The sequence below is a fragment of the Sturnira hondurensis genome, unplaced genomic scaffold, assembly GCF_014824575.4.
Source record: "Sturnira hondurensis isolate 20B ecotype Veracruz unplaced genomic scaffold, ASM1482457v3 Scaffold0005309, whole genome shotgun sequence".
Taxonomy (NCBI): Eukaryota; Metazoa; Chordata; class Mammalia; order Chiroptera; family Phyllostomidae; genus Sturnira; species Sturnira hondurensis.
Window position 1 is genome coordinate 182,901 of NW_028077940.1, and position 266,375 is coordinate 449,275.

Here is a 266,375-nt window from a genome sequence, read left to right on the forward strand (position 1 = left end):
GTAGGACAGTGTATTTCAGTAATAAAACATAATGAAAATCTAGTGTTGTATTTACACAAAAGGGGCTTGAAATGTGTTTAATAAGGAATGAAGGGTTGGTGGCCGACCTTGAGCTCAGGGCAGAAACCAGAAATGTGGAAGAGGGTGCTTGCGCTGATTTTTACCTTTACTCTCAGTCCATTGTGGGTTCTTTGAGTCCATGTCGCCTTTGCATGGACTTAAGGGGCGGCCATATCTGGGTAGGCCCGGGCGTTGCTCGTCGGGCGGAGCCTAGTTCTGAGAGCCCGGAGCGCGGCGTCGGGGAGCTGTGTGGGCGTGGCCTCGGGGAGCCCCGCCCTGTCCCGTTTAGACAATGCCCCGGAGCCGCCAGACCGTCGCGCCCCCGCCCCACAGTAGTACTTTCGCTGACCACCCGGGATTCCTCAAAGCCAAAACTCCAGTCCCCGAGGCTTTGAAGGCAAGCACCCTTGTCTGCCAACTCTTCTCAAGGGGGTTGGGACCCCAGCCAAGAACACAGAAGCAAGAGTAGGGGTGGCTGCTGGAGGTGAGTGTGGAGTGGGAGGTGTCCCCCGGCCTGTGTTGTGGCCGGAGTCTGGGCGTGTCGCGGCCGTGCCTGCGCCGGACAGGGTGCAGGGAGCCGACATTTGGGTGCGGGGCTGAATGGGGTGGACTTCGATTAAGATAGACCAGTAGAGAAGGGACCACCAGGTCGTGGAGCCTGGAGTGGCGCCCGTTTCCCGGAACCACGCCTCCTGTTTCCCCCGCCCCTCCGATTTTGTTTTACCTCTCCCGGTCCTCCGGGACTCGGTCTGGTTTTTATACTGGGTCGCGCTAGGAGCAGAGTGACTCTCTGGGGTGGAGAGGTTGTTTAACTCCTTAGGCTCTATCTAATTCCTCCCTTCTTGTCCCTCCCTTTCTCGTTTGGATCCAAGACTTCCATTCCCCAGGCCCTCTTTCCCCAGCTGTCTCCAGTCCCACAGCTCGCTCGTCGCGCTTCGGAACGGTACGGCTACGAGCAGCCGAGGGTTAAGGGGGCGGGGCCACTGCATTTTTGGGGAGTGAGCGCATCCTAGCGGCTGCCAAGAGGGGCGCCGGGCTGGAACCTCACGAAGCCGGCCCCCGCCCCATCCCGGAGTAGGGGCTACAGGTGTTTTGGAGATTAGGGGATCCTGGTCTTGGTCTTCGGACTTCCCCTAAAGAAGCAGACCCTCCAGGGTGCGGGTGGACTGGGGTGGGCAGCATAGGAAGGGCTGGAAGAGGTGGAGAGGAGTGGGACAAGCATCCAGAGGTGGCTGGAGGAAGACCTCGGCATTATTAGTCATCTCCCTATGCCCTTCTCTGCATGTCTCTGTCTCTCCCCCATTCTGTCTCTTCTCCCAGACAGGCGAAAAAAAGAGGAAATTAAGAAATCATCGCGACCGTCCGGAAGGGGCGTCTGTGTGGATGGGATGGGGACATCTGGGGAAGGGCTGGGCCGCTGCACCCATGCCCTGATCCGCGGGGTCCCGGAGAGCCTGGCGTCTGGGGAGGGTGCGGGGGCTGGCCTCCCGGCTCTGGACCTGGCTAAAGCACAGAGGGAGCACGGGGTGTTGGGGGGTAAACTGAGGCAGCGATTGGGGCTGCAGCTGCTCGAACTGCCTCCTGAAGAGTCGCTGCCGCTGGGAACATTGCTCGGTGACACCGCTGTGATCCAAGGGGACACAGCCCTAATCACGAGGCCCTGGAGTCCTGCCCGCAGGCCAGAGGTGAGCTCCAGGGTGAGGTGGGAGTAGGGGAAAGGGAAGAGCTGGACATCTGAGGCTTTAGGGAAGAATTGAGGGTGGGAATGTCTCGGCTCTGCTCCCTCTTCTCTCGTCCTAAGGTGGATGGAGTTCGCAAAGCCCTTCAGGACCTGGGGCTCCGAATTGTGGAAATGGGGGACGAGAACGCGACGCTGGATGGCACTGATGTTCTCTTCACCGGTGAGGTTGGGGTGCCCATCCCTGGGGCTTGACAAACAGGGAGGCAGAGTTTGGGAGACCAGGCCATCTCTGGCCTTGTTTCTAACTCATTCCCTCTGCCTTTAAACCTCTTCGGCCACCCTGGGCTCAGGCCGGGAGTTTTTCGTAGGCCTCTCCAAATGGACCAATCACCGAGGAGCTGAGATAGTGGCAGACACTTTCCGGGTGAGGAGTGGGACTAGTCTTGGGAGGGGGGAGCTGGACACTGAGGAGGAAGAAGAGGTTGACAGCAGGTGTTTAAGGGTATTCCCTCACCTCTCTGTGTCCTTGAATATTTCTCCTTGTTCTCTCCTAGGACTTCGCAGTCTCTACAGTGCCGGTCTCAAGCCCCTCCCACCTGCGCAGTTTCTGCGGCATGGGCGGACCCCACACTGTGGTGGCTGGTAGCAGCGATGCTGCCCAAAAGGCCGTCCGGGTGAGGAGGGGTGGGGCTAGGGTGGGGAACGGCCTTTGAAAGGCGAGGCTGGGAGGCTCCGAGATTTTGATCCAGCCCCTCCCCTCCCTGAGCTATTTATCTACTGTGAAAAAAATTCGAGAAAACAAGAAGTATAACCAGACAGGAAGCTGGGAAATCAGGGAAGGGGATGGATTTACAGTCTTCCAAAAATCTCTAAAGGTGGCTTCTGAACTGTGACTTGAAGGATGGTTAGGGCCGACAGGTGGGGGCTGAAGAAGGGGAGGAAAAAAAGGGTGAAAAGGCAGGTGGCAAGGACTGCCTGTGATTTTGAGGTGCAAATTATCAAAGGTAGCTAAAGCACTTAGAACTGCTCCTGACACATAGTGCTGTGTCATTATTATTCTGCCAGTGTAACTGTCCCCATCCCTTAGTTGGGGTAGGCAGCCAGGGTCAGCTGTGGAGAGGCTCTGACACTTGAATCCTGCCTCTTTCCTCTACACCAGGCAATGGCAGTGTTGACGGACCACCCCTATGCCTCCCTGACCCTCCCAGATGATGCAGCCGCTGACTGTCTCTTTCTGCGTCCTGGGTTGCCTGGTGTGCCCTCTTTCCTCCTGCACCGTGGAGGGGGCGACCTGCCCAACAGCCAAGAGGTGAGGGAAGGCAGGAGCTCCACCACTACCAACAACCAGAGAAAGGAGTCTCAGGTCTTCTTAGTAGGAGGAGCAAGGGATACCTTCTGTAGAAGCCTGAGTGGGACCACTCTGAGTTGCCTGCAAGGGGGGCCTCAGTGTCTCACTCCCATCTCCCCACTCCATGTCTTCCCTACAGGCACTGCAGAAGCTCTCTGATGTCACCCTGGTACCTGTGTCCTGCTCAGAACTGGAGAAGGCAGGTGCTGGGCTCAGCTCCCTCTGCCTGGTGCTTAGCACACGCCCCCACAGCTGAGGGCCTGGTCTTGGGATCCTGGCTGACCAGGGGCAGGGCAGCATAGGGAATAGAAGGGGAAGGAGGGTTAGACAGAGGATGGTGAATAGTTAGATATGGGGAGAGGGCCCCAATATAGGGGGAGGGCATAGTGTGTGTGTGTGTGGGGGGGAAATAGAGGCCATTGGTTGAGTCTTCTCTCCCAGAACTAATAAAATAGAACTGAACTTTCAGACTGGGCTGTGCTGCTCTCTTGCTGGGGCAGAGGGACAGAAGCAGGGCTGAAACCTAAGATGGGGAATAGTGTTGGGAAGGAGGACTCTTCCATTCATCAAACACTCATTAGGCACTTACTGACTCATTGCCCAGCCCTGTGTCATAGGTACTTGGGCACAAGATGGACAGGACAGAATTTCTACTGTGGGAGGCATGTATAGGGCAGAAAAGAAAGTACGGATGGATCTCTTGCTGAATTTATCTAAATGTTCAGAGACTGGTAGATTACCAGCCCATCCCTAGTTGATAGGAAGAAATGACACTTGCAGGCATATTCATTTTTATTCACTCATTTACCGAGACTAGCAGTGATGCGAAAGGGTCAAGGAACTCACAATTGTTGAACAGTTTGTGATGGAACAATTCACTGTTTTTTATTTATTTTTTTAACTTATTTATCTTTAGAGGGGAAGGGAAGGAGAGAGGAAGAGAAATATCAATGTATGGTTGCCTTTTGTCTGTCCCCCGCTGGAAACTGGCCTGCAGCTCAGGCATGTGCCCTGACTGGGAATCGAACCTCGATCCTCTGGTTCGCAGGCCTGCGCTCAATTCACTGAGCTACACCAGCCAGGGCCAATTCACTGTTGATGAGAAATGTAAGGGGACTCCCAGGGCACCAAAATACACATGGTGACAAAGAGGGTCAGAAATGGCTTCCCAGAAGCTACACTCAAGAGTCAAGGCAGGCAGTGGAGAAGAGGGAACAGGGTAATCCATGAAAAAAGAATTGCACTGAGCAAAGGCATAGAACATTTGGGGCCTAGGGAGAATTTCTCTAAGGCTAGCATGTTGTGTATGTGTGGTTTGACAGAAGTAGGCCTGGAGAACAGGCAGAGAGCTGAAAGTTAAGGAAAGAAATACTACAGATCTGAAATACAGGCTGTCAGAAGCAGGTTAGTATTTGGGAAGGATCTGTCTGGCTTTAGGGAGGAGGGTACAAAGGCAGAAGGATGAAGTGGGGCTACAGGTAACACAGGGAAATGAGAGTTCATTCAGGTGGCAGTGCTGAGCATAAAGAGGGTGTGGATTTGACAGTGACCTTAAAACAGAATGGCAAACCTTGATTCATTACGTAGGAGAAGGGGGAAGGAGGTCTCACTCCCTGATTCAGTCTGTGGCTTGGGCCAACAGTGTTGATCAAGAGAGAACAGAGGAGGATTGAGAAGTTTGGGACATGACTGAGTTTTGGGGATGCTGTGTGCAAAATGCATAGGGCCAGGTAGGCAGGGATGTCTGAGGGACAGTTTGGAAATGCCATATCTGAAATCTGAGTTGGAGAGAATTCTGGGTGTCATTTGCCAAGGTGAGGGCTGAGACCACTGTGGACGACAGCTTCCCAGAAGAGGAAGAAGGCAGGTGAAGAATACCATGGGGGTAAGGAGAAAGAAAGGTCCAGAAGGAAGACATTAGCATTAAAGAAAAACAGCTTAAAGAATGGAGTAAAAAAAAAGGCCAACCCAGATGAATGCTAAAAAATGTCCACTGGATGTGGTCATTAGGACATCACTGGCAACCTCATAGGAGTGGAGTGAAGAAAATGGGGAAGACAGGTATAAGCTCCTGCTTCAAAGAGCTTGACTGGAAGGAAGGGAAGAGGTGGGAAAACTACCTAGGACTGCCTGATGTCTTAAGATGGGGAGACAGAGCTTGATGACAGGGCTTGGTAAAGGAGTCATGGAAGTTACAGAACATGGGGTAGCTGAAGGAGCAAGATCGGTAGCAGAGACAGCCTGGAAGTCAGGCCTGACTCCCAGGCTAGTGCTGATTTCTACCCCAGGTTGCCTTTTTCCTGGGAGAGTCACAGAAGGAGAGGGCAGTTATAGGAAACCCCCAAGCTTCTGATGTTTGGAGTAAGGGCTTTGCTTCAGACTACAACGGCATAGATGGTGGAGGAATCAGTGGGGACCACTGGCAACAACTGGCGGGGTCTTCTGAAGGCCATATGATCCAGGTTTGCATACAGCAGGTTCTAAAAGATGGGGAGGAAGGCAGAAGTGTCTCAGGTGTGACTCCTTGGCGGTCCTGGCTTCCATCTCTCTTGGTCCACTTTTCTCAGGCATTCTGGCCAGTCTCCTTCCCATCCCCAAACCCTTACCTGCCCCTGGTCCATGTCCCCTGCTGTCTTGGACTCCTCCTCCTCCTTTACTGGCCTCTGGGGCTCGGCTTTTACTAGTGGAGCTATGTGGAGGGGATAGAGCTGAAGGATTGAGAGAAGGTGACCAACTTGTCTGCTCCCAGCAAGGGCTCAGACTCAGGAATTGAGGGGTGGGGAATGTATGGGTAGAAGGAAAAAAGGGCGGGGCCAGGCTCACCAAATCTGGGGAAGGGTCGAAGTGGGTGCCGGGGTGAGCGCCTGTAAGGAATATATAATACAGTCTTTCAGAGCCACCAGTCTTGTCACCCTTATTCTCCTCTCCAGTCCGCACCAACGACCCTGTAACTCTCAGGCCGCTGAACAATTTAGGCTCACCGCTACAGCTCCACCCACCAGCCTATGGCCTCGCCCCCAAGCTCTTGACCCCCATTCTCCATGCCACACCCCAGAGCTCCGAGTGAAGCGTACGTTCGCGAAAATTCTGGCCCTGCCCCACCCGCCTATCGTCTCACCCCTCGGGCTCACCGGCGGTGCCACCAAACCACGCCCAACGCTCCAAGTCCCAGCACCAGCCCAGCGCCCAGCAGTGGGATCAGGAGCTGGGGATACACGGACCCTGGGGCAACAGCAGAAGGGGGTGGTGAATGCTGAGGTCATTGATGCGAAGACAGACAGCTAGCTCTCCAGCTCAGGAATTCCCGGCCAAGGCCCCCCTCCTCGTCAGGGATGTATGTCCGAATTAACTCCCCCTGTGCCAGAAGGCTTCGACCTACCCTGGCTAGGCCCTGGAGCCCTGCAATCGGCCCCATCCCCCATCACTTGAAGCACCGTACGGCTCTCGTCCTCATGACGGCCCCTGCAGATAAATGTGCCTGAGTCCCCCGCGCTCAGGAGCAGCTCTAGCCGTCGGATACCAGGGTCCAAGACTCTTAGGCGGCCAGCAAAGGGCTGAACTGGAGACACTGTGGGGGTTCCGCTCGAAGAGGCCCACAGGATCGGGCGGCGTCCTTTGGACAGGCCCTTGCATGTTGGGAAGCTAGGCGCCCATGCCCAGCGGATGGGATGCGAGATCCCCACGCAGGAGAGATTCACCCGGTCGCCTGGGCGGCCGTCCAAGACAACTAGGAAAGGCCGGGAGCAGTGGTTAGGGCAAGTCCTCAGGGCGAGAGGACTCCCCCTCCCTCCCGTCTCCTCTCCCCTCGCCTGTTCCCCCCCCCCCCCCATCCTGGAGCTTCCCACACACATCCCACTTCCCAATCCCGGCCCCGCGCCCCGCCCCCCCAACTCTTTCCTCCTTTATCCCGACTTTCACAGGGATGCCTTACCCGGGGCGTCCCCTTGGGCCCTCGACAGCAGCAGCGGCAGCAGCGGCAGAACTAGGGCCATGGCGAGGATGTGGTGAGGAGAGGAGGCGAGTGAATCAGCGGAGGAGACTGGAGGGAAACGGCGTGCGGGGGTCGGAAGGTCTGGGGGCTCGGATAAGAGGTGGGGCGGGGCCACCAGCTGCCCGAAACTCTCTGGGAATACTGGCCGACAAGCTCGCAGCTCTCCAACGATACTAATTCGTACTTCAGCGGTTTACACAAGCATTTTCACGCACTTTAACTCCCGCAGCGCAGCAGGTAGCAACATCAGAAATTCTTCATTCCGGCTGGGTTCAAATACTGACTTCGCCGTCTACTAGCTTCGTGATGTGAGCTAGTTGCCTAACTTCTCTGCGCCTGTTTGTTCATCTACAAAACCACCTATGTTGAGGATTGTGAGAAATACACACACTATGAATGCATAGAACAATGGCTGGCATAGAACAGGAAGTGCTTGCTATTATCATTACTGTTTCTAGCCTTATTTTAGCTCTACCTCTCGTCTCCGTACCCAGGCCTTCCCTCTCAGCCACTGTGCCTCATCATCAAAATCAGCAGGGGTGTTGTGTGTGTGTGTGTGTGTGTGTGTGTGTGTGTGTAGTATTTTTATTTTTATTTCTTTACCATAATTTTTCCCCATTACCATTTATCTTCCTTATCTCCCCTCACAGTCACCACACTGTTGTCCAGTCTATGAGTCCTTTTTCCTTTTTGCTGTTCACCCACCCCCTAACTCTACCCCCCACAGCTGTCATCCTGCTCTTATGTGTCTGTTTCTGTTTTGCATTTGAGCTCAGTTTGTCCAAACCAGCAGGTTTTGATTGCAGGGGCCCCTTGGAGCAGGTGTACCTGTCCCACACCCAGGACATTATTGGCTCTCACTGAGCTGGTGCAGTGGCAGAGGCCAAGCCATGTTCACAAGGAGCTGGAGTGGGGTCCTGAGAACCTTTGGGGGGCCTGAGGCAGCCCCTCCTTAGCAGGCAGCCCCAGCTCATGCTTCTGCTATGACCTCACAGAAGCTCTTAGTGACATCACAAACCCTGCTCCCTAATCCTGTAACTGAGCAGGGGTCAGGAAGACCAAATGGGAGCTGAATCGAGATTAATTTGGCCCCTTCCATCAAAAATCTTTGCCAATGAGCTTTGCCTCCCTACCAATGCCCCCCACACACACCCCACCACCAAGGAACCCATTTTTTTTAAACTTTTAAATATATTTATTGATTATACCATTACAGTTGTTCTATTTCCCCCTTCATTCCCCTCCACCCTGCACACCCCTCCCCGACCCTTCCCCCCCTTTGGTTTATGTCCACATGTCTCAAGTTCTTTAGATTCTATATTTCCCCTACTATTCTTGCCCTCCCTCCTATCTATTTTTTACCTATCGTCTATGCTACTTATTTTCCGTACCTTCTCCCCCCTTCTCCTCCTCCCACTCCCTTGTTGCTAACCCTCCATGTGATCTCCATTTCTATGGAGGAACCCAAAATTGACAGTCATCTTGGGCCACACCCATTGTCCATTTCCCAGGAACCAGCAGCCACTATTATCACAGCCACTATAACATCACAGAGGCCTCTGGTCATGCTTCTTCAGAGGTCAGGGCTGGCAGGATTGTCGGCTGAGGATGAGGAGGGGTATCTTGGGCTGAAGTCAGAACTCAAAAATGGTCCCTTTTGAGAGACTTCCGCCAAGATGGAGGCATAGGTGGAAACACTGTGCCTTCTCCCACAACCAAGTTTGAATACAACAAAGGTTTGGAGAAACAAAGACACAACCAAAGGACAGAAAATTGAATTATACGGAAGTCCGACTACATCTAACCGTTCAACGGGGACGGTAAGAGGGGCGGAGCCAGCAGCGAGCAGGGTCGGTCACGACAGGGCCCCCGACCCAGGCGCGCAGACAGACGGGAACCAGTTGGGGTGCGGGGCAGACCCCGGGCGCATATTCGCGCACAGTGAGACAGACCACGCAGGCCCCAGGGGACGAGGGCCGACAGCGGTGGCACACTCGCGTGCAGTGGGACGAAACCCATGGGCCCGGTGACGGCAGCAACTGCTGCACCGGTGAGGGCCGTGGCGGCAGGCGGCGGACAGGACGCCATAGTCCCTCTTTGACCCCGCCCCCACATACAACGTCACAACCCAGCGACTTAGTTGCCCTGTTCTAGTGAACACTTTAGGGCTCTGATCCTGCTATGGAACAGGCACGAACAACCCGAAAGATGGCACAAGAAGAACTCAAAGTCCCAGAGCCAATAACTCTAAGCGACCGAGAAATTGCCAGCCTCTCAGAAGCACAATTCAGGACACTATTTATCAGGATGCTCACAGAACTGGTAGATTATAGTCACAAATTAGAGGAACAAAGTCACAAATTAGAGGAACATATGAAGGCTAAACTAATTGAAATGAAGGGAGATGCACAGGAAACCAATAGTGATGGAAAGGAAACGGGGACTCAAATCAATGGAATGGACCAGAAGGAAGAACAAAACATCCCACCAGAAAGGAATGAAGAAATGAGAATTCAAAAAAATGAGGAGAGGCTTAGGAACCTCCAGGACATCTTTAAACGTTCCAACATCCGAATTATAGGGGTACCAGAAGGGGGAAAGAAACAGCCACGAGTGGAAAACGTATTTGAACAAATAATAAAGGAGAACTTCCCCAGTCTGGCAAAGGAAATAGACTTCCAGGAAATCCAGGAAGCTCAGAGAGTGCCAAAGAAGTTGGACCCAAGAAGGAACACACCAAGGCACATCATAATTACATTAGCCAAGACCAAAATGAAGGAGAGAATCCTAGAAGCAGCAAGGGATAAGGGGACAGTCACCTACAAAGGAGTACCCATCAGACTGTCAGCGGATTTCTCAAAAGAGACCTTACAGGCAAGAAGGGGCTGGAAAGAAGTATTCCAAGTCATGAAATCCAAAGACCTACAGCCAAGATTGCTTTATCCAGCAAAACTTTCATTTAGAATGGAAGGACAGATAAAGTGCTTCTCGGATAAGGTCAAGTTCAAGGAGTTCATCCTCACCAAGCCCTTATTATATGAAATGCTAAAGGGACTTATATAAGAAAAAGAAGATGAAAAAGATGAACAGTGAAAGGACAGCAAACTCACAGTTATTAACAACCACACCTAAAACAAAAGCAAACCAAGAAGACAGCTAAATCAGGAGTGGAACCATAGAAATGAAGAACACATGGAGGGTTAGAAACAGGGGGGTGGGAGGGGGAGAAGAGGGGAGAAGGCACAGAAAATAGCATAGATGGTAGGCAGAAAATAGATAGGGGGGAGGGCGAGAATAGTGGGGGAAATATAGAATCCAAGGAACTTGAGACACATGGTTATAAACTAAGGGGGGGAGAATGGTTGGGGGAGGGAGGGTGTGAGTGGAGGGGATTGAAGGGGGGGAATAGAACAACTGTAATGGTATAATCAATAAAATATATTTTAAAAAAAAGAACTCAAAAATGGCTCACCTACACTCCCTGCACCCCCCATCCTGCACCGCCTCTCCTACCACTCTCTCCTTCCTGCATTCCTGGCTTTCTGGTCGAGACTTATAGGCCTCTTTCAAGGCCTTGATCGCATGGGGCTGCAGTCTCCGATACCACGCAAAATGGTCCCCAACACCCAAGTGGGGACCTGGCCCACAACCCAGGCATGTGCCCTGACTGGGAATCCAATGGGTGACTTTTGAGTTCACAGGCCAGCACTCAATCCACTGAGCCACGTGAACCAGGGCTACATGTGGTTTTCTTGCCAGTCTCAAGTTCCAGGCCATTTCTGCATGTGTTGTATCCTTATGACTTTTGTTTTTAATATTCCTATTTCAAGTCTCTATCTGTGACCTCTTCTGAATTCTTTCATCTTCTTCCCCACCTCCTCCGTCCCATGGAACTCACTTTCCATCCATCCCTAACCTGGTGCTGATGCTGGTAGCCCTGCCCCTCCTGACTCATCCCCAGAAGGAGTGGAGTAGAGGAAGATATTTAGTGTGTGGGCCATTCATAGAGCAACATAGAGCAGCAACTGTACCCTCATCCACTTCCACTTTCTCTCTATCACTCACCTGCTCCATCCCTGCCAGACCAAGCAGGGCAGAACACCTACTGCATTGGCTCTTCTCCACCGTATCCTCGGGCTCGGCTCAGCTCCAGGTGAGTCAGACACCCAATCACCTCAGCCTGACTTCCCAGCTCACATTCGCTGTCACTCCTGCTACAAGGTTCCTGTGTGGACCAGTAGTACTGCCACCTGAAACAATGACACAAATGCCTAACCACAAATGTGTACCTCCGTAATATTCCCCACTTTCTGGGGCTGAAACCCAGTAAAACTGAGATGGAACAGAGAATGACAGCAATGAGAACATTTTGCCAAAAATAATTATGTGTCAGGTAGCATTCTGTGTGTCTCTACATGGATTGTTTCAATTCATGTTAATGACAACCTTATGATGTGGCTGTTATTTTTATACTGAGGAAATAGCCTTAGAAAGAGAGAGTAACAGGCCCAAAACTTCATGGTCAGCAAGTGACAGAATCAGAATTGGATCAGGAGGAGGGCCTGGAAGTGCAGGAGGAAGATTAGACCAAAAAGAGATTTAAAAAAAAAATGGGGGAAGCTGGGACAGAGTTGGGAAGAAAGGAAGCCTGGGTGGGTACATGGTGGGGAGAGGTGAGCACATCCCGGCTGCCGCCACTGCCCACTCACGCCCACAGGCAAGATGCGGGTTTTCTCCGACCCTCGACCCTCGCTGTGGCACTACTGAAAAGGCCTGTCGAGACACCTTCAACCAAACTAACTGCAAGCTGTGCCTGACCTATAACACAACCTGTGACAAGGACAAGTGCCATAGGCCAGCCTTTCGGCCCACCCCAGCCCTGGCCGTGGTCCTCCTCACCTCCTTGGCTGCCGTGACCTCTGTATGCTGCACTGACACCCACTTCATAGCTGCCTCTCCTCTCTGCTGTTTTAGCTTGAGCCTTTCTCCCTATGTCTCCACATGCCCTGGCTCTCAGCAATGGTCTCACCCCAGCTCCCTTTACTCAGAAAAATATTTCTCCCTACTCTTCACATTTCTTTAGACAGTGGTCTTCCTCCTCATCATTCCATCCCACACCCTCCTCTCTGCTTTTCTCAAGTCCCTTCCCATTGCCCTCCAGGCTACTCCAGATCCTCCACTGGTCCCTAGAAGGGTTCCCCACTTTGTCTCCTGCACTCTACCATGCCCTGCTTGGGGGGGGGTGGAATTGGGATCTTAGCCTGAAATGGGACTTCTATCCTGTCCCCACTGTATGGGGCTGATTCCCCAAACCCCGGTTGCCATATGTACCCCATCCCCCTGCTCATCTCTTTCTATTTTGAATAATAAATGTCTGTATCTGATAAGTGGTGCATTTATTGCTAGAAGACCTATTGTCAGAAGCCCCCTCTCCCAGAAAAGTAACACCTTCAGGCCCCGCCCTTACCCAAGAATTCTTCTGGGAGTTTCCTGGGCAGGTTGGGCTGGGGCAAATGGAGAAACAGGTTTTTCCCGTCTCCCTCCTCCATTCCAGTATGTAGGGGTGGCACACAGGGCTCAGTGTTTGGAGAAACTATCCTTATCTCAAATTTAGGCCACATTTCTGAGGTTCTGCTAAGAAGCAGGTACAGCCTGGTCTGAGGGCTCCCCAAAAAGGGCAGGAGAGTTGAACGAGGATGGGGCCCAGGACCCCCTTTCCAGGCACCAGTCCCTTCAGGTTACAGTCAGGCCTCACTTGGCCTGGTTACTAAGTGGACGCTGAATGAACTTCCTATCACAGGCTTACATGTCTTTCCTTTCTCAATTCAAGAGTCCTATTGGGAGCTAAGCTGCAAATGGGGGACAGTAGAACCAACTCAGACAACCAGGTTTATTGATTTCTCATGAGCCCCCTCAGCCCACAGCCTGCTCTCCTCAGTGATCCTCATAGTTCAGAAAGGGGTAGGGTTAGGGTTAGAGACAAAATCCAGGAGTAACAGGGCAGATTTTCCATTGTTTTTTGGAGTTGGGTTGGTTAAGGAGTGCATCATAAGTCCACTGATGCTTGGTAACCCCCAAATTAGAGCCTGAGTGCCTCCATATTACTCCTCCAGCTCTCCCATCAGCAAAGGAGAGATGGAATTTTCCAGTCAGCCCTTGAGTGGTCGATAGATTTTAGTAGCTCAGAGAGGACTTGTGTCTTCTCACCTTAGATCTTCATTCTCTTACTCTTCATTCTCTTTCTGTCCTCTACTCCCAATATCCCCTCCACAGTCTGGCAAGATCCAGGCAAGGGCACTGCCTACTTCAGCCAAGATGCAGGCGAGGGCTGGGTTCTTGCGAAGGTACTGTTGCACGGGGCTCGAGCGCTGCAGTCCCTGTGGGGTGTGTAACTCACATCTCCCACCAAATCTGTTTCCACTTCATTGCAATCATGAGCTGCCACACAAGCTGGATGGTGACAAGGAAAGGTCACCGAGGCTGAGAGAAAGAATGAGACAGGTATTAGCCTCCTGGCCCGGGGACTTGACTTCTGGCAGAGCAGATGTGATTTCAAGGAGCCCAAAAGTATTCTCTGCTCCTTAAAAAACACCTCCTGCCCCGACTGGTGTGGTTCAGTTGGTTGGGTACCCTCCCACAAAGCAAAAGTTTGCCAGTTTGATTACTCCAGTTGGGGAACCTGCCTGGGTGGCTCGTTTGGTTCCAGGGTGGGGCCTACAAGAAGCAGCCAATTGATGTTTCTCTCTCACGTCAATGTTTCTCTTCCTCCCTTTCTCCCTCCCTTCCCCTCTGTCTAAAACTAAAATCTTTTTTAAAAAAGATTTTATTTATTCATTTATTTAGAGAGAGGGGAAGGCAGGGAGAACCTGGAGAACTGGCCCGCAACCCAGGCATGTGCCCTGACTGGGAATCAAACCAGCAACCTTTTGGTTTTCAGGCCAGTGCTCAATCCACTGAGCCACATCAGCCAGGGCTAAAGATAAAATCTTTAAAAAATAAAAACACGTCCCTAAAACCAAGTCATCGAAATTAACGCACCGACATTGTAACCCCCCTGATGTGATACATTGAAAAGAACCAACACCATGTCTGTGGTATTCTTGCCAAAAGCTCATGACCTCAAGCCAATTGTGAGAAAATATTAAATAAATCCAAATCAAGGGACACTCTATGTAATAACTTATTAGGACTTTTCAAAAGCCTGACCTTGTGAAGGTCATGGAAGACAAAGACTCAGAGCTGTCACAGGTTGGGGGTAGCTAAGAAGACATGAGAGCTAAACACAGTGTGGGCTTCTAGTTTGGGTCCTGGAACAACTAGCTACATTGAATAAGGTCTGCCTATCAGTTAGTAGTATTGTACCGAGGTTGGTTTTTTTTTTCTTTTTAAGATTCTACTTATTTATTTCTAGAGAGAGGGGAAGGGAGGAAGGAAGAGGAAAAGAAAGTTTGATGGGAGAGAGAATACACACTGGCTGCCTATCCATGTTCGTTCCTTTTGCCTGGGTCAGTGGAGCCTCTCCCTCCCACCCCCTCTCTGGCCCTGCTCTGCCAGCCTTATATCCCCCTTGCCTTGGGCTTTCTAGGGAGGGAATAGCGTCCCTCCACGGGCACTGGGGACCCTAATGGAGACAGGGAGAGGCCCTCACAGGAGGAAGCTGTCAGCATCCTCTGGAGTCTCCAAACCTCTCTATCTCTAGCAGTGGTTCTGAGACCCTTTCGGAAGGCCCTCAATGATCTTCCTTTTCTAACCACATATCTGTATGAAGTCAGATTTTCTTCATATATTTCAAACAAATGAACGTATCCCAACAGACTGAATGCAGAAGTAGATATGAAAACCCAGCCATCTCTGTTGGGAAAGTTCTTTACCCACACCCTCCAGGCACTTCCAGTTATACTCACTGGGCTCCTACTGGATGCCAGGTACTGTGTTAGGTGCTGGAGAAGTAAAATAAAAGAAGCTAGGCACCTGTTCCAGGAGCTGCCAATCAAGAGGAGAGACTGGCAGGTGAAAAGAAAGGTGACACTGAGTTCCAGGGGGCAGGTTGGGGGCACAGTGAATGACACTGTGAGCCTGAAGGAAGTCCAGTGCTAAGGGAGGGAGGTGTGGGAAGGGGGCAAAAACATGTTTTGTTTACACGTAGTAGGTTTATATTTTAATTTTTAAATGAACTTATTTAAAAGGTTCTGTTTTGATTTCTAATAGAGGACATGTTAGTATAACTCTCACAAAGAAAAGCTCTCTGGGGCCTTCAGTAATTTTGAAAGTATAAAGAGGCCCCGAGGTAGGTAGTAGAGCACAGATGCTCTCCGGAGACATGTGCCTCCTCTGTCCCACCTCACCCCACCCAGCTGCAGCCTGGGATGGTCCTGCCCCAATTCTCCAGATGGGCTTTCCTCCTCCCCAGTCTCTTAAACCCCTCTCTTCCACACTCTGCCACCGCCCCCCCCAAATCTTATCCCTGCATTTTTTCTTAGTCTTAAAATTTTTTTAATATATTTTATTGATTATACCATTACAGTTGTTGTTCTATTCCCCCCTTCATTCTCCTCCAACCTGCACACCCCCTCCCCCACCATTCCCCCCTTTTAGTTTATGACCACATGTCTCAAGTTCATTAGATTCTATATTCCCTATACTATTCTTGCCCTCGCCCCTATCTATTTTCTACCTACTGTCTATGCTTTTTTCTGTACCTTCTCCCCCCTTCTCCTCATCCCACTCCCCTGTTGCTAACCCTCCATGTGTTCTTCATTTCTATGGTTCCACTCCTGATCTAGCTGTCCTCTTGGTTTGCTTTTGTTTTAGGTGTGGTTGTTGATAACTGTGAGTTTGCTGTCCTTTCACTGTTCCTATTTTTCATCTTCTTTTTCTTAGATAAGTCCCTTAACATTTCATGTAATAAGGGCTTGGTGATGATGAACTCCTTGAATTTGATCTTATCTGAGCAGCACTTTATCTGTCCTTCCATTCTAAATGAAGGCTTTGCTGGATAGAGCAATCTTGGCTGTAGGTCTTTGGATTTCATGACTTGGAATATTTCTTTTTTTTTTTTTTTTATCTTTAGAGGGGAAGGAGAGGGAGAGAAACATTGATGTATGGTTGCCTTTCGTGCATCCCCTGCTGGGAGTTGGCCTGCAAGGAACCAGCCTGCAACCCAGGCATGTGCCCTGACTGGGAATCGAACCACGACCCTCTGGTTCGCAGGCCCGTGCTCAATCCACTGAGCTACACCAGCCAGGGGACTTGGAATATTTCTTTCCAGCCCTTTCTTGCCTGTAAGGTCTCTTTTGAGAAATCCACTGACAGTCTGATGGGAACTCCTTTGTAGGTGACTGTCCCCTTATCTCTTGCTGCTTCTAGGATTCTCTCCTTCATTTTCATCTTGGCTAATGTAATTATGATGTGCCTTGGTGTGTTCCTTCTTGGGGCCAACTTCTTTGGGACTCTCTGAGCTTCCTGGATTTCCTGGAAGTCTATTTCCTTTGCCAGACTGGGGAAGTTCTCCTTTATTATTTGTTCAAATAAGTTTTCCATTCGTGGCTGTTTCTTTTCCCCTTCTGGTACCCCTATAATTCAGATGTTGGAATGTTTAAAGATGTCCTGGAAGTTCCTAAGCCTCTCCTTATTTTTTTGAATTCTTGTTTCTTCATTCCTTTCTGGTTGGATGTTTCATTCTTCCTTCTGGTCCACTCCATTGATCTGAGCCCCAGTTTCCTTTCCATCACTATTGGTTTTCTGTGCATTTCCCTTCATTTCAATTACTTTAGCCTTCATATGTTCCTCTAATTTGTGACTATAATCAACCAGTTCTGTGAGCATCCTGATCACCAGTATTTTGAACTGTGTATCTGAGAGGTTCGCTATTTCTCAGTTGCTTCGAGTTATTGGCTCTGGGGCTTGGAGTTCTTCTTGAGCCATATTTTGGACTGTTTGTGCCTGTTACATATGAGGAGCGGAGCCCTAGGTGTTCACCAGGGCGGGGCAACTCAGTTGCTGGGTTGTGATGCTGTATTTGGGGGCGAGGTCAAAGGAAATCAATGGTGGTCCCCTCTGCTTTCTCCCACCGCTGTGGGCCAGGGCCACACGGTCGTCTCACTGCTCACTCCTTTGCTGGCTTATCTGTGCACACAAATGTGTAACCGCAGTCAACCTGCCCTGCACCCTCACTGGGTCCGAGATGCTACCCCGGCTGCCTGCGCAGTCACCTGGGTCACCTGGGTCGGGGGATCCTTCCTGCCAGACCCTGCTCCGCTGCTGGCTCCACCCCTCTTACCATCCTGGTTGAACGGTTCGTTGTTGTCGGACTTCCGTAGAGTTCAGTTTTCTGTTCTTTGGCTGTGTCTTTGTTTACTAAACCTTCGTTGTATTCAAACTTGGTTGTGGGAAAAGGCACAGTGTTTCCACCTACGCCTCCTTCTTGGCAGAAGTCCTTAAAATTTTTTAAAATTTATTATTTTTTATTTTTTAGAGTGGGAGTAACTTCTATCTGCTGTTAGTCATCTACACATGCATTGGTTGCTTCCCATTGTGCTCTGACTGGGATTCTGACCCGAAACCTTGGCTCATTGAGATGATGCTCCAACCAACTGAACTACCTGGCCAGGGCTCTTCCTAGTCTTTGTGATCCCCACACAACTGACCTCGTCCCAGCTGGGACATATTCGACCAACTGACCCCAAGTGTGATTAATTCTTTTCTCCCAGGTGGTAAACTGGAAGAGATAATTATGGAATAGGGATGTTGCGGCTTGGGGGCTCAAAGGAGCTGAAGTTATCTGGGGCCCTCTCTTAAGCAGTCTTTGTGTGGGTGGTGGAGTGGATGTTGTTGATTCTACGTTCAAATGAATCTGGGCCCTGGCTGGTGTGGCTCACTGGATTGAGCATCAGCATGTGAGCCAAAAGGTCACCCTGGTTCCATTCCCAGTTAGGGCACGTGCCTGGGTTGTGGGCTGGGTCCCCAGTTGGGAGCACAGGAGAGTCAACCACACGTTGATAAATAAATTCTTTCAAATGGATCTGGGCCAGGACTGTTTGGAGGGTGACTCTGAGAGACTTAAATGAACAGAAGGGGAAAAGAGAGAACAGTTTGAGACAAGTGTGGGGAAGGGAGAGGAGCAGGGGGATGGTGACAGACACAACTCTGGAGCTCAGATACAGCTGAGAGAACAGAGAAAACCCTGAAGACAAGAGCAGACTTCATCAGAAATCGGGAGATGTGGAGTGCACTCCTATGGGGTGTAGGAGCAGAGGACCAAGGCCACTGCTGGTCAGGCTGGTGAATGTGGTCTGGGTTCTGCCCTCCCTGCCCCCGACTGAGGTTCACTCCCTAGATGTGTTTGTTTACTGGTCCCTCCCTGTCTCACTCAGATGCTCCAACTCTCCAACCTGGGGACACAGGATGCAGGTCACATTCGCCGACTCCTGAGCCCTGGGCCCAGCCATGGGCACCTCCAGCACCTTCCTCCAGCATACTGCTTTTCTGCAGGGCATTGAGTAAGAGTGGGTTGGGGATCCTCTGGGGCTGGGGTGAGACAGCTAGGGAAGGGGTTGATGGAAAGGCCTGAGGGCTGGGGGGCCAAGGGAGCTGAGAGACACCAAGAAGAGAGTTAGCTATAGGAGCTTTAGAAAGGAGCTACAGGAAATGGCTTCAGACCAGCCCGATAGAGTTTCTTCCAAAGGCGTTGGAGAGTAACTGGGTCTTCCTTGTGTCATCTTTAACAATCCTCTGTTTCCCTTGTCCCTTATCTCACCTCTTGCTTCTTTGCCGGGCCCCTTTGTAAATGTCAGTTCAGATTTTCTCATTTGTCTCTTTCGTCATCTGCTTCACTTTTTCACTGCCATCTCCCATTCTTGGCTTCTGTTCACATCTGAATTCATTGCTGATTCTTTTGGCTTCTGTTCACATCTGTGTGTCACAATTCTTGTATCCCCTTTGCCTCTGTGACTTTCTCTTCTCCTGTCTCCCTTCCCTTCTCTGTGTCTCTTTTTCTGCCTCTGCCTGCCCTTCTTGCTCCACTTCAGTGCGTCTCTCCCCCTGCTCTGTGTGCCACCCCTCTGTGCATCCCTGCCCTGGATCTTGGCTCTGTCTCTTACATGGTGGGTTTGCTTCTCTTCCCCACCTCCTGATCTCTATCACCCCCACAGGTCTCACCACTTACCCTGCCCAGAGGCAGCTCTGCTGATGCACCTGCAGCTTTGCCAAACCCTGCTATCCTGTTCCCACCGACTGTCGGGACAATGAAGCTTGTGGCATCAGCATTGGCACCTCATGTACGACTTGGGTTCGATGGCCCTACTCCAGGTTGTTCCCCACCTCCATCCTTTCCTGCTGCCCCTGGCCTTAACTCCTTCTTCCCCCTGCCTTAGCATTTCTCCTCTGTCCCATAGAGCAGGGTGAGACTATCCAGCAGGAAGGCTGCCTCTCAAGAGCACTGTGCTCTCTGCCTGGCCATGCCACCTGCTGGTCACACTCCGATGTTCTGCAGCACCACTGCTGCAGTCGGGACCTGTGGGACGTGGCCACCATGCCGCAGTGCCACCCCAGCCTCCTCCTCACCACCCTGCTCCTCATGGCCACTTTCACCTGGGGAGGCAACCTCCTTCACTAGCCTCACTCAGATCTGCAGCCTTCAACCCAGGACTCCTTCGCCATCACCACGCCCCTGAAAACACTTGCCCAGACACTTTTGAGATGCAACCAAGAACTTGACTTTGTGCAGAGACCTCAGATCCCTGGCCTAACACCTTTGCAGACCCCTTCCAGAGTTGATTCCTATGGGTACTGCTCCAGCCCCTACAGCCATCTGCCCAGAGCCCAGTCTTATAAAAAAAAAACACCCGTTCTGTGTCTTTTGCCTTTTCTAGGTGACCGTTACTGATGCCCTCTCCTAGCCCCAGATCTCTGGTAAGGCAGGTGTTTGATGGAGCTATGGGTCCTAGGCAGAGGGATGAAAGGGGTGCCACATTTAGTGAGGATGGGAGTCTTGCTAGGGAAGGTTAGGTTGGTAGGTCAGGAACTCAGGAAGGAGGGCTTGGGGAACCATGAAAAATAAATTTAAAGCACTATCTGGGGGTCTGGTAACACTGCTATGTGTGTGTGTTCTCCAAAGGCTGTGTGTAGTTGCTCAGTGGGTTGTGCTGGGTGCTGGAACCTGAAACAGCTGTCACCTCATTCACCGTCTGTGTCATTCGTGTCCTCCTTCTTGCCAATAGCTTAGCTGAAGCCACTGTAGTGTGAAGGCTTCAGGTGAGACTTCTAAGAAAGCTTTTCTCCACGGAGGCCTAAGCTTGAGCAGATACTCAAAAGGGCATTGGGTGGAGTTGCTTGTGAGAGTGTGGCTGGGAGTTGAGCTTGTTTCTGCCTGAGCCTGGGCAATAGATGAGTTGGGAGCATCACTGTGCTCTCCTGCTTCACCATGGTTCACAGACAGCCCAGCTTGCAGGGTCCTATTACACACCCCACCAGGGAATCCACCCTCCTGCCCCAGCGGACACCCCTTCCCAGGGAAATAACAGGTGACTCTGGTATCTCAGGATGGCAGTGTGACAATAAGCAGCTTACCACTCCAGATGCTACAGCAGAGCACCTAGGATAAGGAAAGTGATCAGGATGGGGAGCAAGCATGGGCACCCCATATTGACCCAGTTCCCTTCCCTCCCAGCTGAGGAAGTCTGGGGTCTAATTAAAGGTGCTTGTTCTCTCCCAACTTCTTCTCTTCTTTGTAAGGATTGGAGGATGAGGGGCTGGCTTAATTTAAAGGCAACTTGAGTTTTCTTTCCATTCTCTCTGTCCCTCAATCCTCCCACTTTGTGCTTCTATTTTTCTGTACCTCCGAACATCTCAACTCTTACTCTGATTTGAGTCTCTTCCCGTCTCTCTTCTTCAGTTTCCACCATTCGTTCTCTGGTTCCTCCGTGCCTGGTTCTCCACCACTGCTCAAGTTCCTGGATTCCTCTGTCTCCTCTCCACCCATCCCTACCCCTATTCGCCCTCTGCCCCCCACCAGCTACACCAGGCTTCCCTCAATCCCGTGACTTCAGGTTCAGGGCCAGCCTCCACTGGCTGCTACAGATAGGAGACCACACCTTTTCATAGGTGACATCACAAGATAATGCTTCTCCTTTCCTTCGGGCCCCACCCCAATACACACACAGCTCGGCTTGTCTGCTGGAGACCAGCTGGTCTGTGAAGTAGCACTCTTGGCCCCTCCCCCCTTGCCAAGACTTTTCAGGGAATCCTTTAGATGGCAGATGGCCAGGGAAACAGCAGGTCACTTTCCAGCAGATGTCACCGAGATCATCTGGTCTTGGGAGCAGGTGGGCTGTGGGTTTTGTGAAACAGAAAGGCAGATTAAGGATACTTTCAGCCCTGGTTAGTGGGTTCAGCGGATTGAGCACTGGCCTGCAAACCAAAAGGCAACAGGTTTGATCCCTAGTCAGGGGACACTGGTTGGAGCTGTGCAAGAGGCAACCGATCAATGTATCTGTAGCACACTGTTGTTTCTTTCCCTTTCTTTCTCCCTCCCTTCACCTCTCTCTAAAAGTAAATAAAATCTTTTTTTAAAAGGTTGCTTCCATTTTTCATCCCCTCAGGAATCAGAAACCCATGTCCACCCAACCCTAGTCCCCTCTGGGATTTAAGCCTCTGTCCCCTACTTGTTCCTCACCTGAGACGGGCCAAGTGGATGTTCTCATAGACCTGGACTTGAGGTTTGAACTGAAGAATTGAGGTATCTGGGGAGAAGGAGTCACATGGGGTGGCAGAGAAGTCACCAGATAACTCAGAGCTATATTCCCGACCCCCTCCTCCCCTGGAGAAGATAGGGTACAGAGGCACAATGTAAGGCAACCCTCTGTCTCACACCCAAGTGCCCTCTTCTGCCCTCTGGGAGGGAAGGCTCACCTCTGCACTGAACACCCTGAGCCCTCCGCCTCCAGAGCATGATGCTGAGGACCAGGATGGCGACCCCCTGGCCTGCTGTGAGCAACAGCATCAAGATCCAGGGCACATCCCAGCCCGTGAGAGGAGCACAGGGGGCAGGAGAGGCATCCATGGAGGCTGCAGTAAAGGCAAGACAAGAGGATAAGGAGGGAGGCAGTGAGGGGGTCTGTCCCTATGCCCCAAAGACAGGCTTCAACCATAGTCTTGTGGGCTCTCCCAAAAGAAGACTCCACCTGGCTGGTGTAGCTCAGTGGATTGAGCGCAGGCCTGCGAACCAGAGGATCGCGGTTCGATTCCCCATCAGGGCACATGCCTGGGTTGCAGGCCAGTTCCCAGCAGGGGACACATGAGAGGCAACCATACATTGATATTTCTCTCCCTCTCTCCTTCCCTTCCCCTCGAAAGATAAACAAATAAAGTCTTTTTTAAAAAAAGAAGACTTCATAAATTTCGTTTCCCCTAACATCCACCCCCAACTTTGCCCCTTTCCAGGTCTTTCACCCCCGACCCCATGAGCCAACGCCGATGGAGATGGAAACGCCTTCCCACACCCAGCACACACATGGGCAGCTCACTGAGCAGGCCACATTCTATAACTGTCATGTCTCCTCACGTCCTTCACAGTAATCCACCCTTTCGAGAAAAAAATAAAGTGCCTTCCCTGTATTCATTATTTCTGTCCCTCCGTAAGTGTTCCCTGAGTACCCGCCACATGCCAAACATCATAACAGGTCCTGCGGATGTAGAGGGAAATGAAGCCCAATCACTGCCATACTGACCTTCGCTTCCCAAAACAGTGGCCATTTGCTCCTCCCTCCTGCCTTGTAAATGAGTTATTACACATCCAACAGCATTCTTTCTCTGCATAATGGACTTTTTCTGGTAAAACAATATTTTTTCTCCATGTGCCTTTTCTATTTATGGGCCATTATAACATCAGTTCATATGTCCTTCTTCAAAAGACAGTTCTCCCACAAGCGTTCTTCTTTCCTTCCTCTCTGCTAGAGGATATTTCTCACAAATCATAGGGTAACCTATCTCTCTCTCTTTTTAAAGACTTTACTTATTTATTTTTTGAGACCGAGGAAGGGAAGGAGAGAAACTTTGACTGGTTGCCTCTAGTAGGCGCTCCAACCAGGGACTGGGCCACAATCCAGGCATGTGCCCTGACCAGGAATCGAACCCAGAGACCTTTCACCTTGCCGACCATCTATTCCACCAGTAGGCTGGCTTACCCAACCCTCTTCTTTGTTATGGATTCAGTCGATGAGAAAGAAGCCCTCCTCCCACAGGTTATAATCAGCTCCACCCGAAATCACCCCTCCGGATCTGGCCGCTAACAAATTTGCCTCTTCTCTCATTTCCTCCCAGCAGATGTAGATGTGCCAGGGGGAACATTGCTTCCCATATCCTCCCTCAGTTTACCTGCCAGGCTAAAGCTGACCCCTTTATTCTGAGGGATGATGCAGCGGATGATCCTCGGTCTATGGCCCCTGGGCTCAGGAAGCCCTTCCCCAGGACACACCAAGAGCAGAGCAGCCCCATCGCCCCAAAAGGACTGTGCATGGCCCCTCACAGGACTCTTCCCCTCCAGCCAGGTCACAGAGTCCAGACGTCTGGCAGGGACCACAGAGCACAGAAGGACAGAGCAGGGGGATCCATCTGCAGCTCTTGCAGATAACTGGGATCCTGTGGGGCGAGAGGGACCCCTCAGTCCCTTGCTTGGGCTTCCCCATCTCCAAGTGGCCCCTGGTCTGCACACCCTAACTCACCTCTGAGCACGGAGACATCATACACCCTCCAGTTCTGGTACTTGTGGCGCTGACCCAGCACAGCACACCAGTACCGCCCAGCATCTCCCTCCTTGGACCCTTCTAGCCACAAAGAGTAGTTCCCCAGCAATTTGAGCCTGGGTTCTCTTCCAGATTTCCCAGGGTCTGGGGGTGGGCTAGCCACTTGGACTTGGGTCACCAGGGTAGTGGAGGAGCCTGTTGCAGGGCTGCGGAACCAGGACAGGAGTTCGTCCCCATGCAGGATGGGTGGTGAGGGACACGGTAGCTCCATTGCATCCCCCAAGGCAACATAGATGGCCTGGAAGTTGCCTGTGGGAAGGGGCTTGTGTGAGGCCAGAGACCTCCATCAGATCGGCAATCACCCAGCTCCAACCTCCAACCTCTGGCTTCCTCCCCTTCTGAGGTCTCCCAACACTGGCCTGGCTGTGAACACATTTCTCAAGGGACAGCTACAAAAAATGTGAGGTAGAGAGAAGAGGGTAGGGGCTTTCCTTCCCTTTCCAATGAATGAGGGAATCTGAGGGCAAGAGAGAAAATTCTGAAAGAGTTGGCAAATGCCCATACCTTTTCCTCTCATTTCTCCTTTTCTGGAAGCATATATTCACCCATTCTTATTTTCTAAAGGAAACTGCACATGACCTAGATCCCCAGGGTCTCTGGGTCTTCCCCAGTATAAGAGATGAGGGTGGTCAATTGGGGTAAATTTAACTTCTTGAATCAGATGTCTTCCCCGGGGCTCCAAGGAGAAACAGCGGCAGTCTCTTACAACCTCCCAGAATCCCCCAACTGCCTGCTCCTTACCAGCAGCACCCTGGGAGGGTCCACAGAGGCGCAGAAGGAGGAGGAATAAGACTGCCATGGGAAGAGCCTTTCAAGTTCTCTTGTCTAGGACCTGGTGTCCCCAGGGAGGAAACAGAGCCCAGATAAAGACCCACACTCTCTGGTCTGTAGTGACATAGGCCTCTGGAGGGGATGGGAATGCTGGAGAGATAAAGCCCAGCTGTAAGTCCACTGGGGAGGAAGTGACCGCTATCTTTCTGTCCTGGGGAAAAGACCCAGTCTGGGCTGCTCCAAAGAAAACCTCACCCTTCTGACTCCTGGCTCCATACTGGCAGAGGAACTCAGATGAAAGACTCTCCACTCTGAGAAGCCTGAACAGAAGGGGCCACAGCTCTCTGAGACCTCCCACGAGTTTGGAAGCATTCGCTCCTCCACCCCAAGAGATGTCAGCCATGAGGGAAGAAATTGAATCTTTATGTTGGTTTCCACGGAACCCAGCATGAGACTGCACACACAGCCAGTATTTCAGAAATGATTTAGAATGGCTTTGCTTGGGGCTGCCTGGCACGCCACACACCTTTTCTGAGCCTCAGATGACTGTATACAATTATTGCTCAAGGAGAAGAATGGCAAGGGCCTGGAAAATTCACGGGTTCATCCCTTTGATTTAGGCAGGGCTTTCAAGGCAGATCCTCATGTCTTCATATGGCTATACTAGTTTTTAATGTGTTATTTTGAAAAGGTTACTTATTTTCAAAATTAGTTTTGCATAAAATAGTCCATGCATACCAAAGACTATTTCTAATGTATACCTGTATAATGGCTAAGTAAACTGTGGTATATTCACACATTATGGTATTATTCACACATTGTGGTATATTCACACAGTGGAACATTCGACAGCTATGAGAATGCACAAATCACAGTGACATGCAGCAAGGTTGAATCTCACAAACATAATGAGAGTAAAAGAAGCAAGAAATAAAAAGCACATTATGTCATTCCACTTATATAAAGTACAAAAACAATCTAAGAGTTTCAAAATTAAGGTTGTGGTTACTCTTAGTGGGTAGGTAGCAATTGGTAGCGATCTACACAGTGCCTTCTACACCTGGCAAAGATGTTCTTTTTTTTTTAAATATATTTAATTTATTTATCTTTTTAGAGGGGAAGGGAAGGAGAGAGGAAAGAAACATCAATGTATGGTTGCTTCTCGTGCATCCCCTGCAGGGAACTGGCCCCTGCTGGAAACTGGCCTGCAACCCAAGCATGTGCCCTGACTGGGAATCGAACCGCCATCGTCTGGTTCGCAGGCCCGCGCTCAATCCACTGAGCTACACACGCCAGGAGATGTTCTTAATCTGGGTTCTGAGGCGTAGACTCAGCATTGGTGCATTTTTCTGTGTATGTGTTTACTGCAATAAAATGCTAAAGAGGCCCTGGCTGGTGTGGCTCAGTGGACTGCGTGCTGGCCGGCAAACCAAAGAGTCACTGCTTGCATCCCCAGTCAAGACAGGTGCCTGGGCTGTGGGCTGGGTGCCCAGTTGGGGGCGGGCAAAACGCAACCACACACTGATGCTTCTCTCCCTCTTTTTTGCTCCCTTCCCTTCTCTCTGAAAGTAAATAAATAAAATCTTTAAAGATTCTCTATGCTGTGTATCACTTTTCCAAATTTGCTTTATTTTTCACTTGTTCATTAAATTTTGTTTTTGAACTTCATGCAATGGTGTCATGTATGTAATCTTTGGCTTTTTTTTTTCACTCAACAATATGGCTTTGAGATTTGACGGTGCTTAAGAGTGATGATTCATCTTTTTTTTTTTTTTTTAGCAGTATTTCATACATCTTAACCATGCTTTCTATCCACGTCCATGGGGTAGCTCTCCATTTATTCAAGCCCTGGTTTTTCTCTTTCAATAACTTAATATAATTATTTTCATAAAACCCTGCATTTCTTTTATTAGATGTTTTCCTAGGCACCGAACCTTTTCTTATTGCTCTTGTCAAGTGTTCCTAATACTAGCCGTCCAGTTTCTCTCGAGTGTTTACCAGTATCGAGGGCTAGAAAAAAGTGATCGAACTATGCCTGATAATTTTCTAACTTTCCGCGTTCCAAATTCCTCCAAGTAATTTCTGACCACTGCCGCATCCGTAGCTCCAAGTGCACGGTATCCTGCACTAGAAGCGTTGAAAATGTCTCGGCTCGAGGCGGAGCCGGTACGTGCTGACGTCAAGGGAACGCAGCTCCCAGAGGCCAGAGAGGGCGGGGGCTGGCAGGGGGAACTGCTGCTGGGAGACTAGGGCCCCGAGCCAGGGCCATGGCGAAGCTGCTGAGCTGCGTCCTCGGCCCCCGGCTTTACAAAATCTACCGCGGAAGGGACTCTGAAAGGGCCAGTTCCGGCGTCCCTGAAACTTCAACTTCAGTCACTAGCCCCCCTTCCAGCTCCTGGGTGAGTCGAGTTCTCCCCTGGTCAGAAAGTGGTACAGCTCAAAACCTTTTGCGGCCTTTGCTCCTCAGAAGCACCTATTATTGGAAATAGGGGGAGCCTGTTTGTCGAGTCAGTGGTGCGCACAGTCTGCGTTATTTGTACTTCCTGGGTTAAAGTCACGCCTTTAACCCAGGAAGACCCCATGGTCATTGCACTCGTGAAAGCTGGGCCGGCCACCTCCTTTATTGCTGTTTGCCACCGCTTTCATATTCTGACTGCCACTCCTTGCTTTTTCCTCTCGCGGCCCCCCGCCCCGTGGGTCGTGGTTCATGCCCGCCCCAATTGACTTTTTTTTTTAGTTCTTTTTAAAAAAATTATTTAGTTATTGTTCAAGAAGAGTTTTCTGTCTTATACTTCCATCCCAGCACCCCGCCCCCCCAGTGCTCCCCACCTCCCTTCCATTCCCCACCTCCCTCGCCTTAGTTTTTGTCCGTGTGTCCTTTATACTTGTTCCTGTGAATCCTTCCCCTTTTCCCCTGAAATTCCCTCTCCTCTCCCCTCTGGTCCCTGTCAGCCTGTTTTTATACTAGTTCCTGTGAATCCTTCCCCCTTTCCCCTGAAATTCTTTCCCCTCTCCTCTCTGGTCCCTAAGCCTGTTCTGTATTTCAGTCCAATTGACTTTTAAATCCTGGAAGACAGCCTGCGCGGATTCAGAAGCTGGATGGTTTTGCCCTCAACCTCTCGATTTCTTCTTAATCAGTGCCTCTTGATGCCTCCCCTGTTCTGTTTTATCTTCTCTCTATTCCGTTTTGAATTTCCATATAACTTGTTCAACGGATCATCTATCTGTTGGTCTCCACCTCAACCCTCACCCTACTCTGGAGACCCCAGGGTCATTGCACTTGTGGAAGCTGGGGATAGTGGTAGGCTGTGCCTGTAAGTTCTTCTTGTATCTGTAGACTCGAATTATGTTTCTGGTCTCCAGCAAACTGCTCACCCCCCTGCTCACCCCCATTCCCTTTTAAAACCAACCTGGTCTTACTTCTGATGCTGCTCTTCTTTCCCTCTTAAAGTTGTCATGGTGTCTTTCCTTTCTTCCCTAACCCTGCTCTCCCCATAGGCACACTCCCACAACCCATTTGAAACTGGGCCCTGAAAAAGGAGCCAAAGTTGTCCAATCCCTTTCACTTTTTCTTCTAAGTCCAGCCAGGTGTTTGTTTTCATGGTGTGGGTGGGAAGTCAGGTTCAGAGCACTCCTGGAGAAGAGGGGTTTCTTTGGGAGCCAGGGATATCCCAGGAGAGAGAGTTTTGGAGGATAGAATCAGAGGACACACATTGGGGATTCCCAAGGGGAAGGAGATGGAATCATTAACTCGGGCATCTGTTTCGGCAGGATACGTATTATCAGCCCCGGGCCCTGGAGAAACATGCCGACAGCATCCTGGCACTGGTATGTCTGCCCTGGCACCTGGGACTACTGCATCTTTTTGGCCGCAGCTGCCCTCCTGAACTTTATCCTTCCCAGTGTGGGAGAAAGCATTGCCTCTAGGGGTAGGGGATGCGCCAGGCTCTGCGGCAGACGCCTCCGACGCAGAGACACACAGTCAAGCACGGGCACACTTGGCGCTCCTCCTTGGGCGGGGCCTGCTTTCTCTGGAGCAGCCTGAGCCATGAAGAAAATTTGTTTAGTCTTAGGACCATCCACAGGTGCTGAGTCCTACAGTCCCCAGTGACCTGTCCTTTTGGCAGTTAACCTCTTTGGCTGCAGGGACAGCTGTTCTCTCTGGCAGGGTTCCTGTGGTGACATTTGTGCATCTCTTGTTGGGACCCAGCAAGGCACTGTCCTGAGCAGGGCCAATCAAAAAAGCTTGGTTGAGTAGAAAGAGAGACTGGCTGTTAAATGTGATGAATTATGTTCGGAGATGATAACAGGAAGAAAATAGAACTTGTACTTACTTTTACCAGTTTGTTATGTTCTCGACACATTGCCTTTCAACAGATATTGGGCACCTACTGTGTGCATGATGTCACGCTCAGAATAGGTAGTTCACATGATATCCTTCACGTTATCCACTTTGCTCACAGCCTAGGCCTGGAAATGGCAGGGGTGTTTGTGTATTGATTGCTTGTCCCTGTCTCTCTGCTGCAGGCTTCAGTCTTCTGGTCCATCTCTTATTACTCCTCTCCCTTCGCCTTCTTCTACTTATACAGGAAAGGTCAGTGTGGTTTCAAAGGTGGTGGGACAGGAAAGGGGCAGGTTTTTGGCAGATGAGCCAACCCCCTAAAGGGGAAAGGAGATTTGCAAGGATGGCTTGGCTTCCCTCTTCCATCAGGCATCTTCTCCCTCTGAGGGTGTGGCTGTCCCAATGAGAGGGTGTGGGGTGGAAGTTTGGGGTGGAGCTGGGAAGAGGATCTGGAGAAGCGGTGGGGAAAGCTACTCACATAGTTTCTCTCCCCTCCCAGGTTACTTGAGTATGTCCAAAGTGGTACCGTTTTCTCACTACGCTGGGACATTGCTACTACTGGTGGCAGGTGTGGCCTGCCTCCGAGGTAGGTGAAGAGGGAGCCTGGTTTGTGCTTATCCATCGCTGGGTAAATGTTTATAAAGTAGCTTCTGCAATTTTGTGGTGGCCTCTGAGGCAAAATAATTGAGAATGGTCAAGGTATGATCTTTTCCTTAAAGGGCCTGAGTTGTAAATATGAAAAAATAATTAGTAGAAAAGTTTGCTAATACCTAGAAAAGGTGCATACACCCTACAATAATGTATTCCACTTACATCTATATCTGTGTTTGTAATAATGCTACACTGCAGATAGCTCCACAGCCACAAATAGTAGGATGGGCAAACCCACTGAGGGTACAGCCCTCCAGCAGCACGCTGACGCAGTCCGAGGGAGCGGACCCGAGTTGCACTCAGCAACTCAGATGAAGCTCACAATTGTAAAGTTGAATGAAAAAAACTGACTGCCAAATAATTTATGCAGTATGTTTCTGTTTATATAAAGTTCAAAAGGGATGCATGTATAAATGGCAAACACTAAAGAAATGGGCACATAATCATGGGCATTGTTATCTTGAAGGTTGGGAGAGTGATTCCATGGGAGAGGGTGGGGACAGGATGGGGAGGACTTCTGGTGGCTTCGTTCTCTTTCTTGACCTAGGCGATGGTCACATAAATGTTTGCTTCGTGTTTTTTAAACTGAATGTATGTTTTATGTTTGTATGTCATACCTCACAAATAAAAAATGAAGAAACAAACCAAATTGGTCCCTGGTTGAGTACACATGGTAGAAACTGGATGAGGGGATGCGTGAAGAAGGGAGTGGTGGTCTGGAGCCGTGTGGCTGCGGTGGGCTTCAGTCCAGGGTGGGCACCTTCTGCCTGTGGTCTTCTGCCTTCCGGTCTCCACAGAGCTAGGCTTCAGAGAAGCCTTCCTTGACTACCCTGTTGAAAAGTAGTTCCTACCCCTCATTCTGTCTTAAGTTTTAATTTTACTTCTTTTACATTTGGGACGGGGAGATTAAGTACCCAAAAGTTCAGAAAAGAAAATATCAAGAATAAGTAAAATGCTTATGCTTTGTGATACTGCTTCAGATACCTTTTTGGTAAAACTCTAAAGCATTGCAGTGAGTGCTGGTGTTTGTTCCCATGGGGCCCTTCCCCAGCCCGTGCTCCTCTTTCCCCAGAGTAACTGCCATTGTCTAGTATGGTTTTGTCTTGCATATTTTTATACTTTTATGAAATATGCTTCATTTTATCAAATCTAAACAGCTGCCATGTATTGTAAAATGCATACTGATTTAGAAGTTTTCAAATGTGAAAAAACGTCCTAGAATCTATGAAATATGGTAAGTATAAACACTATGTAGCATTTTTTTTGGTGCATTTTACTTTTTCACACAAATGGCATGGCTCTACACAAATCGTTCTGTAGATTGCTTCATTCTCAGTATTGCTGGGCTCCACCACTGGTGATACATAGCACCCTAGTTCATTCTGGTTCTGTTTTATGGATAGCACTTATCTCTCTCTGAAATTTTCTCGTTGATTGTTTCTTGTCTTTCTCCAGCCCCACCCCACCCCCAGCCAAATGGCAGCTCTCTGAGGGCTGGGACCTTGCCTTGTTTCCTGCTGTCTTTCCCATATCAGAACAGTGCCTGGCACATAACGCCTGTAGGGTCATTGGAAGCAAAGATGTCAGGATTTGAGACTCTTTGGCACTGAAGGGAGAGCAGATGTGATCACTGAGGGGCCAGGCAAAGAGCAAAGGGAGCTTAGCACTGAGAATGGCTCTTGGTTCAGAGAAGGAGGTAGCATGGCGGCAGAGGCAGAGCGGTCCAGGAATTGGAAGGAGGCAAGAATGGACCCAGAGAACAGTGGAGGAAGGAATCTCCAGGGACAGAGCGAGTGCTGGGGGCAGAGGAAGGGGACTTGGGTTCTCTGAGGAAGTAATTATGAGACAGGAGCAGCGAAGCAGATGGCAGGGAGTGAGACCGTACAGAAGAGACAGTGGCAAGCCCTGGACAAGGGAGGCAGTAGAAAGAGGAGAAACCCCACTGCTAACAGGGCAAATAGTGACCATACATGACAGTGTCTTAAGACTGGGGAGAATTAACATTCTGGAGGGCGAGAGGCCAATAGTCCATGAAGAAACAAACTGGAGAGGCAGGGGCAGGAAGAATGCTGTTGCCAGTGCTGGCTGTGGAGGAAGGAGGTCGGCTCAACCCTCCCATTTCCCCAGATCCTGGGCCCTTGGTTTCTTTTCCTCCCACTTATCCTTCTGGAGCCTTCTCCTTGCCCATCTCCAGTTCTCTTCCTGAAGCCCGCTCATCGTGCTTCCCGGCTTTCCTAACAGTTTCCTACCCTTTCCACCAGGCATTGGCCGCTGGACCAACCCCCAGTACCGGCAGTTTATTACCATCTTGGAGGCCACACATAGGAACCAGTCTGCAGAAAACAAGGTAAGAGGTTCCAGGAGAGGCTCCAAACAGGTGCCTCCCCAGGGTCCTGGCAGCCCCTCTGCCAGGGAGTGTAGGCGTGTTTACCGCTCACCATGCCTGGGTGTTTGCAGCACAGTGCTCTGTCCCTTCTCCCCTCTCCAAGTGAGCTGTCAGCTTACAAACTTTTCCTTTCTGCCACTTCTCATGCAATGTTCTGCTAGAAGTCTTCTATCCCTCTGCCCTCCATCCTCAAGAATTGTCTAGATGTAGAAATGTTATGCAGTGTTTCTCAGACAGGGGTTTCTTTGTCATACAGCTCAGGTCTGTAAATGGTCATTGTCATTGTGTGCATTGAACACTGTACTAGTTTTGTTCAGGGGTGGTGCAGGATGGACTGGTATGTCCAGTGTTGTGCCCTGAGCACAGACAGGGTAGCGCCAGGAGGGAGAAAAACCAGGGCACAGTGTCCTTGGAGTTGTGCCAGTCCAGCAAGTGCTGGAGTGTGATCACCTCTGAGAAGGTACTTGGCGACCCTATAAAGCTCCTTCTTGCTGCAAAGCACTTTCTGGGATCAAACACCATGATGCTGGTGATGGTGTTACTGGCTACCTCAGCCACTATTTATGGCGCTCTGTGGTCCTGTAAATGTGGAGAGTAATTTCCACATGCCTTTTCCAACCCTCGTAACAACCTGGTAGGGTGGCCCTGCTACCCTCATTTACACACGTGAAGAAATAAGAAGAGAGGATAAGAGCCCCAGAGGAGGGAGTGGCTGCGTATGAATTCAAGTCCAGATCAGACCATAACCTACCTGAAAGTGCTTTTCTTCATTTTGTTTGGTTTTGCCCTTTATATTTTTGTACAAATTTTCTGTTGCTCTCCCTGAGTCAAGTTACTTTTTTAAAAAAGATTTTATTTATTTACTTTTAGAGAGAGGGGAAGGGAGGGAGAAACTGGTCCGGGCGGCAGCGCCAGCCCGTGCTGCAGGCATTGAGGCAAGGGAGGCAGCCCTGGCGCAGAGGATGTGCTCTCAGCAAGCCTTCCCTCCTCCCCTCTCACCCAGGCTTGGGGCAGTCTGATGCACTGGGCATTTCTGAGCCCAGGAGACAGCATTATGTGAAGGACCAGGTGGGGAAGGGAGCATGACCAGCCGACAGCCCCCTACCTCCTCTCTCAGAAACACCAGTACCTCCAGCCACCCCTCCTGCGGGTAGGGTGGTCTTAGATTTGGTAAAGCAAACTGAGATTCCCCTTCAGGAGGAGGGCAGATAGGCCAGTCTGGTACCTGAGAGGACATCCTTTCTTGCTGGATTTTCCTGGCAGTGTCAGAGCTTTTCATCTGAAAACCAGGAGGGTGTTGACCTCTGCTTGTCTCCCCATGATGTGGGGGGATGCCAGTCCCTAGAATGATGAGGGTACGTACGTAGGTGGACCTCCCTCCACTTCTCAATTCCCCTTTATTAAAAGATTTTTTAAAAAGATTTTATTTATTTACCTTTAGAGAGGAAGGGAAGGAGAGAAGGAGAGAAATATCAATGTATGGTTGCCTCTTATGCGTCCCCTGCTGGGAACTGGCCTGCAACCCAGGCATGTGCTGTGACTGGGAATTGAACTGCGATCGTGTGGTTCGCAGGCCTGCGCTCAATCCACTGAGCTACACCAGCCAGGGCTAAAAGATTTTCTTTATTGAGCCCTGGCTGGTGTGGCCCAGTGAACTGAGTGCCAGCCTAAGAACCGAAGGGTCGCTGGTTCAATTCCAAGTCGGCACATGCCTGGGTTGTGGGCCAGGTCCCCAGGAGGGGGTATATGAAAGGCAACCTCACTTCAGTGTTTTTCTCCCTCTCTTTCTCCTTTTCCTTCTCCTCTCTAAATAAATAAAGGTGTTTTTTTTTTTAAGATTTTACTATTTATTTCTAGAGAGGGGTGGGGAGGGAGAAAGAGGGAGGGAAACCTTAATGTGAGGTTGTCTCTCACATGCCCCTCCTGGGGACCCGGCCTGCAACCCAGGCATGTGCTCTGACTGGGAATCAAATGGGGACAGTTTGGTTTGCAGGCTGGCGCTCAACCCACTGAGCCACACCAGCCAGGGCTCAATTCTCTTTTAATCCCCAACTCTTCCTCTCTTTGCCCACTCCAGAGGCAGCTTGCCAACTACAACTTTGACTTCAGGAGCTGGCCAGTTGACTTCCACTGGGAAGAGCCCAGCAGCTGGTGAGCCTCAGTTCTTTGACTCTATCCCTGCCCTCCAGTCCCCCACTGCGGGCCCTGGTGCCTGCCTTTCCGCCCCCTTTCACTAGACCCCACCATCCTTCAGACCTCAGACTCCATCCTCCTGAGTGCATCCTCCCCTGCATCTTTCCATTCCTCAGGAAGGAGTCCCGAGGGGGCCCTTCCCGCCGGGGCGTGGCCCTGCTGCGCCCAGAGCCCCTGCACCGGGGGACAGCAGACACCCTTCTCAACCAGGTCAAGAAGCTGCCTTGTCAGATCACCAGGTGAGAAGCAGCAGTGAGGAAAGGTCATCAGCAGGGGTGGTAGGGACATGCAGTGAGGGCTGTGGGACTGGGTGCTCCATTGTAAGATAGCTGTCATCTGTTAGGTCTAGTGCCATGTGCTTTGTATTATTTGTGGCAAAATGATGTTTGTCCATGTTCATGTGTGAAGAAAAGAGACTCAGAGAAGTCCAGAGTCTCCCGGATGGTGAAGGAAGAGCTGAGGTAGTATAGTAACATTTCCAACACAAAAGCCCTTTTAATGAGGCTGACAGGGGAGAATGTGGTTGGTGGTGGGGAGGGGACACAGAGCTGGAGCTGGAGCAGGGGCTAGTGGCTGCTGTGTCCCTGCCCTGGCCCCTCTGCTCCTGGGTTATCCCACTTTGAGCAAGCTGCAGTTTGTGCACCCTCAAATGACCCACCTCTCAGAATTGGTGATGTCACATAGGGTGATGTATTCTGAGTGGCATTGACTTTGTCTGGAGAACTGAGAGCACAAGGGAAAGCCCAAAGAAATGGTAGTTGTGGGCGCTTGATGATGTTGGAGGTAGTAAGTGCGGCTTTCTGTTGCTGGTGCCTGGGAGGCAAGTTCTAGACCAGGGAAGGGGCTGGACTTGATGGTGACTGACAGTGTGCTGACTGGTCAGAGGGACGAGCCGAAGTTGGAGTTCTGCGAGGGGTGCCAGAAGGGGTCAAGCAGTGTTGTTCTGGGGACAAGTTCCACTTTGGGATGGCCTGGAAGTGGTCGACGATCTTTGTCAGGAGTGGCACCTGCCACATCGTGTCTGTAGATTAGTGTAACCGTTCAGTGAATGTGTGAGCACCTGCTCCGTGCGGGCTTCGGGTGCCGCCAGTGTGGCGGTCAGCAGACCAGTCAGAGCATGAGAGGTGGCCAGCCCTGTTCTGAGGGAGTGTGCCATCTGGTTGGTGTCTTTCAAACTGCCCATCTCAACCCACTGATGAATCTTGAAATCACTTTAGTGAATTAAAATTGCCATTTTTTTCAAGTATTTATTTGGGGACTTAAGTTGTATTTATACATTAGCAGGTTCTTATTTGATAATAACTTAGCTTTTATGTATCATATATAGAAAGTAATATATAATATCTCATAAAATTTTCAGAATTATATATACTGGGTCACAATATCAAATGCATGTTACAGCCTTGACCGGTGTGGCTCAGTGGGTTGGGCATCACCCTGCAAACCTAAAGTTTGCTGGCTTGATTCCCAGTCAGGGCACAAGCCTGGGTTTCAGGCCAGGTCCCTGTTGGGGGCCTGCAAGGCGCAGCCGGCTGGTGTTTCCCTCACACATAGATGTTTCTCTCCCTTTCTTCCTCCCTTCCCCTCTTTCTAAAAATAAAAATAAATAAAATCATTAAAAAATAAAATAAAATGTATCTTACAAAGGTTACAGTAAAGAAAGTTTGAAAAACACCAGCCTTGTACATGCGATACTTCATTAAGTCCCAAAAGAGGCAAAGGAAGCTGTGAAGGTTGGGGTGAGCCGGTCACAGAGCCTGTGAGTGCTAGGGCTGGGACACTCCCTGGGCCCTTCTGGGGCTGGGGGTTTGTTAACACCATGCTCCCCACAGCTACCTGGTGGCCCACACCCTGGGGCGCCGGATGCTGTACCCGGGCTCTGTGTACTTGCTCCAGAAGGCCCTCATGCCTGTGCTCTTGCAGGGCCAGGCCCGGCTGGTGGAAGAGGTGAGGCTCCCCTGCCACTGACCCTTCAACAGCCCTTTGCCCCCTGAAGGGTGTGGTCTGTCCTTAACTTGGCCTTGCCTCTCCCCATTCAGTGTGATGGGCGCCGGGCAAAGCTGCTGGCCTGTGATGGCAATGAGATAGACACCATGTTTGTGGACCGGCGGGGGACAGCTCAGTCCCAGGGACAGAAGCTGGTGAGAGGAGCAGGGAGCTCAGAGGTAGACTGGGGAGGGCAGTGGGGGTCCTGGGGATTGCGGTTGTACAGCAGGCCTCGGAAAGCACAGCGGCCAACAATCCCCTCTTCCAGCTCCACCCTGAAGACCTCTTGTTGCAGGAAACCCTACCATAGGGAAATAGATGGAGTAGAAGTGGATATTCAAGGACCTAAAAGTAATCACCATCATAGTCACTACTTAGATAGCACTTACCACACGCCACACATGTATTTAATTTTCACAACAACCCTGTAAGACGGGTGCTTTCTGTTAGCCCATTGCAGATGGTGGAACTGAGGCAGAGAGTCACTTTCCCAAATCACAGTTAGTGGGAGAGCCAGGATTTGAACCCAGGCACTAAAGTCTTCTGCCTTCTCCATGAAGCAACCTTGGAAAGAGCCATCAGCCATCAGGCCAGGGAGCTGGGTTCTAACTCTGCTGTGCCCACTGCTGGGAATCTGTGTACATCCCATCATTTCTGGGCTTTGGCTTGGGGCACCATGGAAATAGTTGACCTGGATATAAGACCTGAACCCAGAGTAGGAGAGGACAAGTGATTGCCTTATTATGTAAAAGAAACAGTCACAGAATAAAATAGACCCAAAAACAGAAAGGAAAAAATACCAGAAATCTCATTCCTGAGAGACGTAACACCTCGCTGTCTTCCAAGGGCAAATTGACACTGCTGGGGCGTTGAGCAACTCAACTTAAAACATTCTTATTCCTCTGAGGGCCCAGTTCGCTAAGCATTTGCATCTATTTTGCCTCTCAACTTCTGGACCTTGTGAAATGAATTGTTTCCATTCCCTGTGAAGAGAACAGGAATGCACCCTTTTCTCTTCCTGATGAGGCTCCCACAGGCTGCCCTTCTGCCACTAGGGGGATGTTGGTCCCACTTGGCTCTCTCCCAGCCCTCCTTCCTGCTTCCTTCCGCAGGTGATCTGCTGTGAGGGGAACGCAGGCTTCTATGAGGTGGGCTGCGTCTCTACACCTCTGGAAGGTAGGCTGATGGCTCAGCCCTCTTGTCTGCCCCTTGGGACAGAACGTCCCCACCGACAATGACTTCCCCAGGCCTGACCACTTGCTGTGGGTGAAGTTTAAAACCCTCACCTGCTGGCTGGTGTGTGGGGGAGGAATTCACGCCCCATTTGCTTTGCTAAGCCTGCATCCCTCCCCTTGGGCTGTGTTCCCTAACCTTATTGCCCTCCTCCCCACAACAACACATCTCCCTTCTGCTGCCTCTAGTTGGTGGGTGATTAGAGCTCCCCATGTCCTGCTACCCCTCCTGGGCGGCTGGGGTTGGAGGCCATGAGGTCCCAGCCCCTTCAATCCTGTGTTGCAGCTGGATACTCAGTCCTGGGCTGGAATCATCCAGGCTTTGCTGGCAGCACGGTGAGACCCCCTCCAGATCCTTTTCTTTTCCTGAATCATGGTCTCTCTCCCTCTGGTCAGCAACTGGAGGTAGGGAAGACAGTGTATATTTCTGTGGGGCTCCCACTCACCTGTGACCTGGGTCCCAAAGCCAGGAATTGCACGTCACAGGGAGCCCTTCTCACAGTGAGGGGCTAGCAGGAGAGAATGCAGTGGTTTCAGGGAGACTCCCCCCTTGCCCTTTTCTTTTATCTGTTCTCTGTTTCAGAGTGGCACGGGAAGGGTCCACTCTTGGGTAATGTGAGCAGTGGGCCAGTTGACCTGCGGTGCTGACCCCTCCTGCCTTGGCCCTTCCTTCTCCAGGGGGTGCCGTTCCCACAGAGTGAAGCCAACGCCATGGATGTGGTGGTCCAGTTTGCCATCCACCGCCTGGGTTTCCAACCCCAGGACATTATCCTGTATGCCTGGTCCATCGGAGGCTTCACTGGTACCAGCCCCCCTCCTGCCACATTGTGGGCACATTCAGGACCCCCTGCCCCCAAGGAGGGGTGGGAAGTGCACTGGCAGTCCAGGAACAGGGTGGAGGGTTAAGGAAGGAGACGGATCTGAGTGGTCTGGGAGGAGGTATCCTTTACATACATACTTTGTATTTCCTTCCACACTTACGCCTTATTATCAAAAGTAGACTCAGGTCCTGGGCTGGGAAGATCAGGGAAACAGTTTCCTCTGGGTTGTCTTCAGTGCACTTCCATATTCTCACCTCATCCTCTCCAGACAGTGCCTTGGCCGAGTGGTATGAGGGCTAAGGAGAGCCCTGGGACTAATCTATTAATAGTAGGGAGGATGGGGTCAGCCTAAAGCATTTGTGGAATGAGGTTAGCCTGGTGGGCGGGAACCCCTCACTCCTTCCCCTTCTTCCCTGTCCTGGTACCAGCCACGTGGGCAGCCATGTCCTACCCAGACATTAGTGCTGTGATCCTGGATGCCTCCTTTGATGACCTGGTGCCCTTGGCCTTGAAAGTCATGCCAGATAGCTGGAGTGAGTATAGCCCCCAGACCTGCCCTTACAGGGAAGGGTTGGGAGTGGGTGGCCCTGTGGTTGAGAAGCAGGACGACCTCCTTTCTGGGAGCCTTAGTTTTCTCTCTCCATGAACAGTGGAGACCTTTGTGTTGGACAAGTGCTTTGTCTCTTCTGTCCCTTCACGTTTGTCCCACTCTAGGGGGCCTGGTGACCAGGACTGTGAGGCAACACCTCAATCTAAATAATGCGGAGCAGCTATGCAGGTAATGCACTGCCCGACCTTACTCCTGCCCTGTACAGCTCTGCTGCGTGTGCAGATGTGGAAGTTAGTACTGAAGCACCAAAGTACAGATTGGCAAATGATCTCTGCCTGAAATCCCTTGAGTGACCCTGCCCCCACCTTACATGGCCTAACCTCTCCCATATCCCCTGGGACCCTGAACCTTCTTATGATCTGGCAGGCAAAGGCTTAAATCCTGGGCCAGCAGGGATCTGCCAGCAAGGCTAGAGTTTCAGCATTCCCTTCTTAAATCTTCTGACTTGCACCTGCAGGTGAAGGTCTAGCCCACGGGTCCCTGTTGTAGCAGGGGCTAAAAATGCAGCCAGTGCAGGAATGGGGTGGCCAGTTGTCACCTGCCTCCCTCTGAGTTCTGCCTCCCTACTCCTCTGTCCCCTGAAGGTACCATGGCCCTGTATTGCTGATCCGAAGAACCAAGGATGAGATCATCACCACCACGTGAGTGCCTGGGAACCTCTACCTTCCTGCATCCTAGAAAAAGCTAGACGGTTGCCCCGCCCACCTCTGCCCACTAGAAACCCAGGTATCCAGACACTTCCTCCTCTTCAATGTATTATTCTCACCCCCAGGGTTCCTGAAGACATCATGTCTAACCGAGGAAACGACCTCCTGCTGAAGCTCCTGCAGCATCGGTGAGAGCAGGGGGTGTGTGTGTGTGTGTGTGTACATGTGTGCACATTCCAGCAGCAGGAGGAAGGAAGAAGGTTCAGGGATGGAGGAGTGAAGAGAATTGGTTCTGACCCATGTCCTGGCACTACCTCTGCAGGTATCCCCGGGTGATGGCAGAAGAGGGTCTTCAAATGGTGAGGCAGTGGCTGGAGGCGTCCTCACAGCTGGAGGAAGGTGAGAGAGGATCTGGTGAGGCCTTTGGGTGGGAAAGCCTGGCAAGGCCAGGTTGCAAGGCCAGGGCAAGCAATGTCCTCTGCCCTCATCTCTCTCTGTGACCAGCCTCATTTTATAGCCGATGGGAGGTAGAGGAAGACTGGTGTCTGTCTGTCCTCCGCTCCTACGAGGCAGAACACGGGCTGGACTTCCCCTGGAGTGTGGGTAAGGAGGTCCTGAGGCAGAAGAGAGGGTTGGGACGAGCCCAGGATGGGGATGGGTGCCCAGATATGTGGACCATGTTTGAGAGTCCCACCTCCACTCTACAGGGGAGGACATGAGCGCACATGAAAGGCAACAGCTGGCTTTGTTTCTGGTGAGCTAGGGCTGCCTCAATGGCCAGGGGGCACATGTGGGGCTTGGGGACAGTTGGAAGTGGTAACTTTTATTGAATGGGTGGGAGTCTGGGGGGTAGAGGGAGGGTCTGGTGGCTGCCACTCAGCGCAGTGCTGTGTACCCCAATTGTCCCATCCTCTTTCCTTAGGCTCAGAAACATCTGCACAACTTTGAGGCCACACATTGCACCCCGCTCCCTGTACAGAACTTCCAGATGCCCTGGCACCTCTAGGGATCACAATGGAACTCATTCTGGAAGAATGGGATGGGAGGAGACATAAGGAAGGACCCTCTTATTTGTGATTCTGTGTTCATGTTGCTGTTTATAGTTTGTCAAGAGTGAGGACCACCCCCCTTTTCACTGTTCCTCTTGCACGTTTCCCCTCATCCATTTGGCAGTACCTAGCCTCCCTGGCACACACTTGCATTAAATGAATGGAGTTTTCCTAATAATAAATGAAAAGGTATTTTTTCTACAGGTTGGCTAATTTTGTGACTTCCCAAGTATTTCGTGAGCCAGGGACTGAAGCCTTAGAGGCCTGGGCTCTGGGAAACCCCAACTCCATATAGCCAATTTAACCTTCCCCATCTTTGCTTTTCCCCCAGGCCTTCAGCCCCCAACCTCAGTTGTCCTCATGCAGTGGGTCCCCAAGCGTCGCCCTTCCATGGCGTCTCGTGACCCTGCCCCAGTCCTTCCTGCATACAACCACCCAGGAGCCATGTTTCCTCCTATTGCTCTGACTCACACGCTTTGTTGTGTACAGTAGCTTTCTGATGCCTCATTTCACCTACTCAGCTCTTCTGCTGATTTCCAGTCCCAACTGGCATGATCTCACCACCAGTATCCCCCATTTCCCTCGCTTAGCTCTTGCTGTTTCCATGGGGGGTAAGGAATGGCTCACTCCCCATGTCTTACTCAGCACACCCTGTACACCCTCCCCACCCTGCTCTCAAGTCTCTCCTCACACCCTCTTTGCTATTCAACACACACAGGGCCTGCCAGAGACTGGGGTGCCAAGGACTCGTGTCCTGCCAGAGCCACACTTGGCCTTTTTGGGTGGCTGGTAGAATATTCGTAGGTTGAATCTGAGGAAATCAGTTCCCTGTACCTGTCCTATTTCCAATCCATGAGGTGGTAGACCTCATGGAATAGAATGAGTCCTTCTCTCACCCACCATTTTTTTGCCTGGCCACCTTCCCTTGGAAGCCTCCCTAGCCTTCCAGATGAGACATCCCTAGGTCTACCACCCTGGGTGATACCTTGTTTTGAACAAGATACTGAATATGGGTGACAATGTTCTGATGTAGATACAGTTTCTAGCTCATCTCAGTGCCTCCCTCCAGCCCTAGTGCATGAAGTCCCAGCAGAGGTGTCTGTTTCCACCAGCTCAGAAGCTCCTTAAGGGAGGGTATAATGTGTCTCCACTGGAAAGGGTGATCTGAGATTTGTCAAGTGACAACACCTGGTATTTGGGATTAAAAGATGGGAAGGGGTTGCCAGTTGGATCCCCAGGCAGGGCACATGCCTGGGTGCAGGTCAGGCCCCCAGTAGGGGGCTCGAAAGAGGCAACCACACATTGATGTTTTTCTTCCTCTTATTCTCCCTTGTTTCCTCTCTAAAAATAAATAAAATCTTTAAAAAAAGGGGGGTGGGTGGCCACATTTCCAAAATGCTCCGCCTTTTCCCAGCACGGGAAAGCCGACCGTGGCGCCTCTTTCCTTGGTCCCAGGGAACAAACGGGATGGGAAGTGTGGGGCGTGAGGCCTTGGAAACAGTTGCGTGGTTCTGAACCTTGCCTTCCCAAATCTGCCAGGACAGTGAATCCCCTGGAAGCCAAATATTTGTTCAATGAAGGGAAACTCCTTAAATGTAAATTGGGGGCTTCCAGCCCCACCTCCCACCTCCTGGAGACAAAGGTGATTTGTCTCCCCTTCCTGGCCGTGGCNGCCTCTTTCCTCGGTCCCAGGGAACAAACGGGATGGGAAGTGTGGGGCGTGAGGCCTTGGAAACAGTTTAGTGGTTCTGAACCTTGCCTTCCCAAATCTGCCAGGACAGTGAATCCCCTGGAAGCCAAATATTTGTTCAATGAAGGGAAACTCCTTAAATGTAAATTGGGGGCTTCCAGCCCCACCTCCCACCTCCTGGAGACAAAGGTGATTTGTCTCCCCTTCCTGGCCGTGGCCATTAGGAGCCCTATTGACCCACCTCTACAGCTATTGGCTATTTTCCCTCCCCTTCTGCCTGTACACGCTATAGAGAACAATGGCTGCCACGAGGAGCCCCTCAGGACAGCTGAAGTAGGTGAGTAGAGGGGAGGCTCAATGTATGAAATCCGGACCACCCTGCCCATGGGCTTCAGTCCACCCTGCAAATTACTCCCCACTTGCTAAGGGTCACAGCAGCTGTGTTTGTTTTCAGAACCATCCTTCACCCCCACCTGGGCAGGGACCGGCTCCCTGTCACTCTTCACTCTATATAACAGGGTTCCAGCAGTCTCAGGGGATGACCGGCTAAGATGCAGGCCCCATGACTGCTGGGGCTCTGGACATTGCTATACTGGGCATCAGGTGAGGCTTCGACACAGGTGAGGCCTGGGTACCCAGTTGTCTCCAAGGAGCTGGGCAAACTGGGAGAGGATGGAGGATGGGAGAAAGGAGAGGTAGCAACTGGGAAGAAGAGGTGAGTGCTAGGCTGGGCCATCCCTTACCCCATCCAATTTGCCCAGGCTCTCCCTGAGCGACTCCCACTATGAGATGCTGGGCTTGACTCTTGTCTGTGTGTTTAGGTTGAGGGTTTGCTCCACGCCCAAGGAAGGGGCATGTATTTCCTGCACAGCTGTCACAAATGAGTGAGGAAGCCTGGGTGTTGAGAGCCCCAGAGGGCGGGGGGCCCAGACATCAGAGACAGCCAAGTGTCTGTCTGTCAGTCCGTCAGTCTGTCAGTCCATCCACCCAATCAACAAGCCATCCTAGCTTTTTCAGGAACCTAGTCATTAATTTATATTCAGGTTAAAGACCCCCTCTTCAGTTCCTCTCCATACAGCGGTGTTGGACGGATCCCATAAGAGAACTTGGCCCACTTCGGACCCAATCACCTAGCCCCACCCCATTCACCTAAACTTGGCTTTCTGTCCTTGGGTTGAACCTCCTCTGTTTCCTCACTGGGCTGCTTACCTTCTAGCATCCCTAGACCCAGGCGAGGGGGCACTCAAGGTGAATGTCAGCCATTGCTGTCACCATGGCGACTACTGCAAAGTCCACGTCTTCACCCCTGGAAGGCCACCTCGGAACCCGTCACCATGGCAACGTACCTCTGCAGCTCTCCGCACGCCCTGGTTTAGTCCTGCAGCTGGACAGGCAGAGTGAAATTTGATTAGAGTGGGATTAAGGACCGTGAGCCTGGCCCCTTCTGGAGAAGGCCTAGCCCAGCTCCCGAATACCACTTGAGTCTTCCAGCATGCTACCTTCTGGGCCCGCAGTCACTGAATCTCTACAGCAAGTCCTCCTGGACCTCTCAGGACAAGTCCACTCCTAACTCCCTAGACCTTGGTCTTTCAGTGCGGTTACATTCAAGGAGGGGTTCAGAGGGCGCTCTGAAATTATGTCTCCCTTTGCCCTCTTCGCTTCAAGAGGAGGCCCCCGCTCTCTGATTCTTTTCTTCTATCATTCAGTCACCCATTCAACAGACATTTACGAAGGTGCCAGTAGCTTCTCCCCTGGCATTTCCGGATGAATGAAATAATACAATTTTCTTATTTCATCCTAAGATTTTAGGATGAAACCCCAAACTTTTTTTTCTCTTCCGTCTTTCGTGGAGGGTGCGTTCATCTGTTTCTTCCTATCCACACTATCAGCACCCTGAAGCTGGATGATTCTGTGATGATCTGGGGCGGAAGCAGGAACCCTGCTGCAGGGTTCCACCCCAAAATCCAGACCGTAAACTGGACACCAAAGACTTCCCATAGCCCACTAACTCTTAACGTACACCCTGAATATCTCACAGGGGCTGAGTTGGCAAGGCTGCGGACCCTGCAGGTGCCCGCGGGGGAGCTACTGGGGCGCCACCTGCCGGCGAAGCCGCATAGTGCTCTGGCTGTCGGCAGGTTCCATACACCTGGCTCCTGCCGCCACGGTCCTGACACCTGACATGCCCTTCCCAGGTTTCTTCCCAGCAACGGGCCAGAAAGCTGAGCTTGGGGCTGCGGGCCCGGGGCCCGGGGCCGCCTCTGCGTCCTCTAAGGTGCAGCCAGGAGCGGAAAGCGAGCGCACAGCGTGGGATCCTGTGGGCACCGGAGATCAGACCCACTGACCTGCACCTGAGTGGGAAGAGGTGGGGGGCGGGGCGGGACACGTAGGGAAAGGTGCTGGCTTACTGGAACCCACAGGGAGCTTTGCGCTGAGGAAGGTCACTCGCGACCCAAGTGTTGTCACTTTTGGATATCTGACTGTGACATGTCTTTCCCATCCTGGAAGCCTATACCCACCTTCCCTCACTTTACATTCAGTCTAACTCCAAATCTGTCCGGTCTTCTTTCTAAATACATTTCAGATTGTCACTAATTGCTTCCCTGCTTTTCCTCTCCTTGACCAGGCCTCCAGCTAGTGACTGGACTCAAGAATAGCTTCTTCACTGGTTCCCCACCTCAGTAATCTTATAAACAAAAACCTGAGCATTTTACTCTGTTGAAGTCCCTTTGCCAGTGCTTTCCACAACCCAGGTGCTCCCAGGAAGCACTTTTGTCCCCACCCCCACCCTCCATCATTGCTTGTTGATTGGTCTCCCCCATTAAGTCTCTGTGCTCTGCTAAGGCAATGTAAACAATATCAAAAGAGCCAATATAGAAATAGATCTGGGTCCTGACTAGTGTGGCTCAGAGGACTGAGCGCTGGCCTGCGAAGTGAAACGTCGCTGGTTTGATTTTGGTCGGGCACAAGCCCGGGTTGCCAGCGATCCCAGCTGGGGGCGTGTGAGACAGATCACGCTTTTCCTCCCCTTTTTCTCCCTCTCTTCCTCTCTCTAAAACTAAATGGAACTGAAACTGCCTTGCACATCTTATTCCTCAAACCTTTGGAATACTAAAACAAGGCAAAATAACTTTTGGCGTAGGCCTAAGTAACCTTGTGTCCCAAAGAAATGTTTGCAAAAATAACAAGAAAGCAGTTATGACTACTAGACTGAAAACTAAAAGCTTTGTTTAGAATCAGCATTACTGTGTTTTCTGCACCAACAGAAATGCCTTCCTTCTATGGATGTAATCGTTCCCCTTCCCTTCTCACAAATACCATTGCCTGTGTCTCCTAATCGGAAAACTATTTGGCTTCTGCTTGAAGCAGCTACTCAAAGTAGCTACTCTTACTCATCTCACATAAACATTTGTCATCTCTTACTTCAAAAGCCTTTATTTTTAGGTTGATAGGAGGGACTTGGGGCAACACTGCATCCCCAGCACCTGATGCCGATATTCAAATGTCATTGATTGTAAGAGAATGTTCCCTTCTCATTCCCCTGTTGCTGGGCTCCTGTTCCCAAGCCAGGATGTTAGGTTCCAGAGTGGCCGTGGGTGAGGACATCCTGTCCCTCTGCCTACTTTGGCACAAATTTCCAACCAAAATGGGTGTTGCCCCTTTCCTTCCTCTTGGCCAACTTCCCTTTCACCAATATAAGCCCATACTGGAGGCTGGTGGGCAGTCATGCATTATATGGCAAACCCTGCATGTAGCTGGAGTCTGGGGCCCTTGGGCCTCCACAGCATCCCCCACGCTCTGTACGTGGTCCTCTTATTAGTGCTGGTCATGATGAGCTTGGTGTTTGGTAAGTGGTTCTAAGAGATCAGGAGGGTCTCCTGGCCTGCTGGAGGCAGAAACCCATAGATAAAAGGTGTCTGGATACACCTGCCCAAGATGCTCAGGTAAACCCAGGCAGGAGGAAACATGGGATGAGTGGGCTTGGTGGGATAATGCCTGGAAGCTGATGATGGACTGATTTGATGTTCACTCTGAGGGAGATGTCTAGTGACACCCCAGGGTCGTCTCTCTCAACAGCAATGACCTGAATGAAGATACTGAAGGGAAGCTATTCAAGTCTGAAGGCAACAGATTAGGGAGGGTTTGGGGAATGTGCTAGATAAAAGCAGGTTCCACAGGGTCCAAGGCTGGATGCAGCCTGATAACCTCCTCACTTGGCTGCAGAGCACCATCTGCATAGAAACAAGATTCAAAATATTCAGCATCTGCCTCAGACCAAGTGCTCTGCTGAGTTTGGTGACTCATTTACCTGTGGTCTCAGGCCGGGACCAGAGGAATAGGGAGATGGATGGTCAGCCCTCCATATGCACAGGTTCCACATCCCTGAATTTAACCCACTGAAGATGGGAAATTATTTTTTAAATGATGTTGTTGCTGACATGTACTATGTAGTTAGACCTATGATGGTTGTGTCTCTACCGAACATTGTGCAGACCTTTTTCCCGTGTCATTATGCCCTAAACAATACAGTGCAACTATTTATATAGTATTTACATTGTATTACTATAAGTAATCTATGGATGATTTAAAGTATACGGGAGGCTGTGTGTAGGTTACTTGCAAATATTCCATCATTTTATATAAGGGACTTGAGTATTCTCAGATTGGTATCAATTTGGATCCAATCCCCTGTAGATACCAAGGAACAACTATAACTATACGTGCATGTAGTTGGGAGGGCTTTGGTGGACAAAGTTTAATGAATCTGTCCTGTGATAGGACCTCTAAACAAAGAATGTGGCCTTGGGCTGTTTGAAGCCTCCTGTCTACAAGAAGCAGAGGTTCTTCCTGATCTGTGACGATGCGTTCTCGTTTTTACTTCTGAACGTTATAGATTAAAAAAGTATACTTAGAGAATCCAGGGAGGGTGAGGACTGTAAAACCAAGTCCCAGAGGAAGAACTGTCCTAACAGGGCTGTCCAAAGCTGAAATGGGCTGCCTTTGCCTCACCTTTGAACTTAGAGGCTTCCATAGTGCTGGCACATACTAGCCTCTCAAAAACATGCTGAATGAATAAGTACATGAATTAATTAATGAATTCCTCATTTCCAGAAGTATAAGAGCAGAGAATGGAGATTTTTCATAAGGATTAAAGCTTCTGGTGAAAGATTAAGCCAGACAGCTTCAACGGATTGATGATTGTATGGTTTTTAGAGATGCGGGGAGCAGTGGGACTTGCCTGAAAAACAGGCAGGTAGAGGTGTGGGCCCAGAGTCTCTCTATGTTCTAGGTCAATTTGATCCTGCCAATCAAGAGCCACCTTATTCAGCTCAGTTCTCCGGATACCTGCGTTGCTATCGGTGCCTCTTGGAGACCAAGGAGTTGGGGTGCCTTCTGGGATCTGACATTTGCCTGACCTCTCCTGGTGGCAGTTGTATGACTCTCCTCATCAAGAACAGTAAGGTGCCTTTTGTCTGACTTGGAACCAGAGCTGAGTCTCAACATCTCCTAAACTAAGACTCTCAGACACTACCCCATCAGTGTCTTTATTTCCTTCAGAGCTATTCCTGTTTCCACACCCACTGCCTGGCTCTCCTTAGCTCACAACTGATTTACTTCCTTTCTCTGCACAGCACCAACCTTGTAGGATCACTTGAAATCACCAGACCCATTGGCCTTTTCTCAGGCAGTCTTCTCCCCATGTCAGTGGTAGTTCCCGCCAGCATCTCACTTCTCCGACTTCTCCCAACACCTATTCCCAGACTCCTTCACTGAGTTTTGCTTCATTCTCCTTGACCCCTAAGGATTCATGTTCATTGAAATTTGGGCCTTAGTTAACTTCCTGCTTCACTCACCCAGAGGAATTTCTCTGCTTTCTTGGCTTCCACCAACAACCACATGCTGCTTCCGTCTGAATCTGTGTTTGGTCACACTGTTATGTCAACTTGCCTCCTGGACACCAGTTTGCCCCCAGACACCCCCACCTCACTTTCAACTGGCCAGAACTGACTCCATCCCACTGTTCTTCAAGCATGCTCTTCTACCCGGCCCTTCACCTTTCAATTTATTTATTAAGAAGATTTGATTTAGCCCTGGCTGATGTGGCTCAGTGGATTGAGTGCTGGCCTGTGAACCAGGGGGTCGCTGGTTTGATTCCCATTCAGGGTGCATGCCTGGGTTGCGGGCGGGGTCCCCAGAAGGGGGCATGTGAGAGGCAACCACATACTGATGTTTCTCTCCCTTTCTCCTTCCCTCCCCTCTATAAAAATAAATAAAATCTTTAAAAAAAGATTTTTACTTACTTAAACATTTTTTTATTTACTTTTAGAGAGAGGGGAAGAGAGGGAGAGAGGGAAACAGCAATGTGCAAAAGATACATCAATTTGTTGCCTCCCGCACACCCCCAACTGGGGTCCTGGCCTGCAAGCCAGGCACATGTCCTGACAGGGAATCGTACCAGTGACCTCTTGGTTCACAGGCTGGCATTCAATCCACTGAGCCATATGAGCCAGGACCCTTCCTGTGATCTTTAGTGGATGTCCCACCCTATACATTTAGTCTCTATCTTTACCTCTTTCCCCCCACAAACAGTAGCATACCCCCATAAACACTGTTCTGCACTTGCCTAGAGAACTTAATGTTTCCATATCAGTTTGTAAACAGCTTCCTTGTTCCATTGACCTGCTGCATAGTGCTCCATGGTGCGAGCATGACAGAGCCCTCTGTCCATCTTCCACTCTTTCACTCTTGCAAGCAGGGAAGCAGTGGGATTCCTGGATGTGAGCATGGAGATTTTTCACCTTCTCGTATACAGGGGTAGGCAAAAGTAGGTTAATAACTAGTAATAATAATAGTAAGATAATCAGTAAATAATACAATAAACTGTTTCATGTACTTACAACTGTAGACCTACTTTGGTGCACCCCTGTATATAATAGAAACATATCTTCTTTTAATCCATAAAATAAATGAACACCTCCTTTTTGCAATCTGACTCCCAACACATCTCCCAACTTTTTTTTCTGTGGCCCCACCCCAGAAAGTACTGGTTCTCCCTACTTCACAAAGCCCAACCAGCACTCGCACTGTACTTCAGATGGCTTTTTCCCCACCAGTCTCCCATGGGAAACTTCTGCAGAGTTCATGGCTGGGGACTCCTTGGCACTCCTTGCCTCTGCCCAGTGCCAGGAATCTTTGCATTTTGGCGACACAGGGAAGGTATTGGGGCAGTGATGTCTGTATGAAGTGAGGGGATGGGAAGGTCTGGTGCTTTGCTGGGACTTCTACATCACAGGTTGCTGCCCTCCCTTCCCAGGCAGTGGTTCTGACATCATGGTGAGTGACTGTCGCCGCAAGGAGCAGATGAGTGATTGCTCGTATACCCGCACTTCTCCAGTGTTTGGCTTTTGGATATTTTCTCAATGCTGTTTCCGGAATTTCTGCAATAACCCACAGAACAGAGTGTTCTACACGCCATAGAACTTCTGCAGAGACCTTTGCAGTAAAATGCTGCCAGCTTCCAGCTAGCCTCCTGTTCCCACCTGGGCACAGCGGGCACAACTCCCAGTCCTTTCCACTAGCCCTCCTGCCTCAGGTTAACTGACCCCAGCCCTAGCTGCCTGTTGCTTGATGCCCCTCAACATCCCCATCCCCACTTTGCCCCTCCCCAGACCTCTCTGGAGCTCTCCCATCAAGTCCTCACAATCTGACATTTTCCCTCCTATCTTCTCCCACCTCTAAGGTTGCCTCTGCTTTGTTCTGGCCTCCCTTTCTCCTACTATGGGCCTTTCTCCAGCTGCTCCTCCAGAATAAATTGGTGTACAAACTGTGTTTTTCTCTCTTCTGGTGGAGGTGGAGGCTGAGGGAGGGGGTCCTGCCTGACTGCCCCTTGTGGGGACAAGGGGCTCCCAGGTTTATTGAGCTCTGCTTTTGCCCTGCTGTGGTAGCTAATTCAGCTGTAGCATGAAAAGGTGGAGAAATTGGGAGGGGGTACCATGAAGGCCAAAAGGGCAGTGGCTACCTGCTAGTGCTATCAGATCCAGAGTTGTGTGGGAACTTCAGGGGAGGTCCATGGTGGGAAGGTGTTGGTGGGAATGGGGCTGCGAAAGGACCAGTCCCAGGGAGAAGGGATACTCTGTGGAAGAGATGTTAGGCCTAGTGGAGCCTTGGGCTCTCAAATCCCAGGTTCAGCTTCCCTCTTCAAGGGCCATGGTAAGTTACTCTTTAATTTGGGGCCTTGGGTTTTTCAGCCTCTGCGGTTGTCTTCCATTTTGCATGAACCTGGGTCATTCTGTCTTCTACTGAAGCCAGAGGTCATGGGGAATAGTGGGCAGGCAAGAGGGCCACACACAGGTTTGCACCTCCAACTGCTTTCTGACCTAAAAATTAATGTTGGTGTCTCCTGCCAGAGCACAGGCCATTAACAGGGCCATGGAGGTGTTAACATGTGGCAGTGCTATGTACATGAATATATGCTGTATGATGTCACCTGTACCAAGCACACAGACAAAATCTGGCAACACAGGTGGGTAGTTTATAAAAGCCCATCCTATGTAAGTTTTGCCAAAGAGGTTTAAAAATAAATGGGTCAAAATCTGTGTTTGTCTCTAAGGCATGTCTATTTTTGAGGCTCCACTGTACACATGTCCACCTGCATTCTCTCAGCCCTGAGGCATCACCCTACTTGACCAGTGACCAAAGCGAAGCAGAAAGACCAACTTACCAAAGTGGTGGAGGAGCCGAGACTGGGCCTCCCAGTCACAACACCATGCTACTTTTCAGAAAAGGTTTCATAACCCCAGCACTGGGTTGAGATCTGGAAGGGCAGACACTGGCTATACTGTCTGCAAGTCTTGGTGCAAAGCAGTGTGGGGCCTAGTGTTTAATGTGTGAGAAAGGGAGTTATGGCTATTAATTATTGCTTTCAGGATGCTTGCAGTTTCTGAAAAATAAAATATAAAACGAAAGGCCCCCACTTAGGGTGTGTTTGGTACCAAGAACCTAGAAAGAATGGACAGGAAGGAACTCAGGTCACTCAGGTCACCAGGTGACTCAGATGCAAACCTGGGCTCTTTGGTTTGCTCCAGAGTTTTCCTGGTTTGAAAAGACTTTCCTTCTCTCTTAGGTGGAAAACCCTGACATCATCTGGGTTTAACTTTCTAGGTTTTGAAGGGTATGTTTATGGCTGGAGGTGGGGGTGAGAGTCAGTCCTTTGGGACAGGCCAAGAAGGCCACAAAGGCCAAGTGGAGTGGGCAGGACCCTGCAAACGTTTGAACCCCATGCCCAATTAACTTTCTTTAACCTGTCTACCACCTGCCTACACCTGAGCCTGACCCCACAAACAAAAGGACACAGACTTAACCCTGTCCATTTATTGTGGAGGGAAATCAGGAGATATGGAGCAGAGCAGGGCAGACCCTCTCCCCTCCCTGGGCACCCATGGAAGGAGGTGTCAGGGCTCAGTGACATGAAGTGGGGCTGAGGAGGCCGGAGACTGGGACAAGAGATTAGAAGGCAGAAGACCAGTGTGGGAATAGGGTGGCAGAGACAGTGAGGCGGGGACATCAGGATGCCAAATTGGGAGGTCTGCACGGAAGTCTATCCCTCATCCTTCATGCTGCAAATCCAGTCTGGCCTGGGTCTTACAGATAGGCACAGGATGGGAAACACAGCCAGAATAAAGTGGAGGTGGCAGATGACCAGGCTGAGAGGAGACTGGAAAGATGGGGAGGGGTGATGAACCTCAGATGGGAAAGGGAGGAGGGAACCACTGCCTCCCCCAGGTTAGTCTGGGCAGAAATCTTCACCTGATATTATTTTTTAGGAGGAAGAAGAGCACTGGGTAACTGGTTTCTGCGGAGAAACTGCAGCCATTTAGACACAAAGTATTGGGTTGGCCAAAAAGTCTGTTGAGTTTTTCTCACAAAATAAAAAACACATTTTTCATTTTTACCAATAACTTTATTGATTTGAATATTTTGAGTATGTCAGCTATCTCCTGCTAGTGGCTTCTAGTGGGCAGAGGCCAGGGGTGCTATAAACATCTTCCAATGCATAAGACAGCCCCACAGCAAAGAATTATTTGGCCAAAATGTCAATAGTGCCAAGAAACTTCGTAAACCACTTCTGACACATTTGATCAGTCATAGCACCTTCTTCATACACTGCACAAATCTTTTTCAGTTGCATTTTTACTTCTCTTGAAATAATAAAATATGCCAACTTTTCTTCCATTTTCAATACTAAAATGGCTGCAAAAAATTCACCAATTTTGATGATTTGTTTTTTAAACGCACAGTAATATGACAGCTGTCACAATGTACTCTAACAAAATTGTTGTGAATGAAGTTAAAGACGCCTAAACACTACTAGAGCCACTGTACAGAAAAAGACTAAACCAACTTTTTGGCCAACTTAATACGAAGGAAAAGAAGATCTGAGTAAGTACAGACCAGAGAATGTGGGTGTTCTGAGAGGGCAATGCGGAGTGCTGGTATTGGGAGAGATGCTGGAACAGACTGCAATCTGGGAAGGGTTAAGGGCTCAGGGTCCAGCCTGGGGAAGAACCAGAAGTCCTGAATTGTTGAAGAATAAGTATATGTTGCGCAAGTTAGCAATGGACAAGCCCAGGTTCAAGGGCAGGGAAGCCAGGGGGTTCAGGCCTTCAGCCAGGCCCTCAGGCTCCTTCCCACCATGGAGGCTAGGGAGGGGCAGTGAGAGGTTCAGGGCCTGGTAGAAGTGTTGGACCTGGGACTTGAGCAGAGGCAGGCCCAGGGTCCCACTGAAGGGCTTAGGCTGTGGGCTCTGGAGCTGAGGGCTGGACCAGGAATTGCAGTAATCATACTGACAGCACTGGGCCTGGTACCAGTACTCTGACAAGTAGGTGTTGCGTTTTTCTTGGCAGTGGTAAGAATTGTACTGTCCACAGCCTCGGATGAAAAAGCGAACCTTGGTATCTGGAGGAGAGAGGACGACTAAGCACCCATTGCTTCCCATAGTCCCGAAACTTGGCATTCCTACAACAAACTCTCCCCATCCTTCATCAGACCTGACTTCATCCCAGACCCCAGACCCCTTCAGGAGGGGTAAAAAAATTAGCTTAGCTGGCACTCCCCAGAACCCCAGACCATGCCTTCCAGGATCCTCCCATCTCCTTCTTGTGCCCCAGGCCCCAAGCAGCCATCACCTAGAAGAGAGGAGACCAAGCAATGGACTGTCCCACCAGCAGCCCCTTCCTGGGTCTTGAACTCACCATAATAGATTGTGATCACCATACATGGGGATTTGCTACTGATGGTGCACTTCTCTGAGCCTGAAATGCAACCTATAGAAGGGTCTTCTAAGAGACAGAGGTGGCAGGTCCGGACTTCAGGAACAGGAGCTAAGGGAGCAGAAAATAGAAGGGATGGGAGCGCTAGCTCATTCCAAGGTCCCTGTTCTGTAGGGAGCCCAAGTATCTAGGGTCACAGTCCCACCCCCTTCCTGGACTGTCACCCCTTTCTTCCTGCCCCTGGGCCCCACTTACCCTTTCCCACTGTGAAGCCCACCATGACGAGCATGCCTACAAGCACATGAGCTTTCATCATGAAATTCTGAGGAGAGGGGAAGTCCCTGAGGGTTGCCCTGAAATCCCACTTTCCCATGACCATGCTCCTTGATCCTGAGCTTCAGGCTGATTTTGATAGTCGTAGCAGGAGCTGCCGTAGATTCAGAGCTATATTCCTGCCTGGGGCAGGAACCAGGCTGGGTGAGGAAGTTATTAACTTGGCAGGAGAACAGTGTGTCCTCACCCCTGAGGTCTGGTTCCTGAATGTGGGGGAATGTCAAGGTAGCCGAGACAGGGGTAATACCTGAGCCTTTGCTCATTGTGCCTCCCAAAGACCTATTTCCGCCCCTTAAGTGTCTATGAATTAGCTTCTGTCTTTGGCACCACCTACTGTCCTTCCTACACAAGAGAGCCAGTCCCTATTGTGCTAGAACTCTGGCCAGGAACTCAGTGTCCCTATCCTTCTGAAATGCATCTCCGCTTCCCCAGCAGGGGGCACACAGGCCTCATGCAGCAGCAATTCTGGGCCTGTCCCTCTTCTCTCTACCCTAGTTATTTTTGAACCCCTTTCCCAGTAAAACCAAAACTGATAGTGTTATGTCCCATACATATAAACAGACAGCCATAGGTAGGCCCTCCAAAAACAAGTATTTCTTCAGGCTTTGAAATTTGACTTTTCTCTGGGTCTTTCCCTTGGGACTTTGCACACCCCCATACCTAATCCTAGGAATTCTGCTCTGCTAATAAAAACATCACCTAAATCCACTGGACACAAATCTATGCTTTCAACTCAGGGAGGTTGGGCCAGCCCACGAGGGCCCCTAGTGTCCAGCACGCTACTACCCTCCCTTTCCCAGTCCGAAGCACCAACAGACCAGCTCATGGCCTTTTCTTCCACTTTATTTCATATTCCCACCACAATAATGACCTCTTTAATTTAAACTAAAAACCATAGAGGGTTCCTGAAAGGGTGGCAGCAAAGGAATGGAGGTGTCAAAGACTGAGGGGCAGGGGGTGGGTAATCAGCGAATCGTCTTGACTGGGCTCTTGAAGTTGCTCGCGGCTTGGAGCTGCAGCTGGTAGGCCATCGGATGGATCTTGAAACCGTAGAGCCTGGGCCAGGGCAGAGGTCAGAGAGGCAGCAGGGTGAGCCCATGCAGCCCTGCCAGCAGCCCCTATTCTTACCGCCCTACCCCAGCTCCTCCATGGGCCTGCTCAGTGCTTAAGGTTGTGGTTCCCAACCTCCTCCCCTCAAGAATATTTGGGGATATATCTTAAATATCCACTAACACGCAAATTCAAGGTTATGTACATATAGAGATGTCTATTATCACTACTTGTTTAAATATAAAACTGAACTTTTCTTCCCTACACCAGAGTAAGAGTGATTCTCTAGGAAGCTAAACCACACTTGAACCATGGCTCTGAGGAGCCCCTGGCAAAAGATGAACACCCAAGCTGATATAACAAGAAGAGCTGTTGTTTAAACGGTGCTTCAAGTGCCAACATTATTCTGAGCAATTCAAATATTTAAAAATACTGTCAGGCCGGTACTACCATCATTCCTATTGTATGGATAAGGGAACTGACACGCAGATAAAGAACCCTCCCAAGGTCCTCAGCAAGGAGAGCCCTCCCTTCGGGAGAAGCAGACCTCAAAAAAGGACCATGCCCTGTTCTCTTTCCTCTCCATGGGTCTTTCCTTTGACCCTGGTGACTCTGTCCTTGCTCCCCACCTGGGCACAAACTGGTTGGCAGGCCGCTTGGGTCGGTACTCAGGGTGCACCATGAACAGCATGTGAGGGAAACCAGTGCCGAAGTAGGCGCCGTCCGTGTGGTGGTGCCTTGATGACTTGGGTGTGTACACGTCCATGCACTTGGGACAGTAGAGCTTCACCATGGCCTCACCTGGGATGTCTGAAAGGCCTGAGAGATAGCCAGACTCAGCATTCCAGGCTCCCCTAACCACCCCGCAAACACCTTCCTGAACTTGAGTCCCAACCTGGTGAGCCCCAACTCCTTCCCAGAGGACCTATCATATGCTGCCCTGCCTCTCTGTCTCCAGTACTCACCGATGGGAAGCATTGGCTGGTTCTCACAGTACACACGCGGACAGTAGCCAAAGTCTCCCTGCTGGTATTTTTCCAACTGAAGTAAACAAAACAGAAAGTGTTGGGGGGGTAGGCATGAAGAGAAGAGGCAATCCCTTCTTCTACCCAACCCATATCAGTGTCCCCCATTTCGCCTGTCTCTCTAGCTCAGCCAGGCTCTCTGACTCCTCTGCTTCCTTTCCTCCAGTGAGGGAGGCTGTAGACCATCAGAGCCATTCAGTGTTTATTCCCTGAAGAGACTCTATAACAACTTCCAGTTCAAGGTCACATCTCCCTCTCTGAAAACACACCTTTCAGCATAATCCCCAGTCAAGACTGGTTTCCTAGGACCTGGTTCTGAGGTTCTCCTCATCTCAGCTATATTCAACAGGGTCAAAACATGTGACTTTTTGCTGCAGAAACTTCCATTTCCCTTACTGCCGCAGAAGGGAGTAGCGGGGGCAGAGAAACCTCACCATCTGGGCGATGCCACGGTTGGTGAGGATATAGCGGGCGTGGATCAATCCATAAAGCATCTCAGCTGCCTGCTCAATCAGGTCACTCTGGTTCGGGTTGTCTTCCAGCTCTTCATCTGAAACACAGCCCCAGCTGAATGCAACCACCTGTCTTACAGCTTTCCTTGGTGCTCTGCCCACCCCAGGGGTTGCTGGTTACTTAGTCTGCTTAGCACCCACCTTTGAGCCTCACCCCACCCTTCATATGGGCATCTGACCCAGAAACCTGGGTCTCTGATCCTTCCACCAACCCAAGGCAACTCTACCTTTTCAACACACCTCTCCAGCCTCTGCTGTTTCTCCCTCCCAACTCCCTCTGCAACTCATAAATGCAAAGTGTCAATGCAAAAGACAAAACTCTAGCCCAGAAAGTGCAAGGCAGGAGAAAGAGTCTGAAAATGAGAACCCCTGGGGAAACTATCATTACAAAATAGAACCGAATTAAAGAATCAGAGTCACTCTGATGGGCACAAGTGGTATATGTCACCAAATCAGGCAAGAGCTAGACAGTGGGACAAAATGAAATAGGGGGTTTTGGATTAAAGGAGCCAGAAACCAAAAGGAAATTTAGAAAATCAAGAAATAGGTGAACAGCCCTGGCTGGTGTGGCTCAGTGAATTGAGCGCGGGCCTGCGAACCAAAGGATCACGGTTCAATTCCCAGTCAAGGCACATGCCTGGGTTGCAGGCCAGTTCCCAGCAGGGGACCCATGAAAGGTACCCATACATTGATATTTCTCTCCTTCCCTTCCCCTCTAAAAATAAATAAAATATTAAAAAATAGAGGTGAACAGTGAGTGATTTGATTGTGACGGTGGGGAGGGGGTGCAGGAAGCATACACACGCAAAACAACCCTGAGGGTGTCTCACCAGGCTCCAGGTCCAAGATCATGTCTAGAGCTTGTCGATAGTGAGGCACCTGCTCATTGAGTCCAGTGAGGTTGAATTTGTCCTGGATGTAATCTTCATCCACCTGTCAGGGTGTGGAGATGAAGAGGGAACCCATAGGAGAATTTTTGGCTTCAATTCGAGCAAGTTGCTCTAACTGATGCCTCATCCTCAGCACAACTGCTTCTATTCCTCATTCCCAACTCAGTACAAGTACCCGAGTCTCTCTCCCCAGTTCACATGTACTGCCCTTCCATAAAATCTCTGGCCTTTCTTTTCTTCTTTTCAAATAAACAGGCACAGCAATCCCCTACTTAGACAGATGTTCCTTTCAAGATCCCTGTCCCTACCCCTGCCCCCATCTCTAGGGACCAGTTTTGTCTTCTCTTAAGGGGCAGCTGGTTGTCTTGGAAATGGTGGAGGCTGAACAGCATGGGTTCTGAAGGCAGTTACATCTCTCATATTAACAGTTTTGCATGTTACAAAACATTTTAACATACAGCCCTGGCTGGTGTGGCTCAGTGGATTGAGCGAGGGCCTGCCAACCAAAGGATCGTGGTTCGATTCCCAGTCAGGGCACATGCCTGGGTTGCAGGCCAGTTCCCAGCAGGGGAGTCACGAGAGGCAACCATACATTGATATTTCTCTCCTTCTCTTCCCCTCTAAAGATAAATAAATAAAATCTTTAAAAAAAACATTTTAACATACAATAGTTTAATTCTCCTAACAGTCGCTGTAGATATCAACACCACTCTACTAATTAAAAACAACAACACACGTTTACTTGTCCAACGTTATACTGCTGGAGGGTGGCAAGGAAGTTGGGCCCCAGTCTTGCCATTTCACATGTTAATGGTGGGTTACTGTGGGGACTCTTCCTTCACAGGAACAAGTTTTTAGGAAAGCATGGGACAGAAGTGTGGAAGCTGAATATGTGGGAGAATATCTGGTCAGACAGTACGTGGCGGTCAGTAGGGAGACTGAGAACTCACTTCACAGAAGAATTCATTGCCACGGAGCCCACAGAACCAGGAAATCCAGGACACCTCCTCTGAGCTGCTCATCTTCACGTCAGCTGGAGAAAGAGTAACCCAAGCTCTCCCTCCCTGTCTCTGGTATCCTCCCCTCCCTCCTCCCACACTTTGCCCTCCAACCACAAAAGAATTTGGGGCCACCTTTTGTTAAAGGATCCTAGACGCTGAAGCACCTCTCTCCAGCTCCTCTTATTTACACTTCAGCTTCCTTTCTCCAAGATTAAGAATTCTTCGGGGACCCATCGCTCGCGAGAAACTGACAGGTCTTGGCCCACCAGTTCTTACCCACATCCCTGACGCTCCGGAAGGGCAGCCCTGGCTGGGCTCTCTGCAACGGCAGGTCTCTGCCCGTCCCGGCGCCTTTCCCAAGGGTTTAGAAGTTTATCTTCTTGAAGCAAGAGCTGCGCTCTTTCTATTCTCATGGCCCGCGGGTGCCCCGAAGGTTCCTTTCGTTGGAGAACCCACATCCAGCCTCCATCCTTCAGGCCACCCTTTCCTTCCTCCCTCGGTGGCGGACCAGATCACTTCTTTCCCCACCCGCACATCGAGGCGCGGAGTCCCCCATGTGCCGCGCCCAGAAACAGAACACTCACTGCGGTGACAACTTCACACTCACCGTCTGGACGGGGGCCGGGACCAGGGTGGGGGAGGGGAGTTGCTACTTCCAAGGAACGGCAGCTACCGCTAAAGCGCAGGCCACGGATCGAGGGAGGAGAAGTTGGCGGGGGGGGGTGGTGGTGGAGGGGGGTGAGTAGAAAAGGGAGGGGGAAGACGACAATGCGCAAGCGCCAAAGGTCCGGCGCCGCCGCGATGGACGCCGGGAGATAGAGTTCCTGATAGGGAGAAACTGGCGAAACCAGCGGAAAGCGAACTACGAATTCCAGGGTGAACCGGGCGCGACACTGGTGTCGCGAGGCCGCAGAAGATGCTGGGGGCGGAACACAACAAGGAACCACCGGAAGCGGAAGCCCATTACCGGGTTCTGGGTCGGGGAGCATGGGAAACAGTTGTTTGATCTCGGGACTGGGGGCTTCGAAAGGAGTTGGGTAAGGGGCGAAGCTGGCTGGGTCGTTTCTTGCCCCTCCCCTCACACAGTGAGGCTGCGGTCCCGGTGCACCCTTGCCTAGGGGATTGACCTCATCCCCAACCAATCCACCGGGTCCTATCGTCTCTCCAACCCCTTGCTCTAGCCAGGACCGTTACTGGAGACTCCCGACGGGGCCCCTGTTTCACCAAGGGGTCCGGACTCCTGAGACGGGAGGTGAGGTCTGGCTCTGGGCCGAGAGACCTGGGTAGGATGTGCTCGGCAGAGCGGTGTGAGAACCGGGGCGACCCAGTGGCTAACCTGAGGTGGTGCCAGCCATTCTGTTTCTTGTCCCCTTGCATGTCTCCATTTCTTCTTAGGGCTTAAATGGGGCCTTCTGCTGGGGGCGCCAAGTGCGACCTTCGAACCGTGGTTGGAGTAATGGTGAGGGGCAGCGTGACGTTATTTAATTTCACAGCTGTAGGCATGCCATAGGTTTCCTCCGCCTACCCAGAGCCTTTCTTAACCCCGACAGTGGTTTGTTTCCCAGCCTCAGAAAATGAGATCAGAGCGGGGGGGCCCACGTTCATGGAGGCGAAGGGCATTGTGGGGCTTTATGTAAAAGCAGGACCCCAACTGACATCCTCTTCAGTCCTCGCGCTACCGAGGCACGTGGCTCTTTGCATAAACCTTTGAAGGGTTTAGGATGGGAAACAACCAGGTGCTTTCCATACGCCTGCACCCTGAAATAATATTTGTTTTTCAGCTACACATGTATCTTGGAGTAGCCTGGATGTTTGATTATGTAGATTCCTTTGCTTACAACACTGCCGTTTTGCGTTACTGAAGTCACAAGGCTATGCAAACTGAAGCCTCTCCCCAATACATTTTCTGCTTCTGGAGAAGTATCAAATGTTTTTATTTGAGAAGACACCTGAAGTAGGATCGAGAAAGATATAAAGGGCAAGGCTGACTGCTTTTCATAATTGTTATGAAACTACCACTTCTTACAGAGTGGTAGTTTCAGAGAAAGTCCATCACTACTTTTTACTTTTTTAAAGAAAACTTTTATGAATTTATTTGCGCCAAATTGATGACCTATGCCAGGGAGTAAGGTCTCAAGTGCTCCGAGGCTATTACTATTAATTGTTGATGAGGCTGGGAGTAGGGCATAAAGCTGGACGTCTAGGCAACTGCCTCATAGAATCTTTGTTAACCTTTACTAAAGGGCATGGTCTTTTATTATAGGGTTCCCTGTTTTTCTATGCCGTCTATACCTTAGGCCCTGTAAGGTATTGGGTTGGGTTACTTTTGGGGCAGGACTTTTTTTTATTCTAAGGCTACTTCCCTTTATCCCAGCAGGTCTCTGGAGGTGGCTTTGGTCACTGCAGGGCCACCAGGGCTTTGGCTCACTGGCTTCATCTTCCCCTTGCCTAGTTTCATTTTCTCAGCTCTACCATAGCCATGTCCAGGCCCTCTATCATCACCTTCACCCCAGCCACTGACCCCAGCGACCTCTGGAAAGATGGGCAGCAGCAGTCACAGCCTGAAGAGCTGGAGCCTACCGTGGATGGGGCGGCAGCCCGGGCTTTCTATGAGGCCTTGATTGGAGATGAGAGCAGTGCGCTTGAACCTCAGAGATTGCAACCTGAGCCTGACAGTGAGAGAAATAGGAAGAAGAGAAGAATAATGAGAGAGGCTGCAACAGGATCATCAGGAGGACATGGACAAAGGAGATCCCTTGAGGCTGAGGACAAGATGACTCATTGGATACTGAGGGCAGCCCAGGAGGGGGACTTGGCAGAACTAAGAAGGCTATTGGATCCCCATGAGGCAGGGGGAGCTGGGGGAAATATCAATGTTCGGGATGCCTTCTGGTGGACCCCCCTAATGTGTGCTGCCCGAGCTGGCCAGGGTGCAGCTGTGCGCTATCTCCTGGACCGGGGTGCTGCCTGGGTCGGAGTCTGCGAGCTGGGTGGCAGGGATGCTGCTCAGCTGGCTGAAGAAGCAGGCTTCCCTGAGGTGGCCCGCATGGTCAGAGAGAGCCATGGAGAGAAGAGGAGTTTAGAGAACCGGTGAGAGGAAGCCTTTGCCCATGCCCGCCTTCCAGTGTGTTCTGCCCTTCCTAGCCACTGCACACCAGCAAAGAGCTGAAGGGTTCTCTTTCTCACCTCCCAGTGTAGGTTGATAAGGCAGTGTATTAGAGTAGTTATGAACCTGAACTCTGGATCTCAATGCTAATTAACTACTTACTTGGGTAAGCAACCTGATGTTTACATACCTGAGTTTTCTGAGAGATGGTAATAAGAACACTTTTCTCATAGGGTTGTTAGGATTAGTTGTTAGGATTAAATGGGTTAGTATGTATCAAGTGCTAGACCAGTGTTTGCCTCAAAGTAAACACTGTATAAATATTAGCTATAGCAGTTGTTATTCCTTCTTTGCCCAAGAGCTTTGTGAATCCTGGTTCCATCTCTTCTCCCAACTACTACCCTCTGGTTCTTCATTGCTAAGTGGGGAGGAAGGTAATTTGTTCTTCAGCAGAAATACTGGAAGAACCCTGTCCCACCCATCCTGCCACCTCCAGCCACCTCCACCCACCTCCACCCTTCCTCTGCCTTCAATCCTTTCTCTTCTTCCTCTGCAGGTCCCAAGCCCCATCCCCCCAATACTGTGAGACCTGTGATGCCCACTTCCAGGACTCTAACCACTGCACATCTACTGCTCACCTGCTGTCACTGTCCCGGGACCTCCGGCCCCCCAGTCTGCACCTTGGGGTGCCCATCTCCAGCCCAGGCTTCAAACTGCTGCTGAAGGGGGGGTGGGAGCCTGGAATGGGGCTGGGCCCCCGGGGCAAGGGCCGTGTCAACCCCATCCCCACTGTCCTCAAGAGAGATCAGGAAGGATTAGGGTACAGGTCAGCACTCCAATCCCGAATCACACACTTCCCGGCTCAGGATACCCGGGCAGTGGCTGGGAGGGAGAGAGCCCCACAGGTGACCACACTGAGCAGAAGGGAGGAGAGAAGGCAGAAGGAGAAGGACAAGGCCTGGGAGCGGGATCTGAGGATGTACATGAACCTTGAGTTCTGAGCTTGGCAAGGTCTGACCCTGATCTGCTGAAGTCTGAGCTGAGCCCTTTAGCTTCTACTTCTGGAGTCTGCCCAGGTCCCAGACACTTGGATTTTGGTCAGTAGGCCCTACCTTTGGGAGTGAGGCTGAGAGTTGAGAAATAAATCAACTTTTTGTTTTATTCACTTTTCTGGAAGCTTTTGTGGGGAAGCCAAAGAAGTCTGGGAAGACATGCAAGTCCCACCTGAGCTGGAAGGGGCAGCCCTTCCAGGTGGCATGATGAGGTCACCTCCCTGCTAGTCCGGTTCACTGCTAGGTCCTGCTGAGAGCACCCCACCTATTATTTCAATCCCCAGCCAGGAACTGCCCAGCTATACGCAAGTTTCATCTCCCCAGGCGATTGTCTCCCTGATGACTTCAGCTAATTCAATCAAAAGGTGTGTACTACTGCTGCTAAGAATAGAACTAAGAGACATCCCCAACCTTCAAGTTGCTCCCAGCTGCAGGAGGAGACAGCCGTGTGGTCAAATAGTGCATAGTGATGGGGGAGGTACAGCAGGCTCACAGGGGTAATGAGAATAGGTAAGGTCTCATAGGAAGAGGCCAGTGTGGTGGGAAAACAAGATTATCCAACCTGTATTCTGTTGGCTAAACGCACCAGAACTCTGGCATCCCAAATCTAAACTTTAAGCCAGGATTCTTATATTCACTACCTGAAAACTGAAGGCAGGAAGCATGTCCTGTAAGCCCACACTTGTTTTTCCCACACTCCCCTCTCAATGCTCACACCGGGTGTCAGGCAAGTGAGCTCACTGTTGACAAACTCCGGAAGTAAAATCTGCAGGGAGGAGCAGGGGACAGCTTCTTGAGTACCAAGTCTCATAGCTACCTTTTCCGGAAGAGCCCTTCCTGAATTCATGGGCACGAAGGCCAGTGGTGGGGGTTGGGGGAAAGGACACAAGGCAGGGAGCTAAGGGGGGAAGGCGGGTTCCGGGGATCTGGGCGAAAATGGAGGGCTGAGTTGATGCATTGGCTCTGGGGACCACCGAGGTCAGCGGGTTGCGCACTAATGACGCGACAGGAGGGCCAGCCGAAGTCTTTCCGGCGAGTTGCTGGCTCCGCCCCTACTGGTCCTTCAGCCAGTGCAGCTGCTTCCGGAGTTGGGTGCTCCGGTCGGCTCCGGTCGGCTCCGTGAGGCCACAGCACCGATGCTGAGCCTGGGAGGAGGGGCAACAGCCTGAAGCACCCAAACGCCTGGGTCCTGCGCTTTGCCTCACCACTGGGATCTCCGAGGACGCCTCCGGCTTGACCTTTTGGAGGTCGCGTCTCAGCTGCGTGCTTGGGGCACATCCAGCCGTTTTGTAGTAGTGGCCATCTAATTCAAGGGACGAACCTGCTCGCTGGAGTTCGGTGAACCCTTTCCTCTACCTTCCAATAGCAGGCTTCCTATTACTGAGATCCTTTAAGCCAGCCGTTCAGGAACCCCCACATCGGGAGCACCTAGGACCGGGCGACCTTCCAACTACCTTCCTTCCTTCGTGATGGTGTCCCCCAGTTTTGGGGACACCTCGGGGCGTGGTCTTGGTGAGTGAAACTTGGTGTACTGCTTGCTGGAAAGGAAGCCTGGAAACGGAGGACACTGTTGGGGTGATCCGGACTTTACCAGATCCTTAGTCTTGGACTTGTGTGTGAGGTAGTGGTGGTGGTGAATGAATTTGGATGTGCCTCCTTTCTTTATTCATAATTGAAAAGGAAACAAGCCGCCTGCCCCACTGGAGAGTTCATGACCATTCAGGGAAGTGGGTAGCCACTTCTGAATTCAGAATACGATTCTCCAAAGAGATACTTGCTCCTCTGAGTCTGAACAGACTCTGTCTTCTGAGGAGCCCCTCAATCCCCAAACCCGAGCATTGGGGGCCCCAGAATTTGGGGGCTCATTACGCGCTCCAGTTATGTTCCTCCGACGGCTTGGTGGCTGGCTGCCTCGCCCTTGGGGCCGCCGGAAACTCAGGCCTGACCTGCCCACCACAGAACCCAGACAAGTGTACAGTTCCTCTGAGAATTCAGGGAGTGACTGGGACAGCGCCCCAGAAACCATGGGAGATGTGGGGCCTTCCAAGACGAAGGACTCAGGGGCCTGGAGTTCTGGAGCTGCTCCAGGACCAAGCAGGGAGCCCCAAGTTGAGCAACTGGGGAGCAGAAGAATGGATTCCTTCAAGAGGGTCAAGACTAGCACGAGCACTCAAGAGTCTGGAAGACTGGAGGCTGCAGAGGCTATTTCCAAACTGGGATGGGATCCTGTGGACTCAGGTGGCACCAGGAAATCTGGAATGTCCCCTGAAGGGAGACTGAACTCCCTTGGGCCTGAAGCACCAGTGGAAAAGCCCAGCTGGCGGCGGCGTCAGAAGCTGCTGGGCTGGCTGCGGGGTGAACCAGGTAAGGGAGCAGGGGCTCCCTCGAAATACCTGGTGGGCCCAGAGGAGTGTCTGCAGATCTCTACCAACCTGACCCTGCACTTGCTGGAGCTACTGGCCTCAGCCCTGCTGGGGTTATGTTCACGGCCACTGCGGGCAGCCTTGGATGCATTGGGCCTGAGTGGGCCACTGGGCCTCTGGCTTCATGGGCTCCTGTCCTTCCTGGCTGCTCTGCATGGGCTTCATGCTGTGCTAAGCCTACTTACTGCTCACCCCCTCCACTTTGCCTGCCTCTTTGGTCTCCTACAGGCCCTGGTACTGGCTGTTAGCCTCCGGGAGTCCACTGGGGATGAGGAATACACTGACTTGGAGGGTGAGAAGTTGGGGAGGGAGGGTGAGGAGCAGAGGGGAGACCCAGGAAAGGGGCTATGACCTCAGACTAGGGTGTGACCCAGGACTCCTCCCTCAGTGGGCTGGGAGCAAGAATGAAGACAGTGTGGCCTTTAGGAGGAGAGGGGCATGACCCAGATTATAAGCACAGGGACTTCAGGGATGGGGAAGAAACCCTAGAGTATGAGGGCACAGGCCCCTACCTCGCCCACAAGAGAGAACAGCTGTTCAGGTTTATGGACATTGGGGGTATGGCCCTTGTATTCACCAGCTGTTGTTACTTTTTGATTTTACATTTCTCCCACCTTCCATTTGTTTGTTTCTTTTTTTTTCACCTTCACTTTGTAAAGGCAAAAAACAAAAAGAGTGTGGTGGTGGAGAATAAAGACTAAAGGGTCCTTTCTACCTCTCAAGATTCCCCAGGGACAGAGAGAACTCTGGCTGGGGTAAGAGGGTGGTTGGGAGACCAATGGGTCCCTTGGATTTTGGGACATTCAGGGAAGAGAGGGGCTGTTAGGTGGTTGGATTTGGGGCTTGGATGGGATGCACAAGTGACAGGGAGCCTACAGGAATGGTGGTGTTCCTGGGAGCCAGAAGGAGTGGGGATGGTGCAGGTGGTATTGGCAGGAGGACTGGCTTAGGAACTGGCAGTCCAAACAGCAGTGTGGGGAAGCACTGCAGTCCCCAGGCAGGGGTTAGGGGTTGCTCACTCAGCAATAAGTCTATGTGTCACACCAAATCCTAAATATACCACTACAAAGCTAGTTAGTGCCACTCAGTGTCCATCCTGACACCATCTGGCTGAGGGTTTAGGTGACAGAAGTTTCAGGGGGAATTTTGAAATTGGGGTGGGATTGATGTCTGGAGACAAACCCCAAAATGAGATGAGGATTGAAAAATAATCTTTATTGCTATTGAGAGAGGGATTCTTCAGCTTCTCTTCTCTCCCACCACTACCTTAGCTCCCAATGAATCCATCTGGGGGCACAGATGTAGCCACAGGTCAGTTACTGGATTGGTTACAGACCCCTGGTGGGAGGAGGGATAAAAGAGGATGGAAAGGAAGGAAATCCAGGAAAAGAAGCAAGGTTGCTAATAATGGGTGGGAGAGAATGCATTCCCTCATTCCTCCCTTGTCAAAAGGGTCTCTGAGCCCTATTTTCCTTCCCGTGTCTGATTCTCTGCCCCCTTCATCCACTGCAAACCCAGAAACCTCTCTTGAGTAACCCACAGCCCATCCTGGCTCCCTCTGGGGCTGTCACAACCTATGACACAAATGGAAGTGTGAACACAGCCAATCTGATGTCAGCCTTTGGTTTTGCCCTCTGGTGACATCACTTGAGTCCCTTTCATCCAACACCCCATAGAAGACTTGGTGAGTCCTAGTTCTCTTCTATGGGACTTTCCCCCCTCACCTCGTTTCCTGGGAGTCAGTAAGAAGGCCTTGAAATCCAGGCAGGAGGTCAGGGACTGGAATTCCTCCACGCACTTTTCAGGAGGGTGTGGTGAGCGGTCTGGAAGAGCACAGTAGGGCCAGGCCCATCAAAACCTCTACTTAGCTCCCCACCCTGGTGAGGACCTCCTGGAAGCACCCAGCCCTCCCTGGGATGATGTTACAGGGCCTAGAGTAAGGGGTTTTCCTGCCCCTCCTGTGTTTCCTTCCAATCCATCCTGCCTTTTGCCTCACTAACTGTAGAGAAGGAAGCGCTGGTAACCCTGGCCCATCTCCTTCAGCATGATTCCACCTGGGCATGAACTGGAGAAGAGCTTGGTCTTCATGTCAGGGCGGCCTGTCAGGATGCGTCGGAGGGGAAGAGTGAAGACAGAGATGCAAGCTCAAGCAATCCAGGGGATTTGGGGAGAGGGAGGGCTGGAGAGAACCAACCTTCAGTTCTGAGATCTGTGCTCTCCTTGGTCAGGTGGTAGATCCATTCCCGGGGCACACAGGACCCATTTTTCCTGAAGAGGTGGTGATGGCAAGGAAGAAAGATTGTGACACCTCAGTCACACAGTACCAGCCTTTATTCCCTCTTATTCCTTCTTGAAGCCCGGGTTACCTTGGGTTTCAAGCTGCCAAGGGATGGTTAGGCCCCTCTCTCCCCAAAGGGAAACTAATAGAGCCTATGAACTCAGGTGGGTTGAGAACAGTGGACATGCAAAAGAACCCAGCTCTTTATGGGTAGGTGCTCACACCTTGGGCTGAGACTGTACCTACTGGTGCCTCTGCCCCCTCACCACTCACGTGCGAATGGTAGCATGAAGCTGGAGCTGTGTCGGGGCAGAGCCCACAGCCATGTTGAAGACAATGTTGTCCACAGAGTCAAAAGTTGCCAACTCCTCTTTGGTGTGAGCTGCCCCTGCAATAAAGTACCACTGGCCCAGGTGGGGCTCTGGGAACTGGAGAGACAAGGAGAAACAAGAGGGTTGGTCCCATTGCAGGATCCATCCAACATCTTTGTCAGAACAGCAAGACTTAGGGGTGGAGGTATTGGCTGCCTTTTTCCAGCTGGGGCTTGGATCCATGACAGGGAGTCATTAAATGACTTTTCCTTTTTGCCTATGCTCAGTAACCTGCGTAACCCTCCGCCCCCAATTCTACCATGTCTCCACATTGATGGCCATAGTACTTACATTTTTTACTTGTCCTTGCTTTCATCTTCACAGTACTCACACTCTCTTCCTTTCCCANTAGGGGTGGAGGTATTGGCTGCCTTTTTCCAGCTGGGGCTTGGATCCATGACAGGGAGTCATTAAATGACTTTTCCTTTTTGCCTATGCTCAGTAACCTGAGTAACCCTCCGCCCCCAATTCTACCATGTCTCCACATTGATGGCCATAGTACTTACATTTTTTACTTGTCCTTGCTTTCATCTTCACAGTACTCACACTCTCTTCCTTTCCCAATGTGGCTTCTAGTCATTCTAGGCCACCCACTCAAGTCCCTCAGAACCCCCACTAGAACCTTCTCCCATTCTCAGTCCATACCTCTTTCCCATCCACTCCCTGAGTTGTCAGTTGACTGTGCTCAGGGCACTGGTAGACAGAGTTAAGGAGAATGCCATAGAGATAAAGCAGAGCTGCCCAAATTTGGTGGAACATCATGCAACAGGGAGCTGGTGTTCTTTGTGGAGTGGCTGGTGCCTTAACTGTTATCCCCTGCTGGCTGCTGAGTCCACTCTGCTTCCAGCCCCCTTGCCTTGATCCTTGACCCTTTCACCTGCTAATGAGTAACTTCCACCTTGTTTTCCAAACATGGATTACTTACAATATTTGACCCTCTCTCCCCCTCTTCTAGATGCAGCCATTCCACAATACACCCTGGCCTCTGGTCCAGGGTCTCTTGGGAATTATCAGGAAAGCTGAGCCCTCCACGTAGAGCCTGTGGTGTTAATCTGAGCTCTCTACATCTGCTGTGTTGTGCAGCATTGAAGAGAAGTGGATTGATTCATTCACTTACTTAGCAAATGGTTTTGACTCCCAGCTGTTTGCCAGGAACTGGCTAAGACTTGGGACATAAAAATGATTAAGATACAGTCCCTGACCTTGAAGAAGGCAGTCTAAGGAAAACTAGCTGTGTAAACAAATCATTGCATACAGCTTAAGTGCATTAGGACAGTATGAACCAAATGCTGGGACATGGCTGATAGGTGGCTTTTTCCCCAGTTTAGAACTGGGGAAACAATATGTACATCAGGAAGAAAAGCTCACTGACACACAGTCCGTTCACTCAATGTTTATTACTAGGAGTAAGAGACTATTAAAGAGGATCAACTTTGGTGTCTGTCAGTGGGTTCAAACCCTAACTCTACTAATTGGACAATCTATGTCTATTTTTTCACCTATGAGTAAATCATAATCTCATAGGATTAAAAGATAATGCATATAAAGCTCTTTGCAAAGGCCTACACGTCAGGTCTGAAGTAAACATTTGCTAAAATTAATGTTTGTAAAGCACTTATAGTTTCAAGTGGCCAATACTTTCTCAAATAATAGGAGGTAAGGAAAAAATTGTCAAGAGACAGTCATTGGATAGTGCCAAGTGTGTGGAGCAGTTAATGCAGTGAAGGTTGGGGCTCCCTTTTAATTATTTGTAATTCAGTCTGCCAAAAAGTTTTTTGTCCTGAGGTGAGATTTAGGATTTAAGGTAAATGAGGTTTCATTATACTGTTTCATTCTAGGGTGATGTCTTGACACTTTTTACAATAAAAACAGAAACAAAAAATGTACTGGGGCAGTAAGGTAGAAGCGCTTGACGAGTCTAGTAGGCCTGTATTTGTTAATTTGCTAGACTTACTCATAAAAGTGGACTTAACTACCTCAGATGTTGAAATGCTTTTAAACGTGACAGTACGTACAGCCTTTAGAAAACTGGCTGGCACAAACTAACTGCTCACGAAATAAGTGAAAGAGTCCTGGGACCCGGGTATAAATAAAGAATCCCCAAAAGGCTGGGCACCAGAGCAGTGACGGGTCTGGGTAAAGGAGTAACAGCGCTGCGGGGCCGAGGGTGGGGGTGAAAGAGGGCAATGAGGCAGTAACCCCAGGACCCCAGTGTGCATAAGTCCTTTGGCGGTCGCTTCAATTTCCGACAGTCGGCGTCTAGTGTTTCGGTCAGGTCAGACTTCATTTGCTCCCAATTCCCAAACTCGGAGGCAAACTTTTTTGTGTGTGACAAAAGTCCTGATAGGTGATAAAACAGCCCGTGTCGATTCCGCCGTGCGATGCGTTGTGAAGAACATGGCGCCCACACTACGCAAAACCACCCCCGGACAAAACCGAGAGTAGGCCCAACCACGCGACTGCACGCAAGACAGCTCGCGAACCAGCCCCAACCGTAGCAAAGGGTGACTTCCGGAGGAGCCGAAGGACTGGAGCACCGAGGGGGACAGAGGAAGATGGCATTTTAGGTGGCCAGGACTGTACCCCCTCAAAGTCTCTGCCGGCCAAGACTTAAATGCAGATTAACGAGGCGCAATCCCGTCCCCAAACTCCAAGATCCATAACAACCGGCCAAAGCCTCCTGAGGCAGTCAGTCTCACCTGGTAATTTTTTTCAGGCATTTATAATGGCCACCTTAACCTCTTATTGTACGAGCTCGCGCACAGGGGAAATAAATCCCGCCAGGGAGGGCGGAGCGGTAAGTGTGTACGCATGCGTAATGCGACGCACGCAGACGCAGTACGGTCCCCCGGGCGACGGCAGCAGTGGCGGCTCTTCAGGGTGCTCGGCTCCCTCCCATCTAGGCCGGCCCCGGCCCGTCTCGCCCTCCAGAACTCACTGTTTGGGGCCGCGGACTTTTTTGTCGTGCCCCACAAAAGTGAAGCTTGGGAACCTGGGGGGGAGCCGGAAGTTCCGCCTCGCGATCTCCAAGTACTGTCGGGGAAACGGAAGTGGACGTCGGTGGCAAGTTGGAGGTGACCGGAAGTGATGGCACCGTGGGGAAGTCGTGGGTGGAGCTGCAGGGTGCTAGTGTGTGTATTGGGTGTGTGTTGATTGCGACGCTCTGCTGGAGCCCCGGAAGAAGGCAGAAAAGGGGGGCAGTCAGCTAGCCGGTCTGGCCCCCCCGTGAGTGTCCGTCAGTTTGGGTCTGTGGGGACTTGGGCTCAGTGGCTGTGGTGTGGCGCGCGTGCGCGAAACCATTTTCTCCCCATAATGTAGTGCGCCCCACCCCACCTCCCGCCCCAACCCCCCGCTTCCAGTGTCCTAGGGTTTCTGGGGCCTTTCTGTCGCGACCGGTGGTGACACTGGAATTGTGCTTCCTTCCCTGCTTCCCAGCCCGACTGGCTCTCTCTTGTGACTGGCATCTTGGAGCCCCTCCCACCTCCTGTCGCCCAACTTCCTTTGCCTTCGGTCTCCTGCCCTTCGCAGGAGGTTTATTTCCATGTGCCCCGGAATCAGAAGAGGGATGGGGGTGGGAGTGTGCTTGTGCTTGTGTGGGAGAAACTCTTTAAGGTATTGGGGTGGAGACTCGGGCCCGGGAGGCTTCTGGGTATATCAAATCAGTTTTGGGCGACAGTGGGCCTTTCTCCATTTTTCCTTAGAAAGCTGTTGGCCATGGAGCCCAATAATAGTACCAGTACCGCAGTGGAGGAGCCTGACAGCCTGGAGGTGCTGGTGAAGACCCTGGACTCTCAGACTCGGACCTTTATTGTGGGGGCCCAGGTGAGACCCCAGCACTTCTGGAAGGCACCCATGAATTCTTTTTCTTGTGTGCCTTTCAGCCTGGGAGAAGGTTCTCTTGTCCTCAGTTTTTTTTCATTGATTCCTTTGTTCATACTCTAGGCAGAACATTTCCTGATACTGTTGAGCGGTAAGGTATTGCTTCTATTGAAGTAGATTTTGTTCTGCCTTACTTCACCTCAGCAGAACTCAGTGCAGAGGGAAATATGGAGGAAGGAGGGAATCTTTATGCTAACCTGATTGCATAAGTGAACCCCAGCTCACAGAGGTAGGCATGGTTCCTGCCTTTGGGAAGGGAAAACAGAACACACGGACCCCAAACACAAGCATGACTTAAAGACAAAAATTTGTCAGGTCTATACTGTTTTTTTTTTTTTTTAAGATTTTATTTGTGAGGGAAATAAAATTTGTGCGTCCCAGTAGGGGATGCATGAGACCTGGCAGGCAACCCAGGCATGTACCCTGACTGGGAATCAAACCCATGACCCTTTAGTTCTCAGGCCTGCACTCAATCCACTGAGCTATACCAGCCAGGGCTATACTGTGTTTTTATTTTTTATTTTATTTATTTTTTTAAAATATTTTATTTATTTATCTTTAGAGGGGAAGGGAAGGGGAGAGGGAGAGAAATATCAATGTATGGTTGCCTCTGGTGTGTCCCCTGCCGGGAACTGCCCTGCAACCCAGGCATGTGCCCTGACTGGGAATCGAACCGCGATACTCTGGTTCGCAGGCCCGCACTCAATCCACTGAGCTACACCAGCCAGGGCTTTATACTGTGTTTTTAAAGGTGAGAAATCAGCTGGTAATGTAGGTAGAGGCTTAATAGACCATTGAGTTGAGTAGTTAATTTTTGTGGCACACTATGAATCTTTTGAGTTTGAAAGTATGGGCACAGCTACGTTATTACTATTCTAATACTGGGAGACCAGATTGTGAGGGGTTGGCCCATGGTTTTTAAAGTGTGACATTAGATATATTTCAGGAAAACACATAGGCTTTTGCAATTAGAGTGTGTAAACAGCCTGAATCTTCCCAAGAGTCAGTTGTCTAGTTAGGAGAAATATTTTTCTCTCTTGTGTTTTTTCTTCTTTGTTTAGTCTTCTTTCTTTAACCTGACTGGCCACCCCATCTTTCTTGTCATTGCTTTTATCTTTGGGGCTAGAGTTGTATCATTCTGTGTTTGGAGAGCAGTCACTGATATCTTTAGATACACATTCCCATGGGAGCTAGGCAGAGGAGTGAAGGGACTATCAGTTGGCTTTTCTGTTTTTCAACAGTGTAATTTTTTCCTAGGTCTAGAACTGAACTTCATTATGTTTATCGTATTTTGACAAGAGTTGTCTTAGTTTGGGGCTTTGCACAGTAATTACTTCACAGTCAAGACAAGTGATTTTATGATGGGATGGTTTTTACTCCTCATCTCCATGAGTCGGTTGTCCCTCTTTTGTCCTTCCTCGTTCCTATATTCACTGATACCTGTTTGTGTCTCTTTTTTACAGATGAATGTAAAGGAATTTAAGGAGCACATTGCTGCCTCTGTCAGCATCCCCTCTGAGAAACAACGGCTTATTTACCAGGGACGGGTTCTGCAGGATGATAAGAAGCTCCAGGAATACAGTAAGGGGGCGGGGGGGCTGTTCAGAGTTTGAGGCAGCTGTCCAGAAGGATGAGCTAAAATTACGGGTTTACCTGATCACAAAATGTTTTGGTGTGTATCTTTTTTTATTTTTGCAGATGTTGGGGGAAAGGTTATTCACCTGGTGGAACGTGCTCCTCCTCAGACTCAGCTCCCTTTGGGGGCATCTTCTGGGACAGGGTCTGCCTCAGCCGCCCATGGTGGAGGACCCACACTTGGTACTCGGGGGCCTGGGGCCTCTGTTCATGACCGGAATGCCAACAGCTATGTCATGGTTGGAACCTTCAACCTTCCTGTAAGCTGGTGTTTCACATGGGATGGTTTTCGTGGGGAAGTAAAATTTTGGTTGTGGTAGCTGCTGAGAGAGCTCAGTGTTTAGATTGGATTTGGAAGGCCCTGTGGCTTACTAATAGTCTCAGTCTTGAGGAGAAAAGGAGTAGGTCTCCAGAGAATGAGTTGGAAATGTGGGGGCCTTAGTATTTGGCTTCTCCCAGAGCAACTTCCCTTACCCTTTCCCCAGAGTGACGGCTCTGCTGTGGATGTTCACATCAACATGGAACAGGCCCCAATTCAGGTATCACGGAGCCTGGGAAGGTCAGGGAAGGGGATCTGGGAGAAGGAGAAAGAGTTGGAGTCCGTGAGGTGGGATTGGACATAGCTGAGGAGATGCTGGGATCTGGTTCAGTAGGCTCTGCAGCTTGTGCCTTCATCTCAGACCTGCCCTGATATTCCCTCTCTTATTTTAGAGTGAACCCCGAGTACGGCTGGTGATGGCTCAGCACATGATCAGGGATATACAGACCTTACTATCCCGGATGGAGGTAAGTAGTCTTTCTCTGTTTTTCCATCCTTCCTACCCATTGTCTCGGCCTAGCAGGGAAGGCATGACTGGCCACATTCACTGGATGTTTCCTTCCTAATCTGGTTTCTTCTCTGCAGTCTTCATTCTTTGAGCAGAAAAAGTACCTATAGTATCTATGTGAGGCTGTCCTGTCTCGGCTAATCCTCTTGGTGTCCAGTATCTGGGAAATTTGTTTCAGATTTGTCAGATAACTCTCATGGCTTCTCTTTTCTTTTTTAAGATTTTATTTTAAAATCTTATTTTTAGAGAGAGGGTAAGGAAGGGAGAGAAACATGGATGTGTGAGAGAGAGAAGGAGAGATACTGATTTGATGCCTCTTGTACACGCCCCAACTAGGGACTGGTGTGTATCTAGATACTGGTGTGTATCTCAACCCAAGCACGTGCCCTGACTGGAATCAAATCAGTGACGCTTCGCTTTGTGGGATGATGCCTGGCCAACTGAGCCGCACCAGTCAGGGCTTGTGGCATCTCGTTTCAATTAAAGAAGGCTTTCATTCGTTTTTTTTTTTTCTTTAAATTGATTTGAGAGAGAGAGAAACATCGATTTGTTGTTGCATTTGTCTATGGATTCATTGGTTGATTCTTGTATGTGCCCTGATCCTGGATTGAACCCACAGCCTTAGTGTATTGGGACGATACTTGAGCCGCCTGAGCTTACCTGGTCAGGGCTTGATGCTTGTTTAAGTTTCTTAATTGTATCCAGGCTGGTGTGGCTCAGTGGATTGAGTGTGGCCTGCAAACCAAAGGGTCACTGGTTGGTTTGATTCCCAGTCAGAGCATAGGCTTGGGTTGCAGTCCATGTCCCCAGTAGGGAGTATGTGGGAGGCAACCACACATTGATGTTTCTCTCCTCTGTCTCCTTCCCCTCACCTCTCTAAAAATAAATAAGTAAAATCTTTCAAAAAAACTTTTCTTACTTATGATACTTGGTATTGGTATGTCTTGGTTTTATTAGTTTGTGCTGTGTCTATGACCTATGGTCTTTCCTTCTTTTGTGGAGGTTAGGAAGCCACAGTCTTCATTTTTCGTTAATAATTCATTTACAAGAGTTTTCAGATATTTGTTATGCACCTAATTTGCATAAGTTTTTTATTGTTTGCTAGGGAGTCAAAGATACAGATGCAAAGGCTTTCCTTCAGGGAGCCTAGTTAGAGCACCTTGTCCACTCATTCTCCTTTGACCTGATTAGTCCTCTGCAGCAGTCTCATCCTGCCTTTGGTACCCTGACTCTCCCCTACCTTCAGTGTCGAGGTGGGTCTCAAGCACAGCACAATCAGCCACCTGCACAGACACCAACTGTGACCCCAGAGCCAGTAGCCTTGAGCTCTCAGACGTCAGAACCAGTCGAAAACGTAGTGTCTTCTCGGGAGCCCATGGAGGCGGAAGAAGTGGAGGAGCGAGCCTCAGCCCAGAGCCCGGAGGTCACCCCTTCTGGCCCAGCCCCAGTGGGCCCAACACCTGCCCCAGAGACAAATGCTCCCAAGTGAGAGACAGAGGGCACCTTCGGGAGGGAGTTTGGGATCCCAAGTGAAGAATGAGGACGAGGAGAGGTGTGATGGGGAAGGAGGGATTGCTTGGAGGTCTTAGGCAGAGGGTTAGTGTTGGGAGCATGGAGGGACCCTGGAGTAGGTAAAGGAGGTTGACATTAGGACCAGCAGCTGAGCTGTACTGTTCTCTTTGAGGCAAGGAAAACCAAATGGTGCTTCCTTATCAAGATTCTTGCCCCTGAGTTTACAGAGGCCCCCTCTCTTTTATTAGAGTTAATAATAACTCTAATAAAAGTTTCTCACCATTGTAGGTACAGGGTTTTGACGGTAGAGAGGGTGGAAGCAGTTTATCTTTCTTGCCCCATCTTCCCATGGGTGGGGGATAAAGAACAGGCTCTGCTAAATCCAGGAACGGATTGGACTACGGTTCTGGGAGGCCAGGGAGAGATGGCAGATGTCTCCAGCACCTGTGAGGTGGGGAAGCTGAGGAAAGCCTTGGCTCACTGTCTCTTGGGTTTTCCCACAGCCATCCTTCCCCTGCGGAGTATGTCGAGGTGCTCCAGGAGCTCCAGCGGCTTGAAAGCCGCCTTCACCCCTTCCTGCAGCGCTACTATGAGGTTCTGGGTGCCGCTGCCAGCACAGACTACAACAACAACGTGAGCCTGCCCACCCCCTTACCCCACCCAGATCTCCCCAGGTGGAACAGGTTGACATACACATCACCCTCTCCCCCACCCAAAAAAGATTGTCTGCAAGGTGATGATCTCTCCCTAGAGTTGTAAGTGATCTTTTCCTCCTTTTTATGCCAGGTGATAATCTGCAATATTCACTGTATTTCTGCAGTGAATAATCTGCAATATTCAATATTTACGCCTTAGTCTCCCGAGTTATTTAGCAAGTTTGTAAAGTAAGAGAGATTAGTTGATGATTTTTTATTGATTCACTGTAGGGTCTATTTTAATGAGAAATTCTTTCTGTATGTACAATAGGATTTTGTAGAGATTTGGTCTGTGCAGGAGCTTCCAAGCCTATACTTAAAGGGTTAGAGGATGTGATATTTTCAGAAGGTGGTATTGCTTTGGTTAATGAGATGGATTCCAAACTGATATTTTCTGCCTTTTTGTGTTTTTCTTTTTCTCTCTTGACTTTTTGTGTTTGGCCTGGGGCTACAGCAAGAGGGTCGAGAAGAGGACCAGCGCTTGATCAACCTGGTGGGGGAGAGCCTGCGGCTGCTAGGCAACACCTTTGTGGCACTGTCTGATCTGCGCTGCAATCTGGCCTGTGCGCCCCCACGACACCTGCATGTGGTCCGACCTATGTCTCACTACACCACCCCCATGGTGCTTCAGCAAGCAGCCATCCCCATCCAGGTGGGTTGGGGCAACCCTGGTCTGTGGGAGAATGGAGGAGGGCTGTTGTTGGGATGACCTTGGGTGGCTGTTGCACTTGAAGGAGGTTAAATCAGGAGGAGGCTTTGGAAACAGGTAATGATGAAGGATGGGGGAGACTTTAGAGGCAGGTTGTGGGGTAGTACTTTGGATTAGGTTCTTGTGTTTTTCTTTTTTCTGCCCTACCCATCTTGTCTTCTCCAGATCAACGTGGGGACCACTGTAACCATGACTGGGAATGGGACTCGACCCCCGCCGACTCATGGCGCAGAGTCATCTCCCACTGGTTCTGGACAGGCCTCATCCTTGGCACCCTCTTCTGCTACTGTTGACTCAACTGAGGGGGTACCTCCCCCAGGGCCAGCGCCCCTACCAACCACCAGCCACCCGAGGGTCATCCGGATTTCCCACCAGAGCGTGGAACCAGTGGTCATGATGCACATGAACATTCAAGGTGAGTTAGGGTCAGTAGAGAAGAGCAGCACAGTGACGGGAGAGGTTGATGCTGGGGTGTGAGGGTGGGAAGGGGGAGGGCCTCTGGTGGTATCAGAGGGACCAGAGCAGGAGCTTTAGTTTTGTGTATACGTATGTATGTGGCTGGGGCAGCAGAACTGCTTGTTTTGCTTGTTCTTGGAGTTTGTTTACATAACGGAGGAAGCACCTCCTCCCTGTCTAGATGGAGAGAAAGGAAACAGGCATTCTGGGTGGGGAATGGGGGCCTGAAGGACATTGATCTCAGGAGGATATAGTCAGGCCTCAGCTGCACCCATCTCAGAGCCACTCTCTCTGTCTCCCTTCCCAGATTCTGGCGCACAGTCTGGTGGAGTTCCGAGTGCTCCCACTGGCCCCCTAGGACCCCCTGGTCATGGCCAGACCCTGGGTAAGAGTGAGGGTGTCAGATTAGGTTGAACTGTAGGTAGAGAAGGGGTAGGGCCAATTGGGTGGGTTGAAAGGGTCCAGGTTCAAGGTTACATCAGACCCGCCCCCCAGGCTCCACCCTCATCCAGCTGCCCTCCCTGTCCCCTGAGTTCATGCACGCCGTCGCCCACCAGATCACTCATCAGGCCATGGTGGCAGCTGTTGCCTCCGCGGCCGCAGGTAATGACCTGGAAAGGGAGGCCTGGGAGGGGGGCCACGGTCCATGGTGGCGGGTGCTGTCGGCTGGTGTGCATGGACCAGCCCTCAGCCCTCTTTGGTCTCTCCCTTGTGCCATGCACAGGACAGCAGATGCCAGGTTTCCAGGCAGCTCCGACCCGGGTGGTGATTGCCCGGCCCACCCCTCCACAGGCTCGGCCTTCCCATCCTGGGGGGCCCCCAGTCTTGGGGACTCTGGTGAGTAAGGGTGGGAGAGTTTCGGTGGAGAGGTGTTTGGGGGGGGGGGAGTCCTGTGGTGGAGCATAAAAAGGACAGGGCTGAAAGCCTCCCACTCTCAGCAGGGTGCTGGCCTGGGTACCAATACATCTTTGGCCCAGATGGTGAGCGGCCTTGTCGGGCAGCTTCTTATGCAGCCTGTCCTTGTGGGTGAGTTCTTGTTTTTCCCTGCCTCAAACTTAAAAGATTTCCATGGCTCCGAAGGCTTACCATCCCTCCTTGACGTCCTCATGGGTGTTTCCCAGTTCTCATTCAGTCCCTTTGTTCTGGCCTTCCTGCTCAAAGACTGGAATGGGGATTTCAACTTGCTGCTTTTGGTCCCTATAGCTCAGGGGACCCCAGGAATGGCTCCACCTCCAGCTCCTGCCACTGCATCAGCCAGTGCTGGCACCACCAACACAGCTACCACAGCTGGCCCTGCTCCCGGGGGGCCCACCCAGCCTCCTCCCCCTCAACCCTCCACCTCTGATCTGCAGTTCTCTCAGCTCCTGGGGAACTTGCTGGGGCCTGCAGGGCCAGGCAATGGAGGGCCTGGTGTGGCTTCTCCCACCATCACTGTGGCGATGCCTGGGGTCCCTGCATTTCTTCAGGGCATGACTGACTTTTTGCAGGTGAGTGGGTGGTTTACTCTTTGCCCTTCCTGTCTTTGTCCAGCAAGGTACTGTTGCCTTGTTGCCATTATTCTGTCTTGGCTGTAGTGCCTTGTGACATGTCAGTAAGAAGGAACCATGGAAATCCATTGACTCTAAAGTCAATGGATTTTGGAGATGAGGAAAATGGGGCTTAGGGAGCATTTGTGTCACTGCTTTCTGATCTAACTCATTAAGAGGGAGAAAGGTGGCTGTTTGGCTTAACTCTGCCATTCAGTAACTTGTCATGCACATTCTGCTGTAAGGAGTCTAGACAGAATAGAGCTCCTCATTTTCTGTACTTTTTTTTCCTGTTTGCCAGGCAACACAGACAGCCCCTCCACCTCCTCCACCCCCTCCACCTCCACCTCTCGCCTCAGAACAACAGACCACACCCCCGCCAGGGTCCCCTTCTGGTGGCACAGGGAGTCCTGGAGGCCTGGGTCCTGAAAGCCTGTCACCGGAGTTTTTTACCTCAGTGGTGCAGGGTGTGCTGAGCTCTCTGCTGGGCTCCCTGGGGGCTCGGGCTGGCAGCAGTGAGAGCATCGCCGCTTTCATACAGCGCCTCAGCGGGTCCAGCAACATCTTTGAGCCTGGGGCTGACGGCGCTCTTGGTGAGCAGTGGGGGTGCCTTGGCTTTCTCCAGGACAGGGCAGCCAGGGAAAGGTAGATGACCTATGTTGAGGGGTATTGCCAAGGTGGGTTGAGGGTGATGGGCTAGGGGTGGGTGGGCCAGCGAGGTAGTAAAGACCACTTCTACGTTCTGCCCCATCCACAGGATTCTTTGGGGCTCTGCTCTCACTCCTGTGCCAGAACTTTTCTATGGTGGATGTGGTGATGCTTCTCCATGGGCATTTCCAGCCACTGCAGCGGCTCCAGCCCCAGCTGCGATCCTTCTTCCATCAGCACTACCTGGGTGGCCAGGAACCCACACCTGGTAACATCCGGGTAAATGAAGAGCTGGACTCCAGAGCTCTTCTCGTCTTCACTTTTAATTTCTTATTCCTGACTGTTACCTAGACCTATGATTGTCCCTGGACTTATTGGGGGTGGAGGGGGAAGTGCCTTGAGGGATAGGGTTTGAATCTGGGCTAGGGTTTGAATCTAAATTTGTGCTGTTCCTCTTCTCCCTCTGTAGATGGCAACCCACACATTGATCACTGGGCTAGAAGAATATGTTCGGGAGAGTTTTGTGAGTAACACTTTTCCATTCCATCCTCTCCTGGGTCTGGTAGGGGAGCTTCTGTTCCTACTGCCTCCCAGTGTCTTGGGGAGTTCCTTGACTCCCAGTGTCTTGGGGTTCCTGATTTTTGGGTCTCTGTATGTTTTGTTTCTCAGTCTTTGGTGCAGGTTCAGCCAGGTGTAGACATCATCCGGACAAACCTGGAATTTCTCCAAGAGCAGTTTAATAGCATTGCTGCTCATGTTCTGCACTGCACAGGTCAGGGCCAGCTGGGTCGGGGTGAGTGGGGCATGTTGGGCATGCAGGGCTGCAGGATGCCACCACTCCTTCCTTGTCTTGCCCACAGACAGTGGATTTGGGGCCCGTTTGCTGGAGTTGTGTAACCAGGGCCTGTTTGAATGCCTTGCTCTGAACCTGCACTGCTTGGGGGGCCAGCAGATGGAGCTAGCTGCTGTCATCAATGGCCGGATTGTAAGCACCACCCAGCCCCAGATCTCCAGGCTTTTGTTTCCTCAGGTTTCCATTCTTTGCTATCCTGCAGTTTCCCCCCCCAAAACTTCTTTACCCTTTGATACCTTTTGAAAGCTAGTTGAAGGTGCTGTGTTTGAGTCTGCTCTCTGCCCCTCAGCGTCGCATGTCTCGTGGGGTAAACCCCTCCTTGGTGAGCTGGCTGACCACTATGATGGGACTGAGGCTTCAGGTGGTCCTGGAGCACATGCCTGTAGGCCCCGACGCCATCCTCAGATATGTTCGCAGGGTTGGCGACCCCCCACAGGTAAAGGACCTTGATGATGGGCTGTGGGATCAGGGGTCTTGAGGGAACTGGAGTGATTTGAAAGGGATTTTGTGTTCTTTTCTTTCCAACTTCACAGCCACTTTCTGAGGAGCCAATGGAAGTTCAGGGATCAGAGAGAACGTCTCCTGAGCCTCAGGTACCAGGGAGAGAGGTTGAGGGGCCAGATAAGTTGGAGTGGAAGGGTAGGGGTGGAGGGTTCTAGTGGCAGAGAATTCTGAATCTGCCTGCTGTCTGACTCCCAGCGGGAGAATGCTTCCCCAGCACCTGGAACAACGGCAGAAGAGGCTATGTCACGACGTCCACCTCCTGCCCCTGAGGGGGGCTCCCGAGATGAACAGGATGGAGCTTCCGCTGAGACAGAACCTTGGGCAGCTGCAGTTCCCCCAGTAAGTGTTAGGTGACTAGTGGGCTAAGGCAACTGCAAGTTGTGGCAATTACTTTCTAATAACTTTTTCCCCAGGAATGGGTCCCTATTATCCAGCAGGACATTCAGAGCCAGAGGAAGGTGAAACCGCAACCTCCCCTCAGCGACGCCTACCTCAGTGGTATGCCTGCCAAGAGACGCAAGGTTGGTTTGCCTCACCTCTGAGGATCCCACTTTATCCAAATTCCCATCATGCTAAGAATCAAACAAATTGAGCTGGATGGAACTTTTTCTAGCTTAGCCCCCTCACTTAATTGATGAAGAAACCTTTCTGAGACTCAGACTTTCTCATGGTTTTCCCATTAGTCTGTTTGCCAGCAGTCCTGTCATCCCTCAGCTGCCTAATCCCCACATGACTGGGGCTGTGTGCTTACAGTGGGCCTCCTCTTGTGGACCAGCTAGTTTTGAATGCCGATGGCCTGACCCGTCCTGCCCCTCTTGTTTTGAAGACCAAGTTCAGCACATTCAAATGCTGGTTTTGGCTAGAGCCAGACAAAATTACGAAGGCATTTTTGCTGTTAAAACCACATGTGGACAAATATTTCCCTTCTTTCCCCTAGTGTGGAGACTGGTTGACTCATTGAAAGGGTGAGCTGGGTGGTGGCACTGGATCTGACTTTGGTCCTCTTTTTCCTCTCAACCCGTCTCCCAGACGATGCAGGGTGAGGGCCCCCAGCTGCTTCTTTCAGAGGCCGTGAGCCGGGCAGCTAAGGCAGCCGGAGCTCGGCCCCTGACAAGCCCTGAGAGCCTGAGCCAGGACCTGGAGGCACCAGAGGTTCAGGAGAGCTACAGGCAGCAGGTGTCCCCACCTTAAAGCAGAATAGGGATGGTCTAGTGGGAGGGGTTGGGCTAGGGACCCTTTTCCCCAGATTCCTTCAGAGATGAATTTGTTAGTCTGGGGTTTATATGTTTTTCCTTAAGTGGCATTTGGGAAAGCTCTTTGATGCCTTATTGGGCTACTGACTGGCTGGTGGGGAGTGTTAGCTCCTGAGGGATGAACCTTGCGTGCTTGCTGGGATCCTAGTGTCTCGGCCAATGCCCTTCCAACCTGCTTGCTCTGTTTCTAGCTCCGGGCTGATATACAGAAGCGACTGCAGGAAGACCCCAACTACAGCCCCCAGCGCTTCCCTAATGCCCACCGGGCCTTTGCTGAGGATCCCTAGCTCCTTGCCCCACTTTCATCAGGGGACCATTTCCTCCCCCCTTCCTTTACAGTATTTAAGAAATAAAAGTCAGATTTTCCTGGCCCTTTTGTCTCTAAATTGCCTTCATTAAGTAGTTTAAGCTCTTTAACTTTCTCTGAATTTGACTTAAAGTTGAACAATGCCTAGCTATACCAGATAATTTTGGACAGTTGCCCATTTGCAATTATTCATGCAGAAGCATTTCCCATGTACATAGGGCCCAAGTTCTGCAACAGAAGGAACCTGTTCCAGGTGCTTGCCAGGACTGGGTCCTCAGACTGTCCAGTAAAAAAAAATTCCCAAGCAGCAGGATCCCTAAGGTATAGTCTCACTGTGACTACCGTGCAGTGGTACCACATGTAGCTCAACCAAGATCAGTGCTAGATCTACCCCGTTCAAGGAGCCCCACTGTTCATGTCATTGAAGTCTGTGACAGCTAAAGAAACCATTTGGTGGCTGGTGGGACTCAAAGCGGTTTGACTGATGGCCTGTGAACCAAAAGATCGCAGGTTTGATTCCCAGTCAGGGCACATGCCTGGGTTGTGGGGCAGGTCCCCTGTTGGGGGTATGCAAGAGGTAACCAATGATCCATGTTTCTCTACCTCTCCCAATAAAGAAAATAAGTGTGTGTGTATATATGGCACCACTTGTGGATGGGATCAAAGCGACAGGGCTACAAACTTTCTCCCTTTTGAGATGCAGTAGCTGTCCCCTGCCCCACTGGGCCCATGAAAAGCAGACATTCAAAGATCAGGTCAGAAGTTTTGGAACTTTGGCTCATGGGCACACGCCATCTGAAGACAGAACATCTTGCTGAAGCAACCATGTAGCTGAACTGGTTGACAAAGATGCCCCACCAAGGCCCCAGACACCTGAAGGAAGCTCTATGGGAACATCCCAGCTATCAGCTGCAGAATGAGGATCAACTTCACTTGTTGGCACAATCAGCACATTTGCCTAGCAGAACCCAGCTCTGACTCCTTGTACCCAAAACTTTAAGATACAATAAAACACTTAAGTTATGGGGCAGTTTGTTAGAAAAGATCACTGGGGTTAAGAAATAGCTCTTACTGAACCCACTCTACAGATTACTTGGCAGTGTTACATGTGATACAAGAGACTGCAAACAACCAACCTACTCCCCAAATCATTTTGGAAATATTTTTTTAAATTCTTTTATTACTATTTTTTAAACAAACGGCCCCAGGGATAGGGGTCCAGGGGAGCTGGGAGGAGGGCAAGTGAGGCCCCAGCCCCACAACCCCTCCCCACCCACCCATTTCCCCCTTATATATTTATAATCTATATACAAGGCCCAGGGGGTAGGGGGCAAGGGGAATTCCCTCAGTGGGGTGAGGGCAGCCTAGGCTCCTTGTCCCCTCGGGACCCAGGCTCTTCTGTGCGTTGGGAAGACCCTTCTCGGGAAGGTGGGCCTGTCCGCTCCCAAGGCTTCGGTATCCAGCGTAGGGCATCAGGTGGGGAGGCCTGGGGGGTAGGTACATGTAGAAAAGCAAGCAGGCTATGTTCATACTGGGAGGTCTGGAATGAGAGAACAGAACTCGGGTGGTAACTCTAGAATTCAGATTTGGATACAAGGGAGTTTCTCCCTTACCTGCTGGTAAAGGTCAATGTGCTGAGTACGGAAGACTCCGCTGTAGGTGGAAGGTGGACCTTTCACACGGGAACTGAGACCAGAGAAAGACCTAATGGAGGAAGAATGTTTAAGGAGAGCTGAAGATCTGCCCCCTCATGCCCAAAGAAAGAAAGGCCTTGGGGCTGAACAGTCTACATCCCCAGTCCCTTCTCTTGCCTTCCAGCTGGAGAAGTACGTGATGACCCGGATCCTCCAAGGTTGCTGCTCAGTTTTCGATAATCCTGGAACGGCTTTAATTCTACTGGGTGCAACTGAAGGGAAAAAACTCTTGAGCCTCCTACCTCTCAACTCATTCATCTTGAGATAATGAACCTCTACCCCTAACGCTTGGAGTTGACTAGCACAGTTCCTGTACCTTACCTCTGCTCGCCCCAAGCTAGGGGGGAAGGGCCTGGCAGGTGAAGGCAGCACCCGAGGAGCAGGTGGGGGTCGCACAGCCAAACTGGGGGGCTGCAGAGCAGGGCCCACAGGTAACAGAGAAAGAGGGGGTGGGGCAGGAGGTGGTGCTGGTGGCAGGGTGCCAAAGTTCACCACAGGCAGCTGGGAGTCCACCACAGGCAGAAGCATCTGTAACAAGAAATGTGGGTCTGTGTTGAGGGTAGGAAGAAACGTCAGAAAACCAGAGACAGAGCCAAATCTAAAAAGCCAGAGCTTGGACAGACAAAGAGACTGAAGTGAAAGTGGAAAGATAAAAAGCACCTGCTGGGCAGGGGCCCCAGGGGGGAGGAAGCCACTTTGGCCACCAGGTTGCAGAGGTGAATAAAAATCTGACGGGGATGGCAGATCCTGGCGCACCTGTTGGGGAATGGGGAGAATTTATGTCAATTCCCCCCAAAGCATTCTCCTCCACCCCTATCTCCCTAAGCCTCTTACCTGAAGCAAGGGTTGGTCAGACAGAGGACTGGGGCAGAAGGCTGGAGAGTAAAGGAAGGAAGGTGGAGGGTAGAGAACTCCAGCTGGCAACTTCCCTAGCTCTGTTGCCTGCAGTGCTGAGAAATCCAGGAACTGGCCCTTGACAGCTACCCCAGAGAGCAGTGCTGACGGGGGTGCTGGGCCCGGAGGGAGGTACAGGGGCTGTGACCTGGAAAGAAATTGGGGCAAGGTGGAGGAAAGGCACGAAGGAGTCAGTGTCATTTATTCCTTTGGCCTGAGCACTGCCTTAAGTCCACTATTATTAGCCTTTGGTACCTAGAAATGTCTTCCCCTTCCCACTCCCCTGAAACAGGGCTCCATTTCCTTTTGATATCTACAGGCATCTTAGTCTTACCTGTAAGGGTGCACTGAAGGTGTCCCAGGGCGGAAGCCTCCACTGTTGGCATGTAACTGAGAGTCTACGGCTCCGCCTGAGACCTACGGAAGAGCGAAACTGGACTAGCTCCAGTTTTTCTGACCAATAAAAGCGCACCCACCCCATCATCTACAGTAATAACAAGGAGAAAAATGAAATGAAAAAAAAAAAAAAGAAAAAAGGATTTAAAACTATACAAACTGGAAAAACTTTATTGTATTTTAAGGGATAGCAGGCAGAAAGAGGTCATGAGACAAGAAGTGGGACCAACCTGATTACTGGGAGGCCCAGGGCTGCCATAGAAGATCTCAGGGTACAAGCGCTGGCTTGAGGAGCTGAGCTCTGGGCCACAGTGCCCAGAACCTAGGTTCTTGAATTGTGGTTGTGGCTCAGTGGAGGCAGAAGCACTAGGGAGCAGCTCCCAGTCTCGGGATATGGGAATGGCCTTGGAAGGAGAAGACTTGTCAAGAGAGCTCTCTGGATGCCCAAGTCACTCCCAGTCATCTTCTCCACAAAGGAGACCTTTGTGAGAGAAGACCAAACTCTCACTCTCCCACATACCTCACTGACTGATGCCGTTAGCTCCTTCTCTGCTTTTAAATTGTCTCCTACTGCTAGGTGGAAGTCTGAGTCCTACGATCGTGAGGTAGGGGAACATTGTCCCATGATTGAAATGTATCCTCCATGTACCATCTTCAGTCCTTCCCTTCCCTCCGCCCAACCCAATATGCCCAGACAGAGCCCACGCAAACCTTATCACTAGTGCCAAACTGGACTGGGGGGCCGGATCGATGGGACGGCCGCAGGGAACCAGGTTCTGGACCTCGGTCTGTACGCTGCAATCGTTCTGTGCCAATGGGACCAGGGGACAGAGGCTGCTCCTGGGGCAGCTCCTGGGTTGGGGAACACAGTAGAGTTGAGTTGGGGGAAGGAACAGAAGCCCAAATAAAGGAATAGCCTGGATGTACAGAAGGGGGGAACAAAGGGCTACAGCCGGAGTCCCAGAAACATTCCTTTTACCTTTCTGTCTCCATTAGGGGGAGCAAGTGGCCGTCTCCTAGGAGGTTCAGAGGATTCAGAGCCAGGTGGACCCTCACCAGGAACAGCATTCAGGGGTGAGGGGCCTCCAGGCCGCTTGGGAGGCCCCTCTGCTGCCCCCTTGAGTCCTCCATCAGGGGAACTTCTCTGGCTGCAGGGACCTGATGATACCTGAGAATCCCCGCTGAGGTCCACCCCACTGTCAGACTGACTCATCTGAGAGGAGCAGAAAAGGAGTTAGTTAAGTGGGGTAGAAAGCACTCTAATAACTGAATGACGTACACAAATGGACAAACTAAAGAAAAGAGCCAACTATGTAAAGGAAACATCCCCAGACCCAATCCAGAACAGGCAGGGAAGTATGGCCAGTGCTTGATATAATCCCAGTTCACTTACTCCCTCCTATCCTCATTCACCTCTGTGCCAGCCACATCCTCAAAAGGACTCAGGGGTTCCATCCAGGGCTCCATGGGGCCAGGTCGGAAACTCTTTCGACTAGTGGCTGGGAAGAGCACCGACAGAGCAGAGGATGTGAGGACAGTTATGAGGCCCTTCTGGCTCTCAATGGTCCTTCCTTCTGCTCAGCTTTACTCACCAGTAGGTAAACGATTCCAGATGTGAGGGGTCAGGGCCTCTGTTCCTGCATCTCTGGACTCTCCCTGAGGGCCTGGGCCCTTGGATTTTGGGCCCAAGAACCCAGAACTATGAGAAGGTGGCAAAGATTCCTAAAGGTGAGAAAGGCCAGAGGCTAAACATGAATGAGCTGGGCCCTGGGGAATGTTAAGAAATGGGACAGAACAAGATGTTTGGCAAAGAGGAACTTGTAAGCATGCAGTTACCAACACTGAGAATTTGAGGCAAGAATAGCAGTATGAATAGGAGAGGGAAAAAAATGAGACACTTCAAAAGAGCAGTGAAACACAATCTGAAGCCCCATCCCTCACCTCCTGCAGCAGCTCCGGTTTTCTGGGAGGCCGTTCCCGCCGTTTGGGGGGGAAGGGGTTAACCCCAGCAGAATCCTGGGGAGTCCCACCCACCCCCCTCACCATCGGCCCTGACTCCTCGAAGTGGAGGTCTGGGGAAAACGGAAAATCTGTCAGCATCAGCTTTGCTCTCTTCGACTCCAGCATTTCCTCCTCCCGCACATCCCAATCCCTCCAACCCGACACCTTGCAACAGGGTCTCCAAGCCAGCCTCTCTTCCTTCCCCCTTCAACACCTGACCTCTGGAGACATAGTCCCACACTCAGCCCCTCCAGCTTACCCAAATTAACACCAACACCATTGTTAGCTCTCTGAGAATCATAACAAGATGGGGATCGAGAAGAGGGGCCTTGGGGAGCCCCAGGCTTGGGCCTTGGGTGCCCTGCTGGTGCAGCTGCACTCCCCTGGCGGCTGCTGAGCTGGGCCAGAGCCTGTTGGATGCCAGCAGGGTTGCTGTGGATCACTTGGTCCAGGCGGAAGACAGCTGAACTGCTGGGGGGAGGGGGAGGCAGAGGAAGCCCTGGGGCTCGCTCCTCTGGAGGGCGGCTAAAGAGAAAAGATCAACTCCAGTTATTCCCAAAATTGTTACTTCCCCTACAAAAACGTGTTTCTCCTCTTCCCTATATAAATCCAGGGGTTTCCAAATATCTCTTAAGAAATTCTGTGTATGGGTGTATTGAGTGGAGAGCAGGGACTAGGTGGGTGTCACTATCAACCGCTTGTTGACCCCTTCACCCAAACATGGATACCCTAGTGCTTTTATGACCTTCAGGTCTCCCAACTCTACCACACCCAGACTTAGTTTCTAACTCCCCTCCCCCCAATCTCCTAAGAACAAATTTAGCTTGTCCCTACCCACCTTCGATTCTTGGGAGAGGGCCAGCTCCTCTTGTCCCCTCGCCCTGGGCCGGTCCTCCCTCCAGGACCCCCACCACCTCCTGCACCGCTGCCAGTTTTGCTGCTGGGGCCTGGGCGACGGTTCTGCCTTTCCATGCCTGGCCGCTGACTTGAGAAGCTCCGCTTACTTAGATCCTTTGCTCTCTGACTGAGGTCTCCACAAGACATGGTTGAAATGCCTGGTCCAGCTCCACTGCCCCCACCCCCAGGAGTTCCCACAACTTTGGGGGTCAGCAGTACTGGTGGAGGAGCCTCCTTGTCCCCCCTTCGTTCACTGGCAAAGTCACTACTTTCAGATGCAGTCTCCCACTCCTCATTCGCCTGATCCGAGTTCTGGTTTGATAGGTCAGGAGATTTAGCAGCTGCCTGGCGAGGCAGTGGGGGCACTGCTACTGTTGTGAGGATTCCCTCTGGTCCAGGGGTAGAGGCTGGAAGGGCTGGGGAAGAGAGCTTGTTCTCGGCCCCTCGGGCAGCATTCTCCCGTTCCTGTTTCAGCCTCCGAAAACGAGGTGGTTTGTCCTGCTGCTGAGCCCTCCCATGTCGCCTCCTTCGGGGCCGCTCCCCATCTTCCACACCCATGCCCAGGTTACTGCCTGCACTGCTGCCTCTGTGGGCCATGGGGGACAGAGGCCCTGAGATTAGCTTCTCTTTCAGAGGTTCCTTACTTGGCAAAGGACCTGCTGGAGGCTTCTTGGGGGCCAGAGACTTGGCTGGAGGGCTCCAGCCTGGGCAAATCGGTGGAGGGGGCCGTCCTCCCCCTCGGCCACGGCGTGAAGGTACTCCTCTGGGAGTAAAGACTCGCCCACCTCGGGCAGTAGAAAAACGAGCTGGGGCTGGTGAAGGAGGAGCTCCTGATGATGGAGGGGGAGCAAGAGGGACCTGGGTGAGCACTCCTTCCTTAAGTGAGGGAACCTCCTTATCTGAAGGGGCCAGGTCACTTTCATGGGTCTCACTGCCTGTTTCTGAGCCCCTTTGCCGGCGGCGCTTGGGGATTTCTTCATACTCAGAACCCTCACTTCGAGTCTCACTGGCAGTGCGACCTCGGGGAGCAGGGGCATGGTTTGGTGCCTCTGCCCCACCTGCACGCCCATCGTCTCCACGGAACTCGCGGTAACTGCGGAACTCTCGGCTTCGCATTCCCCGCCCTCGACCCCCATAGGTTCCCCGAAAACCTCTCCCTCTGGCAAAATACTCGCCTCGGCCCCGACCCCGGCAAGAGGTAGGACCCACTCTTTCATAGGAATAGTCCCTCCGAAGCCTTGGGGCAGGGGAAAGACTCCCACTTGGTGGAGTCTCCTTGGTGCCCCCGCCTCCAATCTTCCCTTTTGCAGTCTTGAGTGGATCTGACTTTGGGACCTTAAGGGTTTCATCCCCCTGTTCAAGGGGCTTGGGAGGCAGCTCTTCAACTTTTGCAGGTGGTGGGGGTTTCTTTATAGGCCCAGCCCGCCGTGGAGGTGCCCCTGGCTCCTCTGGAGGGATTCCACGACGGCTGCTGCCTGGGCGAGGGCCCCAGCGGGTCTCAGTGCGGCTCTCTCTGCGGGGAGGTGGGGGACCTTGGCCTCCTGCTCCACGGGTAGGCTTTCGGGCAAGTTCTGGCCCCGTTAGCTGTGGAGTGTCCTCGTTAGGCATCTCTTTCTTGGGCGGTGAAGCTTGCATCTTGGCTGCCTCGTCACTGCCTGGGGGCCAGGGGAGTGGACGGGGCCCCGGGGGAGTTGGCTCCTCCAGAGCGAAACGAGAGAGTGGGGGCCCAGGGGTTCCATTCTCAGGGAAGCCGGGGTAACTGGCCAGATAGGGTGGCGGGGGAGGTGCTGGAGGAGTCTCGCTCCTGAAGAGGGAGACAGAAAAGAACAGAAATAAGTATCTCAGGACGAGAAAAACTGGAACTAGGTGGGGAAAGAGAACACTTTATTATGACCTAGGCACTCCTTCTGTGGTCATCCCCATGACCTCACCAATAATCCAGTCCCCTTTCTCCTAGCCTAGGTCCTTTCACTAGAACTCACTCATTTCTCTCCTACTGCTCACTCACCTTATCCCCTTATCATCCTCATCAGCAGCCTGTCGCAGTGGTGAAGTAAGTGGCCGAGGGTCAGTTGATGGGGTGGTGAAGACATCTACCCAGGCCAACTTTGGATCCACTGGTGGGGTGCCCCGATCCCTTAAGTGGGGGGCTGCATGGCACTCGAATGGCTCGGAGCTTGAGCCTCCACTGTCTGAGCGCTCCCGGGGAACCAGGCCTGAGGAAACAACAGCCCTTTCTCATGTGACAAGCTCTCCAGTCCAAAAAGTATCTCCTCAGTCTAATCCTCCCAGTCAGTCATGTTCACAACATCAGCTCCTCTACTTCTTATTCTAAGTCTGGGCCTGGCCTACTCTTCTGAAACAGGGTCATTTACTCAGCTTCCCTGTAAATTAATCAATCAATCCCTTCAAGTAAATTCTGGCCAAGAAATAATTAGTTCCGTTATTCCCCAAGTCCATCCTTATTACAAAGAGCCACCTCAGTAGTGCTAATAAGCACACGCCCCACCCCCTTTGTCCCACAGCAAGTTTTGGGTACCCACATCCCAGGACTAGAGCTCCCTTACCAGAGGGATGGACACCAGGAGGGTAGAAGTCCAGAGGAGGCCGGCCCTGGAGGAGCCGGGGGTCCACATAAGGAGGAATCATCATCCAACGGGGATCAAAATTCATTGGGGGCATGGGTGGGGGCCGGCCCAGAGCACCTGGATATAGGGCCTTGGGGGGTGGTGCCTGTGGAGCTGGCACGGCCCCGATGGTTACAGGCTGTGGTGGTGATGGGGGCACTGGTGCAGGTGGGGTGGAACCCTGCTGATGCTGTTGCCACTGCTGTTGCTGCTTTAAGAGCTGCTCCTGCAGAGAGACAAAAGAGGCATCAAGGTTCCCCACCCTGCCACAGAAAAAGGGAATGGCATAAAAACAAGTCAATACACAAAAGGGATATGTACCTGCACCAGATGGAGACAGAACTGGTAGAAAGACACAGAAGGGAACAAATGGATAATGTAAACAATGGAGCTAGGGAGAGAAGCAGCCCATAAGAGAAATAATCTGATCTCACCTGCTGCCGCTGGAAACGAGGGGGCAACAACTTTTGATATTTTGGGTAGCCCAAGCCCTGGCTGGAGGCCTGCCGGGTGGGGCCAGCCCCATCACCCTTGGCTTCCACCTTTGGGGCTGGGGGTATGGCAGGAGAAGGAACCTCTTCTGGTGGTTCAGGACCCTCTTTTGAGGGCAGTTGGGGTTCCACTGCATTGATGAAAAGACAACAGTCAGAGCAGCCCGGCCCACCCGACATTCCACGAATACCTTCACAACTTCAGCTCTCTTCTCTAGTTCCCTCTCTCTTCTCTAGTTCTCTTCTTAGCTTTTCTAAGCTAAGTCTTTCCCACTTAGAACACAGGAAACACTTCACAGCCTTGTAACAGCCAATGGTGGTAGAATACTCCCCATGAAACCAACAAAGCAAAACTGGAGTCTTGCTCCACACAAGGCTATGGGAAGTGCTTTTAGGTCACAACTTATCAAGAAATTCAGGTAGCAAAACCGCCTCCACCTCACACTGACAGTCCAACAAGTCCAAACAACTGCCTTCTATTTCACTTCCTATCCTTCCTACACACAGCCTTCACCTAAGCAGAGAAATCTGCTACTTGGTAGCACCTATTCCTGGCTCCATACCTGGGCTGGTTTCGAAGCTGCCACTGCTGGTGTTACTGGTACTGCCACCACCACTCACCAGGACAGGGGACGGAACTACACCTGGAGTGGGGGTGGACTGGGCAGGAAGAGCCTGTGCTGACTCTTCCGGTTCTTTTTCTGGTATTGGGGCTGGTGCTGGCGAAGGAGCTAGAGGTGTGGGGAGTTCTTTGGGTACAGCAGGCACTGGGGCAGGAAGGGCAGCAGGCTCTGCTTTGAGCCGCTTGTCAGGTGCCCCAAATTTCTCATCGAGACGCTTAAGCTTCTCTGCACAAGCTGCCCGACGCTCCTCCTGCATGCGGCGCTCCTCCTCTTCTCGTCGTCGCCGGGCCCGCTCCACAGCTAGGGAGATCTCAGATGAAGACTGCTTTCTCCGCTGCCGCCATGCCTCATCCTCATCTTCAGGTGCTGGGGGCTTGCAGGGCGGGCCCGCACGATCCTGTCAATGGGTAGACCCAGCGGGGCCAGAGATGTGAGTCATTATGTTTCTTATCTCTTTCACAAAATGATCAACTGTCTCTACCTGTGGGTGCAAGGACCAGGCCTTGGATTGACGATCTCTCTGAACAGGGACAAACTCATTATCCTAGTCTTTTCATTTCTTTTCTGTCAGAGATCCAAACACCCAGGCCATCTTGTTCTTACTCTCTAGCATATTAATTTCATCCAGACTCCCCTAAGAACAAGGATGTTCCAAACCATGTCAGATTCTTCTAAAGCTCTAACTTCCTGCAGCCCATTTTTGACCCTCCCTCTAGCTTCCTCCAATCACACAGGTGACCCTATTAGCCACACTGTCCCCCTCAACCCCTCATTGTAGATACTCACTGGGTGGTCCCCAGGAGGCCCCCAGTTCCCAGTGGGGCCCCGGTGAGGTGGGAGTGGGGGAGGCTTTGGGGCAGGAGGCCCAGACTCTGTCTCTGGAGGCTGGGAGGTCTCTACCCAGGCCGTCTTGGGAGGGGGAGGTTCACTGGCGTAGGTGCCCTTTTTGCCATCTGCTTCAGCGGGCTGTTCCTCACCAGCAGTTGGCTGGGACTCCTTGCTGTGAGCAGACCAACAGTGGAGTTAAAATCAGCTGTAACCCAGCTCCTTAGGAGTATACCGCTGTGTCAGAAACTGAGACCCTCTCCTCTCCCCAGAGGGCCTTAACTCACTGGCCCTCAGCTCCCTCCTCTTCGGAGTCTCGCCCATCTTCCTCATCACTGAACTTGAGCTTTTCAGTGTAGTCAACCTCCTCATGGGCCCCTAAGGGGAAATGCGAAGGGTAGTAACTAATCATTCCGCTTTCAAATCTCAGGTACCTTTTAGAATACAAGAAGTAACCTGGAACTATGCAATGAAATGCACCACCAACGCCAACCCCATCCTCTGAAGTCTGGATCCACTAGAGTCTTACCATTCTCAGTCCTCTCATTCATTACCAGGAATGGACTTACCTCCATGCATCTGCATTTCTCCCATACAACACCCCATTTTTTTCCTTACCAGACTTTTCTTTTTAAGACCAAAATGCTTCATCCTTAATATTCACTTACCTGCCCAACCATCATCATTCTCCTGATCCAACTGGTCAAACTCTTTCAGATTATCCTCTTTAAGAATGGAAGGCCGACCCACAGGCTCTATAAGGCGCATTGGTGGCCCTGAGCCCCGGGGGCCTACCACACGGGGAAAACGGCTGTGTATAAAAAAGCAAATGTGAGAGAAGGTGAAAAAATGGTGTGGTGCATAATCACAAACAACACTGAGCGTCCTGGCTAGAATACTATCCCTCCACCAGTAGGCTTCCTCCTTCCCCAAGCATAAACCTAGACCCAGCATTACTCACCTGGGCCCATCAGGAGTGGGGTATCGGTAAGGTCCCTGGGGTCCATAGGGTGGAGGGAACGGTAGATATGGGGGATACATCTGCAAAAGGGCCCAACATCAGCTGCTCAGAAGGATGGTCAAAGAGCCTGCCAGCTCCCTAACCCTATTGTTCTCCCTGCTCTTTATGTCCTAGGTCCTTGCTTTCCAGCTGTCCCTTCTAAAGATTAAGTCCTAATTTCTAATTCTCTAGCTTCCAGTACAACCACTCCAAAATAAGATATCCAGACTCACGAAGGGCGGCATCATTCCTCGGTAAGGAGGGAACTGGGGTGGGCCAGAAGGCTGCAGTCCTCCCCGGGGATCGTGGCCATGATGATGTTTGGAGTCTGGGCCCTCCAGTTCATCAGGGCCACGCCCACCTCCGTCCCTCCAAGTTGTAGAATCTGTGTTTTGGGAAAGGTACAGAGCTAATAGCTGACAATGATGGGAAGCACTTAGCTCTGAGACAGAATAAGGTAATGTCCCAGCCAGTAGATAACCCCTCACACACCAACAGCCTCCTTCCCAAATGGTAGCCACTCACTTTGGGGGCGGAGGCTTGGTCCGGGCCCAGACGACTGTTCGGCAGACTCCCTTTCCTTGGCAGCCTTGTCCTGGTCGCCAGCCGCCTGCAGGGTCGGAAATTCCTCTCGAGAGAATCGTGACAGTAGGCTTGATGCCTTTCCACCTGTTGGGGTTGGGGAACAGAACAGGAGTGAGAAGCACATTGTACTAAGGATGCGCCATGAACCAGGAAGGTTCTGACGGGTACCAGATCATCAGGTTCCTGCCTTCAAACAAACCCCCTTCTCATTAGGTGCTCATTCCCCAAGAAACGCAGTCTGGGACACCCTCCTCACCCTCACATAAAACTGAGACAAACTTGCTCAAGTGCCCCATGAAACTAAATAAGGACCCCAAAATTTAGCCAAAGCGGACTGACACTTCACAGAAGGCACAATGCAGGGCTCCTGCCTACCATGGTGCCCAGAGTGACCTCCCCAAATAGCCCTGCTCTCACCATCTCCATGTGCTCCATGGGTGGCGCTGGTTTGTGCCCAGGACTTTACCCCGCTTGGAACCGAAGGAGTGTTCTGGAGAAGCAGATACAACAAATGGTGATATAGGTGGGGAGCTATAAGCCATCCGTGTCCCCATCTCTTCAATAACATCTAGTTCTTCAGATACCTCGGGGGCTGCTGGGGGACGTTTCGGCTGGTTCGAGGCAGGCGTCTGTGAAGCCGGCAGTGGCTGCAATTCCAGCGGCTGAGCAGTTGAGGCATCGGAACTGGGGGTATAGAAAGTTGGGAAGGTTATCCAGAGCCTGAAATACCTCCCCTACTTCTCCACTGGAGGAAGATAGGAATTGAACTCAGGACTATTTACTACTAGTTACAAATGTTAGGACAAGATACCATAGCCATGGCTAATATAGCTCAGTGGATTGAGGATGAGCTGTAAACCAATGGGTCGCTGGTTCAAGTCCGAGTCAGGGCACATGCCTGGGTTGTAGTCCAGGTCCCCCATAGGGGAAGCATGAGAGGCAACCACACATTGATGTTTCTCTCCCCCTTTCTAAAAATAGTAATTAAAAAAAAAAGATACCATAACCATGTCACCCTGCATAGGCTGTCATGTTTCTTCATGATGCTTCAGTCGCACAAGAACCTAAAGGTGCCATTCCTTAGTCATCTAACAGGAATCTGGAATAGGCAGGAGAGGGGCTTCCCTCTGACTTTGGCTATGTGGCTGGCTGGGCTAGACCAAGTTCTGAAGTTCAAAGTAAAAATATTCATCACTCCAGGTCCCCCAAGCCTCTTTCTACCTCTTGGGGTCGGACTGCTCCTGTTTGCTTGCCCATCCTGTTCCGTCTTTTGGCACTAGTGAGACGTTGGGGTCATTGCCTTTGTTCTCAGCTTTCAGGCTTGGAAGGTTGGCTGGGGGTGGCATACGCCGGGCAATAGCAACTTTCCCAAGACTCTGCAGGCCATGGCGAGGGGCAACTGGAGAAAAGGTAGAGAGAGGGTAAAAAAATGCCTCACACTGGAGATCCTCAGTGTCTTACTGCCCAACTTCTCTTAGAAATATCCCTTCCTCTGCCCTTATCAATCTCTGAAATCCTATTGGGAAGGCTGAGAAGCATTACATCCAAGGCTTCTATGTGAAATGGTTGATCTTGAGCTTGCAGGGAGCAAGCTGGCTCCAAACTTCTCCAAGTCCACATTTCTTTACCTCCAATTCTCATGTATCCAAAGACAGGGAACCACAAACACACCTTTGAAGAAGAGTAATTGGTGTTTACCCAAAGCCCAATGTCCCCTACAGGACCCAAGATAAAGTTGGGGAGCCTCTAGTGTTACTTTTTTCTTTTTTGGTAAACTGTATTGTAGCCATTTCCCTTCAAAGAGCTCTAAAACATAGGCCCCATTCATGCTCAGCGTCCAATAATTAGGAGCATCTTTATAGGACCCTCACCGGCGGGTTTCTGGATCTCTAAGGATTTGCCCTTATACGTATCAAACAGGTTGAGCGAGGAATACTTCTTTCCATCCTTCGCCTTGGCAGTCGGCCCCGAGCGATCGGACATTGCGCTGGAAGCTCATTGAGTATGTTGGGTCCTGCAGGCACCTCCCCCAAAACGTGCCGGAGCCTGTGGGCCAAACACCAAGTGTTTCAGTTTCTGCTCCCTTTACACACTCCAACAGAAGCTTGACGATCCTTTTCATTTTCATTAGGAGCCCGATTATGTGGCCCTCTGGTATCTTTTCCTCAAGCCTATTCAAAACTCCCCAGTCCCTGTAAGCAACCATGATCTACTCAGCTCTCAGAGCCCAAACATCTCTTGGCAAGGAAATCCATAAAAAAATCTAGCATCCTCCTAACACTATAAATACTCTCCCCTCTGTACCAATCAATAAAGGGTAGTAACCTCTTCATTATCCCCACAACTAATCATCTCTTCAAAATCACTTCAGAGATTCACAATAAAGCACGGTAAGTCCAAACCCTGGAGAAACTGGAAAGAGGCATACAGCTCTATCATGCAAGGAACAGTTTTAGATCCCCGACCTATTAGACACTAACTGTGCCCCAGGTTCCATTCCCAGCACTTCACACCCATCTGGAGGAGGTCTGCAGGAAGGTATGCTGAGAGTTTAAGGATTTTTATGAGCTTGCTCAGCCAGACTAGGGGTTAGTGTCAGAGAATTCGTCATGGGACTGGGACTGTACCTTGGGAGTCTGCACACTCCCAAGGTACAGACTCCCAAGGACTTAGAACACCCCATCTTTTCCTACACCTGCCCCCATCCCAGCTCTTGGGAAAAAAATCTTGTCTGCAGGTGCCATGCTGGCAAGTTCTGACTTACGCTATGCAGATATGAGAAAAACAAAGCATTATTGGAGCCACTTCAAGAGTACCCTATAACCATGAGGCCAAGGTCAAAGCCAATTTCATTTTCTTACCCTTAGTAGAAATTCCAACAGCAGTCATTTCTTTTCCTAATATCCCCTTCTCCTCAAGTAGGCCCAACTCTGCATGGTCAGTCGTTTTGGGAGTGACCAGGCATTCATTTATAAGGGGGTATAGTGTAAAGAAAAGATGGTGGTGGGAAATTCAGACAGCATCAGGATGAAAACTAAAATTGGAGAGTACTTTAAGACAGGTTAGATGAGAGAATGGGGTTTACTTTTTAAATGTTTAAGGAGGACAATCTTTGAAAGTAAATACATGAAAGATAAGGGGATAGAAGAGTCGGGAAAAGACTAATAAAAGACTGAAGACAAAAGTAAGTGAGATACAGCACACGTAAGCAGAAATTAGGAAAAGGATGCAGCGCAAAGTTAAGGGGATAGTGTCAAGAGACCCATAAAAGGGGCACTGGGATAGTAAAGAGATAAGGACTAGGAAAAATGAAACAGGAGAGGGAAAATGGAGGAACACAGGCAGCAAATATGCCGTATAAAAGCAGGGTTCCAGAGTGGGAGTGACTCGACGAAAAAAGGGGATTGTTAAGAAGGGGGCCCTTGGGCTGAGTGATGGGAGTGGGAAGGAGACTTTCTAAAGGACCGTGGGGCGCGGCCCACCCGGGAGCGGTGGCGGCGGCAAAGGTGGCCCACAGAGAGGGGTGAGATGTCAGCGGCATGGAGGGTGGGGAGTAACCGGTCCAGGAGACAGGGTCGCCCCATTAGGTCACGAAGGTGGGTGGGCAGGGGCAGGCTACAGACTCAGAGAGGAGCTGAAGGTGCTGGTCCAAAGTAGGTGGTATCGGAGGGGGAGGGGCAAGGCAGGCCCCGTCGGTAGGAGGACAAAATGGCGGCGGCTAATGGCAGCTTGTCCTCCTCTCCCGCCTCCCCCCTTTCCCGGCGCGCCGCCGCCGCCGCCGCCGCCGCCACCACCGCTTCTGAGCTGCAAAAGGGCGTAAGCACTCGGCTCATCCAGACTCACCTGGCCGGGTGTGCGGGGGTCCGGGCCCGGGCCCAGGGGCTCCCCGGGGTGGGATAGCGGTGGGGCGGGGGCGGATGGCGGCAGATGGCGCCGGGTTTAGCTGCGCCGGTGTCCCTCGTTCCTCCGCGGCAGGGCTCCGACTAACGGCCCATCCGGGCAACCACCACCCCCGGGAGTACCCACCACCTCCCGCCTCCCTCCGCGTCTAGACACGCCTCATTATTTGCATATAGGGCGGAGCGCTCTCCTATCCCACTTCAGTTCCAAGAGCTGTTCTTATTTTTAGAAAAAAAGCAGATATGCATAAAAAGGAGGGACTTACAGGTTTTAGGATGCTGATTGGCTGAGGGGGCGGGCCTCCTGTGTCGGCCGTTGAGACGTGTAGATGGGGCGGGAACGTGGCGCCAGTCGGGCCAGCATTTGGGGTGCACTATTTACACTGCGGGAAGAAAGAGGCGGGGCGTGCGTCGTGCGTACGTTGAAAGATGGGAGCGGAGAGACGTAAGGACGCCGAGAATGAAAAGAAACGATGCTGTGTTGGTGGTGCTTTCAGCGGCGGAGATGGAGAGAGGACAGGGCGGAAGGCATTAGCTTCCGGGGGCGGAGCATATGTAACCATGGAAGAGTCAACTCAAGCGTCCTTTCGCGAATGGTGAAAGCACCGGAAGGGCGGGGCCTTTCATTTATTAAATCACGTAATGCAAATAAGGTAGATAGGCCAATGGAAGGGCCCGGAGGAGTGTATTGGCGTCGCGCTGCTTGGGCGATTTTAAGGCGGTTCTATTTATTTGCATAATATATATAAACCATTTGAACAGAGTTGGGCTAAATGACCTAATCAAAATATTGGCAACCTATGACAAGACGGACACTTAACTTTATAACCTGTAATTTTAAAGAAGATATTTGTAGTTATTGTTGGTAACTTTCATTCTTTACAGTCTCATGGTTGGAATAGCATTTACGTGCTGCTGACTCCCAAGTGAAATACAGCAGAGACCTCACTTTCCAATTTCAGGCTTGTATACACATCTATGTACTTGTACTTGACATTTCCTCTTAAGTATCTAATACATCATTTCAAATTCAGTATGTCCAAAACTTAGCACTTGATCTTCAGCCCCTCAAAACCTGCTCTATTCACATGCTTCACCATCTCAGCAAAAGGCAACTTAAAAATTCCAGTAAACTAAAAAACCTTGGAATCCTCATCACTCCTTTTATCTCACTTCCCTACTGTCAGTCAGACAGGATCTCCTATCTTGAGAAAATATTCATAATCCAGCCTCTTCACTTCCATTTTTTTTCACCTTGATCTGAACCGTCCTCAACTCTCACCGGGGTTACAGCAACAACCTCCTAACTAGTCTTCCTGAGTTTACCCCCGTTTCTACAGTCAATGTATTCTCTACATTGCAGCCTTTTCCCCCCAAAACTAGGCCTGAAAAGACTTCTTTGCTTAAAGCCCTACAATACCTCTCTTTCTCTCAGAATAGAAGCCTAAGTTTTTACAGTGAATTCTAAGATCCTAGATAAGTTGACCCCCTTTTATATCTCTGATTTTATTACTCTTCACCAACATCAGGCATATTTCCCCTTGGGGCCCTTCTGCTCCTTTTCCCTCTGCCCAAATGGCCTCTTCTGAGCCTTCCCCACAGCTAACTACTATCCTGACTTCTAACAACATACATTAGTTTTACCTGTTTTTGTACTTTATACAAGTGGAATTGTAAAGTAAGGGCTCTTTTATGTCTGTATTCTGTTCAACATATTAATGAGTTTCATCTGCATTGTTGCATGTAGTTATAGTTTGTTCATTCTCATTGTTGTATAATAATAGTCCATTATGTAAATATAACCCAATTTATCTTGCCCTGGCTGGTGTGGCTCAGTGGATTGAGCACCAGTCTGTGAACCAAATGGTTGATGGTTCTATTCCTGGTCAGGGCACATGCCTGTGTTGCAGGCCAGGTCCCTTGTTTCTCCTTCCCTTTCCCTCTCTCTAAAAATAAATAAATAAAATATTTAAAAAACAAACAAACAAACAAACCCAGGTTTAACAAAAAGATACCCAGATCTTCTCTTTCCTTCTTGGTGTTACCAGAGTTGTTGTGAAGATTAAATGAATTAAAATACAAAGCATTTGGAATGGTATCCAATATACAGTAGGTGCTCAATAGAGGTTAACTGTTGATTTTGTTATATTCAGATATTTTATTCAATTCAATGCTTTTATTCTTATCTGAAGTGCTATACAGCCACTGCAGCATTCTTTGGAATGCCAGTCTGGCTTCACCACTGGGAGGGGCCAACATGGGTGATCTCAGTGGCCCATTTTGTCCTCAATACATGAAACAAGCTGGGCCAATTGGATTCTCTTTCCAGGGTGTCATGAAATCTGAAATAGTGGCCAGTGACTGGGGGTTGCTACTTTCCTTTGAGGAAAGGTCCAGGAATAGCTCTTTGGCTTCTGCCTTCCCTGTGGTTGGCTATTTAACCCTTTTTGCTATCCAGGGATCCTGTATCCCTAACATCTGCCCTCAGTATCCTCCTAGTCCAAGTCCATTCCCCCTTCATTAGATAGACTGTTTTGCAGCTTACCCCCAAAAAGACCGTGAAAACTTAACACTTAAATTGTCAGGCTCTATAGTGTTGTGAGTCCTTTACTCCAGTTACACCAGTTCTTTCATCCATCCATCTGACTATTTATCCATCAATCCATCCATTCAATTTTAAACATTTTTGAGGGCTTATGATGTGTCAGACATTACAGGATGGATCATATTATCCTTATCTTCAAGTGAAAGACTCAGAGACCTTGAGTAATTTATTTATTTTTTAAAAATATATTTTATTGATTATACCATTACAGTTGTTCTATTCCCCCCCCTTCATTCCCCTCCACCCGCCCACTCCCTCCCCCACCATTCTCCCCCCCTTAGTTTATAACCACGTGTCTCAAGTTCTTTAGATTCTATATTTCCCCCACTATTCTTGCCCTCCCCCTATCTATTTTCTACCTACCATCTATGCTATTTTCTGTACCTTCTCCCCCCTTCTCCTCCTCCCACTCCCCTGTTGCTAACCCTCCATGTGTTCTTCATTTCTATGGTTCCACTCCTGATCTAGCTGTCCTCTTGGTTTGCTTTTGTTTTAGGTGTGGTTGTTAATAACTGTGAGTTTGCTGTCCTTTCACTGTTAATATTTTTCATCTTCTTTTTCTTATATAAGTCCCTTTAGCATTTCATATAATAAGGGCTTGGTGAGGATGAACTCCTTGAATTTGACCTTATCTGAGAAGCACTTTATCTGTCCTTCCATTCTAAATGAAAGTTTTGCTGGATAAAGTGATCTTGGCTGTAGGTCTTTGGATTTCATGACTTGGTATACTTCTTTCCAGCCCCTTCTTGCCTGTAAGGTCTCTTTTGAGAAATCCACTGACAGCCTGATGAGTACTCCTTTGTAGGTGACTGTCCCCTTATCTCTTGCTGCTTCTAGGATTCTGTCCTTCATTTTAATCTTGGCTAATGTCATGATGATGTGCCTTGGTGTGTTCCTTCTTGGGTCCAACTTCTTTGGGACTCTCTGAGCTTCCTGGATTTCCTGGAAGTTTATTTCCTTTGCCAGACTGGGGAAGTTCTCCTTTATTATTTGTTCAAATACGTTTTCCCCTTGTGGCTGTTTCTTTCCCCCTTCTGGTACCCCTATAATCCGGATGTTGGAACATTTAAAGATGTCCTGGAGGTTCCTAAGCTTCTCGGGGTTTTTTTTTTTTTTTGAATTCTTGTTTCTTTATTCTTTTCTGGTTGGATGTTTCGTTCTTCCTTCTGGTCCACTCCATTGATTTGAGTCCCAGTTTCCTTCCCATCGCTATTGGTTTCCTGGACACCTCTCTTCATTTCAATTAGTTTAGCCTTCATATGTTCCTCTAATTTGTGACTATAATCTACCAGTTCTGTGAGCATCCTGATAAATAGTGTCTTGAACTGTGCTTCTGAGAGGCTGGCAATCTCTTGGTTGCTTAGAGTTATCGGCTCTGGGACCTTGAGTTCTTCTTGAGCCATCTTTTGGGCTGTTCATGCCTGTTCCGTAGCAGGATTGGAGCCCTAGGTGTTCACCAGAGTAGGGCAACTAAGTCGCTGGGTTGTGACGCTGTATGTGGGGGCAGGGTCAACGAGGAGCAATGGCGTCCCGTCTGCCGCCTCCTGCTGGGCCCCCGCAGGTGCAGCTGCCACCGTCACCAGGACCCGCGCGTTTCATCCCACTGCACACAAGTGTGCCACCACCGTCAGCCCTCGCCCCTGGGGCCTGCGTGGTCCGTCTCACTGTGCGTGAATGTGCGACCGTGGTCAGTCTGCCCCACACCCTGACTGGGTCTGGGCCACTTGTACACCTAGGTCTGGGGATCCTTCCTGCCCGACCCTGCTCTGCTGCTGGCTCCGCCCCTCTTACCATCCCGGTTGAATGGTTAGTTGTTGTCAGACTTCCATATAATTCAATTTTCTGTTCTTTGGCTGTGTCTTTGTTCTCCAAACCTTTGTTGTATTCTTGAGTAATTTATTAAGGTCACAAAGCTTATAGTGATGGAGAATGTGGGTTCAAAGTAATCTTTGCTCTTCACTATGGGCCTGAATGATTTTTCTTTTTCTTTCCTTTTTTTTTGGTACACGTCTTGTCATCCCCTCTAACTTCCTTGAGGTCAAGGTTACCTTATACAAGGGTGGGGGGCAGAATAACGTGGGAAAGAAGGAAAAGGGTCATAAATGAACATGTATGAAGGACCCATGGACAAAGCCAAAGTGGGGTAAGATTGAGGGTGGGAGATGGGGGTGGGTAGGGTGGGGGGAAGTTGTGGAAAAATGGAGACAACTGTATGGGAACATCAATTTTAAAAAAAAAGGTTACCTTATACATCTGGAATACCCCTTGGTGTACAAAATTTTCTCCTGTAGTAGACATTACTTATCTTCCCTTCCCTCAAAAATGCTTCACTTCTTTCCAAACCCAGGGGGAAATATCTCCCCAAACACTGACCAAACAGACTCGGTCTGCAGAAGGAGGAGAATTTATTTTGGTTTGACTTTGGCTCACAATTTTGTCTTGTTTTGTGTGTGTTTGGGGTTATTAGAAGCACCTTCGATCCCACCACAAATCAGGGCAGCTCAGAGATAGCTTTCTTGGCTGGAGGACCCGTTGGTTTCTCCTGCTCCCTGGCTTTCTCCTCGTACATTAGGATCCTGGTCAAGATGGGAAGAGACACAAAGATCAGGGAACCGTCCTCTCGAGAGAATAAATCTTATGTTGCTATAAAAGTCCAGAAGAAGATGGGAGTTTCAAGGGTGGGAGGACGAGGGGGTGTGAAGAGTAGGAGTTTAGGGACCAAAGTCTAAGGACCAAACTGTGGATGGGGATAGGACCTTGGAAGTGTTTCTCAAAGGATGGAAGAAATAGATGCTGAGTAATATGTAGAAGGTGAGGCTGGGGATGGGGGTAGGGGTGGGGACAAAACAGGTAAGTATAGGAGAGGTTGGAACTGGACGCAGAGGGCCTACCCTTGCTCTGGCTTTCCCCCCCACAGCAATTCCCTCACATTTTTAGGATGGCAGATCTCTTGCCCAACATCATCCTGAGAAAGTCAGAGTAGTTGAAAGTCTCCCCAGAGCCACTGGAAACCTCCTTGATTAATTTCTTTAGTTCCAGATGGGTCTTGGGTACCCCAAGTTTCTCAAGCATTCGCTTCAGAGACATGATATCTGGAGAGAAAGGATGGGGGTGACAAGATAGGAAGTCTCCCCCATACCTCCACATTCCCATTCCCTTTCTCTTATCCCGGGGGCTGGGCCCTTTCCCAAACCATCAGTAATGGAACACCATAGCAGAGACCTCTCCTTCCTAGGTCTGCACACTTCCCCAAATCACCCTTTTCTCACCAATATCTCCGTTTCCATTCAGGTCAAACTCCATGTATTTCTCTGGGTGAGGGGAAAAAACAGAGGGTAAGCTCTGGCTGGAAGGGCAGGGGCAAGACTGAGAACTGAGAAAGAGGTTGCTACCTAATGCTAGGTGGGGGAGAGGTGTGGAAGGAGGAGGTGGGGCAGGCAGAGGAAGTAGAGGTTTCGAAGTTGAAGGGCTCAGTTAAGGTATCCTGAACTTAGAGGGGCTGCTGAGAGGGGCTGGCCAGAGAAGAGAACTGCAAAGCAGAGGAATGATAGAGGCAGCTTTCCTTCATCCCACCACAAAAGTAGACTGTGTCTCTGCTCCCCACCCTCTGTTCTTGGGGAAATCCTACCCCCTCACCTCCCATCCACCCCTACAGTTTCCCCCTCACTCTTGAAGGCTTCCAGTTTGGAGGGCAGATCCTCATCACTGCTGTACTTAGGATCATCCAGGAATTGCTGTGGAAAAAGCCAGAGACACTGTAGGCATTCCAGCCCAGGGCCTCTTCCCCCAGGCCCTGCCCCCTTAGTTCTTCCTTTTACCTTGTTGATTTCATTCAGGCTCTCTTCCTGCCTGGCCTTCAGCAGCCCAAAGTTTTTTCCTCCTGAGGGGGTACAAAGGTTAATGTATCCTCACCCCGAGACCAGCCCAGGGCTATCACAGCTGTGCCTCGCTTGGCCAGCTAACTGCCCTCCTAGCCCCTGGCCCATGCTGTTGGCTCCTTGCTCACATTTGAGGCTTCTGCCTATCCCACCTTTCCTACCCTGTAAATCCCTGGTTTGGCTCATGGCTCAGCAGATGCTGGTGGAGACATTCAAGCTTGCTGTTTCTCTGCCTGCTGGCTCTGCTCTCCCACAGCCTCCTGGGAGGCCTCCCTCATAAACTTCCCCTTTCCCCTCATTCCCTCCTCCTCTACCTCCAGGCATCACTTCCCCATCAGCTTCTGCTGACACTGGCAGAAGAGGGAGCTAAGTGTAGATAGAGATGAGAAAATAACATTCTCTCAAGTTCCTTTTAAGGAGAGCCCTATGTGTGCATGAAAGAAATTTCTTTATTTTTTTAAAATAATTTTTTTATTTAATTCTTGTTCAAGTACAGCTTTCTGTCTTATATTCCCAATCCTGCCCGCCCCCCACCCCATGCTCCCCACCTCCCTCCCATTTCCGCCTCCCACCCTTAGTTATTGTCCATGTGTCCTTTATACTTGTTCATGTGAGTCCATCCCCTGAAAGAAATTTCTTGATAAGGTACTAGAGGTGTGGGGGAAGGACAAACTCTGGGGGCATTTATTCTCAGGAACAAGTGGTCTTTGAACAGGTCCAGAGATTCGGGTAACACTAAGTCCTTGCATTTCCTCAGGTTTCATGAGTGTGGGCACACAGTTTGGGGTAGGGAGCTGAGGAAGGGCTGACCGGATTTTTCTGTGCTTGGGAGAAGAATCTAAAAAGTCCAGGAGGGTGGCAAATGGGTGTAGGGTCTGGAAAGGGGAGAAACTTCATTCCTGGTTCGGCAGCTTCAGAAAGGCACTTGGAAATAGGGAAATATCTAATGAAGGTATTTTAGTTTATTTGCTTTAGGATGTACAATGTAACTCCCTCATCTTATTCTCTTTGAATTGTTTAGCAAAATCTGCAGAGCTCAGGAATTTGAGAATTGAAGTAGATTCTTTGGAGGAACTGAAAGTGGTGCTGAGAAGGACTGCATTTATGGACACAAGAGCCAGGGTGGCCCTGGCCAGTGTTGTCTTGTAAACCGAAAGGTCATGGGTTTGATTCCATGGGTCTAGGCACATGCCTGGGTTGTGGGTTTGGACCCCAGTTGGGGTACAGGCAGGAGGCAACTAATCAATGCATCTCTCCTATATCAGTGTTTCTCTCCCTCTCTTTCTCCCTCCCTTCCTGTGTCTCTAAAATGAATAAGCAAAAAAAAAATAATAATAAAATGAATAAGCAGCCCTGGCTGGTGTGGTTCAATGGATTGAGCACAGGCCTGTGAACCAAAAGGTCACCAGTTGGAATTCCCAGCCAGGGCACACGCCTGGGTTGTGGGCTAGTTGGGTTAGGGGTATTTGAGGGGGCAACCGATGGATATATCTCTCACGCATTGATGTTTCTCCCCTTCTCTTTCTCCCTCCCGTCCCCTCTCTCTAAAAGTAAATAAATAAAATCTTTAAAAAAATGTCATTGGGTAAGGATTAAAAAACAAAATCCGGGGATGAGGTCAACATTAGGTTAGTGTGTGTTTATGTGGCTGGTAAGGGTGCTGGTCATTGTGAGCTCAACAGAGCCCTGATAAACGCCCTCCCTAGGCAAACCTTCTATCTCCCTGGCTGCTCTGTTTGACTGGTCACTGCTAGGGGAGGTAAGGACAGTGGGTCCCTATCACAGAGACCCTTTCGTGCAAACACCCTGCCCAGAGCTCCATCCCCTCTGCCCCAGCATTGATCAAGGCACTTTTCCTTCTCTCCCTTTGACCTACTCCCCTTCTGCAGCCGGGAGTTTTCACTTCTCACTGTGCTCTCCCTGACCCATGCAGGTGGGGGGAGATGCTGGAGGGGACTTTGACTTAATTTTTAATTAATTAATAAATCAATTAATTAATTTTGTATCCTCATCCGAGGACATGCTTATTGATTTGAGAGAGGGGGGAAGGGAGAGAGATAGGGAGAGAAACATCGATGTCAAAGAGAAAGAAATCAATTTGTTTGCCTCTGGCATGTACCCCAAATGGAGCTGAACCTGCAGCTTAGGTATGTGTCCTAACAGGGCATCAACGCGCTCGCCTTCAGTTTACTGGACCATGCTTCAGCTGGCTGAGTCATACTGGCCAGGGCAAACTTTGGCTTCTTGACTACCCTTATTGCAGTTGCTTCTCTCCTTGGAAAGAAAGTTGGAACCCTGCAGTCCCAGTGGTCTCACTGCCTGGCGGGGGGAATGAATTTCTTTATTCATACATTCATTCAACAAGTATTTATTGAATACTAACTATATGCCAGGTGTGCTTTTAAGCCCAGTAAACCAAACAAGTGCAAACTCTTGTCCTCAGGGACAGTCTAACTGGGGAAGACAAACAATAAAAATAAACAAATATATTGAAGGCAGTAGGTGCTCATGGAGAAGAAGTGAGGAAGGGGGACAGGAAGTGCTGTGGTGGACTGCAGTTCATTGGTTAATAGCATTATACAAGTTTCAGGTATACGACTTTGTAATACAACATTGTGTGCTCACCATCCGAAGTGTAGTCTCCTTCTGTCACCATATATTTGATCCCCTTTACCCACTTCGTTTTCCCCTTTCCCCCCTTCCCCTAGACTGCATTCTTAAATAGCTGCAATCTTAAATAGGGTAGTCAGGGAGACTTCACTGAGAAAGTAAAGATTTCAAGGAGGTGAAGGAATAAGCCATGTGGATGTATGGGAGAAGATCGTTTTAGGCAGAGGGAACAGGAAGTACAAAGGTCCTGAGGTGACATGTTTGGGTACCTGGAGCATTTGTGAAGCAGCAGGGAGAACAGTGTAGCTGGAGCCAGGTATGTGAGGAGAAACAGAGGCAGAAGATGAGGCCAGACTGAGTAGGACTATTGGGAAGACTCTGGCTTTTATTCAGAGTGAGGTTGCCTCTCAAAGTGGTCTTTTTTTTTAAGTTTATTTATTTATTTTTTAGAGAGAAGGGAAGGTAGGGAGAAAGAGAAGGAAAGAAATACCAATGTGTGAGAGATACATTGATTCGTTGCTGCTTGTAGGCCCCCAGCTGGAGACTTGGCCCACAACCCAGACAAGTGTCCTGATTGAGAATCAAACTGGAATCTTCTGGTTCGCAGGCCGATGCTCAATCCACTGAGCCACACCAGCCAGAGCTCAGAGTGGTCTTTCCATCCAGGATGGCTTGGCAGACTACCATGATGAGATTAGAGCTCAGATGCTCAGAAAAATGTCCTGTGCTAATGTGACAGCTGCTCTGACCATGGGACAAAAATTAAAAGTAAAGAGTATCTAACAGGGCAAATGGGTGGAAAATTGCACTTAGCCTAAACATGGATATGAGGAAAGCCTGTAAAGATGAGACATGAGAAAAGACACCTCCCACCTAAACTTGGGGTTGGCCTCTTGACCACACAGAGGGCTGGTGCACAGCAATTAGGGCTGAAGGAGGCATGGGGCCTCTGGGCAGAGAGCTGCCAGGGTGCAGTATGGGAGCTACTGCAAAGGATCCACAGAGAACTTTGAAAAAGGGGAAGATAAACTTCTCTTTAAAGTAGGGGTTCTCAGCAAGTGGTTCTTCCACCAGCATCACACAGAAACATGGCAGAAATGCACATTGTTCGGCCCCAGCCCAGACCCATTGATTCAGAAACCCTGGGGTGGGAGCCTAACAATAGCTTTCATAACAGGTGCCTCAGCTGATTCTGATACACACTCAAGTTTAAGAGCCACTTCCCTAAAGCAATAAAGTGGTTTCTAAGCCCACAAGGCTGCTGAACCCAGGCTGCAGGTGTTAACACAGCCTAAGCACAGGTCAGTGGGTGGTGGGACTGATGAGCCTTGGACGCAGAAAACAGGAGTCATTGAGGCCAGGGTTGTTAGTGTCCAGCCATGCAGTCACAGAGAGAATGATGAGCTGGCTTAAAAAATTACCTGCTGGGCCCTGCCTGGTGTGACTCAAAGGACTGAGCACTGGTCTGCGGACTAAAAAGTTGACGATTAGATTCCCAGTCAGGGCACACGCCTGGGTTGCCAGCCATGTCCCCAGTTGGGGACACTGAGAAAGGCAACCAGTAGTTGTTTCTCTGGCACAGTATATTTCTCTCCCTCTCTTTCTACCTCCTTTCCCCCCCTCTAAATATAAATAAGTAATTACCTGCTGGAGGTTGGTGACATCCGAGTCCCTTATGGAACTGGCACTGTGTTGCCACCGGCCTGTGTCATGATGCCATGCTGTCCAGGGGCACTGCTGGTTAGAATCAGGCCCTGTAGAGTGTGCCTACAGGAAGTGTGTACACTGGCCAGAAAGCTTATCTCTGTGTGCTCTGGATGTTTTCTGTTTGCCCCTCTATTTCCCCTCCCCCTCTACTCTGCCCAGGAGACTAGCCTGTACAGACCACATTAAGGGCACCTTAGTGCCCTTCTAGTTGCTTCTGGTTGATGTAGAGCCTGGCAGAAAAGCAGTGGGAGGAAAGACATTAGGTTGAGAGTATTTGTTCCTCTGGTTACCTTCCACAAGGTCACCTCAGGCTGGCCAAAACCTCCACCTTGGGGCAGTGCTCGTTTTCAGGTAACCTGCTATGCAGGACTATGTTCTTCCAGGTGTTGGTAGGCCTTGGAATTCATTATAGGTGGTCTATGAACTTGGAAAGGAAAAATTGTTCCTCATCTTCTGAAGTCCAACATTACATATGTTGCCTTGTCAAAGACTGCTTCATAGTTTCCAGTTTTTTTTATTTTAATATATTTTATTGATTATACCATTACAGTTGTTCTATTGCCCCCCTTCATTCCCCTCCACCCGCACACTCCCACCCCCACCATTCTCCTCCCCTTAGTTTATAACCACGTGTCTCAAGTTCTTTAGATTCTATATTTCCCCCACTATTCTCACCCTCCCCCCTATCTATTTTCTACCTACCATCTATGCTATTTTCTGTGCCTTCTCCCCCCTTCTCCTCCTCCCACCCCCCTGTTTCTAACCCTCCATGTGTTCTTCATTTCTATGGTTCCACTCCTGATCTAGCTGTCCTCTTGGTTTGCTTTTGTTTTAGGTGTGGTTGTTAATAACTGTGAGTTTGCTGTCCTTTCACTGTTCATATTTTTCATCATCTCTTTCTTATATAAGTCCCTTTAGCATTTCATATAATAAGGGCTTGGTGAGGATGAACTCCTTGAACTTGACCTTATCTGAGAAGCACTTTATCTGTCCTTCCATGCTAAATGAAAGTTTTGCTGGATAAAGCAATCTTGGCTGTAGGTCTTTGGATTTCATGACTTGGAATACTTCTTTCCAGCCCCTTCTTGCCTGTAAGGTCTCTTTTGAGAAATCCGCTGACAGTCTGATGGGTACTCCTTTGTAGGTGACTGTCCCCTTATCCCTTGCTGCTTCTAGGATTCTCTCCTTCATTTTAGTCTTGGCTAATGTAATTATGATGTGCCTTGGTGTGTTCCTTCTTGGGTCCAACTTCTTTGGCACTCTCTGAGCTTCCTGGATTTCCTGGAAGTCTATTTCCTTTGCCAGACTGGGGAAGTTCTCCTTTATTATTTGTTCAAATAAGTTTTCCACTCGTGGCTGTTTCTTTCCCCCTTCTGGTACCCCTATAATCTGGATGTTCGAACGTTTAAAGATGCCCTGGAGGTTACTAAGCCTCTCCTCATTTTTTTGAATTTTCATTTTTTCATTCCTTTCTGGTTGGATGTTTCATTCTTCCTTCTGGTCCACTCCATTGATTTGAGTCCCAGTTTCCTTTCCATTGCTATTGGTTTCCTGGGCATCTCCCTTTATTTCAATTAGTTTAGCCTTCATATGTTCCTCTAATTTGTGACTATAGTCTACCAGTTCTGTGACCATCCTGATAAACAGTGTCTTGAATTGTGCTTCTGAGAGGCTGGCAATTTCTCGGTCGCTTAGAGTTATTGGCTCTGGGACTTTGAGTTCTTCTTGCGCCATCTTTTGGGCTGTTCGTGCCCGTTCCGTAGCAGGATCGGAGCCCTAAAGTGTTCACTAGAGCAGGGCAACTAAGTCGCTGGGTTGTGACGTTGTATGTGGGGGCGGGGTCAAAGAGGGACAATGGCTTCCCTCTGCCGCCTGCCGCCGCGGCCCCCACCGGCACCGAAGCCACCACCGTCACCAGGCCCACGCGTTTCGTTCCACTGCACGCGAGTGTGCCACCGCCGTCAGCCCTCCACCACTGGGTTCGCCCCCTGGGGCCTGCGTGGTCGTCTCACTGTGAGCGAATGTGCGACCACGGTCAGTCTGCCCCCCACCCCAACTGGTAATGGGCTGCCTGCGCACCTAGGTCAGGGGATCTGTCCTGCCCTACCCAGCTCCGCTGCTGGCTCTGCCTCTCTTACCGTCCCCGTTGAACGGTTCCTCGTTGTCAGACTTCTGTATAATTCCGTTTTCTGGTCTTTGGGTGTCTCCTAGTTCTCCAAACCTTTGTTGTATTCAAACTTGGTTGTGGGAGAAGGCACAGTGTTTCCACCTATGCCTCCATCTTGGCGGAAGTCCTCCGGTTCTTATTTAAACCAAGCAAAACCTCTGTTTGCGCTGATGTCTTTATTTATTAAAATCTAACTTCAATCTCTTGTATTTTAAGTGTCTTGTCTTTTATTTAATGTGGTAATAAGGAAGTACATGGTTTATGCTTTCTCAACTTTTTAGTAATATTTTGATAACTGAAATTTAATGTAATTGTTTTACTTTATATTATATATTACAAATGAGTAAGAATCCCCGCTGGAACCAATATTCATGAGATGTGAAGTACGGTATAGGGAATATGGTCAATACTATTATAATAACTATGTACAGTGCCAGGTGGGTACTGGAATTCGTGGGGAGATTACTCAGAAATTGCATAAATGTCTAATCACTATGCTGTATACCTGAAACTAATATAATATTGAATGTGAACTGTCACTTAAAATAAAAAAGAATAAGAACAACAACAAAAAAGAATCCCTGTTGGAACCTGTCCCTCCCCTTATCCCTGGGGCCTGGGCTGGCGATATCCCTGTACACCCACACCACTCCCACCTTTGTAAAGAAACCATCTTCAGCCCTGGGTAGTGTGGCTCAGTGGATCGAGTGCCAGCCTGAGAGGCAAAGGGTCGTCCGTTCAATTCCCAGTCAGGGCACATGCCTGGGTTGCAGGCCAGGTTCCCAGTAGGGGGCATGCGAGAGGCAACCACATTGATGTTTCTCTCCCTTTCTTTCTTCCTCCCTTCCCCTTTTTCTAAAAATGAATAAATAAAATCTTAAAAAAGAAAGGAAGGAAGGAAAGAAGGCAGGCAGGAAGGAAGAATTTCCTCAAGTAGACTGATTGGAGGGCTGTGTTCTGTTGGGACCCTGACTAATATAATGTGTATGTGAATATATGCCTGTGTGCACACCTGTGCACATGCGTGTGTGCACAAGTGAGTGTGTGTGTGTGTGTGTGTGTGTGGAGTGCAGGGCTGGGAAGAAATGGACCTCTGCGGCTCTATTTCTCACTGGAAATGAATGAAAAGGGGTCTGTCCCAGTGTGTGAACCAGACTGTGCAGCCTGGTAAACCAGAGGCCTTCCCTGAGGAAAGATGGGTAAACAAGCCAGAATTCCTCCATACCCACGAGGTTCAGCTCTGTAGAATCTTAACCCACTCACTTATGCTGCCTTTGCCAAAAGCAAAAGCCTTATTTTTCTAAAATGCCTTCTTATAGGGCTTTGATGGGAACATGACAGCAGTTTATTTCTAAATTTCCCCTCTTTTCTTCTGGAAGCCTTATAGATCAATAAAGAGATTGGAAACACACACGCACTACATTTTCAGTGAAGCTAGGAGATACAGAATACCTACATACTCCAACCTCCTTGTGGGACCAAATTGAAAGCTGAGCAGACAGTTTCCAGCAGTACCTCAGGGAAGATTGTGGAGGGAGGAACCCAGCGATGTTACCCAAACAGCAAATTTTCCTTCCTGGGAGGAAAGGCTTCACCCCAAGAGGGAAAAGCCAAGGGCAGGGCTAACTGAACAGGCTCAGCACTGGTAAAGGTGAAGTGAGAATGTCTTAAAGCACCCAAAGCAACCCAGGTGTCTCAGAAATTGCCAGGAGATTTCTCTTTCTAGCATTAAGTGTATAACTTAGGTACACTTGGGAGATGGCCATCTGTGAGGCCTCCTGTGAAACAAAGAAACCTAAGGTGGTGGTGGACTCTTGCTTAGCAGGGAGAGGTCCTCAGAGGAAAGGAAGGTAGTAGCTACACAGAGGTGCCAAATTTAAAGGAAATAATCCATGGTTACGGCAAAAGGTGAAACCCTTGAACTTGTAAGTTTGGAAAACTGTATTCTGGGCTCTCTCCCCACCCCCAATGAGGTCCTCTGCTAATAGTTCAGAAAAATCTGCCTTATTTCAACAGGAGTAACAAAAAGAAATAACCATTCCTGGCTGGTATGGCTCAGTAGATTGAGCACCGGCCTGAAAAGCAAAGGGTGGCTGGTTCAATTCCCAGTCAGGGCATATGTCTGGGTTGCAGGCCAGGTCCCCAGGTGGGGGTGCATGAGAGGCAACGACACATTGTTTCTCTCCCTCTCTTACCCTCTGTCTATAAATAAATAAATAAATAAATAATCCTAAAAAAAACAACGAGAAATGACCAAAGCCTCTGTTCAATCAACTATGAGAAAAAAGGTTAAAAAGGAAAAAAAGAGCAATCCAACTTACCGATGGATGACAATATACCAGAAGCAATTTTCCACTTGGTAGAAACTGTAGCCAAAATTCCATCATGAACTGAAAAACAGAATTTTGTGTAGCATTTTAGTAGTGATGGAAGGCCGCACATCACAAGTGCAAGTACTCAGAGAAGACGTAACAGAAAGGGATGAATGGGAAAAGGAGAAAAGATGTAGAAGAAAAATACAAAGTCATTTCAAAAATGAACACCACATTTTATGGGAGAATAGAGACATATGATATACATTTCTAATTTTTTAAATTATAAATTACTGTTGGGAAATGGTTTTCTTCTATTTTTAAAACAGAGTAGTTGCTGTCATGAACAGCTTTTGTGAATGTTTTTATTGTATTGATTGAGATGGTCATACAGATTGTCCTTCTTAATATCTCTTTTTTAAAAAGATTTTATTTATTTTTAGAGAGAGAGGAAGGAAGGGAGAAAGAGAGGGAGAGAAACATCAACATATGGTTGCCTCTCACGTGGCCCCCTCTGGAGACCTGGCCCGCAACCCAGGCACGTGCCCTGACTGGAAATCGAACTGGCAACCCCTCAGCTGGCAGCCCACGCTCAACCCATTGAGCTACACCAGCCAGGGCTGTCCTCCTTAATCTCTTAATGCAGTGAACCATATGAATAGGAACTAGAAATTACATGAATAGTGACTTGCTTTCCCAGATGAAGACGGCTTGGTTGTTTGATATTATTTAGTCAGTTCTGGCTTAGGGTTCCTAATATTTTTATTGTTCTTTTTTTTCTTGTATCTATATTCATCAGTGAAATTGTTTTGTACTTTTTCCTTTTTCAAATTGTCTTTGCTTGGCTTTTGTATCAGGGTTACATTATCTAATGAAATAAGTTGAGAAACTTTTCCTGTCTTCTGGTCGCTAGAATAATTTTTATATGAGTAGAATGATTTCCATTTTAAAGATTTCATGATCTGGGTTTGGTGGTTTTTCTGGTGGTTAAATTTTTAACAACTGATTCATTTCTTTAATGGTTACAGATACATCAGTCTTTTGATTTTTCTTGAGTTGGCTTTGGTCAAGTGTTTTTTAGAACATTATTTCTCTGATCAAAATTTGCAATCTAAATACTGTATCTGACATTCCATTCCCTCTAAATTACTTATTTTTGGTAAGTAATTTAGCACATGCCTGGGAGGCAGGCCAGGTCCCCACTAGGGGGGGTGGGAGAGGCAACCACACATTGATGTTTCCCTCCCTTTCCCTCTCTCTAAAAATAAAATAAAATCTTAAAAGAAGACTTTTTTCCTAAAATGCACATTCTATGAGTTATTTTAGCTACTTCCTTCAGTTTAGATAGGCAGTGTTTTCAGCCATTCTATTCAAAATATTTTAAATTCTATTATATTTTTTTAAGATTTGAATTTTTTAGAAGTAGGCTTTTAAAGCTTAAAAATACATTAGAGATGCATTGTTAAATTTTCCAAATGCACACCAAATATTCTTTGTTATTGATCTTGAATTGTCATAGATTTGGGCAGCAATTATGTTCTATGTAAGTTTGATTCTTTTTCCAAATGTCTGCCTATGTGTACCTGAAAAGAATGTGTATTTTCTACTTTTTTAAAGATTCTACATATTTTCATTAGAGCAAGCTTGTTGATTATCTTGTTTTATTCTTCAGTCTTTAGTGATATTTGTCTGATTTATGAGTTTCTGAGAGATGTGGATGAAAAATCTTCAATTATTATAAATTAACTTTTTAAGCATCCTTGCACAGGGAGTCTGAGAGCACATGGGAGTGGTCCTAGCCAGCCTGGCAGAGTAAGGAAAGGCTTCTCAGTGGAGTGGTGATCGGCCCCCAGAGGGAAGAGGTGAGTGCCTCACCAGCCTTGGCTCCTTCTCATATCCAGAGAGAAATGGGGGAGAAAGAGAGTAAGAAATGGGGTGGGAGAAAGAGGTGTGCTGATAGGGAGAGATGGGGAAGGAAAACATGGAGAGATACAGGGAGGCAGAAAAAGATCTGGAGAGAGACCAGGAAAAAGAGAAGGATGCAGAGAGAGGGTGTCTTTCACCTGGAAGGTGCTAACTAAATGTTTGTTGAATGCTCATAGCACATAAATAAATTAGTGGATAAACAGGCATGTGTGTGTGTGTATAGCTGAGGGGTGTAGCGATGTGGGGTATGGGGAGAGAGATAGGGAAGAAACAAGTGATATGAATAAAGATGGTGAGACAAAAAGAGTGGAGGGCAGAGATATGACATAAGGAGAGAGGCGAGGGGAAGAGTCATAAGGGGAGATAAAGCCAAGATAACTGGCACACAGAAGGCAGCCAGTGAAATCATCATTGAATGGATGGATGAGCCTTGATGCTCAGAGGGGGAGATGTGGAACGGTACTGAGAAGAAACCATACTATCTGTCAAAGAAGCCACTGTACTAGTTTCATCTCGAGATGAAGACCTTAACTAGCAGTGGGAGTTAAGAGGCAGGAAGATACCTAAGACATTTCAGAGGCAGAATGGACCAGACTTAAAGATTGTTTGGATGGGGAGATTAAGGGAGAAGGCAGAATAGGATAAATCCTGAGGATTTGCCTTAAGTAAGTGGATGGTTGTGTTTCCACTCACTGAGACAGAATACAGGAGGCTGACCCAGTATGGCAGGCACTGATGATTTTGGAGTGCCCCTGTACCATTCTGGAGGAGTGTCTAGAGGGCAGTTAGGTATTCTGGACTCAGATCTCGAGAAAGAGGTCTGAGATAAAGGTGCAGACTGAGATGGAGATATAGCTTGGGGAGGCAGTGGTTAAAACTGTGGTTAGGACAGGGTTGCCTGGATAAGTCCATTGCAGATGCTCAAAACGTGTTGATTCAAATTGAGAGACAGGAGAATGGTGTGAATGTATGTGTGTAGGGTACAGGAGTCTGGAGGGACTCAAGCTTGACTGCTCTTATGTTCCTGTGAAAAAGCAGGTAAGATTACAAAGTGGAACAGCTTCCATAGTGACAAGATCTAAGGTGTAGGTCATGCAGAGTCAAGGTGTTGGTTGGCGTGGACAAAGCGAAGCAACTGTGAAATCAAGGATTGAAAAGTCATTTATAAGACATATACAAAACGTTCGTAGAAGCCCTGGCCAGCTCACTCAGTTGGTCGGAATGTCTTCCCAATGTGCCAAGGTCGTGGGGTCCAGTCCCTGCTCACAACACATACAAGAATCAACCAATGAATGTGTAGACAAGTAAAACAACAAATCCATGTCTCTCTCCCTCTCTCTCTAAAATCAATTAAAAAGTTTAAAACATTTTGTTTATTTATTTTTAGAGACGGGGAAGGGAGGGACAAAGAGAAGGAGAGAAACACTGATGTGTGAGAGAAACATCAATCAGGTGTGTCTTGCACACCCCCAGTTGGGGACCTGGCCCACAACTCAGGCATGTGCCCTGACTGGGAATCGAACTGGTGACCTTTGGTTTTGCAGGACAAAGTCCAGCCCACTGACCCATACCAGTCAGGGCAATAAATAAAAGTTTTTAAAAAGACTGTTCATAGGAGATTTATTCACAGTAGCAAAAAATAAGAAACAACCCAATTTTACATCATGAGGTAAGTGGATAAACAAAGTAGTACAGCCCTGCCTGGTGTGGCTCAGTGGACAGAGTACAGGCCTGTGAACCAAGGGGTCTCCGGTTCCATTCCCAATCAGGGCACATGCCTGGGTTGCAGGCCAAGTCCCCCGTTCGGGGTGTGTGAGAGGTATTGATGTTTCTCTCCCTCTCTTTCTTTCCCCCTTTCCCTCTCTCTAAAAACAGACAAATAAATATCTTTAAAAAATTGTATAATTGACATTACTCAGCAATAAAAGCACAAGCTACTGAGAGGTGCTACAACATAGGTGAATGTCACAGATATTATGCAGGTTGAAAGAAGCCAGGTACAAGAGTGTATACCACATGATTCCATTTATATGAAGTTCAAAAACAGATTAAACTAATCTATCGAGGTATAAAACCATGGATTTATAACCCCTATAGATTACAGGGAGGGGAGAGGGATTGACCAAAAATGGACATGGGGAAAACTCTGGTGTGATGGGAACCGTCTATATGTCGATGGCAGTGCTGTTTGAGGACTCACCAGAGATGGGTCATCAAACTGTACTCTCAAGATCTGTGCATTTTACTGTATATACTATATCTCAGTGATTAAAATGTCATCTGCCTGGACATTGTGTCTTCCAGAGAGATGACAGAGGTTGAAGTAGAGAGGAAGCCAGAGAGTCAGATGCCATCTGTCAGTGAATGTGGGGGAGGTGGGATGAACACCAAGGGGAGAATTGAAGGTGATGGGATTCAATGCTCTGATCCTCAGAGAAGAAATTGTGGTCAGAAATTGAAAGTATAAACTGGGACCATTACTTAGTTTGAAAACACTTACAAGGACTTTACCAGAGATGTCACTCATATCTCACCCCTTCGCGCACTTAGAGGAGGAAACACCAGATGAGGTGGAATCACCTGTGTTGGGGTTCCAGCGTCCCTTCTGGGTTCTCACTTCTTCACCTGCTCTGAGCTCTGAGGTGGGAGTTTACTTGTTGTGATCACGCGGAAGTCAGCCCACAGCTGGATGCTAAACAAGTTAGACCAGCCCTGGCTGGGTAGTTCAGTTGGTTAGAGGATCATTCCTGTACACCAAGTTTGCAGGTTCAATCCTGGCTCAAGAATTAACCAATGAATGCATAACTAAGAGGAACAACAAACTGATGCCTCTCTTTCTCTCTTTCTAAAAATCAATTTAAAAATAGGCCAGAGATGTGTGTACATCCACTTCACACCTTTTCTTTTCTTTTCTTTTTAATCTTTAAACATTTTAAATTAATTTGTTTTTATTATTTATGCTATTACAGTTGTTCATGCTTTTCCTTCCTTTCTCCACCTCCACCCAACAACTTTCCTATTCACTGCCTCTCCTCTTGAGTCCCTGGTAAAATTTTCTTTTGAAAAATTCCATCCCTGTGTAGGTTGAGCTGATCTGAGTGGCAGTTCCCATCCTTCGGGTGAAAGTTCCTCAGAGCATCTCAGAATTATTGAAAAAGTTCTACACAGGATTTATTCTAGATGGACTTAAAAAATCTAAATTTTTAAGTCTTTGGAATCCACAGCATTTTTGTATATTTAAAATGGTAAGTAAATAAAAGAGGTAGAGAGAACAAAACACCCCTTGAGTTCAGGCCCAGCTATCACATGGGTCATTCTAGCCCATGACTGGGGAGGAGCTCGGGGCTCCCAGACACTGAGCTCCCAGCACAGCAGGATCTGGAAGTGACAGATGCTACTCCTCCCATTTTCCACATGTGCTAGTGATGGAACCAGGACTCCAACTTAGGCTGACCTGACTTCTAAGCTGTGTTGCCTTGGGTCGTGAAGCAGAGCTCAGTAAGTGAGTCTACACTGTGAAAGTAAGGTTTTGCCTTCAGGCCAGTCACCTATTGCAGCCCCGACCCCCACTCCACTAAGTGGTCACCTTCTCTCCAAACCATGGGTTTCTCACAGTTGAGTAGAACACACAATTTTCTCTACATTGACTCTTTGCAGGGTGGTAGGTGTTGATAGCAAGAGGCAGGGTAAGGGACAGGGCAGAAGCTGGAATTTAAGGTCGTGGGGAGGTTTCTCATGCAATGTAACCACCAGGGGGCAGCCTTTGCCTTGCTTTGGCACCTCAGTTCCACACCTTCGGGTTAGGGCCCACCCTGCCTTTGTATGCGTGCTGGCCTAGGTGGTTTAGAGTAAGTTAAATAATTTGTTCAAACTTATATAACTAGCTTGTTGGGGAGCTGGCATTTGAACCCAACCTGACTCTAAGCCAGAATTCTTAAGCACAAGATTGCTGCTTCTCCAGAAAAACAAAACAAAACACTCCAGTTCACTGCAGTGAAGGGCGACTGGGGGTGTGTGAAGAGCTAGAAACACAGACACAAAGAAAAATAATGTGTTAATCTAAAAGGAGCCAGAGCAAAGTGTGTGGTAAGCGCTGGGCCCATGTTTCACCAGACACGTTACAAGTAATCTTTCTTTTCTACCTGCTGTGTAGTCTCACAAAGGTCTTAAGATGCATGTGTGGCATACTCTTGTATTAATCCCTGTATAACTGTGGAGTCACATGTAACACAATGTGGCTTTCATTTGTGTTTGTACAAACACATTTCATGTAATGGACACTTTGTAATTTCTCAATAAATGTTAGTTAAACAATGAATAAAATAATAAATCAGTGAATTTACCAGTGGGTGATAAGCCCACACACAGCGTTCCGCAGAAAGCAGACCTCTGTGAGAGGTGAGTTCCTTTAGTGGGGATCTGGGTGAGTTCAAGCATGTCCATCAGCTGCACTCGATTTGCCAAACCTTGCTAGTCAACAGTCGAAGTCAAACAGGGACTAAGTCCCTAGCAACCCGTTACCACCACCAATCAGTCTGCTTCTCCTAAACCCTACAATTACAGAATTTCTAGAACTGCTCTGGGAGAGATCCAGATTCAAGGGAGAAAATGGGTGGGGTGGGCCTGGGCCCTGTTGAGCCAAGGGGTAGGGACATAGGTTAGCCCTGGGCCAGGAGGGCTCTTGGAGGTGCTTCTGGGTCAAGGGTTGGTCTTCTCGAACATCGGAAATTGGGGGAACCACATCCTGGTCTCACCTGCCCACCCACCCACCCTGGTGTTACCAAACATCTAAGCCCTACCCCCTCTCTCAAATACTTAGGCAACCTGCTCCCACCTCCTCATAACTCAGATATCACCATCAACAGAAACCTCTCTCCTCAGAGAGGCATGCATTTCATACCCAAGTTCCAGGCGGTTGAGGTCCTCGGCAAGTGATATGTGAGTCCTGTGGGTCATAGAAAGCTTCCCACCCTTATCGTGACCAAAGACCTTCAAGACCGAAGACCATTCCTCCTCTGCTCAGACCTCACTGCCCAGGTTCCCTTCAACTGGAATGTCCTCCGGCACGGCCCAGATGCTGTTGCTCATCTTTATCGTGGTCCATCCAGGTGACAGGGCTTTCTGCTGGGACTCTGAGAGCTATGGGGCTGGGAGGAGGAAGAATGAGGGAGACCGGACATGGATGTCCTGGGGTGCAGGCTGCTGGGGGCTGAATATTGAGCCCTGAGGGGAGTGACAAGGAAAGGAGAGTGGGAGTAGGTGGCCCTCCACAAAGCTGAAATCCAGGGACTCCCCAGTTCAGTTCCTTCCCTGTTGCCTGCTTGCGGGGTCACTCCCCAGCTTCCACCCAGAGCTCTTTTCTTCTCAGCCACCTAACGAAAAGGATAAAGTTTAAAGGACCAATAAAACTGGCTTGAAAGGATCTATTTTTTAAGGGGTCAGTTTTAATTTGATGAGCTTAATAAGCCTATTAAACAAGGCGTATTATCTGGGTCTAGATATAATTAGGAGTTTGGAAGACATAATTAAATCTGAGATACGTTTCTTAGTGAAAATGATTTTAATTAACTGAGAGACATATTCCTATCAAACATATTCCTTAACTAAATGCAGTGTGGACTCTAGACTTGTAGCTTCAGATCAGCCGGAACCTGGAGCATTTCTAGGCCCCACTGCAGACCCACAGAATAAAAAAGTCTAGGGGTGGGGCCCAGGGATCTGTTTTCAGAAAGATTCCAGGTGATTTCAATGAGCTCTTAAATTTGAGGACCACTGAAATAGAAGCATGACTGCTCAATCTCACTAATCAGATAATTTGATCAGGGATTTTAATAACTGATTCAATTCTTCAATTGAGATCATTCAAATAGGGATCACAATCAATTATAACCAGGTCCTCACCCTATGTTTTAAGTAATTAATACTCTTTAACAAAAACCAAAGTAGCAAGGGCGGTGTACTATGGAATGTCATTAGCACAAAAATAATACCTGGAGTGATAAAATTAATGCTATCAGTGAACTAGGCAGCCACATTCATTAATGAGCTTCAATTTCATTGTGACAGGTTAAATTTCAGCAAGATGTTACTGGTGAGTGTAGCTGGAAAATTATGAAAGTTGAGTGTGAGAGTTGCTATAGGAAAGAATTTGAAAATGATTTAATAAGCAATGTTAAGACATTAGATTGGTCAAAAGGAATGGGTTTAATGAGGCACCCGATGTGTTAGTCCCCTGACTCTCTGTGGGTCCGTGACAGCTGGGATGTTCTACTGCGAGATCTCTTGTCTTCTTGGAGTAACTGGGGAGGCATTTATCTGGGTCTTCTCTCTGCCCCTAGAATCCTGTGCTCTCCGGGTATCCCAGCCCCCCGAGATTCGTACACAGGAGGGTGCCGCTGCCCTCCTGCCCTGCTCCTTCAATGCCAGCCAAGGGAGACTGGCCATTGGCTCCGTCATGTGGTACCGGGATAAGGTGGCCCCAGGGAAGGAGGTGAGGAACAGGACTCCAGAGTTCAGAGGCCGCCTGGCCCCTCTTGCCCCTTCCCGCTTCCTCTGTGACCACCAGGCTGAGCTGCAGATTTGGGACACCCGAGGCAGTGACGCTGGAATCTATGTGTGCAGTGTGGAGGTGCTGGGCCTGGGAGTCGGGACAGGGAATGGCACTCTGCTGGTGGTGGAGAAAGGTGAGGCCCCAGGAGGCTGCATGTCCTTGGCTGGAGGCTCCACTCTCTCTGGAAGTTGAGAGTCCTTCCCTGAGGCTCCCTGCCCTCCCCTCTATCCCTCCCTGGGACCCATTTACTAAGCTCTTCTTCTTTACCACCCATATGCAGGACCTCCTGGGCTAGGGGCCCGCACAGTCCTCCTCCTTCGGGCTGGATTCTATGCCTTCAGCTTTCTCTCCGTGGCCATGGGCAGCACCATCTATTACCAAGGCAAATGTGAGTTATGGAGCCATAGCAATGGAAGAGATGGAGGGGCAGTGAGAGAGCTGGAGAGGGGGAGACAGAGATCAGGAAGAGAACTGACTCTGGCCATGTCACCACCAGGCCACTGTCACATGGGAACACACTGCCACAGCTTGGATGGCCTCTGCTAAGTGACTCCAGACCCCAGTGATCCCGGTGCTCATCAGAAGACTCCAATAAATCTCTGTCTGTCCCACCACTAACTTCTGATGGGTCTCATGTATTTCCTTCTGCATTTTCTGGATGCCCGGGTGTGCCCTTCTCCAGGTTCCCCTGATTCTTAACTCTCCCTTCTGCTAAGCCTGCCCTGGAAAGGTCTAAGAAGGGAGCTTCCCAGCAACTGTGCCTAGAGTCCCTCCCTCCACTATTCTGGGGCTCGACAGGATAGGACCCAACTCTCCCGGGCCCAGGAGGCCGAGGCTGATTCTCCTGAGAAATGAGACGTATCAAATCTGATTGGTCCTCCTTGTCAGTCGCCCATAGACAAATATAAAAGTCTGCCCCAATCTACGGGAGACACATTCCAAAACCCCTGTTTTTTTTTCTGTATGTACATGTCTATGATAAACTTTAATTTATGAATTAGGCACAGTAAGAGATTAAAAACAACAGTCATAAAATAGAACAATTATAACAACATACTGTAATAAAAATTATACGAGTGTGGTTTCTCCCTCTCTCAAAATATCGTATTGTCCTGTACTCACCCTTCTTCTTGTGCCATGTGAGATGATACAATGCTTGCCTGTGTGATGAGACGCAGTGAGGTGAATGACATGGGCTCGGGCACTGTGACAGAGCGCTAGGCTTGGTGAGGGCGACTTGAACACAAGCACTGCGACACCTCGACAGCTGGGCTTGTAAGCCAGTTGGATGCACTGCAGCTGGGTAGCGCATTCAGGGTGGATTTGCTTCACAAACGGACGACTCGTGTACTAGGCAGGATGAAGCGGGACAGCATGAAATTTCAGCAAGCTACTCAGAATGGTGTGCAATTTGAAATTTAGGAATTGTTTATTTCTAGAATTTTCCATTTAATATTTTCTGCCTGCAGGTAACTGAAACAGTAGAAAGCGAAACCGCATATAAGGGGTGGGGCAGGGTCTATTATGCTCTGTTCTGGCCTCAGGGGATCTTGGGTCCCTAAACACCCTTCTTCATCCAGGAAGTCACTACTCGATCCCAGAGTGGATGGGAAGGTAAGTCAATTAAGTTCTGACGGTGGCCATATTGAATGGGGGGGCTTGAGACAGACTCAGAAGTCTGAGACACAGGAGGCCTCAAGACCATGGCCTTTGCTGGGTGAGCCACAGGACTTTTGCCTGGGTCGAGGGCGGTGTCTGGGGCGCTCAGGTGGGTTTGTTTTCAGCGATGCAGGTGTAGTTGGTGCTGGGGTCCTCCGTGGAGCCTTCCCTTTCTGGATGGCCAAGGTCAGGTCGCTTGCAGTAGGGCAGCCCTGGCAGACACGCATAGTGGAGTTCCTGCTCCGAGAGGCCAGTGCTGAAGCCGACTGGAGGAGGTGACAGGAGACGCCTTCCTCAGCGGAGCCTGCCCTGTGAGTTCTTGCCCCACCCCCGCTTGCTTACATCACTGCCTCCTCAGTCTCTCCTCCCCACTCCCCTCCCTCCTCCCCCGACCTCTCTCCCCCCTCAGCTCAGGTGCTTTCCCCCGGTTTCCCTTTCGCTGTACGTCTCTCACTGTCTGCCTCCCTCCACCCCTGCCCCTTACTCTAATTCTCTCTCACTTTTTCTCTTGGTGTCTCTCTCTTTTCCCAGTCTCCTTTTCTCTCTTTTGCTCTCACTCTTTGTCTCTCTCATTTCTTCCCCTCTTTCTCTTGTTTCACTTCCTTTTCCGATCTCTACACCATTTCTTTCCTCTCTTCTACCCATTCTCTTATTTCTCTTTTTGCCTCTCTCTTATGTTTCTCTCAGTGACTCTTTCATGCTCCTGCCTTCTCTCTCTTCTTCCCTGGCCCCCACCATCTGAAGCCTCAGCCTTCTCTAGCGTCTCTGCACCCACTTCCCTGCCCCTGCACTCACCTAGCTCCTTTCCTGCTTCCTCACTGGAAGAAAAAAAAAAAAAAGGTCAGCATGGCCCAACCTTTGTGCTCCCCAGCCCTCCTGAGTGCCCCCCATCGTTCCCCACCCCCCTCAGGTCTGCTCTTCACTTGCTGACCTGCCTGTTGTTCCCACGGCCAAAGCCCTGGACTCTCTTTTTGGACACTCTCCCCTTCCCTCTCCCACCGTCCTCACCAGGGCATGTCAGGGTTGATGGGAGCTTCTGGGAAAGCTGTAAGAAAGGGTGTGGGTTGGGTCTCTTGGGGCATTGCTGTGCGGTGATGACAGAAGTCAGGGTGGGCTCACCTCTCCGATGCCGCCAACACATATAGGAGGACAGAACCACAACCAGGAGCCCTCCCATCCCCAAGCCGCCATAGAGGTAGAGGCATTTGCCCGTAGGAAAAAGGAATGAGTGTGAGAGGGCCCCTTTCCCTCTTCATCTTACCTCATCCTCCTGGTTGGTGGGGACACCTCAGTGCCCCCTCCAACAGTACTAGAGGCAGGCTAATATACTCTCTGAGATTCTTCCTTCACCTCCTACCAGAGGTACCCACCCATCATTGGTTACATCACTCACTGCTGAGACCTCTTATCCCTCAGAGGCTCCCACTGCCATCCCTACTGCATCTGGGTCTCCCTATGAAGTCCCTTGCCCACCTCACTGCTGGTCCTGAGAGGGTCCCTACTCATGAACTGCACACACCACTTTTCACACACTGCGCCCTGTGCAAGGGTTACCTTGACTGCTATGGAATCATTCAAATCTGACATTAGGCTGGGGACTGAAGACTGGCCTGGAGGTCAGAAAACCTAGCCCTTGCCCTGTCAGCCTAAACGGCCTGGGGTAAGTCACGTGCCTCCAGTTCCTCATCTGTAAAGTACAGACCCTCTGTATAATCTTCCCAGGCTGATACCCTCACTCCTGTCTAGCCTGAACTGGGCACTTTCCATTCATCCCTGCACATAGGAGGGTGCGGTGGTACCCATCTCCCTGGTGAGGAACCAGTCCAGGAGTGCCAGAGCTGGGGTTCAAGTTCAGTTTTGTCCAGCTCCAGAGCCAATCCCCTTTCCCTGCCCCAGGCTGCCCATAAGGGCCTCCCCAGCACTGGATAATTCTAAGTTCTGTTCAGAAAGGGAGTTGATTCCCTATTATCAGAAGCAACTGAGGCATAACTGCTGGCATCCTTCTGGAAACCCGTCCAAACCTAACTGCCCTCCCTTCTCCCTCGAGCTTTTCCCAGAAGAAAGGCCCAGAAATCTCCCTGACTTTCTGTTTCTCAAATCAGCCATCCCTGATCAGAGGACATTGTCTGGCAAACACCTACACCCTGGACACCCAGGGCAGATCAGCAGGGTGACCCACCCTCCCTTGGGGGCAGCCACACACCCTTAAAAGCCCTTCTGCCCCTTCCCTCGCTGCTGCAGTCTGCTCAGGCTCAGTCCGCCTGATCACAGTGTCCGGCCTTGAACAAAAGCCCTTAATTGGACCTTTTTGTCTCCCTGTCCTTTCTTAGCCACCTTGGTGACCTAAAAGTATCCAGCACCACCTGGCCCTTAGGGCTGTTCCTTAAGCACCAGAGCGACTCAGAAGAGCTTGCAGAGCCGATTCTCACGGGCAGGTTCTGCAGGGCTGAAGTGGGCCATGGAGGAGTGCCTGGGGCCCCATAACTTCCCTTCAGACACTTCCTGTCCTACAACCGCTGGTTCCTGTTTGAAGGCAAAGAGGGGGCCTCTGACTTCACCCCAGAGCCAGATACACTGACCAGGGTCTGAAAACTGAGACCCTCCTGGCTACAAGAGGAATTCTGGGCTGTGTGGGGCAGTGGAAGCAGGAGCCCAGGTGGAGAGGAGGGCCTGAGGTGGCCACAGAAGGCAGTAGGGGCAGAAGTGGATTGTTTTTAATTTTGGAAGGGAGCAGAGATGGAGGGTGGACAGAGGGTTCCTCCAGGGCCAAGGGGACATCGAAGCTATACTTTCTTCACCATAGCCTCATCTTACTCTGGGGTGTGCCTGTCCCACACCCTCCCCCAAGGGTCCCTGCACCTTTCCAGCTTACCCAGAGCCTATGGCCTGCAGGGGGTTGAGGGTTGGGTGGGGCGACTCAAGACTGGCTGGAGCTGCCTGCGTGGAAGGAATTGTTGTCACCTATGACATTCCTGTCCCTTCTCTGGCTTTAACCTCTCTCCCAGCTTTGAGGTCTCCCCAGCAGCGTTAGAACAGGAAGTTAGGCTTTAAGGGTAGGGTTAGGACGTTTTTCCTTTCAGACTCCTTAGACTGTAAGGAAGCCTGTAATCTCTCAGATCTTGCCATCCTATTGACCCTGCAAGGAGCCAGTGACTGCATCCATCCTCCAGGTGCCTTCTCTGATGAACTTTCTCCCAGTTCCTTCTCGAACTGCATCCACTGACAGCTCACGATCTCAGTGTATGTGTGTGCACACACCCTAGCTCCCGCACCAGACTGGGAGCTCTGGTGGTTTGGGGGTGACTCACCTTCTCGAGTTCCGGGCTCTAACTAGCAGGGTGCTTGGCCGATGGCTTTACAAACAGGAAAGTCAAAGGCAGCCAGACTAGATCTACATAAGTGTTGCTGTTAGATCTAGGATAGAAAGTTGATGATAAATTGGTGTTTTGAAAAAAGGGATGGGTAATCCAGGTGGACTTTCGCTAGAGGCAGCATTCTGGTATTAAGCACAAAAATAAGTAAGGGCGGTAGTCCGAGGCCCTCTGGACAGAGTCGTGGATGAAGCCCCCCCAGTGGCACTGTGATGGTCAGGGAGGGGTGTGCTGGGGGGCTGCACACCCCTCCCCGAGGAGGGCGGGCCGGGGAACTCACGGAGGCAAGGGGTCGGGAGGAGATCTGGTGCCTGGGTCCGTGAGCATTTGCATTTTCTTCTCCAAAGTTAGAAACCTTTTGCTATTTCCTCTCCCTCCCCCTTCATATTTTTTTCTCTCTCTTGCAGGACAGTAGGGCAATATTCAGTTTCTGGAAGTTTTATACATTTATCATTAAAAAGTTTAAACATAGAAAAACTAGAAAGAATTGTACAGTGAACATATCTCTATCCTCTAGATTCTTCAATTAAACATTTTTCTATATTTCCTTTATCACTTGTCTATCAATCTGTCTCATTTTCTGATTCCTTTCACAGTTGCGAACATCAGTACATTTCATCTCTAAACCCTCTGCCATGTTTAGCATTGACTCGAGTTCATTATTTGTTTCTGTTTCTCTTTTGGAGAGTTGAGGAAGGCAAAATTTACATGTAGTGAAACGCACAACTCTGAACTCACTTAGTTTTTTTCTTTTTTAAGATTTTATTTATTTATTTTTAGAGGGGAAGGGAAGGAGAGAGGGAGAGAAATATCAATGTATGGTTGCCTCTCATGCGTCTCCTGCTGGGAACTGGCCTGCAACCCAGGCATGTGCCCTCACTGGGGATTGAACCGCGATCCTTTGGTTCCCCGGCCCACGCTCAGTCCACTGAGCTACTCCAGCCAGGGCTGAACTCACTTAGTTTTAAACTGTCTTTTGATCAAGGCTCTGGAGCCAGGCTGCCTGGGTTCAAATTCCTACTCCACCACTACTGTGTGACTTTCCACAAGTTTCTTAATGTCTCTCTGCCTCAGTTTCCTCTTATAGGATTTTTATTGGGATTGGGAAAGAATTATTACATATAAAGTGTATGCATCAGTTGCAGGCATATGCTAAGTGCTGTTTGTCTGTTGACTATATTGTTATTATTATCCAAACACACAGAGATGTCATTGACAAAGGGAGATGATCTGCAACCACCTCTAACTTCCTCGGACCTGGTCTTTCCCTCAACTCCTACTGTACGGTCTGCCCTAACACTCGTGTGATCTGTGCTGCCTGGTCTTGCTTACTCATTCATTTGTCCTTTCTTCATCTATTCATAAACATTTAGTCAGCACCTACTCAATGGATGGGGCTCATTCTGGGCTGCAAGCTCTTTGAGGACATGCCTTATGGCTTTCTTGTGTGTACTCTGCAGCCAGGGAGGTAATGCTCATTCCATCCCTCCTCAGTGAGACCCCCTTTAGCTGCCGTTGCTGTGGACTCAGCTCTGGGGGCTGGGGGAGACAGGAATGGAGGAGGTCAGTCCAGTGTGGGGAAATGTTCTTCTTAGGGACCTGGATGTCCATCCCTCAAGACCACAGTTCTTGACATCAGGGATGTGGGTGCAGCCTTCTCTCCAGCACCCACCTCTGGGGTGCAGAAGCCTGCAGGATGCACTGGATATTGGGAGTTCTGTGTTCTCATTGCAGCTTTGCTGACAGACTTTTCTGCAATCTACCTGCCCTGCCTGGGCCTCAGTTTCCCTCCCTATTGAGCCAGAAGATCTCTAAGACCCCTTCCAGATCTACACTGAAAGCCTGTCTCTCCACCTCAACTCCTTCCCCAGTTCGAGGAACCCCAGCATCCAGCTGCCCCACCCCAGCTCTGCGTAAACAGGAAGCTGGGTGAGGGGAGCAGGGGTGTGTGGAAAGTCCCAAGCAGGTGTGTGGGTCTATGGGGAGGGTGGGTCCCACCCCTGAGATATGAAAGCCCCCCTCCCCTGGCCCTGGCTCAGTCTCAATGGGGGCACCGGGGCTGGAAGGCTGGGGGAGGAGGCCCCGGGGGAAGGGCTGCCTCCTGCTGGCTGTGGCAGGAACCACTTCTCTGGTGACCTTACTGCTGGCTGTGCCTATCACTGTCCTGGCTGTGCTGGCTGTGGTGTCCCAGAAGCAAGGAGGACCGGTGAGTGGCTGCAACAAGTACCCAGAGGGCTGTTGCTCATGCTCACTTATTTCTGGCTATGCCAGGGTTCTCTTGTGTCACCTGCTCAGCTAGCTTGGCTGTCTCTGGCAGGGATTTCTGGTTCTCTTCTTTGCTGGCTCTTTCCATGTTCCTGTGATGCTGTTGTATCCTGATGTCTCCAGGCCAGGGAGATGGATGTTGGACTGGGAGGTTGGGTCTACGGTTGAGAGGGGTGGGACTGGCATCAGCTGAAACTGAATTCTGGCCACTGTGACCCCACCCACTCAGGTAACGGAGACCACTGACCCGGGGGCACAAGCAAAGGCCCAGCAGCGACTGGGTAAGAGCAGATTATCTCCCTTCCCAGCTCCAGCTCCAGCTCCTCAGGGTCTCCCAGCTCTCATCCATCTGCATCCCCAGATACTCTCCTGCTCTTCGTCCAGGAATCCAGGTGCCCCATCCCTGGGCCCTGGTGCCCTGTCTTCTCAGGGCGATCACACCTGGGTAGCCGTCCCATCCCAATCGTGGACTCTTCGCCCCTTTCAGGGTCCCAGGAGCTGTCTAAGCAGGACGCAGAAACAGATCCCAGCCTCAGGCTCCCAGCTGCTCACCTCATAGGTAAGGGTCTCGTAGATCTGAATAGTCTAAGGAGGCCAGTTCTGTTCGTTCATTGTTAGAGCCCCTTTGCTCCGTCATTGCAGTGCTCTGGGTCTAACTCAATACACCACCTCTCGCCCCTAATGAGCCCACCCTTCTACCAGCCCCGCGTTCCAGCTTCTTGCTTCCCTCTCGGAGCAGGCAAAACCCGGCTTGGATCTCCTCCCCAGCGCAGCGCTGCACACCCCACACTCGGGTGCCCTCGGTCCCCAGCTGCACCCATTGCAGAGGCAGCACCCTTACCCCGCCCTCTCCCGGCTTGGTCCCTGCAGGGGGTTAGAAGCCCCCGCTCTCCCTCTGCCCGCCCTCCCGGGAGTTCCCGGCCTGAATGGCTCCTCCGGGACCGGATTCCCGAGAGCCGACCCGCCCATTTCTCCGCAGGCGCCTGGACGCAGGGACAGGGCCTGGGCTGGGAGGCGGAGAAAGAAGAGGCGTTTCTGAGGAGCGGGGCGCAGTTCTCCAGCGCCGACGGGCTGGCCCTCCCGCGGGACGGCCTCTATTACCTCTACTGCCAGGTCGGCTACCGAGGCCGGGCGCCCCCTGCGGACGGGGACCCCGTCGACCGCTCCGTCACGCTGCGCAGCCGGCTGTACCGGGCGCGGGGCGCCTACGGACCCCACAGGACTCCGGAGCTGCTGCTCGAGGGCGTCGAGACTGTGAGCCCAGCCTTGGACCGGACCCGGAAGCTCTGGTACACGAGCGTGGGGGTCGGCGGCCTGGTGCAGCTCCAGAGGGGCGAGAGGGTGTACGTCAACATCAGCCACCCCGACATGGTGGACTACAGGAGAGGGAAGACTTTCTTTGGGGCTGTGATGGTGGGGTGATGATGGCATCCCTGCAGGGTGGGAGTGTGTCTGTCAGCCCAGCTGCTGGGGTCCCAGACAACCAGGGACCCCGTGGCAGGGGTAAAATGCAGGGCACTGTTTGGAAACTGATTTTGATCCTGATGAAAATAAAGAATGTCAAGCTTTAGTGCCGCCCATACAGATGCTGACAATGCTAACAATACCTCAGTTCAGGGTGGCCACACAAAGTTGGTTAAGTATTCTCTGTGTTTTTCTGGATGCTTGAAATAAGGGTTGGTTAAGTATTCTCTTGTGTTTTACTGGATACTTGAAACAATTCACAACATATTGTGTGGGGGCTGATCCCTGGGATGGGGGTCTGTAGTCCCACCCACCCTCTGCCTCTGAATGGCCTTGTCCCAGCCTTGGCCCAGTTGGAGGGTAGAAGGAAGGGGATCTCCTCATACTCCCAGCATCTCCAAGCATCTGGATTCTCAGAGCCACAGCAACCCCACCCCACTGTACTCTTCTCTTGGGTCCCTCCAACAATGAGAGAGGGGTCATTACAGGGGAAGGCAAACACTACTGAGAAAGGCCCAGCCCCAGAGGAACCCTGAAACTGGCTGAGAACTGGAGACTTCACGGGCCCGGCACTTCTCCCCTGCCAGTGACCTGAAGGCCCTTCACCACTACCCCCGAGTCAACTTTCCTTCCAAGGAGCAAAAATAACAGCTCAGGGGGTGTGAAGGGAGGAGGCTGAAGGAAAAAGCTGGGAGGGTGTTTGAGAGAGAGATGGTGTGGGGATGGTGTCTGAGGACGCCATGGAGAACCTGGGGAGGAGGAGAGGAGGAAAATCTGATGCCGCCTGTTGTGGGGATGGAAGGTTCTCACCCCTCTTTCACACTTCAGGTCTCCTTCCCTTGAATGGGCAAATGGGGGGGCATAGGGTGAGTAACAGCAGCCCTCTCCCCCCGTAACTGACTTTCAGCCCTGGGCTGGAGGAGGCACAGGGGGACTCCAGGCCCTACTGAGGTCACCCCAGTGGGTCACCCCGTCCAGGCAGCACACCGCATGGTTTTCCTCTGCCTGCTGGTGACTCTATTTTATTTCTTCACTCTACTCCTCATTTTCCCTTTTTGACTAGGATTTTTCTCCTAGAAAACATTGTAGATTAAACAAAACATTTTAAAGTCCCTTGATGCCAAGGTGGCAGTGCCTTCCTTGGGTCCACCATGCCCCTCAGAGGGAAGACATGGGCCAGAGACATGCTTGCCATAGGAGTTTATAGTCAGCTCAGTATTTGTGCCAATTTTTAGATCGAAGCATTAGGAAAGGACCAATTAAGATAGTGTTATTATTATTTATCAGTTTTACTTATTTTATTTAAAAGTTGATTTTAGAGTAGAGAGAGGAGAAGGAAACCTCTATTTGTTGTTCCACTTAGTTATGCATGTATTGGTCAATTCTTGTATGTACCTTGATTGGGTAGCAACCTTGGCCTATCAGTAGGGCACTCTAACCAGCTGAGCTAAGTGGCCAGGGCTGTTAGATGTCAGTTTTAGAGACCAGTTTCAGTCTCGAGAATAGGTGAGTTCAGTTAAACAGTTGTCTCTCATTTTAGGAGGCCATGATGTAGGTAACTCCCAAAATTAGGCCTCTAGTGAAAATAATTAGGTATTTCATGAGAGGCATCTCTATGGAAACAAAAGGAAAACAATGCTTAGTGATTGAAGCTGACTGTAATCCCGGTTTGTGTGTTCTGAAGGCAGCCAGTCGAGAAGATTTGAAGATGTCTGGCTCGAATCACAAAGGCAGATGGAGCAAAGGCAAGGGTCTGGTAGTTCTCTTGGTTTTCAATTTGAATGTCTTTTTTTCTGCAACAGGCATAAAGGCCATCCGTATGTGAGCTGTCATAGTGATTTCTCTGAAGTTTTTATCAAGTTGCCCCACTTTCACTTGTACGGCTTTGGGAAAGGGGCAGTTTTAGTCCTCAGTGGTTTTTCTCTGTAAAATAAGCCTCATTTTTACCACATGTAGCCAAGACTAATTTGTTTGTGAAATAAGTCTAGTTTCAATCAAGTTGGCCTTCTATTTACATATGAGCAGCAGGAATGGTAAGTAACCACGTAGGCTGCTTTACATCTGCTTTGCTGGAATTTTTCATAAGGAATCTTCAGATTGAACTTCAAAGGCCCCTGAGGCCAGAAAAGTCAAGGCAAGGACTTGCCATCAGACATCATCTGCAGTACCTCTATATTTGGGTGAGGTTCTCTCTTTGAGTAATTGAGATTCCTGCACCTGCCAGGAAGCAACCTTCTTTACTCACCTGGTTAAGGCTTCTGAGAACTCTGTAAAGGTTCATCATCATTCTGGGAAAGAATGATGCTAATTATTTCAAAGAGAAGGATGTTGCAGACCAAGGGCAAAAGTAGTTGATTGTTACACTCCATACTGGGGAGGTTTAGCACAGACTTTAGGAGGTTACAGTAAGCACTTGCTGTCTCAATTCAGGATGAGGGAATTTTAGCAAAAAGCAGGTCTCAAAGCAGTCTTGGTACAATATAGGCCTGCTTCCCCATAGAAGAACCTATTGGTGGGCGTGGGTCCTGTGCATCGAACCTCACTTTCCATTGGCCTTCTGAGTAGGAGCTGGGCCCACGCCACAAAGAACGGTCTCTCCTATAGGCCTGCAAACCAAAGGGTTGCCGGTTTGATTCCCAGTCAGGGCACATGCAGGGTTGTGGGCTAGGTCAACCACTTCCAGGTATGTGAGAAGCAACCACACAGTGATGTTTCTCTTCCTCTCTTTCTCCTCCCCTTCTCTTTAAAATAAATAAAGTCTTTAAAAAATAATAAATTCAGGGACTTCCGCCAAGATGGAGGCATAGGTGGAAACACTGTGCCTTCTCCCACAACCAAGTTTGAATACAACAAAGGTTTGGAGAAACAAAGACACAACCAAAGGACAGAAAATTGAATTATACGGAAGTCCAACTATATCTAACCGTTCAACGGGACGGTAAGAGGGGTGGAGCCAGCAGTGAGCAGGGTCGGGCAGGACAGGGCCCCGACCCAGGTGCGCAGGCAGACGGGAACCAGTTGGGGTGCGGGGCAGACCGCGGGCGCATATTCGCGCACAATGAGACAGACCACGCAGGCCCCAGGGGGCGAGGGCTGACGGCGGTGGCACACTCGCGTGCAGTGGGACGAAACGCGTGGGCCCGGTGACGGCAGCAACTGCTGCACCGGTGAGGGCCGTGGCGGCAGGCGGCGGACAGGACGCCATAGTCCCTCTTTGACCCCGCACCCACATACAGCGTCACAACCCAGCGACTTAGTTGCCCTGTTCTAGTGAACACTTTAGGGCTCTGATCCTGCTATGGAACAGGCACGAACAACCCGAAAGATGGCACAAGAAGAACTCAAAGTCCCAGAGCCAATAACTCTAAGCGACCGAGAAATTGCCAGCCTCTCAGAAGCACAATTCAGGACACTATTTATCAGGATGCTCACAGAACTGGTTGATTATAGTCACAAATTAGAGGAACAAAGTTACAAATTAGAGGAACGTGTGAGGGCTGGACTGATTGAAATGAAGGGAGATGCACAGGAAACCAATAGTGATGGAAAGGAAACTGGGACTCAAATCAATGGAATGGACCAGAAGGAAGAACAAAACATCCCACCAGAAAGGAATGAAGAAATGAGAATTCAAAAAAATGAGGAGAGGCTTAGGAACCTCCAGGACATCTTTAAACGTTCCAACATCCGGATTATAGGGGTACCAGAAGGGGGAAAGAAACAGCCACGAGTGGAAAACTTATTTGAACAAATAATAAAGGAGAACTTCCCCAGTCTGGCAAAGGAAATAGACTTCCAGGAAATCCAGGAAGCTCAGAGAGTGCCAAAGAAGTTGGACCCAAGAAGGAACACACCAAGGCACATCATAATTACATTAGCCAAGACTAAAATGAAGGAGAGAATCCTAGAAGCAGCAAGGGATAAGGGGACAGTCACCTACAAAGGAGTACCCATCAGACTGTCAGCGGATTTCTCAAAAGAGACCTTACAGGCAAGAAGGGGCTGGAAAGAAGTATTCCAAGTCATGAAATCCAAAGACCTACAGCCAAGATTGCTTTATCCAGCAAAGCTTTCATTTAGAATGGAAGGACAGATAAAGTGCTTCTCAGATAAGGTCAAGTTCAAGGAATTCATCCTCACCAAGCCCTTATTATATGAAATGCTAAAGGGACTTATATAAGAAAAAGAAGATGAAAAATATTAACAGTGAAAGGACAGCAAACTCACAGTTATTAACAACCACACCTAAAACAAAAGCAAACTAAGAGGACAGCTAGATCAGGAGTGGAACCATAGAAATGAAGAACACATGGAGGGTTAGAAACAGGGGAGTGGGAGGAGGAGAAGGGGGGAGAAGGTACAGAAAATAGCATAGACAGTAGGTAGAAAATAGATAGGGGGGAGGGCAAGAATAGTGGGGGAAATATAGAATCTAAAGAACTTGAGACACGTGGTTATAAACTAAGGGGAGGAGAATGGTGGGGGAGGGAGTGGGTGGGTGGAGGGGGATGAAGGGGGGGAATAGAACAACTGTAATGGTATAATCAATAAAATATATTTAAAAAAGAAGCAGCAACAAATGGACAAATAAGTGGAACAACACATCAGCGTTTCTCTCTCTCTCTCTTTTCTCTCTCCCTGCTTCCTCTCTGTCTCTGTAAACACGATCAATAAAAAAAGGGGTTTAAAAAGGCATTTTCATGCCTTATATCCTCTTTTCCTGAACACTTATGTTATTTCCTTTCATAGTAATTAGAATTCTTAACCCTTAGAAACCTTAATTTCTTTTTAAAAAATATTTTATTTATTTATTTTTAGAGAGAGGGGAAGGGAGGGAGAGAGGGAGATAAACATCAGTGTATGAGAGATACATGGATTAGTTGCTTCTTACAATCCCCTAACTGGGGACCTGGCCTGCAACCCAGGCACATGCCCTGGCTGGGAATCAAGCTGGCAACCTTTGGGTTCATAGGCCAGCGCTCAACCCACTGAGCCACACTAGCCAGAGCAAAACCTTGATTTCTAATGACAACTGAAAAGTAAGCAATTAGCATTCTGTAGATTGGCAAATTTATTAATATATTTCCTAACCTCTGGAAACATACTGTCTTTTACTGGCAAATACATTTCATAAATTTTAGATAACATATGCTTCCTCAACAAAATATGAAACTTGTTTATTAACAGATCCAAATTTATCTTTTAGTTTCTCTGTAATAAGAAGTCAAAAGTAGGTAGACTTATTAACGATTGATGTTTTAGTATTTTATCTTACTGGGAAATGATGTAGACAGTTAATGAATTTAACTTGACTCATTGTTTAACTTAACTTGGCAAAACTCTGGGATACAAGTTACCAAAATAATTTTGATAAACTATTTAAGTAAATATACCATGAAACATAAATATTGCTGAAAATTTCACCTAAAACTTTTAACTCATTTACATCTATTTATTTTACTTGTTCTCAATAATTGGTTTAGGTTACTTGAAAATTTTATTCTATGAAGTTATTTTTCTTGCTGAAGTTATTTTTTTAAGATTTTATTTATTTATCTTCAGAGGGGAAGGGAAGGAGAGAAGGAGAGAAACATCAATGCGTGGTTGCCTCCCGTGAGTCCCCCGCTGGGAACTGGCCTGCAACCCAGGCATGTGCCCTGACTGGGAATCGAACCGTGGGCCTGCACTCAATCCACTGAGCTACACCAGCCAAGGCTGAAGTTATTTTTCTTTAAATTTTGCAACAGAGATAGCGTGAACTTATTTAACTAATAAACCCAGGTAGGATAGAGGTATTGTACATAATTCTGATAATTGTAAAGATATGTTTATTTACCCAAACCAAACTCAAACCAGCTTTATTTTTTTATTTTTTATTTTGGAAAGATTTATCTATTTTTAGAGAGAGGGGAAGGGAAGGAGAAAGAGAGAGAGAGAAACATCAATGTGTGGCTGCCTCTCTCATGCCCATTACTGAGGATCTGGCCTGCAACCCAGGCATGTGCCCTGACTGGGAATCAAACCAGTGACCCTTAGGTTCGCAGCCTGCATTCAATCCACTGAGCTACACTAGTCAGGGCTCAAACCAGTTTTAATATCAAATATCTTCCCAGAGCACTTTATCTTGAGAAAGCACTTGGATTAGTTTCTTTTTTTTTTTTTTTAAGATTTTATTCATTTATTTTTAGAGAGGGGAAGGGAGAGAGAAAGTGAGGGAGAGAAACATCAATGTCAGAGTGAAACATTGATTGGTTGCCTCTTGTTAGTACCCTGACCCTGGACCGAATTCACAGCCCAGGCATGTGTCCTGACCGGGTATCAAACCCGATGCCGACCTTTCACTTTGTGGGATAACACTCAAGCAACTGAGCCACACTGGTGAAAGCTGGATTCGTTTTTATAATATTTTCAGACGTTTTATGTAAGCATTTAATTTCTTTAAGCCAGATAAACACAGCTCTTATCCAAATTATCATTATTATCCAGAGATAAAAAATGCCACACAACATACATGAACATACAGACAGATACAAACAAAGACCTAATAGTTTTGTTTTCAAAATTTCAGCCATGAGTCAGTACAATAAGGCAAAACCCCACTAATTTATAAGTTAATTTTTTAGATGGCTAAGGCCTTTTCTTACTAATATTTATAGATAAAACAATAAAGATTTGTATTTGTTCTTGGCAAGGAGTTTTGGAATCAGAGCAGCAGTTTGTGCTTAAAAAAAAATTCTCTTTCTCGTGTTTCAATCTTAGGGATTGAGGACGGTAAAGTTGGTGGATTTGCCCTGCTTCTCGAGCTGCATTTCTGTCCTCACAAAGATTTGTAGGATAAGGCCAGCTGCTCTCAACTTCCCCCAAACTGGGTTTTAACTTATGTGGCATCATGGACTGAGCTACCTGTTCAACTGCATCATTCCTAATTTGCTTCTTTCCCTCTGTGTTCATAGCTTTATTTTAGTTTAGAGAAGGAGGATTTAAAAAAAATTCCCATTAAGCTTTGAATCTTTAGCTTCCAATTTTGCCAAATTTCTGATCATAGAGTCATTAAATTACTTGAAATATCAGGTTCTGGTGGGGAGGAAAAGTAAAAAAATTTAAAGCATCTGTTCAGATGGGCAATGTTTCTTTTAAAATCCTTTTACAGATTTTAAAAATTAACTAATTAATTAAAATATTTTATTTATTTGTTTTTAGAGAGAGGGGAAGGGAGGGAGAGAAACATCAGTGTGTGGTTGCTTCTTGCACAACCCAAGCATGTACCCTGACAGGGAATCGAGCTGGCAGCCCTTTGGTTCGAAGCCTGTGCTCAACCTACTGAGCTGTAGCAGCCAGGACTAGGCTACCTTTGAATCATTTAATTTCTGAGTCTTCTAAATACCAATTGAAAACTACTTTAAATTCAGTTTGTTTAACATTTCTAAGGTTTTCCAATTGTGCATGCAAAGTCACTAATTTTGGAATTTCAGAAGATCCCTCGGCTTGGCAGGGTAGCTCAGATGGTTAGAGCATCATACCACTATGCCAAGGTTTTGGGTTTGATCCCCAGTCAGGGCACATACAAGAATCAACCAACAAATGCATCAATAAGTGGAAGACCAAATTGATGTTTCTCTCTCTCATCAATCAATCAACTAATAAAATTTAAAAAAATCTCTGAAGTGGCCACTGCAGTCCTGGATGGGGTGGCTTAGTGGACTGAGTGCTCGCCTGAGAGTCAAAAGGTCACCAGTTTGATTCCTAGTCAGGGCACATGCCTGGGTTGTGGGCCAGGTCCCCATTTGGGAGTGTGTGAAAGGCAGCCAATCAATGTTTCTCTCCCTCTCTTCTTCTCTCTCTTCTCCTCTCTCTAAAAATAAATAAGGAAAATCTTTAAAAATAAATAAATAGCCCTGGCTAATGTGGCTCAGTGGATTGAGTGCCATCCCATGAACCAAAAGGTTGCCAGGAACAAAAGGGTCAGTATAGGGAACCATTCCTCATGGCATGGTGGATGTAGCTCATCCCTAACAGAAAGCCGACAGGTGCCAGTCAGCACACAGGAAGCCAAACCCATGGACTGGTTCTCCCATGGGGAATCAGGCCTGCATTGTACCTAGGCTGCTTTGAGGCTTGCTTTTTGCCGAAACTCCCTCACCCTGAATTGAGGCAGCAAATGTTTACTGCATATCTTTAAAGTAACTTCTAAAAATTTATGCTAAACCTCCCAAGGATGGAGTGTAACCAGTTCAACCACTTTTTCCTTTGCGTTTTCAAATATCCTTTTTCTTTGTAGTAATTAGCAACTTCCTCTCCTTTGTTATCCGTGAAAGGTAACCACCTAAAGGGAACTTGTGCATAGTAAATGAGGACCATCCTCAATGTAATGTGCCCAGAAAATCAATCAAACCTTGTCCACACAGGGGCTGGAGCCCTTTCTCACTCAGGGAGTGGCCCTCCCATCCCTTATTCTCCACAGGACTTCTGTAGTCTGTGTGAATTTGTCTGTTGTATCCACAACACATGGACTCTGTGGGCTGGGGTCTGCATCAGGTTGCCAGTTCGATTCCCAGTCAGAGCACATGCCTGAGTTGCGGGCCAGGACCCCAGTAGAGAATGTGTGAGAGGCAACCTCACACTGATGTTTCTCTCTCTTTCTTTCTCCCTTCCTTCCCCACTCTCTCTCTTAAAAAAATCTAAAAATGAAGTATTAAACATAAATAAATAAATAAATAAACAAATAAATAAATAAATAAAGTGGCTACTGCTGTTCTAAGTTCTCTTTTGTATATGTGGCCCTTTGGGGTAATAACTTCATTGAGAATAAGCCATCAGTTTTCAACGTACATATAGCTGATGTTCCAGGTGGGGACTGTCCTTCTGAGGCAAATTTAGACAGAGGACATCCCGTGACAAAAACTGGTACCAGAGGACTGAAGAATATAAGCTCTGAACCTCAACCAAAGGAAGGAGGGTCAGGACTCAGAGAACGCACCACCAGGATCCCAGAACCCTCACGGAGACGACAGAGCGCAGAGGGCTCAAACAGCTGCCTTGTTTGAGCAATCCAGTGGCGACGCCAGGATTGCAGCAGAGTGTTTCTCGGATCACACTGCTGCCCCCATAACGTCAAGTGAGCATAAATGTAGCAGAAAGCTTTGGCTAGTAATAAATGATAAAGATTTATTCAAAGGTGTTAGGGTTCGCAAAGTGGAAAAAAAGAAACATCACTAGATAATATGCAGAGTGTTCTGAGGAAGAAAGGAAAGCTGAGGGTTCTTACAGCAAACACAGAGTAGATTCTTGAGAAGAGTCAGTTCTGCATTCTTAGTCTCTGGATTGGTCCAAGATGGTAAAGTTCTAGACGACCAGTGTTCTGGATACTGGATGTCAGGTGGTCTGGATACATGAACAGTCTTAGTCCTTCGGGGGTAGTCAGTTTTATCAGGCAGAAGGTCTGATGTATATCTAAGCATTGACACAGGAAGGGAAAGTTCAAAAGTTTAAGTTCTCAGGCTAGTTAAAACAAGAATAGAATTGTTTCCTCAGACCTCAACCTACTTGATTTTAGTAATTTAGTGGCTTGACAATAGTGACTCCATTTTATTTCTTCATGCTATTTCTCAGTGGCAGGGGAGAAAGCCCAACTTTTGAGCCCAGTGTGGGCTCACAGTCTCTGGGCCTCCATTTCTGACTTAGTATTTGTTGTGACTGTGCCCAGAAGAGCCTCCTGGGGGTAAGAGGTGCTTTTCTCTTGCCAGCTCACCCACCTCACATCCCTCCCCTCATCAGTTGCCAAGAATATCAGTGAGACCAAGCTGGCATATGAACCCTTCACCCACATCTTATTCCTAGTTTGTTATTTTCTTCTATCTCTTCAATTCCTCCCACTGAGCGATGGAAGGGGATAGAATGGCTGGGGGCTGAATAAAGGGGAAAAGCCAGAATTCACTGAGTTCCTACCATGCCACGTGCTATGCTAAGTGTCCTGAGGTAGCTTGTGTCTTCTCTTCTCTTGTGTTCCCATATGTGCTGGGCATTCTTATCTCCACCTGATAGATGAGGTTCAGTGACTGGTTCAGGTTGCACGGTTAGGCAAGGGTTGGCTGGAGGGCCCCCAGAGGGTGATTTGGAGTTCAAATGCTTGAATGTCTGGAAGTCCCTTGGCTATGATTCAGGTGTCAGAGAATATGGCTCCTCCCCATTCTCTCTCACAGGCAACAGCCGGAAATCTCACCTGAGCACCTGAGCTGCAGGACTTTCCTGCTGGTTTGGAATTCCCTGAGTTGGAAATTCCCATGTCCTGAGGGAAAGGTAATTAGGTTCAGGCTTCAGTTTCCTGGAGGTGGGGCCTATCTGGCTGAGCTTTGTTTTATGTAGGGTTTCCTGAGCCCCAACTGTCCAGGCAGTTAAGACTGGGTTCAAGGATCTTAAGCCTGGTGGAAGAGGACTTCGGGGAGCAGCCTCCCTCCCCCCATGCAGAGTTAATTCCAAGAAAGAGACCATGTTTCTTTTCTAAGCACACTTTATTTCTCGCCACTGACCAGTAGGGCGATTACAGACACAACTCCCCTGGGGAGCAGAGGTTCTGTGATGTAGCGACAGTTAGTCACCAAATCAGCGTTGTTTAGACACCTTGATCAGATAAATATTTTTTCAAAACATAAGCAGAAGGAGGCACAGAGGCTGAGAGGCCAGGTGGCAACAGCCTAAAGTTCAGCTCCATTTTCACAGAAAACATGTCTGAGCCAAGGCAGCCCCTGCACTGGGTCTCCCAGGACACCCAGCATCCTGAATAAATAACTTTCATCAGTAAATAAATAAATAATAAATAAATAATAAATAATCACAAGTGCAAACATAAATAGAGGGAGCTGGCCCCATGGGGAAGGGGCTGGGCTCTCCATCTCAGGGAAGCTTCTGGAAACATTTGAAGCCATGGAGGCCCGAGGTCCACTTATGTCAATTTGTAGGTAAGCTCTCAAGGGATGTTCTGAAGTGTTCTGGCCTCCACATTCCAGGTGACCTAGGTTGCATTCAGAGATCCAAACCTGAGGCCCCCATTGCATTCTGGAAGCCCTAGTTTGAACACTGGGTGGCGGCCAGTACCCCATTGTCCAGGCAGCACATTCGTGAGCTCAGGCTGACCTTGAGCCGCTAATTCCCTTTTTAAACCAGAAGGGATGAAGAGGTCGGAAGGAAGGGTTCATAAAAGAGATTAAGGATGTACATCCTGCTCCCTCACAGGGCAATGAGCCCAAAGTAGACCTGTCCGGATTCGGCAAAATCGAGATAGTCGGGCAGGTTGACTTCTGCGCTGAGTTGATCATCTTTCTCCAGCTGGAAGACCCCTCCCAGGTAGATGGGTTCATACCAGGGCTTGGCATCAGTCCCCTCTGGGGTCTCCCTTTGGCAAGGGCTCTTGATGGCAGAGAGGAGGTTGACCTTTTGGGGGTAGGAGGCAGAAAAGCGGCTGATGGTGTGGGTGAGGAGCAAGTGGGTGGGAGGGCAGCCTTGGCCCTTGAAGAGGACCTGGGAGTAGATGAGGTACAGCCCGTCCAAGGGCACAACCAGCTGGTTGTTTGTCAGTTGCACACCATTGGCCAGTAGAGCATTGGCAACCTGATTCTTCCACTGCAGCTGCCCCACAGTTTGCTGATTTGCTGGAGGGAGGGAGAGAAAGAGGGAGAGGTGAGTCAGTGTGAACCTGTCAGTTCCACTCTCCACATCCTGGCCCTCAAGTTCTGCCCACCCCCCACATCCTGTTTCTGTCCCCTCTCTCTGTCTTCCCGTATCCCATCGGGCCATGAGGTTCTGACTATACCCTGCAAGGCCTATGGTGTTTCTCCACCCTCCCCTTGAATTCAGTGAGTTCTTCTCATACTGTCTCCAAGGTCTCTCTACCTTCAGCTTGGGTTCAGCCCCCAAACCCTATCCTTCCTCAGCCCACCTGCTTCTTCATTCCCTAGACATATCCTCAGAACTCTTACCTACAACATGGGCAACAGGCTTGTCACTTGGGGTTCGAGAAGATAATCCTGAGGAGGAAAGAAGAAAGAAAGAGATGAGACCCTTAAGTTTCCAAAAAAATATCCTGCTACTTTGACCTCCATTCCTCATCCTCCCAAACCCCAAGTCTAAATTCCCCCCACTGCTACCATCCTAGGACTAAGCCCAACTCTACCCAAACCCAGAAGTAGGAGAGGGGCTTTGGAGATACTTACCAAGGGTCTGGGCCAGTGAGGGGCCAATTAGGAACTGCTGGGGAGAAGGAGAAGGATTAGAATCAGAGCAAGTCACTTCTAGATAGAAACAGCTGGCTACTTATCTAGTGGGTATCTCCATCTGATGTGTCTAGTTTTCTCTCTTCATTTGTCCATTCATTCATCCAACAATCTTTTATTGAGTGCCTTCCACATGCCAGACATTCTGTCTTCATCTTTCCCTATCTCTCCTTCCCTCACCACTCTTTCATATCTCCCTTATCTCTTTATTTCACCATCTTTATTCATATCACTTGTTTTCTTCCCATCTCTCTACCCACACCCCACATCTTTCTACATATCTCTTTATATATGTTTATCTCTTGCTCATTCATTCATTCAACAAATGTTTAGTTAGCACCTTCCAGATGACGGATATTCTATCTTTCCGTCTTTCTCTCTTCCCTGATCTCTCTCCACTTCTCTTTCTGCCTCCCCATCTTTCTCCAGTGTTCTCTCACCCTCCTTCTCCCCCATTTCTCTCTGGGTGGGAGAAGGAGCCCAGGCTGGTGAGGCACTCACCTCTTCCCTCTGGGGGCCAATCACCCCGAAGTGCAAGAGGCAGAAGAGTGTGGTGGCTCCTGCCACAAGGAGGAAGGAGAGGAGGCTGAGGCACAGGCACCGTCTGGAGCCCTGGGGACCCCCTGCTTTCTCGGGGAGCACCTTCTCAGCCAGTTCCACATCCCGGATCATGCTTTCAGTGCTCATGATGTCCTTTCCGGAGGGGCTCACGTCCAGCTGGGAAATGGTGTCAGAGGGAGAGAGTCGCCTGGCTGCTTCTCTGGGAGCTGTGTTGTCTGAGAGATTACTTCCAGGGGGTCTGGAATTGCTCCTCTCTCTCTTGGCCGGTGCCCTGTTGTCCTCGCTGAGGGAGCTTCTGCTGGCAGGCTGTGCAAACAGCTGCCTTTATACGCCTGAGGAGAGAGGGCGGGGAAAGGCTCTCATTCAACCAGCGGAAAACTTCCTTTGTGGAGAAACCCATGAGCTCATCTGGAGGAAGCGGTAGTGGGCCCTACATCTTCTGTCTCGGTTTCTTCTCCATCGCGGGGGTGGGGATTTGGAAAGTTGGGGACACCCAGGCATCAGGGATACTCGCCACCCTCCCTGCTTGGATTCTGAGAGGGGCTAGCTTGGCCAGCTACTGCTGTGACTGTAGGACCTTGTGGGCTGAACCCCGTCCCCCTCTGACCTATTCCCATCGACTCCATTCCTTTTGGGGACCAGGGCTATGGCCCGTGTCCCTCTGATTTTCAGAGAGGACTCACATAGGGACAGAACTAGAAATGGAGGGGGCTTTAGAAAGCTGAGTCCTTGATGGTGAGAAAAAGAGGGGAAGCTGTGCTGGGTCCTGAGACATGAGTTTGGATCCCTGGAGTAAGAAAGAGCTGAGGGAAGGGAGGTGGGGGTGTGGATGGGGCCTCTGGAAAGGCTTGGGGGCAGGTCGCAGGGACAGTCCTGGGACAGCCCCAGAGGGAATGAAGGCAACCCTGGGAATTCACAAACTCCACCAGGGCAGACCTTCTCCTTTCGTTCTGATCAGGGACTTACGGTGCTGGTTTTGGTCTTGGCTTCCAGAAGAACCTGAGGCCGATTTTTGCCTGAAGGCCCCATCCCTCAGAACCCCCATGTATAGCTATGTATCCCCAAAGAACTCCTGCTCTCTTCAGATTCCTGGAGACAGCCCTGGACCTCAGACCCCCTGTGTGTGACCACGTCCCCTCAAACATCATCTGTATTTCCCAGGCCCCTAGCCTTGGAGGCTTTCCAACTCCTCAGGGCCCTTGCATGGCCATGTCTTCCAGGGGATCCCCATGCTCCATCCCCATGGTCCTGAAGACCCTTTTGTGAAGTCACTTCTTTCTCTCCGGAGGCTTCCTATAACCCCTATTCCTCACAGCCTTGCTATGTGGCCATATCTACTAGGGGTCCTCTGACTTTCACTCCTCCAGAGCTTGAACTCCATTTTTTTGTCTTCTCAGCTTATCCTTTGGTTAAGCTGACCTTTTGACCCTGCAGGGTCTGGCTGCCTTGCACCACCCCACTCCCCATCCGTGCACCAGCCACAGGCCCCTGTAGGCCCCTGTATCTCTTTGAATGTCTCCAGCTCCTATGCCCTCTGAGGCTTCTGTCCTCTTTTCATTCTTTAGAGAGACCTGAGAAATTCCTTTTTCCCAGACAGACACAGGCAAACAGCATTTCAGAGAAAAAAAGATTTATTGGGCTTGATCGAGGCTGCAGACATTGCCTCATGGGGTGTCTAGTCAAGCAGTGCTGGCCCTTCAGAATCCTCATGTTCTCCTAGAGCCCGTCAGCCCCTCAACTCCACTCATGTTCTCTCTTGGTCTTTCTTGTGCAGTGCCTCTCAGCTTCATCTCTGGGACATATTTATCTCTTTCTCTTCTGATGTCCCTCTATTATTACCTTCTCTCCATTCTCCATAAATAAATAACTTAATTTTTTCTCTTCATAAATAATCCCTTCTCCCTGCCTCCAGACATCCACCCAAGGTCCCAACATGTCTGCTCCCCTCCACACCCAGGGCTAAGCCTCTGCACTAGCAGCACAGAGCAGAGCTCGGAGTGGGAATCTCTAGGCAGGCTTAAGTCCTCAGCCGAGCATTGAGCATTGAGCATTGAGCAGAGCACTGGGGTGATTCAAGGAGGAGGGAGTCCTGGGGTGCTGAGGTTCCTTCGTTGGAAGCTCCAGGTGATGTGAGCAGGGAAGACTGGAGACTGTTGGAATAGTCCAAGGAGAGGTGTCACGACCCTTGAAATAATCAGGATGGAGGCGAGATGGGGAGAAGGCCTTGAAACCAGTTTTCTCTTTCTAGATTTTTCTACAGGGCGAAGGCTCCAAAGAAGACACTACTGGGACTGAGGAGTAGGTAGGAGATGCCATCTGTGTGAGTGGAGAGCTGGTCTCCTTGGGTGAGCAGGAACACTGCCCCCTGGTACACTGAACGTACCCAAGGTCCCTGTGGCCCTGGGCACACAGACTTCTGAGCACTGAGGAGAGGTATGTGGAAGGGGTACTGGGAGGAGAAGAGCTGGACTTCATGGGCCAGGTAGAGAGGGGTGGGGGTGGCCTTGGGGAAGCAGCCTTTCCCAGTGAAGACCACCTGGGAATAGACGAAGTAGAGGCCACTGGTGGGGACCAGGAGTGAATTGTTGCTCAAAGAGAAGCCGTGGCGGAGGAAGGCATGATCTGTGTTTGCTCTCCAGCGCAGTGAGTTCTGGGTGCTTGGGTCTCCTAGGAAGAGGCATAGGTATGTGCGTTTGGGGGTGGGTCAAGGACCTGGGGGTCAGAGGTCTTAATCCCCACAAAAGCAGATGCTGGACTGAGTTCCTGAAGGATGGCTGGGAGGACAGAAAGGAGTAGGAACCTCTGTTTTGGGGGGTGGGGAAAGTTGGGAAAAGGTGGGGGTAGATAGATAATTGGGTTCCTGAAGGAGGTTAGAAGGGGGCTGAGGGGTACATGTCTGGGAGGGCAAGAGGATGTTTACCAACAAGGTGAGCGGCAGGTTTGAGGGTGCCTTGTGCGAAGTGCTTCTGGGAGTGATAATGGGCAGTCCGTGCAGCTGAGAGGCCAACATCAGGGAGCCCCTAGGAGGAGAACAGAGTTTGCTGGGCTCTACGGCCCAAAGTTCAGCTGGGATACCCCTGCAACCTCCTTTTCCTGCTGCCTCACCTGGGCCTCAGGCAGCAGGGCCAGCAGTAGTCCCAGAAGGAGAAGGAGGAGGAGGTGGGCACCATGCACCCTCAGGAGGTAGAGATGTCCAAATGGTGTCATGAGGAGAACCTGCAGGGAGAGAGACAGTGATTGGGTTGGGGCGGGGCGTTGCACAAGACTGGCCTGCTCCTGAGGAGATAGGCACCACAAGACATAGGGTGATAGACAGAGAAGGGGATGAGATGCAGTCAGGGAAACCCCAAGGTAAGCAGTGGGAGACAGACAGACGAAGAGAGGTCGCGGCAGAAACAGAAAAGACAGAGACAGAAAGAGACTGACAGATAGAGAGCCAGAGAAGAGAAACAAACCAAAACCAAACCGACTAAGGCTCAGGCCCAGGCAGGAGGTGCAGGAGGGGCTGGGAAGAGTCCACCGCCGGGCAGCCCACGGAGATGGGGTGGGAGAGTCTCACCTGCTGTGCGAGGCCCCTGGGTCCCTTTATAGAGGAAGCGGCAGTGGCAGGCAGGCAGCAGGCGGGTTCTAGGCCAGGGCTGGGGCCGGGGAAGCCCCCAGGGCTTAGAAGATGCTGCTGTTTCAGCCGAAGGCAGGAAAGCCTGAGGCCTAGGAGAGAACCGCAGGCTGGGGGCTCAGACAACTGAGTTCTAGGAAGGGGAGTGGGGTCAGGGGAATTGTGGGCTGGCAGGGCCAGGGAGTGGGGTCAGGCTTAGGAGTTCCAAAGAAAGACAGTAAATTCAGGGGAGCCCGAAGAGTATCAGCTAGGATGTGGGCTGGAGGCCTGTTTCCCTGAAGAGTGATTATGTATAACACCTTGGCATCTTTGGCTGATTACAAGCTTTTCTTTGTGTCCATTTCCTTTTCTTTACCCCCATCCTTGTCCCAAATGGCCCAGGTCACACTTGTCCCAGTGTGAGTACTTTCCAGGTTGTCTGGCATGTTCCATATCAAGAAACCTGGGACACACCGCTTTCCTAGGACATTCTGGTTTATGCCTGCTGTCCTAGTGAAACAACTCAGGGAGCACATTTCAAGATGTTCTGGAAGACAGATGTATGTCTCCCTTCCCAGAGAACATGCCATGCAGCCATGTATGATGAGGCCCTACACTGCACCCCCAGGTCAGACTTAAGTTACTGCAAACAAACACATTCCAGGGTAAAGGAGTGTGCAGCCAAGCCATTGGCCTTGAAGCTGCATTTGTAGAACCAATACATTGTTTTAAAATTGTTAAGGATTTCCCTGGTCTTTTTTTTTAAAGATTTTATTTATTTATTTTTAGAGAGAGGGGAAGGGGGGGAGAAAGAGAGAGAGAAACATCAATGTGTCGTTGCCTCTCACATGGCCCCCACCGGGGACCTGGCCTGCAACCCAGGCATGTGCCCTGGCTGGGAACCAAACTGGTGACCCTTTGATTCGCAGCTCGAATTCAATCCACTGAGCCACACCAGGGCTTTTTTTTTTTTTTTTTAAATGTGTGACTTAGATATGGTGAGATGCTAATTTTCTAAGGGAATAGCCTGACCTACTTTTCCATATGTTCATAGCTATGTAGCCACCAGTTCAACATGTTCCCGGGTCCCTAGAAGTTTCTCTCAAGCTCCCTCCCAGTTAATATTCTCCAAAGATCACCAACCACTTTCTGACCTCCATTACTGTAGATTAGTTCTTCCTACTTTTGAACTTGAGGTAAATGAAACCACACAGAATGCACTCACTGGAGTCTCACTCATTCCAGGCAGCGCTGTCTGTGAATGCCATCAGCATGGTCGCACAGGTCATAGTGGGTTTTCATTGTGGACTAATTTCTATTTAGAGTCTGGTGAGTAGACTCTAATTTATTTATCTATTCTCCTGCTGAGGGGCATTTGGTTTGTATCTAGGTCTCGGCTAGTATGAAAACCATTGATGTGAACATGAACCAGTTATCACTTAGCTTATAAGTTGCAGGCTAAAAAAAACCAGGTTTCTACATGGGATTTTATTCATGTTTCATGAGATTGAGAAAACAATAATCACTCTTACTAATGCAGTTATGCTTTCATTTGGAGAGTGTTGGAGGGGCTGGTGCTGAGGGTGGTAGTGATGGAGGCCGAAACCTTCCCGCTCTGGCGCTGGGCAGACGGCCACTCTCCTCTGGCACAAAGTCCCTGAGGGGTCTCGTGACTCATACGTGATGTTCAGGATGTGCACAAACTATTTTCCTGTCTTCTTCCCTCTACCTGAAGTCCTGCAACTTTGCCTTTCATGCCATACTAGTCTTATCTATTATTTCTTTTTGTTCTCATTCCATCTCCTTAGCTGTCATTCTATTCCACTAACATTTATTGAACACCTTGTACAAGACCTTGAGAATAATCTTTCTCCAGGGCCTCAAAGCCCAGTGTGGGAGACAGGAAAGTTATCAAAAAATCACAATAAGGTATGATAAGTTCTATGACAACAGGCTCACAGTGGTCCACAGAAAAGCCACTGGACTTGAGGAAAGGTGATTCAGGCATTAGGTACCAAGGCAAAGAAAATGGTGAGGAGTATTCCAGATAGAGGGAACAGTATGTGCAAAGACTGGAATTAAAAGATGGTATGGAGCCCTGGTTGGTGTGACTCAGTGGATTGAGTGCTGGCCTGTGAACCAAATCAAGCTGGTTCAATTCCCAGTCAGGGCACATGCCTGGGCTGCGGGCGGGTCCCTAGCTGGGGAGTGTGCAAGAGGCAATCAATCAATGTTTCTCTCCCTCTTTCTCCCTTCCTTCCCCTCTCTCTAAAATTAAACAAATTTTAAAAAGAGACCCTATTAAAAGATGGTATGGAGTGTGCTGAGCTAGGCTATTGGGTATAGATAGAAGAGGAAGCCACAAGCTTGGGAGGGAAGCTGAGAACTCATCCTAAAGGTTTGAAACCACAAAAAGAAGTTTGCATTTCATTCTAATTATGATGGAAGCCACCAAAATTTTTGAGCAAGAGAGGGTCCCACCAGATTAATATATTAGAAAAACGAGTCTGGCAGCTACACAAAAGGTGGACTGAGATAAGGGAGTTGGGGGTGCTGGAGGGGAAATCAAAAGTGTTCAGACCAGTTAGGAGGGTTTTGCATAACCAAGCAAACAGATGACAAGAGCCTGCATTTATATTGAGACCACAGCAGGGGGATGGAAAGGAGAAGAGGGTTTCTGGGCATATCTACAGGTCTTGATGACTGAGCAGATGTGATGGAGGAGAGTGGTCACAGATGCCTCTTTTAATTTCTTGGTCTGCATCTCAGCTCCTTATTCTTTTAATCCCACTGTCTGTTGTGTTGCGGTTGGTTTCTCTCCTGGTCTGTGCCCCTTTCCTTTTCTCTGTGTCCCTCTTTCTCTGGGGTCCTTTTTCTCCCTCTCTAATGGTAGGACCTGATAAATAGAGACCTCAGCTCTCTAAAAATCTAAAAGGACATTGCAATGAACAGTGAGAAATAGAAATGGAGAAACTGAGGTCAGAGAGAAAGACTGATGCATCGATGGACAGAAAGGGGAAGGTGAGGAGCGGTAGGGAGACATGAGAGACAGAGAGGAAGGAAGGGCAGAGTTGGGCCGGGCCAGCTGTCACGGGGCTTGTGCTGAGCTGAAGGATGCTCCTTGACATGGGCCAATCTTGGTTTCAATCTCAGTTTCAGAGGTTATGTGAAATTTGGTTTCTTTCTTGGGGTGGCCAGCAGTTGGTTTGGGGCTTTCCCTGAGTGGGAGTGGTGATGACTGGAGTCTTGTGCTCCAAACTCAGGGAAATACAGTCTCTACAGTGGTCTCTGTGGAGAAACCAATGAACTCTCTGAGGCTTCCAATGAGGTTGAAATGACATTAGTCTGAAACCTAAACTTAGCCTCAAAAATCAAAATTGGGATTTAATACCAACTTTGACCTTAACCCAAATTTAACCTCAACCTAAATCACAACACAAACTCAACCCTAATGCCGAATCTAAGTACATCCCAATAAATGAACCCAAACAAACTTATTCTCTAATGCAACACAACCTGTTTCTAGAGCCAATCTTCAAACAAACCGATCGCCATGTGTAACCCTACAGTTAACCCTGGCTCTAAATATAAGCCCAATTTGAGCCACAGACCTAAAGCTGAGCTTTAGCCTGCTTAGCCCCATTATTCACCCATCCCTCCATTTAATAACTCTTCATTGGGAAGTGACTGCATCCTGGGCACTGTTCTAGGAAGGAGGGATATTGTGGCAAACCAGCCAGACACTGTCCTAGCACTCTTGGAGCTTATATCCTAGTGAGGCAAGGTGAAAAAGAAATAAACTGAAGAGAAATCAGTAAGAAGTGCTGTGAGGAAGTAAGACAGAGGTGTGATAACAGTGGTCAGAAAAGTCCTAAATAAGTGGCATGTAAGGTGGGACCCAAATGATAAGAGTGATTGGGTAGAGGTTTGGAGGAAAAGAATTCCAGGCAAAGGGAATAGCTTCTGCAAAGGCCAGAAGGTAGGCACCTGCTAGGAGTGCTGAAGAACAGAAAGGAGCCAATGTGGCTGGAGCAGAGAGAGGCATGGGAGAGGGCTAGGAAATGAGGTCAAAGGGGCAATCAGGGCCCAGCTCACACAGGGCCAGGCAAGGAGGGGTAAGCATCTGGGTTTTGTTCAACTGCTCTTTGTTTCGGGAAGCCTTGAAGGATGTCAGTGAGCAAGGGTGTGCGTGAGTGTGTGTGAGAGAGAGGGAGGGAGAGAGGCAGGCAGGGAGGGAGGGAGGTGTGAGGCAGAGGTGATTGGATTTATGTTTTTAAAGGATCACTGTGGCTCTTCTGTTTAGACTGGATTGTAGGAGGCAACACTGAGAGGTGGGACACCAGTTAGAAGACAATTACTATAATCCTGGAGAGAGATGGTGGCAGCAAGAAAAATTTGTCTACAGGAGAAAAGTAGACAAATTTGGGATATACTTCAGGGGTAGAATTGACAGGACTAGATGATAGATTGGATGGATGGTGGAGGTGGGGGTGAAGATGGGGAGATTGGGAGACTTGCAGGATTCTGAAGGGGTGGGAGAACCAAAAGTTCAACTTTGGGCTCCTTAACTCTAAACCTATTGATCCAAGTGGAGATGTCACTTAGTGGTTGGTGAGTCTAGATTTCACAGGCCAGGTCAGAGCTAGACAGGCACTGTCAGCAAAGCAGGCGTTTAAAGCCATGGGGCTGGATGCCTTACCTTGCATATTCCCATAGGACACCTTCAAGGTATTTACATTTTGCCACAATAAATGCTGTATGTCTCCCATTTTAAAATTCCAGAAGTAGCAACCTTTTGCTTCTAGGGGACAAAACTGTCCAGATTTTGTCTTCCCCGGAACTCTCAGTGGGACTTACCTCCCTGGATTAGATTTCCTATTCTACAAGGAGACGTCTACGGATCCATTTTACATTCTGTGGAACTCCTCTTATATTCAAATCTTCTGTTCTATTTTTGAAAGCATCTTCCTCTGACACTTGGAAACCTGGATTTCTCCTAACGATGCTCCTCTCTTTGGTGAAGCCTGCCTGCTTTCTTCCACACTCATCACTAGGGGCAGCAGGCAGCGGAGAGGCCACTGTCCCCTCTCCCCTGTGCCATCGGAAACTCCTCCTCTCGAAGCCCATGCCTTCTGCATTTGCCACGCTCTTCCTGTGTGCACGATCTTCTCCACCAATATCTCTACCATGCTGTTAACAACTTGTATATCTAACTCAGTTTTTCTCCATATCTCATCCCCTACCACCAGTTTTAGAGACTTCAAAACCACAAAGATGAAACTTATACTCCCGTCTCTCAGTGATTCAGCTTTGGAATCACTTATCTACCTGATGTTCTAGCTAGAAGGCCTGAAACCCTTGACTTGGGTAAACTTAATGGACTCGTCCTTGAGTGTTTCTCCTAAGCTGCCAAGCATTGCAGGAGTCATATCACCACAAGGGACCTACAGTGAATCCTGACTACCTGACCTGAGAGCCCCGTGTTTCACACTGCAGGCGATGTTCTAAGTCTCCATGCCTCTTACTCTCCATGCTACCTCTTTCATCTCAGTTGGTGATGCTGTCATCCATTCCACTGTGCTCAAGGCCATGCAACGTACAGCTCCTGACTTCTTTTACCTTTACGTTTGACCTTTCCTTTCTTCTTGAGTCAGGAAGTGCTCTTTCCTTTGTACTCTGTATCCCATTTCCTGTCTTTATTGTGTTCTCTCTCCTCTTTCTTATGTTTTCAGTATCTTTCTCTCTTCATGCTCCTCCCCTTCATTTTACAGATGGTTTTTCTTTGAGAATAAAAACTCCTTTTTTTGTCCCTCAAATGCCCACTCCATCTCTCACCTTCCTTTTTTGTGTGCTGTCTTGAGACTAACCCCTTTAGGAACTGGTAAAATTTTCCTCATCTGTAAAATTCGTGGGTTGAACTAGAGACAGTTTTTAGTTTCTTCTGTGTTCACCATTCTTTGACTTTGTACCCACTACCTCCCTTTCCTCACCTCCCACTCATTCCTCATCTTATGTAAAGTGATTTCTGTCCCTCTGGTAAGTGGAAACTATTTTCTCGAAATTTGTAATCATCTAGTTCTTGAACCTAAAGGAGCCTTTCAACCCTCACCTACTTGACATCTTTGACGCATCAGATGTGGCCCCTGCTTGGAATCATGCCTCCTTGCCCTACTTATCTGACTGCTCCCTGATCTCGCTCCTTCACTGATTCTTCTTTCTTTGATGACCCTCAGGGCTTAACTGGTCACCTTCTCTTTTGGAAATCCTGTCAACTCAGAGGTTCAACCTTCATTGGGAGGAGTAATGCCCAAATCTATTCTTCCAACCCAAACGTCCCTCTCGTGCTCCATGCTGGCTTGCTGGAGATCTCCACCTGAGTGGCATGCTAGCTCCTCCGGCTCTGTGGGCCTTCTGTGAGCACTTTATTACTCTAAGCCAGTGATTTTCAACTGGTGTGCTGTAAGAATTTTTAAAACATGCAATATCTCATTATTCAGTGAGGGGCACTGACCTGTTCCCTTAGATTGTCAAATCAAAAAACGACAACACCCAACACAACAGCCCTCCAGCTGTTTTGAATAAATCAAAATAATATACATCTTTTGTGTACTACAGAATGTTGAGTTCAGGTGCCATGAGATGAGAAAGGCTGAAAATCGCTGCTCTAAGCAGCTGTAGCTCCCATTATTGTGTGTAGTTGTCCCATTTATACTTCTGTAGTATTTGTTTTATCAGACCATGCGCGCTGAGGGCAGTGACTTTATTTCACTTGTGTTCATTGTCTAGCACAGCACCACGCTTCTGTTGGCGGCTGAATACAAATTTACTGATCGAGTATTTGAAATTAACCCCTCACCTTCCCCTGGGACATGCATCTCCTTGGTTTAGGACAACATGCCCTTTCCAATCCTCTTGGCTCAAAACTTGGAGTCCTTTGGCTCCTTTTCTCTCATTCTCACCACCAATCAGCTGCCATGTCTTGACTTACCCTCTTGAAGTTTATAAAATCTGTTCCTTTTTGAATTGAATCAGCAACCCTTTGGTTCACAGCCTGCACTCAATCCACTGAGCTACACCAGCCAGGGCCTGTTTCCTTTTAATGCCATTTGGAGTTATTGAGACCTATGCAGTAAGTACACACGAGTCTTAGAGTAAGATGGGTTTAATGATTCCATTACTCTTTAGCTGTTTGGCCCTAAGGAAGTAACAGGACATGGATGAACCTCAGTTTCCTCATCTGTACAATGGAGACTTACTCCCACCCTTCTGGACAGTTGTTGGCAGCATTACTAATGTTAAGAAAGGAACCTGCCATGGTCACACATAGTAGGTGTTCAAAACACCGTTGCTGTCTTCTTCCCTTAGAGCTTGTGCCAGCAGCACTGTCTGGCACAGTGGTCACAGTGCCATTGCACATCACACAGGCTGAATCCTGTCCTTCCAATACCTGCTCACTCACACCTGTGCTTCGTCCACCTCAGGATACTCTTTTCCTCAACATACTGCTTTTCTGACTCCCTCCTCTGCGCACAGAAATTCTCCCCATTGGTCAGTGCAAGCTCTCATGCCCTCTCCGCCTCAGAGGCCCCTCTTCTGTACCTACCATGCCTCCCCTATGGGACTGGAAAGTTGAAGCAGAGTTTGAATTTATCTCTGGGCTACTTGAAGCTGGGTTGAACTGTACTGAAGAGAGGCCCTCTGGGTCCTTTTCCTGACTTAACCTAGACCTGCCTTGACCCCAATTCCCACACAGTCCCTCTTCAGTCTTACCAGTCTCATTCTCCATTCTGGTTCTCTAACTGAAACCCAAGGTGTCCTCCCCTGAGAACTGATTCCTTGCTCCAATTCTAGAGAGGACATGCACTCTTCCATCTTCCCAGTGTTTCATGGTAGGCACTGAGTCACCCCTTGGGGATCCCTGGGCCCCCTCCCTGCCCCCACTGTGGTGGACAGGATGCCTGCTAACTGGCCCCAGGGGGTCAGAGGAAGCCAGGGCCTCTAGGGCTCAGTATTTTTATCAGCCTAGGAAAAAGAGACACAGAAGCGGAAACCGTGTGGTCAGAGAAAGTGAACAGCCCTCATCTTAGGGGAACCCCCAACAGGGCTGGGGGCCAGACATCAGGGAGAAACACTGAAAACAGGGAGGTCTGGGGGACCAGGTATCAGGGCTTATTTTGCCGTGGTTTTATATAACTCTTGCAAATGGTTGGTGATGTGCTGAAAAACCAGAGAAAAACCTGGATGGAGGAGCAAAGTTGAACACCAAGGTTTCTGCTGTTTACCTGTCAACCTCTAGCTTTGGATCCTAACCCCTGCTCCCCCCAACCCAAACCTGAGCTCTTTGCATGCCACTTCCGAAATCTCCAGCCTGTGAAAGGAACCGGATGCCTGGGTCGCTCACAGCTCAAAGTCTCTTCTCTGAATCACAGCAGCTTCCTCTCACAGGCTTTTTCTCACCAGCCCTTCCTCCTGCTCCCGGAACATCTGGCTGGTCCTTCGGAGGCCTTAGGCCTCTTGGCTCTGTCTGCTCCAAGGGTTTCATGCTCACCCCACGTTCCTGAGCCATGTTCCCGGGGCTGCCCCTCCACATCCTCCAGAGCCCTCTACCCTTGGGCTTCTCCTGTGTAGGCCAGGGCCCCAGCCTGAAAAATAAGTTTCTGATTCCCAAACTTCTCTGATGTGGACAAGTGCAGACTGCACACGCCCGCTCACACCAGTACTGCTAGTCCTGCCCTTTCTCTTCACCAAGTTTGCTGCTGGGCCCTGGGGGCAGCGGTGGGTTTGGTGCTGTCCACAACTTCCTGTCCCAGTCCAGGGAGCGGGAGTGAGAACTGAGCATGGACCATGGGAGGGATGGTGCCCTCGGTCCTCTGTGGGAGTTCTAGACCTTCTCCTTCTACCCCTCAGGACCTTTTCCTCAGCCTCAGGAAAAGGAGATATTTATCTGGAAGGCCATGCCTGCCTGCCCAGAGATAAAACCCAAATTTGGGATGGGGACAGAAGCTGGATGGAGGGAGTTGAGAACTGAGGCTATCAAACAAAAAACAAAAAACAAAACCTCAAAAAGTGTTTGGAGGTGTTGGCTAGAAATAAATGATAAAGATTTATTCAAGGGTTTGCAAACTGGAAATATAGCTAGACAAAAACCCAGAAATGTTTCTGAAGAAGAAAGAAAAATTAAGAATTCTTATAGTAAAAAGTGTATCCTTGAAAACTGTCAGTCCTGGATTCTAGGCTTGGTCCAGGGAAGTCACCCGCCAGCTGTCAGGTGGTCTGGATGATGGACGCCAGATCAGTGTCTATGTGAGTCCTTCAGGGGTAATCAGAGGGTTATCTGGAGGTCAGATGTGCGCCCAGGCATTGAGGCAGGACTGGAAAATTAAGAAGTTTTAGTTCCCAGGCTAGTTAAAATGAGAAGAGAATCATTTCCTCAGGCCTCAACCTACCTGACGTTAGTTTTTAACAACTTGACTATACTGAGTCCATCTTACTTCACTCTTTCCTCAGGGTCTGGAGAAGAGATAGGAGTGAACTAGAGGGGAGAGATGGCCTCAGGTTGGATTCCATGTTGCCCAAGAGCAGACAACCCAGGTTACATAATTTGGCTCTTTCCGCCTGCTTCCCCTGCTTCTAATTTTAGCAACTGAAATTCCACTCCCCCACAGAGCTCTTCCTCCATCCATCCTGCTTCTATCCTCTGACCTCCTACAACCCCCTCATGTCCCCCAGCTCTGGCTGCCCCCAACTTGGACCATTCAGTGACTCAGCAAAGGGAAAGCCCTGTCTATGCTGGGGGAGGGGTGTTACTGGGGAGGAGGATGTGGTTCTGACTGGGGAGGGGAGGGGAGGGGAGGGGAGGGAAACTGGGTTTGTTCCTTCTTCTTTTTTTTTTTTTTGGTTTCTCTTCACATCTATTTCTCCAGTGGCTGATTGCAGAGGGGAGTCTGGCATAGGGAGTAGAGTCACACTGGAGGGCAAACTGGGCCTTCTTAGGATCAACCTTACGGGTGGGCAAGCAGGGGGGTTCTTGTTGCCAGCTGAGGGCACGTGTCAGTGCGTGCATGCATGTCACTGTTGTGTGGGAGCTGTGGGTTTTGGCTGGTGGGGCGGGGAAGGAGATGTCATGGGTGATGAAAACCACAGCAATGGAAAAAGGCCGAGGAGACACCAGGAGTGAGATGTGAACCAGGTCTTATTAGGAAATGGCAGTCAAGGAGCAGCGGTGGTGGCCTGTCCTCCCCACCCCCGCTCATTACCAGTTTCACTCCCACCCCATATCCTCTGCTGTGCAGCATCTGCCTGGCCCTCATCATTCCTCTCTGACTGTGCCCTTCCTGCCACCCCGCCCCTAAGGCTGCGTTCCCTGCAGTTCCTCCCTGTTTTCCTGATTCAGGGCCCAAGAAAGGGCTGTCACAGCTCCCATCACCTGGTCTAGCTCCCAGGTCTCAATCTGGCTCCATAATCACTGTAGGAGGTGGTCAGGGTGCCAGTGAATGCACTGGACCCTCAGAGCCACCTGCTCCCCCAAGGCCGGGGGGGGGGGGCAGGACCTGGCCATCAGGACTGCAGCCATGGCCTCTGGGTCTCCTCCCCCAGGATGGGGCCTGGGCACATGATCTAAGTGCCAGAGGCTGCCCCTACCTGTTCTGTGGGGTGTTGGGCCCTGGGCCCTGGGCCCCTGAGAGCCTGCGGTGCTGGCCTGGCCTAGCCTGGCCTGGCTGTGCCTAGCTTCTCACATAGCTCCTCCTCTGCAGCTCTGGCTCACTCTTAGAAGAGCCACTGCTCCTTCTCCTGTTGCCACCAGCTGAGACTGGAGCCCCTAGCATCTGGGGTCTGCAAGCTTCCTCTGACTCATGCTGTTGCAGCTGCTGCTGGCACTTCTGGGCATTTTCCCAGGCCAGGTGATCTGTCCAGGCTGAGAAGGACTCAGGTTCCTGGGCCTCTTGGGAAGTGGCTGGTGTTTGAGAGGGTGGGATAGGAGTGGTTAGGAAGTCTGTGAGAAGGTCACGGGGAGAGAGAAGCAGGCTGGGACAGAGGGAGGTGGTATAGGTAAAGCAGCCTGCAGGGAAAGGCAGCTGTGGCTGGGAAAGGGCTCCTCCCCTTCTAGTGGTCCAAAGACCTCTGGTCATTCCACTTGTCCTCTAGCTCTCCCTGCGGCTTCTGCCTTCATTGTGCTCCCTGGATGCCTTGTCTTCTTCCTCCTCTTCAGCAGAATCCCAGGGTGGAGCCCAGCCCAGAATTTGCCCAGGGGTTTCTCCATCCTTATTCTTTATTCCCATGGCAGATAGACTACAACTCAGCAGTGGCAGAAAGAAGTCATGCAGGCTGTTGGTGGCGGAACAGTGAGAGGAGTTAGCTGGGGCCCCGCTCCTTGGCCGGGCATTGTCCAGATCTTGCCAGTCACTCACACCCTTCTGGACCAGACCAATTATTTACTGACAGTTTACCACATGCATAATAAGTGTGGTAGTTTAACATATCCTGACCTGTGTCCGCACAAACTATTTTAGTTTCCTGGAGGGTTCTACTACGTCAAATGACATTTTCAAGCCTGTCTGCAGCCACCCAGGGCAATGTCAAAAACCTCCATGTACTCCATTTTTGGCCTGGAAAATACGGTCACTCTCTACCTCTTACTGTGTTTGTCATCCCACATTACAATCCAGATGGTAGAATATCTGAACACTCCACTTTATACCATTATCAATCTACAGATATATAAAAGTATCTTTTTATGCCACTTTTCAATAACTGCACAAAATGAATGTTTTCAGGGGTTTCCCTTGACCAGCCTTTCCCAGGCCCTGCTGAGCGGAGAGAGGGGCGATAGAGGGTCCAGATCAGCAGTGAGTGTGAGCCACAGAAGTTCCTAGCAGCAGAGCAACCTCTTTCCAAATGACTGCTGGCCCAAGGGTGGGCTGTGGGGCAGGAGGGAAGGGACTGAGACAGAGGGTCCCTTCCAGGGGCTGTCTGACAAGAGACTGGGGGAACCCAGAAGACAGACTGCCATTGCTGAGCTCCCCCTCCTGTGCCCTGACCTCACTGCATCTGCTCCAGTGTAGGCCGGCTCAAGGCCATGCGTTCACTTCACTGCCAACTCAGGCACCTTACTCCTGGCCGGTCCCACCTGCCAAGGTCACCAAGCACCTCTTCTACTCTTGGGACAGAGGAAGGTGAGTGACGCACCCTCTCTTCCTGTAGACCTACTTACTCTCCCTAGGGCTGGAGGTCCTTAAATCTTTTGTGGTACTAGGAAGTACTAGCTATCTAGGAAAATGATGGGACAGGAGAAGGGCTGCTTTGTCACGGTCAGGAAGGCAGGAGACAGAATGGGCCCAGTCTTGGCTGGCGACTGCCTGTCTCCTCGCACCCTTAAGTGCCATGCACCCAAACCACATCAGGATGAGGGGGCACTTCTCTTTAGTACTGATATGATCTGTCACAAGCCCTCCCAACTTGTCCCGCCCAACAAGTAGTCCCATCTTTCAACCACTTACTCCCTCCCAGGGTTCATGGCAGGTGTGAGAATGGGTGCATGCTCAGTCTTGCACTGATGTTTTTAAGTTCATAGATTTTAAGGTTTCCAACTATAAAACATAAGTAAAATATGATACAGGGTATTATTAGGCACTAAAAAGAATGTCTATGTGTGGAAATAAGCTGGCTACAAAACTGTACATGGGTTCTAATTATTACTGTGTGAAAAAGAGACCAAATGCTATAACTGAAGAACACTGGCTGGAGATGTGCAGACTCCAGTCTCTGGGCAGCAGGACTGTGGGTGGCTTCCCCCATCTTATCTACTGATATTTTAATGTGAAAGGGATATAAGTAATGTAAAAACATCCTTTCATTTAGTTATTATTTTATCCTCACTCAAGGACATGCTTCTTTATTTATTTTTAGAGAGAGGGAATGGTAGGGAGACAGAAAGGGAGAGAAACATCAACTGGTTGCCTCTTGCACACACCCTGACTGTGGACTGAACCTACAACCTAGGTATGTGCCCCGACTGGGACTCAAACCCTTAACCTTATGGTTTATAGGACGATGCTCCGCCCAACCAGTCAGGGTGGTTTTGTTTTTGTTTTTTAACTTCTAAAGAATGAAGAATACATTTAATCACTCTTAAGAGTTTGCTGTGGTCCCTTCCAATCTTGTCTTGGTGTATACAAATGCATACATATGACAGTTTTTTTCAGAGACCTGTGACTATACTATATGTATTATTTGGCAACTTGCTTTTTTTCACTTAACACCTTATATTTTTCCACAAGAGTAAACATAGCTGATCTCATTCTTTTTTATGACTGTGTAGGGTTCCACTGAGCATGAAACAAACATCTCCTACCACCAATTTATATACTTGTTTCCAAAACCGTTCAGCCTCATACACGTCTCTGTGGACTCCTCACGGTATTTCTGCGGGGGTGAGTTCTCAGAAATGGAATTTCTGAGTAAAGAACATGCACGAGTTTGCCAAACTGCCCTCAGGTTTGTGCCAATGTACACCCTTACCGAGTGCCTGCATCGTCTACCAAACTGAATCTCATTGACCTTTTAATTTTGCCTATCTGACTGATTAAAAAATGATTCTAATTATGAAATTTTCTTTTCCATATGCTTTTTGTGTTTCTTTTGTGAATGACTTGTTCACATATACATTAGGTATCAACCCTGTTATAGATATTATAAATATTTTCTCCACTAAAAAAATTTTTATGTACAATATGCCAAGGTTGTGGGTCCGATCCCCAGTCAAGGTACATTCAAGAATCAGCCAATGTATGCACAAATAAGTGGAACGTCAAATCAATGTTCCTCTCTCCTCTCCCCCTCTCTCTGAAATCAACCAATGAAAATAAATTTAAAAAATTAATGTAGTTAAATCTGTATCAATAGCTTTTGACTTTATATTTATAAAAATGTCTTATTGATTATGGCATTACAGTTGTCCCATTTCCCCCCTTCATTCCCCTCCACCCTGCATACCCACTCCCCCCATTCCCCCCTTCAGTTCATGTCCATGTGTCACAAGTTCTTTAGATTCTGTATTTCCCATACTATTCTTGTCCTCCCCCTGTCTATTTCCTACCTACCATTTATGCTACTTAGTTGCTGTACCTTCTCCCCTCCTCCTCTTCCCACTCCCCTGTTGCTAATCCTCCATGGGATCTCCATTTCTATGGTTCTGCTCCTGATCTAGCTGTTCTCTAGTTTGCTTTTGTTTTAGGTGTGGTTGTTAATAACTTGTGAGTTTGCTGTCCTTTCACTGTTCATACTTTTAATCTTCTTTTTCTTAGATAAGTCCTTTTAACATTTCATATAAGGGCTTGGTGATGATGAACTCCTTGAATTTGACCTTATCTGAGAAGCACTTTATATGCCCTTCCATTCTAAATGAAAGCTTGCTGGATAGAGCAATCTTGGCTGTAGGTCTTTGGATTTCATGACTTGGAATAGTTCTTTCCAGCCCCTTCTTGCCTGTAAGGTCTCTTTTGAGAAATCCGCTGACTGATGGGTACTCCTTGGTAGGTGACTATACCCTTATCTCTTGCTGCTTCTAGGATTCTCTCCTTCATTTTAATCTTGGTTAATGTAATTATGATGTGCCTTGGTGTGTTCCTTCTTGGGTCCAGCTTCTTTGGGACTCTCTGAGCTTCCTGGATTTCCTGGAAGTCTATTTCCTTTGCCAGACTGAGGAAGTTCTCCTTTATTATTTGTTCAAATGCTTTCCACTTGTTGCTCTTCCTCTTCCCCTTCTGGTGCCCCCATAATTTGGATGTTGGAACATTTAGATGTCCTGGAGGTTCCTAAGCCTCTCCTCATTTTTTTGAATTCTTGTTTCTTCATTGTTTTGTTTGGTTGTTTTTTTCTTCCTTCTGGTCGACTCACTTGATTTTAGTCCGTTTCCTTCCCATGACTATTGTTTCCCTGTGCATTTTATTTCACTTAGTGAAGCCTTCATTTGTTCATCTAATTTGTGACTAAAATCAACCAGTTCTGTGAGCATCCTGGATGTTTCTCCAGTATTTCTCCTGGATGTTTTTCTCCAGAAACATCACCAGTATTTTGAACTGTGCATCTGATAGGTTGGCTATCTTTTGGTCACTTAGGAGTACTGGCTCTGGGGTTTTGAGCTGTTCTTCTTCTTGAGCCATGATGTTTTGGTCTCTTGGCGCCTGTTACATATGAGGTGCAAAGCCTTAGGTGTTCACCAGGGCGGGGCAACCCAGGTCCCTGGGTTGTGATGCTGTATGTGGGGGTGGGCTCAGAGAGGGGCAATGGCATTTTTTTCTGCTCACCGTTGGATTTTGGTCCCCTCTGCTGCTTCCCACCCGCAAATTGGGCCCTTCTGGTGCTGGTTCCCGGGTGTGTGGGCTTGTGCACCCTCCAGAACCCTGTGGGTCTCTCCAATGAACTCTCTGTGAGCCGGGGAGCCTCTCCCAGCACCTCGACCCCAAAAGTTTTTCCAATTGGTGCTTTTAGGTTTTAATTCCCATTGCTAGGGTCCTGCGTTGCGTGGCTTGTCTCACTGCTCGCTCCTTCTCCTGGTTTATCTGCGTGTGAACGTGTGACCTCAGTCAGCCAGCCGCCCTGCGCCCTCACTGGGTCTGCCTGTTGTCACCCCGCACCCAGGATCTGCCAACCGCTGCCCGAGCTCCTGGGTTGGTCCATGCTTTTTCCTGCGCGACCCCTCTCTGCCAGCCACTGGCTCCACCCCTCTTACCAGTCTAGATGAGTGGTTTGTTGTTGTTGGACTTTGGTACAGTTTAATTTTGTCTGTTTTGGTTGCATTCTGGTTTTTAAATATTTGTTGTTCGTAAACTTGGTTGTGCGAGGAGGTACAGTGTTTCTACCTATGCCTCCATCTTGGCTGGAAGTCCTTGACTTTATCTTATTCTTAGGAAGGTTTTCTCCACTTCAAGATTACTAAACTATTTCTGTGTGTTTTTTCTACCACATTTACTTTTTGGGGAGGGAATTTTAAAAAATTTAAAAAGTACAAAGTATAGTATAATAAGTACCCATACTCCTACCACAGGGTATGTTAACATAGTATCATTTTTGTAACACCACTTTATTTTATTTATTTTAAATGTTTATTTTTATAGGGAGGGGAAGGGAGAGAGAAAGACAGGGAGAGAAACATCAATGTGTGAGAGATACATCAATCAGTTGCCTCTTGTACACTCCCTCCTGGGACCTGGCCCACAACCCAGGCATGTACTCTGACTGGAAATCCAACCAGAAACCTTTTGGTTTGCAGGCCAGAACTCAATCCACTGAACCACACCAGCCAGGGTAACACCACTTTATTTTAAAGAAATAAAGCCGTCATAGGTAAGCTAAAGTTTTCTTTGATGCTGTCTTCTAAGTTTTATTGCCCCCAAAGGAACTGCTCCCATGAATTTGGCATGTACCCTTCTTGTAATATTTAGGTGCTTAATCTGCTGTAATTTACTTTTAAGGTAGGTGTGAGGAAGGACTGTATTTTTTCACCTCCCTCCAGTGATTTGAAATGCCAACTTTATCATCAATTTAGCAGTACAGATCAACTTTTTCCAATGTACTTTTATACTGGGAAAAATAAATATGAAAAAAATGTTCTGGAGTATAAATGGACTTTGTCTTAGTAATGAAAGACTGCTCTTCCCCTTCCCATAATGAGATGATTTCTACCTTAAAGCAAAGTTCATACTTGAGTACAAGTCACTCAAAAAACCACCAATATCAGAAGCTTATATTGAGGACAACTGACTGAGGCAGGTGCAGAGGAAGAAAAGGTAACTGGGCAGGATGGTCACAGAGTGCTTCTAGGAGGAGGTGTGGCTTATATTGGGCTGGGAAGGTAAAATAATTTAGCAAAGTGGAAATCATGTGGATGGGAAGGCAACGGGCAAGAGACATAGACCTGTGAAAAACATGCGGGGGTTGGGGGGTCCATGAACATAGACCCACATAGCTGGAGCTGTGGGTTGGAGGGTGTGCCGTGGGAAGTAAGGTTGGAAAGGCAAATGGAACACAGATTAGATGGCTCAGCCACCTGGAAAAGAGGGCTGAAGCCTACATCTGCGTGAGGATCAAAGTGGGTAATGGATGGCGAATGTCAGCCACTGTGCTGCCAACACAGCAGAAGTGCAGTGAATGTCACATTTAAGAAAATCTGTATCTATATATCTATATGTCAGGCTGGCGTTGGATTTTATCCTTTTTGTAAAGATTGTGAGAAAATGACCCTGTTTTTCAGTGTTTGCTAGTTCTTTTTGTATGTAGAGAATGGTAATTGTCGAAGATGTGTTTATAAAGGGGTCTCTGACAGCTGAGACAACTTCCCTATGAGGTGATGAGTCCAAAGACAAGTTACCAAAAGCCCAAAGGTAGGGGCCATTCACCAGCATCTCCCTGGTATGACAAGTCAGCACAGACAACCCAGCAAGAACAGGCAAATCCCTCAGGCCTAACATAGGAGCTGAGGGGCATGCTGTCTCCTCAGGGGATCCTAGATCATTTCATCAGTTAAAGAAAATTGCATTTAAAGGCACAGTGGTTTCTAAAGCAGGTGGCAACTGAATGAGATGGACCTTTTAACTTAGGAGTTAGAAGGCCCCCTGGTGGCAGGGCTGGCAGGGACCAGGAGAAAGCAAGGCCTAAGAGGATGGACAGAGTGTGAGATAATAGTATTAATCTTGCAGGCTTCTGAGAATTCAATACAATGAAGGAAACACTTATCATACAATGAGGGATATTTTTATTATTCAAATAGCCTTAATTGAATAATATCAGAATAAAAAAAACACTACCTATCACCTAGTTAGTGCAAAACTGCACCAGGTTCTTGCCTCTCTTATTCACACCGCCGGTGTTTTAGAGGCAAATCAGGCTCACAGCCACAGAGTGTGACTTGCCTGTCCCAGTCACACAGCCTGCAGTGGCAGGCCTGCGATTTGGATGAGGTCTCTGGCCTGCCTTGGGGTGTTCGGTTCTTACTACGTACAATGCCAGTTCGGCTAGATTCCTGCACTTAATATACTTCCTCTCTTTGTTTTTAAGTTAAGAAAATCCCAGTGCCAGCCTACCTCACTTATATTGGGAGTGGGTTCCTATACTTGGAGAGCTGGGAGATGGTAATAGCGGCAATCAAATTAAGTGAAAGTTGTCCATCCCAACCTAGAGGTTCTCCTCTAATGCTCTTACTCTGGAAGATAAATCCCCAGATGGGAAGTGAGGGTTTCCTTTTCCTAAGGAGGGTTATACCCCTACAGAGCTGCCTCCACTGCCACTACAGAATCAGGAAACGGCAGTGTCTAAAGTTTTTCAGGTCTCCATGTTTTGGGATTTGATAGAGCTGATCTGAATGTTCACACACTGTGTATTAGGTAGCCCATAAGGGCCTGGGCAGCCCCAGGAACCAGATACATGAATGTTTACAGCAAAAGGTCTAGATATTGACATCAGTACAATAAAAACAAATCATTAGTTCAGGTTAGGTTTTGCCACCAAATGAGTTTGGTGGCAGACTGATAAAAAGTGTTTGTTTCTCAGAGTGAGAGTGAGTTGCATCACTGTGGGTAAGGGAGTATGGATCTGGTGACAACAATAGGAACAATACGGCCAGTATCAATTGAGTGCTTATCTTGTGTACTGCTTCAGCTGGTTCTCAAAACACTCACCCCAGCAGGGGCCTATGAACACAGGCACTACCACTGTATGATTCTGTAACGTATCCCACAGTATCACACTCTTGCTGGCCTGCCTGTGTTACAATCCCTGCTCTACCACTGTAGCAAATTACTTAACTTCGCTGTGCTGTATCCTCACCTGAGAAATATTAGTACTTATTACCTTGCAGGATTATTGTGAGGATTAAACAAGTTACTTTGATTAAAAGAGTTACTTTGTGAGAAGTGCTGGCCACGTAGCAAGAGTTGTTCTTATTTAATTTTGTACATGGCAAATTAAGCCTCAGCGAAGTTTGTGTTGAGCTGGGATTTGAACTCAGGCAATCTAACTCCAGAGCCTACCCTCTATGCTACTTTTTGTGCTACAGGCAAACAACCCCTCAAAAGACAAAGTGGCTACTAATTTAGAAAGATGTGAAATTTGAAGACAGTTGCTGTTTGAGGAATGATGGGCTCTTCAGACAATGGTAGCTCCGTACTGTAATGGCACAGGTGATAGCCACATGCCAACTTGGTCAATTACCGAAGTCCCAGGATAGCTAGCTCATTTTTCAGCTGTTGGCCTTCATCTCAGACCCAGTCAGTTGCTCAGGACTCACCATCAGGGCCCTGGCGAGCAGCAACCTGCAGCTCCTCGCTCCGGTGGCGATCGTGGTGGGCGGGGCCAGTCCGGAGCCCGAGAAGCGGGCACAGAGCTAAGTGTCATGGCGGGCACAGGCCCACTGCAGGTGGGGCCCGGCATCTACATCAAGGCCTGGATGTCGCAGCAGGAGGGCCTAGGCGACCTGCAGGCAAGTACCAACACAAGCGACATCCAGAGTGCCCGTGGCAGGAAGCGGAGACCATGCAACTCCTGGGCTGAGAAAGCAAAAGGCATCGTGGGACGGCCAACCTTGGCGGGCCCCTCCCCTCTCCCTCTGCCTTTCCCTCCGTCCCTCCCTTCGGTACCTGGATTTTACATCTTCAGCAAGAGATGATGACTGTTTTAACACACATCCCTTACAAGGTGATAAATTTGAAAAATTTTAAGGAGGGCTGGGGTCAAAGATTTAATTTTTCATGTAAAATTGAAAGGACAAATTATTACTTTGCAGCTCATTGAAAAAGTCGAATTGAGACTGATGGGGGAAGTTTTTATAAACAAAGTTGTAATTTCAAATAAGGAGCAAGAAATTGAATATAATGTACCCGGCTGACTGACGTAGAGGCTTCTCCCCCTGGGACCTGGAGGTCGAGGTTACTCATCAGATCTACCCCTCTCCTGCCTAAGTACTTCCAGAGCAGGTCAGAGGCCTACGCTTGAAACGCCCGGAGGCTGCCTGGTGGAAAGGTGGAGTCATTCTAAACTGGTAGACCTGCAGCAGATAGGCACAGGGAAAGGGCGGAAATGACTTAAGGCACGTTACCGGATGTTGTTATTCCTAAGGGGTGCAGTGGAGGGGGCGGGGAAGTGTGTTTCCGCTGTCTCACCTCCGGGGGGAAACTAGGGTTAAGAAAAAAGGTCCTCCTCAAACCAGGAGGCTGGAGGATAGACGAGGAGCGAGCTAGGGCAAGGATAAAGAAGGGCGTTTTGGAGGTTTATCCCTGCCTTTCCCAAACTGGGAGGAGAGAGGAGTGGTTCGGGGTAGGCGAAAAGATGAGAAAAGAAAGAGAGAGAACAGAGGAGATAAGGACTAAATAAAAAATTACAGTGAACCCCAGCTGGTGTGGCTCAATGGATTGAGTGCCAGTCTCCCAACCAGAGGGTGGCTGATTCGATTCCCAATCAGGGCACTTGCCCGGGTTGCGGGCCAGGTCCCCAGTAGGGGGGTCACAAGAGGCAACCACACATTGATGTTTCTCTCCCTTCCACTCTCTAAAAATAAATTAAAATCTTTTTAAAAATCACAGTGAAAATGGAAAACAAAAAACACAGTAAGACCAAGAACAGGGACAAATCAAAAAAGGGCAAAATAGGCATGGAGAAACATAACGATTGTAGGATAACGCAGGTGGGATGGATGCAGAAATTTGGACTTGGGAAAGACGTAGGAGAAGAGATAGAAACGGGAGGGAGTGAGAAAAAACGTTGAAAGAACTCAGAAGTTCAGCGTACTCTTTTCCCAATACTCCACGCATGGTGACTTCCTTACCTTCTCACCCCATTCTAAACTCTGCCTTCTCTCCGCCCCTGCCTCCATTCCTATATCTCGCGACTGGGAAAGCTTTGCGCTTGTTGTGAAGTTAATGGGCAGCTTTGGGTCTGGTCTCTGCTGCCGCCGAGCGTTCCTTCTGGGTACTGCCAGAGTGAGGTGGGAGAGGAAGACCTGCCACCATTGGGAGATCAGTTTGGGGGAGACTGCCAGTAGAGGAGGCTGAGGGAAAAGGGGAGCACTAAGACCCAGGAGTACTGGAGGACTGCAGCAAGGAGCTGGAAGAGGAGAAGTAGGCGGTGGAGGGTGGGGTGGGAGCCATTTGGTACCTTGGTAGCATCCTAAACAGAATCTGCAAGAACGACAGAAATGGCCAGCCAATCCCAGGGTATCCAGCAACTCCTGCAAGCAGAGAAACGAGCGGCTGAGAAGGTGGCAGATGCTAGAAAGAGTGAGTCTTCTCCCTCCCCTAGGAATCTAGAAAGAAAATTGGGGATGGGTTGACAGCAAACATCTGAGTCCTTAGGAAAACCCAAGCCTGATGGGGTTGAGGGGCGGTGTGGTCGGAGAGCTGGGGGCTGGGGTGATTGATTAGGAGGGAAGAAATGGATGAGTGTTAGAATCTAGCACCTGGTTGGCTGAGAGAAGGCAGAAAAACTTCCTGAAAAGGACTGACCCCCTACTATCACATTTTGTGTGAGGCATATCCTGATCCTGTCCTTTCTTTTACTTCCAGGAAAGGCCAGGCGTCTGAAGCAGGCAAAGGAGGAGGCACAGATGGAAGTGGAACAATACCGACGAGAGCGAGAGCAGGAATTCCAGAGCAAGCAGCAGGCGGTGAGTCTGAGGAGAGTTGGGAAGGCACCCTGGGGTGTAAGTTGGGGTGTGTACAGGGTGATTCTACAAGAAAATAAGGTGGGAAAGGACAGAAAGGGATCCTGGTGGGGAACATGACATTGGTCAAGCTTTGTTTGTGTAACAGAATCTGGGCATTTGAAGAACAGCTTGTGGGGGAATTGCCAGTCTGTGTGGCGTATGGTGATATTTGGGGTGGAGGGCAGATTTTAGTGGTCATGGGTGGTAAGGTAGAGATTATACAGTCTGTTTAAGGAAGAAGTTACATGTCAGGTCTTGGGGGAAAGGGGATTGTGTTGCTTTCTTTGGTCTCTGGGTATTTCCGTGGGATGTGGTCTTTGGAGAGGGCCTTTCTTCCTGGCCTTGCTCCAGGATCTTTCCTTCCACATGCCTGGACCCTTCTTCCTGTTTCTTCCTTTCTTTCTTCTACTCCCCACCCCCCAGGCCATGGGCTCCCAGGGGAACCTGTCTGCTGAAGTGGAGCAGGCTACAAGGCGCCAGGTGCAGGTCATGCAGAGCTCCCAGCAGAAAAACCGTGATCGTGTCCTGGCCCAGCTTCTTGGCATGGTCTGCGATGTCAGGCCCCAGGTCCACCCCAACTACAGAATTGCTGCCTAGGACAAATCCTGGGGCCTGTCTTTCCTGCTGGTTCCCTCCCTCGAAGAAATCCCCAAGTCAGAATCACCTTCCACCCTAATCCTACTCTCCATTTCCTAGAAATTCTAGGGGCAGGACCCAATAACTGTAAAATATAGATATACTGCTCAGATCTGAATGCCCATGTTGTTCTTTCTTTTTCATTTTATTTTGTTCGAGTACAGTTTTGTCTTTTTCTCCCATCCCAGCCCACCCCCCATCCTCCCCACCTCCCTCCCATTTCCACTCTCCCCATTTTTGTCCATGTGTCCTTTATACATGTATCCTTTGTTCCTGTATCCTTATTGTTCTTTAACCTTCACTGGGACCTTGTAAACTCCCAAGTCATCCTCACCCAACCCCTCTGTGAAATTTGTAGAATGGAGAAGTAGGGATGTAGAAAACAACCTGCCTCCAGAGCCTCGCAGGCTTGGATCCTTCTTCTGACCCTGCTACTTGTTGGCTGCTTAACCAGGGCAAGCTACTTAACCTGTAGCTTCACTGTCCTCCTCTGCTATACTGTAACAATAATGCCTACCTTCTAGGATTGCTGCGATGACTAGGAATCATTCTGTAAAGACCCTAGCATGGTTTCTGGCATGTAGTAGCTGTGATTGAATTAATGGCAACCCTGTGATATTATTACCACCCTGTCCACCTAACTACAGATGTTTTCTCCTCTGTGGCTAATTTTACTCTTGTATTCTGTGACCCAGCAATTCTCTGGAGAATTGATTCTTCCCACCTTTCTTTGTTCCCAGAGAACTTATGATCCCTAAAAAGATGAAATGATTTTATTTAGCACTTCTGCTGCAGTTTCAGAAAGATGAGGCATTTCATAGGCTCTCTTTTGTCTCTTTTAAGTTGGTCTTTCTCTTGGATTTCTCCTTTTTCTTATTCCCCCAAAGACCCATCAAATGGTCACTACTTCCTGAGATCTGAAGTGATGCTGTGTCCCCGTGTATGCATAGACTTCCTTTGTAACAATAAAAACTTTCAATAAAATGACTATGGGCAAATCCTTTTTTAAAAAAAGGTTTTATTTATTTATTTTTAGAGAGAAGGAATGGAAGGAGAAAGGGAGAGAAACATCAATGTGTGCTTGCCTCCCGTGCATCCCTCACTGGGGACTTGGCCTGCAACCAAGGCAGGTGCCCTGACCAGGAATTGGACCGGTGGCCCTTTGGTTCACACAGGCTGGCACTCAGTCCACTGAGCCACACCAGCCAGGGCCAAACCCTTTTTTGAAAAAAATTAAGAAAAATGTTTCTCACCTGAGGATATGTTTATTGATTTTAGAGAGAGAGAAAGGGAGAGAGAAACATTGATTAGTTGCCTCCTGTACTCACCCCGACCGGGGATTGAACCTGCAACCTAGGTATGTACCCTGACTGGGAATTGAACCCTGAAACCTTTTGGTGAACAGGACGACACTCCAACCAAATGAGCAACCTGACCAGGGCTATGGGCAAATCTTTGTGCTTCATCATTTCTCATTTTTAGTCACTCTCTTGTGTCTAGTTTTCATATTCCCCAAACATCCAAAAGGGTTGTCCTTTGAAACTTGTTGGAGAAACATAGCAAATAATATGTTATTATGTCTCTAAAGTTGAGAAACATTTGATTCCTGGTTTGGGAACTTGAGGACTATAGATGGCAGGTGTAGGGGAAAGTTGGGCTATAGGAACAAGCACTCTGCCCCTTTGTTAACCAGAGGCCCAGGCTATAATAAGAACAAAAGGTATTTATTTGTTATTTGAGCAAAAGGACTGCGTTTCCACTCCCTTAGATGCAGATTCACTTAACTACTCAAACTGCTCCCTGAGAAAACAAAGAAAGGCAGGGTTTATAAAGGCAAAAACCACAAAGTGCAATTCTTTCCTGCAAATAAAAGATTGCTGGCCAGGGATTGGTAAGTCCCAATATGCAAATGAAGGAGCAGTTGTTCCAAGATGTTTATAACTCAGCCTTGAACTGAGTTTAGCAACTTTGTAGTAGCTCAGAGCTGAGGCACAAGGTGTGCACAGGCCCTGCTTCCTCAGTGGCCTGTGCCTCTATTTTTGGTGACTCTATTTGCAGTGCTTATTCCATTTTATTTCCGCCATTATCACCTTGCTTTATTTTCCTTCATAGCAATTATTACTACTTGACATATTCACATGTTTTGAGTGTTGTATCCCCCGTTATGTGAACTCTGTGAGATGACAGGGCTGTTGACTGCTGTGTCTTCAGATCCTAGGATAGCACTAGGGATAAATACTGTTGAATAAGTTGATACTTAGGGTTCAAAAAAACTGTCCTTCTATGACACCATCCTTGGATCACTTACTGTATTTCTCTTGGCCACAGGAAACAAGCCTGCTTCCCAAAGGCCTTGAACTAATGAGGTAATCCATAGTGCATTTATTAACCAGCCCAATAGAGTAAGAGGTGTTTACATTGTGGCTGTCACCTTACTAGCAGTATTACTTTACGTAATTTGCTTTATTATTTAAGTCTGGGCCTGTTAATAGAATGGGAATACTTGTCCCCACTTCTTAGTGTTACATGGTAATAAAGAGCCAAACGTTTATCGTCATTTTTGTCGAGTAGCCTGCAGCCAACAAGTCTGACTTCCGTAATTACCAAAGATGGGGTGGGGGCGGGGAGAGATAGCAAACGCTTCATTCTGGAAAAAAATCCAGGCTGAACAATGGAGCTAAAAAATACTCTGCTCGCATTAGCGATACTTATGAAATATTGTGTAACCCTCAATCCAAACCGCTTCTTCCACTCACCACTTAGGGCCCGTTAGGGTATCTGCTACATTAGCCAACACTACTTTGGGCAAATGCCATTTCATAGTCCCCACGGTCCCCAAAGAGGGTAAGGGGAGAGCCTCTGAGCATCGATCGCTCTCAACTGAGCTAGGGTTGACCTTCCCTAGCTCCAACGCGTACGCCCCCAGGTCACCTTGACTACCGGGCTTAGGACCCCGTGAGAAATCGCAGCGCCGCCAGCCTCGTCCTTCGCCTTAGAGGGGTGCCCAGAGAGAAGACCTTAGCAAGAACGTATAAAGAGATGAGGAGCGTAGAGAAGGGTAGAACAAGGGAAAAAAGATATCGGTGCAACGGGATGCTAGTTTCCCTTATGCCTTTTGTCACTGACAGTAGTGAAGGAGTTAGAAGTGAATTTTAAAAAATATTCCAGACAGGCAGTTTCTAGAGGCATCCCTGTAGAGCGCGGAACTACAGAACCCTGGAAGGTCCTTCCGGTCTCTTGCGCCCGCCCGCTGGCAGCCCAGAAGGCGGAAGGCCGGGGTCGAGGGAAACCGGGAACCGGAAGTGGAGGCAGGCTGCCTCCTTCCTTGCTGTTGCTGCCGCCATATGCGTTCGCCTTGCTCAGGTAAGGTTTGGCCTTCAGTACCATCCATTTCCATCTGCGTTTCTCTGCATGCATCCTATTGCGTGGGCTCCTGATGCCCCTTTTACAGGCTATAGCCTGGGTTTGGGGGCCTAGTTTGGTCGTTATTTTCATCGCTTGCATCCCTTTCCAGAGCAAAGAGCTCCTGGCGGGGGGTGGGGCGGGTAGGGAAGCTAGAAAGGCTCAATTCAAGATGGTGGCCTCGGCGCCATTGTGTCTCTGGCTTTCGGCTCCTCCGATGGATCCCTTGTTTACTGGAGGCCCTAGCGACGGGGAGAGGCGGCGTTAGGCGTCCTCTGTCTTGGGCATTTTATGGAGGGCGGGGCTCTTGTCACCTCCCTTCTGATTTCTGGGTCCTCTAGGCCCGCGGTGGGTCAGTTGGAGTTTTTTTAATCTCGACTTGCTCACCTTTATATGGAGCGCTTTCCAGATGTTTTCGAGAGATGTTACTGTGTGTTTTTCGGAGAGGAGTCTCACGTGAGGAGTGACGCAGCGGTGATGTGAGGCCGCTTGAAGGCTCAGTTAAAGCCGAGTGTGTCATCCTCTCAGCTGTTACGCTGTTCATTGTATGATGAAGAGATAAACTTTATCTCTCCCCCGCCCCCCCCCCCCGGCGGAGCCATTTCTCTTACCCCCACTCTCGCCACTAAATAATTACATAGCGATTCTTTAGGCTCCAGGTAGAGGTCACTGAGTGGGTGGCTGTCGACCTGTGAGAGGTGGAGGGCAGCCACATGATGTTTTCATTTTGACAAGTGAGCGCTTTGCGCAGTGATGACGTTGATCTATCACCCTTGACTGATGGCTGCTGCTTTAAGGATTGATAGTTTGAGATTATAGGGAAAGGGCAACAGGGTCTTTGAGGATTATCGGGACTTGTCTTCATTTTATTTAGATTCTCCACCCCGTCCTATTTTGCTTTTTATTACGTATTTTTTCTTAATGTTGTTATTTACAGGTGAGTTTATAAGCTGATCTCCCCCTTCCAACTTCCTGGTTTCTCCTTCTCTGATTCTAATCTTGTTGGGAACCTGTGACCTGGCTACCTCCCTTGAAACCGCTTTTCTGTTCCATGTATTACTTTTACTTTTATGTTTTGTGTTTATTACTTTTATTGCTAAGTGAAGGTTTCATAGTTTAGGGAAAGTGGGGTCTGGGGAGGTTGCAAAAGAGGTGCTGAAGGCTCTGCTTGTGACTGATGTCTTTTTTTTTCCCCAGCTCTTCTGTCAAACCAGTGTATCTTCTGTTCCTTAAGCCCCTACTTTCCTCCCTTGTTTTCACTTATTCTACGTGAACCCATTCAGAGACCCCCTCCCTCTTATCTGCCTGCTGCCCAGTTATGGCAGAGAATGATGTGGACAATGAGCTCTTGGACTATGAAGATGATGAGGTGGAGACAGCAGCAGGGGGAGATGGGTCTGAGGCTCCTGCCAAGAAGGATGTTAAGGGCTCCTATGTCTCCATCCATAGCTCTGGCTTTCGGGACTTCCTGCTCAAGCCAGAGTTGCTCCGGGCCATTGTTGACTGTGGCTTTGAGCATCCATCAGAAGGTAAATTTCATCCTGGGCATAGAGTACCCATTAGCACCTTAGGTGCTGTAAAGGTCCTAGAAACAGATGTGTTCATGATCTCTTAGTGACACAGATTTATATTTAGGATAGACTAGAGAACAAGGAAGTACTGGGAACTATTTTATCAGTAGAAGACTTTTGTATAGGGTGGTATTATTTATAATGTGGAGTGCTGGTGATCCAGAAACACCTTAGAGGACTACCGTTCGTCTGGTAACTGGTTGTTTTTTTTTTGTTTTGTTTTGTCTGCTGGTTTTTAATTTTATCACTTTGACTTGCAATTTTAATTTCTGGGGAGGAGCTGGCTGCACCTGTAGTTCTCTTTTGGGCCAGGCCAACTCTAGTCTCTGGAAACCTTTATGGCTGGTCTAAAGGTGGCTGGCTTCTAGGTCAGGTACCAAGTTCTCCATTCAGTAGGGTTATGTGACCCAAAACATGGCAACCTAAGTATGAGAAATGGCCTATGACAGGCACTCAAATGTCATGGATTATTTAAAATGAAGGAAAGTAAGGACAGAGCCAGGAGCTTCAAAGGTGAGCTGTTGGTAGGTGCAGATGGGTTGTTAAGACTGGGGGCAGGGGTTGGTTGGAGCTGGAGGAAGCTAAAGCTGGAAGGAACTAGGAGGGTCTGATTTATCTTTTTTCTTTTAGTTCAGCATGAGTGCATCCCTCAGGCCATTCTGGGAATGGATGTCCTATGCCAGGCCAAGTCAGGCATGGGAAAAACAGCAGTGTTTGTGCTGGCCACACTGCAGCAGCTGGAGCCAGTTACTGGGCAGGTACAGCTGGGGAGAGGACTGGGGAGGGCATTTTGGAAAGGAATATTTGAGCAGGATGTTTTTAAATTTTTAAGATCCTCACCTGAGACTATGTTTATTGATTTTAGTGGGGGTGGGGAGAGAGAGGGAAACATGGATGTGAGAGAAACATTGGCTGCCTCCCGGATATGTCCTGACTGGGGGTTGAACACCCAAGCAAAATTTGGGATGACACTCCAACCAACTGAGCCACCTGGCCAGGGCAGAGCAGGGTGTTTTTTTTAATCTTAACTACATGATGCATCGTGAACCCTGAGTGCTTATTGCTTAGATGACCTATGTCACCCTTGAGGCCATGGGGGATATTTTGTAGTAATCATGGGGTTAATGATTTAGATCTCAGAGTTGAAGTTGTTTATGTTCTCCCAGGTATACTTTTCTGATAGTCACTTCCCCAGAGGGATAGTGAAGGGATATACTATTTTTTCCATCTACTTACCCCCCAAGGTGTCTGTGCTGGTGATGTGTCATACTCGGGAGCTGGCTTTTCAGATCAGCAAGGAGTATGAACGCTTCTCTAAATACATGCCCAATGTTAAGGTAAGCCAAGGTAAAGAGACCTGGGAGTGTACCTGGGAGGGTTTGGGGAGTTTGGAGGCATTAGAGACTTTGACACCAGTAGTCTTCATGTTGCACAGATGTTAAATGCCTGTATGTGAACCTCAGTTACATTTAATGGTAAGTTCTTGCAGATTTCGGTGTACAACAGGTTTACATTCTGGGGCTTAGTTGGATTTGCTTTATAATTTCAGAGCTGCTATGTAGCTATGTTTTAATTTTGGAGAAGCTTTTGATTTGCTTGGTTTTTAACAGGTTGTGTAAAGATGCTTGTGCAGCAGGAGACTGGGTGATTGGTCTAGAGAGGATGCTTACCACAGGACCATCCTTCTGCTTATTGCTTCTTTATGCTGACATTTTGAATCATTTCAGTGTGCTTTGGTTGACAGCGTGAGATTTGGGGGGTATATATGGCAAGAAAAGGTCAGTAATTCTAAAGTGGCTGTAGTGTGATGTGAATTTTGAGAATTTAAAAATAGAAAGATTTTATTAATTTTTAGAGAGAGGGAAAGAGAGTGAGAAGGAGAGGAAGAGAAATATCAGTGTGTGATTGCTTCTAGCATGCCCCCAACTGGGGACCTGGTCCAGAGCCCAGGCACATGCCCTGACCAGGAATTGAACTGGAGACCTTTCAGTTTGCAGACCGACACTCAGTCCATTGACCCACACCGTTCAGGGCTGAGAATCTTTAAAGTGGCAGTAATGGAAAGGTGTCTGGAGGCTACAACAAAGTTGGCTTTAGTTGTTCTCTATTATATAAACTTGATGTATGTAACTTCTTACTATCCTGGCTAGAAGGGTGTGAAGAATAGTATCTTTGTTCATATTGTTACAATTTTTCCTTCTTATATTTAAAAAATAAAAAACTAAAGTAGTGCTAGCAATGCCTGCATGGTAAAAATGCTTCTATAGTCTGGAAGGCCTTATAATAAAAAGATTTGTGTTCTCACATCTCTTATTCTACTTGACAGAAGATAATCACTTGTTAACTTTTTTAAAGTTCTGATCGTTCTTTGAAACCAAGCATTAGCCACTATTTCCTCAAATTTATCAACTTACAGACTTTTTGACCTAGTTCCTTTGTGTTGTTCTTTTTGAAACATTAATTTCAATTTTCTAAATATGATCTGAATGCTACACACAGACATGTAGGTGTCTTTATGTATATTTCTATTTTTACATGGTCAGCAGTGTTTACTTTCTGTCCTTTCTCCCAGCAGTCTTGTCTAGGTTTATTCTAAAACTTGAAAGCCAGAAAAGAGTTTCTATTGTTATGACTGTGGAAATTGAGCTAGGATTGCACTTGCTCTTCTATAGGTCCAGCTCCTCACCTTTGTGGCAATGTTCTTGGTGTCAAAGAACATTGGTGTCATGACATTTTCTTTTGCTTAAAATTATGCTATGGTGACTTGAAGAACCTGGGCCAGTTATGCAGAATGTCCTATCTCTGGAGTCATCTGGTTACTCCTTATGGTGTTGTTTAACTTGTACTTTCCCCCCAGTATTTCCTGTAAACTGAAGTTTATATTTGAAAGCTAAACTAATTAAACATTTTTGGCAAGAATTCTTCATAGGCGATGCTGTGTATCTCCTGTTTTGTTGTAAACCTGGGTGGTCCACAATTAGTGATTTTTGATTTACTATAGAATTACGGTCATTATAGTCTGTCTTATCCCCTGAGTGATGCCCCATCCCCCAACCCCAACCCACCAACTAGAAAGCAACTTACGGTGTTACACTGTTCTAGGACCTACAGTTGCTTCATTGTGAGGCACTCTTTTCTCCTGGGTTGGCAGGTCGCGGTGTTTTTTGGTGGTCTGTCTATCAAGAAGGATGAAGAGGTGCTGAAGAAGAACTGCCCGCATATCGTCGTGGGGACCCCTGGCCGCATTCTTGCCCTTGCTCGAAATAAGAGCCTCAACCTCAAACATATTAAACACTTTATCTTGGATGAATGTGATAAGATGCTTGAACAGCTCGGTGAGTGGCAGTGCTGGGACTGGGCTAGTGATCTGGGAGTTTTCCTTTGGAGCCAAATGAAATTTATCTGATACAGGAGCACAGTAGGGCCAGGACAGCTCAACCTGTTACCCATGACTGATAACTCTGGCTTCCTGGGTTGGTCTTTGTTGTGCTTTTTTAAGTAGCCTTTGTACTACTAGATGGGAAAGTGGGATCCAGGGCAAGCATGAAGTGGACTCTGAGAGCTGGAATGTAATAGCTGTGCAGTATTTAGTATTTGTAGGTAGTTGGGGCTTGGGGAGAGAGCAGTAGGGAGAAGGGACTTGGAAAGTATTTTTCAAAGGTCATATCCTTGGGTGCCTCTATGGTGGGCTCTGTCCCTGTTTCATAGTTGTGGACTTGGGGTTTCATCATATTTCTTGCCTGGATAAAATACACAGCTGGGATCTGATCCCAAATCTTTATTCCAAATTCATCATTCTTGTTCTTTCTGTATTTATTAGTATGGATGTGGTTTCATAAGGGTGGGGAAAATAGAGAAGTAAATCTTTCCTTGAATTAACTCTTGTTTTCCTATTTCCAGCAGTCTTGACCTCATTGGGAAGCCTATCTCTGGTCTCGTTTATGACATATGCTGCTTTTCTCCTATGATTTTGTTCCCTTTTTCCTCTAGACATGCGTCGGGATGTCCAGGAAATTTTTCGCATGACCCCCCATGAGAAGCAGGTCATGATGTTCAGTGCTACCTTGAGCAAAGAGATCCGTCCAGTCTGCCGCAAGTTCATGCAAGACGTAAATACCCTTCTACCTTCTCTTCTTCCACTCCCCGCCCACTGCCTTCTCCCCGTCCATGCCCTCTTCCTCCAGACTCCCTTGTCCTTCAAGTGCCAAGAAGGGGGCACAAGCCTATCTGGGAGTGACGACTCCTTGAAGAGACAAACAGAGGCAGAAATAGCTAGTGTTAGGTTTTGCGCGGGTGCCAGGGAAAATCCGGAAGACTTGGTCGGGTTAACTTGAGAGCGGGTAGTGTTCGTCTTTTTTTTTTTTTTTAATCACAGCATTTTGAACCTCTTCTCCCTTTTGGGCGAGGGCAGGATTTTCTGCCTTACCACCTACCCATCGTCTCCTACATACCCCCACAGCCACGCACCCTCAAGGTGACATCGAGCATACAACTGGAGCCTTGTGCTCCCCAACACTCATTTCCTCCCGGTGGCAGGAGAGCAAGAGAGGGACAGATGGCAGGGCATGTCTAAAAGAAGAGCAAACAGCACAATGAATGCGCTCCCTCCCCACCTCCACGAGTGGGGGGCCTTTGGTACCTCAACCCCCATCCCCTACTCCTTCCCACGCACACCTCACACCCACACGGAACTTCGGTTGATGTGAGCTGGCAGCAGAGAGAAGCTTCGTGGCGCGGCGGGAGAATTCGGACGGCACCCAGCGATGGATGGCGGCAGCGGAGGCCGCAGGGAAACCTGACCAGGAAGCTGAGGACCAGCCAACCTCTTTTTCCGTTCCCGGTTNGGGGGCCTTTGGTACCTCAACCCCCATCCCCTACTCCTTCCCACTCACACCCACACGGAACTTCGGTTGATGTGAGCTGGCAGCAGAGAGAAGCTTCGTGGCGCGGCGGGAGAATTCGGACGGCACCCAGCGATGGATGGCGGCAGCGGAGGCCGCAGGGAAACCTGACCAGGAAGCTGAGGACCAGCCAACCTCTTTTTCCGTTCCCGGTTTTTTTGCTGAACCCAAGGCGTGCCGTGCTCCTCGTTTCTCCTCCCTTATGTATTGGGGTGGGGAAGGGTGTCCTGAATGGGGTGGTAGGGTTTTTTCTTTCTCTTTTATTTCATACTCAAGGCAGAGGGGTATAGGAAAGGTAAAGTGAGGTGCTCCACTTGATATAACCACATTGGTTAGGGATTGGGGCTAGATGGCCTGTTGTATAAGCAGTGGAATGTCTTGTTTACCTCCCTGCTCTGGTCCTTGTCTGTAACTGGACTTGGGGCTACAATTAGATATGAAGGTGGCTGTGGAACTTCCTTTTGGAAAGCCTGCCTTCTGCAGTCATCATCTGGTTACCTCCTTGTGACACACACACACCCTTTTCTGAAGTCTTGGACCCTAAGTCTTGGTGTTAACTATGTTCCCAAGTTAGTGAAGAGTGCTAGGAGATTTGGGCTCTGAAGTTGGATTTTGAGTCAATTTCTTTTTAATGCTACCTTCCTTCCCTTCAAGGGTTGTGTTTGGGTTTTTTAAAAAGATAACTGCAAATCTGCAGCTCTAAGCTTATAAGTATTACTGATACCTTCCATGTAACACTGCAGATGGTCGAATTCTTAGCTCAGAGACCAGTCTTATCTAGAACTATTCCCTCTGGTCCTGGGCAAGTTGTTAACTTACCTGGAGTAATTTTTGCTGCTGCTTTTGTGGCATTTTGATTATATCTATTTTAGCATTCCATCTTAACATGGATATGATCACCCTAGTTGAGTGAGTACTCAAATGGAGCAGTCCGTATCCTGTCCCCCATATTATACTTGCTCTGATGGAATTCTAACCTTGAGTCAGTGTTTCCCATCATTTCCCAGTTGTTTGGATCATATTCCTCCCTTTGAAAAGCTTTTTTTCCCTTCATCACCTCCATTTGAGGTAGTGGCATCTTGCCATTGGGTGGTTTCTCTATTCCTTTTCCTCCTTGCAAACTTTCTTTCTCATGATGGTTTTCAGTGTTAGAACTTCACTAATAGGAAGGACAATAGGTCTAGTCTAAGATGGAAGAGAGCATATTAAAATGTGGGTGTTTTTGGGGGTGGGGTGAGGTTTTCAGTCTTCTCTCTTCTCCCCATCCCCCCATGGGGTGTATTGGAGATAACTTCCTCCACCCCCCCCAGGTTTAACCCCCCCGCTCTGCCCTCCCGTCCCTACCCCTACCTCCCCCCTCCCCCTCAGCCAATGGAGATCTTCGTGGATGATGAGACGAAGCTGACGCTGCATGGGTTGCAGCAGTACTACGTGAAACTGAAGGACAACGAGAAGAATCGGAAGCTCTTTGACCTTCTGGATGTCCTTGAGTTCAACCAGGTCAGTTCAAGGACCAGTAGGAGAATGAGTGCATCTCCCAGCAGGAGCAGAAATCTGTATTCAGTAACTTGTTATTGAGAGAAAACCACGTATGTAATGTGACAGAATGGCAGAAATTCTATTAACTGGAACTTACTAAAGTTCTTAGAGTATGTCTTAGAGCCAGGTATGAGCAAGGTGGGAACTGCTTTACTGTTCTCTTCTTGGCACAGACAGGTAGTCAATAAATAACCTCAGTAAATAAAGTAATAAAGCTCAGAACAATAAAACCCTTAAAGCGTTTTTTAGTCAGCTTGTGAAAGTCTCAAAATACCTTCATTCTGTTAGGTTCTTAAATTTTTTTTTGTACTATTTATGTGTTTATTAAGATTTTATTTTTTAGAGGGGAAGGAAGGAAGAAAGGGAGAGAAACATCAATGTATGGTTACCTCTTACGCACCCCTCACTGGGGACCTGGCCCACAACCCAGGCATGTGCCCTGACTGGGAATTGAACTGGTGACCCTTTGGTTCGCAGGTCAGTACTCAGTCCACTGAGCCACTCCGGCCAGGGCTGTTTTTGTACCATTTTATTAAGAAGTGTTTCTTCACTTTACCTGTTACATGGTTTATTTGCACTAAAAATGATCGAGGATTAGGATAAAGTTAATATTTACAGCAGAAGAGGGAACACATGATAGGAACTGAGAGGAATTCCTTTTGAAGAGTAATTACTGAAGACTCCTTTTTCATACAATTTCACACATGGGTGGACCCTATACATGCACAGGTGGTGATCTTTGTGAAGTCTGTGCAGCGCTGCATTGCCCTGGCCCAGCTCCTGGTGGAGCAGAACTTCCCAGCCATCGCCATCCACCGTGGGATGCCCCAGGAGGAGAGGTACATTGGATATGGGAAAGTAATTGTGTGTCCTTGGGAGAAAAAAACGAGGGACTCACATTTTCCTAATTTCCTTTCTTACAAAGGCTTTCTCGGTATCAGCAGTTTAAAGATTTTCAACGACGAATTCTTGTGGCTACCAACCTATTTGGCCGAGGCATGGACATCGAACGGGTGAACATTGCCTTTAACTATGACATGCCTGAAGATTCTGACACCTACCTACACCGGGTACGCCCTGCACCCACAAGGACATTCTGTGACTTCTCCCACTGACTTAATTTTCTGTATCCTCACAGCGTACATATTTATCCCTCCTTTCAGATGTTTTCTTCTTTGGGGTCTTCCAGTCCTACCTTCTGTCTCCTTCCAGGTGGCCAGAGCAGGCCGGTTTGGCACCAAAGGTTTGGCAATCACGTTTGTGTCAGATGAGAATGATGCCAAGATCCTCAATGATGTGCAGGATCGCTTTGAGGTCAACATCAGTGAGCTGCCTGATGAGATAGACATCTCCTCCTACAGTGAGTATTAATCACAGCAATTGGCTCCTCCAACCTTTGTGATTCTCCTTGTTCCTTAGTGTGCTTGTCTTAAATCCCCTTATGTATGTAAAACCCTAGTATATAATGGACACGTGCTGGGTTGGGATGTTTAATTGACCTTTATGTGGGGTCTTTTCTCATCAAATTATGTCTTTCCCCACCTCCAAGTCTGCCCTTTGGACCCAGACACTATACAGACATATGTATGTATGGGCATGTGTATTTCTGCCAACCTCACTTTTTCTGTTTCATGTCTTATTCTAACTGCCATATTTTCTCTTCAGTTGAACAGACACGATAGAAGACTCATCCCACCTTTCCTGGAATGTGACAGACTGTCCCTCTTCAAGAGATGATACCAGGCGTGGGGGTGAAGGAGACACTACTGCCACCTACCCCTGACAACCCCCAAACCCCACCCCATGCCTCCCCTCTTTTGCATCATCCCTTCTAAACCCCAATTTCCTTCTTTGTCAGAACTTTTTTTTAAACAAAACTAAAAAACACATGCGTCTATTGTGTCTGTAAGCACTCCTTCCTTTTATTGGATTTGGGGTGAGGTGGTTTTAGGTTATGTGGAGCTGAGGTTGTCAGTGGGAAGGAGCATAGTGGAGCATGTTACTAAAAAGGCTGCAGAGCTCATGATTCCCCCACTGCTTTCCAACTTTCTGGCCCTCTGTGGAGGAGTCTTCTGTTTTTCGTAGTAGCTTGGGAAAGGCTGGTACATTTCCAACTGAAGGACTCAGAGTCACAAGTAGTGTGCAGTGTTCCGGTGCAGGATGGTGAAGTGGGAACTGGTGGGAAGCTTAGGTTTCTCTTCCCAGGCTCTCTCTGTGTCTCCTCATCTGCTCCTTCAGCTTCTGGATCTTGAGCACCAGGGCCTGTGCTTCCCAGGCCCCCTCTTGCCCTTCCAGCAGGGCCTGGTATAGCTCCAGCTGCTGTTCCAGCAGCTCCTCCGCCTGGGCCAGCTCAGTTGTGTGCCTGGGACCCTTGGGGAGGGGACGTGAGAGGGAGCTGAGGCTTGCTGGGAGTTAGGAATTCTGCCTCTAGGTTTTGATTAGTTTGAGGGTAGCTTCCTTCCTAGGCATAGGCCCTTCATCCTGAGGCGGGTGAGCATTTGGAAATCACTGGACCAGGGGCTGTAACTGGACTCATTGTACGAGGAGGAAGGAGAGGACTGCCTGCCCCTGTCCCTCCCCCTCTACCACCAGAAATAATTAACTGTTAGATGATGGGAAATTCCTGCTCTGGAACTCAGTGGACTGGGGTGGGGAGTGCTAGGGAAGTGAGCTCTGAGGTCTAGCAGGGTGGGGGTGGGGTACTGGCTGGGAGTTGGGACTAGGTGACAAGCTCCGGGAATCTGGATTGGTATCTGCCCTCCGTAGGCCTGTGGTGCTGGATAACAATGAGCCCCCCACCCAAGTCTCCATGCTTTCCATTCCTGGTGCCACTTACCGTGGTGGGGGACCTCATCTTCCCACTGTCTCTGGTCTGCTCTTTTGTGTTTGCCTTGGGGCTCTGGGAACAGCAGCATCTCTGGGATCCCTCAGGGGCCAGGGGCCAGGAAGGCAGGAGAAGGAGGCGGACACAACACCGGGAAAGCCAGGTTAGGAGGAGGACCATGGTGGTCGAGGCAGAAAGCTGTCTGAGCTGCCCAACAGCCACCAGGAACTGGCTTCTCCTGGTCTTTGTCTCGCTTCAGTGCCTGGCCCTGCCCTCACCTCCCTCCCAGCCTGGCACTGGACAGAATCCTGTTTCTGCCAGTTAAGGCAGAACTCCCAGAAGAAGCTTCTTAATGCAAAAAAATTGAACTTTATTCTTCCCATCACCTCTGCCACATATAATTTCCGAAAGACCCCACTTTTAAAAAATTTTTGGCATATTATTATGCTATTATAATTGTCCCATTTCCCCCCTTTTCATTCCCCTCCACCCTGCACACCCTCTGCCACCCACATTCCCCCACTTTAGTTCGTGTCTATGTGTCATAAGTTCTTTAGCTTCTACACATCCCATACTATTCTTGCCTTCCTCCTATATTCTATGCTAATTATTCTCTGCCAAAGACATCACTTTCACTGTTCTACACGGCTTCAGCAAGGAATGAAAACCAGAGAGCAAACAATTGAGCTCAAGAACATCGGGTTAGAAGTACAAGAAAAGATTAACATAAGCAATGGTCCAAATACTCAAAATTCATGTTAATGAATTCATTTGCTGTATATGAGGTTTTGTTGGATGAGGAGGACTTTGGGCATACCAAATTATCACAGAAATCATTACTTTTTTGAGACTAGATACTTACACAGTTTAATTTGCAAACAATTTTTATAACATTTTTAACCAAATTGTACCTTGACAACTTTCTATAGAAAACCCAGGAAAAAAGTGAACTGTTCACTGTGGAAGGCCTTAAATTACATTATTACAGTAGAAAATACAGGAGGTAGAAGGTAACTGAAAAGAGTAATGCAACATTAGATTCAAATCTCTAGCTCCTGTAGCTACTTAAAATGTGATTTTCAAAACTAAACATTTCCAGTAAGCAATAGAAATAGGTAAAATAAAATTTGTTATGAAAGCCCTTATGTTTTATGTAAGAACTAGGATACGTGAGTCATATTTTATCTACAACTTCTGTTTGCTTTACTGATGCTGTAGTTTCAAAATTCATTCGCCATCGTCATCTTCAGACTCAAGATTCTAAAGCGTTTTTGAGCCACTACACAAAGTTTTTCATTTGTTCAAGGAAAACACTTTTCCCCTTTGCAACATGTGCATCTTTATACCTCTTCAGAATGGGCTCCTTACTCAGGACTTCAGGTTTGTAAAAAAGTACCACTTTTCTGGAAGGTTCTCATGGAATGAATGTTAAAGAAATACTCCTGAATCTTTAGTAACAGAGTCAGCTCAAGCGGACCTTGAGTAGTAAAGGCAGCCGGGAGAGGGCTGTATGGCTTCAAGTGCCTGATGGCTTGCTCTGCAACATGCAAGCTCCTTTATTCTGTTTCATGGTGCTCATTACACTGGACCAGACTACTCCAATGACAATGAGTTTAGGGATTTTTTTCCTCCTAGACAAAATTATATCCTTGAATGGATTACTACAGGGCATCTGTTCTTGAAGTTCTTTCTGGAGTTCCTATGGTTTGCTGATTCTGAACATATTCTGAAAGCTCTTTTAAGCCTGCCTCACTAAAGTACTTTGTGAATGCTCAGTGCTTTGTTTATTGGCAGGAAAATGTTCCATCAGTCTGTCATCCATGCTGACTTTCTGAACACTTGCAGCTACTGCACTGAATCTTTTTCATTTATCTATGATTTAAAGAGCTTTACAGCAAAAGCTGCTGAAACCTTCTTTAACCAAATTCTCATTATAAAGGCTATTAGGAATGGATGCATTAAGTGTTCCATTAGCTGGAAGAACACCAGTCAACATAGCCAGCTTGTTCCTTTCCAACTCTGAAAAAAAAAAACCCTTTAAGAATAGCAGCCCTGGCTGGTGTGGCTCAGTGGGTTGAGCATTTGCTTGTGAACCAAAAGGTTGCTGGTTCAATTCCTAGTCAGGGCACGTGTCTGGTTTGTGCGCCAGGTCCCTTGCTGGGGGTGTGCAAGTTAAAAAGCATCAATCAACTGATTGATGTTTTTCTTACACATCAATGTTTCTCTTCCTCTCTTGCTCCCTCCCTCTCTCCAAAAGTAAATAAAGAAAATATTTTTTTAAAAAGCCGGATGATGCAAGAGGCAGGTGATGATGCTGGGAAGTGAAAGGCCATGACAGGATGACAGATGAACTCAAGAAGCAGATGAGCAAGCTGTTGCAGCTGTACAAAGAAGCATAGGCTAAGCTGGAGGATTGCAGGAAAAGGAAGTCTAGGTGTGTGCCAGCTGACTCTACCCATGAGGCTGAGCAGGAGGAACTGACACAGGGGTCAGTTCCAGCAGTTGAGGGCATCCAGGGTGGAGGAAGAAGTGGTGCTATCCAAAATAAAGCCTCAGTCCTCAAACCATTGGATGAGTTGACTCAGCTCAAACAGCTGGTAGATGCCCAGAAACAGACCTCTGCATCACAGAAGGTGTGCAGGTGGTGAACACACTGTGGGTGATCATGAGGGGAAGTCAGCTGCCTTAATGAACACCTTGCCACCTTGAGGAGGTAGGCATGGCCAAACTGGAGAAGCACTTGAGGCAGGGAGCCCAGGCCTGCCTGTAAAAAACCCCATCATCTTAAGAAAGCAAAGTGAGTGTGTTGGCATCAAAATGAAAGGGAGAAAGAGCAGGCCCATTCAGTGGTTGCCCGAAACAGAAGCGAGATCTCACAAATGAAAAGGGATCTATGCAGACTCTCTTGAAATCCAAGTAAATGAACTTCTGTAGAAGTCCCAGGTACTCTCAAGGAATGCTTGCAGAAATGAAGGGATATTTGGAGAACTCTTCAGAACTGGAGGAGGACAAAGAAAAGCTAAAGGAGGCCTGGACAGCTGGTTGCAGCTCTCCTCAGCAAGCTCCTACAGGAGGAGTCAGTAACTAGAGGTGCACAGCATGGCAAAGAGCCCAGAACCAGCCAGCTGAATACAAACCCACCAGGAGGTCACGTCAGCTCACAGGACACACATTCTGTGTCCTGTGCAGGGCCAAGTAGATGAAGATTCCAGAAGGTGCTGAAGCCAATTTGTACCATGTGGAAAAACCAGAAGAAGTAGAGTGGATTCCTTGGCAGGACATTGTTCCTTGTTGTTCATCTTTGTGTTAGATTCGGAGTTGTTGGTAACCATCATGGCTGTTGTTCTTATTTGTATCCTAGCCCAGCTTCTTCTCATCCAAAGGCTTCTTTCTGAGGATTGGTCCCAGGAGAAGACTGTACTCTTCAGGACTGCTTAGAGACTTTAAAGCAGCAGAGGTGAAGGTGCTGTCACCTTTCCAGATTCCCGAGTGAGAATCAGCCATGCCCAGGAGTCTGGCCCTGGTGTTGGTGGTGACACCCTCCTCAGTACCCACTAGCTATGTGGCTTGTCATCACTGAGCGATATGTGAACACCTCTATGTAGCAAATGCTGCTTCAGTTCCTCCACTTTGGCTGTGCCTTTTGGCACAGGCGGGCTCTTTTTGCCTTTTGGTTACTGATCTCCAAACCTGATTTGATTTATATCTCAATTACTCTGGTGTTAGTTATGAGGTGCTTGCTTAAGACCTTTATTTATTTTATTTTTTATTGAAAAAATGTATTTATTTATTTTTAAAGAGGAAAAGGGAGGGAGAGAGGGAGAGAAACATCAATGTGTGGTTGTCTCTCCAGGGGACCTGGCCCACAACCCAGGCATGTGCCCTGACTGGGAATTGAACTGGCAACCCTTTGCAGGCTGGTGGTTTGCAGGCCAGTGCTCAATCCACTGAGCCACACTAGCCAGGGCAAGACCCTTTATTACCATATCCTGTGGATTTGAAAACTCTAATTCAATCTTTTCCCCTTTTGCCTTATATACCTTATCACCCTGCTTGTTAATCTTAGTTTGATGAACACTGTTAACTAAAATATAAAGCTTAAAAACAAAAGGAAATTGTCCTTAAAAGTTTTTAAGTAAATCATTGATGTATTGCACATTTCCTATGCAGTCTTGCCTCCTGCTGTTATTCAGAAAGCTCAGAAAACCCAAGCATTTGTGCTGCAACGAGGGTTAGAAACTACATGATCATAGCCAATAGAATTGCCTCATAGTACTTAGTCTCAAATTTTTTAAGTGGTTTTTTTTCTGTACAATATTTTATTGGCTCTTAAAGATGTTTTCATGTTTTCACTTAAGTAAGTGAAATTTACCCCTAAATAAGTGAGGGTATTATTTTCCCTCAGAGAAAGGAATTATCTGGGTTTAGAGCGACTGCAGGAGAACCCTGAGAGAGAAAGAAGCAATATTTCACAACCAACTGAACTTTTATTGGTTTCTCTTTTCCCTCAGAGCTCGTTAGCTTGCAAGACCTGGATCAAGGCCAGATCCAGGCAGCTGGGATGTCAATCTCTGTTGTCAGCCTCTGGTTCACTGTCAACTGGGAGCCTAGAACCTGCACCCTGGAGGCCTATGTTGACTCCCTGCTCTGGTCTCACAAACACTTTCCCTTGTGCTGCCTCAGTTTCCTACGTTGCAAAATGGGGAAATAACAGTGTTTATTTTCATGTGTGAGGCAAGATTAAATGTGTAAATAGACATGAGGTTCTGACGTCTGTGCCACATTAGTTATTATCATTGTTTCTCATTATATATCATTATAATTTATATTATAATATACTACATGTATAATAGTTATACTGTTATCTACTAGCTTACCCATAAGTTTCTTATGGCTCGTCCTGAGGAGTCTAATACCAGCTTTCTGGCTCTTTGAGCTCCCCTTCACCAAACTCACACAGTTACATGCATTACTTCATGTTTATTAAGTAAGTCTGTATAACTTTATGAGTGTTGAAGTACTCTTTAAAGACACATGTCTGGCCTATGTTTATTTCACGTGTCTGGGAAGGGACGGACTATGAGGGTCTGTAGAAAGGCAGAGGTGTATCTTGATGCTTTGACACAGCACTAACAAATCTCCACATCCTTTCCCCAGCTCTATGACTCACAGCAAAGACTAAAGGTCTGGGAGAGGACAGAACGGGACATTTGGGCCAATGTTCGCAGCTGACACTATTGGGGGAAAATCTGCTATGAACACTTGCCACCCTCTTGTAATGAAGCAGAGCTAAAGTATGATATCAGGGGAGGGGACAGTGCTTTGGGGTTCCCTCATCATGAAAATTAGGGATCAGTTTGCTTCTGAAGTGATGAAACTGTGCTGCTCTGTAGATCAAGTTACTGAGAGAATAAATGAACACAAAATGTGAATAATAAGTCAAGCATCAGCACCCTGACTTGTGCAAAGCTTATGGGGGTTGAAATTTCCCCCACCCTGATGCTCGGTTCTTCCTGACTTCTGGTTTGGGGCACACAGTGGGTGGTGTCTCTTAGAAAAGATCAGTTTGTGGTTACCGGAGGGAGAAGTGAGAGGTAGGGGATTGGGTGATGCTGGTCAAAGGTACCAAGTTTCAGTTATGAGGTAAGTAAGTGCTGGGGATGGAATGTATAGTGTGATAACTATAGTTGACACTGCTATATGGCATATTTGAAGGTTGCTAAGAGAGTAAATCCTAATAGTTCTCATCACAAGGAAAAAAAATTTTGCATCTATATGAGATGATGAGTCCTAATTAAACCTATTGTGAAAATCATTTCAAAATATATGTAAGTCACTATGTTGTATACCTTAAACTTACACAGCGCTGAATGTTGATTATATCACAATAAACTATAACAAAGAATTTTGTTTATATTTCTATAGCATTGTCTGCCATTCTCTGATTTGTTGAATTCCTAGAACAATTTAGCATTTTAAATTAGAGTTAAGCAAAGTCTTCATCAAATTACACTTTTAAAAAAGTGTCTTTTCATCAAAAAGACATAATTTTCCTGGCTGGTGTAGCTCAGTGGATTGAGCAGGGGCCTGCGAACCAAAGAATTACAGTTCGATTCCCAGTCAGGGCACATGCCTGGGTTGCAGGCCAGTTCCCAGCAAGGGATGCATGAGAGGCAACCATACATTGATATTTTTCTCCCTCTCTCCTTCCCTTCTCCTCTAAAGAAAAATAAATCAAAATCTTTTAAAAAAGACATAATTTTATGCAATTTTATGATTCTAAATGCACTCAGGATAATTATTTTTATTTTTTAAATTATATTTTATTGACTATACTGTTACAGTTGTCTCAATTTTTACCCCTTCGCCTTCCTCCACCAAGCACCCCTTACTCCCACAGGCAATCCCCACACCACTCTTTGTGTCCATGGATCATGAGTATAAGTTCTTTGGCTGCTCCATTTCTTACACTGTACTTTACATCCCCATGGCTATTTATAGTTACCTATTTGTACTTCGTATTCCCTCACCTCCTCACCCATCCCCCACACCACTCGCCCATCTGTCAACCATCAAAATGCTCTCCATATCAATGGCTCTGTCTCTGTTCTTCTTCTTTGCTTAGTTTGTTTTTTAGATTCAATTGATGATAGATATGTATTTATTCACATTTTATTGTTCATAGTTGATCTTCCTTTTCTTGAATAAGTCCCTTTAACATTTTATAAAATAATGGTTTGATGATGATGAACTCCTTTAGTTTTTTCTTGTCTGGGAAGCTCTTAATCTACTCTTCAGTTCTAAATGATAGCTTTGCTGAATAGAGCAATCTTGGCTGTAGGTCTCTGCTTTTCATATTTTTGAATTTTTCATGCCAAACCGTTCTAGTCTGCAAGAAGGGTTTGGCAAGAAAAGTTCTACCTATGTGTTAGGTAGAACTGCTATGGCTCCCTGTCTTGATAGTTTGGCCTAATGTAGTACATGTCCTGTGGGGTCCAGTGGCACAGGGACCCCTCTCACCCAATCTGGGTACTCAAGGTGCACCCTCTATGTGGGCTGAGTACATCCTCCTCTTGTAGCTGAGCCTTGATTGCTATTGGCAGATTGATGGGAGGGATTTACCCAGGCCAGTCAGCTGCAAGGGCTGGCTATGACCACTGACTACCAACCTCTGCCCACTTTAGAGGAACAGCTGTGCAGGGGCAGGATGGTGGTGCTCCAACATGGTTTATAGCTGTCCACTTGGTGTGCAGGCCCTGGGGCTTCCTGGGTGGGGCAGGCCAAGATCATACCTCATCTGTTTTTGCCTGGGGCCACCCTGCCTGAGCTATAAACCAATCTGAGATGGCTGCTACTTATACTGGGCTTGAAGGATTTTAGGGGAAACTAAGCTGTTAGTCCAGTCTGGCTACTGCTAGTGCCATGCCTGGGACTACTTAGCAAGAGGTATGGGGGGGCTGGGGAGAGGATTTAGGAAGTTGTGAAGTGTGAGCCAAGACCAGCCTTTCAAATGGAAAAGCTACTGTTAACAGCTGTAAGTTGGCTGGGATGGAGCCTCAGGGGATCTCCAGGGTGGGGCAAACAGTGTTGGCCAGGTTGATGGAGTCTCAGATATGGCGCCAACCAGTTGGCTCTGTAGGTCTGTGGAGGGAAGGTTCAGAAAAGGGACAATGACCTTCGCCCACCTTTCTGTCTGGGAGAGAGCTGTCCCCCAGTTCTTACCTTGATGCCAGACACTTAAGTTTCTCCCTGTATGCCACTGGTGCCTTTCAAGCTGCTACTCTGGTGCTGGAGCTCAGACGGAGTGAGTCTGAGTAAGTCCATGTAGGGTTCTTTGAGAGAAATTGCTTAGGACTCCAGAAGTTTCTTCTACCAACTTCCTCCCTGCTGGGTTTTGACGCTAGACATTATGAAGACTTCTCTTCCTGGTACTGAAACCCTGGGCTTGGGGTCCTGGGACTCCTTGCATCTGAGATATCTCTTCTGAATTTTTATCCACCACACATGGATCTGAGACCAGCCTGTTCCGTATCTCCATCCCTCCTACCAGTCTGGATGGATGTGGTTTCTTTAATTCTATAGTTGTCGTACTTTCATTCAACTCAATTTCTGATAGTCCTGAGTGATGGTTGTTCTATACTTTAGTTGTAATTTTGATACGGTTGTGCAAGGAGGCAAGCTGTGCTCACCTATACCATCATCTTAATTAGAAGTCAAGATAATTATTGTTAAAGTTGACTAAATATGTATCAGTTAGAGATGGTCTCAGTTGTAAGGTAAAAAGTATTACAGTCATAGAAACAGAGAGGCAGGATTTCCCCCTACCTCACACACATATAAAAATTATTTAATTAGTGTCCAAACAATTCTTTCAGAATCTGTCTATATTATTCTTCTGAGCTACATAGTCAGACACATGTGTATTCAGATAATATATTTCCCACTTCAGGACTGGATGGCTGTGCAGAGCTGCTCTATATTTCTGAGGCTGAGCAGCCCATACTGGTCTCACCAGCTCTTGTGAAGAAACATGAAGCACAGTGATTGACTCACTCATGGTAAGAGCTCAGTCCTGGTGCTGGGTTATAAGGTTATGAGGAGGCAGTGATAATTAGGATTATGACTGTTCTCCCAAAGCATTCTTCTTTCCCCAAATTTGCAAGCATATGTCACGTGCTTTCCTATTTCTGGTCTATTTCTCATACTGGTTCTTTGCCTGACTTCCCTTTTTTAACTGTGAGGAGAAATCATTCTATTTTGTGCCAGGGAAAGGAATTATCCAGGTGCTAAGATGAGGACCTTACCCCCTAGCAGAGATGAAAGAAAACTCCATTGGGGGTCAAGACATCTCTGCATACAGGATTGGAAATGCTGACTGTCCTGGCATAATCTGTGGAGTGCTCAGTGTTGGCCATGCACACAGCCCACTTTATGTATTTATTTTTAGAGAGAGGGGAAGGGAGAGAGAAAAGGAGGGAGGGAAACATTGATGTGAGAGAGAAATATTGACTGGTTGTCTCTCATATGTGCCCTGACTTGGACCAAACCCACAATCCAAGCAAGTGCCCTGACTCAGAATCCTTCATATTGTTACCCAACCAAATGAGCCACATTGGCTAGGGCTCAAAGCCCACGCTAGGTAAAATCATGCCCCATGAGTTTATTCTGCAAGTTATAGAAGCTTCTGTTCTGTGCAACCTGCTTCTCTGACTACAGTATTTTGGGCTGGAGATAGAATTGAGCCAATCCCACCATGTTTATGCCATCTGAGGATTTGTCATTTGTGTATGCATGTAGATGGGGGAGTCACCTAATCAGATCTCTGCTGAGCAACAAAGTACTCAGAAACAGCAAGAGACTTAGAGCTGTCTCTCAAAAAACCACAGGCAGTAATGCTTTGCCACTCCCGCCCCCCAGGAGAGGGTAAGTCCTGAGCTTCAAGGTGGAGAGAGGACATTGTGGCTGATCTTCGAGGTTCTGAATAGTAAACCTCCTGCCAAGTCCATCCAGTTCTCCCTGGATCCTCAACTCTAAAAAGGATCAGAGTGTGAAGCAGTGGGCACAGTAGATGGAGAAGCTTGGACCTGACCATCTGGTCTTTGATGGAAACTCCAGAAAGACTCTCAGGATCGATCTCTCAGCAATCTCTGAGGGTCCTGGGAGGAAGGGTATGATCTCCAGGGTGAGGCTGCAGAGTGGCATCAGGCTCTGGACATAGGTCCACACATCCCATCCCCCTCCTCAGCACTGTGGGTGGGACTTCACACTGACCCCTCACAGGTGAGAAGGAGCTTCAAGTTTCATTTTCAGTCCTGATAGTGACTGAGGCTTGCTGTGACCAATCACAAGAAGGAAGCTGAGGTGGGAAGGGTGTGAGGAGGGTGTGATGGGACACCAGAGCCCCTGCCTAGGCTGGTGCCCATGGGCCCTGGGTTCCCACACTTTGCAGTTGCTGTGTGGCTACCTGACAGATCTTACTTAGGAGACAGTTTCAGTCCACCCTCAACAATGAGGACTTCATCTACATGAATGAGAATCTACATCTGTGGCTCTGAGGACTGAGTGCACAAGGTAAAGGCCACCAGGAAACCCGATGGGTCACTGTACCAAGTGGCTCTCAGATACCTGCAGTGTGGTAACCAGATGCTGCCTCATGCAGCTACTAGACACTGTGGGCCACAAACAGGACCTCTCCAAATCTGGATTAGGTTCCTGGAGGCATCCCTACAGGAGGGAAGAGGGCGCGCATGCCAGCACCCTCCCCCCTTCTCAGCATTTCCTCCGAGGGGAGAATTCTGTCCTGGCTACTGACCTCAGTAGGATGGGAGGACAGGAGGAAACGAATATAGGAAGATTCATAAGAAAGGACAGCAGGTACCTTCATCCATCGTGATGTATTTGGGGTCAGCCTTCACATGGAAGTCATTCCCATCCTGGTCCTCTGTGACAGGCAGCATTCTTTGAGATGATGACTTCACCATTGCCAGCCAAGGCTAGGTGGAAGTCACAGCCCAGGAAGATGAGATCAGGATTCCTGGGGCACCTAACCTACTTCTGTCTTAATGGCACTTCAGCACCTGAGTAGATAAGGAAACCTTCTGCGACCCTGGGACATTGAGTGGAAAGAGAAGTGAGAGCCAAGGGCCACAAAGGTAGAAATGTGGTGGAGCACCCCTGCACTACAAGGGTCTCTGAAATGCTGTTTCCCAGAGGTAGTTGTGAACCTGCAGGGATTTATACTTAGGCTTCACCCCTGGGTGATCTAGGGTACTTCACACCTCCAATGTGGATCAAAATATTCCAGGCCTGGAAACCCACCGGATGTAACACAGAGAGAATGCGCAGAAGCTTTCTGCAGGAAAAAAATCATCCAGGACTAAAAACAATACTTTTCCTTTCTAAAATGGTGTGACACACAATTAAAGGTAAGTTTTAACATGCCAGCAGCAGACACCAAGAAATGGAATCAGAAGAGAGAGCAGCAAATGGAATTAGTCCCATAAAGCCTTCACCATCAGAAAATAGTGTCAGCAAACTGTATAGTCTGATAGCAAATTAGAAAATAAGCAAGTATAAACGTTTTCAAACTGAAAAAGAGTATCATCAATTTTATTTTATTTTTTAAAAGATTTTATTTATTTATTTTTAGAGGGGAAGGGAAGGAGAGAAAGAGAGAAATATCAATGTATGGTTGCCTTTCGTGAGTCCCCTGCTGGGAACTGGCCTGCAACCCAGGCATGTGCCCTGACTGGGAATCGAACCATGATCGTGTGGTTCACCGGCCCGAGCTCAATCCACTGAACTACACCAGCCAGGGCTAGTATCATCAATTTTAGAACCAAATTAGTTGCTTAACAGAAGATGAGACAAGAAAGAATTAGAAAGAATTCTTTGAAAAAAGAATTAGTAATTTGGAACACTTGTCATTCCAGAACCTATTTTTAGTTTGAAAATTATTGCTACCTAAACCACAGGCAGGGGGCGCTGATATCTGAGATTCTCACTTAAGTTTCTTCAACTATGAGAATCTTATTTTCTTTGGCTCAATATGTTTCAACTTTCCTTCCTCAGACCAGCCGTCAGCACATGTGTTACCCATCATTCAGGCCCTAGAAGGTGCTGTGCCCAGGGCTTCTGCCAAGCAGACATCAGGTAGACTTGGCTGCAGGGCAGGGAGAACCTGGATAAGGACATGCAGCATTTGGAGACCAGGCCTGAGGGAGATTGGACCTTCCAGAAGTGGCAGGCTGTGGTGGTGCTGTCTGAGGAGGAGCAGAGACACATGTGCCATATGCAGCAGAGGGTCTGCTCAGACTGCTTATGTTGAGATGGGGCAGGGAAGGATGGAGGGGTAGAAGCCTCTTCACTGATAATGTATGACAGGAGCTATTCAGAGTACCCGGTACAAGGGCTGAGTTGTGACACGAAGGCTGCTTTATTCCCTTCTTAGAACCACCTTCCCAGCTCATCCTGACCACGTGGCAGTCACTGCTGGCCTGGTGCTTCTTGCTGTTGTAGTCCGAGGAGCTGTGTTATGTAAGATGTTCTCAGGTATGGAAGGGGTGGGGATGTGACTTTGTTCCCTGAACCTATGTGGATACCACTGCAAGTGGGCAGTTTACCATGTCATTTCTCTCTGTTAACCACTGAGGCTGGGGATGATGGACTCAGAAGAGCCACAAACCCCAGAGAGGGAACCAGATACACAGACCAACTGGCAGAGACTACTGCCCTCAATCCGGAATTTTTAAAAAAATATATTTTATTGATTATACCATTACAGTTGTTCTATTCCCTGCCTTCATTCCCCTCCACCCTGCACATCCCTCCCCCACCATTCCCCCCCTTTAGTTTATGACCACATGTCTCAAGTTCTTTAGATTCTATATTCCCCCTACTATTCTTGCCCTCCCCCTATCTATTTTTTACCTACCTACATAGATAAGTAGTATCTATGCTACTTATTTTCTGTATCTTCTCCCCCCTTCTCCTCCTCCCACTCCCCTGTTGCTAACCCTTCATGTGATCTTCATTTCTATGGTTCCACTCCTGATCTAGCTGTCCTCTTGGTTTGCTTTTGTTTTAGGTGTGGTTGTTAATAACTGTGAGTTTGCTGTCCTTTCACTGTTCATATTTTTATCTTCTTTTTCTTAGATAAGTCCCTTTAACATTTCATATAAGGGCTTGGTGATGATGAACTGAACTTGAATTTGACCTTATCTGAGAAGCACTTTATCTGTCCTTCCATTCTAAATGAAAGCTTTGCTGGATAGAGCATTCTTGGTTGTAGGTCTTTGGATTTCATGACTTGGAATATTTCTTTCCAGCCCCTTCTTGCCTGTAAGGTCTCTTTTGAGAAATCAGCTGACAGTCTGATGGGCACTCCTTTGTAGGTGACTGGCCCCTTATCTCTTGCTGCTTCCTTCTAGAACTCTCTCCTTCATTTTAATCTTGGGCAATGTAATTATGATGTGCCTTGGTGTATTCCTTCTTGGGTCCAACTTCTTTGGGACTCTCTGAGCTTCCTGGATTTCTTGGAAGTTTATTTCCTTTGCCAGATTGGGGAAGTTCTCCTTTATTATTTGTTCAAATATGTTTTCCACTCGTGGCTGTTCCTCTTCCCCTTGTGGTATCCCTATAATTCAGATGTTGAAACGTTTAAAAATGTCCTGGAGGTTCCTAAGCCTCTCCTCATTTTTTTGAATTCTTGTTTCTTCATTCTTTTCTGGTGGGATGTTTTGTTCTTCCTTCTGGTCCATTCCATTGATTTGAGTCCTAGTTTCCTTTCCATCACTATTGGTTTCCTGGATGTCTCCCTTCATTTCAATTAGTTTAGCCTTCATATATTCCTCTAACTTGTGACTATAATCAACCAATTCTGTGAGCATCCTGATCACCAGTGTTTTGAACTGTGCATCTGAGAGGTTCTCTATTTCCTGGTCGGTTAGAGTTAATGGCTCTGGGGCTTTGAGTTCTTCTTGAGCCATATTTTGGACTGTTCGTGCCTGTTACATATGAGGAGCAGAGCCCTAGGTGTTCACCAGAGCAGGGCAACTCAGTCGCTGGGTTGTGATGCTGTATGTGGTGGCGGGGGTCAAAGGGAAGCAATGGCGGTCCCCTCTGCTGCCTCCTGCCACCAGGGCCCGCGCAGTCCATCCCACTGCGTGTGAGTGTGCGACCATGGTCAGCCTGTCCTGCACCCTCACTGGGTCCACCCGATGCTACCCCGGCTGCCTGAGGGCCTGGGGTCGGGGGATCTTTCCTGCCCATCCCTGCTCCGCTGCTGGCTTCGCCCCTCTTACCGGTCCTGTTGAATGGTTTGTTGTTGTCCATATAGTTCAATTTTCTGTTCTTTGGCTGTGTTTTTGTTTATTAAACCTTTGTTGTATTCAAACTTGGTTGTGGGAGAAGGCACAGTGTTTCCACCTACGCCTCCATCTTGGCAGAAGTCCTTCAATCAGGAATTTGAAGGTAAGAAAAGAGGCTTGGGAGGCAGAAGTGTGTCAACCAGGGTAGACAGAGGTGCAAGTTGGCTGGAGAACCTGAGTCTGAAGACCCAGGTAGTTGTCTGTTGAGCTCCAGGATCCAGAGCAAGGTCCCTGTCACCAGAGAGCTTCAGCTGTGTGACCTTCTCTGGGCTCTAGGTGCCCTGGATTTTTGTGAAGATTCTGACCTGCACAGATATGGTACCCAGGGTACAGGAACCTGATTCTCATGTCACTTGAATTACTTTAACTAAAAATATCCTTTTATTTTGCTCATTTCTTACAAGATCTAAAATATTTGTATGGTTGTTCAGGATTAATGAACATGTAAGTAGCAGATACATGTAGCTGAGACCTGCCAGTTGTTTATACCACAGGGGAAGGGGTAAAGCTCCCTTCCCAGGTGGGAACAGCAAGGTGGCAACCCTCAGGACAATGACCCTATGTCACTCCCACCCCAAAAGGAAGACCTATTGCTGCCAGCAGACATCCAAGAGTGTGATTACCTGGTAACTACTCCCCCCACTCTTTTTCTGGGGTATAACTACCCTAATCCCAGATGGGAAGCAATATCAATCAGTTATTCAAGAACCTTAGTTCCCTTCTCAGCCATGGCATCATAGTGTCTCTGTCCCATAGAAGTCCTGGAGGGATAAACTTCTACAAATACCAGATGTGTGGGGTTGGCAAGGTTGGGGGTAGGGCAAGCTGGTCTCTACAAGCCCTAGAATATAGCCTGGTTGTGTGCTTCACCCATCCCATGAGTCTGTTCTAAATATTGCTGTTCTTGATGGCTCAGCAAGTATCCTCTTTATTATTATCCACGTGGTGACAGAGGCCCAGACACGGAAGTATTGATCACAGCTTTCCGAAGTATGATCCTACGGGACCTGAAGCCAGCAGACCTTGAGGTGATAGGAGACAGCTTTGGGCTGTAAGGGCTCTTTGGGTATGAGGTTGTTCGTGATGATAAGGATATCAAGACTGAGAGTGATTGATATGAATCTGGCCATTACCATTTCCTCCCACAGCTTGACAGAGCTGCCTGATGTGGGACAAGATAGCGAGGCACCAATAGTTCACCCTTCCACTTTCTCTGTGGACCCCTGAATGCTCTTCCCTGGGATGCTCTGCTGCTGAGTTCTGTCTCCTCCCTGTATAGCACCTTGGAGGATATAGGGAGAGGGGCCCATTTCCCTCATTACCAAGAACCCACATAATATCATACATCTCAGGCCTGTGGGTCCTGTTCCCTCTGTCAGACTTCCTTTTCCAGGAATGAAAGGGTTAAATGTTTCCCTCCAAGGTTCCCCCATTATTTGAGTGCCCTAAGTATTACTGTTACCATAGACAGTTAGTCAGAGCGCTGGGGAGTCTCTCCCACTGACCAAGATGGCACCAGGGGGTGTTTCTTACACTGAGTGGGCCAAAAGCTAGAAAGGTGAATGGACAGGATCCAAGCAGGATGAAAGCAAGACAGATAAATGAATAGGGCCCCATTCATCAGGACAGCAAGAGGAAGATTTCCCCCACCACCCCTGCTGCTAGATACCCCTGAAATACATCCCAGAGGGGCAACAGTCCCACCTCTGTGTGAGGAAGGAATGGTCTACCATGGGAAGACTGGGCAGGGCACCCAGTGTGGCTAGGGAGCATCCCTAGCTGGAGCAGGACAATTCCCTTTGAGACAATACTCTATGGGTGAAATAAACCAGGAAGGCCAGCCTACTGGCTACTATTGGGCTTATACTTCATTCTCTACTTCCAATGTACTGAATTGGAAGAATTCTAACTCGTCACATAGGTGGGGTCCTCAGAAAATGGTAGACCTTATTGCCTCCGTTTTTATCACTCACCATCCAACTTGAGCAAATATACAGGTTCTCCTCAACATCCTGCTAAAGCCCTGGATGATGTGGCTCAGTGGATTGAGTGCTGGCCTGCGAACTGAAAGGCTGTGGTTCAATTCCAGGTCAGGGAACATTCTTGGGTTGTGGGCCAGGTCCCCAGTTGGGACTGTGTGAGAGGCCATTTGTTGGTTTCTCTTCTTCCCTTTCTCTCTTTCTAAAAGTAAATAAAATGAAAAAAAAAAAGTCCTGCTCCTGACTGGTGTAGCTCAGTGGATTGAGTGCAGGCCTGCGAACCAGATGATCGCGGCTCGATTCCCAGTCAGGGCACATGCCTGGGTTGCAGGTCAGTTCCTGGCAGGGGCCGGTTCCCAGCAGGGGATGCACAAGAAGCAACCATACATTGATGTTTCTCTTCCTCTCTCCTTCCCTTCCCCTCTAAAGATAAGTAAATAATAAAATATTTTTTAAAAAATCCCGCTAATGGCAGATGAAAGGTGGCTAGTTATAAATAAGGGTAATGAAGAGACTCATCAACTCCATCAAGAGAATCCAATTAGGACCCCTAACCCAGTAGGAGTGATTCCCTTGACAGAGCCCAGCGGGGACCCTAATAGGAAGAGCTTAAGAAAGAGGTGCCTACACAAAGGACCCTGAATGTAGTACAAGCTGTTCAACAGAAGCCAAATGAAGAGCCTTTTGAATTTTTAGAACAGATCTATCAGGCAGGCCTGTCAAAAGCACACTGATGTTGACCCATCAGCCCCAGAAAATGTCCAGATGGTAAACATGACTTTTATTTGGTAAAGTGCCCTGGATATCAGAAGGGAGCTCCAACATTTAGATGGAGCCTTGGGAATAAATTCCTCCTAGCTGGTGGACATATCCTTTAAAGTTTACCATGTCTGGGAAACAGGGACATTAAAGCAGGTTCTATTTTCTTAGAAACAGTGTGGGAAAACCAGAAGGAGAGTAAGAACCCAAAAAGGAAAGGGAAAGACCCACTAGGCACCAATCAATGTGCCTATTGCAAAGAGAAAGACCATTGGAGAAAGGAATGACTGGAACTCAAAAATAGAAACCCTTGCCAAGACAGAAATCTTTCAAATTATACATTCATGAAAAGCAAGGAATTGGACTTGGGGTACTAACACAGACCATGGAAAATACCCCTCAACCCATCGCCGGTATCTCAAAGAAACTAGATCACATGACAAAAGTATGACTGTCAATTCTGGTATTAGTACCACACCAAGTCTTAACCCTATTGGTGCAGAAAAGAAGATGCTGGCTGACAGCAGAGTGCGTGGGAAAATATCAGGCCATTTTAGTAGAAAACTCAAATATTACCTTACAAACCACCACCACCTTAAACCAGGTCACCCCACTCCTGGACTTGGAGGGAAGCTCAGACCTCCAACATGATTGCTTAGGAATCATTGACTAAATTTATTCTAGCAGACTGGATCTATTGGACTAGCTACTGACATAACCTGACTGGAAATTATGTACAGATGGGGGCAGCTTCATGGAGAATGGTATATGGTGAACCATGTATGCAGTAATCACCGTACATGAAGTAATAAATGCCCAAGCCCTTGCCACAGGAACCTCAGCACAAAAGGCTGAATGATTAGTCCTCACCAGAGACTTCAAGTTACCCCAGGGAAAGTGTTGACATCTACACTGACTCTAAATATGCCTTCATGGTAGTAGTTCATGCCCATGGGGCAATATGGAAAGAAAGAGGGCTTTTAACCTCAGGGAATAGGGACCTCAAACATGCAAAATAGACTTTACAATTGCCAGAGGCAGTGAATCAACAGAACCAGATTGCCATCATGCACTGCCCAGAACCAGTAGAACGATTCCCAAACAAGCCAGGGAGATTAAACTGCCAATAAAGCAGCAAGACAAGCCACCCAAGGCCTGCCACTTCTTGGGGCTTTAATTCCCCACCTAGACTTGTCAGAATTTAAATCCCATCACAAGGAATGAGAGCAGGAACAGGCCTGTGAATGGGGACTCCCTAACACTGACCCTGATTCTATGTGGAAGATCAATCTGTGTGGTATGATCTTACTCCCTGAAGCGCTAGGATATCCCATCTTCAAACACCTACACGAAGGGACCCATTATGGAAGGGATGCTTTAATGGGTGTCATGAGGCCACATTTGAAGGGCTCCATTTACAAAGGATCATTTTGAAGATTCCAAGCCTGTCAGACACGCGCCAAAAAGAATCCTAAGACACAATGTACCCTAACAGGAAAAGGAGTACAATATAGAGTTTATGCACATTTGAGGACTAGCAAGCTGACTTTACACAGATGTCCAAAACCATAGGAGACTTTAAACATTTTATAAGTTTTCCTCAAGGAGGATACAGGAAAAATTGGTAACATGCTCCTTCCTGAGAGGGAACCTGGGTGCCTGGGGCCTGGAGAGGGAGGAAAGTTTCCCACTTCAGTTCCTTGGACGGTCTGGAGAGAGCTTTGCACACTACGCTGCACTGAAACCGCTCTCATTTGCAAGGCCCTTTCCAGGTCGGGTCCAGGTGGCACAGCTGTGGCCATGTGATGGGCCCGGATCCAGGTCCTCCCCAGGTTCCTCTGGCCCAGGTGCCCAGGCTGTCACCTCAGAGCCAGCACTGCTGGGCCTGGGCCTGAAAACTTGTCACCAGGCAGCCCCTCCCTCCCTGGCAGTGGTCCCCAGAGATGCCCAGCCTGGTCCTTGGAGCCTGTGAACAGGTTTCCTTCTGTGGCAAAGGGACTTGGGTGATGTCATTAAGGCTAAGGACCTTGGGACAGGGAGGCTCTCCTGGATTATCTGGGTGGTTCAGTCAGGCCACATAAATTTTGAAAATTAGAGAAGTTTCTTTGGCTGGAGTCAGAGAGGCTGCAGGAGGACAATCAGAGAAATTCCAACCTGGGAAGGATTGTTGCTGCTGCTGGTTATGAGATACAGGGTCCACAAGTGATACCAGGGGAGAGGCTCCAAGGTAACAGCCAGCAAGGTCATGGGAACTCAGTCCTGCACCTGCAGGTTTCTGGATTCAGACAACCACATGAATGAGCTGGGCAGGGGCTTCTTCCAGAGCCCCCATGAGAAGCAGAGGCCTGCCCCCTCCTTATTCCTAGCCCAGTTCACTCACACCCAGTTGGACGTGTAAACGAGGCAACTGTGAGGTAAGTGTCTGTTGTTTCAAGCCACTTGGTTTGTGCTGATTTTACAGCAGCAACAGAACACACACAGCAGTGAGGATGCTCTCAGTCCCTGCCTCTCATTTCCCTGAACTCCTCTCTCCATGACCTGGTGCCTTGCTTCCCCTTAGCCCCCTCCCTTGTCACCCCCTAGATCTTGTCATTGCCAGTAACCTGGCCCTGCCACAGTCTGCATTTCACACTTCCCACACTCTGCCCACCATCTGCCCGGCTGATCCCCACAGCGGGGCCCAAGCTCCAGAAACACCCGCACGATTACTTGATTATATGCTGTAATGTAAGATCAGCAAATCTTCCTCACAACTGTGCCTGTTTCCAGGCCTGAGTCCACTGTGTGCTACACCAACTCCAACAACCCCTGGAGCCCCCTGGGGTCCGAGTCTATGATCCTACCGTCTGTTCTCTGTCCCTCACCCCTCGGTGTCCCCACCTCCCTCCTCTTAACTTCCATGAGGCATCACTTTACCCCTCCCTTGGCTTCCCCTTGCTTTGTCACCCTTGCTTTGTCACCCTTGCCTGGAAAAACTGCACAGCCGGGGACTCTACCTCCGCCTGCCCCGCACCTGCCCCACCAGCTACAGGAGGCTGCAGCCCTATACAGCCACGCTAACGCTGTCACGTTAAGGTCATGACCCAGACCATGGGAGGCCACACCGTTGCCCTCAATCCTCCTGTCCCTGCAGGGTTCCTCAGTGTCCCCATCCTCTGCTCAAACATCCACCCTCTTGCCCCATCTTATTACTGACAGTGACCCTGTTTCCTGCTTCACTGAGAAAACTGAACACGTTAGAAAGCAGTTATTACAGATTCCCAACATCATGTATGTGGGAACCTTCACCACAGGGGAGCTGCCTACGCTCCCAGCCAGAGTCAGTCCCCAGGCTGGTGCTCCATGCTTCATCTCTTCTCATCTACTTAAAGGCATTGGTCCGGCAATTCTTCCCTTTGCTCTCCTTTATCATTATTTTTTTCCTCTTAGCTAGATCAGTGTGCACATCATGAAAATGCACATCCCAGACCTCAGGTAGAGGAAGCAAAACTGACTGATGGTTCCTGCTCTGACAGTCTGAAATCTGCTGCCATATTTGTGCTGATGCTATACTTCCCATGGGCTTATCTTGCCACTGACTCAGCAGAGCAGGGAAACTAAGTCAGAACCATTGCTCTCAAAGGCTGTCTTAGGCTCCAGGTTTCCTGTCATTCTCTCTGAACTTTCCTTTCTCTGCCCTGGGTCTAGGATACCTAGCCAAACTTTCTTCTCTCTCTCTCTCTCTCATTTGGATTCAGAATTGCATTGAGATTTGGTGGCTCACTCAGCCTTTTCTGTCTCCCTCCTTATTTTCTCTTACAGGTGTTTTCTCTAAAAATATATTCCATATTTAACATTGTTTTATTGTCTGCTCCTTATAGGGCCCTAACTAACACAAGGGATATCAGGGGTGGTCCAAGAGCACAGGCAAAAAAATGGGGATTTGGGACTGACTCATGTACTGCCTGTAGACCAAGAGGATATCATTTAGGTTGGTAGGTGTGGCACATAGTAGCAACTCAACTGCTAGATGTCTCTGGTGCTGACCTGAGAAAATGTCCTGTGTTGGGGGAATGCAACATAAAATGTGATTATATAAGCCTTTGAAAATAAGTTTCTGGGTTGGTTACTGCAAGTTGTATTTCTGCCCTAGAGAAGAATAATGAGAATCTAAGGATTGTTAATAAATTATTACTGGCAAGGGTGAGAGCTTCTACAGTAGTTTATAGAGAGGACTTCCTCTCATGTACAGGAGGGAAGATAGAATTGAATAGCCGCTGATGACATAATTCGGAGGGTAGTAGAACCCTAGAGATGTTTGGTCACTCAGCCAACTTTGTTACTCTTTCTCAAGATTGCTGTTGCTATTCGAGGTCTTTTGTGGTTCCACATACATTTTTGAAATATACTCTCTTTGTGAAAAACACCATTGGTATCTTGATAGGAATTGTATTGAATCTGTAGATTGCTTCAGGTAGTATGGACATTCAAATGATGTTAATTCTTCCTATCCATGAACATGGTACCTGCTTCAACTTATTTGTATCTTCTTCAGTTTCTTTCTTCAGTGTCTTATAATTTTCTGAGTACAGGTCTTTTACATTCTTGATTAAGTTTATTGTTACCAAATACCATCCTAGGTATTTTGTTCAATTTGAAGCAATTGCAAATGGGATTGTTTTCTTACTTTTCCTTTCTGATAGTTCATTATTAGAGTATAAAAATGCAACTGATTTCTGGATATCAATTTTGTATCCTGCTATTTTACAGAATTTATTTATCAGTTCTAGTAGTTTTTTTGGTGGACTCTTTGGGGTTTTCTATATATAGTATTACATCATCTGCAAATAATGACAGTTTTATTTCTTCCTGTCCAATTTGGGTGCCTTTTATTTCTTCTTCTTGTCTGATTACTATGGTTAGGATTTCCGGTACTATATTAAATAAGAGCGGCAAAAAAGGACATCCCTGTGTGTGCTGATGCTATACTGATCTTAGAGGGAATGCTTGTAGTTTTGCCCATTGAGTATGATACAGGCTGAAGGTTTGTTCTACACAGACTTTATTACATTGAGGAATGCTCTCCTTATTTCCATTTTGTTGAATGTTTTTATCATAAATGAGTGCTGCATTTTATCAAATGCTTTTTCTTCATCTATTGATATGATTGTAGGAGCNGCTATTTTACAGAATTTATTTATCAGTTCTAGTAGTTTTTTTGGTGGACTCTTTGGGGTTTTCTATATATAGTATTACATCATCTGCAAATAATGACAGTTTTATTTCTTCCTGTCCAATTTGGGTGCCTTTTATTTCTTCTTCTTGTCTGATTACTATGGTTAGGATTTCCGGTACTATATTAAATAAGAGCGGCAAAAAAGACATCCCTGTGTGTGCTGATGCTATACTGATCTTAGAGGGAATGCTTGTAGTTTTGCCCATTGAGTATGATACAGGCTGAAGGTTTGTTCTATACAGACTTTATTACATTGAGGAATGTTCTCCTTATTTCCATTTTGTTGAATGTTTTTATCATAAATGAGTGCTGCATTTTATCAAATGCTTTTTCTTCATCTATTGATATGATCATGTGGTTTTTATTCTTTATTTTGTTTACGTGGATATTATATCAACTTTGCACCCTCAGAATAAATCCCGCTTGATCATGGTGTATGACATTTTTAATGTATTGCTGTATTTGATTTGCTAATATTTTGTTGAGGATTTTAGCATCTATGTTCATCAAGGGTATTGGCCATTGATTTTCTTTTTTTTTCTAGTGTCTTTATCTGGTTTTGGAATTAGGATAATACTAGCCTCTTAAAATGAGCTCAAGAGGCCAACTTCTTGATCTTGGACTTCCATCCTCCAGAACCGTGAGACATAAATATTTGTTTAAGTCATACAGTCTATGACAATTTCTTATAGCAGCCGAAGCTGACTAAGACAGAAATCAAAGAACTGAAAGTATGGCCCACCCTGACTCCAGCAGATCACAAACAAGTCAATCTTTATGCTCCAGAAGAGACCATAAGCAATCAAGATGGTTTCTGAGCCACTGTGGTTGTTCCAGAAAGAGACAGACCACCACCCAAGACACAGGACCCAGGACCTAGATAGATAATCACCGATCAGAGGTCTAGGTCTTGGGAACAGCCCTCCCCCAAACAGGGACCTCAGACCTACAAGTGGAAAAACTAAATTCTGTTAACAATCTCTACATAAGTTTAAAGAAGGACCCTGCACTCAGGATGAAGACACAGCTTTGTGACACCCTGACCAAAGAACCCCTCCACACCATGCTGGGTTTCTCACTAAGGAACTGTGAGCAAATAAATGGGGGTTGTTTCAGCCACTAAGTTGTGGTGATTTTTATACAGTAACAGAAAACTAATACATAGGCTCAACTGTGTAACAAACACATAGAATTTTTTTCCAGTGGAATAAATTTGTGGAGCAATATGTATGGCAGTTATATGTAATAAAATATTTCCAAACATGTTTTGTGTTTTAATTTTATGGCTTTTATGCAATGTAATTAAACTTTTTTTCAATATATTTTATTGATTATACCATTACAGTTGTTCTATTCCCCCCTTCATTCCCCTCCACCCGCACACTCCCTCCCCCACCATTCTCCCCCCCTTAGTTTATAACCACGTGTCTCAAGTTCTTTAGATTCTATATTTCCCCCACTATTCTCGCCCTCCCCCTATCTATTTTCTACCTACNACACAGCTTTGTGACACCCTGACCAAGAACCCCTCCACACCATGCTGGGTTTCTCACTAAGGAACTGTGAGCAAATAAATGGGGGTTGTTTTTCAGCCACTAAGTTGTGGTGATTTTTTTACAGTAACAGAAAACTAATACATAGGCTCAACTGTGTAACAAACACATAGAATTTTTTTCCAGTGGAATAAATTTGTGGAGCAACATGTATGGCAGTTATATGTAATAAAATATTTCCAAACATGTTTTGCGTTTTAATTTTATGGCTTTTATGCAATGTAATTAAACTTTTTTTCAATATATTTTATTGATTATACCATTACAGTTGTTCTATTCCCCCGTCATTCCCCTCCACCCGCACACTCCCACCCCCACCATTCTCCCCCCCTTAGTTTATAACCACGTGTCTCAAGTTCTTTAGATTCTATATTTCCCCCACTATTCTCGCCCTCCCCCTATCTATTTTCTACCTACCATCTATGCTATTTTCTGTACCTTCTCCCCCTTCTCCCCCTCCCACCCCCCTGTTTCTAACCCTCCATGTGTTCTTCATTTCTATGGTTCCACTCCTGATCTAGCTGTCCTCCTGGTTTGCTTTTGTTTTAGGTGTGGTTGTTAATAACTGTGTGTTTGCTGTCCTTTCACTGTTCATATTTTTCATCTTCTTTTTCTTATATAAGTCCCTTTAGCATTTCATATAATAAGGGCTTGGTAATGATGAACTCCTTGAACTTGACCTTATCTGAGAAGCACTTTATCTGTCCTTCCATTCTAAATGAAAGCTTTGCTGGATAAAGCAATCTTGGCTGTAGGTCTTTGGATTTCATGACTTGGAATACTTCTTTCCAGCCCCTTCTTGCCTGTAAGGTCTCTTTTGAGAAATCCGCTGACAGTCTGATGGGTACTCCTTTGTAGGTGACTGTCCCCTTATCTCTTGCTGCTTCTAGGATTCTCTCCTTCATTTTAGTCTTGGCTAATGTAATTATGATGTGCCTTGGTGTGTTCCTTCTTGGGTCCAACTTCTTTGGGACTCTCTGAGCTTCCTGGATTTCCTGGAAGTCTATTTCCTTTGCCAGACTGGGGAAGTTCTCCTTTATTATTTGTTCAAATAAGTTTTCCACTCATGGCTGTTTCTTTCCCCCTTCTGGTACCCCTATAATCCGGATGTTGGAACGTTTAAAGATGTCCTGGAGGTTCCTAAGCCTCTCCTCATTTTTTTGAATTCTCATTTCTTCATTCCTTTCTGGTGGGATGTTTTGTTCTTCCTTCTGGTCCATTCCATTGATTTGAGTCCTAGTTTCCTTTCCATCACTATTGGTTTCCTGTGCATCTCCCTTCATTTCAATTAGTTTAGCCTTCATATGTCCCTCTAATTTGTGACTATGTTCCTCTAATTTATGACTATAATCTACCAGTTCTGTGAGCATCCTGATAAATAGTGTCTTGAATTGTGCTTCTGAGAGGCTGGCAATTTCTTGGTCGCTTAGAGTTATTGGCTCTGGGACTTTGAGTTCTTCTTGCACCATCTTTTGGGCTGTTTGTGCCTGTTCCGTAGCAGGATCAGAGCCCTAAAGTGTTCACTAGAACAGGGCAACTAAGTCGCTGGGTTGTGACGTTGTATGTGGGGGCGGGGTCAAAGAGGGACAATGGCTTCCCTCTGCCCCCTGCCGCCGTGGCCCCCACCGGCGTCACCAGGCCCACGTGCTTCGTTCCACTGCACGCGAGTGTGCCACCGCCGTCAGCCCTCCACCACTGGGTTCGCCCCCCTGGGGCCTGTGTGGTCCGTCTCACTGTGCGCGAATGTGCGACCGCGGTCAGTCTGCCCCACACGCCGACTGGTTCCGGGCTGCCTGCGCCCCTAGGTCGGGGGATCTGTCCTGCCCGACCCAGCTCCGCTGCTGGCTCCGCCTCTGTTACCATCCCCGTTGAACGGTTCGTTGTTGTCAGACTTCCATATAATTCCGTTTTCTGGTCTTTGGGTGTGTCCTAGTTCTCCAGACCTTTGTTGTGTTCAAACTTGGTTGTGGGAGAAGGCACAGTGTTTCCACCTATGCCTCCATCTTGGTGGAAGAGTGCAATGTAATTAAATTTTAATGCAACCATCTTTTATTCATTCAACAATAATTAATTTAATACCTAGAATGTACCAGGAACAGCTTCATGTGCTGAGATATGACTTTGACCTAGACAGCCCAAAGCCCCTATGCTTACTCGTTTCATTCTAGAGGCTTTATATGAGTGACATGGGAGACACTGGAGTTTTATAAGAAATGACACATCCTGGTTTCTCAGCAGGATCACCATTCCTTGTGGGAAAAATCTCCATAGATGGCAGGTGAGGGGGAGACACTAATGACAATCTAGAGTGAGAGGGTGATGGAGACAAAGGGGAGAGAAGGCCTGAGGGGTGACAGAGACAGAATGGCTAGAGAAGCAGAAAGTGAAGAAAAGAAGTGGAGGTAGAGATTCAAAAGCAGTGGACCTCTCAGATTTAAATATGTTGATTTACAAATCTTTAATAAACGTATCTACAGAACCTAGCAGGATGTTCTCTGCATTTGGTATTGTGAACCCTAGAAAGAAGATGCCTACTAAGATGGGCTCCTGATGGCTAACTGGGCTAAAATTTTAAACAAACAAAACAAAACAGACCCCAGAACAGAGCCTAGCAGCCATTTCTACCCAGGGGCCTCTCAAGCAAACTACATTTCAGGGAGAGGCCTGTTTGAATAGCCTGCTTCTGCACAGATCTCTAACCCAACAGCAGTGGCTTTATTCAGATCAATCAGGAGCGACTTTTGGACAAATCAACTTGCGTTGTTTGGAGTCTTCATTTGCATGTTGAGAAAAACAGTCATGGGGACAAGGAGCAGGGACTTCTGTCCAAATAAGCCACTTCCCCTGGGCTTTGAGTCTCGCTCTGGCTGGTGTGGCTTAGTTGATGGGAGCATCCTCACAGTCCTTTGAAAGGTCGCCTGTTTCATCCCTGTTTAGGGCACATACTCAGGTTGCGCGTTGGATCCTGGGGTGCGTAAGAAAAGGCAACCAGTCGACATTTCTCTCTTCCTCCCTCTCTGCACAATGAAAAATTGTCCTCGGGTGAAGAATAAGAAAAAAAAAAAAGAAAGAAAAAAAAGGCTGAGTCTCTCTCTCTCTCTCTCTCAACCTGTGCGGCGTCCTCCTTCCGGGATACTCCTGACGCTGCCCCAACAGTCACTCAGAATGCTGTCTGGTTTCCAGAGAAGCCAAGCAGCACACGTACCACGCTTCCGCGGACCCACCAGAACCCGAGAAGCCCCAGAGCTCGAGGATGCGGTGCGGTTGTGAGGTCCCCAATCGTCCTACTGTTCTTCGAGACCCTGGCGGACCTGGGCTGGTGAGTGCGGAGTAGGGAGGGAAGGGCCTCTGCGGGGGAGGAGCGAGGGGACCCAGAGGCAGGTGCGTTTCCAGGATCCCCAGCCCAGATACCTGACCCCACCCCACTCCCTCTTTGGCCACGCCCCGTCGCGACCCCGACCCTCTACCTCAGACCCGAGGGTTTCTCGGGCGGGGACCGGCGCCTGGAGGAGGGTCACGGGTCTCAGCCCCTCCCCGCCCCCAGGTCCCCACACCCTGAGATATTTCTACACCGCCATGTCCTGGCCCGACCCCCGGGATGGAGCCACGGGCGCGGTGAATGGAACAGCGGTGGGTGGAGCAGGACGATCCGCAGTATTGGGACGTAGAGACGGGGAATGTTAAGGAAACCGCACAGATTTCCGAGTGAACATGAACAAACTGCGCTCTCTCTACAACCAGAGCGAGGACGGTAAGCGCGCGGGTCCGGGTCCCGGGACAACCCCTATCCCTATCAGGACAACCCCTATCCCCATCGACAGGCTGGGATCGCCCGAGCTTTACCCCGAGGCTGCTGGACTTGCCGGACCCCCTGGGAGGAGCCCGGGGTACTTTGAAGGGTTACATTTTCGGTTTAGGTTTGATCCCCTGGGCCAGGGCAGGGGCGGGGTTGGCCTGGGGCGAGGCCAAGTGTGTGGGACTGACCTCTGGGGGCGGGGCCAGAGCCTCATACCTTCCAGTGGACGTATGGCTGCGAAATGGAGTCAGATGGCAGCTTTCTCCACGGTTATGACCAGTTTGNCAGAGAAGCCAAGCAGCACACGTACCACGCTTCCGCGGACCCACCAGAACCCGAGAAGCCCCAGAGCTCGAGGATGCGGTGCGGTCATGAGGTCCCCAATCGTCCTACTGTTCTTCGAGACCCTGGCGCTGACCCGGACCTGGGCTGGTGAGTACGGAGTAGGGAGGGAAGGGCCTCTGCGGGGGAGGAGCGAGGGGACCCGGAGGCAGGTGCGTTTCCAGGATCCCCAGCCCAGATACCTGACCCCACCCCACTCCCTCTTCGGCCACGCCCTGTCGCGACCCAGACCCTCTACTTCAGACCCGAGGGTTTCTCGGCCGGGGACGGCGCCCGGAGGAGGGTCACGGGTCTCAGCCCCTCCCCGCCCCCAGGTCCCCACACCCTGAGATATTTCTACACCGCCATGTCCTGGCCCGACCCCCGGGATGGAGCCACGGGCGCGGTGAATGGAACAGCGGTGGGTGGAGCAGGACGATCCGCAGTATTGGGACGTAGAGACGGGGAATGTTAAGGAAACCGCACAGATTTCCGAGTGAACATGAACAAACTGCGCTCTCTCTACAACCAGAGGGAGGACGGTAAGCGCGCGGGTCCGGGTCCCGGGACAACCCCTATCCCTATCGGGACAACCCCTATCCCCATCGACAGGCTGGGATCGCCCGAGCTTTACCCCGAGGCTGCTGGACTTGCCGGACCCCCTGGGAGGAGCCCGGGGTACTTCGAAGGGTTACATTTTCGGTTTAGGTTTGATCCCCTGGGCCAGGGCAGGGGCGGGGTTGGCCAGGGGCGGGGCCAAGTGTGTGGGACTGACCTCTGGGGGCGGGGCCAGAGCCTCATACCTTCCAGTGGACGTATGGCTGCGAAATGGAGTCAGATGGCAGCTTTCTCCACGGTTATGACCAGTTTGCGTACAATGGCGCCGACTATATCACTTTGAACGAGGACCTGAGCTTTTGGATCGCGGCCGATGTGGTGGCTCAGATCTCCCTGCGCAAATATGAAGATGTGGATGAAGCGAGGTTCAGAGGAACTACTTGGAGAGGGAGTGCATAAAGTGGCTCAGCAGATACTTAGAAAAAGGGAAGGAGAGTCTGCAGCGTTCAGGTACCTGTGGCAGAGGGCCACTCTCCTCTCCCCTCGGGCTGGGCAGCTACTAAGAGGAGAGAGGAAATGGGATCATACTAGAATAAGGCCCTCCTGTGGATGAGGAGACTGAAGATCCAGTACCAGAGAGTGACTCCCACCCTTTTCTCAGGGACAGTTAGGGGTCAGTATGGTCTCTGGAGATGGAGGGGGAGACCAACCCTGAAATAACTGATCAGTGCATACCTTAGACCAGGGATGTCAAACTCATTTTGGGGGGTGGGGTGGATGGGGCACCACATCAGCCTTGAGGTTGCCTTCAAAGGGCTGAATGTAATTTTAGAACTATATAAATGTAACTGCTCCTTAACTAGGGGCAGGGAGCCTGGTGCTGCCGCAGGGTAGAAACAAGGCGCTGGGCGGGATAAAATAAGATGGAAGGCCAGATTCTGCCTGGAAGCCTTGTGTTTGCCACCTGGACCTTAGGCCCTAGCAGTGGCTGTGGGGCCCATGGGAGAACTAACTTTCTCTCAGACCTTGTTTGCTGTCCCACACCCACTTTGTCTGAGGTATGACCCTGGATTTTCCCAGTCCTTTGGCCTCCATGGAGGTCTGAACCAGAATTCAATTATCTCCTTTCAGAGGCCTGCCTTCTACCCTGGGCTGTATCATTCTGATTCTAGAACTTTCCAAACACTAGGGGATCATCCCAGATGCCTTATGTCCAGGCTGGTATCTGGGTTTTGTGTTACTTTCCCTCACCCCAGTTGTCATGTCCGTTCTCAGGATGGTCACATGAGTGCTGCTGGAGTGGCCCATGATGGATGAAAAATTCCTGAATTTTCTGCTTCTCCTTAGACTCTCCAGAGACACAAGTGACCCGCCACCCCACCTCTGATTGGGAGGCCACCCTGAGGTGCTGGGCCTGGGGCTTCTACCCTGTGGACATCACCCTGACCTGGCAGAGCGGGATGGGGAGGACCAGACCCAGGACATGGAGCTCGTGGAGATCAGGCCTGCAGGGGACAGGGCCTTCCAGACATGGACAGCGGTGGTGGTACCGCCCGGGGAGGAGCAGAGATACACGGGCCACGTGCGGCACCAGGGGCTGCGTGAGCCCCTGATGCTGAGATGGGGTGAGGAGGGGCCTCTGGGGACTTCAGCGGGGTTAGGGCAGGACCTGGGGGGCAGGGCCCTCACCTGCCTGTCCCTTTGCAGAGCCTCCTCCTCAGGCCAACACCATCATCATCTTGGGTGTCCTCGGTGGCCTGGTCCTGCTTGGAGCTGTGGTGGCTGGAGCTATGATGTGGGGGAGGAGGCGCTCAGGTAGGGGCGGGTGGGGTCTGATTTCTTGTCCCACTGGGGATATCAAGCCCAGGTAGAAGTGTGTCCCACTTCATTAATGAGAAGTACCATCCACACATGTGTACTTGCCTAGTCTGGGGCCCTATTTGCTAACATGTACTGCTTAGTAAGGCATGTGTGAAAATGAAAGACAAACTTACCATCTTAATGAACCTGGTGGTGGGGACCTGGTTCCCAGCAGTCACAGGTCAGAAGGGAGGTCCCTGCTGAGGACAAACCTCCAGGAGCGTGGTTGGTCCCATTCCTGCACATGTTCTTTCTAGAGGTTTCCCGTACCTGCCCTGGGTCTGTTTGTAGTCAGAATTCTAGAAACTTCCCTGGGATTCAGCACTAGGGCTTCCTTTAGGACCTCATGGCTCTGCCTCCTCCCTGGTGTCTCATAGGATGCTTTCTTCCCACATGTGGAAAAGGAAGGGGCTATGCTCAGGCTGACAGTGAGTATGGAGGGGGGACCCCTGAGACCCTGTGTCAGTGCAGACTGGAGCCCATGGGGGACCTCCCCCTCCCCCAATAGTTCCTCCTTTAGTCTCCTCTCCTGGGGCCCTGACCATGTCCTGTTTTGTGCCACCCAGGCAGTGACAGTGCCCAGGGCTCAGATGTGTCTCTCATGGCTTGTAAAGGTGAGGCCCTGATGTAAGGAGGGGTTGGGGCCGAGGGGATGGAACTGGGTAATGGGGACTCTCTGGGACATTTTGAGCATGAGGTAGACATTTGAAAATGTCACCACTTAAAGCAACTGACCTAAATTTGTTCATGGTTATTTTTTTCTACAGCGTGAGACAGCTGCCCTGTCTAGGAATGAGTGATGGAAGGTGAGAGGTTTTCTTAGGCTCCACCAAGAAAGAAATGCCAATCAGCCATAAAATAGGCAATAAAGAGCTTTATTGGGGTTTGCGCACCCGGGTGAGATTCCACAGTCTGCAGGATGAGGCCGTGGAAGTCACGCCCGAGCAGGGAATGTAGTGGGGTTTTATTTTTGTTGGCTCCTGATGGGAGCTGGGGATTGTGCCCTCTGAACAAAGAAGCAGTACAGCATCGGTGGTCTCTTCCTTGGATTCGGGTTACTGTGAGGATGTCCGTCTTGACAAAGTCCAGCCGGAGCTTCCTCCTATCCCCGCCCACCCTAACAGAAGGTTCTTCACAAACATACATCTGCCAACCCCTGTTTGTGACTTCAGGGACATCTCATTTCTCTTTCTGCAAAGAGCATCTGAATGTCTGCATTCCCATCAGCATCACTGAGGAGGTAGGAGGCTGGCCAACCCCTCCCACCATGCCCATCCACACATTTTCCATGTGGGAGGCGGGGCTTGCCCTCCCCTCCCTATCTGCTTCCTAGTGCCCTGCTGAGCTGCAACTTCTTACTCCCTTATTGAAATAAGACTCTGGATATGAATTTGTTTTTTCACTTTCTGCCATTAAAGGCAGATGGAGCTCAGCCAGACTGGGAATCACTATGGTCAGTGACAGAGCTGACCATAGGTAAGGAATGTTTTTTCCCCCCCCATGTCCCCCGCTTCACAGTACAGAGCAGGCAGAGGATCTGGGCCGAGGTGTGTATGGGGTGGGTTTACTCTACCTCCTCTTTCTGCGCAGGCAGTGTGAGAACACAGCCTGCGGTAAGCACCGGGGGGCCCTAAGGAAGGGTTTTAAATCCATATTTAAAGGTGTTTTGCATTTTTTGTAGGAAGAAAAATTTATTAAGATATAATGTTGGGAGTTACCATGGGGTAGAGTCAGGTGGAAGATTTAGGAAGTGGGCCGTGTCAGCATAATAAAATCTCTGCTTGCTCTCTGAAACTGTTCCCCAGGTGTATTCCAAGAAATACATCTGTGGAACAGCAAACACTGGAACCCGAATTTTTCATTTCCAATTTTTCATTTACATATAAAGTAGTATATGGAAGGAACACCAAATGGCGGATGGCGGATGATGCCGGTGCTGCGGGAGGGCCGGGAGGCCCTGGGGGCCCCGGAATGGGAGGCCGCGGCGGCTTCCGAGGCGGATATGGCAGTAGCATCCGGGGGCGGAGGTTGCGGCCCTGGTCGGGGTCGGGGCCGAGGCTGTGGAGCTCGTGGAGGCAAGGCCGAGGATAAGGAGTGGATCCCCGTCACCAAGTTGGGCTGCCTGGTCAAAGACATGAAAATCAAGTCCCTGGAGGAAATCTCTTTTCTCTGCCCATGAAGGAATCTGAGATCATTGACTTTTTCTGGGGGGCATCCCTCAAGGACGAGGTTTTGAAGATTATGCCCATGCAAAAGCAGACACGTGCAGGCCAGAGGACCCGATTCAAGGCATTTGTCGCCATTGGGGACTACAATGGACATGTTGGTCTGAGTGTTAAGTGCTCAAAGGAAGTAGCCACTGCCATCCGTGGGCCCATAATCTTGGCCAAGCTCTCCATTGTCCCTGTGTGGCGAGGCTACTGGGGGAACAAGATTGGCAAACCCCACACTGTCCCTTGTAAGGTGACGGGGCTCTGTGGCTCTGTGCTGGTATGCCTAATCCCTGCACCCAGAGGCACTGTGCCCAAAAAGCTGCTGCTGATGGCTGGTATTGACGACTGCTACACCTCAGCCAGGGGCTGCACTGCTACCCTGGACAACTTTGCCAAGGCCACCTTTGATGCCATCTCTAAGACCTACAGCTATCTCACACCTGACCTCTGGAAAGAGACTGTGTTCACCAAGTCTCCCTACCAGGACTTCACCGACCATCTGGTAAAGATCCACACCAGAGTTACTGTGTAGAGGACCCAGGCTCCAGCTGTGGCCACCACATAATTTTTGTACAAGGAAAATAAAGTGAATTGAGCCTGTTAAAAAAATAATAAAGTAGTATATGTATAATATTGGGGTCTAATGCTATTTTGGGGAAAGCCATGGAACAGGCTCTAGGACACAGCCAGGAACAGCCCAGAGCCCAGCCTGGGTTGGGTCCCACACAGGTACTGCTGCCCTGGTGCTGGGCACAGATGTCACCGCTCACCCCACTGACCCCTGAAGGCAGAACCTGGTCCCTGTGGCTAGGACTGCTGTCTCTGCTGTTCTAGCACCTGGACACTTAACTGCCACTCCTGCCACCCTTGCCAAATGTACTCTGTGTAGTCGCAGCCCCTCTGTGTCTCCACATCCTGAGTCAGAGTCTGGCATGTGGAGTCCATGAGTCCAGAGTCCAGCGTCCACCTGACTGGTGAAGCCTCGTGCTGTGTCCAGATGCACGAATGTTGGAAGACACGGGTTTCCCTCTTTTATGGACGGGCATGGTCTCTGCCTCCGACCAAGACTTCAAATGTGGAATTCTTTCCATGTAGGAGGAAGTTCAGGTGCTGGGGTGAGGGATTACAAAAAAAAAAGACTAATTTCAATTGTTGGAGCAAAGATCTGAGACTAAAATTTGATACTTTGCAGGCACTCAGGTTTTGCTCAATGAACATATGTGACTAATAAATGCTGTGTTTCTACTCATTCTCTTGATTTTGTTACTAGGATCCAACATTTCTCTACTGCAGTTTATACTCTCAGATAAGCGGGTGGCATGTGGGATGGTGAAATGATTATTCAGAACGTCTTCTCTCTGCCTTTGTCTCTTAGTGGGTTAGAATACCAAAGTCTGGAAGACTTCAGTGGATGTGTGTGTGCACTGGTGTCTTTTTTTAAGATTTTATTTATTTTTAGGTGGGAAGGGAAGGAGAAAGAGGGAAAGATACCTCAGTGTATAGTTGCTTATCATGTGCCCCCCAACTAGGGGCCTGGCTTGCAACACAGACACGTACCCTGACTAGGAATCGAACCAGCAACCCTTTGGTTTACAGGCCTGCACTCATCAGCCAGGGCTGATGTCTTGTAATATTCGTATTTATATTTTCTTGTACACAGAAATATTTCTGGAGAGACAATCTCTAACAATGGTCACTTTTTATTGGACTGTTGCAAAGGACTAAAACCCAAAAACCAAAACCCCTTTCTTGTTTCCTAGTTTTGACGGAGCTCCACTGAAAGTCTGAACCAAGATCAGCTGATATTGGACCTGAGAACAGGCCATGAATGCTTATATTTGCTGATCTTGTGCTCTGGCATGCAATGAAGTAGAGGCTTTTTCACTTACTCTAAGTTTTACTTTGTGGAATGGTGAGGGATGTTTTCCTTTACCCAACCAGTTCTCTGGTCCTCTTAACACCCGCTGGGTATCCTGCAGTCAGAATTCTGCCACTGCCTGGAACCCACAAGGTGAGGGCTCCACCCTACAAGATTGTCCTCAAGATAACATGCAAGTCATAGTTTTAGGTAACATGTTACCTGCACTTCTGTCTGACCTGGCTACTAAGTTGGGGATCTCCCCGCCAACCCACTGCACAAGTTTAATAATTTGGTAGAACAATTCAACTTGGAAAATGCTGTGTTACTCTTATAGTTTATTATAAATGATACAAGTGAGCAGCCAGATGAAGAGGGACGTGGGATGAGGAAGGGAAGGGTCTCAGTGCAGGAGCCTCTGTCACCGTAAAGTTGGAAAGTCACCCCCTTCCATTCCAGCATATGCATGTGTTCGCTACTTCAGAAGCTTTCTGAACCACATTAAGAATTCTTTATTGAAGTTTCACTAGGTACCTGCGATTGATTAAATGATTTGCCATTGGCAATTGAAATAGAACTCCAGCTTCTCTCCCTAGAGGTTGGAAGTGAGGCTGAAAGTTCCAACTTGGTGGATAAGCTTAGCCTTTCTGTGGACCAGCCCCCATCCCCAAACTGCCCAGGACCCTTGGCCAAGTGCCATCTCATTAGCATCCTTGTCACTCAGGAGGTTCCAAGGGTTTCGAGGGTGCCAGGAACCAGGAACAAAGATTTTGTATTAGACCACAGGTCTTTGACCGCAGATTCTTTGTAATGAAAGTGTTCTAATTGTTTACAGATGCTGGCACATTCCTGGAGTCCCACTGAGTCATTAACATGTAGTCCAGTCCCTCCTCCTCTTACATGAAAATACCTCTCAGGGCCTGGCCCCTCAGGTCTGTAGGCTCAATTCGATCTTGTCAGGATTCAAAAGATCTCAGCTACATATGACTTCATCCTTTCTAGCATCTGCTGTAATTGAACTAAGACATGTCTTGCTCACACCCCTTTGAGGTGATAACGTAATATTGGATTTTCTGATTCATTCATTCCCTTACCTACAGCTATTTTTCCTCTTCCCCGTGTGTGCTACACTTTCCACCCTTGGAAGGGACATGAGCTTTGGCTGCTGACCTGGTCTAGACCACCGGCAGCAGGGCCCGTTTAGCACATGTCTTCCCCTCAGTCCACTCCTGTGCAGAGAGGAGGGTCCCCAGAGCAGGACAAGTAGGCATTTGGCCACCAGGGATAGAGTTGTGATCACTGTCAGCCCCTTGGGAATCAGCCACAAGGTGAACAACACAATTACATTCTTGCTCAGGAACCATCCCTGTTCCTGGCCTTGGGAGTTGTAGCCCCTACTGAGGCTACAGAGTTGGGGAAGGAAGGAAAGGAGAAAGAAAGGGAGAAAGGGAAGGTGAACTGTAGTCATTCCAATGTCCTCCCCACCTGGGATGAACTGTGTAGTCATATCTGCATCCTTCCACTCCAGACCCACCAGGGAAGAAAGAGGAAACTGCCCAGTGAGGACACCCTTATAGCCCCTCTCGGGTGACCGTGAGCCCACACTCATTCAGGAATATCAGCAGCCTGCTGCCTCTCCAGCCCTGGGACACTGTTCAGACAACCAACATTTCCATGGCCCAAGCCAGTTTTCCACCAAACTATTACTTTGAGGACACCTCTCTGTCCATATCAAATCATTATGGCCTGCAAAGGATGTTTTCTGGTTTGAAGCAATGTAACCCAGCTGTCTAACTTGGTGCAGTGTCTGCTGTTTGGGTCCTTATACAGCTTCTGAGCATTTGTATGGACACTGGATAAGCCAAGGTGAGGTCACAGTCAGTGTCTATTCCTGTCAAGACCAATTTCTAGCTGCCACACTGCATTTACCAGCATCAGTCTGACTTGCCAGCCGTGTCCAAGGTCTTCCCACCACGGCATCCGCTCCCTAGACATCTGCAGTGTCTCTTTCGTTGGCAGACAGAACAATTATATTTTGTATTCTGTGCCTTGGAAGTTGCAAGGTTAATATATCTAGACTTGGCCCATCTTGTGAAGCCAGGTGGCCGGCTCAAGTGAGGACAGCAGAATGTTCACTTATTAGTTCTGATTGCCTTCCAAACCTGGAGTGTATTATATTGATGGGCATTGACATGTACTGCCTTCAGTGCACCCTCATGTCCCAGTAGTGATTTCAAGAGGACAGTGCACATGTGGGTGTTGCTTTAAAAGGCCAGGTTTCCACTGCTGTTCTGCCCAACCACATGGCCAATACCTGTGAACTGGCAAAAACCAAACCACAAGGACTTTTATCTTTGTTCGATTCTTCCATTGCTGCTAGGAAAATGGTATGCACTTAAGCTCACTGGCCTGGGCTGTTTTTACCTTCCTTGGTCAGAGCAGCAGCTTTCTAAACACTATATTGTCCATTCACCTTGCAACTGCCATTTATAAACCAAGCAGCTTTTTGTTGGTCAGTTGACAATGTTTATAGGACACTGTCCAAGTGACAATAGGATCCAGCAGCTTCTCACGCTGTTCCAAAGTCAGTCCCAGGGGAGAAGAGGCTTCTTGCTCCTGAGTGTACCCCCCTGCATTCACTTCCCTGGGTTCATGATCCTGTATAAGCCATTTCCACTTTTTTATGGAACTCTTCTGGGAATTGTCCTCCACGTGCAAGTGTTTGTCCAACATTTTCCAAGACATCCCGTGTTTCTCAGGTTTCAAGATTGTTTTGTGTCCTTTGGTCATAGGAATAATTTCAATTAATGTCCAATAGCAAGCTAGCCACTGCCTAGGTGAAGTCCCACTAGTCATCCTGAGAGGTGCTCTGAGACTTTGCCTTGTGTGTGGCCACTGCTGCACATGGGCCACGGTGCAGAGGTGGTGTCTGCACTGCCCTGCAGCTCCTTCATATACCGGCTGCATCCCATTTAGCACATCCAGTTCACACGACTTCAAGGTAGGTTTGTGGATCTGCCCTACATCACTAGGGAGGGAAGTGCTCCTTTGTCAGACAGGATGTCCTTTTGTTACCGAGCAGAGGTCCAAGTAGGGGGCAATATTTGACCCACCCAGGGATGCCAAAAACTGCTACAGAACAACAGGGGCCCCTCCCAAGGATGGTATACTAATACCTACTGGGCTCATCTGTCCGCTGCCAGAGGAAAGACATCTCTCAATGCCAGAGATTTGTGAAAAGAAAAGATTTATTTAAAGCTATTCAGACAAAGTAGTGACCCAATGCCCCCATAAAAATATCAAAGTCCTTTAGGGTATACACCTACACACACAGCGCTGCCTTCTCCCCCTGTCCTAACTCAGGGTACCATATCTCAGGAAAAGAAGCACACGTCCGTGTTTCAGGCTGCTGGCACCGTCAGCTGTGTTGCCATCCAGGCAGGATCTCCAATTAATCCAAAGTCATGCGCCACCTTCTCATGGTCCACTGGCAAGAGTTCTTTGTACCCATTTTTCCAGGCAAAGTCTCTCCTGCTTCCCAGGCCACGTGTCCAAAGGGAGCACCCAAAAGCCGTGTGGACCTCTTCTATCAGAGCTGCAGGGGTCCGCACTCTGCCAAAAGCACTTCTTTACCTGGGCAAGAGAGGGTGCTGCACTCCCCCCAAAACCACATGGCTCTCCCTCCAATGGCTGTCATGTCTGTGTTTAAATCCCCACACCAGTCCTCCCTTGCAGTCCCATTTCCAACTCCTCCTTCAGTCAGTTACACCTGCCAGGACTCCCGTATTATTACAAGTTTACTGGGCTGCCACGGTGAGACTGGGCAGGTGTGGCCTCATGGCGTGGAGCCAATCAACTCCAAGCTCTCAGGCAGGTGCTGTAACTCAGGGGACCTGCCCCTCCTTATGTCTTGGGTGGAAGTCACTTCCTTCTCCCTGGCTCAAAGCAGGGCCACAGCTATTTAACATATCTATGAAACCAGTTAAAGGTTATAGATACCTTTAAATGACCACTCCAAAGGTTAGCTGCCAAAGTGTTGCTATGCAAAACAGCTCTCAATGGCCTTGCTCCATTTGTCCCTTCCCCCTGGGGGTGGTGGTGAGGACAACTTAATATTTCCTGGAAACCTTGAGTTCTGGACCCCATTCCAAATTCTTTTTTTAGCCCCCCCCCTCCCCCACACTGCGCCCTGTTACACTTTCTCATTAACATTCAGGGAAGGGAGACACAACCGCTTAAAGCTGATTAAATTAAACACTCCAACTTTCATTTTGATTTTCACCTCATCCTTTCAAATCTTTTGAATATTCTCTCAATCTAACTAGCCCACATTCGAGTTTCACCAACAGATTTTGGTACCATAGGTGCTGGGTTCCTGTGTAAAGGAGCCAGTCTAGACCATGTGCCCTAGACAACTCACCCACTCTTGTGTATACAAGGCATTGGGTCCCCAGCTGGGGATTGAGTCAACTCTGGCTGTTAGTCAATCTTTACCTTGATTAATCTGTCAAACTATGGGTTTCCCCAAGTGACTGCAGCTCAGATTTCCCACTGAGATCTTTACCTTTCTGCTTTTTAAATTCTTTTAAACTGGGGTAAATATACCCATCTTGTTTGGGGCCCTTTAATTTTGGGGGTTCCTTTAATCCACCCAACCTTCACTTGTGCTATATATAAGAACTTTGCTTTAATTTATTTTTATTTAATGTTTATTTTATTCTGTTTTCTTTTTAAACAAATAAACAAAAGACTCTTGCATTAAGAATACAAACAGTAACTTTCAGGAAAGAAATAGTGATGCCTCAGCCTTTCCTGCTGCAGAAAATGCATGTTTTACAGATGATTAAGGCTAACCTGACCTGCACACCCAAGGCAGATCAGGATCGATTCAAATTGTTATCTTTATTTCTCTAGGCTAGGCCCTTGGGATTACATTGGGATACTGGGAATGTCCCCTGCGGACACAAAGGAGTCACATGCTAAACCCTACAAGCTCAGGAGAGGCCTTTGTGATGACCTTACAAACTCAGAGACCTAAAGAAGCCACATATTGATAGGGGACTCAAGAGTTGGAAAATTTGACTTCTGGCCAAGATGGAGGCATAGGTGGAAACACTGTGCCTCCTCGCACAACCAAGTTTAAAGATGACAACGTTTTAGTAACAAAAATGCAGCCAAAACACAGAAAATTGAACTGTACAAAAGTCCAACAACAACGAACCATTTAGCCAGACCGGTAAGAGGGGTGGAGTCAGTGGCGGAGCAGGGTCGGGCAGGAAAGAGTGCAAACTGCAGCTGGCGGACCCAGTGAGGGCGCAAGGTGGTTGGTTGACCACGGTCACACATTTGTGCACAGATAAACCAAGCGAAGGAGGGAGCAGTGAGACAGACCATTCATGCTAGGGCCCCAGCGATGGGAATTAGAGCCTGAAAGCACCAATTGGAAAGACTTTGGGGGTTGAGGTGCTGGGAGAAGCTCCCAGGCTCACAGAGAGTTCATTGGAGAGGCCCACAGGGTCCTGGAGGGTACACAAGCCCACACACCCGGGAACCAGCACCAGAAGGGCTCAATTTCCTTGTGGGAAGTGGCAGAGGGGACAAAAATCTGAGAGAGAGCAGAACAAATGACACTGACCTTCTCTGACCCTGCCCCCACATACAACATCACAACCCAGCGACTGGGTCACCCCACCCTGGTGAACACCCTGGTGAACACCTAAGGCTCTGCCCCTCATACATAACAGGCATGACCTGACCAAAAAATTATGGCTCAAGAAGAACACTTCAAAGCCCCAGAGCCAATAAATCTAAGTGAGCAAGAGATAGCTAACCTTTCAGATACACAGTTCAAAATACTGGTGATCAGGATGCTCACAGAACTGGTTGATTTTAGCCACAAATTAGAGGAACATATGAAGGCTAAACTAATGAAGTTTAGGGAAATGCATAGGAAACCAACAGTGATGGAAAGGAAACTGGGACTCAAATCAATGGAGTGGACCAGAAGGAAGAAAAAAGTGACAAATAGAAAACAATGAAGAAAAAATAATTCAAAAAATTGAGGAGAGGCTTAGGAACCTCCAGGACATCTTTAAACATTCCAACATTCAAATTATAGGGGTACCAGAAGGGGAAGAGGAAGAGCAACAAGTGGAAAACATATTTGAACAAATAATAAAGGAGAACTTCCCCAATCTGGCAAAAGAAATAGACTTCCAGGAAATCCAGGAAGCTCAGAGAGTCCCAAAGAAGTTGGACTCAAGAGGGAACGCACCAAGGCACATCATAATTACATTAGCCAAGATGAAAATGAAGGAGAGAATCCTAGAAGCAGAAAGAAATAATGGGACAGTCACCTACAAAGGACTTCCCATCAGACTGTCAGCTGATTTCCCAAAAGAGACCTTACAGGAAAGAAGGGGCTGGAAAGAAGTATTCCAAGTCATGAAATCCAAAGACCTACAGCCAAGATTGCTTTATCCAGCAAAACTTTCATTTAGAATGGAAGGACAGATAAAGTGCTTCTCAGATAAGGTCAAGTTCAAGGAGTTCATCATCACCAAGCCCTTATTATATGAAATGTTAAAGGAACTTATCTAAGAAAAAGAAGATACAAAATATGAACAGTGAAAGGACAGCAAACTCACAGTTATTAACAACCACACCTAAAACAAAAGCAAACTAAGAGGACAGCTAGATCAGGAGCAAAACCATAAAAATGGAAATCACATGGAGGGTTAGCAACAGGGGAGTGGGAGGAGGAGAAGGGGGGAGAAGGTAGAGAATAAGTAGCATAGACGGTAAGTAGAAAATAGATAGGGGGAGGGCAAGAATAGTAGGGGAAATATAGAATCTAAAGAACTTGTGACACATGGTCATAAAAGGGGGGACTGGTGGGGGAGGGATGTGCAGGGTGGAGGGGAATGAAGGAGGGGATGGGACAACTTTAATGGCATAATCAATAGAATATATTTTTTAAAAAGAGTTGGAGATTTTTAGGTAAATAGTTAATAAGTGTAGTAGGTAGTACATATCTTGAAGCCATTGTTTCAGGAACTCCAGAAAGTTCCTGGCTCACCACTGTGGCTCACCACTCGGAGAGACAGTCCACTGTCTGGGGCGCAGCTGGATACATCTGAGCCATTGTGTTCCAGGGGCAGACAGATGACTGCCTGCCCAGGGACAGCTGACTGAACGCTGCAGTTTATGAATCTAATTTTCCCTGAATTCAAAACCCCTCACCACATTTTGTTCTCTGTTATTAAAGGGCTGGCTTGGAAGGAAATGTAAGATGGTCTGTTAGGGTATAAATTCACTGCCTTTTCAGATCGCTGTGCACCTGAATAAAGTGGCCATAAAGATTCAATCCCTGTCTCTCCTTATCGGGTCTGATACATGACAGGCAGCATGAATTCTGGCTTTTCCAGTGTCAATACAATGGCCTGAAATTAAAACTTTCTAAGTAAATGCAATTCATGGCAGGTAGTCGTGTCCTATTGTTACAGAGCAGAGGTCCAAGGGGGGGCAATATTTGGCCCAGCCAGGGATGCCAAAAACTGTTAAAGAACAGATACACGGGCCCGGACTCCAGAGGATGGTATACTAATACCATCCAAACCCCCCTACTGGGCCCTGATCTCAGTCGCCAATTGGAAAGACATCTCTCAATGCCAGAGATTTGTGAAAAGGAAACAAAATGTTTATTTAGTGCTATTCAAACCTAACGCCTCCATTAAAATATCAAAATCCTTTAGGGTATACACCCACCCACCCATAAACACACACACACACACACACACACACACACACACACACATACACAGCGCTCCTTTCTCCCTGTCCTAACTCCGGGTACCGTAAATCAGGAAAAGAGCACAGGTCCATTTTTCCAGGCCGCTGGTACCGTCAGCTGTGTTGACGTCCAGGCAGGATCTCCAATTAATCCAAAGTCATGCGGCACCTTCCACGGGCAAGACTTCTTTGTACCAATTTTTCCAGTCAAAGTCTCTCCCGCTTTCCAGGCCACGCAGCCAAAGGGAGCACCCCAAAGCCAGGTGGGCCTCTTCTACCAAAGCTGCAGGGGTCTGCACTCCACCAAAAGCGCATGTCTTTCTTCTTCACCTGGCCGCAGGGATCTCCATTCTGGCAAAGCTGTGTGGTTTTCCCTTTCACCTGGGAAAGAGGGGGTCTACACTCTGCCCCAAACCGCATGGCTCTCTCCCCAATGGCTGCCATGTGCGGGTTTAAATCCCTGAGCCAATCTTCCTCTGTACCCCTATTTCCAACTCCTCCCACAATCAGTTACACCTGCCAATATTTCTGTATTATTACAAATTTACTGGGCTGCCATCGTGAGTCTGGGCAGGTGTGGCCCCATGTCACAGAGCCAATCTTCTCCGAGCTCCCACACAGGTGCTGTAACACGGGGCACCTGTCCCCAAGTTACATCTTGGAGGGAAGTGACTTCATCTCCCTGGCTCCAAGCCTGGCCACAGCCATTTAACATATCCAAATGACCTGCCATAGACTATAGATATGTTAAGTGACCATGCCATGGATTAGCTGCAAGGCTGTGGCTGTACAAACAGTCCTGCATGTTCCTGCTCCAAGTGTCCCTTCCCCCAACTCACACCTGTGGGGGGAAGGGGTGCGGACATCTTATATGTCTCTCCAATATTCCTATACACTTTGAGTTCTGGACACCATTTCAAATCTTTTTTGCCCCTCCCCCTTGGCTGCACCCTGTATCAATATGCTAGAATCTTCCTAACAAAAGTCAATCTTTACCTTAATTGAGCTTGTCTTTTTGCATCTATGATAACACACTTTGGAATGTCAGGGTAACTTCCCTTTTTCCAAACCCCTCACACAACCGCTGTACCAGAGCAGAGGCCACAAGTCCCCTCATTGCTATTGGTATTGCGTTAATTGTTGACTGTTAACTATCCTGTACCTACCAATGTAAATGAAATATGTGTTTATTTTTTACTTTTTATCCATTCCCAAAGGTTTCCCTTCCCCGCCCCCACCCCCACCTTGCTTTCTCCTGCTTCCCTAATCTATCACCAATGAATTTCATGTAACTCCCTTATGCCCTCTTTTTATTAGGTAGGATAGATAGGAAACAAAGGTGGGGAGGAGGAGGGATACAAGTTCCACACACTGTCACAGCAGTTCTTAAAATTCTATGTATCTTTTCTACTACCTGGGAAAGAAAGCCTTGGAAACTGTGCTTTCATCCCAGGATCTGAAAGGCCTGAATACCTTTGGGTAAACACACCCCCATCCTGGAAAGCTAGCACCACCCTTACCAGCCCATCAATATGTAACTTCTTCACCCTCCCCCATCCCACCAACTATGTAAGTCCTCAGAACAAAGGCTCTTGCTCTTGCCACTCCTGCCCTTGCCTTTCTCCCCTATCTCAGCAAGGCCCTTGCCTGTTCTCTTCCATGAGAGCATATCACCAATAAACCCTGTTTGCATGATAATAGACTTGCTACGTTGTAATTCTTTATCAGTGAGAAAAACTGTGTTTCTCGTAGTTTCTCCTGCAACATTTTGATTGTAATATATAAAATAAGATGCAAAACTGCCATTTTTTGGAGAATTTTCTCAACCTGTTGAAGTTTTTGTTAGAAATTCATCAGAGACAGAGCCCGGAGGAGCTGGATGATCTGATCCAAGCTAACAGGCTAACAGGCGGGCTGTGCTAACAGGCGGGCTAAGTCTGGACAGACTGCAGCCCTGGGAGGGGGAGGCCACAATGTTTTTTATTTTTTAAAGATTTTATTTATTTTTAGAGAGAGGAGAAGGGAGGGAGATAGAGAGGGAAACATTAATGTGTGGTTGCCTCTTGTGTGGCCTCTACTGGGGACCTGGCTTGCAACCCAAGCATGTGCCCTGACTGGGAATTGAGCTGGTGACCCCTTGGTTCTCAGGCCAGTGCTCCATCCACTGAGTCACACCAGTCAGGGCAAGAATGGGGTTTTTAAATGAAAAAAACAGGGATTTTGAAGGTATAGGGGAGGGGTTAGTCCTATTGTTTTGGGCGTTGCCTCAGGGTTTCAGGATGTGTGTTGGGACAATGGGTTAGGTAGAGGGCTGTGCTTTTTCCAGGTACAGGAAGGTCAGTCTGACCACCAGCCATTATGGCTAGCTCAGATGTCTACTGTGGCAGGCAGAAGAAGAGAGTTTTACTTAGGCCATGGGCTATCAAACGAGTCAGGATAGCTGAGTCATAAGCAGTCTGGCAGGTTGGGAAACTGGCCTGCCCCTTTTGTTTTTCTTCCTGGCAATTGTCAGTTTGACTCAAGTCAACTCATAAAATTGCTTACAGGTTTGGATGTTTTTTATGCTGACACTCCACATGGACTCGTGACAGTGCTGTAGTATTTTACATTAAGCTTATTTTTTGATGTACTCAGTAGTAACCAACATGCCACTGTTTTGATAGGGGACTCAAGAGTAGGAAAATTTTAGTTTTAGATAATAACTACTAAGCTTAATAATCAATGAATGTAAAAGCTATTGTTCCAGGAACTGAAGGTATTACCCACCCTGACTCCAGACGTAAGCAGTTCCACCTTTGTGCCCCAGGACTGCAAACAATCAAGATGCTATCTGAGCCATTGTCCTCCAAGGTGAGACGTCCATCACCCAGGACACAGGTAATGAATCACCAGTGAACAGATGAAAGAATGCTGCAGCTTTTTATCTGATTAAGGTTTTCCTTGAATTACAGACCCTTTACTTACACTTTTTTTCTCTTATAAAAACGGTCAGTTTGAAATGGAGTGTAAGACAGTCTGTGAGGGCACAAACCCGCTGTCTTCCCAGATCACTGGCCATCTGAATAAAGCGCCGATAAAGATTCAATCTCTGTCTCTGCTTATTGGTTCTGGTGGTGACAGGCAGCACAAATGTCAACTTTTCCGGTTTTGTGAGGCCTACTCTGGGGGGCGGGTTGAACTGCCGACAATGTGGAGCAGCTGTGGGTTTCCCCAGGGTCCATCAGCTTTGGAGGTAGAAGTGTTACTGGAAGCTCAGTTCTTGCTGATGCATAAAGAATTACAGATTAGGGGAGTGGGAGGAGGCGGGGGGGAGGGGGGAGAAGGTACAGAGAATAAGTAGGATAGACGGTGGGGAGAAAATAGGGGGAGGGCAAGAGTAGTGTGAGAAATGTAGAAGCTAAAGAACTTATGACAAATGGACATGAACTAAAGAGGCGGAAGGTGGGTGGGAGGGGGTGTGCAGGGTGGAGGGGAATGAAGTAGGGGGAAATGGGACAACTGTGGCATAATCAATAAAACATATTTTTAAAAAACAAAAAAATTACAGATCAGCAGGATGAAAGTAGATGAGTAAGAGTTTTATTAATATGTTCTCAAATGTGCCTGTCAAGAAAGGCTTAGCCTAGAAGAAGCCACAGCAGAGCCTAGGATGGGCTGCCTTAGCTCACTGGGAAGTCAGAGAAAAGGGATCTCAGGGACAGGTTCAAAGGATTAGCCTGGGATGAGCAGCCAACTGCCTATTGCCTTAAAGTTTAGGAGACACGTGCCTGTGAGGAAAGAAGTGGGGGAGGGGGAAAAAGGAAAAGAAGGATGGTGCTGGCTGCTCCCAGGAGGGAGAACTAGAGTGCTGGGTCCTTTATCTTGAGGCTTTTAAAAAATGATTTTATTTATTTATTTTTAGAGAGAGGGGAAGAGAGGGAGAGAAACATCAATGTGCAAGAAACCACATTGATTGGTTGCTTCTTTCATGTTTGTAACTGGGGAACTGGCCTGCAACCCAGGCATGTGCCCTGACTGGAAATCGAACTGGTGACCTCTCTGTTTGCAGGCCTGCACTCAATTCACTAAGTCACCCACCTAGGGCAAGTCTTGAGGCTTTTATCTCTTTCTTGAGGGTGGGAATCTTAGAAGTCTCAGGGGAGGGTTTCAGCAGCATATTCACCAGTTCTCCAGCTGTGCCCTTTCAGGGTTGTGGTCTCTTCTAATTGGTCGGCAAACACCAGGGCAGAGGGACTTTAGTCATTGAAGTTGGTTCTGGTGTTGCCCATCTGGTTTTGCTGCTTTTCTGGGACTGGAGCTGAAACAATTGGGGCCTAGATGTTGTCTCCAGGGAGGTGACCTTCTGTATCTGGCTGTAAATTGCTTGGCCATTGTGCTCAGCTGTCTGTCTCAGTTTCCCTATTCCACTTGATAGGAATTTCCCTAGCTTCTTACTATCTTGTCTCTGGAGTTGTTGGCTGTTTCTGATTTACAATCTGTTTTACCAGGAATTCCAAGGAAGTTTTATGGTTTGTCTTGCACCCTAAAATGAGAGTGATTTTTTTAAAATATATTTTTTAATTTAATTATTGTTCAAGTACAGTTTTCTGTCTTTTACTCCCTTCCCAGCCCCCCCCCCAGTGCTCCCCACCTCCCTCCCATTTCCACCCCCCTTAGTTTTTGTCCATGTGTCCTTTATACTTGTTCCTGTGAATCCTTCCCCCTTTTCCCTGAAATTCCCTCCCCTCTCCCCTCAGGTCCCTGTCTGCCTATTCTCTATTTTTGAGTGTCTTTGGTTATATTTTGCTTGCTTGCTTGTTCTGTTGTTTAGCTTCCTGTTAAAGGTGAGATCATATGATATTTGTCTTTCAACACTTGGCTTATTTCACTCAGCATAATGCTTTCCGGTTCCATCCATGATGTTGCAAAGGGTAGAAGCTCCTTCTTTCTTTCTGCTGCATAGAATTCCATTGTGTAAATGTACCATAGTTTTTGGATCCAGAGAATGATTTTTTTTAAATGGTAAAATTAAAAAATAAACAATTGCTGACACTGGGGACAAAAGGATATGCATTTTATAAGCACAGCATAATCGGACTATGTTCAAGCATGTTAAATCTTCCACGGCAGTGAAAACATGGTGGACAAAAAGCCAATATCTTTTCAGTATAATTTTAAAAAAGATTTTACTTATTTATTCTTAGATAGAAGAGAAGGGAAGGAGAAAGATGTCGACTAGTTGCCTCTCACATGCACCCTGACTGGGGACCAGGCCTGCCCTCACCGAGAATTGAACCTGTGACCTTTGGCTTTGTAGGATGATGCCCAACCAACTGAGCTATACCAGTCAGGGTCAATTATATCTCTTCTTGAAAGGAAACAACAAAAACAACTTTCTGTGATTTGTTTGGGATCACTTAGCATGACCTCCCTATTTTAAGACCCTAAACCCTAATTCATCACCAAAGACCCTTTTGCCATGTAAGGCATCCTCTTCACAGGGTCCAAGGATTTGGGCTGGACATCTTGTTCTGATGTCCAGAACAAGATGCTCCATTTGTTTTGATGGTCAAAGAGTAATGTATGCTCACATAGGGAACAGACACAGCAAACCAGGGCTTGATATTCTCCACCAGTGGTTTCAATTCTCCTCACATCAGAAGAGTCCAGAAAGCTTTCTAAAGAGACTGACATCAGTGCCACCCAGGGATTCTCATTTACTTTTATGCTGGGTGGGAAGCAGGAATCGAGAGTTTTTAGAAGCTTCTCACCTGCTCTATGCTGTATTCCTAACCCTTCTAGGTGTGTTTGGTTCTGGGAGATGTGGACTTTTAAAAAAATATTTTATTTATTTATCTTTAGAGGGGGGGGGAAGAAGAGAGGAAGAGAAGCATTAATGTATGGTTGCTTCTTGTGCATCCCCTGCTGGGAACTGGCCCCTGCCAGGAACTGGCCTGCAACCCAGGCATGTGCCCTGACTGAGAATCGAATCGCGATCCTCTGGTTCGCAGGCCCGCACTCAATCCACTGAACTACACCAGCCAGGGCAGATGTGGACTTTTTGCCTTTTTAAAATTTATTTACAATGGACATATAACATGGTATTCATTTTACATGTAAGACATAATAAATTGATATATAATTACCAGAGTAAGTTTAGTTAATGTCTACCACCACACATAGTTGGAATTTTTTTTTTCTGTGGTGAGAACTTTTATTATATTTTCTTAGCAACTTTCAAATATGCAACAGAGTATTAGTAATTATAGTCACCCTGCTGTGCATCACGTCTCCAGGACTTATCTCATTACTAGAAGTTTTTACTTTTTGACTATCTTCATTCATTCCCCTGACCCTGACACTCCACCTGTGGCAACCACCAGTCTCTTCTCTGTATCTGTGTTTTTTAAAGATTTTATATAACTTCATATAAATGAGGTTATACGATGTTGCCTTTCACTGTCTGACTTACTTCTTTTTTTATAAGTATATTTTCTTGATTATGTTATTACAGTTTTCCCATTTTCCCTTTTTATCCCCCCTCTGCCCTGACCCCCAAACCCTCCAACATTCCCTCCTGCCCCACTTAGTTCATGTCCAAGGGTTGTACATATAAGTTGTTTGAGTTCTCTGTTTTCTATACCATTTTTATCTTTCCCCATCTATTTTATGCCTACCAATTATGCTTCTCTTCCCTGTACCTTTCCCCAATTCCTCCCTTCCCCCTCCCCACTGAAAACCCTCCATGTGATGTCCATTTTTCTGATTCTGTTCCTGTTCCAGTTGCTTGCTTAGTTTTTGTTTTCTTTCTTTTTTTTTTTTAGGTTCAGTTGTTGATAGTTATGGGTTTGTTGTCATTTTACTGTCCATATTTTAATCTTCTTTTTCTCAGATAAATTCCTTTAACATTTCATATAATAAGGGTTTGGTGATGATGAACTCCTTAAACTTGACCTTATCTGGGAAGAACTTTATCTGCCCTTCCATTCTAAATGAAAGCTTTGCTGGGTAGAGCAATCTTGGATGTAGGTCCTTGCCTTTCATGACTTCAAATACTTCTTTCAAGCCCCTTGCCTGCAAGGTTTCTTTTGAGAAATCAACTGATAGTCTCATGGGCACTCCTTTGTAGGTAACTCTCTTCTTTTCTCTTGCTGCTTTTAAGATTCTCTCTTTGTCTTTAATCTTGGGTAACTTAATGATGTGTGTTCCTTTTTGGGTCCGACTTCTTTGGGACTCTCTGAGCTTCCTGGACTTCCTGGAAGTCTATTTCCTTCACCAGCTTGGGGAAGTTTTCCTTCATTACTTGTTCAAATAAGTCTTCAAATTCTTGCTATTTTTCTTCTCCTTCTGGCACCCCTATAATTTGGATATTGGAATGTTTAAAATTGTCCCAGAGGTTCCTAAGTCTCTCTTCATTTTTTTGAAATCTTGTTTCTTCGTTCTGTTTCAGTTGGATGTTTATTTCTTCCTTTTGTTCCAAATCATTGATTTGGATCCTGGTTTCCTTCCTGTCACTGTTGGTTCCCTGAATATTTTGCTTTATTTTATTTTGGGTATCTTTCATTTGTTCTTTCATTTTTTGACCAAGCTCAATCAGTTGTGTGAGCATTTTGATTACCAGGGCTTTAAATTCTCCATCAGATAGGTTGGCTATCTCCTCATCACTTAGCTGTCTTTCTGAAGATTTGCTCTGTTCTTTCATTTGGACCTTATTTCTTTGTTGTGGGGTACCTGTTAAGTTATAAGGGGACAGGGCCTCATGTATTCATCCCCTTACTGCTGCCCTCCTTGCTTCCCTCTGGTGCTGCCTGTGGGGGAGGGGCCAGAGAGGGAACAAAGCAGCTCACCTGCTTGTCTCTAGCCCCACTTTCAAACAAACTTTTGTGTGAGACTGGGAGTTTCTCCCACTGCAGCAACCTCCACAGCTGACAGTCAGCTCTGAGTCTCAGTTTTCTGTTCAATCAGCTCCACCCACATGGTCTTCCACCTGACCAGTCTGGTTGTTCTGTTTGACTGTTTCTTTAATTCCTTGGTTTGTCAGAGTTCCACGCAGTTTGATTTTCTGGCACTTCTGGTTGTTCATTGATTTTAGGTTGGTTGTTATCTTCCTTTTGGTTGTGGGAGGAAATGAAGGATTTCTACCTACGCCTCCATCTTGGCAGGACTGACTTATTTCCCTTAGCGTAATGCCCTCAAGGTTTATCGATGTTGATGCAAATGGCAGGATTCCTTTTTATGGCTAAATAGTATTCCATCACATGTGTGTGTAGACCATTTCTATGTCAATTTATCCATTAATGGATAATTAGGTTGTTTTGATAGCTATTGTAAATAATGCTGCAATAAACTTGAAGGTGCATATATCTTTTTAAAAAATCCTTACCCAAGCACATGCTCATTGATATTAGAAAGAGGGAAAGGGAAGGATTAAGAAAGAAGAGAAACATTGATGTGAGAGAGAAACATTGATTGATTGCTTCCTGTACATGGCCCAACCTATGCGCCTCAACCAGGGACTGAACTTGCAACTCAGGCATGTGTCCTGAAGTAGGGATCAAACCTGCAACATTTGTTACAGGACTGCACACCAACCAACTGAACAACACTGCCCAGGGATGAAGGTTCATACATCTTTTTGAGTTAGTGTTTTTGTTTTCTTCAGATAAATACCCAAATGTGGAATTGCTGGATCATCTATATTTTATTTGTTCAGGAACCAACATACTTTTCCCCTGTGTGGCTGCACAAATTTACATTCCACCCAACAGTGCACAAGGGTCCCTTTTTCTCTACATCCTTGCCAATTTTGTTGCTCTTTTTTTTTTATTTTTATGGTCGCCATTCTAACAGGTGTGAAGTGAAATCTCGTAGTTTTTCTTTGCATTTCCTGGATGATTAGTGATGTTGAGCATCTTTTTATGTATCTATTGATAATCTGTATTACTTATTTGGAAATATGTTACTTGTGCCCCTGCACTTGGCCCACTACTAGAGGAGCACCCACAGCCAGGAGCACAGGCAGCATACACTGCAGGGCCTCAGCCAGAGGCAGTGTGGCCATTGTTGCAACAGCTGTAGGCCCTGCAGATACCAAGACCCAGATGCAGTCTGGCCCCCAGCACACCCTGTGACTGCAAATCAGGAGTTGCCCCATAGCATCATCCCTTCTTTCCAGCAGCCCCACCTCCCTCTTTAGAACTGAGCCCAATAGAACTTTGTTGTTTTGCCTTCTACTATGAGGGGAGAGAAGCAGACATAAGTGGAGATGAGAATAAAGTAAAGAATATCAAAGGAAAAATGATTCTCTCAATGCTGAATGTCTCAACTGTAATTGTTGTATTTCGGTAATATATCAACAGCCCAGAAGGCTCCTTCTTGTGAACTGATCACTCAAAAAACCCAGAAGTTTGTGACAGTGGTGATCAGAAGGTCTGGTGGTTTCCAAGCTGGTTTAAAATGGGACCCACAATTACTAAGAGGAACAAGAAGAAGACATAGACACAAAGAAAAAAAAAGAACAAAGAAAGGTAGAAAACAAAGAAGAGCTTCAGCTAATCAGACTGGTTTAACCCACAGAAATGGTCAGAGGTGACAGAGACAGGATGGAAGTCACTGGTATTGTGGGAAGGCACGTACACTGAGCCATCTTAGAAAATCATTATGGCAAACAAAATTATCATGGGTTTGATGGATTTTGCTATCAGAAGAAGAGGGGACAGGCCAGTCATGATGCAGATTCACGTGATCCTGGTGTTTCCAAAAAGAAGGGAACAGATACAGAGAGATCTGATCAGATCAGATCACTAGGAAGCAGTAAGAAAGGGCATTGGAGAAGTTTGTTGAGGCAATGTTAAACAGTCTAGAACAGGATTGGCTGAGCAGCTGAATGCCTCCAGGGTGCATGGAATTATGGGTGGGAAGGTTTGAAATAAAAGAAGAGCTCTTGGGCTCTTGGTGAGGGGGTGGGTGCTGGCTCTCTGCGGCTCTCAGGATCCCTTCCCCAAGGAAGCCTGGGTGATTGTGCTGCAGCTGCCCACATTTCCCAACAGACTGTATTTTGGATGGGAAGGAACTCCCCGCATAGCTTAGGACAGGGCTGGCCCGGCAGAGGTTGGCAGGGTTATTCTTTGGGTGTTCTATAGGGGACAAGCTCTGAGGCAGAAGCCTACCATTGTTCCAACATTGTGTACCTTTTATATCTTATTTTGTTTTAGTTCGTAAACTAACTCTGTAAAAATAAGATAATTGAAAACTAACGAGGAATGATAGGAGAATTCAGTTGTTAAAGAGTTTAGCATTAATTGATAGGCCTAAGTGATTAATGCATATGGAAAGCTGTTATTCCAAAATTGTGAAGCTTTTCAATAAAGACTCCTTTTCTTATCACCAAACCTCTGCCTCTGGAATTTTGCCTAGAGGGTGGCAGTGTCCAGCAGGACCCCAGTTGCTGTTGCAGACCCCAACTGGTGTTCGGTAACAATCCTACAATGACTTGAACTAATAGTTGTGTCGACAAAACACCCAAACCTATTAAGAATTTTTATTTCATTTTTATTTATTTATTTGACCCAAGATGATGACAATTGCAAGGAAGCAAGACCTCAAATGGTCTGGAGAATAATAGATCTGCAGTTTCTTTCATGCATTTGAAATTAGGGAATGTGTGGAACTGCCGCGGTCCGGCCTCAGCTTATCTAAGGGTCCCTCAGGTGAGAGTAGGTGTCGGGCGCTGGGTAACAGGCAACTACACAGCTCAAAGGCAGGTGAAGTACTGTTCCATTTATTGCAAGTATAAGCTGATTTTTATATTTTCATTTCTGGTGGTGATTAACATTTACAGGTGCATAGCATGATCAGTTAAGCAGAAAAAATCAATACAAAGGTAACCAGGAAAAGTACAAAAGTTCCCATAGTTTCAATTATGTTAAACAAAAGTTATTTTGACCAGGAAAACCATTAATCAGACAATTTGAAATAGTTCTATGTATACAGTTTGAATGTCTTATTGTTTATTAAAGTTCTCAGAAATTGTCATGGACAACAGGTACGCTTAGACCGAGCAGAGGTTAGGAAATTCATTATAAGCCTTTGTAATATCTAACTTAGCTATCTATCTTGCTGTCTAAAATGTTTTTTGTATACTGTGGACTCTAACTCCTTGGTAGTTGTTTCTAAGTGCTTAGTTTGTAATAGTTAACCAGCTTCTTCTGTTTTTATGCCTGTCTAATTCTAACTGATATATATTCCTATTCAAGGTAAAGGAGGGGCTGTTACTCTTAACAACTCTTTGACAACCAGGAGCTATTTTCTAAAGGGGTTTTTGCTATTCTATGAGGCAGTTCTGTGGGAATACATATTTTCCCCTGAACTGTTCTTTCTTGGGTGGCCTTCACAGGAACAAATAAGTAAAGTATGATGCCTTAATTCAACCAGGGTGATACTGCTTTGGACTTGAGCCAACTGTTGTTTTTTCTCTAAGAGTGGTCATTAATTCTAGGAGATTCCAAATTATCAGAAGTGCAAAAGTTAGAATACTAAGAAACAGTAAGAATAAAAGCAACACCATATATCCACTAATGCCACGTCCGTCCTGCTGGAAAATGCTTCTGTGAAGCTGTCATCTCTAAGCCGTGACTGTGTCAGCTGACCTGGTTAGCAGTGGACGTGGCATGGAACATTACATGGAGGTGGGGGAGAGCAAGGAGGGGACTAGATTACAAAACAGTTAAGATTATGTGCGTTCTTGAGGGTGGTACTCTTATTTCAAAAGTGTGTAAACGTAGGTGCACAGAAACAATGGACAGGGCTTGCTTAAGGCAAATATAATCCTTTTACTGAAGAATTTATATGCCTGTGGTGTGGCTGCCTACCATGACCTGCTCAGTTAGGAATCTGTGAGGTCATCTTGTGAGGTTACATTCCGTAGACACTCCCCCCCTTTTTTTTGTCCACAGCTGCAACTCCACAGACCTAAAGAGTAAATGGCATATTCTGGTGAAAGCCCTGTGCTCTCCGATTTGAGGCAGGAGAAGACTGTATTTAGTCCTCTGAATGTGGACTTAAAAAGAAGAAAATTACCTGATGATTTTTCTGCTTCTATTGTGATTATGTTTTTTTTTAAATTTAATCAATTAATTTATTTATCTTTAGAGGGGAAGGAGAGAGGGAGAGAAACATCAATGTATGGTTGCCTTTTGTGCATCCCCTGCTGGTAGTTAGCCTGCCAGGAACCGGCCTGCAACCCAGGCATGTGCCCTGACTGGGAATGGAACCGCGATTGTCTGGTTCGCAGGCCCGCGCTCAATCCACTGAGCTACACCAGCCAGGGTGTGATTATGGTTTTTATCCTTCATTTTGTTAACGTGGTATATCATATGATTGGTTCGCAGATGTTAGATCATCCTTGCATTTCGCTTGATCATATTGTTAAATTTCGTTTGCTAATATTTTGTTAAGGATTAAAATCAGAGAAGAAAATAATATAGAAAGCAGCAAGAGGAAAAAGAAGATACCTTATGGAAATAATATGAATGAGATCAGTTTTTACATTGGAAACAATGCAAGTTAGATGACCAATGAACAGTGTCTTTAATGCATTGAAAGGAAAATGCTGTCAAAGTAGAATTTTCTTTCCCCCAAAAATATTGTTCTAAAATTAAGGCCTTTCTGACATTCAAAGAATTTAGAGTTGCGTTATAAGTGAATGAATGTTTAAGTCCTTCAGGTGAGAAGAAAATGATAATGTATGGAAATATATCATCAAGTACCAGCAATGGTAACTACATGGACAGATAGGAAAGATGTTTTTCTTAGTATTTAAATCTCTTTAAAGGACAACTGTATGGACTTCACCAGAAGTGGTATAGTAGAGAACTGCAAAAACCTATCCCTCCAGCAAAGTAACTATTAACTTGGACAAACTGTCAGGATCAATCTTTCGTGAATTCTAGAATCTAATGAAATAAAACAAGAGGCGTTCTTAACAAAGAAAAAAATCTCAGTTTTGTAAGAAAGCACTGTGATATTTTCAGTTACCCACCTATGAACACTACTGCCTTCCATCAGCTCTGAGGCAACAAACAGGGTGGTGGCCCACATTTCTAGTCCCGCTTCCTGATGCAAGAGAAGGAAACATGACCATGTTCTCTTAGAATTGTGGTTGTGTTCTTTGTCGTGTCTGATGGCTCCTCAGGGATCAGCTCAGAGCTTTGCCTTTGTTTCTCAACCCACCCCTGGGAACTTTGCTAGGGCTGGAGTGGTCCCATTGCCGTGTTTTGTTTTTTGAAGTTATATACTAGGCTTGGCTGTCTGGGACAAAGGAAAACAAATTTGGCAAGCAGCAGTCAGACTTGTCACAGCTTAGGAAAGTAGAGGCTGGAGAAGAAATAAAGGCTTTGCAAATCTCCCACATAAACAGTAATTTAAATGATCACATGAATGACCAAGGTTAAACATACTGAAAGCAGACCTGAGATGACCAGCTTTCCCCTCTGGCTGATATTTAGGCCCTGTGTAAACAGGAAAGGAAAGCTAAGGTGGTGTAAAAAACAACCCAATTAAGCACTGAAGGAGTTCCCTAACAAAGGGAACCCAGATTCTGCCACATCTGGGAGAATTTTATATTTATTTTTTTAACTCCTTCTGTTAAAGGAAACCTCTGTAAAGTTTCTAGATGACCACTGAACTAATGAAATAGAGATTTTAGTTACTAAGGATGAAAAAGTATGGTCTTTAAAAAAATAGCTAAGGAGCCCTGGCTGATGTGGCTCAGTGGATTGAACACTGGCCTACAAACCAAAGAGTCACCAGTTGGATTCCCAGTCAGGGCACATGCTTGGGTTGTGAACCAAGTTGTGCCCCCAATATGGGGCATGCAAGAAGTAACCACACATTGATGTTTCTCTCCCTCTCTCCTTCCCTTGCCTCTCTCAAAAAATAAACAAAATATTTTTAAAAATAGCTTAAAAAAGTCACTCAGCAAAGAAACACTAACTCACAACAAGCAGCAAGAAGAGACTCTGGGAAAGGAAGAAATATGACTTCTAAAGTTACCACCTTATAATATTCCAAATGTCCAGTTTATAGTGGAAAAGTATGAGGTTTACAAAGAAACAAGAAAGCATCCCATTCAAAGGAAAATAAATAAATAAATAGACACTGTCCCTGAGGAAGTCAAGTCATTGCCTGTATTAGACAAAGACTTTATATCAATAAATTAAATATTTCAAAAACCTAAAGAAAACTAAGAGAAAAATTTCTTACCAAATAAAAACTATCAATAAATAAATAGAAATTAAAATAAGTAACCTGTTAGAAACTTTAAATTTGAAAAGTACAATAAATAAAATTTATAATTTACTAGAAGTGTTCAACATCATATTCAAAGTCAGAAGAAAGAATCAGTTGAACTAGAAGATAGGTCATTTACATTATCAAGTCTGAGGAGCAAAGAAGAAAAATGTTTTTAAAAGTAAGCAAAATAACAAGCACTTATAGAACATGATCAAACAGGCGAATCTACGCAAAATTTAGCAGGGAGAAGAATCAGTAAATCAAAGATAGGTCAATTAAAATGGTCAAGTGGGAATACAAAATTTTAAAAAAGAGGGACTTCCAGCCAAGATGGAGGCATAGGTGGAAACACTGTGCCCCCTCCCACAACTAAATTTAAAGACAGCAAAGTTTTAGAAACAAAAACGCAGCCAAAACAGTGAAAATTGAACTTCATGGAAGTCCAACAACAACAAACCACTCAGCCAGACCGGTAAGAGGGGCGGAGTCAGCAGCAGAGCAGGGTCAGGAAGGAAAGATCATTTGGTCCCACCGACCCAGAAGCGGAGGCGGAGGTGATTGGTGGATCCCAGGCATGGGGTGGTGACAGGCGGACCCAGTGAGGGTGCAGGGAGGCTGGCTGACTGTGGTCACACATTTGCACACAGATAAACCAAGCAAAGGAGTGAACAGTGAGACAACCTCTCAGGCTAGGGCCCCAGCGACGGGAATTAGAGCCTGAAAGCACCAACTGGAAAGCCTTCCTCGGGGTTGAGGGGCCAGGAGAGGCTCCCAGGCTCACAGAGAGTTTGTTGGAGAGACCCACAGGGTCCTGGAGAGTACACGGGCCCACACACCCAGGAACCAGCACCAGAGGGGCCCAATTTGCTTGTGGGAAGCTGCAGAGGGGACAGAAATCAGAGAGAGAGTGGAGCGGAGCAAAGCACCATTTTTTACCCTCTCTGACCCCGCCCCCACATACAGCATCACAACACAGCAACTGGGTCCCCCAGCCCTGGTGAACACCTAGGGCTCCACTCCTCATATGTAACAGGTGCAAACAGACCAAACATTATGACTCAAGAACAGCTCAAAGCCCCAGAGCCTATAATTCTAAGTGGCCAAGAAATAGCCAAACTTTCAGATGCACAGTTCAAAATACTGGTGATAAGAATGCTCACAGAACTGGTTGATTTTAGCCACAAATTAGAGGAACATATGAAGGCTAAACTGATTGAAATGAAGGGAAATGCACAGGAAACCAATAGTGATGGGAAGGAAACTGGGACTCAAATCAAGGGATTGGACCAGAAGGAAGAAAGAAACAACCAAACAGTAAAGAAGGAAGAAACAAGAATTCAGAAAAATGAGGAGAGGCTTAGGAACCTCCAAGACATCTTTAAATGTTCCAACATCTGAATTATAGGGGTACCACAAGGGGAAGAGGAACAGCCACGAGTGGAAAACTTATTTGAACAAATAATAAAGGAGAACTTCCCCAGTCTGGCAAAGGAAACAGACTTCCAGGAAATCCAGGAAGCCCAGAGAGTCCCAAAGAAGTGGGACCCAAGAAGGAACACACCAAGGCACATCATAATTACATTAGCCAAGATGAAAATGAAGGAGAGAATTCTAGAAGGAAGCAGCAAGAGATAAGGGGACAGTCACCTACAAAGGAGTACCCATCAGACTGTCAGTGGATTTCTCAGAAGAGACCTTACAGGAAAGAAGGGGCTGGAAAGAAGTATTTCAAGTCATGAAATCCAAAGGCCTACATCCAAGATTGCTCTATCCAGCAAAGCTTTCATTTAGAATGGAAGGGCAGATAAAGTGCCTCTCAGATAAGGTCAAATTCAAGGAGTTCATCATCACCAAGCCCTTATTATATGAAATGTTAAAGGGACTTATCTAAGAAAAGTAAGATAAAAATATGAACAGTGAAAGGACAGCAAACTCACAGTTATTAACAACCACACCTAAAATAAAAGCAAACTAAGAGGACAGCTAGATCAGGAGTGGAACCATAGAAATGAAGAACACATGGAGGGTTAGCAACAGGGGAATGGGAGGAGGAGAAGGGGGAAAAGGTACAGAGAATAAGTAGCCTAGATGGTGGGTAAAAAATAGATAGAGAGGAGGGCAAGAATAGTATGGGAAATACAGAATCTAAAGAACTTGTGACACACAGACATGAAGGAAAGGTGGGGACTGGTGGGGGAGGGGTGTGCTGGGTAGAGGGCAGTGAAGGGGGGGAATGGGACAAGTAATGGCATAATCAATAAAATACATTTCAAAAACAACAAAAAAAGAGACAAACAAATCCTATAAGACCTTGGGATGCCATCAGATATAATATATGCATAATAGAAGTCCCGAAAGGAGAGAAAAAATAGAAAAAGTAATAATATTTGAAGAAATAAGAGTGCAAACTTCCAAAATTTGATAAAAGACATGAATCTACACATTGAAGAAGTTCGATCAACTTTAAGAAGGAAACACCTATAGAAATCCATACTAAGATACATAACAATCACACTCTTCAAAGGAACAATTTTGATAGCAGCAAGTAAGAAATAACTCACCATGTACATGAGATTTTTCTTAAGATTAGCAGCTGATTTCTCTTCTGAAACCACTGGGGTGGTGAACAAAATTAGTAAAGTGGTCAATGGACACAAACTTCCAATTATAAAATAAATAAGTCCTGGAGATATAATGTACAGCACAGTGACTACAGTTAATACTGTAGTATATATATTTGAAAATTGCTAAGAGAGTAGATCTTAAAAGTTTTCATCACAAGACAAAACTGTAACTACATGACAATGATAATCAGCCTTATTGTGGTGATCTTTTTGCAGTATGTACAAGTATCAAATCATTGTGTTGTACACCTTAAACTGATGATGTTATATGCAAATTAGGTCTCAAAAAACTTTGAGATATAATTTAGAGAGACTGTGTCTCTCTAAAATTATCAACCAAAACTCCTATTTCTGGAAAAAATATCTGTCAAAAAGGAAAAACATATATAGCTTCAGATTTGCAAAACAAAAATAGTTCTGAAAAGAGAATGACATGCAATTTAAAAGGTATAAATTGTTAAGGTTAACAGTCAAGATGGCAGAATAGGTAGACACTGTGCTTTCCTCCTCCAATGACCACATCAAAATTACAACTGATTTCTCTTCAGAAATAACAACTAAATTAGAGAACAATCAACCTGAAAAACCACCTGAAGATAGCTCAACAAAACTTTTATAATTAAAGATATAAGGAAGCCACAACAAAACTGGTACCAGAAGCAAAGATGTGACGTGGGCTGGCCCTACACCCAAGTGTGGTGGCTGAGAATTGAGAGGGACATCTCAGCAGTAGAGGTTACCCAAGAAGAGCAAGGGGTCTGAGCCCCATACCAGAGCACCAGTGCCAGGAAGAGGACATCCCACAACATCTGGCTGTGAAAATCAGTAAGGATTTTATCTATCCAGGTGAGACAAAACGCTGCTAGAAACCCAGGCAACCTCTTAAAGAGCTCACACACAGTTTCACTCATAGGAACTCACCTGGACTTCAGTAGAGGGACAGCAGCTCAGGAAGCACCAGAGACATACAGGGAGAAATTGAGTTATGTGGCTTCAGAGCTAGGGCTGAAGGAATGGCCAACATTGTCCCTGTATTGAGCTTTTCCCACCACAAAGCCGGCAGGTGGGGCCATCTTGCCTGTGTAGAACTCTACCCTAATACAGCTAAATCTAAATCTGCATTAGTGTGGTAAATTCCACTGGCTCCACCCTGATGATTCCCCGAGGCCCTCCCATACTAACAAGCACACTGCTAGAGGCTCTTTTGGTCACAGGCAGTTGGTCTTGGCCCATACTACTGCCTTTTTTAAAGGCTCTGAAGGTCTGCAGGCCCCAGGCAGGTAGTGGCTGGCCTCACTGGGCCCTCACTGTGCCTTTTGCTGAATGGCCCCAAACTCAGCACTGGTACCAAATCTGCATCTGCATTAACCAGGTGAACACCACTCATCCCACCTTAATGATTCTTTGATACAGAACCTCACACAACTCATATAATGCCTGAGCCTTGTAGGCAGCTGGCAGGTGGCAGTAGGCTTTGGAGTGTCCAGTGCCTTTTTTGAGCTGCTCTAGGCCTGCTACTGGTGATAGCCAGCCTCAGTTACAGTGTGGCCTCTCTCACATGTGGGCCAGCACAGACAGCTACCAACCACGGGTTTCTATGCAGCTTCTACCAAGTGGCCCAGCTTCAGACTGCATTAGAGAACCACCTGACTAGTTCCACAAGTGGCACACCCAAAGGGTGGTCTTGGAAAACACTAGAGCGTATGGGGTCAAATCCCACTCCATGGGGTCAAGATCTCACAAAGTAGCTTGTGTGCTATGGTTGTGGCCAATTTTCACCCAGCAGTCAAACTGAGGGTTAGCTCCACCCACTGATGTGCTAACAGCAATCAAGGCTCAACTACAACAGGAGGGCACACACAAATCACACAAGGGAGACTTCTAGAGCACCAGCTCAGGTGATCAAAAAGACTGAGTCACTGGGCCCCACCAAACACCTACAACATAAGGAAACCCTACCAAGACAGGAGATGTAGCAGACCTACCTAATATACAGAAACAGATACACAGAGTCAGCCAAAATGGGAAAAACCAAAACAAACGTCCCAAATTAAAGAACAGAAGAAACCTCCAGAAACAGAACTAAACAAAATGGAGGCAAGCGATTTATCAGATAGAGTTCAAAATACTGGTGTGGCAGAAGGAGACAGGATCCAGGCTCTTTTTGGTCATAAAGAAAGAATTGAATGGACTACACAAGCAAAGATAAGTGAAGAAATGAAGCAAGAGAGATTTATTAAGCCCAAGATATGGGAGCAGGCCATTTCTGTCCAGAGAATGGCCCTCTTCTATTAAACAGTTAGAGGCTTTATAGGATTTATACTTAAGCTTCTGCTCACACTACTTCCTACCATCCTCCTTGATTGTTCATTCAGGGAGGAAACTGCAATGCTAATTTATTAATGAGGCAAAGGTGCAACTGAAGCTCTGGTGTGCAAGCACAATTCCTTGTCTGGTGTCACAAGGCAATTCTCGGAAATCAGGATGTTGACTGATGACAGCTGTGGTGTCTCAGGACTTTCTTATTTCTGTTCCATCTCCTGCCTCATTGGTTATAAGTATGCCCAAAGCACTTAGTAAGGACATCAACACAGAGAAAGTAAGCTTAAAATAGTACATAAAAAACATAAAAAAGAATCAGTCAGATTAAAGGACATAAAAACTGAAATGAAGAATACACGGGAAGAAATTGATTAGATAAAGCAGAAAACTGAATCAGTAATTTGGAAGACAAGGTAGCAAAAGACACTCAATTCAACCAGAAAAAAAAGGAGAAAATAATCTAAAAAATGAGGGTTGTTTAAGGGACCTCTGGAACAACATCAAGTGTAATAACATTTGTACCACAGGGATACTAGAAGAAGAGAGAGAGCAAGGGACTGTAAATCTATTAGAAGAAATAATGACTAAAAATTTTTACTATGGAAAATAAAATAGACATACAAGCACAGAAAGCACAGAGAGGCCCAAACAAGATGAACCCAAAGAGGCTCATACCATGAAACATTATAATTAAAATGGAAAAGATTACAGACAAAGAGAGAATCTTAAAAGCAGTAAGAATAAGGTAGTTAGCTTCCTACAAGAGAGTTTCCACAAGACTGTCAGCTGATTTCTCAATAAAAACTTTACAGACAGAAGGGACCACAAAATATTCAGAGATGAAAAACAAGGACCTACAACAAAGACTACTCTACAAAAATGAAGCAATTATTTGAAAATAGAGGACAGATAGCCATGGCTGGTGTGACTCAGTGAATTGAGTGCCAGCCTGCCAACCAAAGGGTTGATGGTTCAATCCCTAGTTGGTGCACATGTCTGGGTTGCAGGCCAGGTCCCCAGTAGGGGGTGCTCAAGAGGCAACCACACATTAATGTTTCTCTCTTTCTCCCTCCTTTCCCCTCTCTCTAAAAAGAAATAAAATCTTTAAAAAATAAAAATAAAAGACAGATAAAGAGCTTCACAGACAAGAAAAAGCTAAAGGAGTTCATCACCAAACCAGCATTACAAGAAATGTTAAATGGTCTTTTTTAAGAAGGGGGGGCATAAATATGAATAATAAAATGGCATAACTACATATCTATAGATAATCATTTAAACATAAATGGATTGGTAATGGAAAAACACACAATAAAGATTACATTTTAAAAATTAGCCAGAAAAAAAAGACAAATGGATTAAATACTTCAGTTAAAAGATATAGGCTAACTGGCATGGCTCAGCTAGCTGGGTGTCATCCCATGAAGGAAAAGGTCACTGGTTTGATTGCCAGCCAGAGCACATGCCTGGGTTGCAAGCCTGGTGCAAGAGGCAAGTGATTGATGTTTCTCTTCCTCTTTCTACCTACCTTTCTCTCTAAATAAATAAGTAAACAAAGTCTTAAAGAAAAGACATAGGATAGCTAAATGGATAAGAAAACAAGACCCATGCATATGCTCCCTACAAAAGAACACTTCAGGTTGAAAGACACACACAAACTGAAAGTAAAGGTATGGAAAAAGAAATTTTATGCAAATGAAAACAAATAAACAAAAAGTTGAGGTAGGAATACTTCTATCACACAAAATAGACTTTAAAACAAAGGCTATGATAAGAAACAAAAGGACATTTTCTAATGATAAAGGGATCAACCCAACAAGAGTAACAGTAACAGTTGGAAACATTTATGCACCAACCCAGGAGCTCCTAATCATAAAGCAAATATTGACAGACAGAAAGAGAGACATCGACAGTAATACAATGTCAATAAGGTATTTTAACATGTCACTATCATCAATGAGTAGATCTTCCGGAAAGAATATCAACAAGGAAACACCGACCTTAAATGACACCTTCACTCACATTAATTTAATTTACATTTTCAGAGCATTTTACCCCAAAGCAGAAGAATATATATTTTTTTCAAGTGCATGTGGAACATTTTCCAGGACAGACCACATGTTAGGGCAAGAAACAAGTCTCCATGTATATAAGAAGGTTGAAATCATATTAAATATATTTTCTGACCACAAACACATGGAGGCTAAATACATTATACTAAACAATGAACAAGCTAACAATAAGATCAAGGAAGAAATCAGAAGATACTTTGAAACAAATGATAATGAAAACACAATGGCTCAAAATCTATGGGACACAGGGAAAGCAGTCCTGAGAGAGAAATTTATAGCTGTATAGGCCTACCTCAAAACATGAGAAAAATCTTAAATAGACAATCTAACTTTAAACCTAAAGGAACTAAGACAACAATAAACAAAACTCAAAGTGAGTAGATAGAAGAAAATAATAAACATCAGAGTGGAAAAAAGCTAAATAGAGTCTAAAAAACACTATAAACAATCAATAAAACCAAGAGTGCATCCTCTGAAAGATATACAACATTGCTAAACTTTTACCAGACTCATCAAGAAAGAGAGACGACCCAAATAAATAAAACAGAAATGAAAGAGTATGAGTGACAACACCACAGAAATACAAAGAATCTTAAGAAAATACTACAAACAATTATATATCAACAATTTAGACAATCTGAAAAGTTGATAGATTCCTAGAAAGATACAACCGTTCAAGACTAAATCATTATGAAACAGAAAGCCTATAACCAGATTGATTACTGCCAATAATATTGACACAGTATCAACCCCCGCCCCCCAACAAAAAAAGTCCTGGACCAGTTGGCTTCTCAAGTGAATTTTACCCAAAATTCAAAGAATTTACACTTATCCTTCTCAAACTATTCCAAAAATTTCAAGAGGAGTATAGACTTCCAAGATTTTATGGGACCATAATTACCCTGATTCCAAAACCAGATAAAGATACTAAAAAGAAAAAAAAATTGAGGCAATATCCATGGCCAACATAAATGTAAAAATCCTCAATAAAATATTAGGAAGCCAAAGCCCTGGCTGGTGTAGCTTAGTGGATTGAGCGCAGGCCTGCCAACCACACGATTGCGGTTCGATTCCCAGTCAGGGCACATGCCTGGGTTGCAGGCCAGTTCTCAGCAGGGGACCCATGAGAGGCAACCATAAATTAATATTCTCTCCCTCTCTCCTTCCCTTCTCCTCTAAAGGTAAATAAATAAAATCTTTTAAAAATATATTAGGAAGCCAAATTCAACAATACATTAAAAAGATCATACACCAGACTTCCGCCAAGATGGAGGCATAGATGGAAACACTGTGCCTTCTCCCACAACCAAGTTTGAATACAACAAAGGTTTGGAGAACAAAGACACAGCCAAAGGACAGAAAATTGAATTATACGGGAGTCCGACTATATCTAACCATTCAACGGGGATGGTAAGAGGGGTGGAGCCAGCAGTGGAGCAGGGTCAGGCAGGACAGATCCCGCGACCTAGGCAGCAAGTGGCCCAGACCCAGTCAGGGGGTGGAGCAGACTGACCACGGTCGCACATTTGCGCACAGTGAGATGGACCACACAGGCCCCAGGGGGCGAGGGCTGACAGCGGTGGCACACTCGTGTGCAGTGGGATGAAACGTGTGGGCCCGGTGACGGTGGCAGCTGCAGCACCGGTGGGGGCTGGGGCGGCCGGCGGCAGATGAGATGCCATTGTTCCTCTTTGACCCTGCCCCCACATACAGCGTCACAACCCAGATACTTAGTTGCCCTGCTCTGGTGAACACCTAGGGCTCCGATCCTGCTATGTAACAGGATGAACAGCCCAAAAGATGGCGCAAGAAGAACTCAAAGTCCCAGAGCCAATAACTCTAAGCGACCGAGAAATTGCCAGCCTCTCAGAAGCACAGTTCAAGACACTGTTTATCAGGATGCTCACAGAACTGGTTGATTATAGTCACAAATTAGAGGAACATATGAAGGCTAAACTAATTGAAATGAAGGGAGATGCACAGGAAACCAATAGCGACGGAAAGGAAACTGGGACTCAAATCAATGGAATGGACCAGAAGGAAGAACTAAACATCCAACCAGAAAGGAATGAAGAAATGAGAATTCAAAAAAATGAGGAGAGGCTTAGGAACCTCCAGGACATCGTTAAACATTCCAACATCTGAATTATAGGGGTACCAGAAGGGGGAAAGAAACAACCACTAGTGGAAAATGTATTTGAACAAATAATAAAGGAGAACTTCCTCCAGTCTGGCAAAGGACATAGACTTCCAGGAAATCCAGAAAGCTCAGAGAGTCTCAAAGAAGTTGGACCCGAGAAGGAACACACCAAGGCACATCATAATTACATTAGCCAAGACTAAAATGAAGGAGAGAATCTTAGAAGCAGCAAGAGATAAGGGGACAGTCACCTACAAAGGAGTTCCCATCAGACCGTCAGCGGATTTCTCAGAAGAGACCTTACAGGCAAGAAGGGGCTGGAAAGAAATATTCCAAGTCATGAAATTCAAAGACCTACAGCCAAGATTGCTTTATCCAGCAAAACTTTCATTTAGAATGGAAGGACAGATAAAGTGCTTCTCAGATAAGGTCAAGTTCAAGGAGTTCACCATCACCAAGCCATTATTATATGAAATGCTAAAGGGACTTATATAAGAAAAAGAAGATGAAAAATATGAACAGTGAAAGGACAGCAAACTCACAGTTATTAACAACCACACCTAAAACAAAAGCACACCAAGAGGACAGCTAGATCAGGAGTGGAACCATAGAAATGAAGAACACATGGAGGGTTAGAAACAGGGGAGTGGGAGGAGGAGAAGGGGGGAGAAGGCACAGAAAATAGCATAGATGGTAGGTAGAAAATAGATAGGGGGGAGGGCAAGAATAGTGTGGGAAATATAGAATCTAAAGAACTTGAGACACGTGGTTATAAACTAAGGGGGGGAGAATGATGGGGGAAGGAGTGTGCTGGTGGAGGGGAATGAAGGGGGGGAATAGAACAACTTTAATGCTATAATCAATAAAATATATTTTAAAAAAAGATCATACACCATGATCAAGTGGAATTTATTCCTGAAATGCAAGTTTGATCAACATACACAAATCAATTAACATGATATACCACATAAACAAAATCAAGAATAAAAATCTTGATGTGATCATATCAAGAAATAACACATTTAACAAAATCCTTTCAGGAGTAGGTCACAGAAAGGATGAAAGTTAAAGAAAAATACCATATAAACATCGATGAAAAACCATACAAAGAACCCTGTGTACAAATTGCAGAATCTTCCTGGACACAGAACAGATTTAGACAGATTATAACATCTTTAGTATAGTTGGTTTGCTCTGATGTGATCCTTGAGACAACGTAATTCCATATGTTTGACATAGTGGTGAGCAATAACTATGTGTTGAATGAAGGGTTAGACTGCCCAGTAATTGAAGTGTTGTTCACATTCCTAGTTAAAGATAAGGAGCAGCATTTTTGACAAGTAAGGGAACACACGTTCAGTTAGGCACCTGGATTGCAGACTCAAGAAAACATGCCCTGTCCTAAGAGGATCAGAACTCCACTCAGAGAATACCACTCATGATACATGTCAGATATGCTGATTACCAGAAGTGAATCTTACACATTCCAGAATACACCATATGAAAGGTGAGGAAGGAGTAAGTGAATACAGAGATGTGGGAAAACTGGTTTGTATTAAAGATGGATACAAGTTTTAAGGACAAAAAAATTGAGGGAAAGAGGCCTTATTTGGAGCAAAGTAAAAGACGAGCTCACAAGTCCAGGTGTGAAAATGCCAGACCTCATCCTGCCTGAGCTCCAGATTCACCCCAAGTGAGCAGAGCTCCTGGCCTGGCCACACCTCCGTGGTTCTCCACCCAGGAAGACTTTTGGCCCTAGGAGATATTTGAAATGTCCAGGTCATTTTGGATGTCATACTTGGGGAAGGAGGTAAGCGGAGAGCTCTTGGCGTCTAGCTGGCAGAGGCTGGGAATACCGTTTGAGGAGAGAAGAAAAGCTTCTCTCCTGATGCTTCCTGCAATCACTGTTACTCTCAGTTCCTCGCATCACTGAAATCCCCCTCTCAAAGCCCATCCTTCTTGTAGTTCTTCATGATTAGGCTTTTAAGCAGAACTGCGGCTGTTCTTTCCTCAGTGGCTTTAGTAATTGCATTTTGATTTTATTTAGTACAATGGCCAGCTACAGGGCACAGCTCCCACAACGAAAACTGCGGGCCCAAAATGCATATGGTGCCCATTTTGAGTCCCCTGTCTATAGGTAAGTGCTGCAATGTTCTTGTGTTTCACAGATGAAGAAACTGAGGCAGCAGGAGGTAAAATGCTAGTAAGACCAGAGGGCTGAGTTCAGTCCAGGCCTCCTGGCTGTGGATTCTGTGACCTTTTCCCCCAAATCAGTGGACTGGGAAGCCACCAAGAAGCCTGGAGCTCAGCTCTTGGCACCATCTGGTACCAGCACTGGGCTTGTAGCTTCACAAGTTCTGGGGGAGAAGGTTTAAAAAAATGACCAACAAAAATTAGAAAGGCTTACAATACCAAGTACTGGTGAAGACAAGAAGTGACAGGAAGGCATCTGCTGTTGGTGGGAGAAGTATAAATTAGTACAACCACTTTTTGAAGTAATACAGCATTATCTAGTGAAGCTGAAGACACATAACATACTAGCCACCGGTGTGGGGTTTTTTAAGTGTATTTTATTGATTATGCCACTACAGTTGTCCCATTCCCTCACCTTCATTCCCCTCCACCCTGCACACCCCTCCCCCACCAGTCCCCCCTTTAGTTTATGACCATGTATCACAAGTTCTTTAGATTCTATATTTCCCACACTATTCTTGCTCTCCCCCTATCTATTTTCTACCTACCCTCTATGCTACTTATTCTCTGTACCTTCTCCCCCCTTCTCCTCCTCCCACTCCCCTGTTGCTAACCCTCCATGTGATCTCCATTTCTATGGTTTTGCTCCTGATCTAGCTGTCCTCTTAGTTTGCTTTTGTTTTAGGTGTGGTTGTTAATAACAACCGGAGTTTAGGAGTTTGCTGTCCTTTCACTGTTCATATTTTTCATCTTCTTTTTCTTATATAAGTCTCTTTAACATTTCATATAATAAGGGCTTGGTGATGATGAACTCCTTGGATTTGACCTTATCTGAGAAGCACTTTATCTGTCCTTCCATTCTAAATGAAAGCTTTGCTGGATAGAGCAATCTTGGATGAAGGTCTTAGAATTTCATGAGTTGGAATACTTCTTTCCAGCCCCTTCTTGCCTGTAAGGTCTCTTTTGAGAAATCAGCTGACAGTCTGATGGGAACTCCTTTGTAGGTGACTGTCCCCTTATCTCTTGCTGCTTCCTTCTAGAATTCCCTCCTTCATTTTCATCTTGGCTAATGTAATTATGATGTGCCTTGGTGTGCTCCTCCTTGAGTCCACCTTCTTTGGGACACTCTGAGCTTTCTGGATTTCCTGGAAGTCTATTTCTTTTGCCAGACTGGGGAAGTTCTCCTTTATTATTTGTTCAAATAACTTTTCCACTTGTTTCTCTTCCTCTTCTCCTTCTGGTACCCTTATAATTTGGATGTTGGAACGTTTAAAGATGTCCTGAAGGTTCCTAAGCCTCTCCTCATTTTTAAAAAGATTTTATTTATTTATCTCAGAGGGGAAGGGAAGGAGAGAGAGAGAGAGAGAAATATCAACGTATGGTTGCCTCTCATGCGTCCCCTGCCGGGAACTGGGAACTGGCCTGCAACTCAGGCATGTGCCCTGACTGGGAATTGAACCGCAATCGTGTGGTTGTCAGGCCCGCACTCAATCCACTGAGCTACACCAGCCAGGGCTCTCCTCATTTTTTTGAATTATTTTTTCTTCATTGTTTTCTGTTTGATCATTTTTTTCTTCCTTCTGGTCCACTCCCTTGATTTGAGTCCCAGTTTCCTTTCCATCACTATTGGTTTCCTGTGCATTTCCCTTCATTTCAATTAGTTTAGCCTTCATATGTTCCTCTAATTTGTGACTAAAATCAACCAGTGCTGTGAGCATCCTGATCACTAGTATTTTGAACTGTGCATCTGATAGGTTGGCTATCTCTTGGTCCCTTAGAAGTATTGGCTCTGGGGCTTTGAGCTGTTCTTCTTGAGCTATAATGTTTTGGTCTGTTCAAACCTGTTATGTATGAGAGGTGGAGCCTTAGGTGTTCACCAGGGTGGGTCTAGCCAGGTCTCTAGGTTGTGATGCTGTATGTGGGGGCAGGATCAGAGAGGGGCAATGACATTTGTTCCACTCTCTCTCTCAGACCTCAGTCCCCTCTGCTGCTTCCTGCAAGCAAACTGGGCCCCCTGGTGCCGGCTCCCGGGTGTGTGGGCCTGCACACCCTCCAGGATCCTGTGGGTCTCTCCAACAAACTCTCTGTGAGCCTGGGAGCTTCTCCCGGCACCTCAACCCCCAAAGTTTTTCCAATTGGTGCTTTTAGGCTTTAATTCCCGTGGCTGGGGCCCTAGCCTGCATGATCTGTCTCACTGTTTACTCCTTTGCCTGGTTTATCTGTGCGGGAATGTTTGACGGCGGTCAACCAGTTGCCTTGTGCCCTCACTGGGTCTGCCCATTGCCACCCCACTCCTGGGATCTGCCAACCATCTCCTGAACTCCTGGGTCGGTCCTGCTGCTTTTTCTTGCCCAACTTGCTCTGCCAGCTGCTGACTCCACCCCTCTTACCTGTCTGGCTGAATGGTTCATTGTTGTTGGACTTCCATACAGTTCAATTTTCTGTGTTTTTTAAAAAATATATTTTATTGATTATACCGTTACAGTTGTTCCATTCCTCTCCTTCATTCCGCTCCACCCGCACACTCCCACCCCCACCATTCTCCCCCTCTTAGTTTATAACCACGTGTCTCAAGTTCTTTAGATTCTATATTTCCCACACTATTCTCGCCCTCCCCCTATCTATTTTCTACCTACCATCTATGCTATTTTCTGTGCCTTCTCCCCCCTTCTCCTCCTCCCACTCCCCTGTTGCTAACCCTCCATGTGTTCTTCATTTCTATGGTTCCACTCCTGATCTAGCTGTCCTCTTGGTTTGCTTTTGTTTTAGGTGTGGTTGTTAATAACTGTGAGTTTGCTGTCCTTTCACTGTTCATATTTTTCATCTTCTTTTTCTTATATAAGTCCCTTTAGCATTTCATATAATAATGGCTTGGTGATGGTGAACTCCTTGAACTTTACCTTATCTGAGAAGCACTTTATCTGTCCTTCCATTCTAAATGAAAGCTTTGCTGGATAAAGCAATCTTGGCTGTAGGTCTTTGAATTTCATGACTTGGAATACTTCTTTCCAGCCCCTTCTTGCCTGTAAGGTCTCTTTTGAGAAATCCGCTGACAGTCTGATGGGTACTCCTTTGTAGGTGACTGTCCCCTTATCCCTTGCTGCTTCTAGGATTCTCTCCTTCATTTTAGTCTTGGCTAATGTAATTATGATGTGCCTTGGTGTGTTCCTTCTTGGGTCCAACTTCTTTGGCACTCTCTGAGCTTCCTGGATTTCCTGGAAGTCTATTTCCTTTGCCAGACTGGGGAAGTTCTCCTTTATTATTTGTTCAAATAAGTTTTCCACTCGTGGCTGTTTCTTTCCCCCTTCTGGTACCCCTATAATCCGGATGTTGGAACGTTTAAAGATGTCCTGGAGGTTCCTAAGCCTCTCCTCATTTTTTTGAATTCTCATTTCTTCATTCCTTTCTGGTGGGATGTTTTGTTCTTCCTTCTGGTCCATTCCATTGATTTGAGTCCCAGTTTCCTTTCCATCACTATTGGTTTCCTGTGCATCTCCCTTCATTTCAATTAGTTTAGCCTTCATATGTTCCTCTAATTTGTGACTATAATCAACCAGTTCTGTGAGCATCCTGATAAACAGTGTCTTGAACTGTGCTTCTGAGAGGCTGGCAATTTCTCGGTCGCTTAGAGTTATCGACTCTGGGACTTTGAGTTCTTCTTGCGCCATCTTTTGGGCTGTTTGTGCCTGTTCCATAGCAGGATCGGAGCCCTAGGTGTTCACCAGAGCAGGGCAACTCAGTCGCTGGGTTGTGAGGTTGTATGTGGGGGCGGGGTCAAAGAGGAACAATTGTGTCCCATCTGCTGCCTGCTGCTGTGGCCCCCACTGGTGCCGCAACTGCCACTGTCACCAGGCCCACGTGTTTCGTTCCACTGCACGCAAGTGTGCCACCACCGTCAGCCCTTGCCCCCTGGGGCCTGCATGGTCCGTCTCACTGTGCGCGAATGTGCGACCATGGTCAGTCTGCCCCACACCCCGACTGGTTCCGGGCTGCCTGCGCACCTAGGTTGGGGGATCTGTCTTGCCCGACCCTGCTCCGCTGCTGGCTCCGCCCCTCTTACTGTCCCCCGTTGAATGGTTCATAGTTGTCGGACTTCCGTATAATTCAATTTTCTGTCCTTTGGTTGTGTCTTTGTTCTCCAAACCTTTGTTGTATTCAAACTTGGCTGTGGGAGAAGGCACAGTGTTTCCACCTATGCCTCCATCTTGGCGGAAGTCTCCAATTTTCTCTGTTTTGTTGTGTTTTTGTTACTAAAACTTTGTTGTCTTTAAACTTGGTTTTGCGAAGAGGCACAGTGTTTCCACCTACGCGTCTATCTTGGTCAGAAGTCCCCCACCCATGTGGTTTTCATGTGCATTTGTCTAATGGGTAGTAAAGATTAGCAAACTTTCACAAAAGAAAAAGGAAGAAAGACATCAACAGATATGAATCAATCAGGCATACTCCCTTGTCAGGCTCCCAGATTTCAGGCCTTGACTTAAGCTCAGGAAAAATAATGCCCCACCTAGGTTCTCACTCTTACCCCACTTTTCCAACCCTTGCTCGTCTCCTCACACAACTCCACCATCATCACCTGCCCCTGCTTCCAACCCCCATCATGCAAGGGAGTAAAACTATCCCATAACTGAAGGGCAAGATCCAGGAGTGGACACCCAATGTCCTTCTCTCTGGGCCCTGACCCCTCTCCTGATAGGGTGGGAGGCCTCCCTGAGGGGTCAGGGGTCCTTGTTCCTCCAGGCCTGGGAGTGGTCCCACACACATTTTCTTCTCTCCTCAGTTCTCAGTCCTGCTCACCTGCACAAGCACCGCTCACCAGAACCGCTACCTGTTTGACAGGCCCTGCTCAGCCGTAGGCCCTGATCTCCTGAAGACCCTGTGGCGCCCAGGTTTTTCTATACCTGCTGGTTATCAGAGCTTCCTGATGGGCTTTCCAGTTAGGAAATTACGCTCAAGGATGAATCTTAAGGAAATTATGCTGTGTGAAAAAGCCAGTCTGCAAAGGTTCCATACATACTGCATGATTCCATTTATTTAACATTTTCCAAATGACAAAATTATAAAGCTGAAGAACAAATTATAGTTTTCCAGGGTTGGGGGTGGCTGTGCCTGTAAATGGGCGGCACATGCATCCTCATTGTGAAGCTGTTCTGTGTCTTGATCTTGTTGGTGGTCTCATCCTCAACACATGAAATAAGATTGCACAGAACTAAACACACACATGTGCCTATAAAACCAGTGAGTAGGATGAATTGTACCTGGGTCTGTGATGCTGTACTGAAGTTATGTAAGTTGCTACTATTAGGGCAAATGAGGTAAAGTATGTACAGAATTTCTGTGTTATTTCTAAAAAGTGCATATGAATCTATAATTGTTTCAAAAAATTCTTTATCTCAAAATTTAAAATGGCCATAAGATTTGAATAGGCACTTTACTTAAGGAGATATATGCATAATAAGCATACAAAAAGATGGTCACATCTTAGTCATTAGGGAAATGTGAATTAAAACTATAGTATCCCATTTACACCCACCAGAATGGCTGGAACAAGAAAGAGAGACGGAAACAAGTGTTGCTGAGTATACAGAGAAGTTGGGACCCTTACACCTAACTGGTGGACATGTAAAATATAAAAGGTTTTTTTTTTCAGGCTCCGCCGAGGAAAAATTTCCAATCAACCACAAAGTTAGGCAATGTATAGAGCTTTATTGGGGTATGTGCGCCTGGGTAAAGTTCTCTGATCCCCACGCAGAGTGCATTGAAGAAGTTGCCGCATGAATAGGGAAAATGGCGGGGTTTTATTTTCATTGGCTCTCTGTGGGAGCTGGGGATTGGTCCCCTCTGAACAAAGCGGCAATGCAGCATTGGTGGGCTCTTCCTCAGACTCAGGTTGCTACACGGATGTCCGTTTTGGCAAAGCCTGCCCTCCCAGCTCTCTGATTGGATGTCAGCCGTCTTTTCTGGGTGCCATTTTGATGGTGCACCATCTTGATTGTAGTCCAGCCAAGGTTTTAACCTACCCCGCCCACCCTAACATTCCGACATCTTTGATAGGATAAGGGGTGCCTGTTCCATCGGCTACTTCCTGCTGTCAGGGAGACATAGAGGGGAGGAGCTAGAGGTCAGCTGTTTCTAGTTCCTCAGAGAGTAGGGGCGAGTAGGTTTGGGCCTGAAGCAACATCTGGTTAAAGGTAACCTGGGAGACTTCGCGAATTCTTTCCTGGAGGAATCTCAGGAAATAGGGGCCAAGCATTAATAGTATGCAGATTATTATGACTGGCCCTAGGACCGGGGCCAGGGTGATAAAAAGTAGGGAATGCCACCACGGGGTTATTGTTTCGAGAGTGGTGTGGTCTCAGCGTAATTTGTTCCTGAGGTTCTGTAGGGTATTAACATTCTCTTTTACTATGCTGCTCTCATTCACGCAGAAGCAGCACTGTTCCTGCAGGAAGAGACATGGTCCCCCTTTTTCTGCTGTTAGTAGGTCTAAAGCTCTGCGGTTCTGGAGGGCAACCTGGGCTACCGAGGTTATCTGTCTCTGCAAAGATGCTAGGGAGGTGGCTGAGGCTTTAAGGGCCTTCTCCAAATCAGCCCATAACTGGCCAGTGGCTTGGAGACTGTTACCCCAGCGCTGCCTATCCCAGCTGCTGCCTATCCCAGCTGCTGCCAGAGTTGTGAAGGTTAGACCTACTAGTATGGGCAGGAAGATGGCTAGTTTTTCTTTATGCCTGATTAGTTTGTCCCTGAGCTCTCCTTCTTTATAATGCATAAGCTGTGGGGTCAGCATGGTTGGGAGGCAGGGGAAAGCCGAGGAGGAGTTAATGGCCCACAGCAGCATTCCATTGCACCACAAAAACATACCTGGGGGGCTGGTGGTGTTTTCCGATATCTGCACAGTCCGGTTGCATGAGGAAGTGCCTACAGTAGTGTAACATACTTTGGGACTGTTCATTATGTTTTGAAAGAGAGGTACATCTTTCAGGAAAAAAGGTGTTGGAGAGTTCGTGACCTTGAGGAGAGTGGGTATGGGAACTGCCGCAACAGGGGAGCAGTCAAGAAAAGCACATAGGAAACTTGGTAACGTTTCCTATGTCAGTGATATTGAAGAGTTGAATTCCTTGGCGTATGAGGCTTAGCCAAGAGAAAGGGGCATTCTCCTGTTTTCCTTGTTGGATATGTGTTTGCAAGAGTTGTTCATGTGTTAATAGGTATTAGTCAATAGGGTTTGTATTCCATGGTCCTGGAACAAGAGTTCGATATATTTCAATGGAACTCTGGGGATGTGAATATGAGAGGCTTTGGTATAGTTTTCCCTTCACTCCCTGCTCCCATTTGGCATCCCACGGGTCATAAATGGTAAAGCGCCACGGCTTCCGAGTACTCCATTCATGGTATTTGCAGTAGTAGTAGGGACAGCCTCCATATATGTCTGGCCAGAGTTTGCACTTACCACCTGTCTGATCATAGAGGAAGCAGAGAGCATGCCATCCATACTGGGCAGTCCAGCTGTCTAGCCCTCTAAAGCTACTTTTGGGAGCAGAGAGAAGGATGGGTGTAGAGCAACCAGTGGGAGGGCAGTCTGCAGAAGTGACAGGGTGGAAAATTACCCGTCCATCTTTGTCATATGTTTTGTATGCAAAGAACCTCCAAACATATTTGCTTTGTAGTTTAGGAGGGGTTTTTGACAGGGATGGATAAGCAAGAAGGAGGAGAAGGAGGATTTGTAGAGACTTTATTGGGAGAACCTGGTGTTCAAGTAAAGCGGACTTGGGTATCTCCTATGAGCTGCACTGACCACTCTCTTGAGGCAGGGGCTGGCTTAAGGTGGGAGAGGTGGACCCACACTGGCTGACTCACCAGTTTCGCTGCTGTAGTTGTGGTGAGAATAACAGTATGGAGCCCCATCCACTTGGGCTGGAGTGGTCCAGCTCAGAGCTCTTTGAGTAATACCTGGTCTCCAGGCTGTAGGAGAGTGACTGGGCCTGTTTCCGGACACCCTCCTCCCCGCCACTGGAGGAAGAACTCTGACAGCATGTTCATGGAGAAGATGCCAGAGGAGAGATAGGGCAGATAGGAGGCCAGAGGGGAAGTATATACTGACAGGTTATGGTTAATAAGAAAAGGGAGGCCATACAGTAGTTCGAAAGGGCTAAGTCCTGTTGGTTCCCATGGGGCTGCCGTATTCAAGTGAGGGCTAGAGGGATCAGAGAGGGCCAGGAATTTCTGGTTTCTATGGTAAGTTTGGTTAGGTGGGTTTTCAGGATGCCGTTAGCCTGTTCTCCTTTACCGGAAGACTGGGGATGATAAGGAATGTGCAGCTTCCAGGTGATGCTAAGGGAGGTGGAGACCTGCTAGATGATTTGGGAGATGAAGCCTGGGCATTGTCTGACTGGATAGAGGAGGGCAGCCCAAATCGTGGGATGATGTGGTTGAGGAGGAAGTCGGCTACCGCATCCGCTGTTTCTCTTGTCGTGGGATAGGCCTCAATCCAACCTGAAAGTGTGTCAACAAAAGTTAAAAGGTAGTGGAATTTCTTGTGGGGAGGCACGTGCATAAAGTCGACCTGCCAATCCTGTCCCGGGAGGTGTCCATGTAGTTGATGGCCCAGGACTTGAGGCTTCATTCCTCCCTGGGCGGATGTCTTGGAGCAAATGGCACATTTAGAGTGGACTTCCTTGGGGACTTCCGCCAAGATGGAGGCATAGGTGGAAACACTGTGCCTTCTCCCACAACCAAGTTTGTCTACAACAAAAGTTTTGGTGAACTACCCACACATCCAGAGGCCAGAAAACCGAATTATACGGAAGTCCGACAGCTACGAACCGTTTGGTAAGAGGTGGAGCCAGCAGCAGAGCTGGGTCAGCCAGGGCAGATCTAGGAGCGCAGGCAGCCCAGAACTAGTCGGCGTGCAGAACAGACTGACCAAGGTCGCACATTTGCGCGCAGTGAGACAGACCACACAGGCCCCAGGGGGCAAACCCAGTGGTGGAGGGCTGACAGCGGTGGCACACTCGCGTGCCGAGGAGCGGGGTGCGTGGCCCTGGTGACGGTGGTGGCTGCGGTGCTGGTGGGGGTGGCGGCGGCGGCGGCGGCGGCGGCGGCGGCGGCGGGCGCTGGAGAGAAGCCATTGTCCCTCTTTGACCCCGCCCCCACATGACGTCACAACCCAGCGACTTAGTTGCCCTGCTCTGGTGAAAACCTAGGGCTCTGATCCTGCTACTTAACAGGCACAAATAGCCCAAAGGATGGCTCAAGAAGAACTCAAAGTCCCAGAGCCAATAACTCTAAGCGACCAACAGATTGCCAGGCTCTCAGAAGCCCAATTTAAAACACTATTTATTAGGATGCTCACAGAATTGGTAGAATACAGTCACAAATTAGAGAAACATATGAAGGCTAAACTAATTGAAATGAAGGGAGATGTCCAGGAAACCAATAGTGATGGAAAGGAAACTGGGACTCAAATCAATGGAATGGACCAGAAGGAAGAACAAAACAAACGACCAGAAAGGAATGAAGAAATGAGAATTCAAAAAAATGAGGAGAGGCTTAGGAACCTCCAGGACATCTTTAAACGTTCCAACATCCGGATTATAGGGGTACCAGAAGGGGGAAGGAAACAGCCACGAGTGGAAAATGTATTTGAACAAATAATAAAAGAGAACTTCCCCAGTCTGGCAAAGGAAATAGACTTCCAGGAAATCCAGAAAGCTCAGAGAGTGCCAAAGAAGTTGGACCCAAGGAGGAACACACCAAGGCACATCATAATTACATTAGCCAAGACTAAAATGAAGGAGAGAATCCTAGAAGCAGCAAGGGATAAGGGGACAGTCACCTACAAAGGAGTACCCATCAGACTGTCAGCGGATTTCTCAAAAGAGACCTTACAGGCAAGAAGGGGCTGGAAAGAAGTATTCCAAGTCATGAAATTCAAAGACCTACAGCCAAGATTGCTCTATCCAGCAAAGCTTTCATTTAGAATGGAAGGACAGATAAAGTGCTTCTCAGATAAGGTCAAGTTCAAGGAGTTCATCCTCACCAAGCCCTTATTATATGAAATGCTAAAGGGACTTATGTAAGAAAGAGATGATGAAAAATATGAACAGTGAAAGGACAGCAAACACACAGGTATTAACAACCACACCTAAAACAAAAGCAAACCAAGAGGACAGCTAGATCAGGAGTGGAACCATAGAAATGAAGAACACATGGAGGGTTAGAAACAGGGGGGTGGGAGGAGGAGAAGGGGGGAGAAGGCACAGAAAATAGCATAGATGGTAGGTAGAAAATAGATGGGGGGAGGGTGAGAATAGTGGGGGCAATATAGAACCTAAAGAACTTGAGACACGTGGTTATAAACTAAGGGGGGGGAGAATGGTGGGGGAGGGAGTGTGCGGGTGGAGGGGAAAGAAGGGGGGGAATAGAACAACTGTAATGGGATAATCAATAAAATATATTTAAAAAAAATAGAGTGGACTTCCTTGATGGCTTGGAAAAGAGTGGGATGAATAAACAAGGGGTCTAGAAACCTCATCAGAGCTTTTGGACCAATGTATAAAGATTGGTGAATTTCAGAGAGAAGTGCAGTGGCCTGTTCTTGGGGTAGGGCTATTTTTCCATTGAGGAAGAACCCGCCCCTCATTTCCTGGGTGCCTGCCTTGCTGGAGGAGGGTGGAGTACTTTGGGCGGGGTATGGGTGGGGCAAATGTCAGTGGTCAGAAAGAGGATGGGGTGTGGCAGGGCGTGTGCGTTGAGTTCTCGAGCTGCAGCATCCCCCCGGGCATTGCTGCAGGAAACAGTGTCCTGTGGGGCCTGGTGACCCTTACAGTGGACCACCGCAATGGCAGCAGGCAGATCTGTGGCCTGGAGGAGTTTGGCAATGAGGGAGGCACTAACAATGGGCAAACCTTTAGTAGTGAGGAAGCCCCTTTCTTTCCACAAAGCCAAGTGGCTGTGAACAATCAAGAAAGCATACTTGGAGTGTGTCGATGGTAACCTTCTTACCCCAGGCTAGGGTAAGTGCCCGGGTGAGAGCTATGAGTTCAGCTTTCTGAGAGGTGGTACCTTCAGGGAGCTCATTGGCTTCAAGGGTTTCAGTCAAAGTTGCTACCGCATAGGCCGCTCATCTTCGGCCATCAGCTCTGAGCACTGAACTTCCATCTACAAACAGAGTGAGATCTGCCTCGGGGAGAGGCTTGTCAGATATACGGTCTAGAGGTTGACCCAGGAAGTCTAGTACTTCTGGGGAAGAGTGGGAAGGCTCTATGTCTGTGGTGGGGGTCAGAAGGAGGGTAGCTGGACTGAGGTGCAGTGAGAGCCGAAGAGACAGGGCCTCCCTTCGACGAACAGAAGGTGAAATTCCTGTAGATAGGAAGGGCTCAACAGAGAGAGAGAGCATGATAAGACAGCAGATCCATAAGGCGATGAGAGGAAAATACGGTGAAAAGTTGGCATAGAGTGAGCTTGAGGGCTTCCTTCCTGAGTTCCTCCATGCTCCCTAACACCTGGAGGCACGGCTGCCATCCATGTAGGGTAGGATCAAGCTGTTTTGATAAGTAGGCTACTGGACAGTATGTTGGGCCTAGCGGCTGAGCCAAGACTCCAACCACAATTCTTTGCCTCTCATCTGTGAATAGATGGAATGGGCGGGAGGAATCAGGAATATTAAGGGAGGGAGCCTGTAACAAAGTGTCCCGCAGGATGGTAAAGGCTTTTTGCACTAGCTTGGGGGATGTGAGGGGGCCAGTAGGAGTGTCTTTAGCCCCTTCATACAGCGGCTTGGTGAGTAGGACAAAGTTGGGGACCCAATGTCTGAAAATCCAACTAGCCCCAAGAAAGATAGAACTTGATCTCCTGTGATAGGTGGTTGGAGATTGCGGAGGAGCTGAATGCTGTCCACTGTGAGACTACCTGAGGTAGGTGAGAAAGAGAGACCTAAGTAGGTGACTTGCTGGCTCCACAACTGAGCCTTGTCAGGAGAGACCCAGTATCCTTTCTGGGCAAGGAAGTTAAGGAGATTTGCAGTATGTTGTCTGGAATCTTGTAAAGTGGGGCTACAGAGAAGGACGTCATCTATGTATTGGAGGACCTTGCTGGAGCCTAGGTCACAGGAGGCTAAGTCTTGAGCTAAAGCCTGACCAAATAAATGGGGGCTATCTCTAAACCCTTGTGGCAAGAGTGTCTACATGAGCTGTTGTGACAGAGCAGTGTCAGGGTCTACCCATGTGAAGGTGAAAGAAACTGGGACTCTGGGTGTAGGGGGATAGTGAAAAAGCTGTCTTTGAGGTCTAGAACTGAGAAGTGGGTGTATTAGGAGGAGAGTGAGAGAGAATAGTGTAGGGGTTAGGCACTACCGGCTGGATAGGGATGACTGCTTCATTGATGAGTCTAAGGTCCTGGACCAGGTGGTAGGCTCCGGATGGTTTTTTGACTGGGAGGATGGGAGTATTCCATGGAGAATTAACAGGGACAAGAAGTTTCTGGTCTACCAGGCGGGTGAAGATAGGCTGTAATCCTTTTAAGTTCATGTGGGAAATAGGAAATGGGGGTCAGGATGCGAAAATGTCGGGCCGTTTCAGGCGGATGACAACTGGGGAGTGATGAGAAGCCATTGTTGGAATAGAAGTGTCCCATACTTGTGGGTTGACCATGGAGGGGGAAATGGGCGGAGCTGGAGGAGGAGTTGGGTTTTCCAACAGCGGGAGGATAAGGGAGGGGGAAGGGGTTGGGTTTTGTGCGATCTGAAGAGCGGCACATAATAATTGAAGAACATCCAGTCCTAGAAGTGGAATAGGGCAGGAGGGTATGACAAGGAATGAATGGGAAAAGGGAAAGCCGTCCAGACTGCAGCTAAGCAGGGGGGTGTGCCATGGGCGAGACGGGATCCCATCAACCCCCATGACTGAGATCTGGGAATAAGTAAGAGGTCCTGAAAAAGATGGTAAAACAGAGTAGGTAGCCCCCGTGTCTACTAGGAAAGAGATGGACTTGCCCACTACCTGTAGCGTTACCCTGGGCTCAGCAAGGGTGATAGGGGTCTTCAAGTCCGGGCTGCTTCAATCACCTAGGAGTCCGAGAAGTCCCAGAGCAACCAGGGAAGAGTCCCCACTTTGATCAGCTGGTCCCCCATGTGGAGACACTGGGGACGAGGCCCTAAGGGGACAGGCAACCCTCCAGTGGCCAGGCTGTCAGCACTCGGGGCAAGGCTTTGTTGGTGGCCGAGGTTGAGGACACTGGCGGGCCCAGTACCCTTCTTTGCCACACTTGAAACAGGCCCCCAGTGGGGTGTTCTTTGACCCAGATTTAGACTTTGCCCCCGAGCTGGTGTTTGCTGCCAGCCACAGGGCTGCTAGCATGGCCTGGGTTTGCAGGGCTACCTTTTGCTGAAGGCGAGCCTGGCAGGCAGCCTCATCCTCTGCTTCCCGGTTATTGAAAACCTTAAATGCCATATTTACCAGATCTCGGATGGCGGTTTGGGGGCCATCCTTGGCCTTTTTCAGTTTCTTTCTAATACCTGGGGCCAACTGGGAGATAAAGTGAGTAGCTAAGACAGTGGCCCCAGCTTTAGAAGCTGGTCAAGGCAGGTATGGAGCACCATTGCCTCAGTTAGTCTGTTGAGAAACAGCGCTGGATTTTCTCCGGGGCCTTGGGTGACCTCTCTGAGATCATCATAATTGACTGCTTTCTGGGCAGATTGGTGCATACTTGCTATCAGGCACTCGACCATTTGGTTGCGGCGCCTCCAACCCGCCTGTCCTACCTGGTAGTCCTAGTCTGGTTCTGCCTCTGGCACAGCTTCAGCCCCTACTGGCATGAGGGAATTGGTGGTGTGGGTTTGGTCTGCATGAGCCCTAGCTGCAGTCTGGATGAGGTTGTGCTTGTCTAGGGTCATAGAAGTCAAAATGATGTGCAGGTCATGCCATGTGGGGTCATAAGCCTGGACTAGGTACTGGAATTCCCTGATAAAATTGGTAGGGTTAGTGGAGAATGAGCCTAGGCATTTTTTAATTGAAGAGACATCAATTAGTGAAAAAGGGACATGGACCAGAACAACACCTTCTGCTCCCGCCACTTCCCGGAGGGGGCAAATGCGGGAGTCTAGGGGCTCTAGATTCAGGCAGGAGCGAGTATGTGAGCTGACTGGGAAAGAAAGGTCTTCAGAGGGAGGGGGAGAATCCGGTTGAGAGGGGAGGGCCTAGCCACTGGTGGGAGCTGATAGGGAGGGGGAGAAGGAGGGGAAGCAAGGTCTTCAGGGGAATCAAAAAAAAAGGAGGAGGAAGGAGATGCTGTAGCATAGCTGTAAAGGCCCAGGTTCTAGAGCAAAAAAAAAAAAGGAGGAGGGAGGTTCTGGGGCAGTAGGCTTAGGAGGCTGGACGGGTTCAGGGTTCCTTCAGGCGAGAATTTGGGCTGTGGAACATTGAGTGCACAGATCTGGGTGAGATTGTAAGGCCTAACAGCCCTGAATGTAGGGGACCTCAGAGCATTTTCCAGTCCATCTGCAAAAATTATCTAGGTCAGTAAGGGTAACGAAATCGAAAGTGCCTTCAGGAGGCCAGGTTTCACAATTATTGAGCTGATATGATGGCCAGGCTGTAGTGGATAGAAAAATCAGCCATTTTTGCTTGAGGCCAGGGTCAATTACTTTGAAATTTTTCAGAAGGCACCCTAGAGGTGATTTAGGATCTGGCTTGGACTGGTGCGCCCTATTCCTGGTCCCACGAGGAGCAGCAGATGGGAATCGGCATCCCTCAACCCAATCTGCTGGTCCAGTCTGGTAAAAATGAGGATCTAGACCCAGGGACGTGTCTCCAGTGCCTAGAGCCTCTCAGCGGGGGAGGGCAGTCCCTCCCAGAAGGGTCACCCCGACGCAGCGCTGCGATTTGGTGGAGAGCAGTATCTCCCAACAGACGGGGACCCAGAATCAGCGTTCAGGGACCAGAAACTTAAGGGCAACAGCACTTACCCTAGTTCTTTGTCTGGACTGGTGGGGGGGCTGCGAGGCCTCCCCCGGGAGTGGGGAGAGGAGTGGTCTTCAGCAGACAACAACTCCTCCTGGGTTTCGGCACCAAATGAAAAGTTTTTTTTCAGGCTCCGCTGAGCTAAAAAATGCAACCAACCACAAAGTTAAGCAATGTGTAGAGCTTTATTGGGGTATGTGCACCCGGGCAAAATTCTCTGATCCGCA

General features: G+C 48.0%; 22 protein-coding genes, 3 long non-coding RNA genes, 3 other non-coding genes and 3 pseudogenes across 69 annotated transcripts in view; 14 read left to right on the plus strand and 17 right to left on the minus strand.

Moving 5' to 3' along the window:
• Positions 1–3,478, plus strand: part of DDAH2 (DDAH family member 2, ADMA-independent) — a 3,504-nt gene extending 26 nt beyond the window's left edge. The window contains exons 1-8 of one of the 3 annotated variants that reach the window (XM_037046743.1): positions 1–544; positions 933–1,003; positions 1,381–1,745; positions 1,862–1,961; positions 2,092–2,165; positions 2,296–2,415; positions 2,901–3,050; positions 3,229–3,478. The exon at positions 1–544 is cut by the window's left edge and continues 26 nt beyond it. In XM_037046743.1, coding sequence (XP_036902638.1) covers positions 1,449–1,745; positions 1,862–1,961; positions 2,092–2,165; positions 2,296–2,415; positions 2,901–3,050; positions 3,229–3,345 — 858 coding nt within the window. In that variant the 5' untranslated portion in view covers positions 1–544; positions 933–1,003; positions 1,381–1,448 and the 3' untranslated portion in view covers positions 3,346–3,478. Of the gene's footprint in view, positions 545–892; positions 1,004–1,380; positions 1,746–1,861; positions 1,962–2,091; positions 2,166–2,295; positions 2,416–2,900; positions 3,051–3,228 lie in introns of those variants that run through there. The other 2 variants (XM_037046742.1, XM_037046745.1) reach the window with 2 other exon arrangements.
• A 640-nt stretch (positions 3,479–4,118) lies between these two features.
• MPIG6B (megakaryocyte and platelet inhibitory receptor G6b) lies at positions 4,119–7,299 on the minus strand. 4 transcript variants are annotated; one of them, XM_037046748.1, is made up of 6 exons: positions 7,021–7,299; positions 6,469–6,816; positions 6,221–6,311; positions 5,913–5,953; positions 5,696–5,778; positions 4,119–5,569 (listed from the first exon to the last, which is right to left on the minus strand). In XM_037046748.1, exons 1-6 carry the CDS (start codon positions 7,079–7,081, stop codon positions 5,465–5,467), a joined length of 729 nt encoding a protein of 242 aa, XP_036902643.1. In that variant the 5' UTR covers positions 7,082–7,299; the 3' UTR covers positions 4,119–5,464. The 4 variants fall into 4 exon arrangements, with proteins under 4 accessions (XP_036902643.1, XP_036902644.1, XP_036902645.1 ...); XM_037046749.1 differs by having other exon boundaries at positions 5,696–5,797; XM_037046750.1 differs by lacking the exon at positions 6,221–6,311 and having other exon boundaries at positions 5,696–5,797.
• Positions 7,300–21,226: 13,927 nt separating this feature from the next.
• Positions 21,227–24,709, minus strand: LY6G6F (lymphocyte antigen 6 family member G6F). Its single transcript, XM_037046751.1, has 6 exons — positions 24,621–24,709; positions 23,799–24,128; positions 23,452–23,715; positions 21,988–22,143; positions 21,752–21,818; positions 21,227–21,406 (listed from the first exon to the last, which is right to left on the minus strand). The coding sequence occupies exons 1-6, from the start codon at positions 24,676–24,678 to the stop codon at positions 21,382–21,384; spliced, it is 900 nt and encodes a 299-aa protein (XP_036902646.1). The 5' UTR covers positions 24,679–24,709; the 3' UTR covers positions 21,227–21,381.
• Positions 24,710–26,850: 2,141 nt separating this feature from the next.
• On the plus strand, positions 26,851–40,765 carry ABHD16A (abhydrolase domain containing 16A, phospholipase). 2 transcript variants are annotated; one of them, XM_037046752.1, is made up of 20 exons: positions 26,851–27,049; positions 28,419–28,478; positions 29,178–29,244; positions 29,492–29,578; positions 31,905–31,990; positions 34,107–34,180; positions 34,339–34,461; positions 36,055–36,169; positions 36,262–36,363; positions 37,321–37,384; positions 37,727–37,776; positions 38,119–38,242; positions 38,690–38,794; positions 38,976–39,039; positions 39,456–39,512; positions 39,644–39,706; positions 39,841–39,917; positions 40,023–40,121; positions 40,226–40,272; positions 40,441–40,765. In XM_037046752.1, exons 1-20 carry the CDS (start codon positions 26,918–26,920, stop codon positions 40,522–40,524), a joined length of 1,680 nt encoding a protein of 559 aa, XP_036902647.1. In that variant the 5' UTR covers positions 26,851–26,917; the 3' UTR covers positions 40,525–40,765. The 2 variants fall into 2 exon arrangements, with proteins under 2 accessions (XP_036902647.1, XP_036902649.1); XM_037046754.1 differs by having other exon boundaries at positions 28,422–28,478.
• Positions 40,766–45,714: 4,949 nt separating this feature from the next.
• Positions 45,715–49,751, plus strand: LY6G5C (lymphocyte antigen 6 family member G5C). The gene is made up of 3 exons (XM_037046765.1): positions 45,715–46,104; positions 47,548–47,715; positions 49,573–49,751. The coding sequence occupies exons 1-3, from the start codon at positions 45,984–45,986 to the stop codon at positions 49,734–49,736; spliced, it is 453 nt and encodes a 150-aa protein (XP_036902660.1). The 5' UTR covers positions 45,715–45,983; the 3' UTR covers positions 49,737–49,751.
• Positions 49,752–52,674: 2,923 nt separating this feature from the next.
• Positions 52,675–54,582, minus strand: LY6G5B (lymphocyte antigen 6 family member G5B). The gene is made up of 3 exons (XM_037046762.1): positions 53,783–54,582; positions 53,510–53,638; positions 52,675–53,213 (listed from the first exon to the last, which is right to left on the minus strand). The coding sequence occupies exons 1-3, from the start codon at positions 53,904–53,906 to the stop codon at positions 52,801–52,803; spliced, it is 666 nt and encodes a 221-aa protein (XP_036902657.1). The 5' UTR covers positions 53,907–54,582; the 3' UTR covers positions 52,675–52,800.
• Positions 54,583–54,687: 105 nt separating this feature from the next.
• Positions 54,688–59,079, minus strand: CSNK2B (casein kinase 2 beta). 2 transcript variants are annotated; one of them, XM_037046763.1, is made up of 7 exons: positions 58,946–59,079; positions 58,288–58,370; positions 57,278–57,380; positions 56,370–56,485; positions 55,876–55,951; positions 55,540–55,729; positions 54,688–54,916 (listed from the first exon to the last, which is right to left on the minus strand). In XM_037046763.1, the coding sequence occupies exons 2-7, from the start codon at positions 58,357–58,359 to the stop codon at positions 54,826–54,828; spliced, it is 648 nt and encodes a 215-aa protein (XP_036902658.1). In that variant the 5' UTR covers positions 58,360–58,370; positions 58,946–59,079; the 3' UTR covers positions 54,688–54,825. The 2 variants fall into 2 exon arrangements, with proteins under 2 accessions (XP_036902658.1, XP_036902659.1); XM_037046764.1 differs by lacking the exon at positions 58,946–59,079 and adding an exon at positions 58,615–58,872.
• A 189-nt stretch (positions 59,080–59,268) lies between these two features.
• Positions 59,269–62,606, plus strand: GPANK1 (G-patch domain and ankyrin repeats 1). Of its 7 annotated transcripts, none has more exons than XM_037046755.1 (4): positions 59,269–59,590; positions 59,734–59,797; positions 60,713–61,428; positions 62,001–62,606. In XM_037046755.1, exons 3-4 carry the CDS (start codon positions 60,818–60,820, stop codon positions 62,443–62,445), a joined length of 1,056 nt encoding a protein of 351 aa, XP_036902650.1. In that variant the 5' UTR covers positions 59,269–59,590; positions 59,734–59,797; positions 60,713–60,817; the 3' UTR covers positions 62,446–62,606. The 7 variants fall into 7 exon arrangements, with proteins under 7 accessions (XP_036902650.1, XP_036902651.1, XP_036902653.1 ...); XM_037046756.1 differs by having other exon boundaries at positions 60,716–61,428; XM_037046759.1 differs by having other exon boundaries at positions 59,285–59,375.
• Positions 62,607–63,527: 921 nt separating this feature from the next.
• On the plus strand, positions 63,528–65,656 carry CUNH6orf47 (chromosome unknown C6orf47 homolog). Its single transcript, XM_037046786.1, has one exon. The coding sequence runs from the start codon at positions 64,377–64,379 to the stop codon at positions 65,268–65,270; it is 894 nt and encodes a 297-aa protein (XP_036902681.1). The 5' UTR covers positions 63,528–64,376; the 3' UTR covers positions 65,271–65,656.
• Positions 65,657–66,115: 459 nt separating this feature from the next.
• On the minus strand, positions 66,116–70,353 carry APOM (apolipoprotein M). 2 transcript variants are annotated; one of them, XM_037046788.1, is made up of 6 exons: positions 70,268–70,353; positions 67,471–67,625; positions 67,114–67,187; positions 66,920–67,018; positions 66,644–66,742; positions 66,116–66,257 (listed from the first exon to the last, which is right to left on the minus strand). In XM_037046788.1, exons 1-6 carry the CDS (start codon positions 70,286–70,288, stop codon positions 66,232–66,234), a joined length of 474 nt encoding a protein of 157 aa, XP_036902683.1. In that variant the 5' UTR covers positions 70,289–70,353; the 3' UTR covers positions 66,116–66,231. The 2 variants fall into 2 exon arrangements, with proteins under 2 accessions (XP_036902683.1, XP_036902682.1); XM_037046787.1 differs by lacking the exon at positions 70,268–70,353 and adding an exon at positions 68,214–68,460.
• A 3-nt stretch (positions 70,354–70,356) lies between these two features.
• BAG6 (BAG cochaperone 6) lies at positions 70,357–82,436 on the plus strand. Of its 17 annotated transcripts, none has more exons than XM_037046767.1 (26): positions 70,358–70,642; positions 71,270–71,390; positions 72,911–73,028; positions 73,146–73,342; positions 73,568–73,621; positions 73,794–73,868; positions 75,156–75,394; positions 75,925–76,054; positions 76,571–76,768; positions 76,991–77,240; positions 77,589–77,666; positions 77,777–77,884; positions 78,006–78,118; positions 78,220–78,307; positions 78,485–78,768; positions 79,109–79,400; positions 79,565–79,734; positions 79,925–79,978; positions 80,125–80,227; positions 80,316–80,440; positions 80,598–80,744; positions 80,842–80,901; positions 81,008–81,151; positions 81,226–81,333; positions 81,842–81,988; positions 82,257–82,436. In XM_037046767.1, the coding sequence occupies exons 1-26, from the start codon at positions 70,380–70,382 to the stop codon at positions 82,350–82,352; spliced, it is 3,762 nt and encodes a 1,253-aa protein (XP_036902662.1). In that variant the 5' UTR covers positions 70,358–70,379; the 3' UTR covers positions 82,353–82,436. The 17 variants fall into 17 exon arrangements, with proteins under 17 accessions (XP_036902670.1, XP_036902664.1, XP_036902674.1 ...); XM_037046768.1 differs by having other exon boundaries at positions 78,223–78,307; XM_037046783.1 differs by lacking the exon at positions 70,358–70,642 and adding an exon at positions 70,664–70,793.
• A 1,111-nt stretch (positions 82,437–83,547) lies between these two features.
• PRRC2A (proline rich coiled-coil 2A) lies at positions 83,548–98,450 on the minus strand. 5 transcript variants are annotated; one of them, XM_037046789.1, is made up of 32 exons: positions 98,249–98,450; positions 96,277–96,451; positions 95,627–95,804; positions 94,990–95,089; positions 94,823–94,895; positions 94,346–94,489; positions 94,054–94,205; positions 93,782–93,861; positions 93,489–93,631; positions 93,108–93,198; positions 92,782–92,995; positions 91,936–92,392; positions 91,316–91,503; positions 91,203–91,223; positions 90,822–91,107; positions 90,263–90,470; positions 88,196–90,058; positions 87,617–87,882; positions 87,298–87,428; positions 86,949–87,078; positions 86,770–86,855; positions 86,336–86,569; positions 86,068–86,208; positions 85,877–85,948; positions 85,587–85,760; positions 85,295–85,377; positions 84,901–85,108; positions 84,727–84,822; positions 84,388–84,594; positions 84,184–84,278; positions 83,986–84,076; positions 83,548–83,912 (listed from the first exon to the last, which is right to left on the minus strand). In XM_037046789.1, exons 2-32 carry the CDS (start codon positions 96,386–96,388, stop codon positions 83,718–83,720), a joined length of 6,519 nt encoding a protein of 2,172 aa, XP_036902684.1. In that variant the 5' UTR covers positions 96,389–96,451; positions 98,249–98,450; the 3' UTR covers positions 83,548–83,717. The 5 variants fall into 5 exon arrangements, with proteins under 5 accessions (XP_036902684.1, XP_036902686.1, XP_036902685.1 ...); XM_037046791.1 differs by having other exon boundaries at positions 83,548–83,858; positions 98,249–98,449; XM_037046790.1 differs by lacking the exon at positions 91,203–91,223.
• On the minus strand, positions 95,959–96,089 carry LOC118987648 (small nucleolar RNA SNORA38). The gene has a single exon (XR_005066617.1). It is a non-coding gene; the product is annotated as a small nucleolar RNA SNORA38 (small nucleolar RNA).
• NCR3 (natural cytotoxicity triggering receptor 3) lies at positions 98,079–122,677 on the plus strand. 3 transcript variants are annotated; one of them, XM_037046798.1, is made up of 4 exons: positions 98,079–98,256; positions 120,329–120,617; positions 121,848–122,192; positions 122,340–122,677. In XM_037046798.1, the coding sequence occupies exons 2-4, from the start codon at positions 120,563–120,565 to the stop codon at positions 122,603–122,605; spliced, it is 666 nt and encodes a 221-aa protein (XP_036902693.1). In that variant the 5' UTR covers positions 98,079–98,256; positions 120,329–120,562; the 3' UTR covers positions 122,606–122,677. The 3 variants fall into 3 exon arrangements, with proteins under 3 accessions (XP_036902693.1, XP_036902694.1, XP_036902692.1); XM_037046799.1 differs by lacking the exon at positions 98,079–98,256 and having other exon boundaries at positions 120,183–120,617; positions 122,340–122,447; positions 122,556–122,677; XM_037046797.1 differs by lacking the exon at positions 98,079–98,256 and having other exon boundaries at positions 120,186–120,617.
• AIF1 (allograft inflammatory factor 1) lies at positions 103,298–105,056 on the minus strand. The gene is made up of 6 exons (XM_037046800.1): positions 104,949–105,056; positions 104,728–104,789; positions 104,577–104,643; positions 104,179–104,220; positions 103,839–104,001; positions 103,298–103,485 (listed from the first exon to the last, which is right to left on the minus strand). Exons 1-6 carry the CDS (start codon positions 104,971–104,973, stop codon positions 103,401–103,403), a joined length of 444 nt encoding a protein of 147 aa, XP_036902695.1. The 5' UTR covers positions 104,974–105,056; the 3' UTR covers positions 103,298–103,400.
• LST1 (leukocyte specific transcript 1) lies at positions 107,207–125,593 on the minus strand. Its single transcript, XM_037046887.1, has 3 exons — positions 124,642–125,593; positions 123,182–124,007; positions 107,207–107,237 (listed from the first exon to the last, which is right to left on the minus strand). Exons 1-2 carry the CDS (start codon positions 124,893–124,895, stop codon positions 123,824–123,826), a joined length of 438 nt encoding a protein of 145 aa, XP_036902782.1. The 5' UTR covers positions 124,896–125,593; the 3' UTR covers positions 107,207–107,237; positions 123,182–123,823.
• A 3,461-nt stretch (positions 125,594–129,054) lies between these two features.
• Positions 129,055–130,938, plus strand: LTB (lymphotoxin beta). 2 transcript variants are annotated; one of them, XM_037046795.1, is made up of 4 exons: positions 129,097–129,295; positions 129,584–129,635; positions 129,842–129,913; positions 130,334–130,938. In XM_037046795.1, the coding sequence occupies exons 1-4, from the start codon at positions 129,134–129,136 to the stop codon at positions 130,774–130,776; spliced, it is 729 nt and encodes a 242-aa protein (XP_036902690.1). In that variant the 5' UTR covers positions 129,097–129,133; the 3' UTR covers positions 130,777–130,938. The 2 variants fall into 2 exon arrangements, with proteins under 2 accessions (XP_036902691.1, XP_036902690.1); XM_037046796.1 differs by lacking the exon at positions 129,584–129,635 and having other exon boundaries at positions 129,055–129,295; positions 130,334–130,420.
• Positions 130,939–141,325: 10,387 nt separating this feature from the next.
• On the minus strand, positions 141,326–143,927 carry TNF (tumor necrosis factor). 2 transcript variants are annotated; one of them, XM_037046802.1, is made up of 4 exons: positions 143,586–143,927; positions 143,025–143,058; positions 142,791–142,838; positions 141,326–142,463 (listed from the first exon to the last, which is right to left on the minus strand). In XM_037046802.1, the coding sequence occupies exons 1-4, from the start codon at positions 143,769–143,771 to the stop codon at positions 142,042–142,044; spliced, it is 690 nt and encodes a 229-aa protein (XP_036902697.1). In that variant the 5' UTR covers positions 143,772–143,927; the 3' UTR covers positions 141,326–142,041. The 2 variants fall into 2 exon arrangements, with proteins under 2 accessions (XP_036902697.1, XP_036902696.1); XM_037046801.1 differs by having other exon boundaries at positions 143,025–143,061.
• Positions 143,928–145,258: 1,331 nt separating this feature from the next.
• On the minus strand, positions 145,259–156,768 carry LTA (lymphotoxin alpha). 2 transcript variants are annotated; one of them, XM_037046803.1, is made up of 5 exons: positions 156,687–156,768; positions 147,205–147,353; positions 146,751–146,861; positions 146,566–146,665; positions 145,259–146,312 (listed from the first exon to the last, which is right to left on the minus strand). In XM_037046803.1, exons 3-5 carry the CDS (start codon positions 146,850–146,852, stop codon positions 145,900–145,902), a joined length of 615 nt encoding a protein of 204 aa, XP_036902698.1. In that variant the 5' UTR covers positions 146,853–146,861; positions 147,205–147,353; positions 156,687–156,768; the 3' UTR covers positions 145,259–145,899. The 2 variants fall into 2 exon arrangements, with proteins under 2 accessions (XP_036902698.1, XP_036902699.1); XM_037046804.1 differs by lacking the exons at positions 147,205–147,353; positions 156,687–156,768 and adding an exon at positions 147,116–147,198.
• On the minus strand, positions 156,683–167,571 carry NFKBIL1 (NFKB inhibitor like 1). The gene is given in 10 exon segments (XM_037046888.1): positions 156,683–156,772; positions 157,882–157,971; positions 157,974–158,085; positions 158,088–158,182; positions 158,317–158,362; positions 158,365–158,408; positions 158,411–158,565; positions 166,519–166,621; positions 166,624–166,699; positions 167,064–167,571. Coding segments are annotated over 10 exon segments (855 nt in total). The 5' UTR covers positions 167,169–167,571; the 3' UTR covers positions 156,683–156,743.
• Positions 167,572–168,025: 454 nt separating this feature from the next.
• On the minus strand, positions 168,026–168,457 carry LOC118987593 (uncharacterized). The gene is made up of 2 exons (XR_005066608.1): positions 168,385–168,457; positions 168,026–168,277 (listed from the first exon to the last, which is right to left on the minus strand). It is a non-coding gene; the product is annotated as an uncharacterized LOC118987593 (long non-coding RNA).
• Positions 168,104–169,581, plus strand: ATP6V1G2 (ATPase H+ transporting V1 subunit G2). 3 transcript variants are annotated; one of them, XM_037046806.1, is made up of 4 exons: positions 168,104–168,214; positions 168,423–168,506; positions 168,792–168,892; positions 169,355–169,581. In XM_037046806.1, exons 2-4 carry the CDS (start codon positions 168,425–168,427, stop codon positions 169,526–169,528), a joined length of 357 nt encoding a protein of 118 aa, XP_036902701.1. In that variant the 5' UTR covers positions 168,104–168,214; positions 168,423–168,424; the 3' UTR covers positions 169,529–169,581. The 3 variants fall into 3 exon arrangements, with proteins under 3 accessions (XP_036902701.1, XP_036902703.1, XP_036902702.1); XM_037046807.1 differs by lacking the exon at positions 168,104–168,214 and adding an exon at positions 168,233–168,347; XM_037046808.1 differs by lacking the exon at positions 168,423–168,506.
• A 3,242-nt stretch (positions 169,582–172,823) lies between these two features.
• On the plus strand, positions 172,824–182,865 carry DDX39B (DExD-box helicase 39B). Its single transcript, XM_037046805.1, has 11 exons — positions 172,824–172,930; positions 174,167–174,498; positions 175,171–175,298; positions 175,785–175,877; positions 177,692–177,875; positions 178,531–178,649; positions 180,810–180,941; positions 181,710–181,819; positions 181,906–182,050; positions 182,193–182,340; positions 182,646–182,865. The coding sequence occupies exons 2-11, from the start codon at positions 174,288–174,290 to the stop codon at positions 182,660–182,662; spliced, it is 1,287 nt and encodes a 428-aa protein (XP_036902700.1). The 5' UTR covers positions 172,824–172,930; positions 174,167–174,287; the 3' UTR covers positions 182,663–182,865.
• On the plus strand, positions 173,678–173,755 carry LOC118987652 (small nucleolar RNA SNORD83). Its single transcript, XR_005066621.1, has one exon. It is a non-coding gene; the product is annotated as a small nucleolar RNA SNORD83 (small nucleolar RNA).
• Positions 178,893–179,888, minus strand: LOC118987592 (uncharacterized). The gene is made up of 2 exons (XR_005066607.1): positions 179,577–179,888; positions 178,893–179,363 (listed from the first exon to the last, which is right to left on the minus strand). It is a non-coding gene; the product is annotated as an uncharacterized LOC118987592 (long non-coding RNA).
• A 12-nt stretch (positions 182,866–182,877) lies between the features above and the next one.
• MCCD1 (mitochondrial coiled-coil domain 1) lies at positions 182,878–184,056 on the minus strand. Its single transcript, XM_037046809.1, has 2 exons — positions 183,817–184,056; positions 182,878–183,350 (listed from the first exon to the last, which is right to left on the minus strand). Exons 1-2 carry the CDS (start codon positions 183,982–183,984, stop codon positions 183,168–183,170), a joined length of 351 nt encoding a protein of 116 aa, XP_036902704.1. The 5' UTR covers positions 183,985–184,056; the 3' UTR covers positions 182,878–183,167.
• A 1,124-nt stretch (positions 184,057–185,180) lies between these two features.
• LOC118987636 (basic leucine zipper and W2 domain-containing protein 1-like) lies at positions 185,181–185,848 on the minus strand (annotated as a pseudogene).
• A 24,635-nt stretch (positions 185,849–210,483) lies between these two features.
• Positions 210,484–211,268, plus strand: LOC118987596 (uncharacterized). The gene is made up of 3 exons (XR_005066610.1): positions 210,484–210,497; positions 210,723–210,929; positions 211,181–211,268. It is a non-coding gene; the product is annotated as an uncharacterized LOC118987596 (long non-coding RNA).
• Positions 211,269–211,283: 15 nt separating this feature from the next.
• Positions 211,284–215,145, plus strand: LOC118987594 (patr class I histocompatibility antigen, A-126 alpha chain-like; annotated as a pseudogene).
• A 66-nt stretch (positions 215,146–215,211) lies between these two features.
• On the minus strand, positions 215,212–215,343 carry LOC118987649 (small nucleolar RNA SNORA51). Its single transcript, XR_005066618.1, has one exon. It is a non-coding gene; the product is annotated as a small nucleolar RNA SNORA51 (small nucleolar RNA).
• A 270-nt stretch (positions 215,344–215,613) lies between these two features.
• Positions 215,614–216,529, plus strand: LOC118987595 (40S ribosomal protein S2-like; annotated as a pseudogene).
• The last annotated feature ends 49,846 nt before the right edge of the window (positions 216,530–266,375 follow it).

What these genes read in the sequence shown, in the direction of transcription:
- ATP6V1G2 (XM_037046806.1), top strand. Translation starts at nt 168,425, where the DNA reads ATGGCCAGCCAATCCCAGGGTATCCAGCAACTCCTGCAAGCAGAGAAA. An exon ending in GGTGGCAGATGCTAGAAAGA is followed by an intron (nt 168,507 to 168,791) that starts GTGAGTCTTCTC and finishes TTTTACTTCCAG; the next exon opens with GAAAGGCCAGGCGTCTGAAG. An exon ending in TCCAGAGCAAGCAGCAGGCG is followed by an intron (nt 168,893 to 169,354) that starts GTGAGTCTGAGG and finishes CCCACCCCCCAG; the next exon opens with GCCATGGGCTCCCAGGGGAA.
- LST1 (XM_037046887.1), bottom strand. Translation starts at nt 124,895, where the DNA reads ATGGGAGGGCTCCTGGTTGTGGTTCTGTCCTCCTATATGTGTTGGCGG. An exon ending in AACAACAGGCAGGTCAGCAA is followed by an intron (nt 124,008 to 124,641) that starts GTGAAGAGCAGA and finishes CCGCTGAGGAAG; the next exon opens with GCGTCTCCTGTCACCTCCTC.
- LY6G6F (XM_037046751.1), bottom strand. Translation starts at nt 24,678, where the DNA reads ATGGCAGTCTTATTCCTCCTCCTTCTGCGCCTCTGTGGACCCTCCCAG. An exon ending in TGATGTCTCCGTGCTCAGAG is followed by an intron (nt 23,716 to 23,798) that starts GTGAGTTAGGGT and finishes CTCGCCCCACAG; the next exon opens with GATCCCAGTTATCTGCAAGA. An exon ending in ATCCACTTGGCCCGTCTCAG is followed by an intron (nt 21,407 to 21,751) that starts GTGAGGAACAAG and finishes CAAAACCCACAG; the next exon opens with CCCACCTGCTCCCAAGACCA.
- GPANK1 (XM_037046755.1), top strand. Translation starts at nt 60,818, where the DNA reads ATGTCCAGGCCCTCTATCATCACCTTCACCCCAGCCACTGACCCCAGC. An exon ending in AAGAGGAGTTTAGAGAACCG is followed by an intron (nt 61,429 to 62,000) that starts GTGAGAGGAAGC and finishes CTTCCTCTGCAG; the next exon opens with GTCCCAAGCCCCATCCCCCC.
- MPIG6B (XM_037046747.1), bottom strand. Translation starts at nt 7,081, where the DNA reads ATGGCCCTAGTTCTGCCGCTGCTGCCGCTGCTGCTGTCGAGGGCCCAA. An exon ending in GGCTCCAGGGCCTAGCCAGG is followed by an intron (nt 5,954 to 6,468) that starts GTAGGTCGAAGC and finishes TATTCCTTACAG; the next exon opens with GCGCTCACCCCGGCACCCAC. An exon ending in GGGACATGGACCAGGGGCAG is followed by an intron (nt 5,570 to 5,695) that starts GTAAGGGTTTGG and finishes CCCATCTTTTAG; the next exon opens with AACCTGCTGTATGCAAACCT.
- LY6G5B (XM_037046762.1), bottom strand. Translation starts at nt 53,906, where the DNA reads ATGGTCATGGGAAAGTGGGATTTCAGGGCAACCCTCAGGGACTTCCCC. An exon ending in GGGCTTCACAGTGGGAAAGG is followed by an intron (nt 53,639 to 53,782) that starts GTAAGTGGGGCC and finishes CTGCTCCCTTAG; the next exon opens with CTCCTGTTCCTGAAGTCCGG. An exon ending in GGTGATCACAATCTATTATG is followed by an intron (nt 53,214 to 53,509) that starts GTGAGTTCAAGA and finishes TCTCTCCTCCAG; the next exon opens with ATACCAAGGTTCGCTTTTTC.
- LTA (XM_037046803.1), bottom strand. Translation starts at nt 146,852, where the DNA reads ATGACACCATTTGGACATCTCTACCTCCTGAGGGTGCATGGTGCCCAC. An exon ending in CCCTGCTGCCTGAGGCCCAG is followed by an intron (nt 146,666 to 146,750) that starts GTGAGGCAGCAG and finishes TTCTCCTCCTAG; the next exon opens with GGGCTCCCTGATGTTGGCCT. An exon ending in ACCTGCCGCTCACCTTGTTG is followed by an intron (nt 146,313 to 146,565) that starts GTAAACATCCTC and finishes GCCTCTTCCTAG; the next exon opens with GAGACCCAAGCACCCAGAAC.
- DDX39B (XM_037046805.1), top strand. Translation starts at nt 174,288, where the DNA reads ATGGCAGAGAATGATGTGGACAATGAGCTCTTGGACTATGAAGATGAT. An exon ending in TAAGATGCTTGAACAGCTCG is followed by an intron (nt 177,876 to 178,530) that starts GTGAGTGGCAGT and finishes TTTTTCCTCTAG; the next exon opens with ACATGCGTCGGGATGTCCAG. An exon ending in GGGATGCCCCAGGAGGAGAG is followed by an intron (nt 181,820 to 181,905) that starts GTACATTGGATA and finishes TTTCTTACAAAG; the next exon opens with GCTTTCTCGGTATCAGCAGT.
- MCCD1 (XM_037046809.1), bottom strand. Translation starts at nt 183,984, where the DNA reads ATGGTCCTCCTCCTAACCTGGCTTTCCCGGTGTTGTGTCCGCCTCCTT. An exon ending in AGATGAGGTCCCCCACCACG is followed by an intron (nt 183,351 to 183,816) that starts GTAAGTGGCACC and finishes CCCCTCCCCAAG; the next exon opens with GGTCCCAGGCACACAACTGA.
- TNF (XM_037046801.1), bottom strand. Translation starts at nt 143,771, where the DNA reads ATGAGCACTGAAAGCATGATCCGGGATGTGGAACTGGCTGAGAAGGTG. An exon ending in TTGGCCCCCAGAGGGAAGAG is followed by an intron (nt 143,062 to 143,585) that starts GTGAGTGCCTCA and finishes CCTTCTCCCCAG; the next exon opens with CAGTTCCTAATTGGCCCCTC. An exon ending in CTCACTGGCCCAGACCCTTG is followed by an intron (nt 142,839 to 143,024) that starts GTAAGTATCTCC and finishes TTTCCTCCTCAG; the next exon opens with GATTATCTTCTCGAACCCCA.
- AIF1 (XM_037046800.1), bottom strand. Translation starts at nt 104,973, where the DNA reads ATGAGCCAAACCAGGGATTTACAGG. An exon ending in GAATGGAAACGGAGATATTG is followed by an intron (nt 104,002 to 104,178) that starts GTGAGAAAAGGG and finishes CTTTCTCTCCAG; the next exon opens with ATATCATGTCTCTGAAGCGA. An exon ending in AGATCTGCCATCCTAAAAAT is followed by an intron (nt 103,486 to 103,838) that starts GTGAGGGAATTG and finishes CATCTTGACCAG; the next exon opens with GATCCTAATGTACGAGGAGA.
- PRRC2A (XM_037046789.1), bottom strand. Translation starts at nt 96,388, where the DNA reads ATGTCCGATCGCTCGGGGCCGACTGCCAAGGCGAAGGATGGAAAGAAG. An exon ending in GGCCTCCTGGGGACCACCCA is followed by an intron (nt 92,393 to 92,781) that starts GTGAGTATCTAC and finishes ACCCATTGACAG; the next exon opens with GATCGTGCGGGCCCGCCCTG. An exon ending in TGGTGTTGGTGTTAATTTGG is followed by an intron (nt 87,429 to 87,616) that starts GTAAGCTGGAGG and finishes CGTTTTCCCCAG; the next exon opens with ACCTCCACTTCGAGGAGTCA.
- BAG6 (XM_037046767.1), top strand. Translation starts at nt 70,380, where the DNA reads ATGCGTAATGCGACGCACGCAGACGCAGTACGGTCCCCCGGGCGACGG. An exon ending in ACGTCGGTGGCAAGTTGGAG is followed by an intron (nt 70,643 to 71,269) that starts GTGACCGGAAGT and finishes ATTTTTCCTTAG; the next exon opens with AAAGCTGTTGGCCATGGAGC. An exon ending in CCCCAGTCTTGGGGACTCTG is followed by an intron (nt 78,119 to 78,219) that starts GTGAGTAAGGGT and finishes TCCCACTCTCAG; the next exon opens with CAGGGTGCTGGCCTGGGTAC.
- LTB (XM_037046795.1), top strand. Translation starts at nt 129,134, where the DNA reads ATGGGGGCACCGGGGCTGGAAGGCTGGGGGAGGAGGCCCCGGGGGAAG. An exon ending in AAAGGCCCAGCAGCGACTGG is followed by an intron (nt 129,636 to 129,841) that starts GTAAGAGCAGAT and finishes CGCCCCTTTCAG; the next exon opens with GGTCCCAGGAGCTGTCTAAG. An exon ending in CCCAGCTGCTCACCTCATAG is followed by an intron (nt 129,914 to 130,333) that starts GTAAGGGTCTCG and finishes ATTTCTCCGCAG; the next exon opens with GCGCCTGGACGCAGGGACAG.
- ABHD16A (XM_037046752.1), top strand. Translation starts at nt 26,918, where the DNA reads ATGGCGAAGCTGCTGAGCTGCGTCCTCGGCCCCCGGCTTTACAAAATC. An exon ending in CCGACAGCATCCTGGCACTG is followed by an intron (nt 28,479 to 29,177) that starts GTATGTCTGCCC and finishes TCTCTGCTGCAG; the next exon opens with GCTTCAGTCTTCTGGTCCAT. An exon ending in AGTCATGCCAGATAGCTGGA is followed by an intron (nt 38,795 to 38,975) that starts GTGAGTATAGCC and finishes GTCCCACTCTAG; the next exon opens with GGGGCCTGGTGACCAGGACT.
- NCR3 (XM_037046798.1), top strand. Translation starts at nt 120,563, where the DNA reads ATGTCCTCCGGCACGGCCCAGATGCTGTTGCTCATCTTTATCGTGGTC. An exon ending in CTTTATCGTGGTCCATCCAG is followed by an intron (nt 120,618 to 121,847) that starts GTGACAGGGCTT and finishes CTCTGCCCCTAG; the next exon opens with AATCCTGTGCTCTCCGGGTA. An exon ending in TCTGCTGGTGGTGGAGAAAG is followed by an intron (nt 122,193 to 122,339) that starts GTGAGGCCCCAG and finishes ACCCATATGCAG; the next exon opens with GACCTCCTGGGCTAGGGGCC.
- CSNK2B (XM_037046763.1), bottom strand. Translation starts at nt 58,359, where the DNA reads ATGAGCAGCTCAGAGGAGGTGTCCTGGATTTCCTGGTTCTGTGGGCTC. An exon ending in GATCTTGGACCTGGAGCCTG is followed by an intron (nt 56,486 to 57,277) that starts GTGAGACACCCT and finishes GCTGTGTTTCAG; the next exon opens with ATGAAGAGCTGGAAGACAAC. An exon ending in GCCAACCAGTTTGTGCCCAG is followed by an intron (nt 54,917 to 55,539) that starts GTGGGGAGCAAG and finishes GCCCTGGCCCAG; the next exon opens with GCTCTACGGTTTCAAGATCC.
- CUNH6orf47 (XM_037046786.1), top strand. Translation starts at nt 64,377, where the DNA reads ATGTTCCTCCGACGGCTTGGTGGCTGGCTGCCTCGCCCTTGGGGCCGC.
- LY6G5C (XM_037046765.1), top strand. Translation starts at nt 45,984, where the DNA reads ATGCATTATATGGCAAACCCTGCATGTAGCTGGAGTCTGGGGCCCTTG. An exon ending in CATGATGAGCTTGGTGTTTG is followed by an intron (nt 46,105 to 47,547) that starts GTAAGTGGTTCT and finishes TCTATGTTCTAG; the next exon opens with GTCAATTTGATCCTGCCAAT. An exon ending in GACTCTCCTCATCAAGAACA is followed by an intron (nt 47,716 to 49,572) that starts GTAAGGTGCCTT and finishes CTCCCTTCCCAG; the next exon opens with GCAGTGGTTCTGACATCATG.
- APOM (XM_037046787.1), bottom strand. Translation starts at nt 68,330, where the DNA reads ATGATGTTCCACCAAATTTGGGCAGCTCTGCTTTATCTCTATGGCATT. An exon ending in CTTCATGCTACCATTCGCAC is followed by an intron (nt 67,188 to 67,470) that starts GTGAGTGGTGAG and finishes CCACCTCTTCAG; the next exon opens with GAAAAATGGGTCCTGTGTGC. An exon ending in CACAGATCTCAGAACTGAAG is followed by an intron (nt 67,019 to 67,113) that starts GTTGGTTCTCTC and finishes GCATCCTGACAG; the next exon opens with GCCGCCCTGACATGAAGACC.